This window comes from Watersipora subatra, chromosome 4 (genome assembly GCF_963576615.1).
Source record: "Watersipora subatra chromosome 4, tzWatSuba1.1, whole genome shotgun sequence".
Lineage (NCBI taxonomy): Eukaryota > Metazoa > Bryozoa > Gymnolaemata > Cheilostomatida > Watersiporidae > Watersipora > Watersipora subatra.
In genome coordinates this window covers 17,674,892-17,914,322 of record NC_088711.1, presented here as the reverse complement: position 1 = coordinate 17,914,322, position 239,431 = coordinate 17,674,892, and the positions used below count along the sequence as shown (strand labels likewise).

Genomic DNA, 239,431 nt, shown 5'->3' with positions numbered 1-239,431 from the left:
TTCAACTTGCTCTTGTTGCTTGACTTTGACCTCACCTGTTTTTTTACTCTGAAGATTCAGATTCTGAACAAACTCATCTGCTGTCTCATAAGTGCTCAAATCAACATCAAAAAATGCCCGAAAGCATCGAAGCGGAGTTGGTAATTGTGGATTTTCGAAATTACGAAAAACTGTCATCATATGATGGCAAAATTGTAATTAATTACAGTTTTTTGTGTTCCACTTTGGCCAGTAGAATGCAGTCTGACTAAAAATGCAAGCTTAGTCGCCCTTGAGTAGCTTTCAAACAGTTTCTGTACTGCGCATAACGGAGAAAACAAACTTTTATGTTTAATTTTTCCAATAAAAATGTCTTTCAAAATGTGAAAAAAGCTCAGTGAGCTGCAAAACAAAACAAAAACTTTGTACAAAACTGCTGGGCAGATGTTTGTAACCGCAAATTTCATAGTGCTTTCCATCCTATTTCCGGCTTGTGTGTCTGGCCTTAAGGGATTGCCTTCTCCTGCCTTCATAAATGAGTCTGTGGTTGTCATACTATTTTTAAAGCAGTTTTTGTTCAGACTGGGTGAATAATCAAATATAAAAAGAATAATCTTATCTTTTTTCTTAATAATTATTCTTATTTTCAATAATAATAAGAATAATTAAGAACAACACATTAAAATGAGATGTCTTCAGGTTGAGAGAGAGGCAGGAGAGGAGTCTTTGATAAAATTGAGGAATCCTTGGTCTCACAAAGAGTGGACAGGTGCATGGGGTGACCAGTGAGTATAGCTTATGTTTCTAATGTTGTGCCAACTACTACAATGAACATGTTTTTATGAAATTTTTTTCACCGCGTACAGAAAATGAATCAGTATAATTCAAATAAGGAAACAATGTTATATTTGAATTTTATGTAATCATCTTGAGAGCTGCACATCAGAAGTGCATTTCAGCAGTAGATAAGGAGGATATAAATAAGTGGAATATGAATATAAATAAAGTATAAAGTGGAATATGAATGAGTGATTGCTTCCCATTTTTAAACCTTTATCTTCTATTTTTTTAAATTTAATATGGTCTATTAACACAACTTTAGGAAACTATGATATATTATAATGTATTATAATATATCATATATTATGATATATATAATGTGTCTACTATTTATATCTTGCTTAGGTAATAGATGAACCAGTGCATTTTTATATTGAGTTTTGCATTTAATATTTTGCTATGGAAATTTGTAAAGCTGCGAGTTGCAATAAATCCTTGATTCAAAGGCTTTGTTGTTCCTGTAGCTCTTCGGAGTGGTACACTGTGAGCAAGGATCAGCGTGTACAACTTAGAGAGATCGAGGATAACGGTGAATTCTGGATGTCTTGGACAGACTTCTGGAAAATCTTTACAGATTTGACAGTCTGTTCTATAACACCAGATTATGACTCGGATGGACTCTGTGACGGACTCGGTGTGTCTTAATTCTGTCTACATGTATATGCCTATGCCTTTTGTGACACTTAAAACCTTCATTCATACTCAGGGCCTGAAATAAGTTTATCTCTTGCTATACACAATTGAAATTGATCAATAAATCCTCAGGGATCAGTATCTGTCATCCGGACTATATCTAGAATATATAAACTATAGATATAACTGAGGAATGTTTTAGTTGAGACAATCAGTTAGCCGTCATTTGGCCACAAAGTCAAATGCTTAATTCAGTAGCAGACTAGCTGTTTCAGAGAAAGTTGCTGCTGGCTATACGTATAATATTCTCACTTGGAATCTGATCATTCAGCCTGAGTTTATTTAGTCTCTAGCAATAAACCTGGTATTCTGTGGGATTTCTTCCATTTTCAATCAGACAGCCCGCCGCACTTGTTTAGATTTTCAACTCAAATTGCTGCATCAATTTTGCGACAAACCATGAACGCGTTCATTAAGGACGATTGTCCTCAACGCAGGCGTAGAGCACATTTGTGAGTTTCTAATCAGATGGGTGTTTAAGAGTCTCCGCCCCCAGGAACCAGACACAGTTTGGAAACCTAATATGTTTGGTGACCTGGCCGAAGGCATAGAGTGTATGCATGTGAAGTCTGGATGAAATCAGGAGCCAAATATGTGGAAACGCACAGCATTCACACAGAATAAGAATAATAGACACGCGCAATGAGAAAGTGGTGTCTATTAATGGAGATAGTTTTGAGATATTGTTTTAGATTGCATCTTTTTAGAGTCGTATTGACAATCTATGTTGTTGATATGTCCTACACACATGTTTTATGACTTATGATGTTTTTATGACTTACATACATTGGTGTAATCTTTACTATAATTAAATTAATAGAAATGTTTTGTGCAAAGACTTTCCTTACCCGGGCAACACCAGGTATTCAGCCAGTCTTCACTACAATAAGAGCTGTGTTCATCTGTTAAAGCTACACTAAAAGTGTTAGGAAAAAAGATTTCACTGCACAGGAATTGAACCTAGATATTCAGATTTCTAGCAAAGCACACTACCAGCTGCGACATTTGACTACATCTTTTGTTCTTTCTGCACATTATTGCTCTTGGTGCAATCAATCATTTTTTTTCCATTAATGGATTGAAAATTTAGTAGGGGCAGAAATTAGCCAAGAAATTTGAGTTAAGTTTTGCTCCCGTGTGTCGGAAAACATTGTCTTATGTAATAAGTAGGTGCGCAATTACTCGTAGATGGCATTTAAGAATAATTGTGCACATACTTATTACACAGGACAATCTATTACGGCATACAGGACTGTCAGCGTACTAGTGTTGATAACATGAATGACTAACATCTATTAAAAATCTGCAGACAGACTCGGGAGTTATTTAGTAGACAATTTATTTACTTTGTAGACAATGTGTTTTGCATATATGGAGAATGGAAGGAGTCACAAAGTGGTGGTTGGAAAAACACTGCTAATAATCCTACTTATCAGTTCACAGTTCCATCTCACAGTAAGTGTGATTGCTGAAGGTCTTGTGTTGGGGCAGCGAAGGTTTTTGCTGCACATAGCCAGATATAATCTTGAGCTAAATTTGCCAAATGTTTTTTCATCTTTTTTAACCGAAAATTATTTTAGAACTCAATATCATTACTTATATATAATAGTTAGATATATTTTATACAAAGGAGCAGTTTGAATTTACATTTCTCTGACACTAAGAAGGATGAAAACTGTTGTACAGATTTTTCTCTTTGTGGTGGTCATAGCTAACATAGGAGGCCTTGAAGACACTTCCTTGTAAAACTTCCTTACTAGGCTGTGCATAAAAAGCATATTTGTTGTTATCTTGTTATACGAAACACCTCATTTGGCCTCTTCAGGTTGGTGACTGAAACGTTCTCTTTACAATCTGTAATTGAAGTAGTTTTAAACTGGCAAACTTTGGGCTACATGTACCTAAGCGTATATTCTCATAAATCTGACACTTACTGAGTCAGATCGTGTTCAAACCATTATGCAAGGAATTAGAAGTTCACACTATTAAGCATAGTGTACACTTTCATTGTTAGGTCAACCGCCCGTGTATATTCTGGTGGAGTCTATACAGAAACTGCCTCCTAAAGTACATAAAACAACACCTGGTAACATTCTCCTGAAAGATCTCAAAGTAAGTATACAGACAGCATTCTTAACGAAGTTTGAATGATCTACTGTGTGAGTAATTTTATGGAAAGAGAACCCAGGCCGTTCTGTATTCAAGTAAATATCCATAACAGAGCCACTTCAAGTAGCATGCTTTTTGGTTCACAACTAGCCACTGGAAATCATCAATATTGATCACAAAAGTCAGCTAACGAAATTAATTTCATTGGTGGAGCTCTGTGTAGGTCATCAGTATTACTTCTTTAACGCCAAGATATCTCTTTTTCTCAGCCTTTCATACCATTTTTCTGTAATACCCAGAGCACCTGCTGTATACTGCTTCATACATGTAGATCTATTGCTCAACTTTCATGTTTGTATAAATAAAAGATAACTTTTGTTGAATGTTTAAATTTATGTTTTGGTGCAAACCCTTCTAACACGCCTGTGATGACATATTTATCAACATAGCACTACTGTATAGGGCCAAATTTTATACTAGACTGATAATTTAGGGTTTATCTTCTCATCTTTACAAGAGGAGACAACCTTTTAACTAATTTTATCTAAAACATTTCAACTAGCATGTGTAATAATTCAAAAATAGCTTAAATTATACGGTTTTGTTTAACCATTTCTTTGCTGACCTGCAGACATCGAGTACGAACTCCAAGTATTTGGGTGCTGATCATAAGACTTATACGACTGCCAACCCTCTGACGAGAAGGTTTGAAGTTACACCCGGAAAGAAGTATCATATAATTCCCACGAAACACAAGGCGGGGGAGACAGGGTCCTTCTTGCTCAGAGTATTTAGCAAAGAGCCTCTCAAGATCAAGTATGGACATATATTGTTTCTTTTATGGATCATGATCAAGTACACTCGTATATGGCATTGCATAGTTGAAAGTCTAGCCATTAAGTTTAAATAGCAAATCGTTGTTTCTTTTCATCACAAACTGTTTTTGAGGAGATTATTTGTTTAATGCTCCTGCTAAGGTATCAAAAACTGAACCATTACTAAAAGTGCCTTTACCAAAGGGTAATATTAGCAGAGGGCAATATTTACGAGTTTGTAGGTTGGTTTGTTTGTTCCCTATTGAAATCAAAATACTTGAACTTAGAAAACTGGAAATTAACGTGTTAGATCTTTGGACAAAAAATTGGCATTTTAACAGCATTAATTGGTTTTAGCGCTTTATCAAGTGGGTCAAAGGAACTGTTTACGTCTTAGCTAACATATGCTAGTATATACAAAAAAAATGGCAGATGAGGTTTTTCTTTGCGATCACCTCTTTTAGATACACAAAATCACATAAACAAAGAATATTTTGCAGAGTGGCTGTAAAAAAGATTGATTTTATAATCGTTATTACTTCAGTTGAACTTTTAGCCCTTTATCAATAACACAAAAATTAGCATTTGCTTGCATCAAGTGCAAACAACTCCTTCCATCATTATACATCCTAGGTGATAATCTTCGGCGGCTCTCGTCGTATCAAAGTCACTCAGTTAAAGTGATGAAGTAATCCATAGTATTCATAACAGGTAGTTTATTTCACCGAAAAAGAAATCTTTTTTTCGTTTGATAAAGTTTGAAATAATCGTCGGAGTTTAGGGTAAATAATTTATATATAAATTTGTGGAGTTTGTGTGTTGGTTTGTTTTTTCCCCATTTGAAATCAAAACACTTGAACTTAGAGAACTGGAAGTTAAAATGTTAGATCTTTAGAGCAAAAGTAACTTAAAAGAGGATACACCAAAGTCAATGGTAGCCTCTGGGCTGGCCGCTGGGGTTAAAGGGATAATTTTTACTTTGAAATTATGGAAATCAATGGGCTTTCATCTTAAGTTTGGACTTAAATGAATTTTATCCTTATTTCTTGCAAGCATCTTGTAAAACTATCAAGAATTGAACCCATACTAGAAAGGCCTGTACCAGAGGGTAATATTAGCAGAGGGCAATATTAGCAGAGGACAATATTAGCGGAGGGCAATATTAGCTGAGGGCAATATTAGCTGAGGGCAATATTAGCAGAGGGTAATATTAGCAGAGGGCAATATTAGCAGAGGGTAATATTAGTTGAGCGCAATATTAGCAGAGGGTAATATTAGCAGAGGGCACTATTAGCAGAGGGCAATATTAGCAGAGGGCAATATTAGCTGAGGACAATATTAGCTGAGGGTAATATTAGCAGAGGGCAATATTAGCTGAGGGTAATATTAGCTGAGGGTAATATTAGCAGAGGGCAATATTAGCAGAGGGCAATATTAGCAGAGGGCAATATTAGCTGAGGGCAATATTAGCAGAGGGTAATATTAGCAGAGGGTAATATTAGCAGAGGGCAATATTAGCAGAGGGCAATATTAGCTGAGGGCAATATTAGCAGAGGGTAATATTAGCAGAGGGTAATATTAGCAGAGGGCAATATTAGCAGAGGGCAATATTAGCCGAGGGCAATATTAGCAGAGGGTAATATTAGCAGAGGGTAATATTAGCAGAGGGCAATATTAGCAGAGGGCAACATTAGCCGAGGGCAATATTAGCAAAGGACAATATTAGCGGAGGACAATATTAGCGGAGGGCAATATTAGCTGAGGGCAATATTAGCTGAGGGCAATATTAGCAGAGGGTAATATTAGCAGAGGGCAATATTAGCTGAGGGTAATATTAATTGAGCGCAATATTAGCAGAGGGTAATATTAGCAGAGGCCAATATTACCATATTAGTTCCAGAGAATGTCACAGCTACTTTGATTAATTGTGAACTTTTGAAAAAGGTTCCAGGAGTTAGCCATACATACAAGTCTATTGATACAGTCGTAGATGAACCTGAAACGGTTGAATATCCTCTAGAATTTTTAAATTTGCTATATCCACCATGAATGCCACAATAAATAATTAGATCACAAAATTGGTGTTCTAATAATGCTCTTACAGTATTTGGATCCACCAATACTCCGTAATGGTACAAGGTTGGTCGCAAAAAACTTACCTCGCCTGATTGAAGCCACAATTCTAATAATACATGAGCGTTGACAAAATGTATTCGTTACAAAAATCCAACCTATTCCTACAGATGTGTCTTTCAAATTCAAGTAATTTCAGTTTCCACTCGGGCATCAATTTTGACGAGTCAATTAACAGTCACAAGGACTAACTCTACAGGTGGCCCTGTGCTTCTGCTACTATTTAATACAATTTGTTTATCTCTGAAGCGGTTTTTTCAAGTGATAGAAGACTTGTTTTATTGGTTGAATACTAAATATCTAGTTAAGTGGACTGAGTAAGCTGTTTATAAGTTGTCTCCATCACCAGTAATCATCGCATAATTTTTAAATTTTACAACAACAGTAAATTAACTTGATGCTGTATTTGTAGGCCAGTTCGACAAAGGAGCAGGAGCCGGAGTCGGCAGACATAGACAGAGGATTTGTTAATTTTTTTACTAACATTTTCTAAATACATATATTATTTTGAACTCTGACTATAAAAATTATACTGATTGCATATTAGATAACAGCTGCATAATCATGGAGTATTAAATATTTAGCTAGTCTTTGGACTGTTCTTAAAGAACAAACTCTTGAAGCCTGTGGCATTGGTCTTATGACTTATTTCATTATTTGTGCACCTAACATATTCCTGTCATTTTATATTTTGCTCTAACTCATTTAATAGATGATTTTTTTTAAATATTAGTAGATGTTTATTTTCTATGTACTCTATGTATTGTAGATTTTACAAGATTTGCTGTTATAATTAAATAGTTTTTTCGGATTGTTTAACAGATATTTTTGCAATCTTCGATCCAAAAAGTATGCAAAATTATGCTGTATTTTTTAAGGTGTTGCTCAGTAGTACATCGCTATTTTAATGTTTTAATAAATAAATGATAATTTGTATTATTAGCTACATCCTACATGCATCTGAGTACTACTTTTGAGTAAAAAAACTTACACATTGTTCGCAAAACCTGAACAAATACAAAAAATTATATGAGGATAAAGTGACACACAAAACTTGATGTATTACATAACAATAACTATTTGCTCGTTTTGCTCTACTATTCTTCTTTCTATCGTAGTGACCTGCTGCTGAGTACGTTTCCATCTCTCTATGTATAAGATTGTGAGAGCTAATTATTATTGGCATTAATTAGACTAATTTCGTTGTTACCGTATTAGTTGTGTGAAACAGAAACAATGAAATACTGCTGAGACCTTCATAAGGAACAAATATAACAAATTTCTTTGCTTCATAATATAAGTAAAATACTCAAGTTTGACCCAAAGTTAATCCCAATGTACGTATGTATTTTAAAAAGACTGAGTAAATCATCTTGTCGCTATAGAGTTGTCATTCCTTTTTATTGGTTTTTGTAGCCCGCGAACCGAACTATAAGGATTTCATCGTACATGCGTATGAAAGCCGACACAAAGCCTTTCGTCCACGCATACCGCATAACCAATTTAGTTTTCAGTAGACAAACGATTTAATTACTCATAACGGCGAATTTGAGCTTTAGGGCTCGTATTTGCAGAACGTAAATTCACCGCGGCTCTCGGAGACAGACAGCATCATAGTCAAAAGATTATTAATTGCGTTTATGTCCTCAAGGCGGTACTAATCAAAAGCATTCGTTTTGTAACTGCATAAATAATGCTTTAAATTTAAGTTTTGTTTGTCATTGCTTGAGTTCAGAAAATTAGCGTATGATATAAACGGTAAAAAAATATTTAATGGTATGCATTCGTAAGACTATACCTGTAACATCGTAATTATAATTCTGTCGGTAGAGTTTTTTTAGTTAAGCCTAGTGGTAACGAATTTATAAATCTTAAAAATGAGGAACTTATACAACTGGTTAGAGTTATTAACCAGTCACTTTGATCGACTTTGGAAAAGACAAGCCATCTTAGACATTAAATCTTTATTTACATGTATATCAGTATATGTAATTTACAAAAAACTATGTTTAGCACAAAAATTAGTGTGTTAATATTGTAGGGGACATGCGATGGTGTGAGATAAGTTTTTTTTCAGTTGAACGTTTTATTTTTGTCCTGAGCTTAACTAGCATAAGTGGCCCTATAGACACCTTCATACTACTGCAGAGCCTGCCTATAACATAGCCTACATTTCAGTTTTCTAGAGAGCCTGAGTACATAGAAAAGCTTTGTTGATTATAACTTATCTATTTTAGATAGTAACAAGGCAAGGTTTCAAGTTTTTAAGCTGTCGCCAGAGTTCAAGGTCCTACAAATAGCTGTTTGTAACTACATTCTGTTACTGACAGTGTCTAATACTGTAGAGTATTTAAAGTGACCATGTATAAACATAACTATGATCAACAGCATGCACACTTGCCAGTAAATGAAAATGATTTGCTTGTCATGCTTTGGCTGACCATGGTTGGAAAATGTCGGAAAATGCGTCCAACTATGGTGCTGTCCAACTTTGTAAAGACCACAAATATCACTGCATCCACCCGTGTTTGGCTAGTGGATTACGGGGCTATGATCTATTAGAACAGCACTGCGGCATCACAATGCAGTAGGCAGTAATTTTGCTGTGCTCTACGACTCTAATGTGCATCAGACATTTCGTGCTACTGTATCTGTGCTCCGGCTGCAAATTTCCCATTGTGATCTTCTGAGCATTTGCTTTCAATATGCATTACCTGAAACTTATTAATTACTGCATACTGCATATGCACATTTTTCAAAATTTTAAACTGCATGTGTACCGCAACCTCGCATTAGTAAGAAGTCGATGCTGCAGAGCAACTGAAACTGCTGGCTTTGCAAGCATTTGCCCCGCATTGCACAAATTGGCAGATGCTATGTTCAGCAAGCTCATGAATTTGACTTCTAACTTCCATATTATTTCAGAATAAAGGGGTAGGCATTAACACCAATCTGATCGATGAAATTGGGGCCTTTGTATTGTATTCTTATTAAGATGATAGATTAAAACTATTATAGATTATAGATTTTCATTTTAACCATATACAACATGTTACTTGTTATCAATTGGTTTTCCCATTTATACTCCAATTTGAGCAGCATCCCTAATTAGGTTTGAGTACCATTCAACTCTTTCAATTATGTTGTGGTTGCATCAAAGTCAACTCAATACTTGTTCGTTGACGAATTTTCATGAAAATGTGCTTTGAGTGTATGTACAGTGTAATGTAAAAGTTCCTAATGCATCTAGCACTACGAAATGTACACTAGCAACGTTCTCACTGCATCTAGCGCTACACATTGTGCAGTTGGCAGAAAATATTTTTCTGCATGTAGATTGCATACTGTGCAGTAGCAAAAGTACGCCATGCAATTACACTATATACTGCATGACTGTTACATGCTTGCTACTGCACTGCTAGTGCAACTACATAGATATCCAAGCGATGGGTTACTGCAACTAGTGAATTTTACATCTGGGCATCAGTACCTATCAATGCGCAGTTACATTTTTTTCATAGAGTCACAACCCTGTTAGATAAATGTGCAATTATGTGCAAATTCTGACGCAGATCTTTCACAACTGAATGTTCATCTGAACCTACAATTCGTTGTATTGACAATATATAACAATGCGAACAGCAACAAACCCACTTCTTTGCTTTTTAATGGCTTACTAGTATAACCAAATGTATTTCACCAAATGTATGTTAGCGCATATATATTTTGTTCGGTTCATATTTTCTAGATTTTTAATACACTACCAGATAATACCATACAAAATTTATATTTTTTTTTGCTGAACACTATAAACATTGAAAGGACAGTTTATGTTGTCATCATAAAGATGAGTTTCCTTGTACCTCAAGCTCTTACTTTAGTGCTTATCTGAGGTCATAATAATTTTTTTTCTAGGTGGAAGGGTATTTTTGTTTCAAACTACTAGTACATCCCATTACTCTTACAATAACAACAAACCATGCTTAAAAAGAACCTAGGAAACATTTTATCACATTTTTAAATTCAAAAGTTGGTCCCAAATGAGAATATTCATAAAAGGATGACTTAGCCTGGCACCAACTCTTTCACCTTTATTCTGGACATTTTGTAGCTGCTTGTTCTTGATCAGTAGGCAATCTTGCTATTGTGATTGTGACGAAAAAGTGTTTTATGCAAAGAATTGATAGTAATGCTGCATTTAAATAATAATTACTAGTAAATATTTCCAATGCATAACATGTAGGTTTTCGGGCAACTCAGGTTTTCAATACATCAGAGTCTTGGCTTTCGAATGAGCCTATATTCAATACACAAAGAATAATAGAACTATGAAAAACGTGGTGTCAAAAGTACGTCCTGCAAAAAAAGACTTGGTTCAGGTACTCAAAATGTGGCGTCATAATTCTCATTTAGCCTTAGGTCGTAGATCCCTTTCGCTGCCATTGAGGCTGCGTTTTTCTGTGACAATTGGTGCTGTTAAACCTGGAGTGCGCTAATAATAAACTAAGATTCTAGATAATCAACAATGCCCGCAATCGTGCTAACGCCTGACCAATACAAACACATGTTCTGGGTTAATTAATTATGCGTCAATAAATGTACTGTCATTGATAAAGGTAATGAAATCACATCGATTAAATTATGACCTGCGGTTGCGTGGTCCTAGGACTAAATGTCAATCACACTTTCACGAAATCACGCAATGCTTGAAATTAATTAGTCTGAGTCGTCACTCTTAACATCGAATTAAAAATAAAGAGCTAGTGCATAATATCATCGGGAAAAAATAGTATGGTTTTTGGAGTCTGAGGTACTTATCATAGAAATAATATGTACATGGAGAACTAATGACACTGATTCCTTTGTCATCTTCATTCGTTCTCTGGAGTTGTCCTACCTTCGCCTGCCACTAGCGTCATTATCGTCCCTTTCATAGTTGATAAATAAGCGGTAAGAGCACACAACAACGAATATGAGAATTGTGACGTCACAATTTTCGAGACTATGCCAGTAAACTTTTTCGCGGTAGAGCTCTGGGAAAATCCTATAAACACCAACCAATGTCTGTCTCACCATGGCAAACAATAGCTCATTCGAAAGCCAAGACTCTGATGTATTGAAATATACAATACAAAAATTATGTAATTTATGTGCTTTGAGAGATAAAGTTAAAAAATGTTTCATTTTTTGTTCAAAGTGCAATAATTATTTAGAACAAAAAGAAAAGTTATAAGCTCTATATTTACCAATTGTCACTACATCAACATCCAGACACACGACAATCACCGATCAGGGAGTTCGTCAAAAGTGAACGTGGTAAAATGAAGCTCATTTATGAAGGTTACATGTTTGTGAAATTAAAAAAAGGCCTTCTTCCCCTCTCTCTTAAATAATAAAGTTCAAAAACGCCGATGCTTTGGTAAAAATAATTGATTAAAAACAATCGTTCAATGCAATAAAAATGTTAACTAGCTGAAACCCTAACAACTGGTTGTTCTCAAAGTTATAACATTGATTAAAAAGTATATTATGAGCTAAAACTGTAAATTGTATGCTATATATCTCAAAAAGTCTAACACATGTCGGTTTTCAAAGTATTTTGCAATGCTTGCGATTCTGAAACTCGGATCTTGATATCTTTTAAACTTGCAGCGTGCAACTTAAAGCGTGCAGTTGTTGTTTGGGTGCAGTTGTCTAACTGGGGTAGTTGTTCTGGGACTTATTTTACTGGGTAAGTTGTCTGGATACCACAGCTACACTATCAATAAGGGTCCAGCATGGACTATAGTTTAACTGAATCATATCGGGCAATAAATTTGTATCTTATTCTCATGCATGAATCTTTGAGGCCCACACGCATGGCATAGCATTACTCGGTTGCTATTGTTTTGTTACCAAGTGTGCCTATACTGGCAACAGCAGCGGTCGAAATCTATTGTATTGATGCACTCTCCTGTCTTTCATTTGTTTATAACAGATCAGACAATGTACATCATTGACTACATGTTTTCTTCTACATGTAGGTATGATATAGATCCTGATACTTAGTTGCAAACGAGATGGGGGAGGCCCATGATCAGCGCAGAACTTCTTTAGCTACATTCACCACCACAGATCAATGGAATAACAGGTGAGTGTAAGCAAAACCTTGGGTTTTTTATCAGTGTTGTGATTTGTAGTTCTATAGACTAGTTCTATTTTTGGAGTTTTTATTAGTCAAACTTTCTTTTCTATCCTTCAAGCTGTTGGTAGCTTTTTCGTTACAATGTCTTGATATTACTCCGGTAAAACCTGTACAGCTATCTAATGGTATAATTTGAAACCTTTTTTTGCAGTCCAAGTCGCCAATCTTTATCAGTTTGCTCTATTATACTGGTTGTATGAAGTTTGAGTTTTTAGTACAGCAACATGGCTAGCACCATTGTGATTGATAGATTAATTCTTGTTACATCCGCAAGCTTTTGCTGCATTCCTAGTTTGGTGCTGTTATACTACAGAATAGACTTATTAATAAATCTCTTTCTATTAGTCTATACTATTGTTGGTACTTCTCAATTTAATCAATTTTATGCCATCTGCTACCCTTTTCAAATTTGATGTAAATCAGATGTCATGTTCATATGCAACATTTCACTTCATAAAGGTGTGACACCAGCGAAGTCCATGCATTTCATGAAACTCATTACAGAACAGATCATATTATTTTTATGTATAATATTACATGTATATTGATGGAAGTTTGTACTTATACATGTATACGAGTAGTAGCGCAGGCCAATGACAAACATGAATTGTTATCTTTATAGTTGGGTAGCCAACTATCTACATAGCTAGCTTAAAAGAGCCTAGTGCTATGGACAATGCATTATTACGGCATTGTTTTCTCTCTTCTCCACAAAAATGGCTCTTATTACAAAATTACTCCTATTGCTGCTATAGCGCCTAATATGTTGAGGGTATATTTTTAAGGAATTGTTGTATATTACACGCTGATATCTATCAATGTATTGCAGTAGTCTGAAATTCAGCCAAGTTTAACATGAACCAAATTATTGTTTTTGTTACACATGTTTAAACACTATTAAAACAGAACATGCAAAATCTCTTAACTGTAGCTTTTTAAGAACTATGAAAACAGCTTGCTGACTTTTTTATTTATGTTTCGCTATATGTGGCTAGCCTTATTAAGTGTTGCGTTGGCAGCAGTAACTGTGTGATCAGCAGCTTCTGAGCGAATCTTTGAAAAAATAGCAAAACGAGGAAAGCAAATCTGAAACTGGTTTTGGCATAAATTATGCTATCAAAAAGTTACTACTGTGTAGCGTTAGTAATATTCTCATTTAACACCTTCTTTAAACGGTATATGACTCAAATAATTGAAAAAACAATGATTTTGATGAGGTTGTAGATTTCGTATTGCTACTGCAATTGCTGGAACATTTTTACGATAATTTGTTTTCAACTAGATGGTCAAGTTTTTAACCCAACTTCTTATAGCACTTTGAACTATGAACATTGACATCTGATCTTTGATTATCATCAAAATTCTATATCAAAAATCATTTTTAATGTTGCTATTTTAGCTGGCGCATGCCATATACTTGAATCTATAGACAGAAAACTTGCATAATGAAGCATAACTTTTAGCAGACAGAATTTGCTTCATGAGGGCAAACATTTCGCAGATATTTGTCATACCCATTATTTTATCTAGTCAGACTACGCCAACATGAAATTGGTTAGACAAAATAGTTACTTGCAATGTAACAGCTGCAGATTGCTTTCAATGCTGTCTAATTTGAATCAGCTAATCTTCAGCATGTAAACCAATTGGTTTCACCTTCTTTTAAAGGTGGGAGAAAATTAAAACTTGGAGAACTGTGCAGGGCTCCATACTGAGCAAGCTTAGCGCTGCAGAGACACAAAGTGGTGATGACATCACCATTAGCCATGGCCTCAAGGTTGGTCTTTTCCTGCTTTGTTTCAACTAGAAATTCTTTTCCTAACAAACAATATTGTGACTTTGTTAAGCTCGCTAACAGTTAATTGAGTAAATAAATTGTTATAATGATCAGGCATTTATGGAAGTGGGTCTTAAGTCTGTCAAGGTTGGGCTAAAGTGCGCTTCTTGTTGGCGTACTGTCTATTGTGTGGGAACTGCATTGAAAAATACTTGTAACCTGTAGGTTTAACAATGTCGAGAATGTTTTGCTTCCAGTGTTGTTTTGCTTAATAACAAACATCAAGCGGAGACAGGCTGTATTGTCTGGCAGCATGGATTGACGCAAATCAATATATGCGAACAGGCTATATACAAACAATACACTCATCTGCACATTTGACCCTCATGGATGTCCTATGATATAGCAATTAAGCTTTGAATAGTCAATAGGATGATTAACCTGATCAATCGCTAACTGACCATCCATAATGACTCAAATCTGATTGTTAATCTCTGCTTTCATTGCATAATATGCCTCTAATTCGTAAACGAAGATACAGCTAGAGGCGACTGACAGGTGTTGCCACTTGTACATGTATGTTCTAAATGTAACACTTGCCCTTCAAAACATTTGGTCGGTGAATGCTGAATTCAAACAACTAACAAATAATTGTTCTTAGTAAGAGTATTTAGAAAGTTGGTTAAGTCTTGTCTTTAAGATTATGTTCCTTAATGCTTTCCTGTCTTCATCATTTTAACCATAGTAGCTAGATGCGTTAAAGCTAAGAAAATGACTAAAAGTACTTTACTAGGGCCCGAAGCCACTTAGAACATTATTTGTATAGCGAAAAAAAGCTTTTGTTCTCCCTTATGTTGAAATTTTTAGTGATTTGATGAAATCTCTCAGTTGTGTTTGTACTTATTTTCCTCTGGCACAAAGAGAAGCAACTAATGAATCTAAGGACCAATCACATATGGTTTATGCATTGGAAGAATTGTAATCTGATCTCTAGCAATGTTGGCTGCGGCATACACAGTAAAGTACAATACATACAAATACAGCTTCTACAACGTAAATAATCCGTTCCAGAAATGTTTACGTTGTAGGGATTTTACTTATAAGAACAGCAAAATGCAAGTAAATTGCCTAATCCATTCAAAAATCTTTTCAAGCTCACTCATTTGGACATACAAAAAGGAATAACTTGACTTAACTTTTTTAATGTGTGGGCTGTACCATAACCGCTGCATTATTAGCTTGCATCGACAACTTTTCTCCTTTTCACTATCAATCTCACTAGTTTTGTAGACCATGATTGTGGTATTTTTACAACAAGTTGATGCGTAGCGCACATCTCCGAACATTCATTTACAACAAATTGGTTATTTTTCTAAACAGCAAACTGCAAAGTAAAACTAAAAACATATTTTATACATCTACAACAAAGCAAAACAACCAAATATTTTACAAAACGCGGTACTACCTGTTCGTCGTCTAACTGTATCCAGGGGTCAAGGTGCAGATAAAATGAAGTTTTTGACAATACTCCAATTTGTGACATACAGACTTGTATACTTACATTGTAACAGCTGCATCAAACGATCGCTTTTGTGTTTATGAACAATTGCGCAGCCACCCTATTTTCTGTTTTGTCGACGCATTTGACGATCTATCACGACAAACTAGATTGTTGCAAAAGTTGTATTTAGAGGATAATAAGTATAACGCTATAAGCACGTTGTTTTTTTTCGCAAGTTTGGCAAGATAGATTAACGTTCAAATCGAATTTGAGAACTTGCCTGATTTGGCACTTTGCGTTATATGGAATGTTTTATGTAATAAGAAATAAAAACTTCACATAAATTCTTTATGTTATCTGGAGTTTATGTTACAGAAGGTGTACATTATAGGAGAGTCTACTGTACTTGCATAAACTAATTGCGATCTATTTGCCTTGTATTTGTAAGAGTTTGTATAATTATATATATTGCATATTTAAGCATCGATGATGATATTGTATAGTCTAGTTTAGTATGGCTTTACATTGCAGTACTGCATTGTCATTATTGGAGTATTATATTGCTTGATAGACTTCATATTTACTGTCTATCTCGGCTAGTTGTTTTTGATAAGTATTGTCCGACTTTAAAATAGATGGATTGGCTGATATGGTTTATGAACATGATGTCAATAACAATGTAAAAAGAAAATTTTAATAAATTTATGCATTGAACTTATATATGCTATTTTAAAAAACGATTGATTCAATATTGAAGCGAGGTTATACAGTAGAATATTTGTTACATTTGGTTGCAGATAAATTGAGCATTAGACTGAAGTTGTAAGTTTCAGTAGTTCTGCTGTAATATGCCATTTACTCTGCATCTGATATTTAATATGATCATTTTAATATGATATAGTCATTAATGATTCATCACACATACTTTTTGGATTAGTTTTTAAGCATTTATAAAGGAAAACCTATCAAGTTATCTATGGTCAGTTTTTAAGCATTTATAAAGGAAAACCTATCAAGTTATCTATGGTCAGTTTTTAAGCATTTATAAAGGAAAACCTATCAAGTTATCTATGGTCAGTTTTTAAGCCTCAATTATTTGTAACGGAAAAGGTTAATGCATGTTCAACTTTTATATTATAAACTATGGAAACAACTTGGCATACGCAGGCTGATTTGTTAGTGTGCAGAGTGATGCCATGCCTTGGCATCACATTCATATTCATATGTATTAGATTGCCGTAAACCCAAGCCATAAATCTAACCTTGCATTTCAATTAGGTTCAAGTAAATATCAATATAAGTTGTTAATAACATATCCAGCATCAGCTTTTAATCCTAGGGTTTTTTATTAATAAACCTTTGCAGAACGTGAATTTAAGGATATTTGCACATGTAAAGTGGTGTAACAATTATCAATAACATAACTAAGAATTTACAAATCTGGATGTTATATGAACTGCTTACTTCCCAGAAAAGCAAGACAGCTGTGACGACATGAATTCTATTTTAGTATAAGAGCACTATGGGCCATTCTTCTAGTAAAAATGTTGCTGAATTTTCTGTTTTCCGACTAGAGAGAAATTTGTGTGGGAAAACTTTTATTTGCCACAGCTAAATGTAAATGTTAAAAACATTTTTATTAATTTGGGCAAAGAGTCATACAAAAGAACTGCTTTCAAAAATAATTTGGGGAAATTCCAACAAATATTGTCAAACGAGGCCATCTTAGTGAGATAACATGGACAAAGTTACTATTTATTGTACCTTCAATCCTTACTGATAGTTAGTTTTAATAGACCAAAAGGTATTAGTACTAGTGACTTTTCATCACCAGTCACTAGTAGTGTTCATATTGGGAATACTGCTAGTAGTTAACCAACCTGTGACACTTAATAATATTTGGTACGTAGATGGTGGGCCAGCTGTCACACAAGGATGTGCTGAGGAGTCTGACAAGCATGAAAACGATGAATGGAATGGTGTTTGTAACCAACTCTGGTACAGACATGAGAAGTCACATCAATGTTTGGAATGTTCAGGGGTTTGGCACGCATCAAGTACACAAAAAAACGTAAGTAAAAGCACATTGGAGTTCTACAATGTATTTAATTTTGAAGGGGATTTTGGCACATTTATTGTATAATAACAACACAACCAGTATTATCCTTTTGTTTAAAGGTTGACTTGCAACAAAATTCCCATTACAGTTATTTGGTATCAAAGATTCACCATGTCTTACTCTGCTGTGTTGTAGGCGCAAATTATGTAGAAATGTGATTACAAGCTTTTAAAAGCTCAAAAACAAACAGTTAATCGCAGCCATCACGAAAACGTCATAGGCTGGAATCCCCTTTCCAACACGGCTTCAATGAGGCGTAGTTGAACACGTTGTGCTTCTGTTTAAGACAAAGAAATAACAAAATTAGTTGTGATTTTGGAGGCCATATCACAATCCTATTACATATTTTTGGTCAAAACAGATTTACACCTTGTGTTATATCAACACTTATTGAAAAACTCATTCGTACCTCACATTCATCGCTACTGAAAATCCTGTGAGAAAATATGTTATTATTAGTTGAGCATGCAGGCTGTTTTTTTAGGTTTAACACAGCCACCAAATGTACAATACTCAAGTATATAGGAAAAGTCAGGAGGTTCATAGCTTATAGTCCTGACCAGAAGCTCAAACTGTTTGATGATGTTACGAGGAACTTTGAGGTTATTAGTGACATCGCAACACCAAACTCAATATTCTGGTATGTATGTCAAGGCTATATGTCACGCTGCCTGCTAGTTCATCCAGAGATCTATTTATTCACATTTACAACTTTATCCAACAGAGTGCTCAGCTATGAACTTAGTTCTGTGGCAGAAGTTTCTCTTTCCATATGTTGGTCTTATATTGTTTTCGGTATATTAGTCAAATATAACTGTACACATTTCTCATAGTGTAATCTATATATATTAATCTCAGTGTATGTCGTTTCTTGTTCGTCTGTACAGTTACAGCTAAAAACATTTAAAAATGAAAAATCATCTTTGTAATGGGTTTCACTCGCAATTCTACAAACAAGTAACCACTACGCTAAGCCGTTCTTATCATTCTCAATCCTTTATTTATCTTTATCGCGATTGCACACGCTTTCCATGCACTTTTTATTTTTACTTAATTTTACCTGTTTTGTTTGTTTTTCTTTAAAGGTTGACTTGCAACAAAATTCACATTACAGTTATTTGGTATAAAAAAATTCATTATGTTTTACTCTGCTGTGTTGTAAGTGCAAAATATGTGGAAATGTGATTACAAGCTCTTAAAAGTTAAAAAGTGAACAGTTAATCCCAGCCATCAGACCATCGTAGATTAGATTTACCTTTTTTATTGTTAATAACTATTAACTACAGAAAGGTGTTATGTAACAGAAAAGTCCACTGTGTTCTGCCTATGATAGTATGAGCATCTATGTAAACCAAGACACTCATTTACTACTGCTTTGAAATGTGTGATTCTGTTAAAATAATTTTAATTATTGTGTATTTACCCTCAGTTTAGGGCTAACAGAGTATACCAAATGGTCAATTCCAATGATTTTTTTGGTTTGCAGTTTGGAGTGGAACCCAGACACTGAAGAGATACTATGTGGAGGATCTCGAGGAGTGCATATCTACAAGATATTTGAAGTAGGTTGCCTTCTTAGTATATATTGATGAGCATGCAGTTTAGCCTTCTTGATGAAACCTCATACATGTAGTTTAGTGTTGCACTACGAGATGGGATGAAATTTATGCTGTAGTCACATATAAAGGCACAACATTTGCTAGATATTGCCAGTCAGTTTATTGACTACCAAAGCAATGCTTCTTGCAATGTGAAGAGATTTTGTAGGATGTTTATTTTAAGGTGTATTGTTGTATTTTTGAAAAAACTGTATATTGTTGCCAGGGTAACCACTTGGTTGAAGGTCTTCCTTTAAACATTCCACAAGCTTACTCTGTGAACTGGTGTGTGAGCATCCAAGTCGACACAAATAACTCTCAGTTGATGATCGTTTGCCATGACAAGATATTTGTCTACAATTATGAGGTATAACCAGTCTGTAGATTTAACTTGTGAATCAATATAAACTTTTTATAGAATCAGGTGCTACTACCTCATAATCACACGAAAAATATAATTTTAACCTTAATTAGTAGGCGACCAAGTTGTGTGCTGTAGTGAAAGTGGGAGTTGTCTCACTCTGACTAAAACAGTCTTACCCAGCACTTAGCTGTGCATATTTTACAGATTTTATGCCATCATATTATATTATTATGCCACTGGAGATTTTATTGCATATTAAACATACCAATAACTAAAACAAAGTTCATGCAAGTAAGGCAATGTGACTGCTAGATAGACGGTGTCTGGTACTCAAGGAGATTGTCTTGTTTTTCTCTCGCTTGTGGAGACCATAATGCCAAACTCACTAGAGTGTTCTACTTGACTAGCTCATTGTGTTAGGTTAGCATAGCAATCTATAACATGTGAGAGCAAGTGCTATCTTTGCCTTAACTCGTTCTTGTTGTATTGACCAAAAACAAGGCTTTGAGAGATCATTAGGCATATTCTTGGCATAACATTAAATTTCACTATTATCATATTATTTATTCCTAGCAACAGCTGAACAATAAACTGTGTATCCTTGAGATAAGTTTATTTCGCTAGTATTTAGTTTCGTGAGTAGCACACAGAGTAAAATTTCGCTGCAACTTAATTTCGCGGCTCTGATGAGTGCGAAAATATAGTGGTGTGAAAATAAATGCAGTGGAAAAAACATTACATTCCTCAGGTTCAGTTCACTAATAAAAAAAAAATTCAATTTGGGAATAGTTCGTATTTGTAAACCACAGGTTGAAATGTGTGGGTGAGATCGACAATTCAATTTGATCGCTTGCTGCCATTTGTTTCTTAGACTATCAATGATGTCTAGGTCCCTCCCGCCGTGACTTTCACACTCGAATCCCAAGAAGAAGAAAATAGATAGGTAACAACCAACTTCACAACCAAAACTGTATAACCCTTACGCCGTCATAAACGCATTTATGCGTTTTCTACGGGCCACTGACATAAACGCAGTTTCTGACTTTCTCAGCAATTGTCTGGTAACCTGATTTTATTATTTGTTGACCACATAACCCACGGTCTTTAAGTGTTTTATGAAATTGACTGTGTTGTCCGAAGATTTCTCTATAAAATCAGCCTAAAACAACGAAGCAGTTTTAAACTTTTGTTTGAGAATTTCTAATCTATAAACGAACATTTTTTTGTGAGTTCATTAACTACCCCGCGCGAGTCATAAAACAGGTAATTAGTTGTTGATGACATAACAGACAATTTAGATTTTCGTGATTGTACAGATAATTAAAGTAGAACTTGAAAAATACAGTATACATATCATGAAGCAATATCGGCAATTTCGGTAAAATGGCTGGCACTAGGCCGGTAACGAATTTGTACATGATTGGCAGTGAAAGAGATAATGTGGTTGGACCTGATGAGGGTTAATATTGTTTTTGGATAGTAATAAAATTCATCACTGCAATAATTATTCTTCAATTTTACGACTTCACCTACCAGACTTTCATCCTCATCAGTTACAAATTCGGTGACTAAACTGATATTGCTTTGCCATGCTGCTCAGTCGGTGTATTAGCTATAATGAGTTTACTAGAAATTTCCCATTTATCCTAACCACAGACGAAAGTTGCCTGCATTTCTAATATTACGATTTTATTGTGGATATCAACGAACAAAGCTATTTAACTTCGCGTTTTCGCTCGTTCGTTATGATAGTTTAGTTTCGCTCATTAAATTTTCGCGAGAGGATTACACCGCGAAAACGCGAAAGTTAGATGCCGCGAATACATAAGTGTCCTAGGGTATATACATACTCATGCTACAGACAGTACAGTTTCGGCTATTGAAACCTCATCAGTGCAGCTCAGAGCTTAGGCAAGGGACACAAATCCCATTACCAATGAGAGTTGACTTCCTGCCGTGAAACAACTAGGTTGCCTCACAGACTTTAAAAAAGTCAATGTGCTGGCACCAGAGTGCTCGAATCACAAAAGTGATGAGCTTTGGTGATTCGGTTATATATATATATATATATATATAACCGAATATATATATATATATCTATAACCGAATATATATATATATATATATATATATATATATATATATAATCGAATATATATATATATATAAATATATATATATATATATGATAAGACTTAGCATTTACCATTGACCTGCATTTCTTACCCTGTAAGGGTGCTGAACAATAGTAAATTGTTTTACAGGGATTACAGTAGTTGTATAACCTTTCCCCATTGTTACAAAATGCATAGGCTTTGCCGCTGTCTCCCCTTTAAGTAGCCTTTTCACGTGTACTTGGTTTTACTCAATTAAACTCAATTTGTATGGTAGGTAGTGGCTAACAAAGTTCACTTTTTTGTTCACATTCAATGCAAAAATCTTCAGATTCTGGTAAATGAGCTGCCTAGGTATTCAATCAATTAGGCTAGTCTCATCATAGCAGTTGTATTTGCCTCTTTGTCCATTCTCACAGAGTTTGTTTCTTAGCACATTGAGTAATATTCGGAGCACCAAATGGAAAAGTTTGGTTTAGCATTGTACATTCATTATATATAGTTGTGGGAACTCTACTACGTTCCTCGAATATTAGAGAACTCATGTTTTGGGGTTTCTTGAACGATTTTGTTTTGTAGAAACGTCTCTGCACGCATGTCCTTGCAAACAAACACAAGCTATCACTGGCATGGTGAGTGATAGTGTTTCGTCCCTTGCCTCTCGCTATTTCTATGTTTACTATATTCCTTGGCTAGTGTTAGATTTTGAAGTATCTGAATTTTTTCAGCGAAGCACGTTTTCTCACTTTAGATAGCTATTAATACCGAATAAAAACGCTTCTTCATAAAAATGTAGATAGTAATTGAGGAATTGTCACCCCTTTCACTACATGCTTAAAATTAAGAGCAGTTTTGGACAGACATACACCTATGTTCAGAGAACTAAAATGAGATACACCTCTGCTCAATAAAGAGCTGTCTGTCTGTCTTGTAATTGTTAGAATGAAAAAGATAATTTTATACTTCGTAGCTTTATTGCATAATTGTTTATGCTATATTCGTGACCAAGTTACTACTAGGATTCATCAAACCTGTGATTGTACATGTACGTGGATATTTTACCAGTTTATCGTTTTTATTTTCTGCCGCTTGCATTTTTGTATAGCTACTTGGTGCAATACCAAAGATTATAGAATAAAATATTACATTGCTAATTTTATTACAAAATGGCAGTGCAGTTCTAAAATGGAGGTCTAAATCAGTTGCGAAAAATGGGTGAAATAGAGTTCAATCTGATACACTTGAAGGACAATTTTACTCCGAGTTAATTTTAAGTTGGCCCACATTCACAAACGCTTTATAAATTTTTCAATAAGTCATTGTTTTAATTTTAAATAGTCAAGGAGAGCTGCTTCATTTCAAACATGTTATTTAATAATATGGCAAAGAAGTATTAAATTCATGCCCAGAGTTTAACAAGGAATCTTGGTGAAACTGGTAGCCATTGATAAGAGTTGGTGATAGAAAAAACATTAAAATAAATTCTGACAAGTGACAAGGGTTGAAAGTTATGAGCAGATAATTTGTTCTCATTTGTTATATGTCTTTAAATACAAATTTTTTGTCAATCTGTTGTTCATACATGAATCGCTGCCATTGTTTACCGACTTCTACCGCAAGGAAATAAAACTCTGATGCCTAAACGCGTTTACAAACAATAGAGTACAGACTTGCTAACATGTTCAAGTTGATTGACCGTTTAGGCACATATTCACTAAAAGCATTCAACTTGCAACCTTTGCAGAATGTCTCAGAAAATATCCATGTCAACTAGCATGTGATTAATTTAATTCCCCTTGCCATTTGTCAGGTGCTACTTGTAGATGTTATAGAACAATCAATAGCAGCAACAAAGTAATGCTTAGTACATCAATTTCATTTAAAACATTAATTAACAACAAGCTAAAATACATAAAAAAGAAAATTATAAAGCTGCAGAACTAGTAAATGACAAATACGCAACTGCTGAAGACCAGCATTGATCTGCTATTGATCACTTGAACGAATCATTATTCACTGATTATTACAAGTTCAGCATGAGAATCAGCAGTATATGGTTTCTAATTGTAAGATTGCTAAAAATTAGCCTAGTATAAACATGTATTTAATATATTCCTTTCTGAGAACAAAGTGTGAATAATATGCTGGTTGTTCCAGCTAGATGGCATCATTGCTTTTACATGAGAAATAGAAATAAAAATATAGTGACAAGTGAGTGTGTGGAAGATTTGATTATTTGAAGAAGTTATGCGGTATTAGTTTCCCTCAAATGTCATAATAGCATAAATGGTGTTGGTCTAGATGTTAATACTTATTGCAGCTGTATCTTCTTCTCTGCAAGAGACATGCTCATAACGGCAGCAAAGGACGGAATGATAAAGATCTGGAATGGCATGGCCTTTACTGAGGTGCATGAGATATCTGCTCATACCGCGCCTATTACTGGTAAGGCCTTGTCAACTTTTACTCTGTTTATTCCTCTCTTATTAGTACTTTGTGAAACAATCTTGGCATCACGATGCCTTTATCATCTACTATATATAACTGAAGTGAAGCTAGCATGTTTATCAAAAGCTTCGGTATTTTCACATTAATGATTTTTATGATGAGTTTGGTCACAGCTTACATCTACCTGATCAATATAGTTCATAATACGCTACATCGTAGTTCATCTTGTTCTCTTCTACAAACCATAAGCATGTTTTACACTTGTAGCAATCCAGCTACACCGAGCAGACTCCTTGCTTTTCAGTTGCTCTTTGGATTACACAGTCAAGGTTTGGAGACTTGACACTTATGAGATGGTAGGTTGAAACAGTGTGGGTTACCTATATTCTACTTGTTATTTGTTGATGGCTATTCATCTTCCATGAGATAGGAATACAAGTGTTTTCTTGATGATCAGCAATTGTTGCAACATAAAATACTTAGGCACCCTCCTTTTAGCAATTCGAGCTGAAGGCTAGAGGAAGGCTGAGGTGCTGAACACTGGCTTAACACACCAGTTAGAAAAATCTTACACAGTGCAAACTACTTTGAAATTTTAATGTTTTGACAGCAGTTTAAAATTTAATGAGGGAATTATTTTGATTTTACATGTAAGCCATTGGAGGAAATACTTTTTAGCAGGTGTTCTATTTTGGTGAAGCTGCTTTTTATTCATCCTGATGACCAAAATCCTGTTCTTTTAATCCATATTACAAATAAAAAAGGGAGCCAAAGCTGCTGTGAAACCTAAAAGGCAAAAATGCAGACTGCTTTTCTGTCTTGATAAAAACAGTTCTGGTAAGAGTAAGATGTCTGACGCATGGCATTCTCAAAGCATATGAACCAGTGTTTTGTTTTACTACGACATATGCGTTTTAGTAGTAAGATAGGAGAGTAAACATTCTTGTAGCAGCATATTAAATGTTGTCCATCATTTCATGTATCGCTAGAGTATTTATAAGTATTACATGCCTTGTTAACAATATGGCATGATGGCACTGGTTTTCCATTTTGTTTCAGTTTTTACCTATAGACGGGAGCTTTGTGTCAATGAAATATGATGTTGTAGATTTGTCTTTACATGTTTTCAGCTCTTAACTCAGCTAAAAGTTGATGTAGAGGTATCATATACACAAGACGCTTATTGCCACTTAGTAAATTTGTTAGAACCAAACTTAGCGTAATTGTGCACTGCTTGTACTGTATTTTTGTATAAAGGGTAAAATTAAATTTCAAATGTTTTGTTGTGATTATGGTAAGATTTTGCTGAAGCACCGATGATATAGAATATTTGTTATGCATTGTATGATATTGTATTTCTGTAGCTGATGCGCATTGACGTTGGAGACAAAGTGAGAGGCATGCGGCTGGTGAGCATGGATGAGATGTACCTCTGGACTGATACTCAGATAAAACTCTATAAAGTTAGCATGGTAAGACGACTACAAGTTAGCAAGGATGAGTTTAACACACAGTTTGTTTTCTATGACTCTAAATTCAAACTTTTATGTAATAATATTTTAAATATGATTCCCCTCTCTTCGCAGTAAAACTATTTTGTTTTGATGTTGCAGAGTTGTGCGCACTTTAGGTTACCATGCGATAAGCAGTTCAATGGACATACGCGTGTTACGAATTAAAGTGGGCACTTTGTTAAACATATAAGTAAGTCAAAGACATAGGCTCTCTTGCCTCACTTAGTAGCGAGGTTTTGAAATAGATACAACTGAAGTGTGGAAAATGTTTAAAATGGAATAGCTTATGCAGCAGTTTCTTGCGCATCATTCGCGAGGGCCATTTCCATTTCGCAAGCATGAAATGTTTAATAAAAAGTTGATAGTAACAAAACGCCCTTGATTTGTTGATTTCTGCCGTTTCCATCTGGCGGATGATGCAAACCCGCACCATGGAGACGCAGTGTCAGTTATGTGATGCGTTGTTTTATTTACATGATTAAGTAACCATCTATAGCTTCCAGTGAACTGACAGTTTATAAAAGAGCAGCAGCCACTACTCTACAAATTGGATTACATGAACAAAAAATGTATTTGATTATTGATACTTTTTCATGTTTTACTTAGCAAAATTGTAAATTGTGTATTTATTAACATAATGATAAATTACTGTGTTTCACCTCTTCAGCTGAGTTCCCAAAGATAATGATTATAGTTTTGCATGGTTGATCTATTGTGTCGATTGCGTGAAGGCTGCCAACTGTATGCTGTTGTGTGTTTGAACAAGAAACTTATTGATGACTGTTATGACAAAGCACTAACAGCTCTCACCACAACTGAGACGATACTAATCTGCAATGCAACGCGTAAATAATTTGTACAAAAAACCTGTGAAAGCTCTCCGAGTTCAAGCCTTTTTCTATACATCCCTTGAAGGTTTTCATGACTGACAAGCGCCTCACAAGATGTTGATACTAACCATACATAACCATTCTTGTTGATAAATAGTGTGATAAATTTTACCAATAAAATAAAATAAATAAAATAAATTTTTAGTAGAGAATTTTTAATGTTTTTCCAATTCTAATTGCTTACTACACGACATACGATTTGCTGCGTTTGAAATTGTTTTAACTTTAGGAGTCTCAACATGTTGCGTGATGCAAAGAGCTCTGTGCTTAATACCTTTGATGTTGTTGAGAGTTCTGATTGGCAGGCTGGTCATACGATAGACTTGGCTTGAAGCTGCCTACGCTGGAAGCTGGAGAAATACTGACACGGCAAAATTTCTTTTTTCAGGTATACGCCTTCTATGCACCCATATATTCTACTGTATATTCTCTGAGCAGAGTAACAAGCTGGAATCGCTCATCTAATATCGTCTGTTCTAGCAATGATGGCGTTGTAAGAATCTATACTGCCATTGCAGCTGATACATGCACAACCATATTTCCACAAAAGGACTTTCAAGTAAGAGATACATCTAACTATTTTTTTTGTACCATTACCATGTATTCCCATAAATTGGTGGGCTTGGGATTGGTTAAGGAAAGGATTTATTGATATTATTATCGGAGCAATACAACGTCAGCGAGGTCACTGATAGGCATTGCTTCAAACTCCTAGTTGTTGTACAATTTGATTGTTTTTTTTCTGAAAACTTTGTTCTCTGCAAAAGCTCAAACTCCAGAACGCTCCCACAATATCTTGAAATTTGACCTTCTCCTTAGGACAACCTCTATATCACATGCCTGCCTCGAGGTCAGCTTTGCCGTTCGTTCTTGTGTTGTCCGCTTAATGAAATTATAACTAACTCCAATTCGCCCTTCCCAATTCAAGGAAGTACTTTGTGCTGAATTATTTTTTGCTTTTTGACGTTTTGACTTTTGTTGTATAGGATTAATGTAATGATAGGTTTGGAACCAATGGCAAGTTAAGCAGATGTACTAACCACTATGACCACTAATAACCACTATAACACTTTCTGTATGTTGTTGTTGTTGACTGAGCAGCACAAGCAAATGTTGGCAAATTTATCCCCCTGAAGGTTAACTTGTCTATCATAACGATATCCGATTTCTGAAATGCAAAACATTATACAAAAGTTGTATATTATAAATATGTTATATTATACAAAAGCGTTGTAAATTCAAGATGAGTGAAAATATGGTACTTACTAGTGTTGGCCCGGTATTGGGTTATCCGCTCTTACCGATACCGAGGGATTCTCGGTATCCGAGGAAACCAATCATTTTCGGTGACAGCTAGTTATCCGCAGCCGGTTTGATATGTTCGGTATTTATCCATAAAAGCCTATCGGTAAATGGTTATATGGATATCCGGATAGGTTTTTAAAACGCTTTGTTGACGAATGTGCTAATCTCAGCACGCATTGGCGAACAAATTCAACGAAAATTTCCACGCTTACTGTATCTACTATTATATTACGTTACATTGATAATGCCACCAGCCTGGAAGGTTTGAGAGTTCTCCAAAGATGGGAGGCTGTATAAAGACTCTAAAGGGACTGGACTCTAATTGGACTGCGTATAATTATGTGATTACATTACCTGATTACAATAATTATGTGATAGTAAGATTCCTGTAAGCTGTTTCAGTATATTTAACAAAAAAGCCCCCTGTCATTATCTATCTGTTCTCTATTATACATAACGTTTGTATCAATAACTATATTTTTTAATATAATAAACAATAAAAACATCTATCATGAAACTTTTATTTCCATTTTTCTTTTTTTTGGCTTGCTAAAACAAGGAGTCTACTTGCCGTAACAATATACTGCTGACTAAAGAATGTTTTTTGCACAGGCTACTTTTTGCACAACGATAAAAGTTGTTTGAGACTGTTATGGTTTAAAGTTTAAACCATTAAACTTTAAACCATTAAAAGACACACACTGATAACAACATACCGAACAATAGTACCAACAATACCGAACTTTCTTAGTTGGCAAAGGATACCAAAGATGGTAAATACTAAGGATACCGATGCCGGGAAAACCGATAAAAAAGTGAAAGGATATCCGATCCGGCACTAAATTAGATACCGGCCCAACTCTGGTACTTACGAGGAAGTAAAAAAATTCACGAACACCAAAGCGCATTTGTACTTTTCAGTTACAATTCGCCAATCCTAATCAACAGAAAACCATGTGAAATGTGAATTGAGATCATATATATTAGTGTTGGGCCGGTATCTAATTTAGTGCCGGATCAGATATCCTTTCACATTTTTATCGGTTTTTCCCGTATCGGTATCCTCGATATTTACTAGTGCTGGGCCGGTATCTAATTTAGGGCCGGATCGGATATCCCTTCACATTTTTATCGGTTTTTCCAGTATCGGTATCCTTGGTATTTACCATCTTCGGTATCCTTTGCTAACTAAGAAAGTTCGGTATTGTCGGTGCTATTGTTCGGTGTATGGTTATCAGTGTGTCTTTAAATGGTTTAAACTCTAAATAATAACTGTCACGAACAATTTTTATTGTTGTGCAAAAAGTAGCCTGTGCAAAAAAAAATTTAGTCAGCAGAATATTGTTACGGCAAAGAGACTCCTTGATTTAGAAAGCCAAAAAAGGATAGAAAGATGGAAATATAATTTTCATGATAGATGTTTTTATTGTTTATTCTATTAAAAAATATAGTTATTGATACAAACGTTATGTATAATAAAGGACAAATAGATAATGGCAATGGGCTCTCTTTGTTAAATATATTGAAACAGTTTGAAAAAATCTTACTATCACATATTGTAATCAGGTAATGTAATCACATAATTATACACAGTCCAATTAGAGTCCAGTCCCGTTAGAGTCTTTATACAGCCTCCCATCTTTGGAGAACTCCCAAACCTTCGAGGCTGGTGGCATTATTAATGTAACGCAATATAATAATAGATAGAGTAAGCGTCGAAATTTTCGTTTAATTTGTTCGCCAATGGCCGCCAATGCGTGCTGAGATTGGCATGTTCGTCATGAAGCGTTTTAAAAATCTCTCCGGATATCTGTATAACCATATACCGGTAGGCTTTTACGGATAAATGCCGATCATATCAAACCGGCCGCGGATACCTAGCTGACACCGATAATGATTGGTTTCCTCGGATACCGAGAATCCCTCGGTATCGGTAAGAGCGGATAACCCAATACCGGCCCAACACTAAAATATATGGTACATTTTTGGCATACTATACTAGCAAAAGTGATCAGTTATGCCGAGAAAAGTGTTAGATCATGATGGGTTTTGAACCCATGACCCTTCTGCGTTTAAAGCAGATGTGATAACCACTAGACCACATGACCACAGCAACACATTGTTAATTTATTATAGAAAAAGCGTTGTATATCAAGATGAGTGAACATGTCGTACTTATAAAGAATTCAAAAAAGTTCACAGACACCAAACCACATTTGCACTTTTCACTGAGGGTGTGCCATTTCTATTCAGCGGAAAACCATGTAATTTGCGATTTCTGATCAGATATATGTTACATTCTCGGCATATTATATTAATAAAAGTTATTAGGCATGCCAAAAAAGTGTTAGGTCATGATGGTTTTCGAACCCATGGCCTTCTGCGTGTTAAGCAGATGTGATAACCACTACACCACACGACCACACCAACACATTGTTAAATTGCTATAAAAAAGCGTTGTATATCAAGATGAGTGAACATATCGTACTTATAAAGAATTCAAAAACGTTCACAGACACCAAACCACATTTGCACTTCTCATTTAGGGTTTGCCATTTCTATTCAGCGGAAAACCATATAAAGGCAATTTCTTATTATTTATGATACATTCTCAGCATACAATTTTAACAAAAGTTATCAGTTATGTCAAGAAAAGTGTTAGGTCATGATGGGGTTCAAACCCATGGCCTTCTGCGTGTTAAGCAGATGTGATAACCACTACACCACACGACCACGGCAACACATTGTTAAATTGTTATATAAAAAGCGTTGTATATAAAGAATAGTGAACATATCGTACTTATAAGAGATTCAAAAAAGTTCACAGACACCAAACCACATTTGCACTCTGCCATTCCTAGTCCACGGAACACCATGTAAATTGCGATTTCTTATCAGATATATGGTACATTCTCGGCATATTATATTAATAAAAGTTATTAGGCATGCCAAAAAAGTGTTAGGTCATGATGGTTTTCGAACCCATGGCCTTCTGCGTGTTAAGCAGATGTGATAACCACTACACCACACGACCACACCAACACATTGTTAAATTGCTATAAAAAAGCGTTGTATATCAAGATGAGTGAACATATCGTACTTATAAAGAATTCAAAAACGTTCACAGACACCAAACCACATTTGCACTTCTCATTTAGGGTTTGCCATTTCTATTCAGCGGAAAACCATATAAAGGCAATTTCTTATTATTTATGATACATTCTCAGCATACAATTTTAACAAAAGTTATCAGTTATGTCAAGAAAAGTGTTAGGTCATGATGGTTTTCGAACCCATGGCCTTCTGCGTGTTAAGCAGATGTGATAACCACTACACCACACGACCACACCAACACATTGTTAAATTGCTATAAAAAAGCGTTGTATATCAAGATGAGTGAACATATCGTACTTATAAAGAATTCAAAAACGTTCACAGACACCAAACCACATTTGCACTTCTCATTTAGGGTTTGCCATTTCTATTCAGCGGAAAACCATATAAAGGCAATTTCTTATTATTTATGATACATTCTCAGCATACAATTTTAACAAAAGTTATCAGTTATATCAAGAAAAGTGTTAGGTCATGATGGGTTTGAACCCATGGCCTTCTGCTTGTTAAGCAGATGTGATAACCACTACACCACACAACCACAGCAACACATGGTTAACTCGTTATATAAAAAGCGTTGTATATAAAGAATAGTGAACATATCGTGCTTATAAAAAATTCAAAAACATTCACAGACACCAAACCACATTTGCACTCTTCATTTACGGTTTGCCATTCCTAATCCACGGAACACCTTGTAAATTGCGATTTCTGATCAGATATATGTTACATTCTCGGCATACTATATTAATAAAAGTTATTAGGCATGCCGAAAAAGTTTTAGGTCATGATGGTTTTCGAACCCATGGCCTTCTGCGTGTTAAGCAGATGTGATAACCACTACACCACATGACCACCCTAGTCGACCATGCGAGAGCATTGGTGAAATCTGGTACTGGACATCCGCTGTAATTAATTATTATTGGCTGAGCGACGTATTAAAAATGATAAATGTTGACCCTCGAGTTCCCCTGTCTACCGTCATGATACCTCATTTCTGAAATCGAAAACAAGATGCAAGTATTCTCCATCACCAGATTCAATGAACCAATTGTTACACATTTTTATCCCAGCATCTGGTTTTTCCGGTTTAAAATAAAAGTCGTGATAGGATTCGAGCCCTTGGCCTTTTAGATGTTAACAGATGTAGTAACCAACACACCACGCATCCACACCAACACATTGTTAAATTGCCATAAAAAAGCGTTGTATATCGAGATGAGTGAACATATCGTACTTATAAAGAATTCAAAAAAGTTCACAGACACCAAACAACATCTGCACTTCTCATTTAGGGTTTGCCATTTCTATTCAGCGGAAAACCATATAGAGGCAATTTCTTATTATTTATGATACATTCTCGGCATACGTTTTTAACAAAAGTTATCAGTTATGTTAAGAAAAGTGTTGGGTCATGATGGGTTTCAAACCCATGGCCTTCTGCGTGTTAAGCTGATGTGATAACCACTTCACCACACGACCACACCAACACATTGTTAAATCGTTATATAAAAAGCGTTGTATATAAAGAATAGTGAACATATCGTACTTATAAAAAATTCAAAAAAGTTCACAGACACCAAACCACATTTGCACTTCTCACTTAGGGTTTGCCATTCCTAATCCACGGAACACCTTGTAAATTGCGATTTCTAATCAGATATATGTTACATTCTCGGCATATTATATTAATAAAAGTTATTAGGCATGCCAAAAAGGTTTTAGGTCATGATGGTTTTCGAACCCATGGCCTTCTGCGTGTTAAGCAGATGTGATAACCACTTCACCGCACGACCACACCAACACATTGTTAAATTGCTATAAAAAAGCGTTGTATATCAAGATGAGTGAACATATCGTACTTATAAAGAATTCAAAAACGTTCACAGACACCAAACCACATTTGCACTTCTCATTTAGGGTTTGCCATTTCTATTCAGCGGAAAACCATATAAAGGCAATTTCTTATTATTTATGATACATTCTCAGCATACAATTTTAACAAAAGTTATCAGTTATGTCAAGAAAAGTGTTAGGTCATGATGGGTTTCGAACCCATGGTCTTCTGCGTGTTAAGCAGATGAGATAACCACTACACCACATGACCACGGCAACACATTGTTAAATTGCTATAAAAAAGCGTTGTATATCAAGATGAATATACATATCGTACTTATAAAAAATTCAAAAAAGTTCACAGACACCAAACCACATTTGCACTCTTCATTTACGGTTTGCCATTCCTAATCCATGGAACACCATGTAAATTGCGATTTCTTATCAGATATATGGTACATTCTCGGCATAACATATTAACAAAAGTTATTAATTATGCCAAAAAGTTTTAGGTCATGATGGTTTTCGAACCCATGGCCTTCTGCGTGTTAAGCAGATGTGATAACCACTTCACCGCACGACCACACCAACACATTGTTAAATTGCTATAAAAAAGCGTTGTATATCAAGATGAGTGAACATATCGTACTTATAAAGAATTCAAAAACGTTCACAGACACCAAACCACATTTGCACTTCTCATTTAGGGTTTGCCATTTCTATTCAGCGGAAAACCATATAAAGGCAATTTCTTATTATTTATGATACATTCTCAGCATACAATTTTAACAAAAGTTATCAGTTATGTCAAGAAACGTGTTAGGTCATGATGGGTTTCGAACCCATGGCCTTCTGCGTGTTAAGCAGATGTGATAACCACTACACCACATGACCACAGCAACACATTGTTAAATTGCTATAAAAAAGCGTTGTATATCAAGATGAATATACATATCGTACTTATAAAAAATTCAAAAAAGTTCACAGACACCAAACCACATTTGCACTCTTCATTTACGGTTTGCCATTCCTAATCCATGGAACACCATGTAAATTGCGATTTCTTATCAGATATATGGTACATTCTCGGCATAACATATTAACAAAAGTTATTAATTATGCCAAAAAGTGTTAGGTCATGATGGATTTCGAACCCATGGCCTTCTGCGTGTTAAGCAGATGTGATAACCACTACACCACACGACCTCTACATTTTGGGTAAGGTTCATGTTTTAAAACTTGGTATTGTTTCTTATTAAATATCCGTTTGGGTTTTTTAAAACAATTGTCATGTAGATGCGACCTGCCAAAACTATCTTTTCGTTTACTTATGTTGCCAGGATTACTCGTTATGCTTTTATTAAACATTACGCTCTCATTGGTGATTCGTGTCAAACATTTGCTCAGCGTGATGTTAGGATTTCGCATCAAAACTGAGGTCATGATGGGTATCGAACCCATGACCTTCTGCGTGTGAAGCAGATGTGATAACCACTACACCACATGACCACCCTAGTCGACCATGCGAAAGCATTGGTGAAATCTGGTACTGGACATCCGCTGTAATTAATTATTATTGGCTGAGCGACGTATTAAAAATGATAAATGTTGACCCTCGAGTTCCCCTGTCTACCGTCATGATACCTCATTTCTGAAATCGAAAACAAAATGCAAGTATTCTCCATCACCAGATTCAATGAACCAATTGTTACACATTTTTATCCCAGCATCTGGTTTTTCCGGTTTAAAATAAAAGTCGTGATAGGATTCGAGCCCTTGACCTTTTAGATGTTAACAGATGTAGTAACCAACACACCACACATCCACACCAACACATTGTTAAATTGTTATAAAAAAGCGTTGTATATCGAGATGAGTGAACATATCATACTTATAAAGAATTCAAAAAAGTTCACAGAAACCAAACCACATTTGCACTTCTCACTTAGGGTTTGCCATTTCTATTCAGCGGAAAACCATGTAATTTGCGATTTATGATCAGATATATGTTACATTCTCGGCATATTATATTAATAAAAGTTATTAGGCATGCCAAAAAAGTGTTAGGTCATGATGGTTTTCGAACCCATGGTCTTCTGCGTGTTAAGCAGATGTGATAACCACTACACCGCACGACCACACCAACACATTGTTAAATTGCTATAAAAATGCGTTGTATATCAAGATGAGTGAACATATCGTACTTATAAAGAATTCAAAAACGTTCACAGACACCAAACCACATTTGCACTTCTCATTTAGGGTTTGCCATTTCTATTCAGCGGAAAACCATATAAAGGCAATTTCTTATTATTTATGATACATTCTCAGCATACAATTTTAACAAAAGTTATCAGTTATGTCAAGAAAAGTGTTAGGTCATGATGGGTTTCGAACCCATGGCCTTCTGCGTGTTAAGCAGATGTGATAACCACTACACCACACGACCACGGCAACACATTGTTACATTGTTATATAAAAAGCGTTGTATATAAAGAATAGTGAACATATCGTACTTATAAAAAATTCAAAAAAGTTCACAGACACCAAACCACATTTGCACTCTTCATTTACGGTTTGCCATTCCTAATCCACGGAACACCATGTAAATTGCGATTTCTGATCAGATATATGTTACATTCTCGGCATACTATATTAATAAAAGTTATTAGGCATGCCAAAAAAGTGTTAGGTCATGATGGTTTACGAACCCATGGCCTTCTGCGTGTTAAGCAGATGTGATAACCACTACACCACACGACCACGGCAACACATTGTTAAATTGTTATATAAAAAGCGTTGTATATAAAGAATAGTGAACATATCGTACTTATAAGAGATTCAAAAACGTTCACAGACACCAAACCACATTTGCACTTCTCATTTAGGGTTTGCCATTTCTATTCAGCGGAAAACCATATGAAGGCAATTCCTTATTATTTATGATACATTCTCAGCATACAATTTTAACAAAAGTTATCAGTTATATCAAGAAAAGTGTTAGGTCATGATGGGTTTCGAACCCATGGCCTTCTGCGTGTTAAGCAGATGTGATAACCACTACACCACATGACCACGGCAACACATTGTTAAATTGCTATAAAAAAGCGTTGTATATCAAGATGAATATACATATCGTACTTATAAAAAATTCAAAAAAGTTCACAGACACCAAACCACATTTGCACTCTTCATTTACGGTTTGCCATTCCTAATCCATGGAACACCATGTAAATTGCGATTTCTTATCAGATATATGGTACATTCTCGGCATAACATATTAACAAAAGTTATTAATTATGCCAAAAAGTGTTAGGTCATGATGGATTTCGAACCCATGGCCTTCTGCGTGTTAAGCAGATGTGATAACCACTACACCACACGACCACAGCAACACATTGTTAAATTGTTATATAAAAATCGTTGTATATAAAGAATAGTGAACATATCGTACTTATAAAAATTTCAAAAAAGTTCACAGACACCAAACCACATTTGCACTCTTCATTTACGGTTTGCCTTCATTTATGGCCATTCCTAATCCACGGAACACCATGTAAATTGCGATTTCTGATCAGATATATGGTACATTCTCGGCATAACATATTAACAAATTTATTAATTATGCCAAAAAGTGTTAGGTCATGATGGGTTTCCAACCCATGGCCTTCTGCGTGTAAAGCAGATGTGATAACCACTACACCACACGACCTCTACATTTTGGGTGAGGGTCAAGGTTTTAAAACATGGTATTGTTTCATATTAAATGTCCTTTTTGGGTTTCTTAAAACAATTCTCATGTAGATGCGACCTGCCAAAACTATCTTTTCGTTTACTTATGTTGCCAGGATTACTCGTTATGCTTTTATTAAACGTTACGCTCTCATTGGTGATTCGTGTCAAACATTTGCTCGGCATGATGTTGGGATTTCGCATCAAAAGTGAGGTCATGATGGGTTTCGAACCCATGACCTTCTGCGTGTAAAGCAGATGTGATAACCACTACACCACATGACCTCTACATTTTGGGTAAGGTTCATGTTTTAAAACTTGGTATTGTTTCTTATTAAATATCCGTTTGGGTTTTTTAAAACAATTGTCATGTAGATGCGACCTGCCAAAACTATCTTTTCGTTTACTTATGTTGCCAGGATTACTCGTTATGCTTTTATTAAACGTTACGCTCTCATTGGTGATTCGTGTCAAACATTTGCTCAGCGTGATGTTAGGATTTCGCATCAAAAGTGAGGTCATGATGGGTATCGAACCCATGACCTTCTGCGTGTGAAGCAGGTGTGATAACCACTACACCACATGACCACCCTAGTCGACCATGCGAAAGCATTGGTGAAATCTGGTACTGGACATCCGCTGTAATTAATTATTATTGGCTGAGCGACGTATTAAAAATGATAAATGTTGACCCTCGAGTTCCCCTGTCTACCGTCATGATACCTCATTTCTGAAATCGAAAACAAAATGCAAGTATTCTCCATCACCAGATTCAATGAACCAATTGTTACACATTTTTATCCCAGCATCTGGTTTTTCCGGTTTAAAATAAAAGTCGTGATAGGATTCGAGCCCTTGACCTTTTAGATGTTAACAGATGTAGTAACCAACACACCACACATCCACACCAACACATTGTTAAATTGTTATAAAAAAGCGTTGTATATCGAGATGAGTGAACATATCATACTTATAAAGAATTCAAAAAAGTTCACAGAAACCAAACCACATTTGCACTTCTCACTTAGGGTTTGCCATTTCTATTCAGCGGAAAACCATGTAATTTGCGATTTATGATCAGATATATGTTACATTCTCGGCATATTATATTAATAAAAGTTATTAGGCATGCCAAAAAAGTGTTAGGTCATGATGGTTTTCGAACCCATGGTCTTCTGCGTGTTAAGCAGATGTGATAACCACTACACCGCACGACCACACCAACACATTGTTAAATTGCTATAAAAATGCGTTGTATATCAAGATGAGTGAACATATCGTACTTATAAAGAATTCAAAAACGTTCACAGACACCAAACCACATTTGCACTTCTCATTTAGGGTTTGCCATTTCTATTCAGCGGAAAACCATATAAAGGCAATTTCTTATTATTTATGATACATTCTCAGCATACAATTTTAACAAAAGTTATCAGTTATGTTAAGAAAAGTGTTAGGTCATGATGGGTTGCGAACCCATGGCCTTCTGCGTGTTAAGCAGATGTGATAACCACTACACCACACGACCACGGCAACACATTGTTACATTGTTATATAAAAAGCGTTGTATATAAAGAATAGTGAACATATCGTACTTATAAAAAATTCAAAAAAGTTCACAGACACCAAACCACATTTGCACTCTTCATTTACGGTTTGCCATTCCTAATCCACGGAACACCATGTAAATTGCGATTTCTGATCAGATATATGTTACATTCTCGGCATACTATATTAATAAAAGTTATTAGGCATGCCAAAAAAGTGTTAGGTCATGATGGTTTACGAACCCATGGCCTTCTGCGTGTTAAGCAGATGTGATAACCACTACACCACACGACCACGGCAACACATTGTTAAATTGTTATATAAAAAGCGTTGTATATAAAGAATAGTGAACATATCGTACTTATAAGAGATTCAAAAACGTTCACAGACACCAAACCACATTTGCACTTCTCATTTAGGGTTTGCCATTTCTATTCAGCGGAAAACCATATGAAGGCAATTCCTTATTATTTATGATACATTCTCAGCATACAATTTTAACAAAAGTTATCAGTTATATCAAGAAAAGTGTTAGGTCATGATGGGTTTCGAACCCATGGCCTTCTGCGTGTTAAGCAGATGTGATAACCACTACACCACATGACCACGGCAACACATTGTTAAATTGCTATAAAAAAGCGTTGTATATCAAGATGAATATACATATCGTACTTATAAAAAATTCAAAAAAGTTCACAGACACCAAACCACATTTGCACTCTTCATTTACGGTTTGCCATTCCTAATCCATGGAACACCATGTAAATTGCGATTTCTTATCAGATATATGGTACATTCTCGGCATAACATATTAACAAAAGTTATTAATTATGCCAAAAAGTGTTAGGTCATGATGGATTTCGAACCCATGGCCTTCTGCGTGTTAAGCAGATGTGATAACCACTACACCACACGACCACGGCAACACATTGTTAAATTGTTATATAAAAAGCGTTGTATATAAAGAATAGTGAACATATCGTACTTATAAAAAATTCAAAAACATTCACAGATACCAAACCACATTTGCACTTCTCACTTAGGGTTTGCCATTTCTATTCAGCGGAAAACCATATAAAGGCAATTTCTTATTATTTATGATACATTCTCGGCATACAATTTTAACAAAAGTTATCAGTTATGTTAAGAAAAGTGTTAGGTCATGATGGGTTTCGAACCCATGGCCTTCTGCGTGTTAAGCAGATGTGATAACCACTACACCACACGACCACGGCAACACATTGTTAAATTGCTATAAAAAAGCGTTGTATATCAAGATGAATGAACATATCGTACTTATAAAAAATTCAAAAAAGTTCACAGACACCAAACCACATTTGCACTCTTCATTTACGGTTTGCCATTCCTAATCCATGGAACACCATGTAAATTGCGATTTCTTATCAGATATATGGTACATTCTCGGCATAACATATTAACAAAAGTTATTAATTATGCCAAAAAGTGTTAGGTCATGATGGATTTCGAACCCATGGCCTTCTGCGTGTTAAGCAGATGTGATAACCACTACACCACACGACCACGGCAACACATTGTTAAATTGTTATATAAAAAGCGTTGTATATAAAGAATAGTGAACATATCGTACTTATAAAAAATTCAAAAACATTCACAGATACCAAACCACATTTGCACTTCTCACTTAGGGTTTGCCATTTCTATTCAGCGGAAAACCATATAAAGGCAATTTCTTATTATTTATGATACATTCTCGGCATACAATTTTAACAAAAGTTATCAGTTATGTTAAGAAAAGTGTTAGGTCATGATGGGTTTCGAACCCATGGCCTTCTGCGTGTTAAGCAGGTGTGATAACCACTACACCACACGACCACGGCAACACATTGTTAAATTGCTATAAAAAAGCGTTGTATATCAAGATGAATGAACATATCGTACTTATAAAAAATTCAAAAAAGTTCACAGACACCAAACCACATTTGCACTCTTCATTTACGGTTTGCCATTTCTATGCAGCGGAAAACCATGTAATTTGCGATTTTTGATCAGATATATGTTACATTCTCGGCATATTATATTAACAAAAGTTGTCAGGCATGCCAAAAAAGTGTTAGGTCATGATGGTTTTCGAACCCATGGCCTTCTGCGTGTTAAGCAGATGTGATAACCACTACACCGCACGACCACACCAACACATTGTTAAATTGCTATAAAAAAGCGTTGTATATCAAGATGAATGAACATATCGTACTTATAAAAAATTCAAAAAAGTTCACAGACACCAAACCACATTTGCACTCTTCATTTACGGTTTGCCATTCCTAATCCACGGAACACCATGTAAATTGCGATTTCTTATCAGATATATGGTACATTCTCGGCATACAATTTTAACAAAAGTTATTAATTATGCCAAAAAGTGTTAGGTCATGATGGATTTCGAACCCATGGCCTTCTGCATGTTAAGCAGATGTGATAACCACTACACCACACGACCACGGCAACACATTGTTAAATTGTTGTATAAAAATCGTTGTATATAAAGAATAGTGAACATATCGTACTTATAAAAATTTCAAAAAAGTTCACAGACACCAAACCACATTTGCACTCTTCATTTACGGTTTGCCTTCATTTATGGCCATTCCTAATCCACGGAACACCATGTAAATTGCGATTTCTGATCAGATATATGGTACATTCTCGGCATAACATATTAACAAATTTATTAATTATGCCAAAAAGTGTTAGGTCATGATGGGTTTCCAACCCATGGCCTTCTGCGTGTAAAGCAGATGTGATAACCACTACACCACACGACCTCTACATTTTGGGTGAGGGTCAAGGTTTTAAAACATGGTATTGTTTCATATTAAATGTCCTTTTTGGGTTTCTTAAAACAATTCTCATGTAGATGCGACCTGCCAAAACTATCTTTTCGTTTACTTATGTTGCCAGGATTACTCGTTATGCTTTTATTAAACGTTACGCTCTCATTGGTGATTCGTGTCAAACATTTGCTCGGCATGATGTTGGGATTTCGCATCAAAAGTGAGGTCATGATGGGTTTCGAACCCATGACCTTCTGCGTGTAAAGCAGATGTGATAACCACTACACCACATGACCTCTACATTTTGGGTAAGGTTCATGTTTTAAAACTTGGTATTGTTTCTTATTAAATATCCGTTTGGGTTTTTTAAAACAATTGTCATGTAGATGCGACCTGCCAAAACTATCTTTTCGTTTACTTATGTTGCCAGGATTACTCGTTATGCTTTTATTAAACGTTACGCTCTCATTGGTGATTCGTGTCAAACATTTGCTCAGCGTGATGTTAGGATTTCGCATCAAAAGTGAGGTCATGATGGGTATCGAACCCATGACCTTCTGCGTGTGAAGCAGGTGTGATAACCACTACACCACATGACCACCCTAGTCGACCATGCGAAAGCATTGGTGAAATCTGGTACTGGACATCCGCTGTAATTAATTATTATTGGCTGAGCGACGTATTAAAAATGATAAATGTTGACCCTCGAGTTCCCCTGTCTACCGTCATGATACCTCATTTCTGAAATCGAAAACAAAATGCAAGTATTCTCCATCACCAGATTCAATGAACCAATTGTTACACATTTTTATCCCAGCATCTGGTTTTTCCGGTTTAAAATAAAAGTCGTGATAGGATTCGAGCCCTTGACCTTTTAGATGTTAACAGATGTAGTAACCAACACACCACACATCCACACCAACACATTGTTAAATTGTTATAAAAAAGCGTTGTATATCGAGATGAGTGAACATATCATACTTATAAAGAATTCAAAAAAGTTCACAGAAACCAAACCACATTTGCACTTCTCACTTAGGGTTTGCCATTTCTATTCAGCGGAAAACCATGTAATTTGCGATTTCTGATCAGATATATGTTACATTCTCGGCATATTATATTAATAAAAGTTATTAGGCATGCCAAAAAAGTGTTAGGTCATGATGGTTTTCGAACCCATGGTCTTCTGCGTGTTAAGCAGATGTGATAACCACTACACCGCACGACCACACCAACACATTGTTAAATTGCTATAAAAATGCGTTGTATATCAAGATGAGTGAACATATCGTACTTATAAAGAATTCAAAAACGTTCACAGACACCAAACCACATTTGCACTTCTCATTTAGGGTTTGCCATTTCTATTCAGCGGAAAACCATATAAAGGCAATTTCTTATTATTTATGATACATTCTCAGCATACAATTTTAACAAAAGTTATCAGTTATGTCAAGAAAAGTGTTAGGTCATGATGGGTTTCGAACCCATGGCTTTCTGCGTGTTAAGCAGATGTGATAACCACTACACCACACGACCACGGCAACACATTGTTAAATTGTTATATAAAAAGCGTTGTATATAAAGAATAGTGAACATATCGTACTTATAAAAAATTCAAAAACATTCACAGACACCAAACCACATTTGCACTTCTCACTTAGGGTTTGCCATTTCTATTCAGCGGAAAACCATATAAAGGCAATTTCTTATTATTTATGATACATTCTCAGCATACAATTTTAACAAAAGTTATCAGTTATGTTAAGAAAAGTGTTAGGTCATGATGGGTTGCGAACCCATGGCCTTCTGCGTGTTAAGCAGATGTGATAACCACTACACCACATGACCACGGCAACACATTGTTAAATTGCTATAAAAAAGCGTTGTATATCAAGATGAATATACATATCGTACTTATAAAAAATTCAAAAAAGTTCACAGACACCAAACCACATTTGCACTCTTCATTTACGGTTTGCCATTCCTAATCCATGGAACACCATGTAAATTGCGATTTCTTATCAGATATATGGTACATTCTCGGCATAACATATTAACAAAAGTTATTAATTATGCCAAAAAGTGTTAGGTCATGATGGATTTCGAACCCATGGCCTTCTGCGTGTTAAGCAGATGTGATAACCACTACACCACACGACCACGGCAACACATTGTTAAATTGTTATATAAAAAGCGTTGTATATAAAGAATAGTGAACATATCGTACTTATAAAAAATTCAAAAACATTCACAGATACCAAACCACATTTGCACTTCTCACTTAGGGTTTGCCATTTCTATTCAGCGGAAAACCATATAAAGGCAATTTCTTATTATTTATGATACATTCTCGGCATACAATTTTAACAAAAGTTATCAGTTATGTTAAGAAAAGTGTTAGGTCATGATGGGTTTCGAACCCATGGCCTTCTGCGTGTTAAGCAGATGTGATAACCACTACACCACACGACCACGGCAACACATTGTTAAATTGCTATAAAAAAGCGTTGTATATCAAGATGAATGAACATATCGTACTTATAAAAAATTCAAAAAAGTTCACAGACACCAAACCACATTTGCACTCTTCATTTACGGTTTGCCATTTCTATGCAGCGGAAAACCATGTAATTTGCGATTTTTGATCAGATATATGTTACATTCTCGGCATATTATATTAACAAAAGTTGTCAGGCATGCCAAAAAAGTGTTAGGTCATGATGGTTTTCGAACCCATGGCCTTCTGCGTGTTAAGCAGATGTGATAACCACTACACCGCACGACCACACCAACACATTGTTAAATTGCTATAAAAAAGCGTTGTATATCAAGATGAATGAACATATCGTACTTATAAAAAATTCAAAAAAGTTCACAGACACCAAACCACATTTGCACTCTTCATTTACGGTTTGCCATTCCTAATCCACGGAACACCATGTAAATTGCGATTTCTTATCAGATATATGGTACATTCTCGGCATACAATTTTAACAAAAGTTATTAATTATGCCAAAAAGTGTTAGGTCATGATGGATTTCGAACCCATGGCCTTCTGCATGTTAAGCAGATGTGATAACCACTACACCACACGACCACGGCAACACATTGTTAAATTGTTGTATAAAAATCGTTGTATATAAAGAATAGTGAACATATCGTACTTATAAAAATTTCAAAAAAGTTCACAGACACCAAACCACATTTGCACTCTTCATTTACGGTTTGCCTTCATTTATGGCCATTCCTAATCCACGGAACACCATGTAAATTGTGATTTCTGATCAGATATATGGTACATTCTCGGCATAACATATTAACAAATTTATTAATTATGCCAAAAAGTGTTAGGTCATGATGGGTTTCCAACCCATGGCCTTCTGCGTGTAAAGCAGATGTGATAACCACTACACCACACGACCTCTACATTTTGGGTGAGGGTCAAGGTTTTAAAACATGGTATTGTTTCATATTAAATGTCCTTTTTGGGTTTCTTAAAACAATTCTCATGTAGATGCGACCTGCCAAAACTATCTTTTCGTTTACTTATGTTGCCAGGATTACTCGTTATGCTTTTATTAAACGTTACGCTCTCATTGGTGATTCGTGTCAAACATTTGCTCGGCATGATGTTGGGATTTCGCATCAAAAGTGAGGTCATGATGGGTTTCGAACCCATGACCTTCTGCGTGTAAAGCAGATGTGATAACCACTACACCACATGACCACCCTAGTCGACCATGCGAAAGCATTGGTGAAATCTGGTACTGGACATCCGCTGTAATTAATTATTATTGGCTGAGCGACGTATTAAAAATGATAAATGTTGACCCTCGAGTTCCCCTGTCTACCGTCATGATACCTCATTTCTGAAATCGAAAACAAGATGCAAGTATTCTCCATCACCAGATTCAATGAACCAATTGTTACACATTTTTATCCCAGCATCTGGTTTTTCCGGTTTAAAATAAAAGTCGTGATAGGATTCGAGCCCCTGACCTTTTAGATGTTAACAGATGTAGTAACCAACACACCACACATCCACACCAACACATTGTTAAATTGTTATAAAAAAGCGTTGTATATCGAGATGAGTGAACATATCATACTTATAAAGAATTCAAAAAAGTTCACAGAAACCAAACCACATTTGCACTTCTCACTTAGGGTTTGCCATTTCTATTCAGCGGAAAACCATGTAATTTGCGATTTTTGATCAGATATATGTTACATTCTCGGCATATTATATTAATAAAAGTTATTAGGCATGCCAAAAAAGTGTTAGGTCATGATGGTTTTCGAACCCATGGTCTTCTGCGTGTTAAGCAGATGTGATAACCACTACACCGCACGACCACACCAACACATTGTTAAATTGCTATAAAAATGCGTTGTATATCAAGATGAGTGAACATATCGTACTTATAAAGAATTCAAAAACGTTCACAGACACCAAACCACATTTGCACTTCTCATTTAGGGTTTGCCATTTCTATTCAGCGGAAAACCATATAAAGGCAATTTTTTATTATTTATGATACATTCTCAGCATACAATTTTAACAAAAGTTATCAGTTATGTCAAGAAAAGTGTTAGGTCATGATGGGTTTCGAACCCATGGCTTTCTGCGTGTTAAGCAGATGTGATAACCACTACACCACACGACCACGGCAACACATTGTTACATTGTTATATAAAAAACGTTGTATATAAAGAATAGTGAACATATCGTACTTATAAAAAATTCAAAAACATTCACAGACACCAAACCACATTTGCACTTCTCACTTAGGGTTTGCCATTTCTATTCAGCAGAAAACCATATAAAGGCAATTTCTTATTATTTATGATACATTCTCAGCATACAATTTTAACAAAAGTTATCAGTTATGTCAAGAAAAGTGTTAGGTCATGATGGGTTTCGAACCCATGGCCTTCTGCGTGTTAAGCAGATGTGATAACCACTACACCACACGACCACGGCAACACATTGTTAAATTGTTATATAAAAAGCGTTGTATATAAAGAATAGTGAACATATCGTACTTATAAAAAATTCAAAAAAGTTCACAGACACCAAACCACATTTGCACTCTTCATTTTCGGTTTGCCTTCATTTACGGCCATTCCTAATCCACGGAACACCATGTAAATTGCGATTTCTGATCAGATATATGGTACATTCTCGGCATAACATATTAACAAATTTATTAATTATGCCAAAAAGTGTTAGGTCATGATGGGTTTCGAACCCATGGCCTTCTGCGTGTAAAGCAGATGTGATAACCACTACACCACACGACCTCTACATTTTGGGTGAGGGTCAAGGCTTAAAACATGGTATTGTTATATATTAAATGTCCGTTTAGGTTTCTTAAAACAATTCTCATGTAGATGCGACCTGCCAAAACTATCGTTTCGTTTACTTATGTTGCCAGGATTACTCGTTATGCTTTATTAAATGTTACGCTCTCATTGGTGATTCGTGTCAAACATTTGCTCGGCATGATGTTGGGATTTCGCATCAAAAGTGAGGTCATGATGGGTTTCGAACCCATGACCTTCTGCGTGTAAAGCAGATGTGATAACCACTACACCACATGACCTCTACATTTTGGGTAAGGTTCATGTTTTAAAACTTGGTATTGTTTCTTATTAAATATCCGTTTGGGTTTTTTAAAACAATTGTCATGTAGATGCGACCTGCCAAAACTATCTTTTCGTTTACTTATGTTGCCAGGATTACTCGTTATGCTTTTATTAAACGTTACGCTCTCATTGGTGATTCGTGTCAAACATTTGCTCAGCGTGATGTTAGGATTTCGCATCAAAAGTGAGGTCATGATGGGTATCGAACCCATGACCTTCTGCGTGTGAAGCAGGTGTGATAACCACTACACCACATGACCACCCTAGTCGACCATGCGAAAGCATTGGTGAAATCTGGTACTGGACATCCGCTGTAATTAATTATTATTGGCTGAGCGACGTATTAAAAATGATAAATGTTGACCCTCGAGTTCCCCTGTCTACCGTCATGATACCTCATTTCTGAAATCGAAAACAAAATGCAAGTATTCTCCATCACCAGATTCAATGAACCAATTGTTACACATTTTTATCCCAGCATCTGGTTTTTCCGGTTTAAAATAAAAGTCGTGATAGGATTCGAGCCCTTGACCTTTTAGATGTTAACAGATGTAGTAACCAACACACCACACATCCACACCAACACATTGTTAAATTGTTATAAAAAAGCGTTGTATATCGAGATGAGTGAACATATCATACTTATAAAGAATTCAAAAAAGTTCACAGAAACCAAACCACATTTGCACTTCTCACTTAGGGTTTGCCATTTCTATTCAGCGGAAAACCATGTAATTTGCGATTTATGATCAGATATATGTTACATTCTCGGCATATTATATTAATAAAAGTTATTAGGCATGCCAAAAAAGTGTTAGGTCATGATGGTTTTCGAACCCATGGTCTTCTGCGTGTTAAGCAGATGTGATAACCACTACACCGCACGACCACACCAACACATTGTTAAATTGCTATAAAAATGCGTTGTATATCAAGATGAGTGAACATATCGTACTTATAAAGAATTCAAAAACGTTCACAGACACCAAACCACATTTGCACTTCTCATTTAGGGTTTGCCATTTCTATTCAGCGGAAAACCATATAAAGGCAATTTCTTATTATTTATGATACATTCTCAGCATACAATTTTAACAAAAGTTATCAGTTATGTTAAGAAAAGTGTTAGGTCATGATGGGTTGCGAACCCATGGCCTTCTGCGTGTTAAGCAGATGTGATAACCACTACACCACACGACCACGGCAACACATTGTTACATTGTTATATAAAAAGCGTTGTATATAAAGAATAGTGAACATATCGTACTTATAAAAAATTCAAAAAAGTTCACAGACACCAAACCACATTTGCACTCTTCATTTACGGTTTGCCATTCCTAATCCACGGAACACCATGTAAATTGCGATTTCTGATCAGATATATGTTACATTCTCGGCATACTATATTAATAAAAGTTATTAGGCATGCCAAAAAAGTGTTAGGTCATGATGGTTTACGAACCCATGGCCTTCTGCGTGTTAAGCAGATGTGATAACCACTACACCACACGACCACGGCAACACATTGTTAAATTGTTATATAAAAAGCGTTGTATATAAAGAATAGTGAACATATCGTACTTATAAGAGATTCAAAAACGTTCACAGACACCAAACCACATTTGCACTTCTCATTTAGGGTTTGCCATTTCTATTCAGCGGAAAACCATATGAAGGCAATTCCTTATTATTTATGATACATTCTCAGCATACAATTTTAACAAAAGTTATCAGTTATATCAAGAAAAGTGTTAGGTCATGATGGGTTTCGAACCCATGGCCTTCTGCGTGTTAAGCAGATGTGATAACCACTACACCACATGACCACGGCAACACATTGTTAAATTGCTATAAAAAAGCGTTGTATATCAAGATGAATATACATATCGTACTTATAAAAAATTCAAAAAAGTTCACAGACACCAAACCACATTTGCACTCTTCATTTACGGTTTGCCATTCCTAATCCATGGAACACCATGTAAATTGCGATTTCTTATCAGATATATGGTACATTCTCGGCATAACATATTAACAAAAGTTATTAATTATGCCAAAAAGTGTTAGGTCATGATGGATTTCGAACCCATGGCCTTCTGCGTGTTAAGCAGATGTGATAACCACTACACCACACGACCACGGCAACACATTGTTAAATTGTTATATAAAAAGCGTTGTATATAAAGAATAGTGAACATATCGTACTTATAAAAAATTCAAAAACATTCACAGATACCAAACCACATTTGCACTTCTCACTTAGGGTTTGCCATTTCTATTCAGCGGAAAACCATATAAAGGCAATTTCTTATTATTTATGATACATTCTCGGCATACAATTTTAACAAAAGTTATCAGTTATGTTAAGAAAAGTGTTAGGTCATGATGGGTTTCGAACCCATGGCCTTCTGCGTGTTAAGCAGATGTGATAACCACTACACCACACGACCACGGCAACACATTGTTAAATTGCTATAAAAAAGCGTTGTATATCAAGATGAATGAACATATCGTACTTATAAAAAATTCAAAAAAGTTCACAGACACCAAACCACATTTGCACTCTTCATTTACGGTTTGCCATTCCTAATCCATGGAACACCATGTAAATTGCGATTTCTTATCAGATATATGGTACATTCTCGGCATAACATATTAACAAAAGTTATTAATTATGCCAAAAAGTGTTAGGTCATGATGGATTTCGAACCCATGGCCTTCTGCGTGTTAAGCAGATGTGATAACCACTACACCACACGACCACGGCAACACATTGTTAAATTGTTATATAAAAAGCGTTGTATATAAAGAATAGTGAACATATCGTACTTATAAAAAATTCAAAAACATTCACAGATACCAAACCACATTTGCACTTCTCACTTAGGGTTTGCCATTTCTATTCAGCGGAAAACCATATAAAGGCAATTTCTTATTATTTATGATACATTCTCGGCATACAATTTTAACAAAAGTTATCAGTTATGTTAAGAAAAGTGTTAGGTCATGATGGGTTTCGAACCCATGGCCTTCTGCGTGTTAAGCAGATGTGATAACCACTACACCACACGACCACGGCAACACATTGTTAAATTGCTATAAAAAAGCGTTGTATATCAAGATGAATGAACATATCGTACTTATAAAAAATTCAAAAAAGTTCACAGACACCAAACCACATTTGCACTCTTCATTTACGGTTTGCCATTTCTATGCAGCGGAAAACCATGTAATTTGCGATTTTTGATCAGATATATGTTACATTCTCGGCATATTATATTAACAAAAGTTGTCAGGCATGCCAAAAAAGTGTTAGGTCATGATGGTTTTCGAACCCATGGCCTTCTGCGTGTTAAGCAGATGTGATAACCACTACACCGCACGACCACACCAACACATTGTTAAATTGCTATAAAAAAGCGTTGTATATCAAGATGAATGAACATATCGTACTTATAAAAAATTCAAAAAAGTTCACAGACACCAAACCACATTTGCACTCTTCATTTACGGTTTGCCATTCCTAATCCACGGAACACCATGTAAATTGCGATTTCTTATCAGATATATGGTACATTCTCGGCATACAATTTTAACAAAAGTTATTAATTATGCCAAAAAGTGTTAGGTCATGATGGATTTCGAACCCATGGCCTTCTGCATGTTAAGCAGATGTGATAACCACTACACCACACGACCACGGCAACACATTGTTAAATTGTTGTATAAAAATCGTTGTATATAAAGAATAGTGAACATATCGTACTTATAAAAATTTCAAAAAAGTTCACAGACACCAAACCACATTTGCACTCTTCATTTACGGTTTGCCTTCATTTATGGCCATTCCTAATCCACGGAACACCATGTAAATTGCGATTTCTGATCAGATATATGGTACATTCTCGGCATAACATATTAACAAATTTATTAATTATGCCAAAAAGTGTTAGGTCATGATGGGTTTCCAACCCATGGCCTTCTGCGTGTAAAGCAGATGTGATAACCACTACACCACACGACCTCTACATTTTGGGTGAGGGTCAAGGTTTTAAAACATGGTATTGTTTCATATTAAATGTCCTTTTTGGGTTTCTTAAAACAATTCTCATGTAGATGCGACCTGCCAAAACTATCTTTTCGTTTACTTATGTTGCCAGGATTACTCGTTATGCTTTTATTAAACGTTACGCTCTCATTGGTGATTCGTGTCAAACATTTGCTCGGCATGATGTTGGGATTTCGCATCAAAAGTGAGGTCATGATGGGTTTCGAACCCATGACCTTCTGCGTGTAAAGCAGATGTGATAACCACTACACCACATGACCTCTACATTTTGGGTAAGGTTCATGTTTTAAAACTTGGTATTGTTTCTTATTAAATATCCGTTTGGGTTTTTTAAAACAATTGTCATGTAGATGCGACCTGCCAAAACTATCTTTTCGTTTACTTATGTTGCCAGGATTACTCGTTATGCTTTTATTAAACGTTACGCTCTCATTGGTGATTCGTGTCAAACATTTGCTCAGCGTGATGTTAGGATTTCGCATCAAAAGTGAGGTCATGATGGGTATCGAACCCATGACCTTCTGCGTGTGAAGCAGGTGTGATAACCACTACACCACATGACCACCCTAGTCGACCATGCGAAAGCATTGGTGAAATCTGGTACTGGACATCCGCTGTAATTAATTATTATTGGCTGAGCGACGTATTAAAAATGATAAATGTTGACCCTCGAGTTCCCCTGTCTACCGTCATGATACCTCATTTCTGAAATCGAAAACAAAATGCAAGTATTCTCCATCACCAGATTCAATGAACCAATTGTTACACATTTTTATCCCAGCATCTGGTTTTTCCGGTTTAAAATAAAAGTCGTGATAGGATTCGAGCCCTTGACCTTTTAGATGTTAACAGATGTAGTAACCAACACACCACACATCCACACCAACACATTGTTAAATTGTTATAAAAAAGCGTTGTATATCGAGATGAGTGAACATATCATACTTATAAAGAATTCAAAAAAGTTCACAGAAACCAAACCACATTTGCACTTCTCACTTAGGGTTTGCCATTTCTATTCAGCGGAAAACCATGTAATTTGCGATTTCTGATCAGATATATGTTACATTCTCGGCATATTATATTAATAAAAGTTATTAGGCATGCCAAAAAAGTGTTAGGTCATGATGGTTTTCGAACCCATGGTCTTCTGCGTGTTAAGCAGATGTGATAACCACTACACCGCACGACCACACCAACACATTGTTAAATTGCTATAAAAATGCGTTGTATATCAAGATGAGTGAACATATCGTACTTATAAAGAATTCAAAAACGTTCACAGACACCAAACCACATTTGCACTTCTCATTTAGGGTTTGCCATTTCTATTCAGCGGAAAACCATATAAAGGCAATTTCTTATTATTTATGATACATTCTCAGCATACAATTTTAACAAAAGTTATCAGTTATGTCAAGAAAAGTGTTAGGTCATGATGGGTTTCGAACCCATGGCTTTCTGCGTGTTAAGCAGATGTGATAACCACTACACCACACGACCACGGCAACACATTGTTAAATTGTTATATAAAAAGCGTTGTATATAAAGAATAGTGAACATATCGTACTTATAAAAAATTCAAAAACATTCACAGACACCAAACCACATTTGCACTTCTCACTTAGGGTTTGCCATTTCTATTCAGCGGAAAACCATATAAAGGCAATTTCTTATTATTTATGATACATTCTCAGCATACAATTTTAACAAAAGTTATCAGTTATGTTAAGAAAAGTGTTAGGTCATGATGGGTTGCGAACCCATGGCCTTCTGCGTGTTAAGCAGATGTGATAACCACTACACCACACGACCACGGCAACACATTGTTACATTGTTATATAAAAAGCGTTGTATATAAAGAATAGTGAACATATCGTACTTATAAAAAATTCAAAAAAGTTCACAGACACCAAACCACATTTGCACTCTTCATTTACGGTTTGCCATTCCTAATCCACGGAACACCATGTAAATTGCGATTTCTGATCAGATATATGTTACATTCTCGGCATACTATATTAATAAAAGTTATTAGGCATGCCAAAAAAGTGTTAGGTCATGATGGTTTACGAACCCATGGCCTTCTGCGTGTTAAGCAGATGTGATAACCACTACACCACACGACCACGGCAACACATTGTTAAATTGTTATATAAAAAGCGTTGTATATAAAGAATAGTGAACATATCGTACTTATAAGAGATTCAAAAACGTTCACAGACACCAAACCACATTTGCACTTCTCATTTAGGGTTTGCCATTTCTATTCAGCGGAAAACCATATGAAGGCAATTCCTTATTATTTATGATACATTCTCAGCATACAATTTTAACAAAAGTTATCAGTTATATCAAGAAAAGTGTTAGGTCATGATGGGTTTCGAACCCATGGCCTTCTGCGTGTTAAGCAGATGTGATAACCACTACACCACATGACCACGGCAACACATTGTTAAATTGCTATAAAAAAGCGTTGTATATCAAGATGAATATACATATCGTACTTATAAAAAATTCAAAAAAGTTCACAGACACCAAACCACATTTGCACTCTTCATTTACGGTTTGCCATTCCTAATCCATGGAACACCATGTAAATTGCGATTTCTTATCAGATATATGGTACATTCTCGGCATAACATATTAACAAAAGTTATTAATTATGCCAAAAAGTGTTAGGTCATGATGGATTTCGAACCCATGGCCTTCTGCGTGTTAAGCAGATGTGATAACCACTACACCACACGACCACGGCAACACATTGTTAAATTGTTATATAAAAAGCGTTGTATATAAAGAATAGTGAACATATCGTACTTATAAAAAATTCAAAAACATTCACAGATACCAAACCACATTTGCACTTCTCACTTAGGGTTTGCCATTTCTATTCAGCGGAAAACCATATAAAGGCAATTTCTTATTATTTATGATACATTCTCGGCATACAATTTTAACAAAAGTTATCAGTTATGTTAAGAAAAGTGTTAGGTCATGATGGGTTTCGAACCCATGGCCTTCTGCGTGTTAAGCAGATGTGATAACCACTACACCACACGACCACGGCAACACATTGTTAAATTGCTATAAAAAAGCGTTGTATATCAAGATGAATGAACATATCGTACTTATAAAAAATTCAAAAAAGTTCACAGACACCAAACCACATTTGCACTCTTCATTTACGGTTTGCCATTTCTATGCAGCGGAAAACCATGTAATTTGCGATTTTTGATCAGATATATGTTACATTCTCGGCATATTATATTAACAAAAGTTGTCAGGCATGCCAAAAAAGTGTTAGGTCATGATGGTTTTCGAACCCATGGCCTTCTGCGTGTTAAGCAGATGTGATAACCACTACACCGCACGACCACACCAACACATTGTTAAATTGCTATAAAAAAGCGTTGTATATCAAGATGAATGAACATATCGTACTTATAAAAAATTCAAAAAAGTTCACAGACACCAAACCACATTTGCACTCTTCATTTACGGTTTGCCATTCCTAATCCACGGAACACCATGTAAATTGCGATTTCTTATCAGATATATGGTACATTCTCGGCATACAATTTTAACAAAAGTTATTAATTATGCCAAAAAGTGTTAGGTCATGATGGATTTCGAACCCATGGCCTTCTGCATGTTAAGCAGATGTGATAACCACTACACCACACGACCACGGCAACACATTGTTAAATTGTTGTATAAAAATCGTTGTATATAAAGAATAGTGAACATATCGTACTTATAAAAATTTCAAAAAAGTTCACAGACACCAAACCACATTTGCACTCTTCATTTACGGTTTGCCTTCATTTATGGCCATTCCTAATCCACGGAACACCATGTAAATTGCGATTTCTGATCAGATATATGGTACATTCTCGGCATAACATATTAACAAATTTATTAATTATGCCAAAAAGTGTTAGGTCATGATGGGTTTCCAACCCATGGCCTTCTGCGTGTAAAGCAGATGTGATAACCACTACACCACACGACCTCTACATTTTGGGTGAGGGTCAAGGTTTTAAAACATGGTATTGTTTCATATTAAATGTCCTTTTTGGGTTTCTTAAAACAATTCTCATGTAGATGCGACCTGCCAAAACTATCTTTTCGTTTACTTATGTTGCCAGGATTACTCGTTATGCTTTTATTAAACGTTACGCTCTCATTGGTGATTCGTGTCAAACATTTGCTCGGCATGATGTTGGGATTTCGCATCAAAAGTGAGGTCATGATGGGTTTCGAACCCATGACCTTCTGCGTGTAAAGCAGATGTGATAACCACTACACCACATGACCACCCTAGTCGACCATGCGAAAGCATTGGTGAAATCTGGTACTGGACATCCGCTGTAATTAATTATTATTGGCTGAGCGACGTATTAAAAATGATAAATGTTGACCCTCGAGTTCCCCTGTCTACCGTCATGATACCTCATTTCTGAAATCGAAAACAAGATGCAAGTATTCTCCATCACCAGATTCAATGAACCAATTGTTACACATTTTTATCCCAGCATCTGGTTTTTCCGGTTTAAAATAAAAGTCGTGATAGGATTCGAGCCCTTGACCTTTTAGATGTTAACAGATGTAGTAACCAACACACCACACATCCACACCAACACATTGTTAAATTGTTATAAAAAAGCGTTGTATATCGAGATGAGTGAACATATCATACTTATAAAGAATTCAAAAAAGTTCACAGAAACCAAACCACATTTGCACTTCTCACTTAGGGTTTGCCATTTCTATTCAGCGGAAAACCATGTAATTTGCGATTTTTGATCAGATATATGTTACATTCTCGGCATATTATATTAATAAAAGTTATTAGGCATGCCAAAAAAGTGTTAGGTCATGATGGTTTTCGAACCCATGGTCTTCTGCGTGTTAAGCAGATGTGATAACCACTACACCGCACGACCACACCAACACATTGTTAAATTGCTATAAAAATGCGTTGTATATCAAGATGAGTGAACATATCGTACTTATAAAGAATTCAAAAACGTTCACAGACACCAAACCACATTTGCACTTCTCATTTAGGGTTTGCCATTTCTATTCAGCGGAAAACCATATAAAGGCAATTTTTTATTATTTATGATACATTCTCAGCATACAATTTTAACAAAAGTTATCAGTTATGTCAAGAAAAGTGTTAGGTCATGATGGGTTTCGAACCCATGGCTTTCTGCGTGTTAAGCAGATGTGATAACCACTACACCACACGACCACGGCAACACATTGTTACATTGTTATATAAAAAGCGTTGTATATAAAGAATAGTGAACATATCGTACTTATAAAAAATTCAAAAACATTCACAGACACCAAACCACATTTGCACTTCTCACTTAGGGTTTGCCATTTCTATTCAGCAGAAAACCATATAAAGGCAATTTCTTATTATTTATGATACATTCTCAGCATACAATTTTAACAAAAGTTATCAGTTATGTCAAGAAAAGTGTTAGGTCATGATGGGTTTCGAACCCATGGCCTTCTGCGTGTTAAGCAGATGTGATAACCACTACACCACACGACCACGGCAACACATTGTTAAATTGTTATATAAAAAGCGTTGTATATAAAGAATAGTGAACATATCGTACTTATAAAAAATTCAAAAAAGTTCACAGACACCAAACCACATTTGCACTCTTCATTTTCGGTTTGCCTTCATTTACGGCCATTCCTAATCCACGGAACACCATGTAAATTGCGATTTCTGATCAGATATATGGTACATTCTCGGCATAACATATTAACAAATTTATTAATTATGCCAAAAAGTGTTAGGTCATGATGGGTTTCGAACCCATGGCCTTCTGCGTGTAAAGCAGATGTGATAACCACTACACCACACGACCTCTACATTTTGGGTGAGGGTCAAGGCTTAAAACATGGTATTGTTATATATTAAATGTCCGTTTAGGTTTCTTAAAACAATTCTCATGTAGATGCGACCTGCCAAAACTATCGTTTCGTTTACTTATGTTGCCAGGATTACTCGTTATGCTTTATTAAATGTTACGCTCTCATTGGTGATTCGTGTCAAACATTTGCTCGGCGTGATGTTGGGATTTCGCATCAAAAGTGAGGTCATGATGGGTATCGAACCCATGACCTTCTGCGTGTGAAGCAGATGTGATAACCACTACACCACATGACCACCCTAGTCGACCATGCGAAAGCATTGGTGAAATCTGGTACTGGACATCCGCTGTAATTAATTATTATTGGCTGAGCGACGTATTAAAAATGATAAATGTTGACCCTCGAGTTCCCCTGTCTACCGTCATGATACCTCATTTCTGAAATCGAAAACAAGATGCAAGTATTCTCCATCACCAGATTCAATGAACCAATTGTTACACATTTTTATCCCAGCATCTGGTTTTTCCGGTTTAAAATTAAAGTCGTGATAGGATTCGAGCCCTTGGCCTTTTAGACGTTAACAGATGTAGTAACCAACACACCACACATCCACACCAACACATTGTTAAATTGTTATAAAAAAGCGTTGTATATCGAGATGAGTGAACATATCATACTTATAAAGAATTCAAAAAAGTTCACAGAAACCAAACCACATTTGCACTTCTCACTTAGGGTTTGCCATTTCTATTCAGCGGAAAACCATGTAATTTGCGATTTCTGATCAGATATATGTTACATTCTCGGCATATTATATTAATAAAAGTTATTAGGCATGCCAAGAAAGTGTTAGGTCATGATGGTTTTCGAACCCATGGCCTTCTGCGTGTTAAGCAGATGTGATAACCACTACACCACACGACCACACCAACACATTGTTAAATTGCTATAAAAAAGCGTTGTATATCAAGATGAATGAACATATCGTACTTATAAAGAATTTAAAAAAGTTCACAGACACCAAACCACATTTGCACTTCTCATTTAGGGTTTGCCATTTCCATTCAGCGGAAAACCATATAAAGGCAATTTCTTATTATTTATGATACATTCTCAGCATACAATTTTAACAAAAGTTATCAGTTATGTCAAGAAAAGTGTTAGGTCATGATGGGTTTCGAACCCATGGCCTTCTGCGTGTTAAGCAGATGTGATAACCACTACAACACACGACCACGGCAACACATTGTTAAATTGTTATATAAAAAGCGTTGCATATAAAGAATAGTGAACATATCGTACTTATAAAAATTCAAAAAAGTTCACAGACACCAAACCACATTTGCACTCTTCATTTACGGTTTGTCATTCCTAATCCACGGAACACCATGTAAATTGCGATTTCTGATCAAATATATGGTACATTCTCGGCATAACTTATTCACAAAAGTTATTAATTATGCCAAAAAGTGTTAGGTCATGATGGGTTTCGAACCCATGGCCTTCTGCGTGTAAAGCAGATGTGATAACCACTACACCACACGACCACGGCAACACATTGTTAAATTGTTATATAAAAAGCGTTGTATATCGAGATGAGTGAACATATCATACTTATAAAGAATTCAAAAAAGTTCACAGAAACCAAACCACATTTGCACTTCTCACTTAGGGTTTGCCATTTCTATTCAGCGGAAAACCATGTAATTTGCGATTTCTGATCAGATATATGTTACATTCTCGGCATATTATATTAATAAAAGTTATTAGGCATGCCAAGAAAGTGTTAGGTCATGATGGTTTTCGAACCCATGGCCTTCTGCGTGTTAAGCAGATGTGATAACCACTACACCACACGACCACACCAACACATTGTTAAATTGCTATAAAAAAACGTTGTATATCAAGATGAATGAACATATCGTACTTATAAAGAATTTAAAAAAGTTCACAGACACCAAACCATATTTGCACTTCTCATTTAGGGTTTGCCATTTCCATTCAGCGGAAAACCATATAAAGGCAATTTCTTATTATTTATGATACATTCTCAGCATACAATTTTAACAAAAGTTATCAGTTATGTCAAGAAAAGTGTTAGGTCATGATGGGTTTCGAACCCATGGCCTTCTGCGTGTTAAGCAGATGTGATAACCACTACAACACACGACCACGGCAACACATTGTTAAATTGTTATATAAAAAGCGTTGCATATAAAGAATAGTGAACATATCGTACTTATAAAAATTCAAAAAAGTTCACAGACACCAAACCACATTTGCACTCTTCATTTACGGTTTGTCATTCCTAATCCACGGAACACCATGTAAATTGCGATTTCTGATCAAATATATGGTACATTCTCGGCATAACTTATTCACAAAAGTTATTAATTATGCCAAAAAGTGTTAGGTCATGATGGGTTTCGAACCCATGGCCTTCTGCGTGTAAAGCAGATGTGATAACCACTACACCACACGACCACGGCAACACATTGTTAAATTGTTATATAAAAAGCGTTGTATATAAAGAATAGCGAACATATCGTACTTATAAAAAATTCAAAAAGGTTCACAGACACCAAACCACATTTGCACTCTTCATTTACGGTTTGCCATTCCTAATTCACGGAACACCATGTAAATTGCGATTTCTTATCAGATATATGGTACATTCTCGGCATACTATATTAATAAAAGTTATTAGGCATGCCAAAAAAGTTTTAGGTCATGATGGTTTTCGAACCCATGGCCTTCTGCGTGTTAAGCAGATGTGATAACCACTACACCACACGACCACGGCAACACATTGTTAAATTGTTATATAAAAAGCGTCGTATATAAAGAATAGTGAACATATCGTACTTATAAAAAATTCAAAAAAGTTCACAGACACCAAACCACATTTGCACTTAGGGTTTGTCATTTCTATTCAGCAGAAAACTATGTAATTTGCGATTTCTGATCAGATATATGTTACATTCTCGGCATATTATATTAATAAAAGTTATTAGGCATGCCAAGAAAGTGTTAGGTCATGATGGTTTTCGAACCCATGGCCTTCTGCGTGTTAAGCAGATGTGATAACCACTACACCACACGACCACAGCAACACATTGTTAAATTGTTATATAAAAAGCGTCGTATATAAAGAATAGTGAACATATCGTACTTATAAAAAATTCAAAAAAGTTCACAGACACCAAACCACATTTGCACTTCTCATTTAGGGTTTGCCATTTCTATTCAGCGGAAAACCATATAAAGGCAATTTCTTATTATTTATGATACATTCTCAGCATACAATTTTAACAAAAGTTATCAGTTATGTCAAGAAAAGTGTCAGGTCATGATGGGTTTCGAACCCATGGTCTTCTGCGTGTTAAGCAGATGTGATAACCACTACACCACACGACCACGGCAACACATTGTTAAATTGTTATATAAAAAGCGTTGTATATAAAGAATAGTGAACATATCGTACTTATAAAAGATTCAAAAAAGTTCACAGACACCAAACCACATTTGCACTCTTCATTTACGGTTTGCCATTCCTAATCCACGGAACACCATGTAAATTGTGATTTCTGATCAAATATATGGTACATTCTCGGCATAACATATTAACAAATTTATTAATTATGCCAAAAAGAGTTAGGTCATGATGGGTTTCGAACCCATGGCCTTCTGCGTGTAAAGCAGATGTGATAACCACTACACCACACGACCTCTACATTTTGGGTGAGGGTCAAGGTTTAAAACATGGTATTGTTTCATATTAAATGTCCTTTGGGTTTCTTAAAACAATTCTCATGTAGATGCGACCTGCCAAAACTATCGTTTCGTTTACTTATGTTGCCAGGATTACTCGTTATGCTTTTATTAAACGTTACGCTCTCATTGGTGATTCGTGTCAAACATTTGCTCGGCGTGATGTTGGGATTTCGCATCAAAAGTGAGGTCATGATGGGTATCGAACCCATGACCTTCTGCGTGTGAAGCAGATGTGATAACCACTACACCACATGACCACCCTAGTCGACCATGCGAAAGCATTGGTGAAATCTGGTACTGGACATCCGCTGTAATTAATTATTATTGGCTGAGCGACGTATTAAAAATGATAAATGTTGACCCTCGAGTTCCCCTGTCTACCGTCATGATACCTCATTTCTGAAATCGAAAACAAGATGCAAGTATTCTCCATCACCAGATTCAATGAACCAATTGTTACACATTTTTATCCCAGCATCTGGTTTTTCCGGTTTAAAATTAAAGTCGTGATAGGATTCGAGCCCTTGGCCTTTTAGACGTTAACAGATGTAGTAACCAACACACCACACATCCACACCAACACATTGTTAAATTGTTATAAAAAAGCGTTGTATATCGAGATGAGTGAACATATCATACTTATAAAGAATTCAAAAAAGTTCACAGAAACCAAACCACATTTGCACTTCTCACTTAGGGTTTGCCATTTCTATTCAGCGGAAAACCATGTAATTTGCGATTTCTGATCAGATATATGTTACATTCTCGGCATATTATATTAATAAAAGTTATTAGGCATGCCAAGAAAGTGTTAGGTCATGATGGTTTTCGAACCCATGGCCTTCTGCGTGTTAAGCAGATGTGATAACCACTACACCACACGACCACACCAACACATTGTTAAATTGCTATAAAAAAGCGTTGTATATCAAGATGAATGAACATATCGTACTTATAAAGAATTTAAAAAAGTTCACAGACACCAAACCACATTTGCACTTCTCATTTAGGGTTTGCCATTTCCATTCAGCGGAAAACCATATAAAGGCAATTTCTTATTATTTATGATACATTCTCAGCATACAATTTTAACAAAAGTTATCAGTTATGTCAAGAAAAGTGTTAGGTCATGATGGGTTTCGAACCCATGGCCTTCTGCGTGTTAAGCAGATGTGATAACCACTACAACACACGACCACGGCAACACATTGTTAAATTGTTATATAAAAAGCGTTGCATATAAAGAATAGTGAACATATCGTACTTATAAAAATTCAAAAAAGTTCACAGACACCAAACCACATTTGCACTCTTCATTTACGGTTTGTCATTCCTAATCCACGGAACACCATGTAAATTGCGATTTCTGATCAAATATATGGTACATTCTCGGCATAACTTATTCACAAAAGTTATTAATTATGCCAAAAAGTGTTAGGTCATGATGGGTTTCGAACCCATGGCCTTCTGCGTGTAAAGCAGATGTGATAACCACTACACCACACGACCACGGCAACACATTGTTAAATTGTTATATAAAAAGCGTTGTATATAAAGAATAGCGAACATATCGTACTTATAAAAAATTCAAAAAGGTTCACAGACACCAAACCACATTTGCACTCTTCATTTACGGTTTGCCATTCCTAATTCACGGAACACCATGTAAATTGCGATTTCTTATCAGATATATGGTACATTCTCGGCATACTATATTAATAAAAGTTATTAGGCATGCCAAAAAAGTTTTAGGTCATGATGGTTTTCGAACCCATGGCCTTCTGCGTGTTAAGCAGATGTGATAACCACTACACCACACGACCACGGCAACACATTGTTAAATTGTTATATAAAAAGCGTCGTATATAAAGAATAGTGAACATATCGTACTTATAAAAAATTCAAAAAAGTTCACAGACACCAAACCACATTTGCACTTAGGGTTTGTCATTTCTATTCAGCAGAAAACTATGTAATTTGCGATTTTTGATCAGATATATGTTACATTCTCGGCATATTATATTAATAAAAGTTATTAGGCATGCCAAGAAAGTGTTAGGTCATGATGGTTTTCGAACCCATGGCCTTCTGCGTGTTAAGCAGATGTGATAACCACTACACCACACGACCACAGCAACACATTGTTAAATTGTTATATGAAAAGCGTCGTATATAAAGAATAGTGAACATATCGTACTTATAAAAAATTCAAAAAAGTTCACAGACACCAAACCACATTTGCACTTCTCATTTAGGGTTTGCCATTTCTATTCAGCGGAAAACCATATAAAGGCAATTTCTTATTGTTTATGATACATTCTCAGCATACAATTTTAACAAAAGTTATCAGTTATGTCAAGAAAAGTGTCAGATCATGATGGGTTTCGAACCCATGGTCTTCTGCGTGTTAAGCAGATGTGATAACCACTACACCACACGACCACGGCAACACATTGTTAAATTGTTATATAAAAAGCGTTGTATATAAAGAATAGTGAACATATCGTACTTATAAAAGATTCAAAAAAGTTCACAGACACCAAACCACATTTGCACTCTTCATTTACGGTTTGCCATTCCTAATCCACGGAACACCATGTAAATTGTGATTTCTGATCAAATATATGGTACATTCTCGGCATAACATATTAACAAATTTATTAATTATGCCAAAAAGAGTTAGGTCATGATGGGTTTCGAACCCATGGCCTTCTGCGTGTTAAGCAGATGTGATAACCACTACACCACACGACCTCTACATTTTGGGTGAGGGTCAAGGTTTAAAACATGGTATTGTTTCATATTAAATGTCCTTTGGGTTTCTTAAAACAATTCTCATGTAGATGCGACCTGCCAAAACTATCGTTTCATTTACTTATGTTGCCAGGATTACTCGTTATGCTTTTATTAAACGTTACGCTCTCATTGGTGATTCGTGTCAAACATTTGCTCGGCGTGATGTTGGGATTTCGCATCAAAAGTGAGGTCATGATGGGTATCGAACCCATGACCTTCTGCGTGTGAAGCAGATGTGATAACCACTACACCACATGACCACCCTAGTCGACCATGCGAAAGCATTGGTGAAATCTGGTACTGGACATCCGCTGTAATTAATTATTATTGGCTGAGCGACGTATTAAAAATGATAAATGTTGACCCTCGAGTTCCCCTGTCTACCGTCATGATACCTCATTTCTGAAATCGAAAACAAGATGCAAGTATTCTCCATCACCAGATTCAATGAACCAATTGTTACACATTTTTATCCCAGTATCTGGTTTTTCCGGTTTAAAATAAAAGTCGTGATAGGATTCGAGCCCTTGGCCTTTTAGACGTTAACAGATGTAGTAACCAACACACCACACATCCACACCAACACATTGTTAAATTGTTATAAAAAAGCGTTGTATATCGAGATGAGTGAACATATCATACTTATAAAAAATTCAAAAAAGTTCACAGAAACCAAACCACATTTGCACTTCTCACTTAGGGTTTGCCATTTCTATTCAGCGGAAAACCATGTAATTTGCGATTTCTGATCAGATATATGTTACATTCTCGGCATATTATATTAATAAAAGTTATTAGGCATGCCAAAAAAGTGTTAGGTCATGATGGTTTTCGAACCCATGGCCTTCTGCGTGTTAAGCAGATGTGATAACCACTACACCACACGACCACACCAACACATTGTTAAATTGCTATAAAAAAGCGTTGTATATCAAGATGAATGAACATATCGTACTTATAAAGATTTTAAAAACGTTCACAGACACCAAACCACATTTGCACTTCTCATTTAGGGTTTGCCATTTCTATTCAGCGGAAAACCATATAAAGGCAATTTCTTATTATTTATGATACATTCTCAGCATACAATTTTAACAAAAGTTATCAGTTATGTCAAGAAAAGTGTTAGCTCATGATGGGTTTCGAACCCATGGCCTGCTGCGTGTTAAGCAGATGTGATAACCACTACACCACACGACCACGGCAACACATTGTTAAATTGTTATATAAAAAGCGTTGTATATAAAGAATAGTGAACATATCGTGCTTATAAAAAATTCAAAAAAGTTCACAGACACCAAACCACATTTGCACTCTTCATTTACGGTTTGCCATTCCTAATCCACGGAACACCATGTAAATTGCGATTTCTGATCAGATATATGGTGCATTCTCGGCATAACTTATTCACAAAAGTTATTAATTATGCCAAAAAATATTAGATCATGATGGGTTTCGAACCCACGGCTATCTGCGTGTAAAGCAGATGTGATAACCACTACACCACACGACCACGGCAACACATTGTTAAATTGTTATATAAAAAGCTTTGCATATAAAGAATAGTGAACATATTGTACTTATAAAAAATTCAAAAAAGTTCACAGACACCAAACCACATTTGCACTTCTCATTTACGGTTTGCCATTCCTAATCCACGGAACACCATGTAAATTGCGATTTCTGATCAGATATATGGTACATTCTCGGCATAACATATTAACAAATTTATTAATTATGCCAAAAAGTGTTAGGTCATGATGGGTTTCGAACCCATGCCCTTCTGCGTGTAAAGCAGATGTGATAACCACTACACCACACGACCACACCAACACATTGTTAAATTGCTATAAAAAAGCGTTGTATATCAAGATGAATGAACATATCGTACTTATAAAGATTTTAAAAACGTTCACAGACACCAAACCACATTTGCACTTCTCATTTTGGGTTTGCCATTTCTATTCAGCGGAAAACCATATAAAGGCAATTTCTTATTATTTATGATACATTCTCAGCATACAATTTTAACAAAAGTTATCAGTTATGTCAAGAAAAGTGTTAGGTCATGATGGGTTTCGAACCCATGGCCTTCTGCGTGTTAAGCAGATGTGATAACCACTACACCACACGACCACGGCAACACATTGTTAAATTGTTATATAAAAAGCGTTGTATATAAAGAATAGTGAACATATCGTACTTATAAAAAATTCAAAAAAGTTCACAGACACCAAACCACATTTGCACTCTTCATTTACGGTTTGCCATTCCTAATCCACGGAACACCATGTAAATTGCGATTTCTGATCAAATATATGGTACATTCTCGGCATAACTTATTCACAAAAGTTATTAATTATGCCAAAAAGTGTTAGGTCATGATGGGTTTCGAACCCATGGCCTACTGCGTGTAAAGCAGATGTGATAACCACTACACCACACGACCTGTACATTTTGGGTAAGGTTCATGTTTTAAAACTTGGTATTGTTTCTTATTAAATATCCGTTTGGGTTTTTTAAAACAATTGTCATGTAGATGCGACCTGCCAAAACTATCTTTTCGTTTACTTATGTTGCCAGGATTACTCGTTATGCTTTTATTAAACGTTACGCTCTCATTGGTGATTCGTGTCAAACATTTGCTCGGCGTGATGTTGGGATTTCGCATCAAAAGTGAGGTCATGATGGGTATCGAACCCATGACCTTCTGCGTGTGAAGCAGATGTGATAACCACTACACCACATGACCACCCTAGTCGACCATGCGAAAGCATTGGTGAAATCTGGTACTGGACATCCGCTGTAATTAATTATTATTGGCTGAGCGACGTATTAAAAATGATAAATGTTGACCCTCGAGTTCCCCTGTCTACCGTCATGATACCTCATTTCTGAAATCGAAAACAAGATGCAAGTATTCTCCATCACCAGATTCAATGAACCAATTGTTACACATTTTTATCCCAGTATCTGGTTTTTCCGGTTTAGAATAAAAGTCGTGATAGGATTCGAGCCCTTGGCCTTTTAGACGTTAACAGATGTAGTAACCAACACACCACACATCCACACCAACACATTGTTAACTTGTTATAAAAAAGCGTTGTATATCGAGATGAGTGAACATATCATACTTATAAAGAATTCAAAAAAGTTCACAGAAACCAAACCACATTTGCACTTCTCACTTAGGGTTTGTCATTTCTATTCAGCAGAAAACTATGTAATTTGCGATTTCTGATCAGATATATGTTACATTCTCGGCATATTATATTAATAAAAGTTATTAGGCATGCCAAGAAAGTGTTAGGTCATGATGGTTTTCGAACCCATGGCCTTCTGCGTGTTAAGCAGATGTGATAACCACTACACCACACGACCACGGCAACACATTGTTAAATTGTTATATAAAAAGCGTCGTATATAAAGAATAGTGAACATATCGTACTTATAAAAAATTCAAAAAAGTTCACAGACACCAAACCACATTTGCACTTCTCATTTAGGGTTTGCCATTTCTATTCAGCGGAAAACCATATAAAGGCAATTTCTTATTATTTATGATACATTCTCAGCATACAATTTTAACAAAAGTTATCAGTTACCCTAGGACACTTATATTTCGCTAGTATTTAGTTTCGTGAGTAGCACACAGAGTAAAATTTCGCTGCAACTTAATTTCGCAGCTCTGATGAGTGCGAAAATATAGTGATGTGAAAATAAATACAGTGGAACAAACAAATTAGATTCCTCAGGTCCGGTCCTCTAGTAAAAAAAGTTGTTATATTTGCGACTAGTTTGTATTTGTAACCCGCAGGTATAAATGTATGGCAGAAATCGATAATTCAACGTGATCGCTTGCTGCCATTTGTTTCTTGGACTATCAATGACGTCTCGGTCCTTTCCGTCGTGACCGATATGGTACCAATATTAGATCTCAAGTATTTATAGCAAGCGATGGCCACGGCACGTTTTGAGTTCACAATATTTCAAATTTAAAAAAAATCAAATACAGTACATGTCTCATAAAAAAGAAAATAGATAACAACCAACATCACAACCAGAACTGTATAACATGGTTGGACCTGGTGAGGGTTGTTATCGTTTTTGGTTGGCAGTAAAATTCATCACTACAATAAGTATTATTTAATTGTATGACTTCACCTACCAGACTTTCATCCTCATCAGTTACAAATTCGGTGACTAAACTGATATCATCATCTTCTTCGTTTGTCTTGGCTTTTCCAAAAAAACTTGTTATCTTAATTTGCTTTGCCATGCTGCTCATTCGGTGTATTAACGAATTTACTAGAAATTTCCCAATGAGCTCCATCACACACAAAATTATCTGCATTTCTAATATCACGATTTTGTTGTGGATATCAATGAACTACAGGGCCGTATTCCCTTGGACAGCTGGCCGGCTAAGACGCCCCAACTTTTTAGGAATTTCTTAGTCCAACGGCTATAGAAAGGTTTTTATCGCTGTAGAATATCACTTTATTCGAAGCCATAGAAACAAACGTCAACTTTTAGTAGTTCTTAGGCGTCATTATTATCTTCATCAGCGGCAAAATATTCTTGTTAACGACTTTTATAAAGGTTTGCAAAATATCAAGTTTTAGCAAACATCTGCTTGCCCATATCCTACTTAATGAACTTGAAATAAAATCGGCAAAAATGATCTTTGTTAAAACGCTTAAAAAAAAGATGTCTTCTTTCTGAGCTTTTTAACTGCATACAAGTTTTGCCTGTTTTAATTTTAAAACGTTTTGTCAGTCACATCAGCTAAAACAAAGCAAATCTCAAAAAATAGAAAAATGTTGATACTTGCCAATAAAATTTTTTAAAACTTCACGTGAGAGGCCCGGCTGAGGCCCTGCATAAGAGAAACCTGTTGGGAGCTTACAGCACCCCCCCCCCCTTCTCCACATCCCAGATGTTCATAACTAGTCGTCTAACATTAGCCCCCCAACTTGCAACCAGTGAATACAGGCCTGCGTAGAACATAGCTATTTAATTTCGAATTTTCGCCAGTTCGTTATGATAGTTTAGTTTCGCGCATGAATTTTTCGCGTGATGATGACTCCGCGAAAACGCGAAAGTTAGATGCCGCGAATACTTAAGTGTCCTAGGGTATGTCAAGAAAAGTGTTAGGTCATGATGGGTTTTGAACCCATGGCCTTCTGCGTGTTAAGCAGATGTGATAACCACTACACCACACGACCACGGCAACACATTGTTAAATTGTTATATAAAAAGCGTCGTATATAAAGAATAGTGAACATATCGTACTTATAAAAAATTCAAAAAAGTTCACAGACACCAAACCACATTTGCACTTCTCATTTAGGGTTTGCCATTTCTATTCAGCGGAAAACCATATAAAGGCAATTTCTTATTATTTATGATACATTCTCAGCATACAATTTTAACAAAAGTTATCAGTTATGTCAAGAAAAGTGTCAGGTCATGATGGGTTTCGAACCCATGGTCTTCTGCGTGTTAAGCAGATGTGATAACCACTACACCACACGACCACGGCAACACATTGTTAAATTGTTATATAAAAAGCGTTGTATATAAAGAATAGTGAACATATCGTACTTATAAAAGATTCAAAAAAGTTCACAGACACCAAACCACATTTGCACTCTTCATTTACGGTTTGCCATTCCTAATCCACGGAACACCATGTAAATTGTGATTTCTGATCAAATATATGGTACATTCTCGGCATAACATATTAACAAATTTATTAATTATGCCAAAAAGAGTTAGGTCATGATGGGTTTCGAACCCATGGCCTTCTGCGTGTAAAGCAGATGTGATAACCACTACACCACACGACCTCTACATTTTGGGTGAGGGTCAAGGTTTAAAACATGGTATTGTTTCATATTAAATGTCCTTTGGGTTTCTTAAAACAATTCTCATGTAGATGCGACCTGCCAAAACTATCGTTTCGTTTACTTATGTTGCCAGGATTACTCGTTATGCTTTTATTAAACGTTACGCTCTCATTGGTGATTCGTGTCAAACATTTGCTCGGCGTGATGTTGGGATTTCGCATCAAAAGTGAGGTCATGATGGGTATCGAACCCATGACCTTCTGCGTGTGAAGCAGATGTGATAACCACTACACCACATGACCACCCTAGTCGACCATGCGAAAGCATTGGTGAAATCTGGTACTGGACATCCGCTGTAATTAATTATTATTGGCTGAGCGACGTATTAAAAATGATAAATGTTGACCCTCGAGTTCCCCTGTCTACCGTCATGATACCTCATTTCTGAAATCGAAAACAAGATGCAAGTATTCTCCATCACCAGATTCAATGAACCAATTGTTACACATTTTTATCCCAGCATCTGGTTTTTCCGGTTTAAAATTAAAGTCGTGATAGGATTCGAGCCCTTGGCCTTTTAGACGTTAACAGATGTAGTAACCAACACACCACACATCCACACCAACACATTGTTAAATTGTTATAAAAAAGCGTTGTATATCGAGATGAGTGAACATATCATACTTATAAAGAATTCAAAAAAGTTCACAGAAACCAAACCACATTTGCACTTCTCACTTAGGGTTTGCCATTTCTATTCAGCGGAAAACCATGTAATTTGCGATTTCTGATCAGATATATGTTACATTCTCGGCATATTATATTAATAAAAGTTATTAGGCATGCCAAGAAAGTGTTAGGTCATGATGGTTTTCGAACCCATGGCCTTCTGCGTGTTAAGCAGATGTGATAACCACTACACCACACGACCACACCAACACATTGTTAAATTGCTATAAAAAAGCGTTGTATATCAAGATGAATGAACATATCGTACTTATAAAGAATTTAAAAAAGTTCACAGACACCAAACCACATTTGCACTTCTCATTTAGGGTTTGCCATTTCCATTCAGCGGAAAACCATATAAAGGCAATTTCTTATTATTTATGATACATTCTCAGCATACAATTTTAACAAAAGTTATCAGTTATGTCAAGAAAAGTGTTAGGTCATGATGGGTTTCGAACCCATGGCCTTCTGCGTGTTAAGCAGATGTGATAACCACTACAACACACGACCACGGCAACACATTGTTAAATTGTTATATAAAAAGCGTTGCATATAAAGAATAGTGAACATATCGTACTTATAAAAATTCAAAAAAGTTCACAGACACCAAACCACATTTGCACTCTTCATTTACGGTTTGTCATTCCTAATCCACGGAACACCATGTAAATTGCGATTTCTGATCAAATATATGGTACATTCTCGGCATAACTTATTCACAAAAGTTATTAATTATGCCAAAAAGTGTTAGGTCATGATGGGTTTCGAACCCATGGCCTTCTGCGTGTAAAGCAGATGTGATAACCACTACACCACACGACCACGGCAACACATTGTTAAATTGTTATATAAAAAGCGTTGTATATAAAGAATAGCGAACATATCGTACTTATAAAAAATTCAAAAAGGTTCACAGACACCAAACCACATTTGCACTCTTCATTTACGGTTTGCCATTCCTAATTCACGGAACACCATGTAAATTGCGATTTCTTATCAGATATATGGTACATTCTCGGCATACTATATTAATAAAAGTTATTAGGCATGCCAAAAAAGTTTTAGGTCATGATGGTTTTCGAACCCATGGCCTTCTGCGTGTTAAGCAGATGTGATAACCACTACACCACACGACCACGGCAACACATTGTTAAATTGTTATATAAAAAGCGTCGTATATAAAGAATAGTGAACATATCGTACTTATAAAAAATTCAAAAAAGTTCACAGACACCAAACCACATTTGCACTTAGGGTTTGTCATTTCTATTCAGCAGAAAACTATGTAATTTGCGATTTCTGATCAGATATATGTTACATTCTCGGCATATTATATTAATAAAAGTTATTAGGCATGCCAAGAAAGTGTTAGGTCATGATGGTTTTCGAACCCATGGCCTTCTGCGTGTTAAGCAGATGTGATAACCACTACACCACACGACCACAGCAACACATTGTTAAATTGTTATATGAAAAGCGTCGTATATAAAGAATAGTGAACATATCGTACTTATAAAAAATTCAAAAAAGTTCACAGACACCAAACCACATTTGCACTTCTCATTTAGGGTTTGCCATTTCTATTCAGCGGAAAACCATATAAAGGCAATTTCTTATTGTTTATGATACATTCTCAGCATACAATTTTAACAAAAGTTATCAGTTATGTCAAGAAAAGTGTCAGATCATGATGGGTTTCGAACCCATGGTCTTCTGCGTGTTAAGCAGATGTGATAACCACTACACCACACGACCACGGCAACACATTGTTAAATTGTTATATAAAAAGCGTTGTATATAAAGAATAGTGAACATATCGTACTTATAAAAGATTCAAAAAAGTTCACAGACACCAAACCACATTTGCACTCTTCATTTACGGTTTGCCATTCCTAATCCACGGAACACCATGTAAATTGTGATTTCTGATCAAATATATGGTACATTCTCGGCATAACATATTAACAAATTTATTAATTATGCCAAAAAGAGTTAGGTCATGATGGGTTTCGAACCCATGGCCTTCTGCGTGTTAAGCAGATGTGATAACCACTACACCACACGACCTCTACATTTTGGGTGAGGGTCAAGGTTTAAAACATGGTATTGTTTCATATTAAATGTCCTTTGGGTTTCTTAAAACAATTCTCATGTAGATGCGACCTGCCAAAACTATCGTTTCATTTACTTATGTTGCCAGGATTACTCGTTATGCTTTTATTAAACGTTACGCTCTCATTGGTGATTCGTGTCAAACATTTGCTCGGCGTGATGTTGGGATTTCGCATCAAAAGTGAGGTCATGATGGGTATCGAACCCATGACCTTCTGCGTGTGAAGCAGATGTGATAACCACTACACCACATGACCACCCTAGTCGACCATGCGAAAGCATTGGTGAAATCTGGTACTGGACATCCGCTGTAATTAATTATTATTGGCTGAGCGACGTATTAAAAATGATAAATGTTGACCCTCGAGTTCCCCTGTCTACCGTCATGATACCTCATTTCTGAAATCGAAAACAAGATGCAAGTATTCTCCATCACCAGATTCAATGAACCAATTGTTACACATTTTTATCCCAGTATCTGGTTTTTCCGGTTTAAAATAAAAGTCGTGATAGGATTCGAGCCCTTGGCCTTTTAGACGTTAACAGATGTAGTAACCAACACACCACACATCCACACCAACACATTGTTAAATTGTTATAAAAAAGCGTTGTATATCGAGATGAGTGAACATATCATACTTATAAAAAATTCAAAAAAGTTCACAGAAACCAAACCACATTTGCACTTCTCACTTAGGGTTTGCCATTTCTATTCAGCGGAAAACCATGTAATTTGCGATTTCTGATCAGATATATGTTACATTCTCGGCATATTATATTAATAAAAGTTATTAGGCATGCCAAAAAAGTGTTAGGTCATGATGGTTTTCGAACCCATGGCCTTCTGCGTGTTAAGCAGATGTGATAACCACTACACCACACGACCACACCAACACATTGTTAAATTGCTATAAAAAAGCGTTGTATATCAAGATGAATGAACATATCGTACTTATAAAGATTTTAAAAACGTTCACAGACACCAAACCACATTTGCACTTCTCATTTAGGGTTTGCCATTTCTATTCAGCGGAAAACCATATAAAGGCAATTTCTTATTATTTATGATACATTCTCAGCATACAATTTTAACAAAAGTTATCAGTTATGTCAAGAAAAGTGTTAGCTCATGATGGGTTTCGAACCCATGGCCTGCTGCGTGTTAAGCAGATGTGATAACCACTACACCACACGACCACGGCAACACATTGTTAAATTGTTATATAAAAAGCGTTGTATATAAAGAATAGTGAACATATCGTGCTTATAAAAAATTCAAAAAAGTTCACAGACACCAAACCACATTTGCACTCTTCATTTACGGTTTGCCATTCCTAATCCACGGAACACCATGTAAATTGCGATTTCTGATCAGATATATGGTGCATTCTCGGCATAACTTATTCACAAAAGTTATTAATTATGCCAAAAAATATTAGATCATGATGGGTTTCGAACCCACGGCTATCTGCGTGTAAAGCAGATGTGATAACCACTACACCACACGACCACGGCAACACATTGTTAAATTGTTATATAAAAAGCTTTGCATATAAAGAATAGTGAACATATTGTACTTATAAAAAATTCAAAAAAGTTCACAGACACCAAACCACATTTGCACTTCTCATTTACGGTTTGCCATTCCTAATCCACGGAACACCATGTAAATTGCGATTTATGATCAGATATATGGTACATTCTCGGCATAACATATTAACAAATTTATTAATTATGCCAAAAAGTGTTAGGTCATGATGGGTTTCGAACCCATGGCCTTCTGCGTGTAAAGCAGATGTGATAACCACTACACCACACGACCACACCAACACATTGTTAAATTGCTATAAAAAAGCGTTGTATATCAAGATGAATGAACATATCGTACTTATAAAGATTTTAAAAACGTTCACAGACACCAAACCACATTTGCACTTCTCATTTTGGGTTTGCCATTTCTATTCAGCGGAAAACCATATAAAGGCAATTTCTTATTATTTATGATACATTCTCAGCATACAATTTTAACAAAAGTTATCAGTTATGTCAAGAAAAGTGTTAGGTCATGATGGGTTTCGAACCCATGGCCTTCTGCGTGTTAAGCAGATGTGATAACCACTACACCACACGACCACGGCAACACATTGTTAAATTGTTATATAAAAAGCGTTGTATATAAAGAATAGTGAACATATCGTACTTATAAAAAATTCAAAAAAGTTCACAGACACCAAACCACATTTGCACTCTTCATTTACGGTTTGCCATTCCTAATCCACGGAACACCATGTAAATTGCGATTTCTGATCAAATATATGGTACATTCTCGGCATAACTTATTCACAAAAGTTATTAATTATGCCAAAAAGTGTTAGGTCATGATGGGTTTCGAACCCATGGCCTACTGCGTGTAAAGCAGATGTGATAACCACTACACCACACGACCTGTACATTTTGGGTAAGGTTCATGTTTTAAAACTTGGTATTGTTTCTTATTAAATATCCGTTTGGGTTTTTTAAAACAATTGTCATGTAGATGCGACCTGCCAAAACTATCTTTTCGTTTACTTATGTTGCCAGGATTACTCGTTATGCTTTTATTAAACGTTACGCTCTCATTGGTGATTCGTGTCAAACATTTGCTCGGCGTGATGTTGGGATTTCGCATCAAAAGTGAGGTCATGATGGGTATCGAACCCATGACCTTCTGCGTGTGAAGCAGATGTGATAACCACTACACCACATGACCACCCTAGTCGACCATGCGAAAGCATTGGTGAAATCTGGTACTGGACATCCGCTGTAATTAATTATTATTGGCTGAGCGACGTATTAAAAATGATAAATGTTGACCCTCGAGTTCCCCTGTCTACCGTCATGATACCTCATTTCTGAAATCGAAAACAAGATGCAAGTATTCTCCATCACCAGATTCAATGAACCAATTGTTACACATTTTTATCCCAGTATCTGGTTTTTCCGGTTTAGAATAAAAGTCGTGATAGGATTCGAGCCCTTGGCCTTTTAGACGTTAACAGATGTAGTAACCAACACACCACACATCCACACCAACACATTGTTAACTTGTTATAAAAAAGCGTTGTATATCGAGATGAGTGAACATATCATACTTATAAAGAATTCAAAAAAGTTCACAGAAACCAAACCACATTTGCACTTCTCACTTAGGGTTTGTCATTTCTATTCAGCAGAAAACTATGTAATTTGCGATTTCTGATCAGATATATGTTACATTCTCGGCATATTATATTAATAAAAGTTATTAGGCATGCCAAGAAAGTGTTAGGTCATGATGGTTTTCGAACCCATGGCCTTCTGCGTGTTAAGCAGATGTGATAACCACTACACCACACGACCACGGCAACACATTGTTAAATTGTTATATAAAAAGCGTCGTATATAAAGAATAGTGAACATATCGTACTTATAAAAAATTCAAAAAAGTTCACAGACACCAAACCACATTTGCACTTCTCATTTAGGGTTTGCCATTTCTATTCAGCGGAAAACCATATAAAGGCAATTTCTTATTATTTATGATACATTCTCAGCATACAATTTTAACAAAAGTTATCAGTTACCCTAGGACACTTATATTTCGCTAGTATTTAGTTTCGTGAGTAGCACACAGAGTAAAATTTCGCTGCAACTTAATTTCGCAGCTCTGATGAGTGCGAAAATATAGTGATGTGAAAATAAATACAGTGGAACAAACAAATTAGATTCCTCAGGTCCGGTCCTCTAGTAAAAAAAGTTGTTATATTTGCGACTAGTTTGTATTTGTAACCCGCAGGTATAAATGTATGGCAGAAATCGATAATTCAACGTGATCGCTTGCTGCCATTTGTTTCTTGGACTATCAATGACGTCTCGGTCCTTTCCGTCGTGACCGATATGGTACCAATATTAGATCTCAAGTATTTATAGCAAGCGATGGCCACGGCACGTTTTGAGTTCACAATATTTCAAATTTAAAAAAAATCAAATACAGTACATGTCTCATAAAAAAGAAAATAGATAACAACCAACATCACAACCAGAACTGTATAACATGGTTGGACCTGGTGAGGGTTGTTATCGTTTTTGGTTGGCAGTAAAATTCATCACTACAATAAGTATTATTTAATTGTATGACTTCACCTACCAGACTTTCATCCTCATCAGTTACAAATTCGGTGACTAAACTGATATCATCATCTTCTTCGTTTGTCTTGGCTTTTCCAAAAAAACTTGTTATCTTAATTTGCTTTGCCATGCTGCTCATTCGGTGTATTAACGAATTTACTAGAAATTTCCCAATGAGCTCCATCACACACAAAATTATCTGCATTTCTAATATCACGATTTTGTTGTGGATATCAATGAACTACAGGGCCGTATTCCCTTGGACAGCTGGCCGGCTAAGACGCCCCAACTTTTTAGGAATTTCTTAGTCCAACGGCTATAGAAAGGTTTTTATCGCTGTAGAATATCACTTTATTCGAAGCCATAGAAACAAACGTCAACTTTTAGTAGTTCTTAGGCGTCATTATTATCTTCATCAGCGGCAAAATATTCTTGTTAACGACTTTTATAAAGGTTTGCAAAATATCAAGTTTTAGCAAACATCTGCTTGCCCATATCCTACTTAATGAACTTGAAATAAAATCGGCAAAAATGATCTTTGTTAAAACGCTTAAAAAAAAGATGTCTTCTTTCTGAGCTTTTTAACTGCATACAAGTTTTGCCTGTTTTAATTTTAAAACGTTTTGTCAGTCACATCAGCTAAAACAAAGCAAATCTCAAAAAATAGAAAAATGTTGATACTTGCCAATAAAATTTTTTAAAACTTCACGTGAGAGGCCCGGCTGAGGCCCTGCATAAGAGAAACCTGTTGGGAGCTTACAGCACCCCCCCCCCCTTCTCCACATCCCAGATGTTCATAACTAGTCGTCTAACATTAGCCCCCCAACTTGCAACCAGTGAATACAGGCCTGCGTAGAACATAGCTATTTAATTTCGAATTTTCGCCAGTTCGTTATGATAGTTTAGTTTCGCGCATGAATTTTTCGCGTGATGATGACTCCGCGAAAACGCGAAAGTTAGATGCCGCGAATACTTAAGTGTCCTAGGGTATGTCAAGAAAAGTGTTAGGTCATGATGGGTTTTGAACCCATGGCCTTCTGCGTGTTAAGCAGATGTGATAACCACTACACCACACGACCACGGCAACACATTGTTAAACTGTTATATAAAAAGCGTTGTATATAAAGAATAGTGAACATATCGTACTTATAAAAAATTCAAAAAAGTTCACAGACACCAAACCACATTTGCACTCTTCATTTACGGTTTGCCATTCCTAATCCACGGAACACCATGTAAATTGCGATTTCTGATCAAATATATGGTACATTCTCGGCATAACTTATTCACAAAAGTTATTAATTATGCTAAAAAGTGTTAGGTCATGATGGGTTTCGAACCCATGGCCTTCTGCGTGTTAAGCAGATGTGATAACCACTACACCACACGACCACGGCAACACATTTTTAAATTGTTATATAAAAAGCGTTGTATATAAAGAATAGTGAACATATCGTACTTATAAAAAGTTCAAAAAGGTTCACAGACACCAAACCACATTTGCACTCTTCATTTACGGTTGGCCATTCCTAATCCACGGAACACCATGTAAATTGCGATTTCTGATCAGATATATGGTACATTCTCGGCATAACATATTAACAAATTTATTAATTATGCCAAAAAGAGTTAGGTCACGATGGGTTTCGAACCCACGGCCTTCTGCGCATAAAGCAGATGTGATAACCACTACACCACACGACCTCTACATTTTGGGTGAGGGTCAAGGTTTAAAACATGGTATTGTTTCATATTAAATGTCCTTTTGGGTTTCTTAAAACAATTCTCATGTAGATGCGACCTGCCAAAACTATCGTTTCGTTTACTTATGTTGCCAGGATTACTCGTTATGCTTTTATTAAACGTTACGCTCTCATTGGTGATTCGTGTCAAACATTTGCTCGGCGTGATGTTGGGATTTCGCATCAAAAGTGAGGTCATGATGGGTATCGAACCCATGACCTTCTGCGTGTGAAGCAGATGTGATAACCACTACACCACATGACCACCCTAGTCGACCATGCGAAAGCATTGGTGAAATCTGGTACTGGACATCCGCTGTAATTAATTATTATTGGCTGAGCGACGTATTAAAAATGATAAATGTTGACCCTCGAGTTCCCCTGTCTACCGTCATGATACCTCATTTCTGAAATCGAAAACAAGATGCAAGTATTCTCCATCACCAGATTCAATGAACCAATTGTTACACATTTTTATCCCAGTATCTGGTTTTTCCGGTTTAAAATAAAAGTCGTGATAGGATTCGAGCCCTTGGCCTTTTAGACGTTAACAGATGTAGTAACCAACACACCACACATCCACACCAACACATTGTTAAATTGTTATAAAAAAGCGTTGTATATCGAGATGAGTGAACATATCATACTTATAAAAAATTCAAAAAAGTTCACAGAAACCAAACCACATTTGCACTTCTCACTTAGGGTTTGCCATTTCTATTCAGCGGAAAACCATGTAATTTGCGATTTCTGATCAGATATATGTTACATTCTCGGCATATTATATTAATAAAAGTTATTAGGCATGCCAAAAAAGTGTTAGGTCATGATGGTTTTCGAACCCATGGCCTTCTGCGTGTTAAGCAGATGTGATAACCACTACACCACACGACCACACCAACACATTGTTAAATTGCTATAAAAAAGCGTTGTATATCATGATGAATGAACATATCGTACTTATAAAGATTTTAAAAACGTTCACAGACACCAAACCACATTTGCACTTCTCATTTAGGGTTTGCCATTTCTATTCAGCGGAAAACCATATAAAGGCAATTTCTTATTATTTATGATACATTCTCAGCATACAATTTTAACAAAAGTTATCAGTTATGTCAAGAAAAGTGTTAGCTCATGATGGGTTTCGAACCCATGGCCTGCTGCGTGTTAAGCAGATGTGATAACCACTACACCACACGACCACGGCAACACATTGTTAAATTGTTATATAAAAAGCGTTGTATATAAAGAATAGTGAACATATCGTACTTATAAAAAATTCAAAAAAGTTCACAGACACCAAACCACATTTGCACTCTTCATTTACGGTTTGCCATTCCTAATCCACGGAACACCATGTAAATTGCGATTTCTGATCAGATATATGGTGCATTCTCGGCATAACTTATTCACAAAAGTTATTAATTATGCCAAAAAATATTAGATCATGATGGGTTTCGAACCCACGGCCTTCTGCGTGTAAAGCAGATGTGATAACCACTACACCACACGACCACGGCAACACATTGTTAAATTGTTATATAAAAAGCTTTGCATATAAAGAATAGTGAACATATTGTACTTATAAAAAATTCAAAAAAGTTCACAGACACCAAACCACATTTGCACTTCTCATTTACGGTTTGCCATTCCTAATCCACGGAACACCATGTAATTTGCGATTTCTGATCAGATATATGTTACATTCTCGGCATATTATATTAATAAAAGTTATTAGGCATGCCAAGAAAGTGTTAGGTCATGATGGTTTTCGAACCCATGGCCTTCTGCATGTTAAACAGATGTGATAACCACTACACCACACGACCACACCAACACATTGTTAAATTGCTATAAAAAAGCGTTGTATATCAAGATGAATGAACATATCGTACTTATAAAGATTTTAAAAACGTTCACAGACACCAAACCACATTTGCACTTCTCATTTAGGGTTTGCCATTTCTATTCAGCGGAAAACCATATAAAGGCAATTTCTTATTATTTATGATACATTCTCAGCATACAATTTTAACAAAAGTTATCAGTTATGTCAAGAAAAGTGTTAGGTCATGATGGGTTTCGAACCCATGGCCTTCTGCGTGTTAAGCAGATGTGATAACCACTACACCACACGACCACACCAACACATTGTTAAATTGCTATAAAAAAGCGTTGTATATCAAGATGAGTGAACATATCGTACTTATAAAGAATTCAAAAAAGTTCACAGAAACCAAACCACATTTTCACTTCTCACTTAGGGTTTGCCATTTCTATTCAGCAAAAAAACCATGTAATTTGCGATTTTCGATCAGATATATGTTACATTCTCGGCATACTATATTAATAAAAGTTATTAGGCATGCCAAAAAAGTTTTAGGTCATGATGGTTTTCGAACCCATGGCCTTCTGCGTGTTAAGCAGATGTGATAACCACTACACCACACGACCACGGCAACACATTGTGAAATTGTTATATAAAAAGCGTCGTATATAAAGAATAGTGAACATATCGTACTTATAAAAAATTCACAAGAGTTCACAGACACCAAACCACATTTGCACTTCTCATTTAGGGTTTGCCATTTCTATTCAGCGGAAAACCATATAAAGGCAATTTCTTATTATTTATGATACATTCTCAGCATACAATTTTAACAAAAGTTATCAGTTATGTCAAGAAAAGTGTTAGGTCATGATGGGTTTCGAACCCATGGCCTTCTGCGTGTTAAGCAGATGTGATAACCACTACACCACACGACCACGGCAACACATTGTTACATTGTTATATAAAAAGCGTTGTATATAAAGAATAGTGAACATATCGTACTTATAAAAAATTCAAAAAAGTTCACAGACACCAAACCACATTTGCACTCTTCATTTACGGTTTGCCATTCCTAATCCACGGAACACCATGTAAATTGCGATTTCTGATCAGATTTATGGTACATTCTCGGCATAACTTATTCACAAAAGTTATTAATTATGCCAAAAAGTGTTAGGTCATGATGGGTTTCGAACCCATGGCCTTCTGCGTGTAAAGCAGATGTGATAACCACTACACCACACGACCTCTACATTTTGGGTGAGGGTCAAGGTTTAAAACATGGTATTGTTTCATATTAAATGTCCTTTTGGGTTTCTTAAAACAATTCTCATGTAGATGCGACCTGCCAAAACTATCGTTTCGTTTACTTATGTTGCCAGGATTACTCGTTATGCTTTTATTAAACGTTACGCTCTCATTGGTGATTCGTGTCAAACATTTGCTCGGCGTGATGTTGGGATTTCGCATCAAAAGTGAGGTCATGGTGGGTATCGAACCCATGACCTTCTGCGTGTGAAGCAGATGTGATAACCACTACACCACATGACCACCCTAGTCGACCATGCGAAAGCATTGGTGAAATCTGGTACTGGACATCCGCTGTAATTAATTATTATTGGCTGAGCGACGTATTAAAAATGATAAATGTTGACCCTCGAGTTCCCCTGTCTACCGTCATGATACCTCATTTCTGAAATCAAAAACAAGATGCAAGTATTCTCCATCACCAGATTCAATGAACCATTTGTTACACATTTTTATCCCAGTATCTGGTTTTTCCGGTTTAAAATAAAAGTCGTGATAGGATTCGAGCCCTTGGCCTGTTAGACATTAACAGATGTAGTAACCAACACACCACACATCCACACCAACACATTGTTAAATTGTTATAAAAAAGCGTTGTATATCGAGATGAGTGAACATATCATACTTATAAAGAATTCAAAAAAGTTCACAGAAACCAAACCACATTTGCACTTCTCACTTAGGGTTTGCCATTTTTATTCAGCGGAAAACCATGTAATTTGCGATTTCTGATCAGATATATGTTACATTCTCGGCATATTATATTAATAAAAGTTATTAGGCATGCCAAGAAAGTGTTAGGTCATGATGGTTTTCGAACCCATGGCCTTCTGCGTGTTAAACAGATGTGATAACCACTACACCACACGACCACACCAACATATTGTTAAGTTGCTATAAAAAAGCGTTGTATATCAAGATGAATGAACATATCGTACTTATAAAGATTTTAAAAACGTTCACAGACACCAAACCACATTTGCACTTCTCATTTAGGGTTTGCCATTTCTATTCAGCGGAAAACCATATAAAGGCAATTTCTTATTATTTATGATACATTCTCAGCATACAATTTTAACAAAAGATATCAGTTATGTCAAGAAAAGTGTTAGGTCATGATGGGTTTCGAACCCATGGCCTTCTGCGTGTTAAGCAGATGTGATAACCACTACACCACACGACCACGGCAACACATTGTTAAATTGTTATATAAAAAGCGTTGTATATAAAGAATAGTGAACATATCGTACTTATAAAAAATTCAAAAAAGTTCACAGACACCAAACCACATTTGCACTCTTCATTTATGGTTTGCCATTCCTAATCCACGGAAAACCATGTAAATTGCGATTTCTGATCAAATATATGGTACATTCTCGGCATAACTTATTCACAAAAGTTATTAATTATGCCAAAAAGTGTTAGGTCATGATGGGTTTCGAACCCATGGCCTTCTGCGTGTAAAGCAGATGGGATAACCACTACACCACACGACCTCTACATTTTGGGTGAGGGTCAAGGTTTAAAACATGGTATTGTTTCATATTAAATGTCCTTTTGGGTTTCCTAAAACAATTCTCATGTAGATGCGACCTGCCAAAACTATCGTTTCGTTTACTTATGTTGCCAGGATTACTCGTTATGCTTTTATTAAACGTTACGCTTATAAAAAATTCACAAGAGTTCACAGACACCAAACCACATTTGCACTTCTCATTTAGGGTTTGCCATTTCTATTCAGCGGAAAACCATATAAAGGCAATTTCTTATTATTTATGATACATTCTCAGCATACAATTTTAACAAAAGTTATCAGTTATGTCAAGAAAAGTGTTAGGTCATGATGGGTTTCGAACCCATGGCCTTCTGCGTGTTAAGCAGATGTGATAACCACTACACCACACGACCACGGCAACACATTGTTACATTGTTATATAAAAAGCGTTGTATATAAAGAATAGTGAACATATCGTACTTATAAAAAATTCAAAAAAGTTCACAGACACCAAACCACATTTGCACTCTTCATTTACGGTTTGCCATTCCTAATCCACGGAACACCATGTAAATTGCGATTTCTGATCAGATTTATGGTACATTCTCGGCATAACTTATTCACAAAAGTTATTAATTATGCCAAAAAGTGTTAGGTCATGATGGGTTTCGAACCCATGGCCTTCTGCGTGTAAAGCAGATGTGATAACCACTACACCACACGACCTCTACATTTTGGGTGAGGGTCAAGGTTTAAAACATGGTATTGTTTCATATTAAATGTCCTTTTGGGTTTCTTAAAACAATTCTCATGTAGATGCGACCTGCCAAAACTATCGTTTCGTTTACTTATGTTGCCAGGATTACTCGTTATGCTTTTATTAAACGTTACGCTCTCATTGGTGATTCGTGTCAAACATTTGCTCGGCGTGATGTTGGGATTTCGCATCAAAAGTGAGGTCATGATGGGTATCGAACCCATGACCTTCTGCGTGTGAAGCAGATGTGATAACCACTACACCACATGACCACCCTAGTCGACCATGCGAAAGCATTGGTGAAATCTGGTACTGGACATCCGCTGTAATTAATTATTATTGGCTGAGCGACGTATTAAAAATGATAAATGTTGACCCTCGAGTTTCCCTGTCTACCGTCATGATACCTCATTTCTGAAATCAAAAACAAGATGCAAGTATTCTCCATCACCAGATTCAATGAACCATTTGTTACACATTTTTATCCCAGTATCTGGTTTTTCCGGTTTAAAATAAAAGTCGTGATAGGATTCGAGCCCTTGGCCTGTTAGACATTAACAGATGTAGTAACCAACACACCACACATCCACACCAACACATTGTTAAATTGTTATAAAAAAGCGTTGTATATCGAGATGAGTGAACATATCATACTTATAAAGAATTCAAAAAAGTTCACAGAAACCAAACCACATTTGCACTTCTCACTTAGGGTTTGCCATTTTTATTCAGCGGAAAACCATGTAATTTGCGATTTCTGATCAGATATATGTTACATTCTCGGCATATTATATTAATAAAAGTTATTAGGCATGCCAAGAAAGTGTTAGGTCATGATGGTTTTCGAACCCATGCCCTTCTGCGTGTTAAACAGATGTGATAACCACTACACCACACGACCACACCAACATATTGTTAAGTTGCTATAAAAAAGCGTTGTATATCAAGATGAATGAACATATCGTACTTATAAAGATTTTAAAAACGTTCACAGACACCAAACCACATTTGCACTTCTCATTTAGGGTTTGCCATTTCTATTCAGCGGAAAACCATATAAAGGCAATTTCTTATTATTTATGATACATTCTCAGCATACAATTTTAACAAAAGATATCAGTTATGTCAAGAAAAGTGTTAGGTCATGATGGGTTTCGAACCCATGGCCTTCTGCGTGTTAAGCAGATGTGATAACCACTACACCACACGACCACGGCAACACATTGTTAAATTGTTATATAAAAAGCGTTGTATATAAAGAATAGTGAACATATCGTACTTATAAAAAATTCAAAAAAGTTCACAGACACCAAACCACATTTGCACTCTTCATTTATGGTTTGCCATTCCTAATCCACGGAAAACCATGTAAATTGCGATTTCTGATCAAATATATGGTACATTCTCGGCATAACTTATTCACAAAAGTTATTAATTATGCCAAAAAGTGTTAGGTCATGATGGGTTTCGAACCCATGGCCTTCTGCGTGTAAAGCAGATGTGATAACCACTACACCACACGACCTCTACATTTTGGGTGAGGGTCAAGGTTTAAAACATGGTATTGTTTCATATTAAATGTCCTTTTGGGTTTCCTAAAACAATTCTCATGTAGATGCGACCTGCCAAAACTATCGTTTCGTTTACTTATGTTGCCAGGATTACTCGTTATGCTTTTATTAAACGTTACGCTCTCATTGGTGATTCGTGTCAAACATTTGCTCGGCGTGATGTTGGGATTTCGCATCAAAAGTGAGGTCATGATGGGTATCGAACCCATGACCTTCTGCGTGTGAAGCAGATGTGATAACCACTACACCAAACCACATTTGCACTCTTCATTTACGGTTTGCCATTCCTAATCCACGGAACACCATGTAAATTGCGATGTCTGATCAGATATATGGTACATTCTCGGCATAACATATTAACAAAAGTTATTAGTTATGCCAAAAAGTGTTAGGTCATGATGGGTTTCGAACCCATGGCCTTCTGCGTGTAAAGCAGATGTGATAACCACTACACCACACGACCTCTACATTTTGGGTAAGGTTCATGTTTTCAAACTTGGTATTGTTTCTTATTAAATGTCCGTTTGGGTTTTTTAAAACAATTGTCATGTAGATGCGACCTGCCAAAACTATCTTTTCGTTTACTTATGTTGCCAGGATTACTCGTTATGCTTTTATTAAACGTTACGCTCTCATTGGTGATTCGTGTCAAACATTTGCTCAGCGTGATGTTAGGATTTCGCATCAAAAGTGAGGTCATGATGGGTATCGAACCCACGACCTTCTGCGTGTGAAGCAGATGTGATAACCACTACACCACATGACCACCCTAGTCGACCATGCAAAAGCATTGGTGAAATCTGGTACTGGACATCCGCTGTAATTAATTATTATTGGCTGAGCGACGTATTTAAAATGATAAATGTTGACCCTCGAGTTCCCCTGTCTACCGTCATGATACCTCATTTCTGAAATCGAAAACAAGATGCAAGTATTCTCCATCACCAGATTCAATGAACCAATTGTTACACATTTTATCCCAGCATCTGGTTTTTCCGGTTTAAAATAAAAGTCGTGATAGGATTCGAGCCCTTGGCCTTTTAGATGTTAACAGATGTAGTAACCAACACACCACACATCCACACCAACACATTGTTAAATTGTTATAAAAAAGCGTTGTATATCGAGATGAGTGAACATATCATACTTATAAAGAATTCAAAAAAGTTCACAGAAACCAAACCACATTTGCACTTCTCACTTAGGGTTTGCCATTTCTATTCAGCGGAAAACCATGTAATTTGCGATTTCTGATCAGATATATGTTACATTCTCGGCATATTATATTAATAAAAGTTATCAGTTATGTCAAGAAAAGTGTTAGGTCATGATGGGTTTCGAACCCATGGCCTTCTGCGTGTTAAGCAGATGTGATAACCACTACACCACACGACCATGGCAACACGTTAAATTGTTATAGAAAAAGCGTCGTATATAAAGAATAGTGAACATATCGTACTTATAAAAAATTCAAAAAAGTTCACAGACACCAAACCACATTTGCACTTCTCATTTAGGGTTTGCCATTTCTATTCAGCGGAAAACCATATAAAGGCAATTTCTTATTATTTATGATACATTCTCAGCATACAATTTTAACAAAAGTTATCAGTTATGTCAAGAAAAGTGTTAGGTCATGATGGGTTTCGAACCCATGGCCTTCTGCGTATTAAGCAGATGTGATAACCACTACACCACACGACCACGGCAACACATTGTTAAATTGTTATATAAAAAGCGTTGTATATAAAGAATAGTGAACATATCGTACTTCTAAAAAATTCAAAAAAGTTCACAGACACCAAACCACATTTGCACTCTTCATTTACGGTTTGCCATTCCTAATCCACGGAACACCATGTAAATTGCGATTTCTTATCAGATATATGGTACATTCTCGGCATAACATATTAACAAAAGTTATTAATTATGCCAAAAAGTGTTAGGTCATGATGGGTTTCGAACCCATGGCCTTCTGCGTGTTAAGCAGATGTGATAACCACTACACCACACGACCACGGCAACACATTGTTAAATTGTTATATAAAAAGCGTTGTATATATAGAATAATGAACATATCGTACTTATAAAGATTTCAAAAAAGTTCACAGAAACCAAACCACATTTGCACGTCTCACTTAGGGTTTGCCATTTATATTCAGGGAAAAACCATATAAAGGCGATTTCTGCTCAGATATATGTTACATTCTCGGCATATTATATTAATAAAAGTTATCAGTTACGTCAAGAAAAGTGTTAGGTCATGATGGGTTTCGAACCCATGACCTTCTGCGTATTAAGCAGATGTGATAACCACTACACCACACGACCACGGCAACACATTGTTAAATTGTTATATAAAAAGCGTTGTATATAAAGAATAGTGAACATATCGTACTTATAAAAAATTCAAAAAAGTTCACAGACACCAAACCACATTTGCACTCTTCATTTACGGTTTGCCATTCCTAATCCACGGAACACCATGTAAATTGCGATTTCTGATCAGATTTATGGTACATTCTCGGCATAACTTATTCACAAAAGTTATTAATTATGCCAAAAAGTGTTAGGTCATGATGGGTTTCGAACCCATGGCCTTCTGCGTGTAAAGCAGATGTGATAACCACTACACCACACGACCTCTACATTTTGGGTGAGGGTCAAGGTTTAAAACATGGTATTGTTTCATATTAAATATCCTTTTGGGTTCCTTAAAACAATTCTCATGTAGATGCGACCTGCCAAAACTATCGTTTCGTTTACTTATGTTGCCAGGATTACTCGTTATGCTTTTATTAAACGTTACGCTCTCATTGGTGATTCGTGTCTATTATAATGTGGAGTTTCCTCAAGGTGGTTTTATTGTATGAATGTTGACAAGGATAATTCAAGACGATTGCTTAGCTAGGCTGCTTGATCGGTACTGATGAGTCATAAAGATAACATCAGCTAGACCACCCATAACATTGCTTCAAGGTCACACATACTTAGTACACATATAACACGCTCCTTTTTGGGAGGACAGTAAAACAAAACTTAAAATGTCAGTGAATACAAAAGCATAAAAATAGAAAATGTTTATAATAGAGTTTGGAGCTGAGTTAACTAAAATGTATGTCGGTGGATGTAGCTTACTAAGCGAGGTTAATGTTACATGCTCAATTTTTAAAATTAGTTTTCTGGCTGGGGGTACCTCACTGGTGGTTTGGATATGCGCCCTGACCTAGTTGTGTGCGTTTGCGCAGATGGAAGTGACTGATAATTACTACTAGGCTGGTGGGTGGTGTGTGAAGACTGTGAGGTATCTGATGAGGTTAAAGGCTGTGTGGCCTCTGACCTTGTGTCATTGTGGTCTACACCTTGTGCCGGTCTATGTTCCACTGCCATAAAATTACGCATGGTTATATTCTCTAATTGCAAAGATTGCAGGGTTGTTGGGGCTTCCTTGTATGGCCTCAAGAATTTTATGTTCCTTCTAAAAACTCTACCCTTGCCGATATTCACATAAAAACTCCTGGGTGTCTCTGCTCTCCGGATGATCACACCATCTACCCAACGCCGATGGCCTAGTTGGCACCAAACTCTCATGCCCACACACATCTCAATAGGTCGCCTAGCTGGGCTTGTGTTGAACATATCTTGCGACTGGCGCTCTCTGAAAGCTTTCTCAATCAGGTTAATGTCTACTTTTTGAAGTTTGAGCTGTTGAGGCATGAACTGAAGATTGTTTCTTAGATTTCTTGACTGTAATAGAACTGAAGGTGATGGTAATTTACCCCCCAGTGGTGTAGATCGAAGGGAGGCTAAGACATCAAACAATGTTTGATTTGACTCATGGGCCTTTTTCAGGCTGCTTTTGATAGTTTGATTCATCCTTTCAGCAAGGCCGTTAGAACGAGAATAGTACGGGCTAGATGTGATGTGCTGTATCTCAAGTTCTTTTAGAAACTGTTCAAATTCAAATGATGTAAAATACGAAGCATTATCAGAAACTAGGATCTCAGGTCTACCAAAGTCAAGGAACTGCCTACGCAGTATCTCGACAATGCTACTTGAGTTTGCATTCTTCAGCTCACAGCAGGTAGGCCATTTGGAATATCTGTCTACCGTGACTAGATACTCCTTGCCAGCTAAGTGAAAAACATCTATGCTTACTGATTGCATTGGATACTGCGGTATGTCATATGGTTCGTAAGCACATTGTGCATTTGCCCTCACATTCTCCTGGCATGTTGCACAACTCAACACCACATCCTGTATCTGCCCCTGATAACCTGGCCAGTACACGGAATTTTTGGCTTTCTCTATGCACTTACTAACCCCTAAATGTCCTATGTGAATGATATCTATTACCTGCTTGCGCATAGACACTGGGATAACTATTTGACTGTTTTTAAGTATCAGACCATCGTGTGTCGTCAAATCATATCTCGCTGCCCAAAATGGTTTCAGTGGTTCAATGCACATTCTCCTCTTAGCTGGCCAGCCATTTCGTATGTAGCTGCTAAGGATTTGTAGAGTGCTGTCTGATTGCACTGTGCTAAGGAGCCGGTCTTTGAAGGTTGGGTTTCTAAGGACACCGCTAGTGACTGAATGGATTTGTTCTGTATCTAGTGAGCTTAGAGCTTCTGCATCTTCACATAAATCTGCCAAAAAGGCACGCGATAGTGTGTCTGCAAGAACTAGAGCTTTACCTGGTTTATGCACAAGTGTGTAATCATATAATTGATTGCGTAGTCTCATTCTCAATAGCCTGGGACTGATATCATTAAGACCCTTATTCATGATTCCTATGAGTGGAAGATGATCCGTTTCTACCACTACATGTTGACCATATATATATTGATGGAATCTTCGTAAGCCAAACTGAACTGCTAGATATTCTTTTTCGATTTGAGCATACTTTTTTTGAGTGTCTGTCAGTGTGCAGCTAGCAAACTCAATTGGCTGCCCGTTATGCATTATCACTGCACCCATGCCAAACTGACTGGAGTCCACAGATAATACAATAGGCAGGTCTGGATCAAACATTCGCAATGCTGGAGTGGATGTCACCACAGCCTTCAGTTGTGCCAAGGACTCATCATGTGTGCCTGACCACGACCAAGTCGCATTTTTTTTTGTTAGTTCTCTCAGCGGGGTGGTTATGTCTGACAAATTAGGGCAAAACTTTGAGAGATAAGTTGCCATTCCAAGCAATCTACGAACATCTTCCACATTTTGTGGTTGAGGCATGTCAATGACTGCTTTGATCTTAGCTGGATCAGGCTTGATGACCCCGTCCCCAATTATGTGACCTAGATATCTGATGTGCTTTTGTCTGAATGTACACTTTGACTCATTTAACCGGAGGTTCTTTTCTCGGCACCTCTCTAGCACTGATTTGAGGATTGCGTCATGTTCAGCCATTGTGGGTGCATGAATCAAGAGGTCATCGACATAGCACTCAACGCCTTTTATATCCTCAAATAGTTCAGAAACTGTGAGACAAAATATCTCTGGGCTTGAAGAAATACCATATGGCAACCTTAAAAACCTGTATCTACCGAAGGGAGTGGCAAATGTGGTGAGTAGGCTACTATCTTCGTCTAGCTCCAACTGTAAGAAGCCAGATGTAGCGTCTAACGTTGTGAATACCCGCGATTTAGATAGTTTAGCAAATATTTCTGATGCCGTGGGTAGTGCAAAATGTTCACGCCGTAAACATTTATTCAACTGAGTAGGATCTAGACAAATTCTAAGTGAGCCATTTGGTTTTAATACATTTACAATAGGATGAACCCAATCTGTGGCCTGTTTCACTTTGGCTATAGTGCCCTGAGATTCCATTTTTTGAAGAGTGTCCTTCAACTTATTGCGCAATCTAAAGGGAACCCTTCTGGCACTTTGAATTACTGGTTTAGCATTTTCTTTCAGTTGCAGAGCATGTTTGCATGGGAGGCACCCCAAACCACTGAACACATCTGGGTAAGCTTTAGCAAGGTCATCGCTGACTGTATTTGAGACATTGACCAAACCCAATTCCATTGCACTTGGTAATCCTAACAAGGTCTTCTGACCTGCACTTGATGACACTATTACAAAATCTAGTGGTACAAAACGAGCGCTAACATCCACCAACAATGTTACTTTACCTAGTACATCTAGTTCATGGTTGCTAAATGAAACTAATGACTTGCCATACTTTTGTAGAGGTGTATGCACCGATAAAGAGTCAAATATCCCTTTAGGCATGACATTGCATGAAGCTCCAGTGTCAACTTTGAGATGTAGCGGCTTTTCATTGCACCTTGTGGTGATGCACCATTCTCTTCGGCTCTTGTCGTTGTTCACAGTAAAAGTTATGTCATTCTGTTGTCCACTGGTCTCTACTAGCTCATATGCAGCTTTGGCAGCAGACTTACGCTGTGGTGCCATACAAGCTATGCTGAAATGATTCATCTTGTGGCAATTTCGGCACTCTTTGCCGTATGCAGGGCATGCTCCTTTAGGGTGACTCGACTTACAGTATTTACAGTTATTTACTCTGGCGCCGTTCTTATTCTTGTGAGCTAGATGGTTCGGTTGTTGTACTGTATTAATATTAGCATTCTCTTTGTCGATTTTCATATCTGTAAGATAATGTTTGGTGGCTTCCGCCCGACGACACAGCTGTATAATTTTGTTCAAATCCGGATTGCCATCTAAATTGAATATGTCCTCTCTGACTTCTGGTGAGTTAATGCCACATACAATTCTGTCTATCAGAGCACTATTTTGTTCATCAGCATGTATATTGCAAGTAGACAAGAGTCCGCGTAGTGCAGTTAAAAAATTGTCGAATGATTCACCTGGAAGCTGTGTTCTGTTATGAAACTTGTACCGTTCATAGATAATTTTCACTTGTGGTGTAAAGTGCCGGGTGAATGCCTCCTTAACCTTTTCAATATCCTTGCGGTCTTCTTCAGGAAGATTGAAAGTTCGGAATATCTCCTGACCCTGTGGTCCAAGTAGGGTTAACAGTATGGCTACTTGGATTTCTCCCCCTTTTGTTGACTTCTCTGTTGCTAGCATATAAAAGTTAAATTGTTCAAGCCATTCGTGCCAGCTTCTGCTAGTCTCACTGGGGTTGCCAGCATTAGATATAAAGCAACCTGGAGCTCGCAAACCACCCTCTGCCATTACTATCCAGAAGCGATAATCCACACTATATACTATAGACGTCCTGACACCATATTATAATGTGGAGTTTCCTCAAGGTGGTTTTATTGTATGAATGTTGACAAGGATAATTCAAGACGACTGCTTAGCTAGGCTGCTTGATCGGTACTGATGAGTCATAAAGATAACATCAGCTAGACCACCCATAACATTGCTTCAAGGTCACACATACTTAGTACACATATAACAGTGTCAAACATTTGCTCGGCATGATGTTGGGATTTCGCATCAAAAGTGAGGTCATGATGGGTATCGAACCCATGACCTTCTGCGTGTGAAGCAGATGTGATAACCACTACACCACATGACCACCCTAGTCGACCATGCGAAAGCATTGGTGAAATCTGGTACTGGACATCCGCTGTAATTAATTATTATTGGCTGAGCGACGTATTAAAAATGATAAATGATAAACCCTCGAGTTCCCCTGTCTACCGTCATGATACCTCATTTCTGAAATCGAAAACAAGATGCAAGTATTCTCCATCACCAGATTCAATGAACCAATTGTTACACATTTTTATCCCAGTATCTGGTTTTTCCGGTTTAAAATAAAAGTCGTGATAGGATTCGAGCCCTTGGCCTTTTAGACGTTAACAGATGTAGTAACCAACACACCACACATCCACACCAACACATTGTTAAATTGTTATAAAAAAGCGTTGTATATCGAGATGAGTGAACATATCATACTTATAAAGAATTCAAAAAAGTTCACAGAAACCAAACCACATTTGCACTTCTCACTTAGGGTTTGCCATTTCTATTCAGCGGAAAACTATGTAATTTGCGATTTCTGATCAGATATATGTTACATTCTCGGCATATTATATTAATAAAAGTTATTAGGCATGCCAAGAAAGTGTTAGGTCATGATGGTTTTCGAACCCATGGCCTTCTGCGTGTTAAACAGATGTGATAACCACTACACCACACGACCACACCAACACATTGTTAAATTGCTATAAAAAAGCGTTGTATATCAAGATGAATGAACATATCGTACTTATAAAGATTTTAAAAACGTTCACAGACACCAAACCACATTTGCACTTCTCATTTAGGGTTTGCCATTTCTATTCAGCGGAAAACCATATAAAGGCAATTTCTTATTATTTATGATACATTCTCAGCATACAATTTTAACAAAAGTTATCAGTTATGTCAAGAAAAGTGTTAGGTCATGATGGGTTTCGAACCCATGGCCTTCTGCGTGTTAAGCAGATGTGATAACCACTACACCACACGACCACACCAACACATTGTTAAATTGCTATAAAAAAGCGTTGTATATCAAGATGAGTGAACATATCGTACTTATAAAGAATTCAAAAAAGTTCACAGAAACCAAACCACATTTTCACTTCTCACTTAGGGTTTGCCATTTCTATTCAGCAAAAAAACCATGTAATTTGCGATTTTCGATCAGATATATGTTACATTCTCGGCATACTATATTAATAAAAGTTATTAGGCATGCCAAAAAAGTTTTAGGTCATGATGGTTTTCGAACCCATGGCCTTCTGCGTGTTAAGCAGATGTGATAACCACTACACCACACGACCACGGCAACACATTGTGAAATTGTTATATAAAAAGCGTCGTATATAAAGAATAGTGAACATATCGTACTTATAAAAAATTCACAAGAGTTCACAGACACCAAACCACATTTGCACTTCTCATTTAGGGTTTGCCATTTCTATTCAGCGGAAAACCATATAAAGGCAATTTCTTATTATTTATGATACATTCTCAGCATACAATTTTAACAAAAGTTATCAGTTATGTCAAGAAAAGTGTTAGGTCATGATGGGTTTCGAACCCATGGCCTTCTGCGTGTTAAGCAGATGTGATAACCACTACACCACACGACCACGGCAACACATTGTTACATTGTTATATAAAAAGCGTTGTATATAAAGAATAGTGAACATATCGTACTTATAAAAAATTCAAAAAAGTTCACAGACACCAAACCACATTTGCACTCTTCATTTACGGTTTGCCATTCCTAATCCACGGAACACCATGTAAATTGCGATTTCTGATCAGATTTATGGTACATTCTCGGCATAACTTATTCACAAAAGTTATTAATTATGCCAAAAAGTGTTAGGTCATGATGGGTTTCGAACCCATGGCCTTCTGCGTGTAAAGCAGATGTGATAACCACTACACCACACGACCTCTACATTTTGGGTGAGGGTCAAGGTTTAAAACATGGTATTGTTTCATATTAAATGTCCTTTTGGGTTTCTTAAAACAATTCTCATGTAGATGCGACCTGCCAAAACTATCGTTTCGTTTACTTATGTTGCCAGGATTACTCGTTATGCTTTTATTAAACGTTACGCTCTCATTGGTGATTCGTGTCAAACATTTGCTCGGCGTGATGTTGGGATTTCGCATCAAAAGTGAGGTCATGATGGGTATCGAACCCATGACCTTCTGCGTGTGAAGCAGATGTGATAACCACTACACCACATGACCACCCTAGTCGACCATGCGAAAGCATTGGTGAAATCTGGTACTGGACATCCGCTGTAATTAATTATTATTGGCTGAGCGACGTATTAAAAATGATAAATGTTGACCCTCGAGTTCCCCTGTCTACCGTCATGATACCTCATTTCTGAAATCAAAAACAAGATGCAAGTATTCTCCATCACCAGATTCAATGAACCATTTGTTACACATTTTTATCCCAGTATCTGGTTTTTCCGGTTTAAAATAAAAGTCGTGATAGGATTCGAGCCCTTGGCCTGTTAGACATTAACAGATGTAGTAACCAACACACCACACATCCACACCAACACATTGTTAAATTGTTATAAAAAAGCGTTGTATATCGAGATGAGTGAACATATCATACTTATAAAGAATTCAAAAAAGTTCACAGAAACCAAACCACATTTGCACTTCTCACTTAGGGTTTGCCATTTTTATTCAGCGGAAAACCATGTAATTTGCGATTTCTGATCAGATATATGTTACATTCTCGGCATATTATATTAATAAAAGTTATTAGGCATGCCCAGAAAGTGTTAGGTCATGATGGTTTTCGAACCCATGCCTTCTGCGTGTTAAACAGATGTGATAACCACTACACCACACGACCACACCAACATATTGTTAAGTTGCTATAAAAAAGCGTTGTATATCAAGATGAATGAACATATCGTACTTATAAAGATTTTAAAAACGTTCACAGACACCAAACCACATTTGCACTTCTCATTTAGGGTTTGCCATTTCTATTCAGCGGAAAACCATATAAAGGCAATTTCTTATTATTTATGATACATTCTCAGCATACAATTTTAACAAAAGATATCAGTTATGTCAAGAAAAGTGTTAGGTCATGATGGGTTTCGAACCCATGGCCTTCTGCGTGTTAAGCAGATGTGATAACCACTACACCACGCGACCACGGCAACACATTGTTAAATTGTTATATAAAAAGCGTTGTATATATAGAATAATGAACATATCGTACTTATAAAGATTTCAAAAAAGTTCACAGAAACCAAACCACATTTGCACGTCTCACTTAGGGTTTGCCATTTATATTCAGGGAAAAACCATATAAAGGCGATTTCTGCTCAGATATATGTTACATTCTCGGCATATTATATTAATAAAAGTTATCAGTTACGTCAAGAAAAGTGTTAGGTCATGATGGGTTTCGAACCCATGACCTTCTGCGTATTAAGCAGATGTGATAACCACTACACCACACGACCACGGCAACACATTGTTAAATTGTTATATAAAAAGCGTTGTATATAAAGAATAGTGAACATATCGTACTTATAAAAAATTCAAAAAAGTTCACAGACACCAAACCACATTTGCACTCTTCATTTACGGTTTGCCATTCCTAATCCACGGAACACCATGTAAATTGCGATTTCTGATCAGATTTATGGTACATTCTCGGCATATTATATTAATAAAAGTTATTAGGCATGCCAAGAAAGTGTTAGGTCATGATGGTTTTCGAACCCATGCCTTCTGCGTGTTAAACAGATGTGATAACCACTACACCACACGACCACACCAACATATTGTTAAGTTGCTATAAAAAAGCGTTGTATATCAAGATGAATGAACATATCGTACTTATAAAGATTTTAAAAACGTTCACAGACACCAAACCACATTTGCACTTCTCATTTAGGGTTTGCCATTTCTATTCAGCGGAAAACCATATAAAGGCAATTTCTTATTATTTATGATACATTCTCAGCATACAATTTTAACAAAAGATATCAGTTATGTCAAGAAAAGTGTTAGGTCATGATGGGTTTCGAACCCATGGCCTTCTGCGTGTTAAGCAGATGTGATAACCACTACACCACACGACCACGGCAACACATTGTTAAATTGTTATATAAAAAGCGTTGTATATATAGAATAATGAACATATCGTACTTATAAAGATTTCAAAAAAGTTCACAGAAACCAAACCACATTTGCACGTCTCACTTAGGGTTTGCCATTTATATTCAGGGAAAAACCATATAAAGGCGATTTCTGCTCAGATATATGTTACATTCTCGGCATATTATATTAATAAAAGTTATCAGTTACGTCAAGAAAAGTGTTAGGTCATGATGGGTTTCGAACCCATGACCTTCTGCGTATTAAGCAGATGTGATAACCACTACACCACACGACCACGGCAACACATTGTTAAATTGTTATATAAAAAGCGTTGTATATAAAGAATAGTGAACATATCGTACTTATAAAAAATTCAAAAAAGTTCACAGACACCAAACCACATTTGCACTCTTCATTTACGGTTTGCCATTCCTAATCCACGGAACACCATGTAAATTGCGATTTCTGATCAGATTTATGGTACATTCTCGGCATAACTTATTCACAAAAGTTATTAATTATGCCAAAAAGTGTTAGGTCATGATGGGTTTCGAACCCATGGCCTTCTGCGTGTAAAGCAGATGTGATAACCACTACACCACACGACCTCTACATTTTGGGTGAGGGTCAAGGTTTAAAACATGGTATTGTTTCATATTAAATATCCTTTTGGGTTCCTTAAAACAATTCTCATGTAGATGCGACCTGCCAAAACTATCGTTTCGTTTACTTATGTTGCCAGGATTACTCGTTATGCTTTTATTAAACGTTACGCTCTCATTGGTGATTCGTGTCTATTATAATGTGGAGTTTCCTCAAGGTGGTTTTATTGTATGAATGTTGACAAGGATAATTCAAGACGATTGCTTAGCTAGGCTGCTTGATCGGTACTGATGAGTCATAAAGATAACATCAGCTAGACCACCCATAACATTGCTTCAAGGTCACACATACTTAGTACACATATAACACGCTCCTTTTTGGGAGGACAGTAAAACAAAACTTAAAATGTCAGTGAATACAAAAGCATAAAAATAGAAAATGTTTATAATAGAGTTTGGAGCTGAGTTAACTAAAATGTATGTCGGTGGATGTAGCTTACTAAGCGAGGTTAATGTTACATGCTCAATTTTTAAAATTAGTTTTCTGGCTGGGGGTACCTCACTGGTGGTTTGGATATGCGCCCTGACCTAGTTGTGTGCGTTTGCGCAGATGGAAGTGACTGATAATTACTACTAGGCTGGTGGGTGGTGTGTGAAGACTGTGAGGTATCTGATGAGGTTAAAGGCTGTGTGGCCTCTGACCTTGTGTCATTGTGGTCTACACCTTGTGCCGGTCTATGTTCCACTGCCATAAAATTACGCATGGTTATATTCTCTAATTGCAAAGATTGCAGGGTTGTTGGGGCTTCCTTGTATGGCCTCAAGAATTTTATGTTCCTTCTAAAAACTCTACCCTTGCCGATATTCACATAAAAACTCCTGGGTGTCTCTGCTCTCCGGATGATCACACCATCTACCCAACGCCGATGGCCTAGTTGGCACCAAACTCTCATGCCCACACACATCTCAATAGGTCGCCTAGCTGGGCTTGTGTTGAACATATCTTGCGACTGGCGCTCTCTGAAAGCTTTCTCAATCAGGTTAATGTCTACTTTTTGAAGTTTGAGCTGTTGAGGCATGAACTGAAGATTGTTTCTTAGATTTCTTGACTGTAATAGAACTGAAGGTGATGGTAATTTACCCCCCAGTGGTGTAGATCGAAGGGAGGCTAAGACATCAAACAATGTTTGATTTGACTCATGGGCCTTTTTCAGGCTGCTTTTGATAGTTTGATTCATCCTTTCAGCAAGGCCGTTAGAACGAGAATAGTACGGGCTAGATGTGATGTGCTGTATCTCAAGTTCTTTTAGAAACTGTTCAAATTCAAATGATGTAAAATACGAAGCATTATCAGAAACTAGGATCTCAGGTCTACCAAAGTCAAGGAACTGCCTACGCAGTATCTCGACAATGCTACTTGAGTTTGCATTCTTCAGCTCACAGCAGGTAGGCCATTTGGAATATCTGTCTACCGTGACTAGATACTCCTTGCCAGCTAAGTGAAAAACATCTATGCTTACTGATTGCATTGGATACTGCGGTATGTCATATGGTTCGTAAGCACATTGTGCATTTGCCCTCACATTCTCCTGGCATGTTGCACAACTCAACACCACATCCTGTATCTGCCCCTGATAACCTGGCCAGTACACGGAATTTTTGGCTTTCTCTATGCACTTACTAACCCCTAAATGTCCTATGTGAATGATATCTATTACCTGCTTGCGCATAGACACTGGGATAACTATTTGACTGTTTTTAAGTATCAGACCATCGTGTGTCGTCAAATCATATCTCGCTGCCCAAAATGGTTTCAGTGGTTCAATGCACATTCTCCTCTTAGCTGGCCAGCCATTTCGTATGTAGCTGCTAAGGATTTGTAGAGTGCTGTCTGATTGCACTGTGCTAAGGAGCCGGTCTTTGAAGGTTGGGTTTCTAAGGACACCGCTAGTGACTGAATGGATTTGTTCTGTATCTAGTGAGCTTAGAGCTTCTGCATCTTCACATAAATCTGCCAAAAAGGCACGCGATAGTGTGTCTGCAAGAACTAGAGCTTTACCTGGTTTATGCACAAGTGTGTAATCATATAATTGATTGCGTAGTCTCATTCTCAATAGCCTGGGACTGATATCATTAAGACCCTTATTCATGATTCCTATGAGTGGAAGATGATCCGTTTCTACCACTACATGTTGACCATATATATATTGATGGAATCTTCGTAAGCCAAACTGAACTGCTAGATATTCTTTTTCGATTTGAGCATACTTTTTTTGAGTGTCTGTCAGTGTGCAGCTAGCAAACTCAATTGGCTGCCCGTTATGCATTATCACTGCACCCATGCCAAACTGACTGGAGTCCACAGATAATACAATAGGCAGGTCTGGATCAAACATTCGCAATGCTGGAGTGGATGTCACCACAGCCTTCAGTTGTGCCAAGGACTCATCATGTGTGCCTGACCACGACCAAGTCGCATTTTTTTTTGTTAGTTCTCTCAGCGGGGTGGTTATGTCTGACAAATTAGGGCAAAACTTTGAGAGATAAGTTGCCATTCCAAGCAATCTACGAACATCTTCCACATTTTGTGGTTGAGGCATGTCAATGACTGCTTTGATCTTAGCTGGATCAGGCTTGATGACCCCGTCCCCAATTATGTGACCTAGATATCTGATGTGCTTTTGTCTGAATGTACACTTTGACTCATTTAACCGGAGGTTCTTTTCTCGGCACCTCTCTAGCACTGATTTGAGGATTGCGTCATGTTCAGCCATTGTGGGTGCATGAATCAAGAGGTCATCGACATAGCACTCAACGCCTTTTATATCCTCAAATAGTTCAGAAACTGTGAGACAAAATATCTCTGGGCTTGAAGAAATACCATATGGCAACCTTAAAAACCTGTATCTACCGAAGGGAGTGGCAAATGTGGTGAGTAGGCTACTATCTTCGTCTAGCTCCAACTGTAAGAAGCCAGATGTAGCGTCTAACGTTGTGAATACCCGCGATTTAGATAGTTTAGCAAATATTTCTGATGCCGTGGGTAGTGCAAAATGTTCACGCCGTAAACATTTATTCAACTGAGTAGGATCTAGACAAATTCTAAGTGAGCCATTTGGTTTTAATACATTTACAATAGGATGAACCCAATCTGTGGCCTGTTTCACTTTGGCTATAGTGCCCTGAGATTCCATTTTTTGAAGAGTGTCCTTCAACTTATTGCGCAATCTAAAGGGAACCCTTCTGGCACTTTGAATTACTGGTTTAGCATTTTCTTTCAGTTGCAGAGCATGTTTGCATGGGAGGCACCCCAAACCACTGAACACATCTGGGTAAGCTTTAGCAAGGTCATCGCTGACTGTATTTGAGACATTGACCAAACCCAATTCCATTGCACTTGGTAATCCTAACAAGGTCTTCTGACCTGCACTTGATGACACTATTACAAAATCTAGTGGTACAAAACGAGCGCTAACATCCACCAACAATGTTACTTTACCTAGTACATCTAGTTCATGGTTGCTAAATGAAACTAATGACTTGCCATACTTTTGTAGAGGTGTATGCACCGATAAAGAGTCAAATATCCCTTTAGGCATGACATTGCATGAAGCTCCAGTGTCAACTTTGAGATGTAGCGGCTTTTCATTGCACCTTGTGGTGATGCACCATTCTCTTCGGCTCTTGTCGTTGTTCACAGTAAAAGTTATGTCATTCTGTTGTCCACTGGTCTCTACTAGCTCATATGCAGCTTTGGCAGCAGACTTACGCTGTGGTGCCATACAAGCTATGCTGAAATGATTCATCTTGTGGCAATTTCGGCACTCTTTGCCGTATGCAGGGCATGCTCCTTTAGGGTGACTCGACTTACAGTATTTACAGTTATTTACTCTGGCGCCGTTCTTATTCTTGTGAGCTAGATGGTTCGGTTGTTGTACTGTATTAATATTAGCATTCTCTTTGTCGATTTTCATATCTGTAAGATAATGTTTGGTGGCTTCCGCCCGACGACACAGCTGTATAATTTTGTTCAAATCCGGATTGCCATCTAAATTGAATATGTCCTCTCTGACTTCTGGTGAGTTAATGCCACATACAATTCTGTCTATCAGAGCACTATTTTGTTCATCAGCATGTATATTGCAAGTAGACAAGAGTCCGCGTAGTGCAGTTAAAAAATTGTCGAATGATTCACCTGGAAGCTGTGTTCTGTTATGAAACTTGTACCGTTCATAGATAATTTTCACTTGTGGTGTAAAGTGCCGGGTGAATGCCTCCTTAACCTTTTCAATATCCTTGCGGTCTTCTTCAGGAAGATTGAAAGTTCGGAATATCTCCTGACCCTGTGGTCCAAGTAGGGTTAACAGTATGGCTACTTGGATTTCTCCCCCTTTTGTTGACTTCTCTGTTGCTAGCATATAAAAGTTAAATTGTTCAAGCCATTCGTGCCAGCTTCTGCTAGTCTCACTGGGGTTGCCAGCATTAGATATAAAGCAACCTGGAGCTCGCAAACCACCCTCTGCCATTACTATCCAGAAGCGATAATCCACACTATATACTATAGACGTCCTGACACCATATTATAATGTGGAGTTTCCTCAAGGTGGTTTTATTGTATGAATGTTGACAAGGATAATTCAAGACGACTGCTTAGCTAGGCTGCTTGATCGGTACTGATGAGTCATAAAGATAACATCAGCTAGACCACCCATAACATTGCTTCAAGGTCACACATACTTAGTACACATATAACAGTGTCAAACATTTGCTCGGCATGATGTTGGGATTTCGCATCAAAAGTGAGGTCATGATGGGTATCGAACCCATGACCTTCTGCGTGTGAAGCAGATGTGATAACCACTACACCACATGACCACCCTAGTCGACCATGCGAAAGCATTGGTGAAATCTGGTACTGGACATCCGCTGTAATTAATTATTATTGGCTGAGCGACGTATTAAAAATGATAAATGATAAACCCTCGAGTTCCCCTGTCTACCGTCATGATACCTCATTTCTGAAATCGAAAACAAGATGCAAGTATTCTCCATCACCAGATTCAATGAACCAATTGTTACACATTTTTATCCCAGTATCTGGTTTTTCCGGTTTAAAATAAAAGTCGTGATAGGATTCGAGCCCTTGGCCTTTTAGACGTTAACAGATGTAGTAACCAACACACCACACATCCACACCAACACATTGTTAAATTGTTATAAAAAAGCGTTGTATATCGAGATGAGTGAACATATCATACTTATAAAGAATTCAAAAAAGTTCACAGAAACCAAACCACATTTGCACTTCTCACTTAGGGTTTGCCATTTCTATTCAGCGGAAAACTATGTAATTTGCGATTTCTGATCAGATATATGTTACATTCTCGGCATATTATATTAATAAAAGTTATTAGGCATGCCAAGAAAGTGTTAGGTCATGATGGTTTTCGAACCCATGGCCTTCTGCGTGTTAAACAGATGTGATAACCACTACACCACACGACCACACCAACACATTGTTAAATTGCTATAAAAAAGCGTTGTATATCAAGATGAATGAACATATCGTACTTATAAAGATTTTAAAAACGTTCACAGACACCAAACCACATTTGCACTTCTCATTTAGGGTTTGCCATTTCTATTCAGCGGAAAACCATATAAAGGCAATTTCTTATTATTTATGATACATTCTCAGCATACAATTTTAACAAAAGTTATCAGTTATGTCAAGAAAAGTGTTAGGTCATGATGGGTTTCGAACCCATGGCCTTCTGCGTGTTAAGCAGATGTGATAACCACTACACCACACGACCACACCAACACATTGTTAAATTGCTATAAAAAAGCGTTGTATATCAAGATGAGTGAACATATCGTACTTATAAAGAATTCAAAAAAGTTCACAGAAACCAAACCACATTTTCACTTCTCACTTAGGGTTTGCCATTTCTATTCAGCAAAAAAACCATGTAATTTGCGATTTTCGATCAGATATATGTTACATTCTCGGCATACTATATTAATAAAAGTTATTAGGCATGCCAAAAAAGTTTTAGGTCATGATGGTTTTCGAACCCATGGCCTTCTGCGTGTTAAGCAGATGTGATAACCACTACACCACACGACCACGGCAACACATTGTGAAATTGTTATATAAAAAGCGTCGTATATAAAGAATAGTGAACATATCGTACTTATAAAAAATTCACAAGAGTTCACAGACACCAAACCACATTTGCACTTCTCATTTAGGGTTTGCCATTTCTATTCAGCGGAAAACCATATAAAGGCAATTTCTTATTATTTATGATACATTCTCAGCATACAATTTTAACAAAAGTTATCAGTTATGTCAAGAAAAGTGTTAGGTCATGATGGGTTTCGAACCCATGGCCTTCTGCGTGTTAAGCAGATGTGATAACCACTACACCACACGACCACGGCAACACATTGTTACATTGTTATATAAAAAGCGTTGTATATAAAGAATAGTGAACATATCGTACTTATAAAAAATTCAAAAAAGTTCACAGACACCAAACCACATTTGCACTCTTCATTTACGGTTTGCCATTCCTAATCCACGGAACACCATGTAAATTGCGATTTCTGATCAGATTTATGGTACATTCTCGGCATAACTTATTCACAAAAGTTATTAATTATGCCAAAAAGTGTTAGGTCATGATGGGTTTCGAACCCATGGCCTTCTGCGTGTAAAGCAGATGTGATAACCACTACACCACACGACCTCTACATTTTGGGTGAGGGTCAAGGTTTAAAACATGGTATTGTTTCATATTAAATGTCCTTTTGGGTTTCTTAAAACAATTCTCATGTAGATGCGACCTGCCAAAACTATCGTTTCGTTTACTTATGTTGCCAGGATTACTCGTTATGCTTTTATTAAACGTTACGCTCTCATTGGTGATTCGTGTCAAACATTTGCTCGGCGTGATGTTGGGATTTCGCATCAAAAGTGAGGTCATGATGGGTATCGAACCCATGACCTTCTGCGTGTGAAGCAGATGTGATAACCACTACACCACATGACCACCCTAGTCGACCATGCGAAAGCATTGGTGAAATCTGGTACTGGACATCCGCTGTAATTAATTATTATTGGCTGAGCGACGTATTAAAAATGATAAATGTTGACCCTCGAGTTCCCCTGTCTACCGTCATGATACCTCATTTCTGAAATCAAAAACAAGATGCAAGTATTCTCCATCACCAGATTCAATGAACCATTTGTTACACATTTTTATCCCAGTATCTGGTTTTTCCGGTTTAAAATAAAAGTCGTGATAGGATTCGAGCCCTTGGCCTGTTAGACATTAACAGATGTAGTAACCAACACACCACACATCCACACCAACACATTGTTAAATTGTTATAAAAAAGCGTTGTATATCGAGATGAGTGAACATATCATACTTATAAAGAATTCAAAAAAGTTCACAGAAACCAAACCACATTTGCACTTCTCACTTAGGGTTTGCCATTTTTATTCAGCGGAAAACCATGTAATTTGCGATTTCTGATCAGATATATGTTACATTCTCGGCATATTATATTAATAAAAGTTATTAGGCATGCCCAGAAAGTGTTAGGTCATGATGGTTTTCGAACCCATGCCTTCTGCGTGTTAAACAGATGTGATAACCACTACACCACACGACCACACCAACATATTGTTAAGTTGCTATAAAAAAGCGTTGTATATCAAGATGAATGAACATATCGTACTTATAAAGATTTTAAAAACGTTCACAGACACCAAACCACATTTGCACTTCTCATTTAGGGTTTGCCATTTCTATTCAGCGGAAAACCATATAAAGGCAATTTCTTATTATTTATGATACATTCTCAGCATACAATTTTAACAAAAGATATCAGTTATGTCAAGAAAAGTGTTAGGTCATGATGGGTTTCGAACCCATGGCCTTCTGCGTGTTAAGCAGATGTGATAACCACTACACCACGCGACCACGGCAACACATTGTTAAATTGTTATATAAAAAGCGTTGTATATATAGAATAATGAACATATCGTACTTATAAAGATTTCAAAAAAGTTCACAGAAACCAAACCACATTTGCACGTCTCACTTAGGGTTTGCCATTTATATTCAGGGAAAAACCATATAAAGGCGATTTCTGCTCAGATATATGTTACATTCTCGGCATATTATATTAATAAAAGTTATCAGTTACGTCAAGAAAAGTGTTAGGTCATGATGGGTTTCGAACCCATGACCTTCTGCGTATTAAGCAGATGTGATAACCACTACACCACACGACCACGGCAACACATTGTTAAATTGTTATATAAAAAGCGTTGTATATAAAGAATAGTGAACATATCGTACTTATAAAAAATTCAAAAAAGTTCACAGACACCAAACCACATTTGCACTCTTCATTTACGGTTTGCCATTCCTAATCCACGGAACACCATGTAAATTGCGATTTCTGATCAGATTTATGGTACATTCTCGGCATATTATATTAATAAAAGTTATTAGGCATGCCAAGAAAGTGTTAGGTCATGATGGTTTTCGAACCCATGCCTTCTGCGTGTTAAACAGATGTGATAACCACTACACCACACGACCACACCAACATATTGTTAAGTTGCTATAAAAAAGCGTTGTATATCAAGATGAATGAACATATCGTACTTATAAAGATTTTAAAAACGTTCACAGACACCAAACCACATTTGCACTTCTCATTTAGGGTTTGCCATTTCTATTCAGCGGAAAACCATATAAAGGCAATTTCTTATTATTTATGATACATTCTCAGCATACAATTTTAACAAAAGATATCAGTTATGTCAAGAAAAGTGTTAGGTCATGATGGGTTTCGAACCCATGGCCTTCTGCGTGTTAAGCAGATGTGATAACCACTACACCACACGACCACGGCAACACATTGTTAAATTGTTATATAAAAAGCGTTGTATATATAGAATAATGAACATATCGTACTTATAAAGATTTCAAAAAAGTTCACAGAAACCAAACCACATTTGCACGTCTCACTTAGGGTTTGCCATTTATATTCAGGGAAAAACCATATAAAGGCGATTTCTGCTCAGATATATGTTACATTCTCGGCATATTATATTAATAAAAGTTATCAGTTACGTCAAGAAAAGTGTTAGGTCATGATGGGTTTCGAACCCATGACCTTCTGCGTATTAAGCAGATGTGATAACCACTACACCACACGACCACGGCAACACATTGTTAAATTGTTATATAAAAAGCGTTGTATATAAAGAATAGTGAACATATCGTACTTATAAAAAATTCAAAAAAGTTCACAGACACCAAACCACATTTGCACTCTTCATTTACGGTTTGCCATTCCTAATCCACGGAACACCATGTAAATTGCGATTTCTGATCAGATTTATGGTACATTCTCGGCATAACTTATTCACAAAAGTTATTAATTATGCCAAAAAGTGTTAGGTCATGATGGGTTTCGAACCCATGGCCTTCTGCGTGTAAAGCAGATGTGATAACCACTACACCACACGACCTCTACATTTTGGGTGAGGGTCAAGGTTTAAAACATGGTATTGTTTCATATTAAATATCCTTTTGGGTTCCTTAAAACAATTCTCATGTAGATGCGACCTGCCAAAACTATCGTTTCGTTTACTTATGTTGCCAGGATTACTCGTTATGCTTTTATTAAACGTTACGCTCTCATTGGTGATTCGTGTCTATTATAATGTGGAGTTTCCTCAAGGTGGTTTTATTGTATGAATGTTGACAAGGATAATTCAAGACGATTGCTTAGCTAGGCTGCTTGATCGGTACTGATGAGTCATAAAGATAACATCAGCTAGACCACCCATAACATTGCTTCAAGGTCACACATACTTAGTACACATATAACACGCTCCTTTTTGGGAGGACAGTAAAACAAAACTTAAAATGTCAGTGAATACAAAAGCATAAAAATAGAAAATGTTTATAATAGAGTTTGGAGCTGAGTTAACTAAAATGTATGTCGGTGGATGTAGCTTACTAAGCGAGGTTAATGTTACATGCTCAATTTTTAAAATTAGTTTTCTGGCTGGGGGTACCTCACTGGTGGTTTGGATATGCGCCCTGACCTAGTTGTGTGCGTTTGCGCAGATGGAAGTGACTGATAATTACTACTAGGCTGGTGGGTGGTGTGTGAAGACTGTGAGGTATCTGATGAGGTTAAAGGCTGTGTGGCCTCTGACCTTGTGTCATTGTGGTCTACACCTTGTGCCGGTCTATGTTCCACTGCCATAAAATTACGCATGGTTATATTCTCTAATTGCAAAGATTGCAGGGTTGTTGGGGCTTCCTTGTATGGCCTCAAGAATTTTATGTTCCTTCTAAAAACTCTACCCTTGCCGATATTCACATAAAAACTCCTGGGTGTCTCTGCTCTCCGGATGATCACACCATCTACCCAACGCCGATGGCCTAGTTGGCACCAAACTCTCATGCCCACACACATCTCAATAGGTCGCCTAGCTGGGCTTGTGTTGAACATATCTTGCGACTGGCGCTCTCTGAAAGCTTTCTCAATCAGGTTAATGTCTACTTTTTGAAGTTTGAGCTGTTGAGGCATGAACTGAAGATTGTTTCTTAGATTTCTTGACTGTAATAGAACTGAAGGTGATGGTAATTTACCCCCCAGTGGTGTAGATCGAAGGGAGGCTAAGACATCAAACAATGTTTGATTTGACTCATGGGCCTTTTTCAGGCTGCTTTTGATAGTTTGATTCATCCTTTCAGCAAGGCCGTTAGAACGAGAATAGTACGGGCTAGATGTGATGTGCTGTATCTCAAGTTCTTTTAGAAACTGTTCAAATTCAAATGATGTAAAATACGAAGCATTATCAGAAACTAGGATCTCAGGTCTACCAAAGTCAAGGAACTGCCTACGCAGTATCTCGACAATGCTACTTGAGTTTGCATTCTTCAGCTCACAGCAGGTAGGCCATTTGGAATATCTGTCTACCGTGACTAGATACTCCTTGCCAGCTAAGTGAAAAACATCTATGCTTACTGATTGCATTGGATACTGCGGTATGTCATATGGTTCGTAAGCACATTGTGCATTTGCCCTCACATTCTCCTGGCATGTTGCACAACTCAACACCACATCCTGTATCTGCCCCTGATAACCTGGCCAGTACACGGAATTTTTGGCTTTCTCTATGCACTTACTAACCCCTAAATGTCCTATGTGAATGATATCTATTACCTGCTTGCGCATAGACACTGGGATAACTATTTGACTGTTTTTAAGTATCAGACCATCGTGTGTCGTCAAATCATATCTCGCTGCCCAAAATGGTTTCAGTGGTTCAATGCACATTCTCCTCTTAGCTGGCCAGCCATTTCGTATGTAGCTGCTAAGGATTTGTAGAGTGCTGTCTGATTGCACTGTGCTAAGGAGCCGGTCTTTGAAGGTTGGGTTTCTAAGGACACCGCTAGTGACTGAATGGATTTGTTCTGTATCTAGTGAGCTTAGAGCTTCTGCATCTTCACATAAATCTGCCAAAAAGGCACGCGATAGTGTGTCTGCAAGAACTAGAGCTTTACCTGGTTTATGCACAAGTGTGTAATCATATAATTGATTGCGTAGTCTCATTCTCAATAGCCTGGGACTGATATCATTAAGACCCTTATTCATGATTCCTATGAGTGGAAGATGATCCGTTTCTACCACTACATGTTGACCATATATATATTGATGGAATCTTCGTAAGCCAAACTGAACTGCTAGATATTCTTTTTCGATTTGAGCATACTTTTTTTGAGTGTCTGTCAGTGTGCAGCTAGCAAACTCAATTGGCTGCCCGTTATGCATTATCACTGCACCCATGCCAAACTGACTGGAGTCCACAGATAATACAATAGGCAGGTCTGGATCAAACATTCGCAATGCTGGAGTGGATGTCACCACAGCCTTCAGTTGTGCCAAGGACTCATCATGTGTGCCTGACCACGACCAAGTCGCATTTTTTTTGTTAGTTCTCTCAGCGGGGTGGTTATGTCTGACAAATTAGGGCAAAACTTTGAGAGATAAGTTGCCATTCCAAGCAATCTACGAACATCTTCCACATTTTGTGGTTGAGGCATGTCAATGACTGCTTTGATCTTAGCTGGATCAGGCTTGATGACCCCGTCCCCAATTATGTGACCTAGATATTTGATGTGCTTTTGTCTGAATGTACACTTTGACTCATTTAACCGGAGGTTCTTTTCTCGGCACCTCTCTAGCACTGATTTGAGGATTGCGTCATGTTCAGCCATTGTGGGTGCATGAATCAAGAGGTCATCGACATAGCACTCAACGCCTTTTATATCCTCAAATAGTTCAGAAACTGTGAGACAAAATATCTCTGGGCTTGAAGAAATACCATATGGCAACCTTAAAAACCTGTATCTACCGAAGGGAGTGGCAAATGTGGTGAGTAGGCTACTATCTTCGTCTAGCTCCAACTGTAAGAAGCCAGATGTAGCGTCTAACGTTGTGAATACCCGCGATTTAGATAGTTTAGCAAATATTTCTGATGCCGTGGGTAGTGCAAAATGTTCACGCCGTAAACATTTATTCAACTGAGTAGGATCTAGACAAATTCTAAGTGAGCCATTTGGTTTTAATACATTTACAATAGGATGAACCCAATCTGTGGCCTGTTTCACTTTGGCTATAGTGCCCTGAGATTCCATTTTTTGAAGAGTGTCCTTCAACTTATTGCGCAATCTAAAGGGAACCCTTCTGGCACTTTGAATTACTGGTTTAGCATTTTCTTTCAGTTGCAGAGCATGTTTGCATGGGAGGCACCCCAAACCACTGAACACATCTGGGTAAGCTTTAGCAAGGTCATCGCTGACTGTATTTGAGACATTGACCAAACCCAATTCCATTGCACTTGGTAATCCTAACAAGGTCTTCTGACCTGCACTTGATGACACTATTACAAAATCTAGTGGTACAAAACGAGCGCTAACATCCACCAACAATGTTACTTTACCTAGTACATCTAGTTCATGGTTGCTAAATGAAACTAATGACTTGCCATACTTTTGTAGAGGTGTATGCACCGATAAAGAGTCAAATATCCCTTTAGGCATGACATTGCATGAAGCTCCAGTGTCAACTTTGAGATGTAGCGGCTTTTCATTGCACCTTGTGGTGATGCACCATTCTCTTCGGCTCTTGTCGTTGTTCACAGTAAAAGTTATGTCATTCTGTTGTCCACTGGTCTCTACTAGCTCATATGCAGCTTTGGCAGCAGACTTACGCTGTGGTGCCATACAAGCTATGCTGAAATGATTCATCTTGTGGCAATTTCGGCACTCTTTGCCGTATGCAGGGCATGCTCCTTTAGGGTGACTCGACTTACAGTATTTACAGTTATTTACTCTGGCGCCGTTCTTATTCTTGTGAGCTAGATGGTTCGGTTGTTGTACTGTATTAATATTAGCATTCTCTTTGTCGATTTTCATATCTGTAAGATAATGTTTGGTGGCTTCCGCCCGACGACACAGCTGTATAATTTTGTTCAAATCCGGATTGCCATCTAAATTGAATATGTCCTCTCTGACTTCTGGTGAGTTAATGCCACATACAATTCTGTCTATCAGAGCACTATTTTGTTCATCAGCATGTATATTGCAAGTAGACAAGAGTCCGCGTAGTGCAGTTAAAAAATTGTCGAATGATTCACCTGGAAGCTGTGTTCTGTTATGAAACTTGTACCGTTCATAGATAATTTTCACTTGTGGTGTAAAGTGCCGGGTGAATGCCTCCTTAACCTTTTCAATATCCTTGCGGTCTTCTTCAGGAAGATTGAAAGTTCGGAATATCTCCTGACCCTGTGGTCCAAGTAGGGTTAACAGTATGGCTACTTGGATTTCTCCCCCTTTTGTTGACTTCTCTGTTGCTAGCATATAAAAGTTAAATTGTTCAAGCCATTCGTGCCAGCTTCTGCTAGTCTCACTGGGGTTGCCAGCATTAGATATAAAGCAACCTGGAGCTCGCAAACCACCCTCTGCCATTACTATCCAGAAGCGATAATCCACACTATATACTATAGACGTCCTGACACCATATTATAATGTGGAGTTTCCTCAAGGTGGTTTTATTGTATGAATGTTGACAAGGATAATTCAAGACGACTGCTTAGCTAGGCTGCTTGATCGGTACTGATGAGTCATAAAGATAACATCAGCTAGACCACCCATAACATTGCTTCAAGGTCACACATACTTAGTACACATATAACAGTGTCAAACATTTGCTCGGCATGATGTTGGGATTTCGCATCAAAAGTGAGGTCATGATGGGTATCGAACCCATGACCTTCTGCGTGTGAAGCAGATGTGATAACCACTACACCACATGACCACCCTAGTCGACCATGCGAAAGCATTGGTGAAATCTGGTACTGGACATCCGCTGTAATTAATTATTATTGGCTGAGCGACGTATTAAAAATGATAAATGATAAACCCTCGAGTTCCCCTGTCTACCGTCATGATACCTCATTTCTGAAATCGAAAACAAGATGCAAGTATTCTCCATCACCAGATTCAATGAACCAATTGTTACACATTTTTATCCCAGTATCTGGTTTTTCCGGTTTAAAATAAAAGTCGTGATAGGATTCGAGCCCTTGGCCTTTTAGACGTTAACAGATGTAGTAACCAACACACCACACATCCACACCAACACATTGTTAAATTGTTATAAAAAAGCGTTGTATATCGAGATGAGTGAACATATCATACTTATAAAGAATTCAAAAAAGTTCACAGAAACCAAACCACATTTGCACTTCTCACTTAGGGTTTGCCATTTCTATTCAGCGGAAAACTATGTAATTTGCGATTTCTGATCAGATATATGTTACATTCTCGGCATATTATATTAATAAAAGTTATTAGGCATGCCAAGAAAGTGTTAGGTCATGATGGTTTTCGAACCCATGGCCTTCTGCGTGTTAAACAGATGTGATAACCACTACACCACACGACCACACCAACACATTGTTAAATTGCTATAAAAAAGCGTTGTATATCAAGATGAATGAACATATCGTACTTATAAAGATTTTAAAAACGTTCACAGACACCAAACCACATTTGCACTTCTCATTTAGGGTTTGCCATTTCTATTCAGCGGAAAACCATATAAAGGCAATTTCTTATTATTTATGATACATTCTCAGCATACAATTTTAACAAAAGTTATCAGTTATGTCAAGAAAAGTGTTAGGTCATGATGGGTTTCGAACCCATGGCCTTCTGCGTGTTAAGCAGATGTGATAACCACTACACCACACGACCACACCAACACATTGTTAAATTGCTATAAAAAAGCGTTGTATATCAAGATGAGTGAACATATCGTACTTATAAAGAATTCAAAAAAGTTCACAGAAACCAAACCACATTTTCACTTCTCACTTAGGGTTTGCCATTTCTATTCAGCAAAAAAACCATGTAATTTGCGATTTTCGATCAGATATATGTTACATTCTCGGCATACTATATTAATAAAAGTTATTAGGCATGCCAAAAAAGTTTTAGGTCATGATGGTTTTCGAACCCATGGCCTTCTGCGTGTTAAGCAGATGTGATAACCACTACACCACACGACCACGGCAACACATTGTGAAATTGTTATATAAAAAGCGTCGTATATAAAGAATAGTGAACATATCGTACTTATAAAAAATTCACAAGAGTTCACAGACACCAAACCACATTTGCACTTCTCATTTAGGGTTTGCCATTTCTATTCAGCGGAAAACCATATAAAGGCAATTTCTTATTATTTATGATACATTCTCAGCATACAATTTTAACAAAAGTTATCAGTTATGTCAAGAAAAGTGTTAGGTCATGATGGGTTTCGAACCCATGGCCTTCTGCGTGTTAAGCAGATGTGATAACCACTACACCACACGACCACGGCAACACATTGTTACATTGTTATATAAAAAGCGTTGTATATAAAGAATAGTGAACATATCGTACTTATAAAAAATTCAAAAAAGTTCACAGACACCAAACCACATTTGCACTCTTCATTTACGGTTTGCCATTCCTAATCCACGGAACACCATGTAAATTGCGATTTCTGATCAGATTTATGGTACATTCTCGGCATAACTTATTCACAAAAGTTATTAATTATGCCAAAAAGTGTTAGGTCATGATGGGTTTCGAACCCATGGCCTTCTGCGTGTAAAGCAGATGTGATAACCACTACACCACACGACCTCTACATTTTGGGTGAGGGTCAAGGTTTAAAACATGGTATTGTTTCATATTAAATGTCCTTTTGGGTTTCTTAAAACAATTCTCATGTAGATGCGACCTGCCAAAACTATCGTTTCGTTTACTTATGTTGCCAGGATTACTCGTTATGCTTTTATTAAACGTTACGCTCTCATTGGTGATTCGTGTCAAACATTTGCTCGGCGTGATGTTGGGATTTCGCATCAAAAGTGAGGTCATGATGGGTATCGAACCCATGACCTTCTGCGTGTGAAGCAGATGTGATAACCACTACACCACATGACCACCCTAGTCGACCATGCGAAAGCATTGGTGAAATCTGGTACTGGACATCCGCTGTAATTAATTATTATTGGCTGAGCGACGTATTAAAAATGATAAATGTTGACCCTCGAGTTCCCCTGTCTACCGTCATGATACCTCATTTCTGAAATCAAAAACAAGATGCAAGTATTCTCCATCACCAGATTCAATGAACCATTTGTTACACATTTTTATCCCAGTATCTGGTTTTTCCGGTTTAAAATAAAAGTCGTGATAGGATTCGAGCCCTTGGCCTGTTAGACATTAACAGATGTAGTAACCAACACACCACACATCCACACCAACACATTGTTAAATTGTTATAAAAAAGCGTTGTATATCGAGATGAGTGAACATATCATACTTATAAAGAATTCAAAAAAGTTCACAGAAACCAAACCACATTTGCACTTCTCACTTAGGGTTTGCCATTTTTATTCAGCGGAAAACCATGTAATTTGCGATTTCTGATCAGATATATGTTACATTCTCGGCATATTATATTAATAAAAGTTATTAGGCATGCCAAGAAAGTGTTAGGTCATGATGGTTTTCGAACCCATGCCTTCTGCGTGTTAAACAGATGTGATAACCACTACACCACACGACCACACCAACATATTGTTAAGTTGCTATAAAAAAGCGTTGTATATCAAGATGAATGAACATATCGTACTTATAAAGATTTTAAAAACGTTCACAGACACCAAACCACATTTGCACTTCTCATTTAGGGTTTGCCATTTCTATTCAGCGGAAAACCATATAAAGGCAATTTCTTATTATTTATGATACATTCTCAGCATACAATTTTAACAAAAGATATCAGTTATGTCAAGAAAAGTGTTAGGTCATGATGGGTTTCGAACCCATGGCCTTCTGCGTGTTAAGCAGATGTGATAACCACTACACCACACGACCACGGCAACACATTGTTAAATTGTTATATGAAAAGCGTTGTATATATAGAATAATGAACATATCGTACTTATAAAGATTTCAAAAAAGTTCACAGAAACCAAACCACATTTGCACGTCTCACTTAGGGTTTGCCATTTATATTCAGGGAAAAACCATATAAAGGCGATTTCTGCTCAGATATATGTTACATTCTCGGCATATTATATTAATAAAAGTTATCAGTTACGTCAAGAAAAGTGTTAGGTCATGATGGGTTTCGAACCCATGACCTTCTGCGTATTAAGCAGATGTGATAACCACTACACCACACGACCACGGCAACACATTGTTAAATTGTTATATAAAAAGCGTTGTATATAAAGAATAGTGAACATATCGTACTTATAAAAAATTCAAAAAAGTTCACAGACACCAAACCACATTTGCACTCTTCATTTACGGTTTGCCATTCCTAATCCACGGAACACCATGTAAATTGCGATTTCTGATCAGATTTATGGTACATTCTCGGCATAACTTATTCACAAAAGTTATTAATTATGCCAAAAAGTGTTAGGTCATGATGGGTTTCGAACCCATGGCCTTCTGCGTGTAAAGCAGATGTGATAACCACTACACCACACGACCTCTACATTTTGGGTGAGGGTCAAGGTTTAAAACATGGTATTGTTTCATATTAAATATCCTTTTGGGTTCCTTAAAACAATTCTCATGTAGATGCGACCTGCCAAAACTATCGTTTCGTTTACTTATGTTGCCAGGATTACTCGTTATGCTTTTATTAAACGTTACGCTCTCATTGGTGATTCGTGTCTATTATAATGTGGAGTTTCCTCAAGGTGGTTTTATTGTATGAATGTTGACAAGGATAATTCAAGACGATTGCTTAGCTAGGCTGCTTGATCGGTACTGATGAGTCATAAAGATAACATCAGCTAGACCACCCATAACATTGCTTCAAGGTCACACATACTTAGTACACATATAACACGCTCCTTTTTGGGAGGACAGTAAAACAAAACTTAAAATGTCAGTGAATACAAAAGCATAAAAATAGAAAATGTTTATAATAGAGTTTGGAGCTGAGTTAACTAAAATGTATGTCGGTGGATGTAGCTTACTAAGCGAGGTTAATGTTACATGCTCAATTTTTAAAATTAGTTTTCTGGCTGGGGGTACCTCACTGGTGGTTTGGATATGCGCCCTGACCTAGTTGTGTGCGTTTGCGCAGATGGAAGTGACTGATAATTACTACTAGGCTGGTGGGTGGTGTGTGAAGACTGTGAGGTATCTGATGAGGTTAAAGGCTGTGTGGCCTCTGACCTTGTGTCATTGTGGTCTACACCTTGTGCCGGTCTATGTTCCACTGCCATAAAATTACGCATGGTTATATTCTCTAATTGCAAAGATTGCAGGGTTGTTGGGGCTTCCTTGTATGGCCTCAAGAATTTTATGTTCCTTCTAAAAACTCTACCCTTGCCGATATTCACATAAAAACTCCTGGGTGTCTCTGCTCTCCGGATGATCACACCATCTACCCAACGCCGATGGCCTAGTTGGCACCAAACTCTCATGCCCACACACATCTCAATAGGTCGCCTAGCTGGGCTTGTGTTGAACATATCTTGCGACTGGCGCTCTCTGAAAGCTTTCTCAATCAGGTTAATGTCTACTTTTTGAAGTTTGAGCTGTTGAGGCATGAACTGAAGATTGTTTCTTAGATTTCTTGACTGTAATAGAACTGAAGGTGATGGTAATTTACCCCCCAGTGGTGTAGATCGAAGGGAGGCTAAGACATCAAACAATGTTTGATTTGACTCATGGGCCTTTTTCAGGCTGCTTTTGATAGTTTGATTCATCCTTTCAGCAAGGCCGTTAGAACGAGAATAGTACGGGCTAGATGTGATGTGCTGTATCTCAAGTTCTTTTAGAAACTGTTCAAATTCAAATGATGTAAAATACGAAGCATTATCAGAAACTAGGATCTCAGGTCTACCAAAGTCAAGGAACTGCCTACGCAGTATCTCGACAATGCTACTTGAGTTTGCATTCTTCAGCTCACAGCAGGTAGGCCATTTGGAATATCTGTCTACCGTGACTAGATACTCCTTGCCAGCTAAGTGAAAAACATCTATGCTTACTGATTGCATTGGATACTGCGGTATGTCATATGGTTCGTAAGCACATTGTGCATTTGCCCTCACATTCTCCTGGCATGTTGCACAACTCAACACCACATCCTGTATCTGCCCCTGATAACCTGGCCAGTACACGGAATTTTTGGCTTTCTCTATGCACTTACTAACCCCTAAATGTCCTATGTGAATGATATCTATTACCTGCTTGCGCATAGACACTGGGATAACTATTTGACTGTTTTTAAGTATCAGACCATCGTGTGTCGTCAAATCATATCTCGCTGCCCAAAATGGTTTCAGTGGTTCAATGCACATTCTCCTCTTAGCTGGCCAGCCATTTCGTATGTAGCTGCTAAGGATTTGTAGAGTGCTGTCTGATTGCACTGTGCTAAGGAGCCGGTCTTTGAAGGTTGGGTTTCTAAGGACACCGCTAGTGACTGAATGGATTTGTTCTGTATCTAGTGAGCTTAGAGCTTCTGCATCTTCACATAAATCTGCCAAAAAGGCACGCGATAGTGTGTCTGCAAGAACTAGAGCTTTACCTGGTTTATGCACAAGTGTGTAATCATATAATTGATTGCGTAGTCTCATTCTCAATAGCCTGGGACTGATATCATTAAGACCCTTATTCATGATTCCTATGAGTGGAAGATGATCCGTTTCTACCACTACATGTTGACCATATATATATTGATGGAATCTTCGTAAGCCAAACTGAACTGCTAGATATTCTTTTTCGATTTGAGCATACTTTTTTTGAGTGTCTGTCAGTGTGCAGCTAGCAAACTCAATTGGCTGCCCGTTATGCATTATCACTGCACCCATGCCAAACTGACTGGAGTCCACAGATAATACAATAGGCAGGTCTGGATCAAACATTCGCAATGCTGGAGTGGATGTCACCACAGCCTTCAGTTGTGCCAAGGACTCATCATGTGTGCCTGACCACGACCAAGTCGCATTTTTTTTGTTAGTTCTCTCAGCGGGGTGGTTATGTCTGACAAATTAGGGCAAAACTTTGAGAGATAAGTTGCCATTCCAAGCAATCTACGAACATCTTCCACATTTTGTGGTTGAGGCATGTCAATGACTGCTTTGATCTTAGCTGGATCAGGCTTGATGACCCCGTCCCCAATTATGTGACCTAGATATTTGATGTGCTTTTGTCTGAATGTACACTTTGACTCATTTAACCGGAGGTTCTTTTCTCGGCACCTCTCTAGCACTGATTTGAGGATTGCGTCATGTTCAGCCATTGTGGGTGCATGAATCAAGAGGTCATCGACATAGCACTCAACGCCTTTTATATCCTCAAATAGTTCAGAAACTGTGAGACAAAATATCTCTGGGCTTGAAGAAATACCATATGGCAACCTTAAAAACCTGTATCTACCGAAGGGAGTGGCAAATGTGGTGAGTAGGCTACTATCTTCGTCTAGCTCCAACTGTAAGAAGCCAGATGTAGCGTCTAACGTTGTGAATACCCGCGATTTAGATAGTTTAGCAAATATTTCTGATGCCGTGGGTAGTGCAAAATGTTCACGCCGTAAACATTTATTCAACTGAGTAGGATCTAGACAAATTCTAAGTGAGCCATTTGGTTTTAATACATTTACAATAGGATGAACCCAATCTGTGGCCTGTTTCACTTTGGCTATAGTGCCCTGAGATTCCATTTTTTGAAGAGTGTCCTTCAACTTATTGCGCAATCTAAAGGGAACCCTTCTGGCACTTTGAATTACTGGTTTAGCATTTTCTTTCAGTTGCAGAGCATGTTTGCATGGGAGGCACCCCAAACCACTGAACACATCTGGGTAAGCTTTAGCAAGGTCATCGCTGACTGTATTTGAGACATTGACCAAACCCAATTCCATTGCACTTGGTAATCCTAACAAGGTCTTCTGACCTGCACTTGATGACACTATTACAAAATCTAGTGGTACAAAACGAGCGCTAACATCCACCAACAATGTTACTTTACCTAGTACATCTAGTTCATGGTTGCTAAATGAAACTAATGACTTGCCATACTTTTGTAGAGGTGTATGCACCGATAAAGAGTCAAATATCCCTTTAGGCATGACATTGCATGAAGCTCCAGTGTCAACTTTGAGATGTAGCGGCTTTTCATTGCACCTTGTGGTGATGCACCATTCTCTTCGGCTCTTGTCGTTGTTCACAGTAAAAGTTATGTCATTCTGTTGTCCACTGGTCTCTACTAGCTCATATGCAGCTTTGGCAGCAGACTTACGCTGTGGTGCCATACAAGCTATGCTGAAATGATTCATCTTGTGGCAATTTCGGCACTCTTTGCCGTATGCAGGGCATGCTCCTTTAGGGTGACTCGACTTACAGTATTTACAGTTATTTACTCTGGCGCCGTTCTTATTCTTGTGAGCTAGATGGTTCGGTTGTTGTACTGTATTAATATTAGCATTCTCTTTGTCGATTTTCATATCTGTAAGATAATGTTTGGTGGCTTCCGCCCGACGACACAGCTGTATAATTTTGTTCAAATCCGGATTGCCATCTAAATTGAATATGTCCTCTCTGACTTCTGGTGAGTTAATGCCACATACAATTCTGTCTATCAGAGCACTATTTTGTTCATCAGCATGTATATTGCAAGTAGACAAGAGTCCGCGTAGTGCAGTTAAAAAATTGTCGAATGATTCACCTGGAAGCTGTGTTCTGTTATGAAACTTGTACCGTTCATAGATAATTTTCACTTGTGGTGTAAAGTGCCGGGTGAATGCCTCCTTAACCTTTTCAATATCCTTGCGGTCTTCTTCAGGAAGATTGAAAGTTCGGAATATCTCCTGACCCTGTGGTCCAAGTAGGGTTAACAGTATGGCTACTTGGATTTCTCCCCCTTTTGTTGACTTCTCTGTTGCTAGCATATAAAAGTTAAATTGTTCAAGCCATTCGTGCCAGCTTCTGCTAGTCTCACTGGGGTTGCCAGCATTAGATATAAAGCAACCTGGAGCTCGCAAACCACCCTCTGCCATTACTATCCAGAAGCGATAATCCACACTATATACTATAGACGTCCTGACACCATATTATAATGTGGAGTTTCCTCAAGGTGGTTTTATTGTATGAATGTTGACAAGGATAATTCAAGACGACTGCTTAGCTAGGCTGCTTGATCGGTACTGATGAGTCATAAAGATAACATCAGCTAGACCACCCATAACATTGCTTCAAGGTCACACATACTTAGTACACATATAACAGTGTCAAACATTTGCTCGGCATGATGTTGGGATTTCGCATCAAAAGTGAGGTCATGATGGGTATCGAACCCATGACCTTCTGCGTGTGAAGCAGATGTGATAACCACTACACCACATGACCACCCTAGTCGACCATGCGAAAGCATTGGTGAAATCTGGTACTGGACATCCGCTGTAATTAATTATTATTGGCTGAGCGACGTATTAAAAATGATAAATGATAAACCCTCGAGTTCCCCTGTCTACCGTCATGATACCTCATTTCTGAAATCGAAAACAAGATGCAAGTATTCTCCATCACCAGATTCAATGAACCAATTGTTACACATTTTTATCCCAGTATCTGGTTTTTCCGGTTTAAAATAAAAGTCGTGATAGGATTCGAGCCCTTGGCCTTTTAGACGTTAACAGATGTAGTAACCAACACACCACACATCCACACCAACACATTGTTAAATTGTTATAAAAAAGCGTTGTATATCGAGATGAGTGAACATATCATACTTATAAAGAATTCAAAAAAGTTCACAGAAACCAAACCACATTTGCACTTCTCACTTAGGGTTTGCCATTTCTATTCAGCGGAAAACTATGTAATTTGCGATTTCTGATCAGATATATGTTACATTCTCGGCATATTATATTAATAAAAGTTATTAGGCATGCCAAGAAAGTGTTAGGTCATGATGGTTTTCGAACCCATGGCCTTCTGCGTGTTAAACAGATGTGATAACCACTACACCACACGACCACACCAACACATTGTTAAATTGCTATAAAAAAGCGTTGTATATCAAGATGAATGAACATATCGTACTTATAAAGATTTTAAAAACGTTCACAGACACCAAACCACATTTGCACTTCTCATTTAGGGTTTGCCATTTCTATTCAGCGGAAAACCATATAAAGGCAATTTCTTATTATTTATGATACATTCTCAGCATACAATTTTAACAAAAGTTATCAGTTATGTCAAGAAAAGTGTTAGGTCATGATGGGTTTCGAACCCATGGCCTTCTGCGTGTTAAGCAGATGTGATAACCACTACACCACACGACCACACCAACACATTGTTAAATTGCTATAAAAAAGCGTTGTATATCAAGATGAGTGAACATATCGTACTTATAAAGAATTCAAAAAAGTTCACAGAAACCAAACCACATTTTCACTTCTCACTTAGGGTTTGCCATTTCTATTCAGCAAAAAAACCATGTAATTTGCGATTTTCGATCAGATATATGTTACATTCTCGGCATACTATATTAATAAAAGTTATTAGGCATGCCAAAAAAGTTTTAGGTCATGATGGTTTTCGAACCCATGGCCTTCTGCGTGTTAAGCAGATGTGATAACCACTACACCACACGACCACGGCAACACATTGTGAAATTGTTATATAAAAAGCGTCGTATATAAAGAATAGTGAACATATCGTACTTATAAAAAATTCACAAGAGTTCACAGACACCAAACCACATTTGCACTTCTCATTTAGGGTTTGCCATTTCTATTCAGCGGAAAACCATATAAAGGCAATTTCTTATTATTTATGATACATTCTCAGCATACAATTTTAACAAAAGTTATCAGTTATGTCAAGAAAAGTGTTAGGTCATGATGGGTTTCGAACCCATGGCCTTCTGCGTGTTAAGCAGATGTGATAACCACTACACCACACGACCACGGCAACACATTGTTACATTGTTATATAAAAAGCGTTGTATATAAAGAATAGTGAACATATCGTACTTATAAAAAATTCAAAAAAGTTCACAGACACCAAACCACATTTGCACTCTTCATTTACGGTTTGCCATTCCTAATCCACGGAACACCATGTAAATTGCGATTTCTGATCAGATTTATGGTACATTCTCGGCATAACTTATTCACAAAAGTTATTAATTATGCCAAAAAGTGTTAGGTCATGATGGGTTTCGAACCCATGGCCTTCTGCGTGTAAAGCAGATGTGATAACCACTACACCACACGACCTCTACATTTTGGGTGAGGGTCAAGGTTTAAAACATGGTATTGTTTCATATTAAATGTCCTTTTGGGTTTCTTAAAACAATTCTCATGTAGATGCGACCTGCCAAAACTATCGTTTCGTTTACTTATGTTGCCAGGATTACTCGTTATGCTTTTATTAAACGTTACGCTCTCATTGGTGATTCGTGTCAAACATTTGCTCGGCGTGATGTTGGGATTTCGCATCAAAAGTGAGGTCATGATGGGTATCGAACCCATGACCTTCTGCGTGTGAAGCAGATGTGATAACCACTACACCACATGACCACCCTAGTCGACCATGCGAAAGCATTGGTGAAATCTGGTACTGGACATCCGCTGTAATTAATTATTATTGGCTGAGCGACGTATTAAAAATGATAAATGTTGACCCTCGAGTTCCCCTGTCTACCGTCATGATACCTCATTTCTGAAATCAAAAACAAGATGCAAGTATTCTCCATCACCAGATTCAATGAACCATTTGTTACACATTTTTATCCCAGTATCTGGTTTTTCCGGTTTAAAATAAAAGTCGTGATAGGATTCGAGCCCTTGGCCTGTTAGACATTAACAGATGTAGTAACCAACACACCACACATCCACACCAACACATTGTTAAATTGTTATAAAAAAGCGTTGTATATCGAGATGAGTGAACATATCATACTTATAAAGAATTCAAAAAAGTTCACAGAAACCAAACCACATTTGCACTTCTCACTTAGGGTTTGCCATTTTTATTCAGCGGAAAACCATGTAATTTGCGATTTCTGATCAGATATATGTTACATTCTCGGCATATTATATTAATAAAAGTTATTAGGCATGCCAAGAAAGTGTTAGGTCATGATGGTTTTCGAACCCATGCCTTCTGCGTGTTAAACAGATGTGATAACCACTACACCACACGACCACACCAACATATTGTTAAGTTGCTATAAAAAAGCGTTGTATATCAAGATGAATGAACATATCGTACTTATAAAGATTTTAAAAACGTTCACAGACACCAAACCACATTTGCACTTCTCATTTAGGGTTTGCCATTTCTATTCAGCGGAAAACCATATAAAGGCAATTTCTTATTATTTATGATACATTCTCAGCATACAATTTTAACAAAAGATATCAGTTATGTCAAGAAAAGTGTTAGGTCATGATGGGTTTCGAACCCATGGCCTTCTGCGTGTTAAGCAGATGTGATAACCACTACACCACACGACCACGGCAACACATTGTTAAATTGTTATATAAAAAGCGTTGTATATAAAGAATAGTGAACATATCGTACTTATAAAAAATTCAAAAAAGTTCACAGACACCAAACCACATTTGCACTCTTCATTTATGGTTTGCCATTCCTAATCCACGGAAAACCATGTAAATTGCGATTTCTGATCAAATATATGGTACATTCTCGGCATAACTTATTCACAAAAGTTATTAATTATGCCAAAAAGTGTTAGGTCATGATGGGTTTCGAACCCATGACCTTCTGCGTATTAAGCAGATGTGATAACCACTACACCACACGACCACGGCAACACATTGTTAAATTGTTATATAAAAAGCGTTGTATATAAAGAATAGTGAACATATCGTACTTATAAAAAATTCAAAAAAGTTCACAGACACCAAACCACATTTGCACTCTTCATTTACGGTTTGCCATTCCTAATCCACGGAACACCATGTAAATTGCGATTTCTGATCAGATTTATGGTACATTCTCGGCATAACTTATTCACAAAAGTTATTAATTATGCCAAAAAGTGTTAGGTCATGATGGGTTTCGAACCCATGGCCTTCTGCGTGTAAAGCAGATGTGATAACCACTACACCACACGACCTCTACATTTTGGGTGAGGGTCAAGGTTTAAAACATGGTATTGTTTCATATTAAATATCCTTTTGGGTTCCTTAAAACAATTCTCATGTAGATGCGACCTGCCAAAACTATCGTTTCGTTTACTTATGTTGCCAGGATTACTCGTTATGCTTTTATTAAACGTTACGCTCTCATTGGTGATTCGTGTCAAACATTTGCTCGGCGTGATGTTGGGATTTCGCATCAAAAGTGAGGTCATGATGGGTATCGAACCCATGACCTTCTGCGTGTGAAGCAGATGTGATAACCACTACACCACATGACCACCCTAGTCGACCATGCGAAAGCATTGGTGAAATCTGGTACTGGACATCCGCTGTAATTAATTATTATTGGCTGAGCGACGTATTAAAAATGATAAATGTTGACCCTCGAGTTCCCCTGTCTACCGTCATGATACCTCATTTCTGAAATCGAAAACAAGATGCAAGTATTCTCCATCACCAGATTCAATGAACCAATTGTTACACATTTTTATCCCAGTATCTGGTTTTTCCGGTTTAAAATAAAAGTCGTGATAGGATTCGAGCCCTTGGCCTTTTAGACGTTAACAGATGTAGTAACCAACACACCACACATCCACACCAACACATTGTTAAATTGTTATAAAAAAGCGTTGTATATCGAGATGAGTGAACATATCATACTTATAAAGAATTCAAAAAAGTTCACAGAAACCAAACCACATTTGCACTTCTCACTTAGGGTTTGCCATTTCTATTCAGCGGAAAACTATGTAATTTGCGATTTCTGATCAGATATATGTTACATTCTCGGCATATTATATTAATAAAAGTTATTAGGCATGCCAAGAAAGTGTTAGGTCATGATGGTTTTCGAACCCATGGCCTTCTGCGTGTTAAACAGATGTGATAACCACTACACCACACGACCACACCAACACATTGTTAAATTGCTATAAAAAAGCGTTGTATATCAAGATGAATGAACATATCGTACTTATAAAGATTTTAAAAACGTTCACAGACACCAAACCACATTTGCACTTCTCATTTAGGGTTTGCCATTTCTATTCAGCGGAAAACCATATAAAGGCAATTTCTTATTATTTATGGTACATTCTCGGCATAACATATTAACAAAAGTTATTAATTATGCCAAAAAGTGTTAGGTCAAGATGGGTTTCGAACCCATGGCCTTCTGCGTGTGAAGCAGATGTGATAACCAGGTTTTAAACTTGGTATTGTTTCATATTAAATGTCCTTTTGGGTTTCTTTAAACAATTCTCATGTAGATGCGACCTGCCAAAACTATCTTTTCGTTTACTTATGTTGTCAGGATTACTCGTTATGCTTTTAATAAATGTTACGCTCTCATTGGTGATTCGTGTCAAACATTTGCTCAGCGTGATGTTAGCATTTCGCATCAAAAGTGAGGTCATGATGGGTATCGAAACCATGACCTTCTGCGTGTGAAGCAGATGTGATAACCACTACACCACATGAGCACCTTAGTCGACCATGCGAAAGCGTTGGTGAATTTTGGAACTGGGCTTCCGCTGTAATTAATTATTATTGGCTGAGCGACTTATTTGAAGTGATAAATGTTGACCCTCGAGTTCCCTTGTCTACCGTCATGATACCTCATTTCTGAATTCGAAAACAAGATGCAAGTATTCTCCATCACCAGATTCAATGAACCAATTGTTACACATTTTTATCCCAACATCTTGTTTTTCCGGTTTAAAATAAAAGTCGTGATAGGATTCGAGCCCTTGGCCTTTTACATGTTAACAGATGTAGTAACCAACACACCACACATCCACACCAACACATTGTTAAATTGTTATAAAAAAAGCGTTGTATATCAAGATGAGTGAACATATCGTACTTATAAAGAGTTCAAAAAAGTTCACAGACACCAAACCACATTTCCACTTCTCACTTAAGGTTTGCCATTTCTATTCAGCGGAAAGCCATATAATGGCAATTTCCTATTATTTATGATCCATTTTCGGCTTACAATTTTAACAAAAGTTGTCAGTCATGTCAAGAAAAGTGTTAGATCATGATGGGTTTCAAACCCATGGCCTTTTGCGTGTTAAGCAGATGTGATAAATACTACACCACACGACCCCTGCAACACATTGTTAAATTGCTATATAAAAAGCGTTGTATATCAAGATGAGTGAACATATCATACTTATAAAGAATTCAAAAACGTTCACAGACACCAAACCACATTTGCACTCTTCATTTACGGTTTGCCATTCCTTTTCCATGGAACACCATGTAAATTGCGATTTCTGATCAGATATATGGTACATTCTCGGCATAACATATTAACAAAAGTTATTAATTATGCCAAAAAGTGTCAGATCATGATGGGTTTCAAACCCATGGCCTTCTGCGTGTAAAGCAGATGTGATAACCACTACACTACACGACCTCTACATTTTGGGTAAGGGTCAAGGTTTAAAACTTGGTATTGTTTCATATTAATTGTCCTTTTGGGTTCCTTAAAACAATTCTCATGCAGATGCGACCTGCCAAAACTATCGTTTCGTTTACTTATGTTGCCAGGATTACTCGTTATGCTTTTATTAAACGTTACGCTCTCATTGGTGATTCGTGTCAAACATTTACTCAGCGTGATGTTAGGATTTCGCATCAAAAGTGAGGTCATGATGGGTATCGAACCCATGGTTGTCTGCCTGTGAAGCAAATGTGATAACCACTACTCCACACCACCGCACCAACACCCACTTCCTGCTGTCATCAACACATTACTTTAAAATTAGTTGATAATTTTAGAAGTTGTCTGTAAATTCTAAAGTTATGTGTTCATTGCTTCCAATGTTATCAACACATAACTTTAGAAGTTAGCAACACATGTTTGTATCAACAGCTATGTCTTGATTTGTAGCACATTCATAACGTATTGTGTCTTAAGCAGAAGTTATGACTACTGCACCACATGACCTCACATCCTATATCATGCAAAAGCATTAGTGAAGTTAGGAACTGGAACTTCTGCTGAAATTTTTATGGAATAGCAACATACTAGTAGTGACCCACTTTTCATTTTCATGGGTAATTTATTTATCATCGTCATGTCCGATTTCTAAAGTTGTACATTTCATACATGCTCCTCATAACTACCTCTGTCCAATCATTTCTTATAGACTATTTTTTTCATAGTCATTTCAAGTTTTTCGGGATCAGGTTTAGGTCGTGACTAACCTTAAACTATTGGCTTTCTGTATGGTAAGTAGATGTGACAACCATTTTAATAAAAACAACCACAAAACATTAAAATAACATATAAAGCTTTAAAAATCTCATATAAAGTTCAAGCACTTAAAATTTAACTCTTTTCAATGTCAAAATCAGTGATGTTTGCAAAATCTCCGTTTGCATGTATAGTTGTTGAGTTATCTTTACTTGTGCCAGTGGATTTCTCGCACAACTGTAACTAGTCCTAATTAATAATCACCACACCGCAATGGCAAGTATTTTAAGTGAAATTGCAAACAATTTTTGTTTCCAAGTTACTGTGAATTTTGATTTTTAAGTTCTGGTTTGGGTTATAAATTGGTTTACTAAGCGAATGATCCGCAAATACAATATTCACTTTTATTGGTTTAAAGATATACATAATTATGTTCGAGTGTGTAGCCCTTATAATGCATAGGCTTTGTTTTCTAGTCAGTTATAATATTGTTTTCAAACTGCTCTGACTCATGTTCCTGCTGGTCGAAAGTAATTTAATTTCGCTATATCTTCTCATTGGTACTATTTATCTCTCTTTCGTACCAACCTTATTAAAATTCCCTTCCAAAATGATACTGTTTTAGGAATTTTCAGACAGCTTACCTTTTTTTGCGCTGCATTTTTGACAAAATGTTTCATGCTATTTTTAAGGTTTGTTCTACTTTTGTATACTTATATCCTGTTTATTATCAAAGATTCTCCTGTTTTAAGTTCTCACTTTCAAACTGTAATTTTTCCTTTCAGATTGCCACTCAACTCGCTCTGATCAAACCTTCTTCTGAGTTGATCCTCGCATTGAAAACAGGCGATGGCAAGTTCTCCCTGCATCTTCTCATCATTTAGCCAATATAGTCCATTTATGTTCACCGCTAATTATCATTTCATTGTTTCAATTATTAATCTCCTTTGTTACAAGTTTATCTCTGTTCTCCCAGGTTATTCTTGTCCGCTTTTTTTGCCATTTCCATCTTCAGTGGTTATCATCGTTGTTTAAGTCACTCGGCATCTGCTAGTTCTGGAAGATGATTCATTTTTTGTCTTGCAGAAGATTTCGATGTGAACAATTTTCTTAACTTGTTCCGTTTTCCCAATTTACTGCTACTCGCGTCTTTACATTAGTATATTCTATACTGCTTTTATGATAGTATTTTATGTTTGGAAAGTCTGAACAATCAGCTGACCACAGGCATGTGATTTGCTACTGTCAGCAGCACCATCACAGTTCATTTTACCATTCTAATTAACAAGTTCATTTTATCTTTTGTCACCATTTTGTCATAGTTTTTTTTTGATAAGTTTGCATGCCAAATACATTTTAGTTGAATGTTGTTACATTTCAGGTTCATTATGAGGTTTTTTTGTTGTATTTTTGTAGTTGTTGTATATGATGTCAGCTGCAACCCTAGCAGGGCTCTTAGGGTCTTGGAGGCCAATGTGAAGTATGATGAACAAGTGTTGAGTCTCTCCCTCATCAAACTGGTATGTTTTACCTCTATATAGCGTTCACTCATTTCTATCTTAGGCTACTAAAGCCTTATCTTTGTCCAGAAATAAATTCACGTCGTTTGAGCAAATTTGCAAAATCAATAGGTTACTATTTTCCCACGACCAAACAAGAGTGAAACGATTGATTGGGAGAATTATGATAAATGCACATGTGCACACAACTCCCGAAAAATTATCTGTTAACGGCCGTCACCAAACCCTTGCAACGAAATCCTATCAACAAATTTAACTATTTTTCAGTAAAGTCGTTCAAGTATAATTATGATACAAAACGCATATAAACCTATTTAAATATGTTACCAAGCCTTTGAAAGGTTGACGCAAATACCTAAAACTAACCCATCTGATCGAATTATACATAAATAGACAGATTTATTAGGACGAAAATCGTCACAAAACGCCTGAAAAGTTTCGTTTAATAAAAGTTAAGACCGGAAATTCAAACGCCGAGCGACAGAGAATAGAACGATAAAGTCTTGCCACAATTCGCCACAAAACGCTTGAACAGCTTGGTTTATTAATAGTTTCGACCGACCTACGAAACGCCAATCAAGCCGTGCGACAGATAGTAGAACTGTTTACTGTGTACTGTTTGTCTACTGTTTGAGGCGTAGACCGATTTACAGGTACGAAAATGTGGTACACAGTTTATCAGCCTATGTTTTTGTCCAATTACCGAAGGTTTTTCAAATTTTCTAGAACATCAGCCGGGTTTCTTTACATCTTATCTACAAGGTAGGGCGTTACTACAACGCCCTTTTATGACAAGAATATTTCTTTATTTCACTCCAGTTTGCATAAAACTTTCAGACGCGTAAATGCCAACGCTTGCTCTCTGTTACATATCGCTGTCAAAACCATTCTACGTTCATCACAACACAACCAACTTTCAAATTGTGTATTACACATCAGTTTGCCGTTTAACGTTTAATATTGCATTTCAGAGATATAATAAACATATTTCTTTATTGTTGGCATTGTTGTTGTTAGTTAAATTACGTACAGTAGGTTAGGTCTACAGCTTGAATTAATATTTATTTTATTATTGTAAAACATAAGCTTGAGATAGTTAAATATTTATTTTATTAATATTTATTTCTGTTACATATCGCTGTCAAAACCGTTCTGCATTCAACACAACCAACTTTCAAACTGTATATTACAATATATTTTACTTGTAATATTGCATTTCAAAGCTATAATAAACATATTTCATTATTGCTGTTGTTAATTAAATTACGTACAGTAGTTTAGGTCTACAGGTTGAATTAATATTTATTTTAACCAACAACCAACTTTCAAATTGTGTATTACACGGCAGCTTGCCATTTTACTTTTAATATTGCATTTCAATATAATAAGAGATTTAATAAACATATTTCATTATTGTTGTTAGTTAAATTACGTACAGTAGGTTAGGTCTACGGCTTGAATTAATGTTTATTTTATTATTGTAAAACATAAGTTTGAGATAGTTAAATATTTATTTTATTAATATTTATTTCTGTTACATATCGCTGTCAAAACCGTTCTACATTCAACACAACCAACTTTCAAACTGTATATTACAATATATTTTACTTTTAACATTGCATTTCAGATATATAATAAACATATTTCATTATTGCTGTTGTTAGTTAAATTACTTACAGTAATTTGGGTCTACAGCTTGAATTAATATTTATTTTAACCAACAAACAACTTTCAAATTGTATATTACACGGCAGCTTGCCGTTTACTTTTAATATTGCATTTCAATATAATAAGAGATATAATAAACATACATGTATATCATTATTGCTGTTGTTATTTAAATTACGTACAGTAGTTTAGGTCTACAGCTTGAATTAATATTTATTTTATTATTGTAAAACATAAGTTTGAGATAGTTAATTATTTATTTTATTAATATTTGTTTCTGTTACATTTCTGTTATTTCTGTTACGTCTTTTTAGAGTCGTGCTCCCTCAAATTTATTTTATATCATCTCAAACAAGTCTCATTTACATTATACTCTGTCAATTCCTGCTGAGAACTACTTTTTCAACAACCAACAGTACCCTTTCTTTTTTCCATTATTACTTTGGTCGTGGGCTGTATGACAGTGGAATTTCTAGTTTTATAATCTCCAATCTTGGAAAATGCTATAATTTTCTTGATCTTAACTAAGAGTCTCAGCTAAATGAATAGTTTTCAATGGATGTTCTACAAATTTAATAATACAACCCTAATGGTAGCAGCGTAATTATTGTTAAATATATCCTTGCTATATATATCCTGTAATATATCTTTGAAGATAAGCCTGGCTACCCCGGGGTACCATAATACCAGCTATGTCTTGTATAATGGTACCAAGTATTCCAAACGGTATAATAGTATTCAAGATTAAAAGTTCCTCAAATGTTCCCCAAGTGTTTATTTATGTAGCTAGAAATCTTTCAGGGTTGGCAAAAACATTGAAATCATAAAATCTATGTAATATGAAACCGCAAGATGCTGCCAATGAGTGGTTTTTGAGTCAGTTTTTCAAAGCTTGCTCTTCTCAAGCTTGAAGTATTAAACGATTGGCACCATCGATCCATCTATCACAGGAGACCCTGTTTTGTTAAAGACATCCATCATTGTTGATGAAGCTCTACTGTTATGATGGTGCTACTAAAACAGTATCGTTATGATGATGCATTAGTCACCCGTATAGCTACAATAATTCTTATTTGATCTGGTCTCCCGCCTACTACTATTGCTCTTTGGTATGTTTGATAAAATATCAACACAATAAGCAACAAAGAAATTTTTAATCTAGCAATACTACTAGCCTATAATGGTTAAAAGAGAATTAATGATACCAAATTAATAGCTTGTGTGATGAGTAGATACTAATATCCTACACTTAAGCTAGGGTACTTTTATATTCCCTTCTGGTATCCCTCTCTAAGGTATGAAGGAGAAGCATCTATCATCTATTAGGAGTCTATGATGAACATTCATTAACTCAGGGCTAACCTTTACACACTGACTTTAATGATAAGCATTTAACAGGGTAATTACTTTTGTTTCCACAGAGGAGGTTCTGATTGGTGATTTTATTTAATACATTGTCTGAATTTACTAAACTCATGCGTTATTATAGCTTCAGACAGTCAATGATGAAAACATTTGTCAATGATCATATTATAGATACGAATATGTCTATAATGTAGGCATCTTATGTATTAATTGTGACGTGATGATTGAGTAACATCGTACACATCAGTCATGACAAGAGACCGTCATATTTGTTTATGAAGGATGCTCAAATAGAATCTAATGCTGTGTGCGCACCACATTCGCGTGACCTCCTATGTGAACCCTGAATAAGATGGAAGTCATTTATGGAAACAGCCATGCCCATTTTAATCAACGCAATCATAAAAAACTGGTTGAAACTTCCTCTCATCATTGACTATTATTCAAAATTATTGCTAATTGTTCCATTTTTTTGCTAATTGTTGCTATATTTCTGATAAAAAATTTAATCGCATCTAGCAGAGCACAAGGCTATCATTCATAGATATATCCTCTCCCAGCTACTGGCTGTAATATTTGGAATTAAGGACAGTTCATTTATATGAACTACCTTTGCTTCTTCATCACACATGTTTGTGCTGACTTTTTAGGACCGAGCATTGGGCAAAGAAGAGACATCGGACTGTGAATACCTAGTATTCGCTGGACACAAGAACGGCGAGGTAGGTTACAGTAGTAAGAACTCATTACAAATAATTTTTAACTTCAATGCACACATATATCTGACTAAAACAATGATATAAATCATAATAATATCTTACTTATCGTAGCCTACTAAAACTATAATAATAGTATCTTACTATAATAATAATAATTACAGATTCTATGAAAGGCTTCTGTAGAAAGAATAACCCTTTGGCTTTAAGCTAAGGCGTGGGCTCTCTTGCTACCAACCACTTGAGTGTGAAAAAAGTTTTATAATGATAATTATAATAGTATTCTACTATTATATGTTAATACAGCTAATAATACTATCCTATGATAACTTACTAAAACCCTAAAAACTCCCCGTGTTAGTTACGGTTGCACTGGCAGATGTGCTTCAATAATTCACCCAAAATATCTTTTGGTAAAGTTTCACGCTACTTCTTCAGCTGGAAGGTGCATTCGGGGAATTTCAGCTGGAAGGTGCATTTGGTGAATTTCAGCTGGAAGGTGCATTTGATGACTTTTAGCTGGAAGGTGCATTTGGCGAATTTTAGCTGGAAGGTGCATTTGGTGAATTTCAGCTGGAAGGTGCATTTGGTGAATTTCAGCTGGAAGGTGCATTTGATGACTTTTAGCTGGAAGGTGCATTTGGCGAATTTCAGCTGGAAGGTGCTTTTGTTGAGTTTCTCAAAAGTTAGCATCAACATTCTATCGAGAAAGTTATCTTCTATTTGCATAGCATAAACATCTTTACACTTCTGCTCATGTGTAGATATTAAGTGGTTGAAGGAGAAGGTATCGTTGACCTTTATGAATAGAGGCTTGATTGCGTCTGATATGTGCTCTACTTCCATTGCTCTTCAAACGCTCTTATATTCCCAGTTATCATTAGGCCTTCCCTTAGAGTTCTTGCTTGTTTTCTCCCGAAAACCATCCGATTCTTCTGAGTAAAAACATCAATTTTAATTTTGTTATTTAGGAGGCGCTTATTATCTTTACCATATAATGAGTTTCAGTGTCTTTAAATTGATAAGTTGATGCTACACTCATATAGTTTGGAGGTTTTTGTTTTGTTAATTTTGTCCTCATTTAATTTTATGTTATAAATAATCAGTTTATTTTACTTCTTGTGATTGATGTTTTTCATGATTATTGTTTTACTTAAGATAACGTTGCTGTACTCAAAAAAGATCAAGCTCATCGATGTCTGTAGAGCTCATCTTGCACCGGTAGAAATGCTAGAGACATCAGAGGCCAAAATAGGAAGCAGGGATCCTACGCAAGGCCTTATAGGTTTGTGTTTCATATGTTGTGTTATACATGTATGTAGTCTGCAGGTGAGTGAACTACTACACTTGATGTCATATGTTGAGTCTTTCCTGGGAAAACCACAACATAAATACTATGCTTTCGATAGTTGACATTAGTATTTTATTAAGTTGTTATAAAACTACCGGTTGATTCAGATATTTGTTTTTCAGAATGGAATGGACAAACGATACATTGTACACACCAATCATTCAACTTTTTTCATTTTTTTTCTTAGGCTATGGTTCCAAAAACAATCATCGAGTCATAACCTCTGGCTATATGTGGCATACATAATTTGTCTTGTCATAGTTTTTTTCCATATTATTCTTACTTCATTAGTTTTTTTGTTCATGCTTGAAAATATTTTAATATTCTAAAAAGTCAATAGTTTATTCTTCCATCTGTTAATCAACCTAGTATAGTAAAGCATAGCACCGCACCCAGCCATGGTGCAATATGTTGGGCTATTAAATGTAAACCTGTTTTACGTTTTATAAAAAGCCAAATTAGATACTTCTTTGCAAATACATATCAAAATTTTCATTGTAAGTTTAGAGCGCATTAGTTATATTTGTAACTGGTTACATTTTAACATCGCTAACTTAGTCACTATGAGTCACATTGAAATGGTATTGTCATAGGCACTTCTGATAGGCTGATCTCAAGCGGTAAGGACTCCAAACTGAAAATATGGGGCCTGCTATTTGAGGAGCTAGATCCATCTATGTGCAGTCTGGTCTGCTTAAAATCAGTAAGTTGTTAGTGTCTCTTTTTCAGTCACACCTCTTATCATTAGCTGACCATCTTCTGCTATCCTTTCACAGTGCATGCGTTCTTTTCCTCTCCCAATGTTCAAGCAATAGATCATCATATACCGTAAAACCTCTAACTGAACGCCACCTCTATTTGAAGGTCACCTCTATTTGACCACCACTACGAGAAAAGGGTTGAAAAATAGAGCGCCAACCTCTTTTTGAACACCACCTCCATTTGACTGCCACTTTGACTAGCTTTGATTTTATGAACCCATAATATCAACTGATCAGTAGAAAAGTGTCCACAAAATCGTATTACTAATGCATCGTTTACATTAATGACAATCAACTCTCTCATTATCCAAAACCAAAGCTTTTTTCACTTTTCTTCGTTAAAGCTTTGAAAGCTACACGATCGAAATATTTAATAACGGTCTCAGGCTAACAGTAGTTTATTGTTTAACGCGGTCTTAATACTTCGAAGAACATGCATATACAAACGGTTTGCAAGTTTTAGGCCAGAGGTTACGTTTAGCAAGCGAACTTTTACGCGTTGCATTTGCGCTAAATGCAAACCGTAAAAGTTTTGCTCTGCCAAAAAATTATTTTGATGCTAATATTGGCTAGTTCAGCAGTACAGAAGAAGAGTTGAGGCTAAAAGATATTGTGGAAGGTATTGAACAACTAGAAAATGGCCGTTCCATCGAAAGCAACAATCAGAACGCAGCTATCCGAGTAAATGATGGAAATATTTTTGTTTTAGAAACGTTAATTTTTTTCTGCATGTAATGTAAGTATGGTTCGTTTATGTCACTTAATCATGACTATATATTTGTATCATTTGATAGATTATCATTGTATAACTTATATTCAGGTATGCAGATTTATAGCATGTTATTTAATAGCATCTTTGCGGCTATCTTAACACTGTTTACGATGGATCGACGCTTATAACTCCACTTCTATTGCACATAAAAGCCAGTTTGGCTGTAAACTCTAGCAAACATATCAATGAATGCAATGAGCTTTTATAAAACATTGATAAATATAAATGTAAAACAAAAATATGTCTTCGAATTCAGATTAAAATAAAAATTAAAAGCTCCAACAAATTGCAAAGCAGGACACAGTCTATAATATAATATCATCACAGGTTGAATGCAAGCAATAGATATGCACTGGTAGAGTTATTTCTCGGTTTCTCAATGCATATTTATTAAGAGATCTTTGACAAGTTGGAAGTAAGTTAGCATATTTATTGCATCCAAAAGGTTTAATATCGCTCCACCATTAAAAGAGGGCAAAATATAGGCAATATTCGCTTCGCCCGTAAAAGGGCTAAACTTTTCTTTCCAAAATTCTGACGAGTTATTTGAAAAAAAAAATGACAACCTCTATTTGAACGCCACCTCTATTTGATCACAACGATAGAGGACGGGTTGAAAAATAGAGCGCCGTGGTGTTCAATTAGACTTATTAGAGGTTTTACAGTACATGCGAAATGATGTCACTAACCGTTATTGGTGCGATAGTTGATGTCGGCTATTGCATTCAAGATGAAGCAATACGCATTGAAGCCTTATTATGTTAGGGTACAAAAGTTTAGTATATCGAACGCGTTGCTCCAAGTCTCTCTTACATTTATTGCAGATCATAACAACTAAATAGACATTTGTTACATAGTTAGTGTAGGTGCTGAATTATAACAATTAAAAACACTTTTTTCACCGTAATTTCCTCTTTAGGTGGTTTTTTATAATATGGTAACAGATTAATTTTTACTTAGTTATTTCGTATAGGAAATAGTGCCTTGAGATGCGAGTAACTTGATGCTTAATGCTTCAACTTGATTCTTTGTATTCTAACAATTCTATGTCATAATTTCACTTTCGCTTGATCTGGGAGTTTAAATCGCAATCAAACTTTGTCGTTTTTACTCTTGTAACATCCTGGCAATTAGACCACTTTAAACATTAAAAACAATCGCAAATGATAGAAAAATACTGATACTTTCAGATAAAATCTACAAAAACTTGGTCTAAGTTCACCTTTAAGTGTAGGTGTCTGTTCACTTAATAGTTGCATATCCAGAACCTGCAGGTATTCTACCATGTCTCAATAGGTGCTTCACCCGTTGTTATTATTGTATTATAGATAGAGCTGAGTGTACCAGGTTTACCTCTCAAGCTATGCATGGTAGGATGCACGGTAGCTGTTGCCTTGCAGAGTAACAAGACTGGGTGAGTGCAATCATTGACAGGGCTGACATCGAGTTTGTATTGACTGATTGTACTGATGTCAAGTGCCTCTTTCATACTGGTCAGTGTAGCTGTAGCTCTAGGTGGTAGGAAGTACATAAACCAGGCATAGCTCATTCCTATGCTGTTATAGCTGTGTACATTTCAAAATTATCCATGAAATGTCACAAGAATACCCATATAATTCATTTGAAATCTTTACTGTTTATATAAGTATTTGGAATTTATTTAAAACAGTAGTCTGTTGTCTGCTATCGTTAGTAAAGATGTTTACTAAAACTTAAATTATCAAGTTGTTGTTATCATCAGCATAAATTGGAAAAAAAAACAGATTTTGGCAATGCACTGTACTGTTAAAAAAAAAGTTCTTGTGACACACATGACAGTTTTCAAAAAGTTCTAGTTTGTACAAAGTTTCATGTTACAGACAAAATAGTTACTGTATCTTCTAGATGTATGTTAGAAATTTTATCTCAAGTGCAGTTAGGCAGTGGGACGAGGCAATTTTTCTTTTATGTCCATTGGCACCTTTCTTCAGTGACAGTTTCTTGCAGTTACTAGATAGATTCGATGGTGTAGAATTCATATCCAATGTGTTGCCAAGCCTACTATTCCCACTAGTAAGAGAATTGAGACAAAACGCTTATAAAAATGTTAAAAGTTAAAATGCTGGCAGTACTATTGATTAAGCTAAGTAAAAGCAAGCAACAGACAACTAGACTAGCAAACTCTCCCACACCACTACAACTACGGGTTCAGCAGCCTATCCTTAATCGCTAAAGATGCTGTTGTGTGTAACTGATTTCTTACATTCATAAAATGCCTTACCTTATTGGACAGAAGGTCTTATGATTTCATTTTCTACGCATTTAGACTGTTTGTGAAATATGCGCTGTTGTGCTTACAGCTGCTCCAGGCTTGTTATGTACTCGTTAGAGCTGGCAGAGGCTCAAAGCAAAGCAAATAAGAAGCAAAGTTCAATCATTGATGCTGTGGACAAAGGTTTGCTGGAAACAATACTTATAACTTTCTATTTTTCTAGACTAGATAGCTGTGAGATGCTTTTGTGGATTCAGCTTTTACTGTAACTAACTGTGGAGCACACAACTCCTTTTTTAAGGATACTTTTTGAAGGCTGTAACAAGTACAATAAGGTAAAAATCTAACTGCAATGGACAAAAAGAGCCTTATATATTTTGGTGACAGCAACTACATTGATCAAACTAGCTGCGTAATGTGAGACAATGACATGGCAATGACATTTAGTGGCATCTACTCACTCAACACACATTCTTCTATTTTATGATCATACTACATGTAGCTGAACCACCCGGCGTTGACTGAGTAATAAAGTCTTTGGACAAAAAATTTATTTGCTTTTAACATATAACAACATTTGCCATTCTAACTTTCAAACTACATATCATGAAAGAAGTGTTTTGTGTAGTTGAAATAATTTAAGAGAGAAAATAAAAACAACTTAAGGTTTTCAAACTTTATCAAACAACTGTAACTTTCAAACTCCATATCATGAGGAAAATGTTTTGTACAGGTACAAATAAATTACAAAAAATAAAACAACTATAAAAGGGTTCAGATATAAATGTGAAATAATTAGCAAGTAATAGCTAAATTAGGTCGGTTTTGCTACGATTACAATAAAAGATTATTTGGTAATGATACAATTATTTCAAACTGAGAAAACAAAGTAAAATCCTGAATATGTTGAATTAATAATAACAATTCTTGCATATGTAAAGGTTTTGTGTGACCTTCACTTTCCTTCACTAGTACAAGACTCGTGCATGAGTACAATACATATATTTCTGCTCAGTTCATCAAGGTGTACAAGAAATGAATCAAGTGACAAGCAATGAACAGGCCCAGAACAGCTCTGCTCTACTAGACAAATGTTCGGGCTTATATAGCTGCTAAACTCCGTCCCTGTTCTGCTTGGTTAGACCCAGCACGGCTCGGCCTGGCTCGGTCCAGCTCGGCTCGGTCTTCAGTCGGTACGGCTCTGACTTGGCTAAGCTTGACTCGGCTGTACATCGGCTTGGCTCTGACTGGCTTAACTCACAACTCGTCATTCTGCTTGTCTAGGCACAGTCCGGGTCAGCTTAGCTCAGCCCTAGGCTCAGCTCTCAGTGGATCACATTCCACAACACATAGAAGTGTGTGTTTAACCCTTTCACTACCATACATGTCCAAATTTAACTATCGACCTACTGCCAGCCAGTTTAACGAAAGTTGCCGATTGTGCTTCATGATACGCAGACAATTTTTCCAACTTCATACTTATCTAGAACACTTAAATTGTTATATATTTTCTTTTGCTAATATGTTAGCAAATAGTGCTATGCCAAAAATTTAATGTATCTATACATTGTGCATTGCTAAAGCTATGTGAAGCTACGATCGCTACGAAACTAGAATGATCCTCTACAATGTTCTTTACTCTTGCAAAACTATTACTTTCATCACCATCAGAGTCAGTGCTGCTACTTTAATTATCTGTGTACCATACTTTTCGGACTATAAACCGCACCCCTATATAAGCCGCATCTGCTTTATCTTCTAAGAAATGATGATAAAACAATACATAGGCCGCAGAACTCGGGACGGTGCTTTTTAACACTGCAGCAACTTTCCGGTTTAAAACAGAACAATGCCTAACGGCACTGTTTCGTATTAACCGACGCTTTTTAACCTAGTGCCTAATGGAACAGTACTTTTAGGCATTGTTTTGCATTTTCTTTCACCGCTAGAGGTACACTAACTGGAGAATCTGGTTAATGCGCCCTAGCGATGAAAGAAAAAGCCACAGAATAGCCGCACCCTTATATAAGCCGCATGGCTCAAATCATCAGAAAAAAAGTAGCGGCTAATAGTCCGAAAAGTACGGTAATCACAAAAATCTGAATCTGAATTGGCTATAATATATCTGTTTTCTAACATGGGAGGTACTTCCAAAACTTCCGCAAAAACATTTTCAAGTTGGAAATTCCCAAAGAAAATTCTAAACTGCTTCGTTATTTTAGCCTAATTTTATAGAGAAATCTTCGGACAACGCTGTCAATACTGTAAAAGTCTCAAAATGTCGTTGGTTATGTTTTCAATGAATAATAAAATGAAGTTACTACGCAACTGCTGGGAAAGTCGCAAAAATGCGTCTACGGCTGTCAACCATAGAAAACGCATAAATGCGTCTACGGCAGTGAAGGGGTTATAAAAGGTTACTGTTTCACCAGAAGATATCCATCAAAACTGTATTCATGAAATACGACGATACTATTATCTCTCGATACTGGTACTAATGTAAAAATGAGATATCATCCTTTGTCTGACCAAAAGGTGAAAGAATACTTGTCCGGGCGAGAAGAATTGGCCTTGACCCCAGGTGTAGTAATTGAACCTTACGAAAAATATTTTTTTAACAGGGATGTTGTAATGCGTGGCCACATCTGTAAAATAATCAGCATGCGCTATCGCAAATCTATAGTCGGAATGCAGACACACTACACTCGACATACGACATACTTTGAGAAATATACATGTATATAGATATTAGTATTATTGTATCGTATATAATATCATAAATCATACACTAGCGGAATGCCTAGCATTGCACAGGTATTAAAAAGCAGCTTTTAAACAGTGGCAGGTAATGTACATGTAGTTCGAGGCAATTTAATGAGGTAATGTGTGCAAGGCTAATGGCCTGCCATTTGCCATTGGCCTTGCCCACTCCCAATGGAAAATTTGAGCAAGCTAGTATTCATATTGCTAAACTTTCTAATAAGGGCCCTGAGAGCAAGCTTTAATGACGTTGCCCTGTACCATAATGCAGGATCGCTACACGTATTTTAATCTAGATAACCACTCATATCGCCCAATGCATATTGCTTAATAGTTGCTTAGTAGCTTAATTAGTTAGCTTATTGCCTGGTGAAAAGTGAGGTTCTGAGATCAAATCTTCTGCGATATGAATTTCCCATTACAATATTTTAATAGCTATAGTTGAATCGACCGAAATCACGGACAGACACTGAAATTTATATAGATTGACATATGCAAATATTGTTCTATAATCCTTCAAATTAGGTACTAAAAGCTGAACTGACACCTCCAGCTATTAGCTATTATAGGTGGTATCAGGTCGTGGGAAAAAACAATTCACATTCACGCCCTGAATGATGGTCTACCAATTCTGAGTAATTTCATGGTCGTTGTAGTTACAGTTCTTCAATAAATTCTCCGGCTTTCTCCATTTAAAAGGTTCCATGGCTGCCAGATTGCACCAGGCTTATTACTGCAATGTCATACATGATGTTGTTGATGATTCATGTATCTACACATTTTGTTGATGTTTGCGTCTATGCGCAGTTTAACCATTTATAAACTTGATATAGGAATCGTCTCCCTCACACACAGCCGAAACTTTGACCACAAAACAGAAATCAATGGGCTCGCCGGACACTCCTACCACAATATATTTATTTCTACCAGTTGGGACGGCTATCTCAAGGTGAGTCAACCTTCTTATCTTATTCTCAATTGTCTCTCGCTTGCAGACTAAAATATATGTGTTAAAACGTGTTAAAACTTTTGCTTAAAACTTAAACATTAATTTTTGTTGATAAATGTAAAGTGTTGTTAAAAGTAAAAAAATAAGTTGGTATATAGGTGAATGTAACGAGAAAAAGCAACAGAGGGAGATAATTCCATGTCCATGAATACATTTACATTTGCATACAGAGGTATGACCATTCAAGCAAGGTTTCAAGCGTCTGCTATTCTATTTGCATGTTATATAGTTGTATTATATGTGAGATAAAAGTGAACGAACCTGAGTTGTTAGTATTACTCATCTGGTACAACACACTGATAATGTATGACTTGTGTATGTCTTCTGTATGTCTTCTGTATCTCACAAGTAAACATGTTATTTTTGCTTACCTTTTAGAGTGTTTACAGTATACCATTATTGCCGTATTTCGACTTTAATGCCACAATACTTCAGTGATCGTCGATGATAATAATGTTGATGCTATCACAAACCCATCCGCATTTGCATCAGCAAATACTCCGTGATGTAGTGTACGCATTTGTCTTTTTAATTTTTCACAAAGAAACCTCTTTGTTCTTTCAGATCAAGTATAGTAGTCCCGCAGCAACTATCATAAACAGAAATAAATAAATTACGCTATCCGCATCTACAAATTACTATCGCAGAAACGGTTTACATTGTATAGGCTGTTTTCGATGCTCGGCGAAATATCTTTGTCGATTGTTGCTTTGTCAATGCTATCAGTCCCCGGTGCACATAAATGACAATGACTGCTGAAAGTACAATGCCAACATACACGATATAGTGTGAACCAGCCTTTAGATAGTGTTCCCGATTTTTATTTCACATAAAACAGCATGACTTCGAAATGATTTTTGTTCATTTAGCTATCAATGGTGGTTTTGTCAACTAGTTGCTGTGAGTTTAGAAGAGCCGAATTGTGAAGGTGGCTGGCCAGTATTTATAATCGTACACATACAACAGACTCTAAAATATGTAATGACATGATTTACAGGTATGGGACAAGAAGAACACTTTAATCAGAGAACTAAGATTTGAAGATACGCTGTCAGGATGTTGTTTTGCTGATGCTAAAGGTACAATACTGATTGGCTATAAGACTCACATTAGCTCTATTTCCATGGAGTCTTACCTGCCCAGCAGCATGTTGGAGAAACTTGTCCTCGAGGAGTTTCAGGTAATGCCTAGGTGGCTCTCTATTCTTACTTCACCGCTGACTCATAGTTACATACGCTAAAAATCTTTTTGAAGATAACAATTCAGAAAGCTTAACTTGATAAGCAAAGTTTTGAAAATACATTTGATAAGTTATAGTAGATTTACAAAGTAAGTTACATTTGCATTATTATAAACAGTTTATATTCTCAAATCACTTACAATGACAATTCCATAAGTAAATAGTTTTTCATAAGTTGTGCTGCCGGATTTTCGATAATTGTCCCAAACTGATTCAAGCTGGACAAACTCATCACTCCTATGTCATGGATCAATTCTAGATGGGTATTGTTTGTAATATTTAAAAGACTTCAATAATTCAATAAAAACAATCACTTAAAGAGATGGATCAACCAAGCATTACCTTTTTAATGCCATTAGTCGCTCCATATTGAAATATGTTGGCTAATACCAGAGGTGCATGTAAATAAGTTGACCATATAAACAGATGCACCGCGTGTGATTGATAATTGTGGTCTAATTGTATTAATTGGTCTCTAATCTGCTGTTATGTGGCCTGATAGTTCATATTCTAATGATATTGATAGATAACCAATAAAAGGAGTTTGTTGCAGTGGATGTCTGATAGTAACAAGGTGTACACATTTTGCTAAAGTGACTATTTGACAGACAACTTCATATTAATCTTAACTAGTTCACTTGTAAAACAATTTACAGTGGTTTCACATGTTTACATATGGCCATAGTGCAGTCTAATGGTACACGTAGATTATTATTGTTTGAACTATGAACATATCTATTAACTCTGCCGATTTTAATATTTTATGCTGTTACCATTGCATTATTACTTCGCAATCTTGTTTTATTCCAGATTGCCGTAGAGTCTTGTTTGAAATGGTCTGTTATTAGTCATGGCATTTTTGTTATCGCTATGATTGTGGACGCATGTTTTGTTACTAAATCTAGTTTCTTTAATAACTTGCAGTTTCTCTAGGTCGCATAACGAAAGGGTTTAAGACTGTCATACGCTGTTGTTTATCATTACAATTGTTATATTTACTAACCAGTCAAGTTTCTTACTCAATTTTTATTTTTGGTGGATTATATTTGCTTGAATGTTGTGAAAACAAAATTTCAAAATCTTCCATTCTGGGTTGTGCCAGAAATTTCAACCAAAGTTCCACAATCCATTTTATATATTGTGCATGAAGTGTTTTGTGAGCAGTAGATGACAGCACTTGAATGAACTAGCAGGAAAAGGCAGTGCAATTTAAGGTCATCTAAATTTAGTTTTGACCTAAGGAATATATAAGAAAGTTTATAATTCTGATAGTTTTAAGTTTTCTTATCATAATCATTTAAAAGTTGTGGCAATCTGTGCACTTTAATTTGCTGAGTCGGCTCTATTTTTTGTAAGACTTCTATTGCTGTTAATACAATTAAATCTGTTGACATAAAACTGCTCACTGTATTTTTCCAGCATGAATTTCTGGCGAGTCTGATATGAATTCTCTATACTTGCCGTTTTCTTGTTTTCATGCTTTTTTTGCATACAAATCAAAATTTTTAACATTCAGAATTATAGTTACTCTCATTATGTCGCTGTCATATAGTTGGAAACAATGTTAGATAAAGGCGTTTTGCTCAATCCACATAGTCGACCTCCATGTCTCCACTTCCAGTCCTTACTTTTAGTCATATTTCAGGATGAAGAAATGGAAGAGCCACCAGCCTATGACAGCAGCACTGTTGTCACCGACATTGGCTTACTTCCAAGAGAGCCCGCCGTTGCTAATGTTCTTCGTAACGTTCGTATGAATAGGGATTCTAAGTCAGGTAGAGATAAATCTCATATATTCGTATCGTTGGTTTTGCGAATGCTCCATATTACTTTAGCAAAGTTACAGTACTTTTAATGCAGTTCATACTTTAACTGGCAGCTTCATTCACACCACGCTGACATAGAATTAGTCTGCATCACATTCAATAGTAATTTATAGCATCGATATCTGAATGTCTATGAATTCTGCTACTTTGAAGACATTTCTGGAAGGGAGTCTGCTAATCATCCATCAGAGAATGAGCCATCTTCTGAACAACTAGGTAGTTGGATTGGCGTGGCTTTTTGCCCTTGTTTCAGCAATTCAGTTTACATACACATTTCACATGATCTATTTGTTCCGATGCACATTTTTCTGCATTTGAATAATTAACATAGGATTAATTATTTTAATTAATAATTAACATAATTCTTATAGATAGCAACATTTAGTTGCTATCTATAAGAAACAAATTTCACTGTTTATGCTTTAAATCTGAAGATTTACTTTCTCCATGATACCACTGCTAACTACAGTGTCTGATTGAAGGCTGAATAACTCCCATGTCCAAGTGTACTCTGTACTTTCTGTTATCACTTTCTATCAGTGTACACTTCACCATAATCCTTTCTCCCACAGGCTGGTTGGCTACAAATATGACTATGCAATACAGAGTTTCTGCCACCTCCTACACAATCGGTAGTCATATTCTGATTTGCTTTTCTCTTTTTTATGTCTTCAGTTATACGCTGGCCTTTTGAAATTCTAATATTTCCTGCTTTGTTCCGCTCACTTCTAGTGTTTTAATTTTAGGCTGGTTTTTCTATTTCCTGTGCATCGAGGGTATCCACAGTGGGTAATTGTGTGGCATTTGTATTCTAATCACATACCCTGTCATATTCAAATAACATATGAATATATGTTATATGAATATGAATATATGTTATATGATTCATATAACATATGAATATATGTTATATGAATATATGTTATATGAAACTACCATATAATTCATATGTTAGTTTTTAGAAGGGTTGGAGTACATACTACTGCGACATAACAGAGTCGGTGAGCCTCATTGATAATAGCCAAAAGTAGGCCTCATCAAAAGCCGCACCTGAAAGGCTGGTTCTCACGGTCTTGCGCATGTCGTAGTTGTCCACTCGGCGCTTATTCATTTACTATGTGCACTGTAAACTGATGGCATCATCCCTAGTGTCGGTTTGGGGACTGTAAACTATGACGCCTTACAGTGCCTCACGTTGCGTGTTCACAACTCGAGTTGTGAACACGCAACGCGACTTTGTAAAAGTAAGGTGCAATATATCGGTATTACGGTAGCATAACCGTAGATCTGGTTATATTAACAATGGTACATAAATAGGCACCCGTTAGCTAATAGAAATTAAACTATGTATGTATGTACTATAAAACTAGAGCTAATTGGCGAATTATAATGTGCCGAGTTTGCAACTCAAGTTGTACAACTCGAGTTGCAAACTCGAGCTGTACAACTCGAGTTCATCAAAACCCAAGCCGAGTTCTTTCAACAGCAACTCGAGTTCAACAACTCGGCTTGAGAACATCTCATCGTTTCATTTTCTTTAGCTATATGGAATTTTATTTTTGGTGCATCATTAAACTCACTTCGTTGAAATTATTTCTATGTTCATTTTCGGTGTTCATTCAGTTTCTTGTCAGGTTCTAGAGAGATGACTCTTGTTTCATTTGAAAAGGAAGTTGCCCAGCTCTCACGTAGATTGTTTTTTCGTTTGCTTTTTACATTCTACGATTGTTTTTGTCTTTTTATATTTATAGAAATAAATATGCGCAGATCTCGCCAATATATATAATTTAAATATGTATATATATTTCAGTTATTATTATTAAATTTCTGTAAATTTTCTGTAAATGAGACACCCCAATTACTTATTTTGCTTTTTTTACAAACCCATGTTAGTTTTGCGTAACACAACTCGAGTTCATCAAAAACCCAGGCCGAGTTGTACAACAAGAGTTGAGAACACGCAACACGAGGCACTGTAAGGGGCCATAGTAAACGGATGGCATCGTCCCTGATGTCGGTTTAGATTGCAGCTGTCAAAATTTTGCGATAATTTGCCAAGCATCGTCGACAGACTATGCGATGTGCATCACTTCAGCAATGGTGACTGGCCGTCGCGGCTCGTTCGATCTACAGGTATATCTATTTCATGACAGTTGGTGCCGGACTAGTACTTCATCGGTTCCATAACTGCATTGTATAATGTGAATGCTATGCCACATTATTTGCTGATGTGAAGGCAGATGGGTTAGTGATAGTGGGAACATTGTTACTACAGACGATCACCAGAGTATTGTGTGATTCACACGGATATTCAATGATATAGTCTAAACCAGCCTTAAAGGTTGACTTGCAACAAAATTCACATTACACTTGTTGGTATCAAAAGATTCACCATGTCTTACTCTGTTGTGCTGTAAGTGCCAAATATGTGGAAATGTGATTACAAGCCCTTAAAAGCTCAAAAACGGAAAGCCAGCCGTAGATTGGAATGTCTTTATTTCGATGACGTAACCACGAAATTTGGTTATCGTCTTGTCACATATGTTCTCATGTGAATTGAAAGGCCAATACAAAGCTCAATATAAAACTTATCGTAGTACTAGTTTATGACAAACACTTCGGGTTTCACCGAAGACCCCATATCAAATATAGATGCTCGCTACTTTACAGTTTGTTTCGGCATTATTTAATCGTCAAGTCGTAATCTGATCATGTGACCCAATACTTCGCAAATAATTTTTGCAGCACTTTTCGATTATCACAGGTGACCAACAGGCTCGTCATGATTATCAGACAATGGTATGTACTCCTTCGGGCTAAGGTTAAAAAGTTTAACGATTTTTTACGGTAAGTTAAAAGATATCAGTGCTAAAAGTGACAGCATTACAATGACGATAAAACAGATGCGTAAGAACAATAGACATAGTTTTATTGAATGCGTGAAGTATATTTGTGAAAATATTTCGACGAATAAAGTTGCAAGAAAGTGTAAACAGAAACCATCTCTCACAGCTACATCACATTTGAGTCGTTTTGGAAAGGGAATCCAAACTAGGGCAGTCTCGTGTGGCTGCGATTTTTTGTTCGTTTTTGAGCTTTTAAGAGCTTGTAATCACCTTTCCACATATTTTGCACCTACAACACAACAGGGTAAGACATGGTGAACCTTTTCATATCAAATAACGGTAATGTGAATTTTGTTGCAAGTCAACCTTTAAAGTACTCAAGTTTATGCATAGCTGTTGGTCTAAACGGTTGTTATTGCATAACCTAATTCAGCATTAGCTATTTTTTCATGAGTAGAAAATCGCAGTTAGTGTGCTCGAAATTTAAAAGATGTGGAAATACTATTGTGCTTCAAAACAAATGCTGTAGTAGGAAGTCAGAGTTTCGCTATATTCTCTTTGCTCATCTCTGACAGCGAAAGCTGGCACAGGAAAACTGGTTGGGAATGAGTATCGGCAGGAGAGAGATCAAAACAGCAGCAGAAAGTTATGGAGGAAGTTGGGAGTGAGTCAGCGCATAGTCAACATGTTGTCTTCCGCAACTTTTCGCAAGAACCAGGATGGCAAGGATATTTCAACTGTTAAGGGTATGCACCTAGCCTTTGTCATAAATGAAGTACTGCCTAATGATAACAAGTTTCCGACAAGTACTTTAGATAGCTACATGTTATTTGGTGTGTTTTAGGATTTAGAAAATACATTATTATCGAATAAAAATAGAAGAAACAACCAATTGAATTTTAATGTGTAACAAGCATGCCAGGTACAAATTAAACATGTGGTTAGTAGTGACAATCGTTATCAGAGGCTTCACGGCTATATTTTTCATTTAGCTGGAACAGAAGAGTTTATATCAGTCAGTATCCATAATCATACTAGACACGACTGCTGCCAATGGATAAACTAGGGACATCTTAAAGCGTGTTACTTTGACTCATGTTCTGGCTTCTGCTAGTACTATCATCCTCAGTTCACTCAGTCAATTTGTAGATGATTCCCTTTAAAAACATAAGAGGTCTGCAAAGAATGCAGACCTCTTATGAATATGCTGCGCTGTGGATTCAATTAACTTTACACTTTTCTAAAGATCTAAACAAGTTGACTGAGAGGAACCGTGTCGGAAATGTTTAAAGGTTTTTTCTGATTGCACTTAGAATCTCCATATAATATTTTCAAGCAATGTCAAACGCAACTTGTTTCATATCTAATCTACTTATAACTTGTCCCTGTTTATCTGTTTGTTTGTCTTCTATAAAAGGTAACTTCTAAATAAACATCGGAAAAATTCCGTTTGGTTTTCTTTCCTACTATTTCAGGTTTTCGGCACAAGAAGGTGTCAGGCCCAATAATGATGTTTTTTTAATGAAAGTGATGCTAAATGCAATTTCACAACAACATGATAAAAACATTTTGGCTAATATCGGTTTTGAACCCACATTGTTTATTAGACAGATGCCACCTCTCAAATCCTTAGATTAATACACTGTCTCTCTTAGGTAAACTGGCTATTTCAGATTCTTCGAAATACTTGAAAGTTTCTAGAAGGGTGTATAATGAAAAACCTTTCATTGTCAGCTTCATTTATAGTTTATTAATGGACAGGACAACATTGCTGCAAGTATATCCAGTGATTATTGTTTATATTAATCGAAGATGATAATGATTTTGAAAGAGGCGTATAAAATTCAACCTAAACTTACGAAAAAACCATCAGCAGCTATTATCAAACAAAGAACATTGTCCATAAGGAACTATTATATTCCCATTTTGAAATATTATTTTAAGTTATGTCATTGTAGATTATAATTTTATAGTCAGATTAAATTGTTGATTGTATTAGAAATACAAATATACAAATAGAAATACAAATATTAGAAATGTATTGTAAATAATGATAGGATTTATGAATGAAGTTGAAAAGTAAATGCCATGTGAACTTCATTTTATAAAAGTGACCCGAGCAATGCTGGGTTTTTCTAGAATCTGAAGACTGCATCCTCCAGAAAACATCATAATTTCTGTAATAAATAATAGATTCAAATATCTAATTATTTTTTAATAAGAGGTTATGCCTTGTAATTTAAAGACAAGTATACATGTAACTCACAAGTATATTTCACTTTTGGAGATTGTTGAAAATCAGCTAACAGCCTGCCATTCGCACAAACTGCATCTGAATTGATAATACTTTTCCTTTTAGAGAGTTTGCTAACACAAAGGTGCTGTTGAGAGAAATTAACTACTGGATAGTTCTGTTTCCTATTCTATAGCTTTATTATAGAAAACCAGAACGATGGGACCGGAGGAAAGTCTCGCCGCCTTCACCACTCAGAGCTCTACCCACTCCCCTTGCCTGACTACCATCTCGGCCCAACAAAGAAGTACACCAAGAGCCAATTTGACAGCGAGGTTAAGACACTTGCAAAAAACAAACAAGACCAAGTGCAGGAAGAAAAACGCAGGAAGTAATGACTATCATAGTATCGTAAATTTTTCCTTGTAGAATGTTGATTGTCTTTTTAATATTTTTTACAGTGCAAGTTGCAGTAGTATTTCTCATCTCATGTTCAGTTGTGTCACTCATCAAGTGCTTCTAAGAAAAGTTCGCTTTTTATTAGTCAAGCTGACTGCAAAAATTGTACCTCCAAATCATTTTATTAGAAGACCTCGCCTTTTCCTCGCTGAGAGTGTATTGCATGGATACTGTGACTTCATACGCTGAGAGTGTATTGCATGGATACTGTGACTTCATACACTGAGAGTGTATTGCATGGATACTGTGACTTCATACACTGTGAGTGTATTGTATGGATACTGTGACTTCATACACTGTGAGTGTATTGTATGGATACTGTGACTTCATACACTGTGAGTGTATTGTATGGATACTGTGACTTCATACCCTGGGAGTGTATTGCATGGATACTGTGACTTCATACCCTGAGAGTGTATTGTATGGATACTGTAACTTCATACGCTGAGAGTGTATTGCATGGATACTGTGACTTCATACGCTGAGAGTGTATTGCATGGATACTGTGACTTCATACGTTGAGAGTGTATTGCATGGATACTGTGACTTCATACGCTGAGAGTGTATTGCTTGGATACTGTGACTTCATACGCTGAGAGTGTATTGCATGGATACTGTGACTTCATACGCTGAGAGTGTATTGTATGGATACTGTGGCTTTATACGCTGAGAGTGTATTGCATGGATACTGTGACTTCATACGCTGAGAATGTATTGCATGGATACTGTAACTTCATACACTGAGATTGTATTGCATGGATACTGTGACTTTATACGCTGAGAGTGTATTGCATGGATACTGTGACTTCATTAGCTGAAAGTGTATTGCATGGATACTGTGACTTCATATGCTAAGAGTGTATTGTACGGATACTGTGACTTCATACGCTGAGAGTGTATTGCATGGCTACTGTGACTTCATACGCTGAAAGTGTATTGTATGGATACTGTAACTTCATACGCTGAGAGTGTATTGCATGGATACTGTGACTTCATAATTATTCTAATCCATTGTTTTTTTACCTCATCAAGCCGTTTGCACATGCGCTCTTTCACAAAAAAGCCGCCATATTTGTAGAAAACAATCGTTTTTCTTTTATTTAATATTACTTTTTGGTGTTGTTTTGATACTATAATTAAAAAATTGTAAACAAAAGCATCATTTTCAAAAATTCATTGCAAAAGCTTCATGTTTTTAACGATAAACTTGTCTGTAAAGATGGCCGACAACGATAAAATGACGTCATGAAAAAACGAAGGATAGCGAGACTATAAAGTACATGTAGAGCTGCAAATTCTTGAGTTGGCATCACATTGCTCGCTTTAATTGGCTGAGGTGCAAGCTTGGAGGTTAAGTCCTATAAATCGCTAATATGGCCATTTAAACATTGATTAAGTACAGTGTGTTGAATTCTTCCTTCCCTGTGCTCCCTTGTAAAAGTTTCTATTTTAATTTTAGAAACAACTCGTAAATAAACAGTTCATGCAAATTGGACACTGTTTTACATACAAATGAATAAAAAAAACGTCATTAACACCAAATACTTTCAAGAGATTTTACCTAAGTAAGTTGCCCTAATTTTTAGAAATAATTTTAAAACTAGCTTTGATTCTAAAAAGTAATCACAACCTTATTAATGTATTGCAATAGAAAGACAAAACAGTGGCAAGCTTTAGACCAGCTGTCATCTAACAGTTGTTCGTCAGTTCATGGAAAATATAGCTTATAATTAAAATATTAGTTTCATTTTGTCACTTTACTTGAAAAAGGACTGCCCTCCATCACTTGCTTACATTCGTCTTATCAACAGTAGAGGAAGTGTTGCCTTAAGAATGTATTATTATAATTATTATTGTATTTATGTGTTTAATGGTATCGTATTTTATTATTACGATTTGCCTTTTTTTTATATCAAACGATCAATAAATTAGTCAATTTATTAGTTGCTCATTCAGATTTGTCAGTCCCTGGCTCGACATTATAAATGAAACTGTTTCCTGTTCATGACCTCATCTTATTCCTATTTCATGTTGTCATAAGTATCTGAATAGATCGTTGCGATGCGGTCATTAATTTTGCCTACAAAGTAGTCAATGTTCAATCAATCTTTGCAACATTTTGGAGTTATCAAGCCTTAGGAAAGATGTTTGCATACTAAATAATGAAAGCTGGTGTGACTACAATATGTTATTATCACTCTATTTACTAATAATACAGATCAAAGGTATTAGTTGTTAGTCTGGCGCTCCATTAGTTTCACTGCCATCACAATTAAACCCATTACCACGGCCTGGGTGTAAACTGTCATTTGTAGATGTAAACCATTTGAAATTTGTGAACTAGGTGTATGTTTTTATCTATGATTTCCCGCATGCCTAATTAAAGTTTAGCGCATGTTTCTGTGTCCTACAGAATGGAAGTAGCAAGACAGCTGGAGGCTGAGAGAAAGAACAGGAGTAAATGGTATCCGATTGCTCCAGATGCAGACATTCCTAACTCCGTTATAAGAGACTTGTTGAATGAACTCTCTGGTAAGAAATTTGCGCAGAAAGAGCCTACTCTTCAATTCACAGACATCGCGATGCTCATCGCTAAGGTATGCTGTTATTTTTCTCTCCGGTCTGCTCTTGACTAGAATTATTCTTAGATCTGTATTCTCTATCAATTACAGCCAACTTTTTAATATTTGGCATTGTAAGGCTAGTGTTAGGTTGGCTTGTTCAAGCGCAACCTGTTTGGGACTGTCAAATTATAGTAAAGAATTTAAAACCCCATAGGATCTATTTTTAGGCTATTAAAAGATTGGCCAAAATTTAAAACCTTCAAATTGTTTTTATAGGATGGTTTGACAACTCCAAATATTGCTTTTCTTTTTGTGATAGTTTTAGCTTTTAATGGTGTTAGCTTAAGTTTTGCTTATTGATTTTTAGCTTCCTTTATAATTTCTACTGTAAGTTTTTGCAATATAAAAAATATTTTTCTTGATATACATTTATTGCTAAAGTATTACAAAACTCACGAGTTTCACATTGTGGTATTTATTTTGAGCAGGAGCACTACAACATTGTCTGAGTGATTGTACATGCTTCTCTTTGTCTTAAATAAGTACTGGCACGGAATTCCCAATACTCCAATAACTTGCTTTTCTTTTAGAAGTGGTTTTCTTGTAAGTGAATGCGTATGCCTCATTTTAAGTTTGTTGAAGTTTGAGGCGATACCATTTTTACATTATTGTTTTGTACATTGATTTTTGCAGAAAAATTGTTATTCTCGTGAACAAAACTAACACAAATACTCAATTGAACCAGGAATCTATTGCTAAAATACAAAAATATTTTACCGTTTCAATTAAGTAAAAGAAAAAATGACTATTTTTAGACCCAACAGGATATATCCAGTAAATATATAATCTCATCATAACAGATGATTTATTCCCTGAGTTCATATTGAATTATAAAGAAAGTGAATCTACATGTATCTACTGCTGCTTGGTTTCCATCTTGTATCTTGCTGCTGCGTAATATTGCTGTCTTATGACTGGACTGATACTAAAGACATTTTTCCGTTTGTTATTCAAAGTTCCAAAAACTTGTTCAAATTACAGTTTTAGCTTGTTTGTTTTTTGGTGAAAGGCAAGCCTACAAAATGTGCAGGCTTTCTCCTCGCTGTCAGATAAAATCCACCAAACATGGAGATTGTTGCTTCTTCAGGAATGTAACACTTCCGAAGCAATAGTTAAAAACCCTGTTTCTTTTTCATGAACGAGAGCGTAAACAGATCAATATAACTAGATACACTGTTTCCATGATGCACATGATGTGCAAATTTGAGCAAATCCGCAAGTTAATCACATCATGGAAACTGCATAAATTCGCAAGCTAATCTAGTTTTGCAACTTGTAAAATATTTTTGAACCATCATGCTTGCGAATAACGGAAACAGCGCCTGGCAATGATGCGCATTAAAATACCGCGCCAGAAAGTTTTACGTGTTTGTGTCGCTAACGCATGCGTCGCTAATTATAAACTTATAGCGTACAATTCCTTACCTTTTTTCAACAAGGCGCCGGAGTCAATCCACATCATGTAAATGTCCATAGAAACACTTAATTTGCATGATAACACGACTTCAGCATAATTCCAAATCCGCATGATGTGCTTCATGGAAGCATAGTGGTAGTCTCTGTAGGTCCATGTAATTCAGTGAATGTTTGATTTAAAAATATAGTTCGAAATGTTGCCTCTTTACTTCATATTTAATGCATTTTGTCTGTAGCATACAATCTATTTGGCATTCTATCACAGGAGCCAGGGCTATGGCGTCACTTTCTAGCTGAGACTCCTTTAGAGACACTCCTTCAATATTTTTCTCAAAAAATCGCTAGGCCAGTTTTTTCCTCTCTCTTGTACGACCTTCTCTCAAGTTCCTGGATGATTGATGTAGTGGCCCAGTTCTGTAATCACCACGAGATGCAAGCGGATGCGAGCAGTACACAGGCTTTTTTAGCCTTGTTTAAATCATATGTAAGCACACAGCTAGCACTGAAATAACATTCATGTAGGTGGTTGAAAAAGGCTATGTCTCCTATTGTATTTACAAGCAAACACATTAACTAAACAAATTAAACATTTGGCAAACAAGCAAGTTAAGATTTCAAATATGAAATGTCAAATCACAGTATGTTATAGAAAGTATGGAAGGCTATGCTGCAGTTTAGTCCTAGATATATTATTCTTGTCTCATATTCAACCCTTTTAAGCAGATATGTTAATCTTGGGTTCAGTAAACCTCTGACACTGTCTAATAATGGTAGGTATCGGAACATTAGATTATTGGTATAATAATCAGCAAATACATTGTAGCTTTATCTTAGCATTATTTGTGTGTAGAGTTATTGAGTCACCAGTTATAGCTTCCTCCTTATAAGTGAGCTTAATATGTATGATTAAGGTAACTACGCTGTTTAGGAAGAGGTCAAGAATAGGTCACCCATTAAGAAATATTTATTAATGAGTAGAAATATGCAAAATCGTTTATCAATTATCAATATTAATTAACTTACATTTTCATTCAGCTTTATTGTTTTAAAAGCATTGTGATATTATACAACACACAAAGTACTCATTATATTAGAGCCTGCAATAAGATAAACCAGTGACACATGGTGTTTAGCATGTCACAGACTAGTAGCATTCTAGACTAATAGCTCTGGGGTCGCACATCTGTGTAAACTAGAAAGTCATAAACTTGTAATTTTATAGTTTGTAATATCTTTTACCAACTAGTAGCTTTATAGAATAGGTGCTTTATAGCCTGTGAAACTATAGGCTGGTCAGAATCATAAGTTAGGTGCCGTTGTGAGTGATTCACCTATATTTAAAATTAATACGTCTATTAATTATGGTATCTGTATTGCTTTTATCAAATATATTTTAGTATATTTGTAGGTTATTTAATTTAAATGAGTTGATGGTATGTGTTTGGCAGCAATAGCAGATGTATATAGGTTATGTGCCAGTAGCTGTATGTTTAACTTATGAAATAGCTATTCTCCCAAGCATTAGTATACTTTATCAGCTTTATTGTAGCCAGATATGTACTCTAGCACTCAGAAAATATGTAGTAAAATGTAAAATTATTATTGAAGGGTTACATTCCTGCAAACGTGAACCAAAGACTAGATAGACCATCAAAATATCAAGCAAAATCTCGAGCTGTCTATGGTCCTTCGTTGAAAGTAATAAACTGGGATGTACGTCTCTCGCTGCCTCTGTGCTCCCCGCTCATTATTGCTGACTCTTATGTGATGCTGAACTTATTTTGCTTGCTCGTGACTCCGGCTTGCTTCATCATTCTTAGACAACTAGAGGCTATAACAAATGTCTGCTGCTCTAGCCAGTGTCATTCGTTAAAAACTTGCTCTGTTTATCTATCATTATAGGTTTTTAGAAGCCATCTCTTCTAAATGAGGGTTGCTGATTGAAATCAGGGTAATTCTGAAACTAATTTTTCAGGATTGCTGTTACCAGACATTTTGAGTAACTTCTCATAAGGATTCCCATCCATTTGATTTTTGTTTCATCCTGTTTTATTGAGAATAAAAACAGAATGACGCAGGTATTAAATGTTGTGGCTGTTGCTATTCCCTGTATGTTCATTTATCCAGCTGCTGCTAACTGCACTTTTACTGACTTTTAAATACTTGTTTTAGCTGCCAGGTCTGGGTGGAGCTGAGAAGTCTGTCAATGACTTTTTGGTGAGTTATCCTTAACATTGGTCAATTTTACTTTGGAATATGTTCATCTATCGAACCAATGAAACAGATTATACTAAAATGATACGTATATATATATATGTATGTGTATATATATAGTCACTGTTACTAACATGCTGATTAAAGAGAACTCTGCATCAAAAATAGACATTTTCGTAAAGTAATAATAACATAGGTAAGAAAAATAATATTTAGCTAGAAGTCACTACACACATTATATTAAGTTCCTACAAAATTGTTTCACACTATTGTGCTCTTCAGGTGACGATCAATGAATGATTCAATATTTTTGTTGGTATAATGTACCAAAAAAAAATTATAAAATGAAAAATGTATTTGAAATAAAATGGTAGAAATTTGATTGAATACATCATATAGTATGAAGCTTGTAAGAATGGTGAAGCTGTCATCGAATGAAGGTTATATTTGCTACAAATTACCTTGTTTCTCATTGTAAGAACTTGGCTAAATTGATTTTTACAAAATTACATGTACTGTGAAACCAGAAAGCCTCATTTATGTGTGTTCAGGCTATGCCGACATTATAACATATATCATGCTTTATTGCTCTTGTGTTCCAAATGTAATTCAGGTGAAGAAAATTAGGGAAAAGAAGATGTCTAAAACTAAAAGTGCCGATAAGTCGCAAAAAGCAGCTGACAAGGTCGCGATTAGTTTGATCCCAGATGATTCCAAGGTTTGTTCTGGCTGCTGCGGTTTGTCCTTTTCGTGTGTGCTTATTTTAGTTTCACGTGCTTCTTATTTGTCACAGAGATGAGGTTAGAGTTAGATAACAGTTCTATATTAGTCCTTCAAGTGAGTACACAACAATGGAGAAATGCTATATTGGCTCACAATGTTGAAGATTGTCGTTGACATCAACTCTATATGAACAAGCAATGTTTGGGACTCCACTTAGCTCTAGCAGCTGTTACTATAAATCAGCCTCCTTTTTTCTCGTTTTTTTTCAGCCAAATAAATGCCTCGTTTTGGGTTTACGGGTTAAAATCCATATAGTCAGCGGTGCAAAGCTGTTGATCAGGCTAATTGTGTGATGATCACTAACAGTAGATAGAGTTTCCTGAAATCAATAGTAGTAATAGATGTCAATAGTATAAATTACCATTAGTGGTGATTTATAATTATTGATGATTCATCCAGTTGTCATATTCGTAACTCTCACCTCGGTGGTTGGAATCATAGACTTCAAGGGTCTTTTCTTGGCAATCTGTATAAAATGTATCTTGCTGTAGTTTGCTATTTCCTTTGCTTGTTTGATTTTGTGAATATTGCCGATTGAATTTTCTGCTTTTAGCTTTTATCTTTGTTTGTGAAACATGTTGGGTAACAACATTCTATAGTTTTTGTTCTTCACAGTTATACCGCTGGCATCACCATTGTTCTAGTTGTTTGAGTTGTCCCCGTTGTTTGGATATTATTATCTCTCGCTACTCCAGATGTTTATGGAGCGCATACTTTGGTCGAATGATTTTCTCGACTCTATACCAGAAGTACAGCATTTTATAATGAGAGGCGATGAACTCATTGATCTGTCACCAAAGCCTGAGCCTCGCGTGGAGACTCCCGAACCTAAGAAGAAACCAATCAACCCGCTCAGCCGCTTCAAGGGTACTTCATCTTTTGACAGAATTCTCTTACTCTTGCACAGTTGTTGTCTGACAAACTCTGATTTACACTCTATTATTTGAGTTGCTTGGAGTTGAACCTTTCTCACCTTCACCCTATGTTTGTTTTGCTGATTTTCTAAGTTTCGTTATTGCACTGATCATGCAGTTTATCTCATTTTGGTGTTTGTCTGCAAGTCAAAGGGAAGTATTATACCATCCAGCTTGTTAATGCATAGTATTGGAACTTCAGGTCTAAATCTACCAAAGTGAAATTAAAATAATCAATTTTGTGCCAAATACTTCCCGGGCTAAATATTTTTTCGTAACATTCGTATAGCGTATATTCTATGTTTTAATCGCCGCAGTCATTTTTAACAGTTTATGTGTAAATGAATCAAGGATTAAACTTCCTGTTAGACGGATACTTTTTTAATCTAAAAATCAAATCTTTTCTAAACTACAAAAGGGTGATTTCTCAAGTAAAGATTGACTAAGCTGGTTTTAGTTTCTAATTCAGATGTCTTTTAGCTAGTATAAAGTATCAAAATTTGTTGTTTATTTTATGGAGTGCTCTATGGCTTGTCTTTAATGTTAGCTTATTGGTAGAATTTTGACCTACGTTTTTTTAGCTTCGGGAAAAAAAGACGCATTAGTTTTAATATCAAATTCAGCATTGTGGTTTTTATTACTTTTGTAAGTTCATACAGTGAAATACTACAACAATGAAACTACAACAAAACTATCATTAGCAATAACACTCTTAGTTGAGGAACTACCAGATGACAGTCAGCCGGTGTCCCCCTTATAAACACTCCATACCCACGAGATCCGCCAGCGCTTTTGCCGAGTTCTTGGAGGTGCTCAAACGGGACTGGAGAATGGAGAGGCTTGTGCAGCTCTACTCGTCTCTGCACACGCTGCCAAATACAACTAGAGTCAATGCTTCCCAAGCTCTTTCCTTCCAACTCATGCATCCTGAAGTGTTATGGACACCTTTTTACCCCTCTCGAGTTTGTCTCTTGTTTCTCTCTCTCTCTCTCTCTGTTCTTTTCATTGTCTTGCACTCTGTTCACTAACATTGGTTTCTGTTTGTTGTATTACTCACACTGTTACTGAACTACATGTATTTCAACATAGCATCTCTTGTACGCATTCAAAGTTACTCATCTGCATCAAGCAACATTCATTGGTCTTTAAGAATTTTAGAATCACTGCTGAGATGGCTGATATAGTTCCTTAGTGAAGTCACACTACTATGTGGTAGTTTGACTGGTGGTTTTGTTAGTTTAAATAACTAAATAACTGACTAAATATGCTAATAACTGCTTGTACTAGCTAGCAAAGTAAGTATTCCTTCATTTTTCGTTTTTCCAGTTGTCTACTAAACAAACAAAAATACGATGCAGATTGTTTTGTTGGCTTTCAGCTGTATCTCTGATCTTTCTCAGAGATAGTTTTTGTCAGTTTAGACTCCAAGTTTTGTAGGAATATCATGTAGTCTAGTATTATATTGCACTCATGCTGCCTCATCTCTTTTCTCCTCAAACTACTTGGTGCCTAATTCCAGGATTCATTTTCCAATTACTTGACTGGTAACAATGTATCTGGCGCTCTCACGCCTCGTAGCGGAGTCAGCGCTCTCTCGGTCTCTACTGATATTACCAAACAACTTCAAGCCAAACTCCACATCATTTCTAATGAAAGTAAACATTCATATTGATAAAAATTTTATTTACAAACCTTATACTGCTGCTATTCTCTCCTCGAGTTCATGCAAAAAATTGTTTCAAATCTTTGTTTTATTTATTTGTTACATACTTATAGTCTATAATTATGAGTTAAATTCTATTCCTTTATTTTCTGTCTTATTTCCTGCTGTTTGTTTTTGAAGTAAGAACCGATTAGTTATGAAGTATGCTTTCATCCAATTCTTTAAAAGCTTATGTAAGATACTATATTGCAAAATACAGAATGTTTTACCACTGCTTTTGCATACTATGAAACCATTTTTTTTACTTTCAAAAGCTTTTTTACTGAATAGATGAAGTCCTGTTTGTAAACAGTTTGTTTCATAGACATTTTACTCTTTGGAAATTAGGGGCAGTGGAAGTCAAAAAGCAGGGACTTGATTTGCTAAAAAAGATTTCACAAGAGCCTTGGTGGAACAAGTCAGCAAGTCCTACAGTTGCAGGAGCTCTAGAGCAAATCATACAGCTGCTGCCGAAGGCTGCAGGCAAGATGCACAACACCCTTACATCATATGTCAGTCGAATTCACAAGTAAGTGGTTTTATACCACTGTGTCACCATTTGGTTTGGTTTTTTGTCGCACATACCTCATTTGTTTCCTATAGTAAATGTCAGCATATTGATGGTGTATCGAAAATTCCATATACAGTCATCCCTCGCTCTATCGCGCTTCATCTTTTGCGGCTTCGCGGATTTTTTTACAGGGCATTGTGCTCTGAATCCTAATTGGCTCAGAGGCTTTCCGTTGTCTAGAAGTAAAGTATTGATGCCGTACTGTATTGTTTTTCACTCGTCAACAGTTTTCGTTCCTGTACATTCTGCCAAATTTACGTTTGCAAACTTTCTCTATGACAAAACACAATGTCGAAGAAACATTCTGCATCGACAAAGGGCCTCCGGATGCGCCATATCGAGGCCAAGGATGACGCTAAGTATTGCAGAAAAAGTTACACTTCTGGACATGCTAAAGGAAGATAAAAGCTATGCGGCTGTAGGGCGCCATTACGGAATAAATGAATGTTCGGTCCATTCCATAGAGGAGGAAAATCATATAAGGACAACAGCAGCAATATTAATTACTAATACTAAAATTATTGTTTTTTAAACAAATTCTGAGCTTTAAAACAGGTTTTGATTTTTTGTTTCATTTTATAGTACAATATTGCATTGTAAACTAATAAGAAAAATAAAGCTGACTACTTCATGGATTTCGCTTATCACGCGTTATTTATGGAACTCAACGCCCGCGATTAACAATGGATGACCGAACGACTGAATTGCCAGAGCAGGTAGAGATTTAAATTGGTTTCAGTGATTGCATAAAGGAAGCTAAAAGGCAAACCACTGAAAAGAAGTTGATGTTCAGAATGTCATGCTGCAATCCTGTTATTTTCCTAGTCTTTCTATTTCTTGTGCATGTTTAGAGTGTTCGGTGTGCCAGAAGCCTCCCACTTTGGTCTCGCTGATGCAGTCATCAGAAATATGCATACCCAGCAAGACAACGAGCCGACGATCATTCGCGATCTTCAACTCACTGATGAAGTTGACCTTCGGCACGCCAAGATGATTGGTGAACTGGCCAGAATGGTGCAAACTGAGAAAAGGGTGAGTACGTTAATTAAATATCTTGCTCTTGAAATAATCCGCAAACATAAACATTGGACTAGTTGTCTCGACTGACATCGACATATTACTAGCTAATAACTAACATCTTCAGTCATCTTCATGTACACTATCACAAAATATTGCTGTCTCACCCTGCAGAGACTTGATTTTGAGGCTCTGGCTTCTACCTTTTGCTTTCATCATTCTAATCATAGACATGTGGGTAAATATGTCATTCTTCCCTTAATCACTTGTATTGATAGTGCTAGGTTTGGGCTACTTCGTTAGTTTGATCCTATTTTCTTCCGTTGCATGTGTTTTGCATTATATTTGTTCTCCTCGTAGGGTTTGAGTCGCGCATGGCAACTTTACTATTCATATGCTTTATTGTATTCTCTGTTTTTTATTGCAGGTCACTATTGTGAACCTGGCTTTAGCCCTGCTCAAACGCTTTACCTCAGATCAGCCAATAGACAAGGATAAAATCGAGGAGCTCTCACAAATAGAAGTAAGGGTGATTATTCGTTTTAAAACCTATCCACTGGTTACAGCGTGTCTGGTTGAGTTTGGAACATGTCCTTTATAACAGTCTTTTGAATATCAAATATTTGACAAATGGCATTTTGTCACAAAGCCAAAAATATCCAAAGAACATTTTATTAATTATTGTATCTGAAAGTGTAATATTAGTGATTGTACCGCAAAACCTTTATTTGAATGCCACCTCTATTAGAAGGCCACCTCTAATAGAACACCACTATTGGAGAAGAGTTGAAAAATACAGCACCACTCTTTAATAATACGCCACCTCTATTTGACCGCCACTGACATTATTTTGATCCTTACGAACCCATAATAGAAAGTGATCAGCAGAAATTGTCCACAAAATGGTATTAATAATGACTCGGCTACATCAATCACACACAATTAATTATTTCGTTATTGCCATAGTGGTTGCCATGATTGTAGTGATGGTGTACATGAGAAGATCGATTGTTACAATCATCAGAACTACACACCGATTCGAAATAATGACGGTATAAATCCGATCCACTGTTTTCAGATTCGTCCATAATGCAATTTACCATCGTACTTGAAGACTTTAAACTGTTTCAATGATTGATGAAAATGCTCATCAGGAACATCATATGATGTAATATCAGCCATTGTTATGGCGTACCAAAGTTGATTTTTTAACGCCAAAGCTTTACGGTTTTTTTAAAGCTTTAAAAGCAACACCATCAAAATAATTAGTAATCGTATCCAGCTAATATTCTTTTACTCAAAGTATTTCCTTGTTTATCTCGGTCTAATACTTTAATGTATATGAAAAACAGTTTAGCGAGAATGCTGGGGCCGATGGCATTAATTTTGTTTTACCCAAAGAGTGCGATATATAAGTGACATTAGCATCACTTCACACGTACAAGTGTGAAATATATCTTCACAAATTCTGAAGAGCTAGTCGAAAAATAGAGCGCCACCCTCTATTTGAACGTCTATAAAACGCCACTATAGAGGTTGAAAAAAAGCACCATGGGGTTCAAATAGAGTTTTTACGGTATATATAGCCAGATTATGTGTCGCGTTGAACTAGTGCCTTTGTACACTATGGAGAGGTCTGACTTGCATGAGAATTCATGTCATTTCACCAGCTCCCTTGTTTGCTGCCAGTCTTCTTGTTAGCACAAAGAATCTGTGCTAACAAGAATGCTCAGTAACTTAAAGCATCTATTTATAACTAGGACTGTATAGTTTTGTTACTTTGTATAGTTCTAGCCCTTCCAAACCTCAGTTACTCAATATTCTGGTCTAGAGATAAATTGAACGCCTTATGCAGTACTATGCTTATGTAACCCGTATGTAACTCAATGCTTTGCTTGCTACATTTTGCAGATTGCACTAAAAAAATTTTGAGTGCTAAAAAGATATGATAGCATTTTGTAATAAAGCCAAAAATATTTACAAAAACATTTTATTAATTATTGTCGGAAAGTGTACCAGTAGTAATTGACTGGTTATGAAAGAACTTTATCTACGCAAAAAATTACTCATACTCATTGTAGCCTCAGAACCACGTTGGTCAATAGCTAGTGCAGTATCAGTAAAGGTAGGGCCACACATATCGTGTAATTTCAACTAATCTGGGAAATTCCATTCGTACGAAATTTCTGACCTGCCACACAGAGTTTCCCCACCACGGATTCGTACGAAACTAACTTTCACCTAGCCAATCAGAACGCGGTGATAAATTGAAGCCGATTCCGTTATTTTTTTCTGGATATGCGCCAAAGAAAACGACCTTCAACATTCAACTAATCTTTTCAACCGACCAATCAAACAACGATTCGTAGGAATTTCTGACGTTTCGTCCAATTCAGGATTCGTTCATCGTGCGCAACCAACGATGGACGAATTCGTCCAAATGTCAATTCGTCCAAATCATTTCGTCCAAATTTCACCGATTTCATGAGAATTTTGTCTCGTGTGGCTCTACCTTTAGGCATATCTTCAGCACACATTAAACTTTCAACCAGAAACATAATTTATGTTCCTTGTGTCCCGCTTTCCTAGTAATATGAAAAAATTTATCTTGTTGCCTTGGGCGTTATGTATACCAAATGACATCATCACCTTTCAACTGTGTCTAGGGCAGTCTCAATATCAGCCACAGCGAGAAGCCTAACTACCCGAGTTTGAAAAGCCAGGTGATTTAGGTGTTTAGCCTGTGTTCCACACTTTAGTATTTAGCTTATGCACTGCTTCAAAAAACAATGTCCATCGTGTCTAATATCACTTGTTAAATAGTCTCTGTAGTAACTTTTTATTATCTGTTTTTCAAAAAGAAAAACCTTGTTAAGTGATTGCATTTTTTTAAAAAGAACATTGTATTTACTTAAATGATTTTACAAGTGTTTATGTTACCATTCTGTGGTTTCAGTAGCATCTAGTGACAGCTATTTGCTTTTCCATATCCATTAAGACTTCGATTTGAATAATTTATCTACAAAATTGTATCTCAATTTTTTGAAAATCCATGACAAAAACTTGTCCCTTAGTAAATATGAAGAATTTAAAAATTTGCCAAAATGGAATAGCTACAAAATCTGAATAATTATTTGTATAATTTAAGTTCCTGTGATAAAGACAAGCACTTTATTATTTTATTGAGTTGGTTCCATTTAGTTGCTTTACACACTCAAAATGTCGTTTAAAAGGCCTGTGTCACTCTATTTTGCATAACGTGAATTTCCCATCAAAAGTGGATATTTAGAATATTCTAGAATGATAAAAAATCTTTACATGTGAACATATGAGACTAATGTTAGTTTGCGTGGGCAACATAAAATACACAATTATATACAATATCTTTGTCAAAAGAACATTATCACACAAGCTTTTCTAATAAATTATATGAATACATAGCCTGGGGTAATAGCAAACGGTTATGAGCTTGCAATCAGTTAATAGCGTGCGCTATTATTATTGTTATTAGTATCACAATAATTCGTTTTTGAGTGATTATTATTTGTTATTTATTGCTAGAAGAATAGGACTGTGAGGGGTAGCGGTAGGCTGATCTCCTCGGCTTATAAACTTTCACCCCAACAGAGTTACAGTAACTTGTCACGAGAGAGGTAGTAGTTGTGTTCATATTCCTGCTCGCAGTTCATCTTTGTCCCAATTCCTCTCTTCTCATTGAACTTTGTTTCGTTAGTTGTTCGTGTTTGCACCACACAGCACCACACAGCACCACACAGTATTGCATCAAAATAAGCTGTGTGGAAACAAAACTTCTTTTAGAGACGATTTTGTAGTGTGTTGATTGTGTAGTAATCAATATGGAGATTAGAATATATATAGTTATTACTTCAATGTACCAGAGATATAACTAGTTAACAAAAAGGTCAAGCACCTAAACTCAAATATTTTATAAGAGTTTACCAAAAATCAGGTTCTTTTTATTTGTACAAAAGGCCGGTTTGGTCTGTGAGACTAATCTAATTCAAACTGTTTGTGATATCCACATAGGCATAAGTAGGGTTGTTCCAATTTTGGTTCAATTGCGGTTTGAACTTGAGAACCAGCTCTGGTATTTCAGGCATTTCATAACAGCACTCAGATCAAAATTTCTTTATTTGATTTTGACAGCGTGCAGAAGGATAAAATAACGTTACAATACTCAAGGAGTCAAAACTTTATTTATGTGTTTGCCAAGCCTTGTTTATAACTTTGCAGCTACAACAAGCTTTCTCGGGAGACAATAACTCCAACATTGCAGGCAACTTGTTGAGACTTAACATATTCTTGTTCAACTAACCTCGTTAATATTTTGACCTAATCAATCCGCTTTAATTATGCATTTAATATTACATTGTAAATATAATATTTAGTATACTATATTTATAATATAAAATTTACTATTGATTAATTTATGGTTTCATCATATTTTACCAGCCGGGTGAGATGAGTGCAGTACGCAGTCGAAGTGGTGTCTTCGACTCAGCGGGTGATACTAAGGTTTTTTCATACGATTCACGTTCCATGACTCCTGATGCTGTTACTGAAGACTCAAGTACAGGTACACAATTAATATCAAAGCTCTATTGTATTTAAAAAGTCTAAAATTGCATTTCATTTTGAGCAAGATTAAGTTAAAAATGAAGAAGAGATAAAAATAATATATTTTATTTTGTTTTACTGACTGCTAAGCGGGTACTAAAATATATAAGCTAATGTTTAGGTAACACCCTGTGCTTGTGCGAGCATATTTGTGTTCTACTAAGGTGTTCAATAATTCTTCCAATTAAATTTATTTGAAAACTCAAATCAACAAAGAATATATATGTTGTATATATTACCAGATAAAATTAGAGGTCATATTGTTAAATTGAATATGTCAGAAACATGTTTGTTAAACACAATTATTTTGACTAGCTCTTGCAGGTAAACTGCATAGCAATTGTATTTAGTTTCTTTGTACTTTTGTATACCATAGATTTATTTAATTCATATGTGTATATGTACAGTATGTAATAATGTGCATACATGTACACTAATAGTGTGAGTGGTTTATGGTGGGAGTTCATTGTGGACTGTGGTATGTTGGGGTTTGACTAGGCTGTGCGGATTGTAAAGGAAATCACTGCATCTGTGTAAGCAGGTGGTTTGCTTTATCAAATACGTTGCTGATTGCTTTGTAAAGGAAATCACTGCATCTGTGTAAGCAGGTGGTTTGCTCTATCAAATACGTTGCTGATTGCTTTGTAAAGGAAATCACAGCATCTGTGTAAGCAGGTGGTTTGCTCTATCAAATATGTTGCTGATTGCTTTGCTTTATTATTTTTATTTTATGAATAATTATTTTCAAAGTCTCTCCAGCTTCATATTCCTCTCACTTGATCAGCAACTATCAGGGTATTTTGAAGATGAAGTATTTTTGCTTTGTAAAAAAAACGATTTTTGAGTTTGTATCAAAAGTTTCGAGTTGGAAAGTGCTGTGATAATCTTGCCTGTAAACAGCACTTAGTGTTTTTACAGATGTATTCACAAATGCGATTAGCTTGTTTTAAAATTCAAACTTGTAAAATTGTATTGGAAATAGATCACTCAAATTTTATTCAATCAATTCATATATTTATGCCGATGTTTTAAGTAACAGTTTTTATACGCATTCACTAGATGCTTCCAACTCAACAACCGACTTTTGTATACACCTTAGCTACAGGCGTTGTCATATTAGCTAAGGTGGTTGATTATGTGCGCTCACAAGCTGTCATAGTCACCACTTATTTATGCTGGGGATTAGATTTTTTTTAAAAGCTAACAAATTATTTTTTATGAGTTGCTATGCTCTTTGCTAATACAGTTATGTAGCTTGCTGATCTTCTGTTTATTAAGTTATATGATTTTCATCATTGGCAGCCTTGACCTTGCTTTCTTTTGCAAGCAGCTTATTTTAGATATTCTAATCGCGAGCAGAAAGAACAGACATAAATCAAAAGTGCATGCTAGGGCTGAGGGCTTTCAGAGAATGAAGGGCATGTCTATTCCAGCCCTTATAGTTACAGCGGCTCTTGAGGATACTTCGCTAAAGCCACGTTTGTCACTAGATTCTAGGTAGGTGTTAGTCAAAAAATTATTTCTCTCAAATGAATCGCTTTGTCCCATTTGTCTGTTCTCCTAAGTTCAGGCCAGATTTAGGCCAATTTCATGCATTTGCAGCATCTCACAAAACGGTACAGAGTTAGCGAGAGCTCAGGCTAAGTTAGCCAAAGCTCCTCCTTCTAAGGCAACCATTTCACCAACTATCCACAGCGAGCCAGCCTTTCCCAGATCCCTTGTCTCTGACGGTCAATTTAAACCAAACAAACAGGCTTGTGCTGTTCTATCTTATGGAGTGGTTCTTTTTAATAACTTCTCCAGTTTTCTTTGTTCGATTGCCCAGTTCCGTGTTTCGTCCAAGTTCATTAGCTATTATACGGGAACCTTTTGCTAAACATTGTGATCTCTCTAAATTGCCCACAAAAATGCGTAATCAAAGTCAGGGTAGAATCAAAGATCTTGCATGCATATTATTAGCTGAGCAAAAATTTTTATCTTTTCAAGAATTCATCAAATAATTAATTTTGTGACAATTTCATTTGACTCACTCACCACTTATTATTTCTTTCCCGAGATGCATAGCATCTTGTGTTTTAATGACTATATTTTATCGTGTTGTTAGAACCAACTATAGAAATACCTACCATTGATACATGCAGTTCAGCATCTTTCTTTGTTAAATTCTGAATTATATCTCTCGGTACGTGATTTTGTTCTGTTGATGTCTGTTGCTCCGTCTGCGCAGTGTTTGCATATCCTTAGTCCCTTTGGTTTATTTGTTACACTGTTCGATCTATCCTGAAGTCAAGGAAGGGATGAGGCATCGTTGAGCAATGGCTTCACAAAATAAAGCAAGGGCTTACGCTTGGATCCACTATCGCGCATGCAAAGAATCACAAACTATCATTGTGCACAAATTTGTATTTTTTAGTCGATTCATGGAAAAAAAACAAAAAAGGTCAGAAGCAAGCAGCCAGCCTCTTTGTCTGACACTGTGCGTGTAGATTCACTGACTAGTGATCTCCCTGTACCAGAACCCCAACACAGTGATATCACTTCACCAACTCCTCAACAATCTGTGTCTCTACCTAAATTTAATACTACTGCTGCTCCGGCGACCTCTGCTCCAGCGACCTTTGCTCCGGCGACCTCTGCTCCAGCGACCTCTGCTCCGGCGATCGCTCCTCCGGCGATCGCTTCTCTAGCGATCTCTCCTCCAACCATCTCTGCTCCAGCCATCTCTGCTCCAGCCATCTCTGCTCCAGCCATCTCTGCTCCAGCGATCTCTGCTCCAGCAATTTCTGCTCCAGCCACCTCCGCTCCAGCTATTTCTGCTCCAGCTATTTCTGCTCCAGCAATATCTGCTCCAGCGATCTCCGCTCCAGCCATTTTCGCTCGAGCAATCTCACCTCCAGCAGTCTCTGCTCCAGCAATTTCGGCTCCAACAATCTCTGCACAAAATAATGAAATGAACGAAAAGCTAGGTTTGTAACAGATACAGTGCATCAAATGAATTGTCACTCTCCCCTTACCTTTTTAAGGTAAGGTACGAATTTTAGATTAAAAAATTCCCTTTACCTTTCTAAGGTAAGGGGAGTTGTCGAATCTATCTTCTCATACATAAAATAAAATTTTCCTTTAGAAAAAAAATAAAGGAGATTTTCGTTTATTGTAATTTAATTTTCATGCTTGTATTAGCCAATTTTCATTTGCAAGAGTTGTATTATTTGGCTGCTGCTCATATCAGTTGCATTGCTGCCAGGATACAATCATAGCAGTCGTATTTACTAGTTGTAGCCACTGTGGGAGACTGGTGTGTTAGCTTTAGTCGTTCTTCATACCCCGGTGTTTTTATCATTGACGTGCGTTTGTTGAATTATTGCTGTTGATGCGTGATTGCTGAGCAGGTACTGTCACTATTCATGTTATTACTGAGCAGGTACTGTCACTATTCATGTTATTACTGAGCAGGTACTGTCACTATTCATGTTATTACTGAGCAGGTACTGTCACTATTCATGTTATTACTGAGCAGGTACTGTCACTATTCATGTTATTACTGAGTAGGTACTGTCATTATTCATATTATTACTGAGCAAGTACTGTCATTATTCATGTTATTACTGAGTAGGTACTGTCACTATTCATGTTATTACTGAGCAGGTACTGTCACTATTCATGTTGTTACTGAGTATGTGCTGTCATTATTCATGTTATTACTGAGTAGGTACTGTCATTATTCATGTTATTACTGAGCAGGTACTGTCACTATTCATGTTATTGCTGGGTAGGTACTGTCATTATTCATGTTATTACTGAGTAGGTACTGTCACTATTCATGTTATTACTGAGCAGGTACTGTCACTATTCATGTTATTACTGAGTAGGTACTGTCACTATTCATGTTATTACTGAGTAGGTACTGTCACTATTCATGTTATTACTGGGTAGGTACTGTCATTATTCATGTTATTACTGAGTAGGTACTGTCATTATTCATGTTATTACTGAGCAGGTACTGTCATTATTCATGTTATTACTGAGCAGGTACTGTCATTATTCATGTTATTACTGAGTAGGTACTGTCATTATTCATGTTATTGCTGAGTAGGTACTGTCACTATTCATGTTATTACTGAGCAAGTGTGTTGTTGTAAAAATATTATGTCAAGTTTTTTGTTCTATAATCGATTATTCAATTGGAAGAACAGTTATCCAGGTTTTACCAGTCGTAATTATAATTTTATTGACGATAATGAATGTATGCGATTTATTAGAACAGAGTTGATACATTGTTATGTAATACATGCGTGTCTTTGATTGGTTCCATTACTTCATCCAATCCATTTAAAGTGTCCATGTACTATTCATTTTAAGTCAATCCTTGTAGACATGACTATGAGCAAGCTTTCTTTGCATATTCCAACTCTGGAATCCAAAGTTCGACCAGCGACTACGAGTAAAGTATCAATTTATAGCAATAAGGTAAATACCCAAATATTTGCAAAGAAATAACAATATGTCTTCTTTCTGAAGTCAAGAAGCGCATCATCTCTTTCATCTGATGGCTATTTGTAAAGGAATTGTACACTCCTGCTATTGTACACTCCTGCTATTGTACACTCCTGCTATTGTACACTCCTGCTATTGTACACCTTTGCTATTGTACACTCCTGCCATCATACAATACTGCTATCACACGCTCTTGCTATCGTACACTCTTGCTATCGTACACTCTTGCTATTGTACACTCCTGCTATAGCAGGCGTTGTGATTTGTAACTTGTACTGTTTGTCTGAGCTCTCGTTGCTTGTCAACGCGTCTGGACACCTTTTATAGGATTATACATTTGCTTCTTATATGCAATCCATATCTTGTTCTAGGAAAATACGTCTCTAAGGATGCACAGCAGCGGCCAAAATAAAGGAGCTAGCAGAAAGTTAGGTATGGTATGGTGTCAGAGCGTTTCATTGCTAAAAGCAACAGAAACTTGTCATATCCATTTATGAGTAAAGATATATTTATTACTTTATTGGCAATAGTTTCATTTCAAACAGATTTTTTTTACATGATTACTCCACACAAGAATCATAAAACAAAAAAGGGGAACGATCAATCAAATCAAATAAGTGGTTTGGCATATAGCATTTAAAATACATTTCTCTTTTAAGAGAACGGTTATTAGGTAGAACAGTGTTTAACTCTTTTGCTCTGTAAAAATCATACATCATAACTTCTGCACCACATGGTCTATCGAAAAGATTTGGATATGAAATTATTCATTATAAAATTTTGCATCAGCTGATGTCATAAAAAATATCATAAAAGTATTGTAGAATGAGCTCCGACATTTTTCCGCAATTTTTGAAAAAACCATCGGCATTTCCAAGTCGGACGATTTACTAATTCTATTACAGTTTATGGCATTATTAGTACTGATAAAGGTAATCACTCTCAGTAGTACTATTGTTGAAAAAAATTCACTCATACTCTGTGGATCTAAAATTAGTGAAAATTTGTAGCTGGAATGTGTCTGACACGATTGGTCATGGATAAGAAGAAACTGTTAAAAATAAAAGTTTTTGTAAAATGAAACTATGCTCAGGATAAGTTACCATATTTTCTATTGGCTCAATGCATGCAGATAATTGTTTCCTTTCATTTAAGTACAGATATGATTGGCTATTAACTACTCACTAATCAGAAACGATTTGTACGAAGCATACTAAAGCCGCATGATGCGACTCTTGGCCATACGCATACGCTTTGCCTAGCTAGTTCTACATGGCTCATAGCAGCGAAAGAGTGAAACAGCTAGCCATAATAATTTTAAAATATTTCATACAGTTATGTGCGGATTGTTCATATTACATAAACTGAAGCGATTTGAAAATTTGCCATTGTTTTGTAAGAAATTAGGACACTAACTGTGAGAGATATGAAACCTCTAATTAACGTCAAGTAAACTTTTAGCATAGGCAGTGTTTATTTTATATCAATTATTAACAATTATAAGATATACTTCTCATTGGTGCCCATGCATCAGCCACAGCTATCTTAGTGCTACTATTAATAAGATAAAATCAATTTGAAGAGTTCTTAGTAATTGATTTAGTCACTCCTGTTTCACTCAGTTCATATGACTAATGTAGTTTGAGTTGTCAAAGTTCTGTAGTTACCTCTGAATCATTTCTCAAACATTTCTCGGATATATCTAACGTAGTCGCTGACTAAAAACAGTTCAAACTTTAAATTGTTGTGTTTATAAATCAATAGCGATTGTGTTACAACATTGACCTCTGTCTAGTCTTGAATGCCATTGTCAATATGGGAATAGCTTGAAACATACAGCTGTGCAAATTGTTGGTAGCTTTATTGACATTGTGCAAAAGCTGACTTGGACCCTTGCCAATCTACCCTTGCCAATATAATCTTTTCCAATTTCTAGAAGAAGAAGTCTTTTATGAGTATACAAGGTTCTCCTTGCAGTGATTTGTATTAGAATTCGAGCTGCAATTTCATACCTTGTACTAGTACTCAAGCCTAAACAGAGATATTTATGTTTGCCCCTGTACTGTAATTAAAATTGTTAAAATTTTATTTAAAATTGAAGTTTTTTTTTAATTAATCCAAAGTGGGGGGTCAGCACGTCTGGTTTATATACATTATTGAGAAACATAATGCATCTCTATATTTTTTCCATATTCATTTTTGTGCGCTGCAGTAATGCTTGCTATATGCTCAACTGATGATTGCACATGTAGCCATCATAACAACATCAGAAATGAAAATATGTATGTACCACAAAAAATAATACAAGAAATTTTACTTCATTAACAATGATGATTATAACTGAACTTTCTCAAGGTTTTAATTACGGACTGTAAGCCAAAGCATACATCTACGGTAAAATAACTTTCAAATTTTTCATGTTTTTTTTAGGAAGCAATTTTTCATTTTGTTCAGTTTTAACTTGGCAGCATTGAATTTTTTTGTGAAGGCTTTTTTGTAAACTGTTGCACGCATTGTGATGCATATGCTCGCAAAGGAAAAAAATAGTATAGATATCAAATGTGTCAGGTGTTTTTTTCTTGTTTTATTTAGCTGCTGATTTGTCCAAAAAAACAATAGTGTCTGTCATTTGGTTGGCCCTAAGCCGCTTAAATAATTGGTAGAATGTTGTTACTAATAATGGACATAGATACTAGTTCAGTTTTGTTAACATCTATTAAATTAAGGCACATTTTCAGATGAACTGATCTATTATCTGCTTTCCCTTACCACTCTAGCAAAAAGGTTGTTGTTCAATCTTGTCTGAAACATTGAAATTATTGGCATATGTCTTGTTTGATTGTTTAAAGGATCTTTATTTTGCAGGCACTTCACAGCTTCTCTATTAGTATTATTTTGAGTTTGTGTCTGTCTATTGTTTGCTTTAACTGGTGTCTGTCGTCCCTTGGCCATTATTTTTATCCGCTAACGCATCGCTGCTGTCGTCTCGTCCTGATAAGCTTGCTGCGCTGATTTGTCATAACGAGTGAATGTTTGCTTTGAGCGTTTAGATTTCGGTCATTCATTATAAAGTAGTGAACTTTAATGTTTTTATCTACTTTATCAAAAAGAATGGTTTAAATTTTTTATTTCTGTGCTAAGTTACTATGTGTTTAGACTTTCGTCAGAGCTGAATGATGCTAAAATACATATTTATCGCTTTCTGAACTATGTATGAGCATTGAACGTGCGCCGTGAAACACAATTTTTGTCAGCTGTATAAACGCTCGTAAATCTAACACAAACTTTAAAAATTTGCTCTCAATGCTCCAGACTGCTTCACCAGAAGAATGTTCCGGAAAGAAATTTGGAACAAACCACCAAGTTAATAATTGCAGCTAGCGATGAGCTTAACATATATGATGGCGTAAGTACCATAGTCTGTTTTTATCTCTTGCTCATTAGCTGTCAGTCTTACAGTTTTACAATCCATTTAGTACACAATTTGGCATCTTATAAAATGTGTTTACTTGTAGTTACTTAAGCAAATACTTGTAGTTACTTGAGAAAGAAATTTTTTATAGGCTCTGAAGCCAACAACGCCGACTGAGAAGTGGCAATTGGCTGCCAGAGTTGTTTTAAGTGAAAAAAAAGCTGCAAAAGATAAAAGTCTGGTAAATATCTTCTTTTATGACAATTTTCCTGAATTAGCTCAAAATGGAGGAACAACCGTCAGTTAACGATGTTCATATCTATATCCCTAGTTTTCATGGAAGCCAGAATCTATGCGAGAGTTAAAAGAATTGCGCGAAGAACAAAGTTCCTGTAAGTCCACATCCTAATTGTTGCTTACAATTCTTTATTGTCCTCAAAGGGCCTAACCTAGGCTTGAGTTGAAATTTAGATAGAATATGTATTGCTTCACCATCAAGGTCAGACAAATCTTAAACAGTGTCAAATAAAGGTAGACCATTCTTTGGTGCTACCACGTAAAACAGCGACTAATTGTATCACTATGATATTTTGGGCGTCTGCAATTGTCGCTATAATTATGTGCCAGTAATTGAAAGGTAAAATTGGACAATTCAAGGGATAGATGTACATGTAGATATGTGTTGATTGATTTGTCTAAGATGTCAGGTTGATTTGTTTAAGATGCTTAGTAGTGTACAATATGTTTATGGGTCAAGAGCTGGCTCAGGAGAATACTTCAGTCTCCCTGGATAGCAGCAGTATTATTAGTCCCATTGCTAACAGCACTTCATTATTGTGAAGACTTAGTTAACTATGATGTCACCACATCAGCTTACAACAACAATTTCATCCATACGATGATAAAATTTGACAGTCATTGAAGTTTAGTTTATGGTTAAATTAATTTCTGTTTGTCACTTTTGAAATCATGTATTAGTAAATTGTCGGGCAGAGTGCACAGGTTTTTTCACTGGAAAATTATCTGTCTTGGAACCAAGACTATATTTAATTTGTTTTTGTACCTTTTAGTTGCATCTCTTCTGTTTACTATCTATAGCGATGAGTCATTCTGCATCAGCCACTCTTCTCCCAGACGTGCGCATTATCGATGAGAATCAAAGCGTTAGCCGAGTTTTAAGTTATGATTCTTTTGACACCTCCAGCAAAATTTTCAAGGTTTGCCAGTCTTTTATTATTTTAGTCATATAGTTTGTTTCTGCGCTGGATGACTATTTGTGGCACTTCCACTTTGCTATTCATTATCACCCATTATTAACCTGACATGGTTCACTTTAGGATATGAAGAAACTAAAGATGAAGCAACACAAAACGATAGACTCTATTTCAGCTCTGAGGGAAAAGCGCCGCGCACATCGAGCTGCAGCAGAGAATTCTGAAGACACTGAGATAAACTCATTAGATATCCAGAAACTTTACGGTACGTAAGAATTAGTTGAACTATCTTATTGTCACTCATTATAGATATTCCTATCATGGACGAATTTGCTGTTTTGACAAGGCCAGGTCAACTGCCAGATTTTTGGTCATTCAATTAATTAGGAAGATTGTATATTAATGTTAATAATATATATTAATATTATTAATATAAAATTAATACATGATATATATTATATAATAATATTATATAATATAAATATTATACAATTATGCAATATATAATTATATAATTACAATATATAATAATATAATTATAATAATATTATATATAATATTAATATATAGTGTGGGCTCTATATTAATATTAATAATAATATATATTCAGCTAATAATGTGTTTTGAGTGAATGGGAATGACATTAGGATAATGTTTTAAATTGTGGCCTGATACACCCACAATGCACCTGACTGAAAATGGACTTGCACAAAATTGTAAGTAAATTTAAACTTAAAGTTCAACTTATTTCTCTATCATTTACAATTGCTGTCGATGTTTGAGGTGATCTGACTGCCAGGATGTTACAAGATTAAAATTGATAAAACGGGATTGCGATTAAAGCTCCCAAATCAAGCGGAAGTGTGATATGAGGTCTATTATAGTAGCAAAGAGATCAACTGAATAGAGACGTGTAACGCTTCACCTTAAAAGCAGTAGCTGATATCAACTATCGCAACAATAACAGCTAGTGACGTCATGTCACACGGTTGTTACTTCTTAGCGTTTTAATCGCGATCAAGTTGATCGATGTTAATCTTGAAACATCCTGACAAACTGATCACTTTAAACATCCAAAACAATTGCAAACGATAGAAAAATATTGTTAATTCCTGATGAAATCTGCTAAATTTTTGTGTAGGTTTATTTTTTGTGGCGCCTTCATGTTTTTTCCGCTGCTAAAAATCTCATCATTGATATGCGGTGGCAAAAAAACTGGCAAAATTGACAAATTTCCTTTATAAACTAAAAGCCCTTTCTTTTTTTAGCCTACTACTGGTACGCCGGCACGAAGGTCAGTCAGAAAAGGTGTTTTTGACACATTGAGCCAGCTATATAAAAGCGTTTTTGGAGTAACATGTAGAACATACGGTGGCTTGCTTTAAGACAGTTGGTAACAATTATGGTCGGAGCAGAAGGGTTTTTAACACCAGAAACTATTTCAATGTTCATTCCTTTTTTGTCGAATCCCATGCAGCATTTCTTTTAAGCCTTCTTAGTCAGCTATTGGCGGTAAAGATATAAGCCCTTTGGCCCTTCTCATGAATATTGTTGTGCATATGAATTCAGAAAAACTTATTTGATTATATTTTATATACCATCGTAAAATTTATTAAAACACTGAAAACTCTTCCGCGTAATGTTAGTTTTTATCAATGTTTTTTATCTCAAAAATTCCGCATGTTTTGCCCATCTCTAAAGAAGCTGTGGGGTTGTTTTCCACTAAGTTTATTTGGTCTGTTTTTAAACCAATAACTGTACCAATTGTACTTTAATGTGAAGCAGATGTGTGCCTAAGAAATCGAGGAAACATTATTATTACAAATATAGCAGCACATGTCTTATCATGAAATTGAAAGAACCAAGATTGCATAGTTACAACTACAGTGCACCCTCGGGTTATGAATACTCCGGTATACAATTGTTTCACCTTACAAAGTGGAACGTGATGATTGTTTCCATTCGAATCTTATTTCACCATACAAATTCAACAGAATTTTCGCCCGAGTTCAAATTTGGAAGTCAGTCTGCTTATAACGTACGTCAAAATGACAAGGACACCAAAAAGCTGTCCACCGAAAATATTTTCACAACACCTGAAAGAGATACGATGACCAATTTTTCTCAGTTCAGCAATTATCGTGTGTAAAACGGCAATATTTTTATTTAAAATCAGTAGCATAGTTTGAATTGTGAGCCCTACAAACAGATGGTCAGTGGTCAGACAACTTCCCTTAACCTGCTAACAAAAATCTACTTCATTACAAAAACGGCATCGTTCGGCCTTTTTTTGCCAAATTAGGTTGAAAAAGATTTTAAACAGGTTTGCTAAATGTTATACTAGAAGCATAAACAAAAACTGATAAGCAATAGAATATTAGTGATAAAAAATTGAAATTCAGTACAATTATTAGTTAAAAGTACATACTAAAGCTTAGCTTTAAGTGTGTGCGCGTGCGTGTGTGTTTAGTAAGCTAAACTTATTTGAGGTGAGCTCAGAGACTATGTTATACGTGTATGTCTGTCTCGAAGGTAAGGACTCCCTATGGTACGTACTGGACATGGTACATTATGTTACATTTTATTGCAGATCATAACCACTAAATACATTAAATACAATAAAGTTATTGTAGGTAACTACAGTTATTAAGATTAACATACTATTTTGTTACTAATTTTTAATATTGACAGCGCTTATATAAAATTCTGACGATTTTTACCAGGGCCTGTTTGCATTATATAATTACTATGGTTTCTATACCTTTGCATACGATTTTTTCGCCATACGATGCCAACTTTGGAACGGATCAAAATTGTATCCTGAGGGTGCACTGTATATGCATATTCTTTCAGAGGATATTGTTGCACCAGAAGTCTACAGCAGGGAGGCATCGCTTACTGGTAAAAACTTTATATCAGACGAACTATCTTCTGACAGTCTTCTCCTAACTGAGTCCAGTACAGTATTACAGGTATATCTCATATGGCAATGCAGACCTGATTCATAAAATGTGTTACAAGGGGCACTATGCTGTTAGGCGCATGTCATGGTCAATTGCAGTGAGCATCTATTCAAGGGTAACAATAAGCTTGTTAAAGATTATCCAGAAAATAAGGCAAATTCACGGTTATATAAACCATGAAGCATTTGACTTGAAAATGCTTATATTGCCAGGTCCAGTATCCGCAGTATGTCAAGGAAACAGTGTTTCAGCATATGACAATACTAGAATCATCTTTAATTTGAAACCCCTTTGCTTACATGACCAATTGCAAACCGATTTATCATGGTTAAGTTAAGTTTTAGTACTGCTATACTGTCTAATTCCAATCACCTTTACGCATGAATTGTTTGACATACAGCATAAAAGTGTAAGCGAGTGTTTGTGTCCATATGTAAATTGATTTCCAACATAGCAATTCACTATTTGATTTATACCGTTTTCCAAGTTCTACTTTTACTTACACTGTTGTAAGTAAAAGTAAATGTATAGATAAGCTGGTAAGTTCAAGTATTAGTTATAATTGGTTATACTGTACAAGTGATGAAAAGGCATGAATCAACTCAAAACAGACCTAGTGTATTAAGCACTAATTTATGCCATATATTTCTATCACTCGCTCTTTCACTAAACCTACACTTCTATCCGAGTGTCTCCAGGTAAAGTAACAATGTATAGCTCCTATTTACTCCTACTTACTTCCATCTAAGTGTCTCCCGGTAAAGTAACAATGTATAGCTCCTACTTACTCCTACTTACTTCCATCTAAGTGTCTCCAGGTAAAGTAACAATGTATAGCTCCTACATACTCCACCTTGGAACTTGCGCATTGCTAAGTTTAAATCTCTCTTCACATGGCTCTAAAGTAACTCAACCATAAAAAACCTTTTTTTTACTGGTTATGATTTAATCAACTCGGTTTGTTTATACAAATTAGGTTTTGACATAGTTTTATTTAATGCATTTAGACTACTAAGTACAGCAAATGTTTGAAGTATTCACAAATAGGCTATCATGGTGTTTTGAGCTATATAGATACAGAGTACATGTTAGGCTTATAAAAATATTTGTTCCAACATACAACGATTTCGGCAGACGAAATAAATATGAAGTGGATTGGCTTATGGCGAGGGTCAGTTGTATATTAAGGCAATTCTGAGTTCTGGCGCTAGCTGATTAATGTAGAACATTCCTATCATTGCAAATGAGCACCTTCAAACAAATTTGAGCCATCAAGTTCCTAGCTACTGCATTGTTTTCAAGTTGCACCTCTCAAGCCTTGTAAAACTCAACTCAGTGCACGTGTGATTAGAATTTTGAAACAGTTTTATGGTGTTTGCCAGACAAGTTTCTATGTAGTCTACCTATTTGGTTACTTTAAGGTTCAAAATGAAACACCAGAAGTAAAACATACACCCAAAAAGAAAACTCAACTTTCTCCATACAAATTGAGTAAACAACTCCTTAACTCAAAAAGATCTTTCCGACACCAAGAGAGATTGACTCCAGTAGCCGTTTCTGGTCGACAAAGGATTACTGAAGTTGAGGAATTAGAGGATGCATCTTTAAGACGGAATCTCTTGAGAAAGGAACTCAAACCAATAGTGAAAAAAGTGATTAATTCTCAAACATTCTTGGTATGTTTAACTCTCTTCATTGTATGTCTTTCTTGTTATTTTATTGTTTATGTCTTATTTGCCTAATTAAAATGGTTCAATTTAAATTGACATGGCATTGAAATGATTAGGTCACACCATTTCTTTTTACAAAATCTCTTTAGAATTTCTGAGGCGTCTAAACAGACAGCTGACAAATCAAAGCAGGTACTCAGGATCATTACAATTATATTCTCCGATTTTCATGTGTTGATATTTTTACTGCCTATCAAACAATTAGTGTTTGTCACTAGTTTGAATTTCTAATAATAGGAACAACATTTTTTAAGCAAGAAAAGTTTTACTCTAACGTTATCCTCATAATAGTTTCTGAAAACGCTGATGCAATATGACATCACTTTGTTTATAACTCTATAATGAAATCCAACCTCGACTTGCAAAGTTAATTGGTTTTGATATTTACATGTGCATGTATGTAGCGACCGTCATATGTTGGAGGGCTAATATCTTTATATGAATGCGTGTTAGCCCAAAAATACCTGGCAACAGATATTTCAGGTAATTACAAGTAGCCTACCGCTAAAATAAATTCAGTGTATAAATTTATGGAAAATCTAGAAGCTGAGTAAATAACGTTTTTTACCTCATTTTATTTGCAAATAAATTGAGCATTGGTATAGCCTTAGTAATACAGGAGACAGATACTATGTAGGTAGAGGCAGCGATACAGATATAGAACTATAGTCTAATCTAGAATACTTATTAATTTTTATTCTATATTTTGGTTTTGCTGTTAATTATCATTGCTACTTTCTGTGCTTTCATTCAATGGAAGTTTTCATTTTTTTTCGCATCACTTCCACATTCTTTTTCACTGTAGCTATTGTAGACAGGTTCAGATTTTTAAAAAAATTTAATTTAATATTTTTTATTATTCATTTTTTCAGACTAAGAAAAATATTGCACTGATATTTTTGGAATCCATAATTTTAAAACTGAAATAGGAAGGTAAGAAGCACTGTTTAGCATTATTTGAGCGATTGAGAAATAAACTATATGTCAAAGAACTGTGTCCAGAAGTACTTATTTACAAAACTGTAATTTTTCGAGATATACCAAATGGCATGCGTTTGAAATCACTCGGAATCTGTATGTCGAGTCTAATGTTTGGTAAACTCCTGTACGTGTGCCAAAAAACTTTTATGTAGAGGTGAGATGGTTAATTAAAGTTTGGCTGTATTATCAACCATTTACTTGCCTTGTAGTTACGTATATTACTATGGCTGGTCATTTCTGCTTTTAGTCGTCTGCTAGGCTGCCAAAACCCATTCATCCTTTATCAGTGGTGAAAGGAATGAAAGCTGCAAGAGCATTAGCTCGGTCACCACGCAACCTTCGTAAAGCGTCTTCAACAAAACTTGGCTCCGCTGCAGGGAATCGACACAGAGACTCCCAAACTAAACCCGCGTCTATCAAGCCCCTATCGAGCGGTTTCCCTTCAGATCATGTTCAATCAAAGTCAAACGAGCTTACAAGAAAGAGACTGAAAACTCTTATTAGTTTGGCCATGAAAAGAGGTGAACCTGTATCCCACTCGACTGCTGCCAAGCTTTCTGACAGCGCTGTTAGTGCATCAGGCGGTGTGATGCAGACGAAGAGCGTGCGTTTTGAATTGTCAGATACTGATAAGCCTTCACCTAACAAAAGGTAAGTTAAAAGTGAGGCACTTGGCCAGCCAATGATATATCTCCTTTATTGGCTGTTTAATAATTTACACATGAGTTCATTCCATAGATATAGTAAACCCTAGATATGCGAATAATCAAAACAAGTGAGGCCTATAATTAGCATGACGCAACGTCATGGTGATGTGCAAAGCGAATTAGCTGATCTATTAACTCCTATTGACTTAGCACTAAAAACTGCTCAATTTTTCCATAGTTTGTGCATCTGAGACTGCATATTTTATTGAAAATATGGAAAACTTATATACAGTAATACTTCAACTTACGAGTGCCCTAACGTACGAGAAACTTGAGGTACGAGCCAGCTTTTAAGCAAGTTTTAGCACTAACATACGAGCCATGTTTGCGATACGAGCACATGAGTCAGTTGCCAAGTATGTTAGAGGTGTTTTATGAAAACAGCATCACTTTGTATTTTTCAACTGCTCAGATTATACTTTTGTACCATGTTTTTAGTGCGCGATTTTCAGTGCAGAATTATGTGAATTAAAAGTACCGTGTGTAGACCGAAAGTTTGCCAGTAAAAGGATAGATAATGCAAAGAAAAAGCGAATGATAACAATTGATATTAAATGGAAAATTATTGAAAAATATGCAAAATATGTATGCGTGATTGAGCTAGCTCAGCAATATGACAGAAATACATCCACAATTATCAAACACAAGGATTATATTCAAGGCATTTAGTTTGCAAAAGGACTAACCATAGTTTCTAAACGACGCAGCAATCTTCACGACCACTGATGGAGAGACTGCTCAAGCTTTGGATAAAAGACAAACAATTGGCCGGTGACTGTGTAACTGAAACAATGCTACGTAAAAAGGCTGTTGCTATCTATCAAGACTATAAAAATAATAGACATTCGGACAAGTTGGCTAGTGGTCGTGCATTAACCCTTGGTGATGACACCTGTATTCGTTCTGATCGCAACATGTTGAAAGGACGACAAAGGCAAACGTCCTTAGATAGGTTTCTCTTAAAACGACCGGCTGGTCGTGCGAGCGAAACAAAAGAAAAATTAGCTAACCAGCGAGAAACTTAAAACTATGAACGCCGAAGAAATTTTAATTACGTTAAGTTAAAGATTAAAGTTTGCTTTTATGTTTGCTTTTAAGTTTGTCTTTTAAGACTTGGATAAAATCCAAATTTATCAAAGTCAACTGTCGTAATGAAGGATAACTTATCTCTCCCTCCCTGGCAAATGCTAGCGCGTTAGCTGCTATTGTATGTATTTAATCTTACATTTTAATTAATCACATTTCCTTGCATTATTTTTTATTTGTTGCTTTTTGAAAGCATGTGGTATGTTAGGACAATAACCAACATTTTTTTTCTGTTACAATATATTTTTTTGAGTGTTTTATCGCATTTTTAGAGTATGGAAACCATTAAATATATATTTAATTGTTTTATATATAAATAAATTGCACCAACTTGCGAGTAAATTGACACATGGTAATGAATAATACCAATGAGTTAGAACCTTCTATATCATTGATAATACAAAGAGTGACCAAATAAAAATTAAACTAATAACAAACTAATGAATCCAATGAGATTTAGAAGCAGTTACGCTGGACCTCTGTATTAAACACCCATTAGATATGACTGAAAATAACTAGACGAGATAGTTTTTGTCTAAGGTTGGTTGAACTAGATTCCTGCTTTGAAGCGGCATAGTGTATTCTGATTTTAGTATAGCGATTTACTATAGTTTTGAGTAGACTGTTGGCATGCACTGTACATGTAAAACCTTGATTGAGGTTATGTAATAAGACATATATGTTATTGTCTGTGATGTTACTTGTTTAAAAGCTCTCTGTGTGATACCATAGCTCTCCATGTGTGAACGTAGGCACTTCTCTGCAGCAATACATATTCGGCCTATCAATCTGGTCACCAATCCTCCTCTGTTTTAACTGAGATTAGGGTTATGTCATCACTATTTCTACTTCCCACTACTTCTACATCGGTCAAGAACTTGATACAGTCATCACATTTGAGTTAGAAAAAAATCCTCATCACCGAACTCCTCACCTTCACCTTCCTCAGCTTTTGTCTCTTCTTTCTTTTTCTCTCTAGCCAGAGAATGTAGCAGGAGTTGGCCAGTTTTTTCAGCCCTGCTCACATCCAGATTAATACAGTTAGCATTGGGACTTGGTGTGGTATCTGCTTTTATGAACAATGCTCGAGGTGCAGATCTAAAGCACTGCACATCTGGGTTATTGTTATAGCCACCCTTAGATCGTATTGTGGGAAACAGAATCTCAATGTGATCCTGGTTGATCTTAAAGGTTAGGAAGTAGTTGATGTAAGGGTAGTTGCTGAAAAGATATTGAGCAATGGCATGTACAGATTTGGCTGCTGACAAAAAACCAATGACGAAATGATGATGATTTTCCTATTATTTTCCACTAGCAGCTTTCAGCTTGATGTCTTTAATCGGCATAGATAGCTTATGATATTGTTGAGAACTTCTTGTTTTGAGTTGAAGTTCTGTCTTGTAATGGGCAATTGAGGAAATAACTGGGGTGTTGTGGTCTCTTCTGATGACATTTCACTAAGAATTTGGTCTTATTGTTACGTTTATGACTTAAAAACTAGCATGCCAAACGCGCTTCCACTACTAAACTCATTGCTCAATTGAAGGATCTGATGATGTGATGCACATCACTACGACGTAACGTCGTGAAAACAGCAGCCAATTATAGGCCTCACTTTTGCTCTATCGTAATGATAGCTATTCGCCAATCTAGGGTTTACTATATCTATGGTTCATTCAGAAATATCAGCAGAGAATAATAGTATGCTCTTTATCCAGAGTTTGTCTTTTAATCTCGGCTAGTCAGGTGTATTCATCCCAGTTTTTCCATTTCTGTTTGCAATCAGTAGATAAAAGCTTGTTACCATCTTTGTTATAAAATTTACTTTTCTGATGTGTATGTTTTGGTGTACTTACAACGTGTTCTCAGTGTGAGATCTAGTGCTTTAGATAAGCCTTTAAGTAACATCTGATGATTGATATTCTTAACTGCAGCACCTCATCAACATTCAGTAAACATCATGTTGTGGAGCCTATAACTAACAGCGCAGAAGTCGGACACCCCTTGAAAGGTATTATTATGCAGTTATCATATCGTTAGACTATCGTATTGTATTTCCGTAGTTTCATGTACAAGTATATGTTTCTAGTGTATATGCTTCACGCTTTGCTTCTAGTGTTGTAAAGTCGAACCTGGGGAAGCGCTTGTGGGGGGTCGGTGACGGTGGTGCTGCTGGTGCTCGCTCATGACTCTTTTTGTTTTTTCTGCTAACTGCCAGCGAGGCTGCCCTGCTGCTAGTCCTAAATTATCGAACATTAATCTTTGCTTTATGTTGGTTTTTTTGGTAATTTTTATTTTTACTTATAAATTACATGGAATAAAGCATCACTCACACACATTAGATATTTACTGCTATACTATGTCGTTCCTCACAATTTACGTAGTGCTCATGTTATGTGTGAATATTTTTTGTTTGTACATATCGTACACATAGAGTTATGTACATTAACACTGTTTCTAAACTATTATAACAGGTGCCAACTCTAAAACTTCACTAATAGACAACCCTCAAGGTCTTGTGCCTACCACCTTCAAACTGCCTTTTTCTTCACGAAGCTCGGTGTATTTGCAACAGACTGCTAGTGAAGGCAAATCAACATTAAGGTACATCTTTATGTAACTTTGCTAAATGAGATATTGCTGCTGCAACACCTCATTTTGCAAAAACATGTAATGAGCAGACAACTTCATTTTACCCTCGAACAGTTTCATAGTTCAGCACATGAACAGTAATGGCACGGGTCAATGAAAAGTGTAAATTACATGTAATATCGACTGTAAGCTCAGCTAAAAAAATTTACGTTGTTAACAATGTATTATTACCAGATTTTTATACTCGTATTTTGCCAGATTTTTATACTCATATTTTGTTAAGTCTGGTTTATATAGTCTGTTAGTCAAGGAAACAATCCTATTTGTAAAAATAGTCGTTACTGCTTTCTTATTGACCCGAGGTATAGGCATAGGTATAGGTATATTCCTTAAGAACTCATTGGTATGAGATCCATCATTTCCTGCTTACCAGCGATACAAGCCATATTGTGTCACTATATAGCAGTATTTCAACTGGTACGCTGTAATCATGTCTGTAATAAATTTACACAAGTCTGTTAAAAATATTACAATCAGAATTGTTGATATTGTGTTGTAATAAATGAGTACGTTCACTTTTAATGATCACCGTATTATTACTTGTGAAGAGAAGGAAAAAAGTAGTGCCTGCTGGGTAGAAAAAAATACACATACAAGAGTAGACAACTCGCATAAAAGCCAAATCTACAATAGATTACACAGACAATTATTTCAACCGGAATATCTTAATTTTAACTGTTAAAAGTATGAAAACTATCAAATTTTTTACTATTTTGCTTTACAAGTTTATACCAAGTATTGCATAGGATACAGTAGCAATGTATAGCCAGCCAGCAGTATTGTGCAGTAGGCTGAGCAACGCAAGTAAAAATGAGTTTTTATCTTTGAGTGTGAAAACTATTGCTGCTGACATTTTAGAATTTTTCAATTATTCTTTGATATCATGTCTTCCGAGCAAGTTTACCTTATTACTGCTCTATACTTTGCACATTGAGCTCTCAGGCAACTGGCACTTATGCGTATTAAGCGTCGGTCGAATAATCCTTAGACACTTTCAGCTTTATTTTGCAGAAGCGCGTTTAGCTCAAGAGTTGTATTGCCGAGTTTGCCTCACAGTTCCTTGGTTGGCGTTAGTTCTATTAACCTCCATTTGCTGAATGAGATACCACAGGGTAAGTTGACTGACGTTCAACCATAGGCACTTATGTTTGCCTGCTAAACATTGTCTATTTTAAAATTACGTATATTAGCCAAACATTGGCAGGTTTACATATATTTGAGAATTCATAGATAGTTAGTAGCTGAGTTTGATATTTGCAATAAGCAGAAAAATCACAAATGCTTTCAGTACTCCGGCGGTTAGTCGACTTACTGAACTAATCTGTTCAATTCCCTGCCAACATGTACTTCTAACAAATATTAATTCCCCTCTACAGCTTTCCTGTGGTTTTGGTTTGAATTTAGACCACAGCTAATTATAACTAAAGGTTAACTGACAGCACAAATTTATATTGCATTAACAGTAGCAGATAATATTATAGATTAGTGTTTGAACAATATTTTGTGTAGTTTCGACCAAATACCAGATTTTATCAACAATTTCAATTCATGAAAACGTCCAAAAATATTCGCGATGTTTACAAATATTGACGGAAAACAGCTGCAAGGGTCTATAATCATATTAATATTGCTAATTTTGAACTAGATTATCTAAATATGGTTTGTTCAAACTCCCTATTCATGAAAGCAGAGCAGGCATTGATAGGTTTAAACAGATGAATTCTGAGAATAGCTAATTTTTTTGAACACTACAATTTGCAGAATCATTTCTCGATAGCAGACTCTCTATGATGAATGCACAAGCTGATCAGTGTAATTCCATAACCACCGCTTAAAAGTAGTAGGAGACGAATGAATAAGCCGCACACCTTTTTGGTATTTGTCAAATCTGCTTTGACCTTGCGTTATAATTTTGTGATGCTGGGTAGCCAAAACATGTAGCGTGATGACTGAGTGGAGAAAATGTATTATTAGAATGACGGTCAACAGAAGTGCTTTTGTCTCGTGCTTTTCACACATGGGCTAATCATTGACATTAACATTGTCAGTCACACATTTCTGTTTTGCTGAAATGATGATTTTCCCATATCACAATTTGGGACTTGGATCGCCCCTTATAAATGTCTAGGCTTCACCTCTTTCTCCGGGGCCAGCTCGTCAGCGTTCTTATCGTTAGCTCGGTCTCTTCTCGGTTCAGCCCGATAGGGTCAGCCTATATCCTTCTCATCCCAGCTAGGCCAAGTCGTTGTCTGGTCAGCTGGTGCGGTGGTCGGTTAGTTGGCCATATTGGCATTGTCTAGCTGGGGGCGCGATCACCTTTCGTCACACTATGTCTGGATTCATTAGCCGCAGGGACTAAAATATAGTTTTGTCTAACTGAATAAATGAAAATCATAAGGCCAATGATAAATTTATGTCTTACACCCAAGTATGAATGTTTGTAGAGGAGTATTATATAAAGATAGCCCCTGGGAAACTGCTGCTGAGTAGAGCAGACGACTTATACCTTGCTACACCATCTTTCATAACTTCTGTTGATGAGACTCAACTGGTATGTTTTAAACTCCTCTATTAACCTTTCATTGGTGCTCCAATTCCATAATAATGCTCAGAGATAATCACCAACATCTAGATCTGTCATATATGTGATGGATACCCTACCATCTCTGTAGGAGATGTTGGCTTTACCTGCTGACTTGAGCACTCTCCTTTGAAATGTTGCAACTTGAACAAGCTATGGCTTTTGGACAGCAAAGTTTGTTAAAGGTTGACTTGCAACAAAATTCACATTACAGTTATTTGGTATCAAAAGATTCACCATGTCTTACTCTGTTGTGTTGTAAGTGCCAAATATGTGGAAATGTGATTACAAGCTCTTGAAAGCTCAAAAACGAAAAGCCGCCGTAGATTGGAATCTCTTTATTTCGATGACGTAACCACGAAATTTGGTTATCGTCTTGTCGCGTATGTTCTCCCGTGAATTGAAAGGCCAATAAAAAGCTCAATATAAAACTTATCGTAGTACTAGTTTATGACAAACACGTCGGGTTTTACCGAAGACCCCATATCAAATATAGATGCTCGCTACTTTACAGTTTTGTTTTGGCGTTATTCAATCGTCAAGTCGTAATCTGATCATGTGACCCAATACTTCGCAAATAATTTCTGCAGCACTTTTCGATTATCACCGGTGACCAACAGGCTCGTCATGATTATCAGACGATGATATGTACTCCTTCGAACTAAGGTTAAAAAGTTTAATGATTTTTTACGGTAAGTTATAAGATATCAGTGCTAAAAGTGACAGCATTACAATGACGATAAAACAGACGCGTAAGAACAATAGACATAGTTTTATTGAATGCGTGAAGTATATTTGTGAAAATATTTTGACGAATAAGGTTGTAAGAAAGTGTAAACAGAAACCATCTCTCACAACTACATCACATTTGAGCCGTTTTGGAAAGGGAATCCAAACTAGGGCGGTCTCGTGTGGCTGCGATTTTCTGTTCGTTTTTGAGCTTTTAAGAGCTTGTAATCACCTTTCCACATATTTTGCACCTACAACACAACAGAGTAAGACATGGTGAATCTTTTGATACCAAATAACTGTAATGTGAATTTTGTTGCAAGTCAACCTTTAAGCTTTAATTTTTTCAAACTATTTTAGCACGATTGACTGATACTTAAGTTTTATCAGTTTTCTGGCAGCTAGTTGAAGAGTGAGCCTCTTCATTGTCTTATTGTCGCACTTGTGCTGAGCAGAAGGCTGCCAAAGTTGAGAGTGCCCATTTTGTGAAAAAGGCAATTTTTTTGCTATATGTTGTAATGCATCTACATAATTTTTGATAGGCATTTTTCCTCATAGAGCTATTTAAGTACATAAAATTGTAATCGTCTATCTAAGTAGATGCTTACTACAGTCATATCGCTTAATGCGTTCCAAATCTATATTAATGTCCAAATTTGTGTGTCTGTTCTTCTGTTTTTTTCTGTGATTCTATGCCTCGGTGTGTCCAGCTATAGCTATTAAAATCTTGGAATTTAAAGCTCGCATCCTGCTGGTTTTTATATCATGAAGATTGCAACTGCAAATTCTAAAGCGTGCATTTAGCTACCAAGCTACGCTGGTCTTACCATTCTATTGCTTTTATCATATACCGGATACCCTTTTCTCGATAGCACACATTAAATGATGTATTAAATAAAACTTTATAGCTCTATGAAACACGATGTGTTTTCATCCTCGCCATACTAGGACGAGTTTGATTTCCGCAAGACGATGTCAACAAACATATCTCTCGAAATTAAAATTTTGTGGTTGTATCTCAATTCAGCATCACCCATTGTGGTTAAAACGGGTTCACAAAGAGATAAATGATAAAATGCTAGTTAAATTTTGCTAAAATGCATAGTCAAACTTCCTACAAGTATGTGTTTAGTAAGCTAAATTTATTTAAGTTAGATTCAGCGTTTATGTTACACATCTGTCTTGAAGGTAAGAACTCTGCACATTGTACATTGTAATGTTACATTTTTTTGCAGATCATAACCACAAAATGCACTAAAGTCATTGTAGTTAGTACCTACAGTTACTAAGGTTAACATATTGTTTTGTTACTAATTTTTAGTGATTACGATTTGATGATTTTTACCAGGAAGTGATTGCATTAGATAATTACTGTGGGTTTCTAGACCACTCTATACATCTATACGATAGTTTCACCTTATGATGCCAACACAGAAACTAAAATCATATAATCATATAGCAAATAATTTTTGATTGTAATCGTAGCAAAATAGACTTCATTTAGCCATTACTTGCTAATGATTTCACATTTACATTCAAACACCTTTACAGTTTTATTTTTCTTTCTAATTTATTTTAACAAAACACTTTTCATGATATGAAATTTACAAGTTAGAATGGTAAATGTTGCATATGTTGAATAAAAATAAATTTTCTGTGCGAAAATTTTTTATTACGAGGGCAATGCCAGGCGTTCACCTAGTCAATTAATATGTCTCTTAATATTGCCACTACTATGTCAATTCTATCATAACTCAAAGCACTTTTGCTACCATAAATTCCAGCATATTAGTCGAAAATCTGACATCAAATTTCAAGCTTAAAAATCTATCATGGACCAATATGGCAGTCTCATATTTAATGATACAAATTCCAGTAAAATTCAACTTCAAAAAACTATCGCAAATCAAAATTCCATGGAATGACCTTAAGCAAAATTCTATGACATGACATTAAGCAAAATTCCATGGAATGACCTTAAGCAAAATTCTATGATATGACATTAAGCAAAATTCCATGATATGACATAGAGGGGTTTATTTATATAATAGTAAAATACTAGTAATCCTACTCAACCTGAGATGGATCAAACACCAAGTCCCATTTCTCACCATTCAAATTGTCATCATTAGGATTCTCTTCTTGAATAACGTGGTTTTTTCGAATTTAATGAATTTTTCATAGAATCTGCTTACAAACCTATAGTTTCTGTATGTAGCGCTGACGACACAAAAACCACATGGGTGTTTTTGCTGTTGAGGTTTTTTGAATGTCAGTTTTTTGAGCTACGCATCGCCCGCCTCTTATGCCAACTGAACCATCAGTGAACAAATGTCAAAACTAGTATTTTTAAACTAAACTTCAGACCCCAGGGTTACACCGAGTTGATTTGTACTCCAGAATTTACGGTAAATAAAGTAACTAAATACAAATTAATACATTCCACACTTTCTGAGGAACTACCTAAAAACAGGATATTACGATGGAAAAAACTCTTTTTAATTGTACTGATTTACACTTACAAAGTAACAAATATACTCATGTAGTAGCTATGATTTTGAATAAAATGTAACATTATTGTATACGGTATTGCATGTTCTTACATTCTAGACAGACAGTAGCGGGTGATGCGGTGTGAGAGTGACTTGACGACGCGCTACACTTTTGTGACGCTAAAATAAAAACTTCAAGTTCAACTTAAACAATTTTGCTTTATTATGTACACACTTAGAAATGATTTCTAATCTTTCACTAAACTTAATTCTAATTTTGTCTTTGTTTAAATTTTCTATCATCTTTTTCCTGTTTGTCTCTTTTTGTCTCGCTTCCATCGTCACTTTTAGTCTTCGTTAAGCTTTTTTACCTGATGCGACGAGAAAGACGATACTGAAAATACTGGTCTCGTAAGCGGCCTCCTGCATACTTGGCCACCGAGCTGCCGCATTGTGAACTGTCTCAAATGCTCGTATCTCAAATTTGTCTAGTATCTCAAGGTAAAAATTTGCTTGAAATTTTCCTCATATCCAAGATTTCTCATATGTTTGGGCAATCATATGTTGAGGTATCACTGTTTTGCTCGTTTTAGTGAATTTATGGCAATTTATTTAGAACACAATTCTCAATTTTTTTTTCAGACATTTAAATAGTTGTAAACTCTTTCAGCAGTAATGGGATAATGGAAAAAATGTAAGCCAATAAATTATACATCAAGTAAGAAAAGCATATGAAGGGGTAAGCAAAGCACAAATATCAGTAATCATCTTATGCATCCGGCGATTGGTATAACCCAAAAGTTTCCTCGCTCTTTAGACAAAATAAAAAAATTAATAAGGTTTTGCTGGAAAGGCTAATACTAAGCAATGTTTAAAAGCTTCGAGCATGGCTGCTTCAAAACTTGTATGACAAGTTACAGTCGGCTTAGAAATCAAATATTTTTATTTGACTGACCTGTAAGTTCTGGAGCTATACGAAGTTGGTGTTGTTCTGTAAAGGAAGTAAGTTGTTGAATCAGAGAATTTTTTTTGATAATTGGGGAAATTTGGGCATGTCTGCCTGTATGAAACTATATGTTTGCATATGCAGTGTATTTCAGATGAGTCCTAAGGTGCCAGAGATGCAGGCTTTTACATATCCACCTATTTGGGTAACCTCGCCACTGAAAAAAAGTCCACGATTCTACAAGCGCGATGTTGAAGATTCTGGAGAAGTCTACCTGACGGTTGATGCATCAGCGCAGCTATACTCAGCAGTGAAAGTCACACGAAAAGCAGTAGGGGTCATGTTTAAGGAAGCGGAGTCTGATGATCAAGATAAGGGTGGGTCTGAGCATGCTAAAGACAACATGGCGCCAAGAGGTTAATAACTCACATATTGCCATGAGATTAATTACTCTTCTATTGATATGAGATTATTGACTCACCTATTGCCATGAGATCAATAACTCACCTATTGCCATGAGATCAATGACTCACCTATTGCCATGAGATCAATGACTCACCTATTACCATGAGATTAATGACTCACCTATTGCCATGAGATTAATAACTCACCTATTGCCATGAGATTAATGACTCACCCATTGCCATGAGATCAATGACTCACCTATTGCCATGGGATTATTGACTTACCTATTGTCATGAGATTAATAACTCATCTACTGCCATGATATTAATGACTCACCTATTGCCATGAGATTATTGACTCACCTATTGCTATGAGAATAGAGACTCACCTATTCCATAAGTTATCTATGGGCCTATGATCTATTTATGGTTTTTATTGGTACACACTTTCTGGAGAAATTTCTATGGTGCTCATAAAAGCTATTAACTGCTAGCTGTATTGTTGCAGTACTTGCTATGCAAGAATCTATTTCTCTGTTGCTGGAGAAGAATGGAAGAAGAAGGTCTCTATCAGCGCTTAAGCAGGTCACAATGCCCTCAGGTATGGTGTACGCTCCACTATATCTTGTTTTTATTACATCTCCTCAGCAATAAGTGTCTACTAGTTCCAATAACAGCTGTAACAACAGCATTTGTATTGATACTTTTGGTACTACTGTTATATCTGTTTAGTTGTTCTTATATCCATAACTTAAATTTGACATTGAAGGATCATTCACTAGCTAACTACTTCTGGTTTGTTAGTCGAGGTTACTCTGATTAAAAGAAAGGCAAAACCTTTCTTTTGAGTAGCCAGCAACAGTGATAATAAATGAAGGTTGCATTCTGCATGTCTGATGTCATTACTCTTTGATATTGCTTCTGCTTGTTTATCTGTGACATAAATTTCTATAACTCTTCTCTTAAAAATTTATCTTTTTTGCACTTGAAAGCCATTCTGTCCCTTAAAAAGTGTGTTGGAATTTATATACTGTAGGTCATTGTCTTGGAGATGTTAGAGTTCTAGTTATTCCAAAACACCTGTCAATAAAGCACCTGTCAATAAAGCACCTGTCAATAAAACACCTGTCAATAAAGCACCTATCAATAAAGCACCTGTCAATAAAGCACCTGTCAATAAAGCACCTGTCAATAAAGCACCTGTCAATAAAACACCTGCCAATAAAGCACCTGTCGATAAAGCACCTGTCAATAAAGCACCTGTCATTTGTTCCGATAAAGTCAATAGATTCATAATGACATTGAAATATTGTGCAAGTGTCATGTACTTCCCGCAGAGACGACGATTGGAGCAAAGCAGGAAGTTTCTGGTGAATTCATTGACCAATCTGAGAGTCATGTATTGGCAGTAGACTTGGTAATTGCGAAAACCAGAAGAGAGTTTCAAGATCTGCTTCAGCAATTTCTACGGTTATATTATGGTTAGCATTAGATTGATTATTCCACGTGGTTTTTGTATATGTGACTTGATGGAGTCATTCACAGTGTTTTGTGTAGGTGCTACAAGAGATTAGATACATGTATTTGTTATCTGATAATTCAGCGTACAACTTAGCAGGTAAACATCTTGGTGTCACATTCAGACACAAGCCATTAGGTGTTACATGAATTCATTGTGACCCCTTATTGTGACCCCCTTATTGTGACTCCTTATTGTGACTCCTTATTGTGACCCCTTATTGTGACCCCCTTATTGTGACCCCTTATTGTGACCCCCTTATTGTGACCCCCTTATTGTGACCCCCTTATTGTGACCCCTTTTTGTGACCCCTTATTGCGGCCCCTTATTGCGACTACTTATTGTGACCCCTTATTGTGACCCCTTATTGTGACCCCTTATTGTGACTCCTTATTGTGACCCCTTATTGTGACCCCTTATTGTGATCCCTTATTATGACCCCTTATTGTGACTACTTATTGTGACCCCTTATTGTGACCCCTTATTGTGACTACTTATTGTGACTCCTTATTGTGACCCTTTATTGTGACCCCTTATTATGACCCCTTATTGTGACCCCTTATTGTGATCCCTTATTATGACCCCTTATTGTGACTACTTATTGTGACTCCTTATTGTGACCCTTTATTGTGACCCCTTATTATGACCCCTTATTGTGACCCCTTATTGTGACCCCTTATTGTGACTACTTATTGTGACTCCTTATTGTGACCCCTTATTGTGACCCCTTATTGTGATCCCTTATTATGACCCCTTATTGTGACTACTTATTGTGACCCCTTATTGTGACTCCTTATTGTGACCCCTTATTGTGACCCCTTATTGTGATCCCTTATTACGGCCCCTTATTGTGACTCCTTATTGTGACCCCTTATTGTGACCCCTTATTGTGACTCCTTATTGTGACCCCTTATTGTGACCCCTTATTGTGACCCCTTATTGTGACTACTTATTGTGACTCCTTATTGTGACCCCTTATTGTGACCCCTTATTGTGACCCCTTATTGTGACTCCTTATTGTGACCCCTTATTGTGACCCCTTATTGTGACCACTTATTGTGACTCCTTATTGTGACCCCTTATTGTGACTACTTATTGTGACTACTTATTGTGACCCCTTATTGTGACCCCTTATTGTGACTACTTATTGTGACTACTTATTGTGACCCCTTATTGTGACTACTTATTGTGACTACTTATTGTGACCCCTTATTGTGACCCCTTATTGTGACTACTTATTGTGACTACTTATTGTGACCCCTTATTGTGACTACTTATTGTGACCCCTTATTGTGACTCCTTATTGTGACCCCTTATTGTGACCCCCTTCTGTAGTGATTTTATCTGTCAGCTTTGGGGACTAAGCAGATCGTAGCCTGAATAGGCAGATCGTAGTCTTTTAACAGTGCGTTTTGGGAGCTCATGAAGATAGTATTTTGCTCATTCTTTTTGAGTCAATTAAATATTCTAACTATTCCTTGTCATCTATTACACTCAGCGAGCGTCCTCTTCATTCTTTTGTAGATGCTATTGTTTTACTTGTAAACACAAAGATTTCTGAGCTGAGGATGGCAAAACCATTACTTTATGACCGCATTGTAAGAGCCTGTCTTAGACAATGTCTCTGGCATTCAGTCAAGACAAGGATAAGTGTTCCCCTACAGCCATCTCATCAGCTCTCCTGCTCTCTAAAGAAGGTTTCTCTCTACCTGCGGTGAGCAATCATTTTATATCAGTACCAGCTCGATTAGGTGAATCGGTTAAGTTTTGTCTTTTCATTTTTTTCACCTTCCTTTGTGTTTATTTATAAGTTCATACAGTACATTCTTGGCTTATAGGTTTCATTTGTATCTTAGGGGATTCGGGAACAAAGCCTTGTAAATGAGGGATAATGCAAATCTGTGATTAGTGAGAGAAACGCCAAATATCTTTGTAACATACGCAAGTATATATAATGGGTTCCATTTGAATAAAAACTTAGAGAATAAAAATGTTAATCAATAGTAATGGTAAATATTTAATAAAAGTTTTTAGCAGTAAATTTATATAAAAAAGGTGCATCTCAACTTTTAAATAGTGTTACAGCTAAACCAGTCAGAAGAAAATCAATATATGTTCCACTGATAGTTTTCTAATCTTCTACAGCCTCAGATGACAATTAACAATTTTTATCTTACGAAGCAGCTCGGTTTCTGTTGGGCATGAAAATGCAAATATCACGCTACCTGGACAACTCGGAGCGACCCCAGATAGGAGCGGTACACTGAGTGTGCCTTTGTGTAGTGAAAGTCTTTTTTGTAATGCAGGAGTGTGAGTTATTTTTGAGCAAAATGTGTGTAGTCGTCAGTAACAAAATTTGAAATCTACCGGTATTTTACTTTGAGCACTCCCTATGAGCTTACTACCTGTTCCTAGGTAATAACATTATTGGACTCCAACTCACTACATGTTCCTAGGTAATAATGCTATTGGACTCCAACTCACTACCTGTTCCAAGGTAATAACATTATTGAACTCCAACTCACTACATGACATTTACTTCCTTGACAAAATCCTCTTCAAATCTGGTTTGTTTTGGGAGATTTTTCTAAATTTGTGTTATTACAATTTATTTTAGGCTTCTTGACAAGTTTTCTCTAAGGACATCAGCAGATTCTACCAAGACCTTGCCCTCTGTGATAGAGTCAGTTCTTAAGATGATTGGTAAATGCTCATGTCGAAGCTCTAAGAGGATAGACACTATGATAGATGACGTCTGTAGTCAAGATATGGCCACAATGGTTATTATTCCAATCTAACTCATAATGTCTTATTTTCCAACTTTTTTCCTAGTTGGATGTTGGAGTTGTCTTTCAGTGGATTGTAATGCTGTTTATGGTTTTTTGCGACTGAATTTATTTATTGAAAACTTTTTTAGGAGTATACTAGATTTCACTGTTTTACCTTTGACACCTCTGCTTAGCTTATCAAACTTATCTCAAGTAGCAGGCTTTCAAGTCAAATCAGATAGTTTGATGATCTCCAAATTCATTTAAACCTTCTGGTTTGTACTATTTACAAGCTTGTTCAATTCACTTCGAATCAGAAGAAACAAGAATATTTCAATAATGATGCTAATTTTTCATTCTATTATGTCAAAAATGTTCACGTATGTATAACACATTTATTGCTTTTCATATTTTACTGTGTCAAGGTACATGATTTACATATTTATTCTATTTCCCATTCCTACTTTAAAAAGTTAGTTCCATGAATGAGAAAAACCTGAATTATATTGGTGCTAAAGTCTTTAATGATTGAAACTTTTTCATGAAAGCCTGAGCGCATTTGAAACTAAATATTTGTAAGCTAATTTGTAATAATTAAATTTTCCAAGTAATCTAAAAAAGGTTGTAAATGGTTTGAGTTTCGAAAGATTTATGTCATGTCAGTTTACTCTCGCATCCAGCTGATGGGAATTAAGTTCATTCATTGTTTATTTATTGTGAAGTTTATTGAAAGAAATTCATGATATAAAAGCTCTGCCTTCCTGTCACCTCAATTATGTGAATGCATTGAAGGCTGCGGAAGCGGAGGTTATCCTAGACCAAAGAATGGAGGACTACATTAGATCTGTAACAGAGAAAGAATGTGATTGGATAGGCTATGTGCTGGAGTTACTTAATGCATTCGTTCCAGCTAGGCCGCCTGTCGCTGACAACGCTGACTTACCACTTGTACAATCTAACCTCATGCTGTCAAAACCTGGGAGTTTTCTTGCTATCTCAAGCGCTGAATCAGCGCCCAATATCACTCCAGTAGCATCAGATTTAGGCAATCAGATGCCACTCAGGCGTGACAGTAGCAGTAAGAAAGCTAAAAATGTCGCTCTGACCCGAGTCTCTGCGCTGCAATTGGACAAATTTGTTTAGTTGTTGCTATTATAATTTTTTATCTTTTAATATTTTTTGTAAATCACTTTAGTTATTAGCTTTTTGCTACGCTACGGCCATGATGCTTTACACCTTCTTCACATTGTTAATAAACCAGCTATAAATCCGCTAAATGGTGCTTATCATTTATCAGTTGCTCACATTCTATGGTTTCAGCGTCCATTTTTTTATTTATATTATAATTAACCTGCCCCTTCCTCTCTCATCTTTCTCACTGTAAGGTACACGAGAACCTATTGAAAGTATTATTCTGTTACAGAGTTTGCGACTAGCAAGTCAGGTCAGAAGCTGGAATCATCTTCCAAAACAGCTGAAAAGATGTCTCAAGATGCAATCGGTATATATTAACACGCTACTTTTATTATATGTGCTGAATTGGTTTTATGCTTTTCTCTGTATTATTCACATTTAGAGGGGCACGCCATCCAACTTGGTTGAGATGAACAGACACGAAATTGTTGGATTTTAGCTTCGCATCTTCTTAACTGGCCTAATAATGAGATTCTTCGTGCAAGAATCTCATTCTATTTTAACAAATGGAGACGACTTGCTGCGAAGGTGAAGACTGTTAGGTTTGCCAACCCAGTTTCATGTTCTTTCGTTTGAGACCCTTTACAGATGTTTATAGTTGGCTGTTCTATTGTTGTCTGTTGGAATGAAAAGTTGCATAACCAGCCCTTTCTCTAATGATTTCTTGATTCAATCTTTCCATTTCTCCAAGTTGGCAAATGGTCGCTTGTCAAGTAAGCATGGAAGACGTGCAATCCGCAGACATAATATGAAAAAGATTTTTCATCATGGTGCAACACTGAAGATGGTGGAGAAGGCTTTCAAAAACAAAGCATCACGACCAATGACCAAGCGAGTTCAGCAGCGAACATCTTCAGTGGACCCGTCAAAGGCAACAAACAGTGCTTTAAAAATATCGGAATCAGTTCTAAAATCATCATCCTCGCTAGCTCGTTCTGACCAGAGATCGTCGTTGGTTAAGTGGAAAAAAGTCATGGCAGCTCATAACTCTTTTCAGAAGTTTCAACACCATCAAACTTTGTCCCACCAACATGCATCAGGTCATTCACTTGAAAAGCTCTCTGATCACACAGTTCAATCGTTTTCTAAAACCTTTTCTTACCAAAATATGTCACCCCATTCAACGGTGCAGTTATCAAATCCATTTTCTCCCGCTAACATTTCGACACAAAACATTGGACTGGACAGCAGCACGGGCAAGTTTCTTTCTAAAGATACGTCATTGGTGGAGTCTCGGCGCAGCAAGAAAGGAGTGAGGTTTGCTATCTCCCACCCATCGGTCCTCTATCTGGATCGTAATAAAAAAGAACCTAAGTCTTCGCGGCCATATCCACGACTGAATGTGCCGCGCTTCCTTGCCATGCGCAGCTTCCACCGTTCTATGGAAGCACCTAAAGGTTTGAAGTTGATGTACAAATTTTAAACTTGATTATGTATTTTGTTTGACTGTTGGTTCGCTGTTGTTTTTAATTATACCATGATTTTCCTGTTTGGTAAGGCCGGGATTCTCATAATTCAGGGTGTGGTTACTTTTGGCAATTTCTGACAATTTTTGACGCAAGGTGTTACAAGTTTTCGGAGGAGCTATTTAAAATAAACAGGTAAAATGTGTTATTTTGGTCAATACGGTAGTTAGTTGAGTAGGCTTTTCATTGCTCTGTGACTATCACTCATGTCATTCATGAATTACATGAATGCGGTGTATAGACAACTTCCATCCGGCCCAATTGACCTTCATCTTAAAATATTAAATATTTATGTTTACTCCCCATTCTCCACAGAACCATTGAGTGAATTTTGTACCTCAATGGTAAATGCTAATTTCATATAATCAAGCTTTCATCCTTGTACAGTTATCACAGTCATAATTAGCACTTAAATTCTATTGTATATAGAATATTAACTATCAACAGGAAAGTCCCAAGGTCATGAAAAACAACGAGATTCAGTACCTTCGGAAGAGACAAACAGCCAAGCGCAAGACAAGCAGCACGCCCAGACTCGAAGGCGCTCTAAGGCTAGTATCCTCGAAATGCCTAAAAAGGAAGAAGAGGAGGAGCTTTCTGATGGTGACAGCATGGTGTTTTCAACAATCGGCTCCAAGGTACAGACCATTCACTATTTGGAATAAGCTGTTAAATCAAGGTTCACATTATACTAATATGTGATCATTAAGTCATACGATTTGTCTATAGCCAGCTAATAGTGAAAGAAGTATAGAGAGTCCTCTGTTACTGTAGATACATGAAGTTCTACACCGAGTTGCATCTGTGCATCATACTAATGCATTCACTGTGCATCATACTATTTAGGTTAAATAGTTGGAGTTGTCACACCTTTTTCAATTTGATGTTATTGTTGCTCATAAATTAACTGGTAAAAGGTGGTGGTCTGTGATGATTGAATTGTTTCAACATCGAATTAAGCTAGATATAAGGAGTTAAACTTGAAAAAACACTCTCATATGTTGCTGCTGATAACAGATTTATATGGCTAAATACCTTAACAACTTAAAGCCTAATGTCTTGGATCTTTTTAACTAAAAGCACAAAGTCCTGTTTGTTCATCACCTTATAATCATTATACAGCAAGCTTCATAGCAAACTCCAAACCAAAGATTGTTAATAATGATTAGGTAACTTATTCGGTTTGAAGGCTATCTAGTCGGAAAGTATTATTGGCTACTGCGTATGCTGTGCAGTCGATAAGCTGCTATTATATGATCTCTGAACAACCAGTCATACATTTGCCTTTCTTTCTTCACTCACCTTCTCAACTATAGGATGTCTTAAAATACTGTGTTCAATAGTCAATAGGTATGTTTAACCCTTTGGTGGGCAATTCTTTTTAGAGTTTTCCCCTCATGGGTGATACCATTTTGAGAAACTTGTTGTCAATATACGTTATTGTTATTGTCAATACGTTCACTATTTACGTCATAACTCAAAAACGGTTTTTTCAATCCTTATGAACTCGCGATAAAATCATCAGTAAAAAGTTTACTACAAATTGGTATTAATAATGACTAAGTTACATTAGTTGCAATATTCGTGAGTTCAAATTCAGTATGAAGCAACTTATTCAATTCTAAATTTTCATCGCTATAGCTGAACAGATGACTGATAAACTTTTAGATTTATATATATACATCTCTACTTACAATATGTACTAACATATATCCATAATAACAAGCAGTTTTGGGTTACAAGACGGCCTGACTCTCATCAAGTCTTCCTTCCAAAATGTTTTTGCTTTATTTTTTATTGATGCTTAAATCAACTTTTTGTTATATATAGAATAATAACATGAGTATGATATGTAGAGTGAACACTTGAGCATTGCAAGTTGTCTGCTCTTATTTGCAACAGAAAACTGGTCAGAGCTCTTTACCAACTCATTCTGCGGTGGCTAGCTCCAAGACACTAGGTAGAGACTCGGGAATAGCCAGCAGTCGGAAGACTCCAGCACCACCCGGTGAGCGAGGTAAGATTTTCATTATATCCGTATTAAACTTCTTTCGCATTGATTAAGGGCATTCTTTTTGCAAATCTTATCTTTGTATACTCTCAGTCTATCATTTTAGCAGGCTTGTAGATGCCTTATTAGTATCTGAACATGCTACAAAAAAACCATTTGCAGTCTTCAAATTCATTTCTATACTAAACATAAAAGCAGTTAATGCTCATTATTGTATGTTTAATACTGTAATTTGGTTGAGGAAACTTACCTGGAAAATGACTAACTTTCCTACTTTGGCCATCTACTTGACAAAAGCTCACTTACATTGGCGAATTATTTAATAAGCACTCATATTTCTCTGTATACAAATACAGAGAAATAAGGTAAGGGTTTGTAACCTGGAACAATAAATTGACTGAACTTTCATTTCTTACCTAATACAGTAGCAATGAGATTAGCATCATGTCATTGTTTGTGTTCATACGCTGTTAAGTGCCTGACCTGAGTAGCATGAGTTCCACAGAAGTTTCACGCGGTGTTCTGCTGAACTGCATATTACGGTAAATGCGCCTGTATAGCTGATACTTACAATGAGTTCATATGAGATTCATAGCCTTGGTGCAGGAAACTGTCAGTAACTTTGAGCTAGTACTAACTTGCCAGAAGATGAAGGTACTTATTCAAGTTTCTTTTACACAAATTCGAGACTTCTATTTCAAGCTGTTGTGGTTTTGTTGTTTCTATGAACCATCGGTGGGCATCATCGATAGCTCAAAAGCTAGCTAGCTTTTCAATTTGTTTTGAGAGCATCAAGAGCAAACAAGAGCATCTCAGCATCTCAGCATCTGCCAGATTTTATCAAGTTAACTGAAGTCTAACACTCTAAGAGCTCCTTAAATCTAGTAGCCCTTTCTTAAAATATTTCTATACTGATTTGAAAAATTAACCAACAAAGTATGTCTCTAACCTTGGCTGAAGGTGGTTTTGTGTTGTCTGCGTGTTCGTAGCTGACCACATAGATGAGATTAGTTTATAACAATTTCTGTCATTTTAAAACAAATTTGTTTAATGTTTGCCATGTTTTATTGCTTTGCAGTTGATGCTGTCTCTTTATTCAACTGACTCCTTGAGACTTGCTAATATTTGCTTGACCATTCCTAAGGCTCTCCAAGCAGCTTGTAAAATAACCATACTCCCTCTGTGATAGTGCTTCAATATTTTGCATTTAACTTGATGGATGAGCCTTTTAATGACCGCTTTTAAACTCATGTTAGGGTACAGATAGCTGATCAACTTATTCCTAAGTTGGTAATTGCCTCAATCCAAAGTCGGCAATGTATTATTTGATAGGAAATCTCCCCAGTGCAATCTCGCTGCTTCTTCTTCAATTGTAACAATGGCTTTCCAAGTTACACTGAATTTACACATACTCTTCTAATTTGGCAACCTGATATATCTGCCACTGCAAATTCTGGTAGTAGATTCACTTGAAATTGATTTTTGTTAGGCATAAAATGGAGAGATGTGGATGGCACTTCTTCTATTGTTAACAGTAAAACTATATTCGCCTCTCAGCTCTCTTTCACTTTGCATGTTCATTGCTTAGCTTTCTGCCTGTCTGTTTGGGCAAAATTGTTATTAGCAAGAATGGAGAATGGGCTTTTCTGCATAAACAAGCTGATTGATATTACTGCACCAATCTCAGTACAAGCTTGAAGCACACTAGAGGAAACATAATCGGCATTTGGAAATGCTAGTAATAGCATCAGCCTTGCGGAGAATATGTAATCTTTCATCATTTACATTTATACAAATTGATTATAATCACAAAGCTTGTAGGTATGATTGGTGTATTTTTTAGAATGAATCTTCTTTAATTATCTTTCAAAAATTATGTAATTAAAGTTTGAATAATTAAATATAATTGTATGATAACTGTAAATAATAAAATTAATAATAATTGTTAATAATAGTATAATATTTGATAATAAAAATAGTTAATAAATACGATTATATAATAGAGTATAATTACACAATCAAAATTTAAAAATTATATATTCAAAATTTTAATTGCATACTTAAATTACATTTTAATCCATTTTTTCCAACAGGTTTTTATTTTGAATGACAGTTTTTGTTGTAAATCGAACTACATTTTAAGTGATTTCTCTCGCGGTTTCTCAGTGTGTTTCAGCCTGTCCTTTAAGGGTAAGCTATTCTCCGTTTCTAACATGTATCTTCAGTTGGTTCACACTCCTTTACATCGTATCTTCAGCTATCCATACTCCACTACCTTTGTACCTACCCTTGCAAGTATTCATCTTTCTTTTCTCACCTTCTCAGAGGAAGCATTCTCACCACACCATTCCACTAGGTTGCCATCTCTCTCTGGAGTGGATTCAGTCTCCCCTGGCCATGATACCGCAGGTACTACCTCAGTTTACTACCTACCTGCCTACTATTCATCTGTTTAATTTGTTCAGATGACAGCCCTACGTACTTGGACCTTGCCGCCGGTGTCAACGGCTACAATATTCTCTCACCCGATGCTGCCGACTACCTTGACTCCTCCACGTTTTGCGAGGCTGATTTGAATCGGACTGACATACTCGACAGCCAAGATGGTGATAAGTGTTCTTGTGTGCCCGGATATTTTGTTATTTTTTGTCCACTGTATTTTGTCATCTTTGTAGATGTTATACATGTATGCATTAACAAACAGACATTCTTGTATGTATTAAAAAATTCCACTAGTGGTCTAGTGAAAATTGTCTCATATTAATAAGTTTTTAGTTGGCTTTAAAATGTTGTTCATGCATTTGAAAATCTCAAAATGCAGTGGGACCTTCATCACCCGCATATTTTGAGCTATTCATGGCTAGGTGACAAACTTTGTGGTTTGTCATCACAGTTTTTTATCTAAAAACAACCGGACATTATTCGATGTAAGGCGCTGTTTTGGTGGTACACAATGGTGCAAGCTAACCTTTATCTCTACAGATGATGGATTGAAACCGGATGGAGAAAAAGGAAAGGTTTTCCGCTCGCAGTTGAAGGCGCTGAAGCAGATGTCAGACAGTAAGAGTGAGATGTGGCTTAGGGACAATATACTGCCCCCTATACAATCACAGGAACCTGCAGCTGGTCAAATGACAAGTGAGAGCAGCCACCCGCTCAGGGCTCAGAAGGTGAGCGTTCATAAAAAAATAAGAGCACTTCAATGATATAGTTAAAGTTCTGCATCTACATGATGGTAATCAATGTTTAAGATTAATAAATTACGCTGAGTTTGGTAAAGTTGTTGCTAAGATATAATTGACGACTATTTTATAGCTATTGATGTGTAAAGTGTCATTTAGTAAAATTAATTGGTTTTTAAGAAAGTAACCGTTGCAGGTATCAGTTTCAGTTTTGTGTTTAAAAACTAGTAGCAATAACATTCTTTGTTCAAATATTTTAAAAAAGGCTTCATGATTCATTTTAGAGGTATACTAGCTGTGCTACCCGGCGTTGCCGGGGTAGTAAAAAGTCTTTGGACAGTAAATCTATTTGTATTTAACATATAACAACATTTGCCATTCTAACTTTCAAACTACATATCATGAGAGAAGTGTTTTGTGTAGTTGAAATAAGTTAAGAGAGGAAATAAAACAACTGTAAAGGTTTTCAAACAACTATAACTTTCAAACTTCATATCACGAAGAAAAGGTTTTGTGCAGGACAACTGATTTAAAAATAAATAAACCAACCTTAAAGGTTTTCAAACCAATGTAAATTTAAAATTTCCTAACTTTCAGTGCCCTATATCTTTTAATAACGTACAGTGAAACCTCAGTTCTCGAACATAATCCATTCCAGAAGGCTGCTCGAAAACTGAGTTGTTCGAGATCCGAAACAATTTTTCCCATTAAAATAAAATTATGTAAATTTTAATCGGCTCCAAGGTGAGAAAACAACTTCAGTGAAGTATTTTTTCAACATTTTACAACTTACACCATAAGGTGTACTTGCTAAGCTTGTACTTGTAGTTGCTATTTTACACCATAAGCTGTACTTGTACCCGGGTGTTGCCCGGGTAATATAAAAAGTCTATGCACAGAAACTTTATTTGTATTTAAAATATATAACAAGATTTGCCATTCTAACTTTCAAACTACATATCATGAGAAAAGTGTTTTGTGTAGTTGAAATAACTTGAGAGGAAATAAAAACAACTGTAAAGTTTTTCAAACTTTGTCAAACAACCTTTAAACTTCAAATCATGAGAAAAATGTTTCATGCAGGTAAAATAAATTAAAAAAAATAAAACGACTATTAAAGGGTTTAGATGTAAAATTGAAATAATTAGCAAGTAATAGCTACATTGAGTCTGTTTTGCTATGATTACAATATGAGATGATTCGGTAATGATACAATTAATACAAACTGAGAAAACAAAATTAAAATTCTGAATATGTTGAATTAATAATAACAATTTTCGCTTAGAAATGTGTGTATAAAAAAGTTACTGTTCTACGAACAGCTATCCATCAAAACTCTGAATACTCTGATACTGGTACGACGATATGTAAAAATGAGATATTTTAGTGTCTTTGTATGATCAAAGGTGGGAGAATCTAGATTCTAGGCTATTCTTACTCGAGATAATACAATTGTCCGCGGGAAAAGTATTAACCCTTATGTCGATTTAGCAATTGAACCTTAAGAAAAGCCAGAAATAGAGGTTCACAAAAACGCAAAAAAGGCATCGTGTTTCATAGAGTTAATAGAGTTTAGTCATCAAATTCTAATATCGAGAGAGTCTATTGTCGATATCGTTTTGCCGAAAACAAATTAGCCCTAATACGGCAAGGTCAAAAAAGCTTCGCGTGTCATAGAGCTAAAAAGGTTCATAGATTTGTAATTATTGTCACTTTGTGTGAAAACGGAAAACGATGAATAGGTTTTGTATAGAGGTGCATTAACTGGAGATTCCGGTTAATGCTCCCTAGCGGTGAAAGAAAAAAACACAGAATAGCTGCACCCTTATATAAGCTGCATGGCTCAAACCATCAGAAAAAAGTAGCGGCTAATAGTCCGAAAAGTATGGTGCTCATATTAATTCAGCTGGCTTCGTACGACCGAATCAAAAAAGGAAAAACTACTCTATAAGGTGGACAAACAGGCACACACACAAATATACAGACAAATATTTGGCCATTTATATAGTAGATTTTTATAGTGTACCTCTACAGTATTGAACCTTCAAGACATTTTCGAGGTCAGGTTAGGAAGACATTGTCTATCCTAGAATGGGAAGAACCTCACTTTGCAAGCCTCACATTTTTCATCTTCACATGATCTGATTTCTCAGACTTCCTTGGTGAAGGGAAGAGGCCGCGAGTCTTTATCAAGGCAAATCAGAAAAAAAACTGAGATGAAGAGTGTCCCCCTCGATCAGGTCTTCGCATCTCTTTTTTTGCCTATTATGTTGTATGTTCAGGTTCCTTTTTGCTTTCACAAAACCATCTCACTCTCAGTCGCCTTGGTCTTCCATTTTCATTCAGTCATTTATTTCCACAGCCACTTGCTTCCAAAGCTCCTAAAATCTCACATCTTTCCAAATTACCCGCGATTGAGCCAAGTACAAATACGTCAACGAGAAAGAGGTCACCTCGTCACATTTTACCACTAAGTAAACAACAAGTAGGTAGTCCTGCTACAATTAGTCCACCGTCTGCAACAGCCACTAAGATGGACCTAAGCAAAAAGGATTATCGACTGTCTCCACCGAAACCATCTACTATATTGACAAGCTTTTCACCCGAGAGGCAATCAGCAAAGACAAGTCACACGGGTCTGGTATGTGACACTGTATGTACTTTCATGGGAGTCACGAAAAAATTGTTTTCTACCCTAACTAGGATGACCCTACCAAAAGCAACTATTAATAATCTGAAGGCGGCTTATGTCAAGTACATACATATAGTAAAACATCTCATATTTTACTAGTAAATACTTTAAAAGAAAAAAAAATGAAAGTTATTTGGTAGTTCCCACCAGGGAAGAGAAAATAACTCTTAAATATCAAGTTACAGTGTCATATGTTAATAATTTCAGAAAAAGTTTTATCAGCTTCAGAAGCATCGAACAAGCTCGTACTTCTATAGGATTTCTCTAGTGGCGGGTTTGTAAAAAATATTCATTACAATGGATTTGAAACGTCCATGGATAAAAATGTCTTGTGTTTGAGTTATAAAGAATTGTTACAATAATCTGTTGTATGACAGATTTTTTTTCTAGAATAGTCATGTAATGATAAGTGATGGTTAAACATTTTATGAAACTTTTACGCATCAAAAGATTGTAGCATTAATCTTAAAGAAAAATATATTCAAGGCATAATTACATTAAAATCAGAGTAATTTAAATAAATTTCAACAAAACAATTTAACAAGGCAGTTTTAGCTCAACTAAAGGTTGATTTTGGATATCCACTAAAAGGGTGAGAAGTTTTCAAGTGACTCTTTTTGAAGAGTATACTAGATATAGTTGACATTCTAAGAGAAATCTTGTGTGCATTCGAAAAATAGTTTATTGCTTTCAATTTAATATAAACCAAAAGGTCATTCTAGTCTAGTTCTAACTGGGAGGTCTTTACAATTCTCTTCTTTAATCTGTTTCGGAAGACTATAAATTGTAACACAATACAACATGGCATCATTGTCAATGCAATATGGTGATACACTCTATACTTCAATCACTCTATGAATCACTCTATGGCATCGTATATGCATCACTTTAATTATAGAACTATTTTCAGCCTGCGAACTCACAGATGTCTGTATTAACAAGTCTTCATGAGAAATTCGGACATAGAGAAGAAAGAATGACAGAGAAGGAGCGGGCACAAATGCTTGATGTCATTAGCAAGCTCAAACCTAGATCTATTCACAGGTTGCAAATATTGGTAGTTCTACATAGTGTCATTAGTTTGGTTTATGTTATATAGCTTTTAATCAAGTGGTTAGTTTCATGCTACAATCTTTGTTTTTCTAAGCCACGAGAGAGCTTGTACATTGAACCCGTGAGTTGACAATGGGACTCATGTTTTATTGCAATGTTCTTATGAGTTACGCTGAGTTTGAGGCGTGGTACATTAGACCATTGCAGATTTGAGGTCCTCTGCTATTGTGTTCTATCTATATTTTTTAAATATTGACAATTTTGTATTGATTCTGAGACAACCCAATAACTGTTACATTTTGTAATAAATGTGATTAACTTTCTCATTACTGTAAATCAAATTTCTACAATTTGTTTTGGAACTGTGCAGTGAAAGGCTGTTGGCTTTGCGAAATTCTCGACGAAGCGTTGCTCTTGACCAGCTTATAAAGAAACCAAAGCCAGTCTGGTACGTAGGAAACGACCCAACATTGGTAGATCGGCCATTTAAGGATCAACTTCAAGAACGTCGGTCATCAAAGCCATCACCTTTTGATCACAGGCTATCTTCAGATCCATTTCCTTTGTACAAATTGTCAAAGCATTTTCCATCACTGTCGAGCAAGGCCACAATAGACACTTCACAGGCCTCTCAAAAGCCTATTGAGAAAGTATCTACAAGCATGTTTGTTGATCCCAAGTCTGGAATGCATCTACCAAGCGTTGCGATTGAAGATGTTGAACCTAGAAAGGGTAATCTAGACAAATATAAACCAACACAAATATCTCACAAGTCACAAAAACTACCAACGCTTGAAGGAAATAGTTGGAGACAGGCATGCCTCTCGCTTCCTGATGAAGGTTACATTTAACTCACTGCCACTCTCCCTAATAGCCTTCATTTCTAAGTTGGTAGCATACTTTCTAGCCATTGTCTACTACCAATATTCATTCAGAAAAACAATTTTTATGATTAGCAAAAGCTGTGAACAATTTTGTTTTTTTAACTAGAGTTGTTTTTCAGTTGATCATAGGTTACATCTGAGCTGTTTGGATTACTTTAAAAAATCTCAAGTTATCTTTTCTAAAAATTAACATGAGCTGAGAATTGCCAGCAAGATTAAGATAGCAGTGACATTGTGACATCACTACAATTGTTTGCTAGTTTCCAAACGGTGTCAACATGTGAAACCTAATCTTAAATTCTGCTAGTAGCCATTTCACAACTTAATGCAATTTTGCTCATTTATTACATTTTAATTCTTCGAATGCTCTTGTAGGCAAATCTATAAAAGCGTTAAATCTCATGGCTCGTACTTCATCTCCTGATACCAGTTTCTCAAAAAAGCCGCGGCTGTTTCACTCGAAATCCACAACAAACTTGGATGCCTTTCAACCTGCCGATCTTCATTCTTCTATAGCCCACTCCCCTCTCTCTCTCCACTCTACTCATTCAGTTCTCACTTTAGCTTCTCAAGACACGAAGGTAACTTGTTACCAAAGAATCATTTTTTGTATATGCATTCTCTCTCTCTCTCTCTCTCTGTTTGCTGTTCAGTATGCAGGTGTTCAGTTCTAACAGGTACAGGTCATCACATGTAATTCACCCTTGCCCAGCCTTTCCAACATTTCACAAAAACCATAATATCCTGTAAGATGTACCCAAAGTGTGTGATGCTGTTTAGAATGTATTGAGCATTCTGATCAGGTATCCCTTACAATTTTAGTCTGAATACGATAGTTTATGCTTATATTGGTATTATACCGTGGTGCACAATAACCAAGATATGTACGGTCTGTTGATAGTGAAGAAGCGCATGAATGGCAATAGATCAGCAAAAGCCGTTGCCCCCTATCTTTAAAGAGGCTAAAGATGTTAGGGTTCAATAACTAATGCGTGTGATATACACTAAAAATGTTTTATTGTGTTCGCTGGTGAGTTTTGGATAGAGTAAGCACCATGGCAGTCACAAATCACTGAAAAGGGCATGTAGAAGATGACTCAAATGTAATGAGCATGTGTAGAACTAAAGGAATGTTGATTGGGTACATCATTCCATGATAGATTTTTGACATTTTATCACACATACTCTGGGGTACTAATCAGAGAAACCCAAAGGCCCTTTTAGTCAAGTTATATGAGGGATCATCTTCTCCTATTCAGAAACTGAACACTATTAATCCTGCTAAGGAAAGTAGACCAGCCTGTGTAGCAAAGACATCCATCTCGGAGAACCTGCTTGTCCATCGACGCCACTTTTGCAAACTTTTTCTGAGGCATTTTGATATTCCCTGCCACCAATAAACATCTTTGTCACCAATTTGAAAATTTCCGGTTTCAACAATTTTTTTCAGCTTATAGTGGCAGTACTTTATTTTCAAAAAGTACAAAGACAGAAATATATAGCTCCTAAAACTAATAAAATGTTTCAACTAGTTTTTGTGTTTTCCGTTATAGCTAACAGGAGGACAAGAAGAACTAATGTATAGGCACCTGCACTCACTTGAGAATGCTAGTCACAGCCACAGGGACATCCATGGGTATGTATGTTATTAACTTACCAGTGTTAGTTTTCTTTTATTTAAATTCAACCTAAAAGTGAAAAGTCATTGCGAACACTAAAAAGCATTTGCATTGACTTTTGTGGTTTATAGAGCAAATGCTGTGGTGGAACTATTTTGGAAACAAATAATGTGCAACAATCATTTATTAAATGACCATGTATATATGTAATACTACAATAACAACTTAGGCCTACTATTCACTTAACCGACAGGTTTTGTAGTCATTACTATTCACTAACCATACAAGTTATGTAGTCATTGCTATTCACTAATCCTACAGGTTGTGTATTCATTACTATTCACTAATCCTACGGGTTGTGTAGTCATTACTATTCACTAATCGTCCAGGTTGTGTAGTCATTACTATTCACTAATCCTACAGGTTGTGTAGTCATTACTGTTCACTAATCCTCCAGGTTGTGTAGTCATTACTATTCACTAATCCTTCAGGTTATATAGTCATTACTATTCATTAATCCTACAGGTTATGTAGTCATTGCTATTAACTAATCCTACAGGTTGTGTAGTCAATGCTATTCACTAATCCTCCAGGTTGTGTAGTCATTACTATTCACTAATTCTACAGGTTGTGTAGTCATTACTGTTCACTAATCCTCCAGGTTGTGTAGTCATTACTATTCACTAATCCTTCAGGTTATGTAGTCATTACTATTCATTAATCCTACAGGTTATGTAGTCATTGCTATTCACTAATCCTACAGGTTGTGTAGTCATTACTGTTCACTAATCCTCCAGGTTGTGTAGTCATTACTATTCACTAATCTTTCAGGTTATGTAGTCATTACTAATCACTAATCCTCCAGGTTATGTAGTCATTACTATTCACTAATCTTTCAGGTTGTGTATTCATTACTATTCATTAATCCTACAGGTTATGTAGTCATTGCTATTCACTAATCCTCCAGGTTGTGTAGTCATTACTATTCACTAATCCTCCAGGTTGTGTATTCATTACTATTCACTAATCCTACAGGTTGTGTAGTCATTACTGTTCACTAATCCTCCAGGTTGTGTAGTCATTACTATTCACTAATCCTTCAGGTTATGTAGTCATTACTATTCACTAATCTTTCAGGTTGTGTATTCATTACTATTCATTAATCCTACAGGTTATGTAGTCATTGCTATTCACTAATCCTCCAGGTTGTGTAGTCATTACTATTCACTAATCCTCCAGGTTGTGTATTCATTACTATTCACTAATCCTACAGGTTGTGTAGTCATTACTGTTCACTAATCCTCCAGGTTGTGTAGTCATTACTATTCACTAATCCTTCAGGTTATGTAGTCATTACTATTCATTAATCCTACAGGTTATGTAGTCATTGCTATTCACTAATCCTCCAGGTTGTGTAGTCATTGCTATTCACTAATCCTACAGGTTGTGTAGTCATTACTGTTCACTAATCCTCCAGGTTGTGTAGTCATTGCTATTCACTAATCCTACAGGTTGTGTAGTCATTGCTATTCACTAATCCTCCAGGTTGTGTAATCATTACTATTCACTAATCCTTCAGGTTATGTAGTCATTACTATTCATTAATCCTACAGGTTATGTAGTCATTGCTATTCACTAATCCTACAGGTTGTGTAGTCATTGCTATTCACTAATCCTCCAGGTTGTGTAGTCATTACTATTCACTAAGCAGGTTATTTCTCTACACTGTAGGATGTCTGAGGTTGCAGTAACAGATCTGATTAAAGGACTGTGGAATGAAGTAGAGGACTACGAGTGGTCGGGAAGAAACACGTCGGCTGTCCATAAAAACCATTTAGCTGGCAAAACTAAGTGAGTTATTATACAGTCTTCGTATGTCAAGCTTGTAGGATAGTCTATAAATCATCTGCGTGTGGAGGTTTGCATTTATGTGAGTTTGTGTGTGTGTGGTTTAATTGTTTGCACCAGTCTCACCATCAAGTAGCTTACTATCAAGTACTCAAGCTAGCTGAGTACATTGGCATGCAAAGTGTCCTTCCAGAAGTTGGGCTGGTTCAAGAGCGGTTCAAGGTTCTGAGTGATGTCTTGAGGGCAAATGCCCGCTCTCCCCGCTACTATGCAAGTTGATTACATTACCCACTCTCTCACCGATATTTTTACTTTATTATCTTTTGATCAATTGTGTCATCACTGGCCGATTGTCGAAGGCTTAATAAATTTGAATATCCGGTAAAGCATGACCATGACATGACATCATGCCAGTAAAGCTCGATAGAAATTGGCTGGATGCAATTGTTGTGGCAGCTTTAAAGATCAATTCCCTTACGAAACGATTGTTTTTAAACACAATCGGCTTTGATAAATCTATCCAAAAGTTATTAAACAGTAGTCAGAGTGGCGCCAATGATATACAGCCCCCCAAGGATAGCCGACGGCTGTTATATGGGCGGGGTTTAATGATGGAGCTCTGTTAGGATTATGCTAGCCTGGGTTTCGAAGCTAACACAACTCTCGCGGGGCGATCGCATTGCCTTGTTAGGTTTTGAAAAACACGACTCGCTGTTATCGTTTCATTAGCTCATTCAGTCGGTAGACCCGCGGTTCACAATAGCAAACCTTGAATTTCTACAATATAGGGGTGATACCTAACCAAAGTAATACATCCATACAAAATAAGACATTTCAAATTACGTACTTTTAGTAATTTTAAAATTTGTAAAGGTTGTAGTATATGCTTAAAGTTGAATATAATTAACCCGAACAACGGCTTTTTTTCCTAGTTTTTGATTAATATTTTGCCACCCCTAATATAAAATGACAGTCTTTCATCGTTTTTCACATTGTTTTACCTGGCCAATAAGATGGGACAGCAGGCAAAGCTGTGCAGTGTAGTTTTCATACTCAAAATCTAAATACAAAACCGAATTTGAGCTATTTTACGATAGCGACTATTAATATCCTGAATGCTTGCGAATGGCAACTGACTGATCATAATGGTGACAATATTGGGATACTATATTTATTTGACAACAAAGTGAATTCACCAGATAAGTAAAATAACCACTATAGTTCATAAATTTGTAAATTTACAGGGGGCTTTATTCAGCATATTTGTTTGTTCGGGTGCCGTGTTCGGGTTCATCCCAATAGAGCTCCATCATTAAACCCCGCCCATATGAGAGCCGTCGGCTATCCTTGGGGGCTGTATATCATTGGTGGCGCGAAGCAAAAATTGTGATAATTAAACGTTCACTTTTATGAATGACAAACTTTCAAAGAACGAACAACAAAATAAAACTGCACGCTCTCAAAATTAGCAAATCTGTCCTCTTGACCTAACTATGGTTCTGACAATGTTCAACGTTAGGCAAGGAAGTTATCAAAGACGTTAATCTCATGGAGTGCCAACTGTCAAATGTCACAATTTTTTGTCGTATCAAAACATAGCTTTCCAAAGATAAGTCTATTTGGGTCATGGATGGTGGTTTTTTACTAAATACCTTTTACTTGTCAACCAGTTTACAGAGTTGCCTATCATTCAGGTATAAAAGAGTTGCTATCAAGTCTTACTATGGCCTAAAATCATTAAATATACACGTAGATAGAATGTTGAGCTTTTTATGCGGAGATAGGCTGCTATGTAGGCGTAGATACTTATTTGCACGTATCTATATTCCATGATTAGCAATTTTTATGTTATAGAGAGCCTTTGGCTCAGTTACCACAGTTGTCTAAAGTCAGCTGCGGGACAGAATTTCAGTGGGACACTCCCTTACCACCAGCACCTGGTAGTAAGTTATCACTGACAGATTGGAAGGACACGCATAGCAAATACTGCGAGTATTGGAGACTGGTTAGGAAGAGAATGCATGACTATACTCAGGTTTGTCTCTTTGTTCCTTTTATCTTAAAGCCTATAAAATGAGTTGATTGGACAAGATATTAATAATTGACCAAAATTTGTCTTCTCTTTGCCAGATTTCATGTCTCCGTGTTTAAACATCTACATGCAAGGTCAATCTGTTCCAATATTTGTCACGTGTGCCAAGACCATCATACTTTGGAACAAAAATTCTTATGGTATTCTTATCATTTTATTTTGTTTAATTCGTTTTACAGATCAGATAGCAACAATAAATATTTCAGCAAACATATAGCATCAGCACAAATGAAATTGAAAAAGTTACATACAAAAACAAATTAAATTTAAAATCTAAATTGAAGTGATAAATGAAAGAGGTTTCGAATTGCATAGTTTACTTTATAAAACTACAGCGTGTTATTAAAAACATTTTTGGGTGTCATATGTTGAAAATTGCTTCATATGCTGACACAAATATTTGCCCAAAATTTACGCCGTGTGTTGAGGATTGACTGTGTTTTCTAAGAGCTATTGTGTACCGGGTTGTTTTCATCTCGTCAAAATAATTACCGGCAAATTTCAATAAAGAATGGCAAAGGTCTCAGGTAGTTTTTTGAAAGCTTTTCAGCAATTAAAATTGAAACAATAAACTGCAGACTAGTTTTAATATGCCAGTCTAAAACATATTAGCAAAACTTGTTTCTTATTTTCTGTTCTTTTTTAAAGATTTCTCATCACATAGACAGAGTTAGAACGGCGCATTATCTGTGCAACAGTAAGAGAGGTATACAGAGTATGTTTTTTGTGTGTCATATCATTTGCCTTTTTTCTCACTATCTCTTTTATCTATTCTTGGTTTCAACAACTTGCTCAAATTATTTGATAGACTAACTTTAGTTCCCAAATATGCCTACAAGTATGCCTTAGATTCCAGCACTGCATTTAAATATGATTGATGATGGTGTGACTTTGGCAAGTATAATTGTATGTGTAAAAGGTTATCCAACAGCCAGCAAGCTAATTAGGAGAAATTCACAAGTATCATCAATTTTTCGTTTTTGGTTTCATAGATCTTTGTTTATGGGTGAAGTGAATTGGTGTCGATCCCATGCCTCTCCATCAAACTTTTCTTGTAGCATTTTGTTGAAGGATTCTGGTTTATCGTGCACATTGTTAAGGCTTTGAAACTGATAAATCCCTCGTAGCACATCTAAATTCAGCATGTTACTAATTCTTATGTTTTCAAAGGTTCTATTGGGTATGTTCAGTAGGATCATTAACCCACTCAGGACTGTTCCCGAATACCTCGGGAAGAGTTGTGCTCTCCAGGGCCCAATCCCGAAGTACTCGGTTTAAACTTTGATTTGCTCTATTGCTTAGCTGTTTAGGTACATCGGTTTTATTCGTTCACCAAACGAAGTTTAAGAGTCTGGGCATCATTTTGATACCAAATATGTGATTGGACAAGAAAGTTTTAACTAACAAATTATGTGATAGATATCAACTGTTTTGGAAATTTGATGATCGCCATATTGGAAAAGGTTTATCCGAACGATGGCAAAATTTTTAAGTGAATTAGATGCGGTAATCAGCTCAGGGGAAGAAAATAGCAACAAAAGTAATGTTCAAGAAGAAAATGAGAATTTTCTGATGGAAGAAGGTAAGTTTTATGTGGCTATTTATAGAATTTTACCGAAAAAAAACGATAAAAAGCCGAAATTTTTCTTGTGAATTTCTAACAAACTTTATTCTAACAGTGTAAGATATGGATTTTTTTCATGATACACATGATTATAACATTTTCAATCCAATAAAATTTAGATCTTTTTGCAGCATGAACTCATCACTCTATTACCCCATAATAAACAATAGTTTTATGATTTCCTTGTAGAACTACAATATAATAAAAATTTCTTATTTCATTTATATCCAATTGTTCGACCCACAAATAGTCAAGCATATAGTTCTCAACCTCAACATCTACTATAAACTAGCCTCAACCACTAAACTCTAATATTGGTCGATAGGGGACACTTACCACAGTAATCATCTTCATGACTTTTTGTGTTTATATTTACAGTATCAAAAAATATTTGCAATTTGTATTACCATTTGTTAGCTGCAGTAGACTACTTATTTTCAATTTTTTATTAGGTATTTACCCTGAAAAGCTACTAAAGCACAATTTTTTCTAGGCTGTACAAGAAGTTTGAAAGCAAATAGGTTGCTTACTACCAATCATATTTGCTACATGTAGGTGAAGACAGTCAAGGGCTTGTGAGTGATGATGCCATTGTTGATGAGCCTAGGGCTTCAACACCAATATCTGATGAATACTGCATCAACTAACTTATAATGGCAGCAAATATGCATGTGTAGTTGGCATCAAATAACTCTCACCGTGTCATAATTTTTTAATGAACACACCCTTATTATACATGTATATATTGTTTCGTTTTCGTGCATATTCATTTTTACTGTATTTTTTACAATATATTTTACTGTATTTTTACACCTATTTTTTTGCTAGTAATTGATTGTCTGTTAGCTGGTAACTTGAGTATTTTTTATGCATAATATATTCATAATAACCTCTGCAATGCATTTCAATATAAATTAACAAATTGTTTGATTATATAATTGATAAAACTGTTAGTGACGTAGTGTTGGTTAAAAGCTAGTAACACCTGTTCTATTGCTCGGAATTGAGAAATCTTTTTTTTTATTTGCTGCTGATAAAGTTTGCTATCAATCTAACATAGGTCCAACAATGTCAGTATCAAAAAACTGCTTGTGAGCTGCTACGAAACATGAAAAACAATTTTGATAAAAAAAAGTTCACAGAATTATTAGAAATTGTGTACAGTAGAATTTGTAAAGGTGCACAAAAATTTATATCACATTGTAGCCTGGAATGTCTTTGTTATGCTGCAAAAAACAAATCAAGATTATTTTAAAAAGAACTCTAGTTATACCCAATTTTGTGTAGCTTTATTTTAATTGTAAGGCTAGTGAAAAATTAATTGGGCTGGGGGAGCAGTCAACCAATAACTAATTAGTCCTGAATGGGTTAAAATTATGTTGTTAAGGAGAATATTTTATGTAGAATCTCCAATTTCAGGTCATATAAAGTATCAGTTTCTTTGTGACTATCTAAAATGTACATGGCCATTGCTCAAAAACCACTTCAGTTTTAACGAATCGACCACTATTGTATATACTTGTAAATGAATTGGGCGTTATTGTCTCAAGCGGTTGACCAATGAATTGAGAGTTGTCAAACCTTGTATCTAAACTGATCTTGCAACAACTGATAAGTGAATTTCTCAGTTATTCAATCGAATTAAGTCAAGTAATTGCTGAGGCAGATAGATTATCACCTTAACTTGCATCTCCTTTGCTTGTTCCATGAATATTGCTCCTTCAAAGAAGAATGTTCTAGCAATGTGTTGGCAGAGTTGGTCATTCAAGGTTAACTCTTGCATTAGTTCTACTAAACATATCTATTAAAATGTTATACATATACTGATAGCAAAAGATCTTGCCTCCTGAAGTGGATCATGGTTGGTTGATGCATCAAGAAACTTGGATTTGCGTTTTATAAAACATGGGCAATTATTTACTATGTCATCAAATGAATGCTTGAATTGGCAGTTATCTTTTGAGCCGTGAACAAATGTGTGCATACAATTTATTTTAGCCAATTACAAAAAAGATGCTTTAAATGGCCTGAAAGTTAAGGATTATACAATAAAATGGTCTACTTAACATGGCGTCAAAATATTGTTTCACCTGAACATGGTGCAGCAAGACCCTTAGCGATGCATCAGAAGTACGCCAATTTGCTCCTTTGTATCTATGAATATCCAAGGTGTACGAGTTTTCATTTGTCACCATAGGTGTTTTCCCGGCAGCTATCATATAAAACTAGCAGTAGGCTTGGTAATGCTGGGGATTTCTTTTATTTTAAATCAGATAGTCAGCAAGTTAGTGTAAACAAGGCTGGTTATCATACACCAAATGGAGTTTTGGAGCCGAATACTTTTGGTGACCTGGTGGAAGGCACCGAGCATATTTGTGTGAAGTCTGGATAAAATTAGCCAAAAACATGTGGCTATGCATAAAGTTTATCTGGTTTAACAAACACACCTAATGACAAACTATGGTTTATTAATATAGATAGATGTATATACAGGATGCAAAGGAGAAGGAATTTCTTTTTAGCAAATTTATAAATTAGTTTCTGTAGGTTATGCAGTCAGGTCTTCCACCTCATTATTTAAAGCACGTCGTGAAAACTATTGCGCATGAATTAGGCCAGCAGTGTTTCAAGTCAGATAGATCTGTTTTTTGATTGTAGACTTCAAAAGACGCTCATTTCCGAGGTCTGCCCTCCGCTGATCGCGTGATAACAGCAAAAAAAGAACTCAGATTACAACTATTTCCATCTGACACGAATCTTTTGCTCGAGCAAGTAAAATCAAATAAAATAAACCATGCACATTGGCGCGGTATATATAACTACTCATCCTTATTTGACATTGACAGCACCTTACCCAGTGAAGGTGCAGATAGCATGGAAACTCGTCTGGACTGACCATTGTCATTGATAATTTCCATATTTTCATATTTAGCTCCTGATTGTTCTTGCTGTATCATTCACATTAATAAAATATACTATTTAATGTACTTCCGCCCACCTTGTTTGAAACTGCTCTGAAGATCTGCAATCTCATTTAGAGAAAAACCTAAAATTGTTGAAGATCACTGCTTTTACAGCAACAATAATGGTCGTTTACGATAGCAGAATTCATTGGATCAACTGTTTTATCTGTATTTACACTAGACGATTGCAGTGTGCAGCATTTGCAGTCAAATCTCAAGGAAATGTTCTATTTCGAGGAATCTGATTCACCGGCATCTTAACAACAATCCGATGTTTTCATTATGGAATACCAACAACAATAATAATGTTTATGAACTTATAAGGTAGAACTGAAGTTATAACACTAGTAAATAAACAAGAAATGTCGTCAGTCAGATGGTCTAGTATTTATTACTATAATAGGTGCAACACATGATTAAAAGAGCATTTGCTCTTGTTATGTGTAATTAGAGCTACAAAATCATCCATATACATGTACTTGCATAGGTTAAACCTATTACAACAGATCTAACTACTTGACACACCATGATATATATAATGAGAATAATATGTGTAACTGTTTGAAGAACTATACATGTATATAAACAATAATTTTTTGCAACAGGACAAAAACAGCTTTTTTTCAAAAGTGTGGAATAAATTATATGAAAATATTATTATAAATTATATGAGATCATGAAATGATTGCTTCATAAATAATATTAGAGACTTCTGATTGTGGTCAACTCAAGCATTGACTTTATAAGATTATTTAAAAAATGAAATATTTTTATACTATATGAAAAATAATTTATTTCTGCCGACTCGATATCTGAAAATGTTATTAAAAGATTCCAAGAAAATTGTACTGTCTTACCAACTAGCTGCTAAGGTTCCAGCTTTTCGATATTAAACTGTGTGCTCCCGTCAGCTCGAAATTGGTCCAAGCATGAGTGGTGTCCAGGTTTAGTGCAGGCTGCAAACTCACCAGGTTTGTAGAAAGCCCAGCTTGAGCTTGCGCCTGCCTTCCTCCAGTGGTTGACATGCTGATATATTTCATGGCCATAACTACAGCGTAACACAAGCGTTCATTTTTAAAATCATCGCTGTCATCTTCACTAATTACAAGCATTGAGAAGAGCAATTTGTTACCTATCTATGCTTGAGATTGAAAAAGGTACAGAACACACTGTATGACAGCACATGGCTGTATTCATACTTTAGAAAGATCAGTAAACAAAATATTCAAACAAAAGTTAGATCTCGAAAAAAACTAAAAACATCCAATTATTTTATCTGTGTTGGCGCCTATAGAACGTCCATGTATTACAATTCTAAAAAGGAGAGTTGCAGCCTGTGATTAACAGATCAGATGTCAAAAGTTAGGCGCTCTCAAATTCATCTATTATAGAAACATAGAGCCATCATAAAATTCAAGAGTCAATTTTACATCGTAGATGAGACTTAAAGCCAATCATATGTGAACTGGTAACTAGCTGTTAAGATGACATACAACACCTACCGGTTCCTTCCGAGAAGTCCCGGGCTCTCACAGGTGGTGATGTAGGTTCCATCTAATGAGACGCGTGTAACTGGTACACCACTGGCCTTAAGTCGAGACGAGCCAAGGGAGGAAATATGAAATAGCTCTAACATCCATCGCGATGCCAATTGGTACATTGTGTGATATCCTTTACTCGCAGCCTAATAAAATGACCGGATTACATAATGACACAACTCCTAACATATCGCTACTGTATTGAAGCGTTCTTGCTACTGTGTTGTAACACATATCGCTGCAACACACAGCCATGTGTAGGGTAATACCTGCATACGGATATATTGACCAATGAAAGTTGACTTCAGTCGTGTGAAGGTCATAACATATGTCCTCACGGGACTTTCCATAATTGTTATTGAAGTATCATTAACATATTGATTATCTATCATGAACCATCGAAGATGTGTGATGGCAATTGCTTTTGGGCAGCCATTTGCATTGCTATATTTTTATGCCAGGAGACTTTACAGATTAATGATAAAAGTCAGCCAACCACGAGAAATTTATTCAAGTTCAAATCTGAATTAAACAAGAAAAAATTTCTGGTTTCAATATACTTAGTAATTTGAAAAATGATTAAAAAATTTTAAGAGCAGTTTTCGGTGCCACCAGGTAACTTTCACATATTTGGTTCAGATGAAAACATTTTTGTACAAATCAAAATACTTGTTTTTGTAAAATTCTATCGTTGTGTTTCGAAGCGAATCTCAATCAAAACTGTTTGGCACAAATAAGATTAATTATATGTTAAGATGTATTACATATATGTACAGTATATGTTAAGATGTATTACATACATGTACAGTATATGTTAAGATGTATTAAATATATGTACAGAAAAGAAACCACTGTTTTCATTACAGAGTCAGCAGGGTAAATGTAAAGGTAAAATAGCAGGACAAAGACAAGCCCTAAAGTTCGATTTGGCATCATGACAGTCAGTTGCCCAATTTTGACAGTATTTTTTATGCTGAACCGCATTTAGAAGCTGTAAGAAGTTGGAAGCTAAGAGAATTCAACAATGGAATTTTCAAGTTCATAAAAGCCGTTTTGTTTGTAAAAACTCGTTACACATGTTTGTAAGGCATGACACGAATGCAGCCATCTGTGACACTTGCAACTCCACCTCTTGTTCAACTAATAGTGATAAACCCTTACTCAGGCTGTTTTGTCATCATACGCTGTATAGACACAAGGGTCATGACATCATATAGACACAAGGGTAATGACACCATATAGACACAAGGGTCATGACATCAAATAGACACAAGGGGATGGCATCATATAGACACAAGGGTGATGACATCAGATATAAACAAGGGTCATGCCATCATATAGACACAAGGGTCATGACATCATACAGACACAAGGGTCATGACATCATACAGACACAAGGGTCATGACATCATACAGACACAAGGGTGATGACATCATATATACACGAGGGTCATGACATCATATAGACACGATGGACCTACCACTGAATAACCAAGGCTTTTTAGTTTGCTCGCCACTCTGCTATTGAATGTGGAGACATTGTTCGCTTCAATTTCAATATCCGCGTCAATCTCCCATGGAAGAGAAGTTTCAAATTTCAGTGTTCCAAGAATTGTTCCATCAGTAACTTCACATTGAAGGCCAGCTTCCTAAAAAATGCGTCATTCAGTTTGTGACAGAAAATGTAACTGTAAATGATTATGAGGCTATAATAGGATTTTAGCGGTGATTCTATTTGTTTCTATAGAACAATAGATAGAAATTTCACCAGTTTATTTAGTCCATCCTCTATTTTTTTAGTACCCAGTCAGTTCAGAGTGCAGTGAGAGATCGGCAGGTTTATCGATAAATCACAACTATTTGAAAATGCTAGATGGCAGTTGATTGACATGGGTACTACTACAAAGTGTCGATTTACTACACCGAAAGCCAAAATTGCGAATCCCATAGCAAGCAATCTTTTATGTCAACCTCCAGGCGTAGCAGCGGACGCAGCTCTTATCATAGTAAAAACTAGCTGAATACCCAGCATTACACAAGTAATAAAATAATTACCCAATAAATTTGAGTAACTTATCTGGTAAGCTAGTAATTTAAGCTAGTAAAATATTTACTACAGTAAGAGCCACATCAGAAGCTAGCTTAAAGGTTGACTTGCAACAAAATTCACATTACAGTTATTTGATATGAAAAGATTCACCGTGTCTTACTCTGTTGTGTTGTAGGTGCAAAATATGTGGAAAGGTGATTACAAGCTCTTAAAAGCTTAAAAACAAACAGAAAATCGCAGCCACACGAGACCGCCGTAGTTTGGATTCTCTTTCCCAAACGGCTCAAATGTGATGTAGTTGTGAGAGATGGTTTCTGTTTACACTTTTTTGCAACCTTATTCGTCAAAATATTTTCACAAATATACTTCACGCATTCAATAAAACCATGTCTATTGTTCTTACGCGTCTGTTTTATCGTCATCGTAATGCTGTCACTTTTAGCACTGATATCCTATAACTTACCGTAAAAATTTGTTTAATTTTTTAGCCTTAGCTTGAAGGAGTACATATCATTGTCTGATAATCATGACGAGCCTGTTGGTCACTTGTGATAATCAAAAAGTGTTGCAGAAATTATTTGCGAAGTATTGGGTCACATGATCAGATTACGACTTGCCGATTAGACCGAACTGAAACAAAAATGTAAAGTAGTGAGCATCTATATTTGATACGGGGTCTTCAGTAAAACCCGAAGTGTTTGTCATAAACTAGTGCTACGATAAGTTTTATATTGAGCTTTTTATTGCCCTTTCAATTCACAGGAGAACATCGCGTGACGACAATAACCCAATTTCATGGCTACGTCATCGAAATAAAGAGATTCCAATCTACGGCGGCTTTTCGTTTTTGAGCTTTTAAGAGCTTGTAATCACTTTTCCACAAATTTGGCACTTACAACACAACAGAGTAAGACATGGTGGATCTTTTGATACCAAATAACTGTAATGTGAATTTTGTTGCTAGTCAACCTTTAATAAACGTAAGCATAATGATCAAGCGAGCTAGGTAATAACCCCAAGCGCTTCAAAGGCGAGTGTTTTTACCGATGTAATAAATATCATCACAATCATTCATCACTACAGTCAATGGGACCACATAGTTTTGTGGTTTATTTTGCTGGTTTGCAGACCCAAAGCTCCAAGCTTGAATCCTCTTCGAAACGGATTCTGTTTATAAAACTTTATCGCTATAATTGAACAAACAAATGACAAACATAGATTTATATGTAAATTCACTCAAAGAATAGACAAGCTTAAAACCAAAGTGTTTCAAAAAGACTGGAGTTTAACATTGATTACTAGTACCTTATAATGTTCACTAGTACGGCATCTAGTACATTATAATGTTCACTAGTACGGCATCTAGTACCTTATAATGTTCACTAGTACGGCATCTAGTACATTATAATGTTCACTAGTACGGCATCTAGTACCTTATAATGTTCACTAGTACGGCATCTAGTACCTTATAATGTTCACTAGTCCAGTATCTAGTAATTTATAATGTTCAATAGTACAGTATCTAGTACCTTATAATGTTCACTAGTACAGTATCTAGTACATTATAATGTTACGATTACAGTATCTAGTACCTTATAATGTTTACTAGTACAATATCTAGTATCTTATAATGTTTACTAGTACAATATCTAGTACATTATGATGTTCACTAGTACGGCATCTAGTACCTTATAATGTTCACTAGTCCAGTATCTAGTACATTATAATGTTTACTAGTACAGTATCTAGTACATTATGATGTTCACTAGTACGGTATCTAGTACATTATAATGTTCACTAGTACGGCATCTAGTACATTATAATGTTCACTAGTACAGTATCTAGTACCTTATAATGTTTAATAGTACAGTATCTAGTACATTATAATGTTCACTAGTACAGTATCTAGTACCTTATAATGTTCACTAGTACGGCATCTAGTACATTATAATGTTCACTAGTACGGCATCTAGTACCTTATAATGTTCACTAGTACGGCATCTAGTACCTTATAATGTTCACTAGTCCAGTATCTAGTAATTTATAATGTTCAATAGTACAGTATCTAGTACCTTATAATGTTCACTAGTACAGTATCTAGTACATTATAATGTTACGATTACAGTATCTAGTACCTTATAATGTTTACTAGTACAATATCTAGTATCTTATAATGTTTACTAGTACAATATCTAGTACATTATGATGTTCACTAGTACGGCATCTAGTACCTTATAATGTTCACTAGTCCAGTATCTAGTACATTATAATGTTCACTAGTCCAGCATCTAGTACCTTATAATGTTCACTAGTACGGCATCTAGTACATTATGATGTTCACTAGTACGGCATCTAGTACATTATAATGTTCACTAGTACAGTATCTAGTACCTTATAATGTTTAATAGTACAGTATCTAGTACCTTATAATGTTCAATAGTACAGCATCTAGTACATTATAATGTTTACTAGTCCAGTATCTAGTACATTATAATGTTTACTAGTACGGCATCTAGTACCTCATCATGTTCACTAGTACGGCATCTAGTACCTTATAATGTTCACTAGTCCAGTATCTAGTACATTATAATGTTTACTAGTACGGCATCTAGTACCTTATCATGTTCACTAGTACGGCATCTAGTACATTATAATGTTCACTAGTACAGTATCTAGTACCTTATAATGTTCAATAGTACAGCATCTAGTACATTATAATGTTTACTAGTCCAGTATCTAGTACATTATAATGTTTACTAGTACGGCATCTAGTACCTCATCATGTTCACTAGTACGGCATCTAGTACCTTATAATGTTCACTAGTCCAGTATCTAGTACATTATAATGTTTACTAGTACGGCATCTAGTACCTTATCATGTTCACTAGTACGGCATCTAGTACCTTATAATGTTCACTAGTATGGCATCTAGTACCTTATAATGTTCACTAGTACAATATCTAGTACCTTATAATGTTCAATAGTACAGCATCTAGTACCTTATAATGTTTACTAGTCCAGTATCTAGTACATTATAATGTTTACTAGTACGGCATCTAGTACCTCATCATGTTCACTAGTACGGCATCTAGTACCTTATAATGTTCACTAGTCCAGTATCTAGTACATTATAATGTTTACTAGTACGGCATCTAGTACCTTATCATGTTCACTAGTACGGCATCTAGTACCTTATAATGTTCACTAGTCCAGTATCTAGTACATTATAATGTTCACTAGTACGGCATCTAGTACCTTATAATGTTCACTAGTATGGCATCTAGTACCTTATAATGTTCACTAGTACAATATCTAGTACCTTATAATGTTCACTAGTATGGCATCTAGTACCTTATAATGTTCACTAGTACAATATCTAGTACCTTATAATGTTCACTAGTACAGCATCTAGTACCTTATAATGTTCACTAGTACAGCATCTAGTACATTATAGTGTTTACTAGTACGGCATCTAGTACCTCATCATGTTCACTAGTACGGCATCTAGTACCTTATAATGTTCACTAGTCCAGTATCTAGTACATTATAATGTTCACTAGTACGGCATCTAGTGCCTTATTATGTTCACTAGTATGGCATCTAGTACCTTATAATGTTCACTAGTACAGTATCTAGTACCTTATAATGTTCACTAGTACAGCATCTAGTACATTATAATGTTTACTAGTCCAGTATCTAGTACATTATAATGTTTACTAGTACGGCATCTAGTACCTCATCATGTTCACTAGTACGGCATCTAGTACCTTATAATGTTCACTAGTCCAGTATCTAGTACATTATAATGTTTACTAGTACGGCATCTAGTACCTTATCATGTTCACTAGTACGGCATCTAGTACCTTATAATGTTCACTAGTACGGCATCTAGTACCTTATAATGTTCACTAGTCCAGTATCTAGTACATTATAATGTTCACTAGTACGGCATCTAGTACCTTATAATGTTCACTAGTACGGCATCTAGTACCTTATAATGTTCACTAGTACAATATCTAGTACCTTATAATGTTCACTAGTACAGCATCTAGTACATTATAATGTTTACTAGTCCAGTATCTAGTACATTATAATGTTACGATTACAGTATCTAGTACCTTATAATGTTTACTAGTACAATATCTAGTATCTTATAATGTTTACTAGTACAATATCTAGTACATTATGATGTTCACTAGTACGGCATCTAGTACCTTATAATGTTCACTAGTCCAGTATCTAGTACATTATAATGTTCACTAGTACGGCATCTAGTACCTTATAATGTTCACTAGTACGGTATCTAGTACATTATAATGTTCACTAGTACAGTATCTAGTACCTTATAATGTTAACTAGTACAGTATCTAGTACCTTATAATGTTCACTAGTACAGTATCTAGTACCTTATAATGTTAACTAGTACAGTATCTAGTACCTTATAATGTTCACTAGTACAGTATCTAGTACCTTATGTTTACTAGTACAGTATCTAGTATCATATAATGTTCACTAGTACAGTATCTAGTACCTTATAATGTTTATTAGTACAGTATCTAGTACCTTATAATCTTCACTAGTACAGTGTCTAGTATCTTATAATGTTTAATAGTACAGTATCTGTTTTCAGTGCTACGTTTATTTATAGTATTATGTTAGAATTGCACTATTACTATTGCGCATCGCTAGTGCATTGGCCAGAAATAGGGCAGCAAACTCAATCATTTTTACATGCCCAAACACTTCAGGCATACTAAACATCATTTGAGTCGTCGCCACCTCATATCGATGCCATATAGGCCTACGGAGAGTGGTCAACGACTCGTGCAGTTACATTCCTCGCACTCATTACTTCTAGTGCATGAATATTTCTAGGATCAATTACCTCACACTCTCTCATGATTGTCTGTACACCATCAGCCAGCTGGCGTAAACAGCACTGTGACCGAGCGATCCCAGGAGGGTGATCTGACAAGCATTTTGTCTGAGCCTCATCACAGTTGTAGGACAAATGAGTTCCTCCAGGTAGATAGATACTCTCCACCTATAAAATGCAAGGTTGTTACATTCAACCTCAAGTTTCACACACATAACATATCTGAACTGCTGTTAGTATCTTTATATGCAAGGTAGGTGCATGGGAGAGTTTAATGTTTGTATTCATCACCAATCAAAGGGCTAGTGGTATGACTGAGCTATTGACATTTACCATATGGAACAAACAGGTGAACACTAGTATAAGAGAACCATACAACAGAAGTGGTACACTCTGATGGCTTGGAGTTTATATAGCATATTGCTGTCAAATTACCACTAAAAATCTCTTATTCATGTTATGCTATGTTATTCAACTGTTAACATATGTTATTCAACTGTTAACAAGAATGTTTGAAGTTATTTGCATTGCCATACAACATCCATTAATAACTCTTTTTGATATATTTTACCGACATAAAATAGAAAAAATAACTTTTACATTTAAAATTGGAAAAAAGTTAACTTATTGCAAATCAATTAACAAATTGAACAAATTGTATTTCGTATCTGAATACTGAAGCAATGCTAAAAATAAATTTTTAATGCTAATAAAATAATAAAAAAATTTTTTATTAATTCGAGAGCTAGAAATAAAAGTGGGTCTGTGACACAAAATCTAATACCAAAGAAAACTTCTGTTATTCATTCTATCTGTCTTATGTAAGATTTTACTAATTTTATGTGGCTGGCCCAAGATATGGTGCTTGGTCCATATTATAGTAATATTTTTAGTAATGAGAAGCACCATAGATTAATAACGAATAATAATAATAATAATGAAAGGGCTAGAGGCTTGATGGATATCCTGTTAGTAAAAAATTTTTGTAATAACACCAATATGAATGCTGGAAGAAGTTATACTCCCTTTTTAAATATGTATAACACTTGATGAATGCTCGTAGTTGCTTGGGTAATAAAACAATTACCTAATGAATTTGAGTAATTTACCTGAAAAGCTGAATTTTCACTAAAATCTTTACTAAAACATTACCCGTATTTTAGACTAGCTTAACAATCATTACTAATAATGGTCAACAGTGCTGGTTATTAACTCCAAGCAAGCGATTTAAGCATGAGCATTTTTTTGTGATGGCTATTTTCTCAATGATTTCAATGTACTCCATGTAGCATAACGATTAAATTCCTTGTCTCTAGATCCAGAGGTTCCAAGATCAAGTCCAGTTCTGTGTGGATTTTTCAATTGCTAAGATTTAAGTTGCTATAAGTGGACAAGGAGTTTGACAAAAACACAAACACTGATATATATATATTTTGTCATATATATGACAAAAACACAAACACTGATATATATATGTGCTCCCAACAAGGCTGGGAGTGGTGGTGCACTCTTGTAATCCAACTACTTGGAAGCTAGGTTTGGTGGTGGTGGTGGTGGTGATGGTGCACTCTTGTAATCCAACTACTTGGAAGCTAGGTTTGGTGGCACCACCAGTGAAAATCTATCACACTAGAGACGATCCTAGATGCAGACTGTGCAAAGATGCACCTGAGACCATCCAACACATCATCAGTGGATGCAAGCAGTTAGCAGGGAACGCATACACTGAGCGACATAATCATGTCGCAGGTGTTGTGTATAGAAGTCTATGTGATGAGTATGGCCTTAATAAACCACAACACTGGTAGGAAGCTCCTGGTAAGGTCAATGAAAATGACAGCGCTAAGATCCTCTGGGACTTCTACATCCAAACTGACTAGCAAGTCCTAGCAAATCAACCAGATATAGTGGTGGTAGACAAGGAGAACAAGAAGGCTACTATAATAGATATAGCAGTACCCAATGACTACAATATAGCCAGCAAAGAAAAAGAGAAGGTAAAGAAATATCTCCCTCTTGGAGAAGAAATTGAAAAATGCTGGAATGTAAGTACAACTGTAATCCCAGTAGTCATTGAAGCACTGGGTGCAATAACACCGGCGCATAAAATGTGGCTTGCCCAAATACCAACAACAATCAACTCAGGTGAGTTGCAGAAAAGTGCGCTATTGGGAACAGCTAAGATCTTGAGACGAGTGCTCAAACTCCCAGGTCTCTGGTAGGAGACCCGAGTTAGAGCAGAATTTACCACCCATACGGGGTATCCGGGGTGAGGAATAAATTTTTTTATATATATACATTATATACTAACAAAACACCTGGTGTTGTACAGGTATGAGAAAATAGTATGCTTATAAATAGTGAGAGGTAATGTAGTTGCCTGCCACTTGCTATTAGCCTGGCACATTGCCAATGGATAATTTGAGTAAGATTAACTACTTAACTAACCGTTCGCCATGTCATTTTGGCGCAATGTAATGGAGAGCGGTAGCGTATTTGCATCCATATAACGACATATATTGCCTAATGAATCCATTAAACTGGTGTGGCTCAATTGTTAAGGGATCGGACTGGCATATGGGTGGGTCCAAGATCCATTCCTCTGCGATACAAATTTTTTATTCCAATTTTTTAATGGCTATAGCTGGACAAACACAGACACACCAACTTACACACAGAAATAGATAGATTTTATGTTGATGCTTTACTTTTGTACTTCTTCAGTATGTTTATGGTTCACACACAATATTAAAATGCTTGAATGATGACCACAATCTAAAACCTACACTATTTATGACAATAAAGAGAAGTAGGTGTATATCAGATCATTGCATAAAAAAAGTTGGCATGAGAGACCATAAAAACTTACCTGATGGTATTTGACCAGGTCCAACCAATCATCGTGTTGAACACACAACTCCGCTTCTTTACTAGTATAAACCATAGAGCTTGGACATGAGAAGACAACCTTTTCAGACTTAAACAACTCCAAAAACCAAATGGAAAAACCACTAGTTGCCGTCATTCCATCTTTGAGCGGATGCTACAAACAGTTTTACTAGGTTAATAAGACACAAACTGATTGCTATGAGTTCAGTGACAAAGACTGTTTGGCACAAGTTGGAAGTTATTATAAGACCTAAAACTTGAGTGGTATTTGTAAACAGTAGACAAGCGTTTTGGCGTAATAATTTTTCAGTTTGCAAAACTCGAATTTTTGCTGCGTCAAAGATAATATACAGCTAGCTACCTCTGGCAGTACGTGTTTGGTTGACTGTGTCATCATTTATGATTTTTAAGCCCTAAATAACGCTTCAGATCAGTAACAACTGCTTCTAGTTTTACAAAATATCTATTTAGTTTTTAGATCAAGAACGTTTCTAGCTACAAAGTGTTGATTGAAAGTGTATAAATTTACAGAACATTTTTTACATAAGTTAACCATGATTATCATCTTCTTAGCTGTTTCATCAGTTCGTTAACAGTTCTATGAGCTCAGTAACTTTTTTCTATCCGCCCATTATCCGTTAGTCGCTATCTGTAAGTTTAGTTTTAAACGTCAAACTGTTGTACGCAATATATTATTTATATTACTTTATTTTACTTTTATTTTTAATTTTATTTCAAATAAATACACTGGCATTCTATAAATTATCTTAGCTAAGTGTTTAATGGCAGAAATAGCTATACACAATACACAGGTAGTTTCACATTACATCTAAGCTATAATTTAAACTGATCATAATCTCAGGCATTTAGTTAAAAAAGATATTAACTAAACTTTGGACAACTTTTAATGGTTATTTATGTTGAATTATAGAAGTAATCAAATTAGCACTGACCTCTTGAGTAATGAGTTTAGTGTAGGTTAAAAAAGGAGTAGAGAGGTGGTGACAAACGAGACAGGACTTGAGAGATACATGGTAACCTTTACTATACTTTATCTCATAGTTTTGGAAGAGAGTCTGGTAACAGCCATCACTCCACTGAAACAGGCAGTGATATCTTCATAAGTGTGCTTGGATAGCTACACCTAGTAATACTCTAAAGGTCAAATCAGGCGCTATGTAAACTGAGATCATATATTGTACTAGCTGCATTACTCGTGCTTGAGAACAGATTCACTTACAGCAATAGGTTTATTGAGAGTTGTCTTTCAACCTGTAAAACAACTCAAAATATGCAGTCTACTGAAATTGTTGTGCTGATCAGACAATACATACACATAATTATGCAGTCATACATGTCAATAATGTTGGGGAGAACAATGGAAATCTGCAATGTGTTTTACAGCTAGTCTACAGTGCATCAGTCTCAAACCACTCAAATTGGAGTTGTCCTATTTTTGTACAAAGAACTGATAATAAAATTGACATTGCTGGGCAAACTGAAGTTCTTCAAACTGGCAGTATTGGAAAATTTTTACATCTTTTACAAAATTCTACAAAATATTTCGCTATTGCACTGCTGAGCTATCGCCAGCATTTATTGAATAGAGACTTCTACATGCTTAAAACACTAATCATGGCTTACCAGTTCTTCGCCTATAGCTTGCATTTTGACATGGTATATACAAACAGTTTTGCAGTAATGTGGTTGTGTCGATAAAATTTATTATCAGTAAAATTTACTATATAAACTACCTATATGGCCTCTTGTCTTTCAAACGTAAGGCATTACATCTGGAGCATTTTTTAGTCTTTTGCCCCATAAAAAATTTGGCTCCATACTGTGTACCAGGATTGTAATCAAGTGCAATTTTTTTTGCCCATGCACGGCGCTCAGTAGGTTGTGGCGGCCGAGCAGCTGCTGTAATTAGTGCATCTTGCCGTTGGCACCGCTACGTCTGCTCTGGAAATTCAGCTCGCCGAGCAGCTGCTGTAGCTAGTGCATCATGTTCTTGTTGCCGCTGCATCTGGTCAGTGGTTTCTGAACATCTGGCAGCTGTAGCAGCTGCTCTGAGCCTTTTGAGTTGCTGCTGGGTCAGCTCAGCGGTCTCTACATTTTTAGCAGCTGCTGCATCTATTCTGGCCTGCTCTCGACGTAGCTGCGTTTTTTCAGCAGTTTTTGCTCTTCTAGCAGCTGCATTAGCTATTCTGTTTTGTTGTAGGCGTAGCTGTGTTTGCTCTGCTGTTTCTCCACTTCTAGCAGACACAGTAGCAGTTCTGGTCTGTTTTGGCCATAGACGTATTTGCTCAGCAATTTCTGCACTTCTAGCAGCTGCAGTGCTGGCCTGTTCTAGCCACAGCCGAGTTTGCTCAGCAGTTTCTGCTTGTCTAGCTCCTGCTTTGCAAATTCGGTCTCTTTCTCTACGGGAATCAATCTGTTCTTGCGTTTTGGCAGTAAGTTTTTTGGAAGGCATTATACTGCTTCAATACCGTTAGAAGAGGTGAGTGTTTTAATTGGTAAAACAGTCCAAATTATTTAATGTAACCTAACTTTATCTGTAGATCCCTTCACTGGAGGCAATGAGGTAGCAGGGTACAGCGTTGTAGACTAAACATGAGTGATAATAGATGCATACTTTCTTGTATGGCTCCCATATGCTTCAGGACCTTTGAAAACAGTGTTGTCATTGGATTATGTATGCTGTTGTCCGCATCTGAATAAAATAATAGAAATCATGGTAGAGACATTTAGTTTTAAGATAAACATGTGCTGCCCACAGAAACATGCCAAGAAATCTCATGCTGTAATATATCTACAAGTAGATGCGGGAGAGCCATGCTATTAGCTTTTCAAATTAGAAGTATAACCGAATCGCTGCTCTCAGAGTTGAAACTTGAAAAGAGTTAATGCTTTTTTCATGAAAAAAACTTGGAATAAGAAATTCAAATTTGATTATTATTTAGGAGTCATTAGGGCTTAATTAATAGATGCAACTTGACTTCGTCGGTTTCTAGTGCCAGTACAGCCAAAATATTTGGTGCAGCTAATGTTGGCCTGAAGAGTAAGTTTAATAACACATTGGTAAAGAGCGCCTCTTCAAGGTAAAACTAATGAATGCCACAACAGAATTAGTTTCTGTAACTATATTTTAATGTAAGAATAATTTTGCTATTGTTTGATCACCTCTAAACCATCAAAACGCAAAACAAACTGGAGCCCTACTCGGGCTAGAATCATGCAAGAGAAAATAGATATAATATCGTTCACCCCAGAAAATGGAGAAAATGCTACCTCTACAGTCTGTCAAAAGAAACTTGATGCTGTCGATAACCAAGTTAGCATTTTTAACGCCCGACTCCGGCTTCAGAGCAGTGAAGGTAATCTACAATGAGTCAACAACAATTTATTTGAAGGAATGTGTCGTAGTAGTAAGTTAGAGTACTCGCAGCTAAAAAAAAATTAGTAACTCAGCTGCGGAAGGAAATGAACATGTTTTTTATCACCAACAATGGCAAATTCAACGTTTTTAAGTTGTGAAGGTGTGGCAATTCGTAGACAATACAACATTGAATGAGAAGTACTTACCTTTTTGAAGTAGAAATTTAGTAGGTGAGAGCAACGTTTTTTCCAGTTGCCACAAGAAACAAACGCTCACGTGATCTTCCCCTGTACGCATTGGCAGTAAATATTAATTACATGAAATTTACTACTCATGAATTTATTTAAATTAAATTTTGTAGTAAATTTTATTTAATTCTATTAATTTATTTACTACTCATATTTACTACTCATATTATTCAGTTCGCTTCGTATGACCGAACCGAAAAAAAGACAGACAGCTCTATAAGGCGGACAAACACACACACGCACACAAATATACGGACAGATTTTTTGCCGTTTATATAATAGATTTTCATGGTATGTACTGATGTATACATGTAAAATATATAGCCTTAGTCCAGGCCATCTGTCTGCTTGATCTACTGCACCTAGTTCAGGACATGGAATAAAGATGACAAGCAATTTCTGAAGCGCTAGAATCTCGGCATCTCGTATCAGAATAGCTTCATACACCGAAAGGCTAAAAAACATAAATCGAATTCCACAAAAGATGGTGAAGGAAGAGAACTGAAGCTATTCTACACCACAGTAGTAATAAGTAAGTATGCTTTGGCACTCATACTGCTATTAGAAAGTTTTACCACCCAGTTTGCGTTAGTTGTTTTGTCTCATTCTTCAAAAAACTCCCTTATTATTAGGAGAGTTATAATGAAAGCAAAGGTTAAAATTTAGTCTCTCTTGCAAAAATCTTCTTCATGCAACTACTGGTCATCATGGTTTATTAGCCAACCTACCAATGCTTTGTTGTGTTTCATATCATCATATGTTTAACAATATTACTGTGTATTTTAATTCATTCATGTATTTGTGAAAACGATTATAAAAATTGGAGAGTACTGAAATGTGATATTGTTTTAACAAATGAATTATACAGGTTGCTATTTTTACCTTTGAAATGTAAAGATGTTTAAAATATCATACTAAAAATTTATAGTTTTCTTTTGTGTTTAGATTACCATTGTAGAGATGAATAATAAAATTCTCAAGATAATAAATATCTAAAACATGAATATACTTGTATCCAAGTAGTTTATGCCATGCGATTTCACGTTTTATGAAATTATAGCAGTTTATCTCTAAAACCCAAACAGGAGTCAATAGACATACCATTCTATGTACGGTGATACACGAGATCAGCTGGGCCACTTTATTGAAAAACTAGTTTTGCCATTGACAACATTCTCACACATTGCGAATTTAGTCAATGGCCACAAATTATATTTTAAGTTAATCCTGTTTTTGTCCCGATTTCAAATATGCAAACTAAGCAGTCGCAAAATTACGCTTTTGAATGATTATGTAGGCTAAATTATGAACATTTAATTTTCAATGGTTGAAGATAACAGTCTGTATAGCTGTGATAACACCATATAAATTTTTTTTCACTTATTTTTAGTCATATGCATATATATGACTTAAAATAAGCATTAAAATTGAATTGTTTAATTTATAATGTAGAAGATAACTTATGCATTGTATTGTCAAATACAATGGAAAATGTCCACACTAAAAAATTACATTAGCAAATTAAATTTTCCTTGAAATAAATTATGCATTAAATTGCCTAAATTTTGAATTAACTTGCTTAAAAATCTTGCACTAAATTAAACTGCTAATTCACAATTTAACGCAATTATTAATGCCTAAATATTAATTGATTACAACCCTAGACTGTACTGACAACTGAGTCAGGTAGGACTCGATGACAGTCAGCAAGTGCATGCGTGGCAGTACATCAGCAGAAGCTGTAGCTTGAGATCCTTAAAAATACTTTCATGTTTTTAGGCTGCAATACTTAAATGTTTGTTTTAAAAGAGTTTGACATTCACTGAAAAGGTTACGGTACATGGGATTTGTTGGTCACATCAATAAGTAACTAGTGCGAGTCATATATCATTGATAGGATAACTCCAAGTTTATAAATGCATTAAGGATCAAAGGAATGCTTACCACATGCAGCACTCCATGATCAATACTATTTCTGATATTTGGTCTTATGTGCCGATTCAAGGTGTGTGTAGGTAAGTCAAACACAGTCTCAAGAAGTTATTCATGTTCACATGTAGATATGAAACAAGACTATTCAGTTGTAAAGCCAATATGCGTGAGTATGACTAACAAGTTAGAAGTTGTGCTCTATCACATCATTCCCTCTTAACATCAGCAACCAAAGCCGTCTTAAAATAAAGATTAATAAACGGTTGTACTGGTTATTATATCTAAAACTGTAACAGTTTCCAGATGTGCTTTAAATCAGATCAAGTTAAATTTATTACCACCAGCACCTTAGCAGTTTAGTGCGCTGTGAGAGATAGTCATGTGTGCCACGAAAGTACAAAGATTAACTATCTCCACAATTACTTGAAAAAGCTAAATGACCATCGATTGGCACAGGTGTTAGAGTGTTGGTTACCTTTGCAAAAAGTCAGGAGTTCAAACCCTGTACCACGCAATCTTTTTTTTCCAACTTCCGATGCAGGCTTCGGACTGACAGGTGAGCGAACAGACAGACATGGCTTTCATTATGGTGAAGATTTTTGTTTATAAAATTCTGTCAAATGTTTTCAAAATGTATACAAAGGACCTTTTGAACAGCAACTTACAGTAAACTAAAAATGCATGTTTGAAAGTGCATATCGGTTTGAAGCGCTTGCTTTGCTTCACAGAAAGTAAGTTAAGAGAATGAATGATAACAAGTCCAGCTGTTTCCATTAAATATGTAATCTGCAAGACTTCATCTGATAAACATTTACTTTAGAGCAGTTTCATGTAGTAAATAGGCAGCCATCACTCTAGTTAGTATCAACAAGTACTAAGAAGTCTGTACCTGGCCAGTAGGAAGTTCCTTGGTAGCACTTGATACTGCCATCGCAACTGTGCTAGTGAGAGAATCAGCCAGAGACTCTAGTTTTGTATGTTTACTAAACTCTAGTACATCCCTAGCCACATAAACATAGTCGGTTGTGACACTAGAGAGCAGGTGCCTCCATACATCAGTCTCCTTTGTCCTACAGTCAAAGCATAGCAAGTGGCAAAAAACACAATTAAGAACTGTTTCAGGGATATGGGAAAAAGTCCTGTTTTACATAGGGAAAGGGGATAGGAGAAGAGTCCTAAACTGCCTAGGTTCTAAACCTACCGCTTTAACAGTAAGCACCTAAACAGAAAAATGGGAAGAGATACGGGCCTAAAGAGACCTAAAGATATATGGAAAGAGTGTTGACTGATAAAGCAGTAAGCAGGGATATGGGAGTAAACTTTCACCATATACCATATGGGTAATAGGTAATATGGTAAAAGGTCCGTAGGATGTTTAATAACAGACCTTTAAGGCTAAGAATTACGGACAGCGAGTACATACGCAAGCGCACAGATAGCTCGTAGAATTGACCGCTCACTTGGTGTACCTTTGATGTGCACTAACAATAATTAAGCATTTGTTAGAATTGGATTGTGGTCACACGCTGACAAAATCCAAACATCCACTTTATCATAGCAGCAGATGTTTATGATACAGCAGTACCATAAACATCTGCTGCTTCCACAAAAACCGTGGCTACTAATAAACGCTCACATGACATACAAATTGATCAATGAGAATTGCCTTCAGTCAGGCAAAACTGCGACACTTTTACAGGATTTCCATTTTGTTATTTAATCACCAGCGCTTGTTAACTGTTTATTTTGGATCGCTACCAACTTGTGATGATCATAGCGTTTCTGCTACAATTTGTGATAGTATGTATTCTCTCAAAGGAGGATACGCTACATGCTAGCAATAAAAACGTACAAAAATGACAACGCAGGCTCATGACATTAATCGAACAGAGAAACAAACTTTAGTTCTAAATAAATATGATTCTCCAAAAAATTAAACTGAAATATTTAGCAAGCAGCTCCAACTGACACCAGCTCTTTTCACCAATAAGAATATCTTTATATTAGTAGTTGTATTTATAAGATTATCCTCGTTGTTCAGAAGAAAACTGTAATTCACCGCTGCTTATTGTTTCAGTATACAAAACCTTGTACAATGCAGTGATTTTGCTCAATCTTGAATAGCAGTTTTGGATCGACAGACATGCGAACAAACGGACAGACACGGCTTTTATTATAGTGAAGATTTTTGTTTATAAAATCCGGTCAAGTATTTATAAAATCTTTACAAAGGCCATTTTGAATTAAGACTTGCAGTAAACTAAAAATGTAAGTTTGAAAGTGCATATCGGGTTGAACTATTTGTTTGTTTGAGGTGCATATTTGTTTTGCTTCACACAGCCAGTAGGAAAAGAGAATAAATGATAACAAGCCAAGCTGTAAGCCTGTTATCTCAGCATTTCCCTTAGATATGTAATCTGCAAGGCTTCATTTGATGAAAATTTACTTTAGCGCTGTTTGCAACTAGGCTGGCCATCACTCGTAGTTCTCCATTACTTTTAGAAAACCAGTAAAAATACATTGTTATGTAAAACAATTATAAAAGTACATGTAGATGCTGCAACTCCCCTTTTAATTGCAGACCTGGTGTGAGCCGAGTGTCTGCTGTGTTCCAAAAGTGTTTGTTCCTTTCTCACGACATCGTCTACAGAGTTCAAAAATATAAAATGGCTACAGCCAAAAAGTACTTCTTGTATTATCTAAGCACAAATTTGCTCATTTTATAGCTTAAGTTAAAGGTTGGTAAATATCAGTGTAAGGTGTTGATGGCATTAAAGCAGTCTTCTTTACACAGCTTTGGTAATCATGGTTATCAAGGAAGTCTGTAATATACAGTTGTTACAAGGTGCCAGCAGATCTCATTCTGACTAGCCGTCCAAGACGCAAAGGATTATTTTTGCTATTTTGCTGACTGTTTTGGGTTGTCATTTATTTCATTCTAGGAATTCAATCTGTCAATTATGAGCCCAAAATAACGCAATCACCATTGAGAGATAACACTGACAGAACAATGGGCTGCATCACTCTTGGAGCAGCTCATTAGAAGAACAGCCGCATTGCAATTGGCTCTAGGTGTGTTTCAGAAAAAAAGTCCTTCATGAAGCATGCTCAGTCCTTTGCACCAACACGACCTGCTCAGGGTGGCGCCGTGACAATGGTAACAAGGTC

The 239,431-nt window shown here is 36.2% G+C and overlaps 1 protein-coding gene, 1 long non-coding RNA gene and 200 other non-coding genes across 202 annotated transcripts; 1 reads left to right on the top strand and 201 right to left on the bottom strand.

Annotated features, from left to right (window-relative positions):
• The first annotated feature begins 24,983 nt into the window (after window positions 1–24,983).
• Window positions 24,984–27,534, top strand: LOC137393114 (uncharacterized). The gene is made up of 3 exons (XR_010978274.1): window positions 24,984–25,030; window positions 26,039–26,146; window positions 27,467–27,534. It is a non-coding gene; the product is annotated as an uncharacterized lncRNA (long non-coding RNA).
• A 2,883-nt stretch (window positions 27,535–30,417) lies between these two features.
• Trnal-uaa (transfer RNA leucine (anticodon UAA)) lies at window positions 30,418–30,491 on the bottom strand. The gene has a single exon. It is a non-coding gene; the product is annotated as a tRNA-Leu (tRNA).
• Window positions 30,492–30,732: 241 nt separating this feature from the next.
• Trnav-aac (transfer RNA valine (anticodon AAC)) lies at window positions 30,733–30,805 on the bottom strand. Its single transcript has one exon. It is a non-coding gene; the product is annotated as a tRNA-Val (tRNA).
• Window positions 30,806–31,043: 238 nt separating this feature from the next.
• Window positions 31,044–31,116, bottom strand: Trnav-aac (transfer RNA valine (anticodon AAC)). The gene has a single exon. It is a non-coding gene; the product is annotated as a tRNA-Val (tRNA).
• A 228-nt stretch (window positions 31,117–31,344) lies between these two features.
• On the bottom strand, window positions 31,345–31,417 carry Trnav-aac (transfer RNA valine (anticodon AAC)). The gene has a single exon. It is a non-coding gene; the product is annotated as a tRNA-Val (tRNA).
• A 238-nt stretch (window positions 31,418–31,655) lies between these two features.
• Trnav-aac (transfer RNA valine (anticodon AAC)) lies at window positions 31,656–31,728 on the bottom strand. The gene has a single exon. It is a non-coding gene; the product is annotated as a tRNA-Val (tRNA).
• Window positions 31,729–31,966: 238 nt separating this feature from the next.
• Trnav-aac (transfer RNA valine (anticodon AAC)) lies at window positions 31,967–32,038 on the bottom strand. Its single transcript has one exon. It is a non-coding gene; the product is annotated as a tRNA-Val (tRNA).
• A 241-nt stretch (window positions 32,039–32,279) lies between these two features.
• On the bottom strand, window positions 32,280–32,352 carry Trnav-aac (transfer RNA valine (anticodon AAC)). The gene has a single exon. It is a non-coding gene; the product is annotated as a tRNA-Val (tRNA).
• Window positions 32,353–33,531: 1,179 nt separating this feature from the next.
• On the bottom strand, window positions 33,532–33,604 carry Trnav-aac (transfer RNA valine (anticodon AAC)). The gene has a single exon. It is a non-coding gene; the product is annotated as a tRNA-Val (tRNA).
• A 550-nt stretch (window positions 33,605–34,154) lies between these two features.
• Trnav-aac (transfer RNA valine (anticodon AAC)) lies at window positions 34,155–34,227 on the bottom strand. Its single transcript has one exon. It is a non-coding gene; the product is annotated as a tRNA-Val (tRNA).
• A 239-nt stretch (window positions 34,228–34,466) lies between these two features.
• On the bottom strand, window positions 34,467–34,539 carry Trnav-aac (transfer RNA valine (anticodon AAC)). Its single transcript has one exon. It is a non-coding gene; the product is annotated as a tRNA-Val (tRNA).
• A 230-nt stretch (window positions 34,540–34,769) lies between these two features.
• On the bottom strand, window positions 34,770–34,842 carry Trnav-cac (transfer RNA valine (anticodon CAC)). The gene has a single exon. It is a non-coding gene; the product is annotated as a tRNA-Val (tRNA).
• Window positions 34,843–35,709: 867 nt separating this feature from the next.
• On the bottom strand, window positions 35,710–35,782 carry Trnav-aac (transfer RNA valine (anticodon AAC)). Its single transcript has one exon. It is a non-coding gene; the product is annotated as a tRNA-Val (tRNA).
• A 241-nt stretch (window positions 35,783–36,023) lies between these two features.
• On the bottom strand, window positions 36,024–36,096 carry Trnav-aac (transfer RNA valine (anticodon AAC)). The gene has a single exon. It is a non-coding gene; the product is annotated as a tRNA-Val (tRNA).
• A 239-nt stretch (window positions 36,097–36,335) lies between these two features.
• Trnav-aac (transfer RNA valine (anticodon AAC)) lies at window positions 36,336–36,408 on the bottom strand. The gene has a single exon. It is a non-coding gene; the product is annotated as a tRNA-Val (tRNA).
• A 239-nt stretch (window positions 36,409–36,647) lies between these two features.
• On the bottom strand, window positions 36,648–36,720 carry Trnav-aac (transfer RNA valine (anticodon AAC)). The gene has a single exon. It is a non-coding gene; the product is annotated as a tRNA-Val (tRNA).
• Window positions 36,721–36,972: 252 nt separating this feature from the next.
• Window positions 36,973–37,045, bottom strand: Trnav-uac (transfer RNA valine (anticodon UAC)). The gene has a single exon. It is a non-coding gene; the product is annotated as a tRNA-Val (tRNA).
• Window positions 37,046–37,277: 232 nt separating this feature from the next.
• Trnav-uac (transfer RNA valine (anticodon UAC)) lies at window positions 37,278–37,350 on the bottom strand. The gene has a single exon. It is a non-coding gene; the product is annotated as a tRNA-Val (tRNA).
• Window positions 37,351–37,580: 230 nt separating this feature from the next.
• Trnav-cac (transfer RNA valine (anticodon CAC)) lies at window positions 37,581–37,653 on the bottom strand. The gene has a single exon. It is a non-coding gene; the product is annotated as a tRNA-Val (tRNA).
• Window positions 37,654–38,520: 867 nt separating this feature from the next.
• On the bottom strand, window positions 38,521–38,593 carry Trnav-aac (transfer RNA valine (anticodon AAC)). Its single transcript has one exon. It is a non-coding gene; the product is annotated as a tRNA-Val (tRNA).
• Window positions 38,594–38,834: 241 nt separating this feature from the next.
• Trnav-aac (transfer RNA valine (anticodon AAC)) lies at window positions 38,835–38,907 on the bottom strand. The gene has a single exon. It is a non-coding gene; the product is annotated as a tRNA-Val (tRNA).
• A 239-nt stretch (window positions 38,908–39,146) lies between these two features.
• On the bottom strand, window positions 39,147–39,219 carry Trnav-aac (transfer RNA valine (anticodon AAC)). Its single transcript has one exon. It is a non-coding gene; the product is annotated as a tRNA-Val (tRNA).
• Window positions 39,220–39,458: 239 nt separating this feature from the next.
• Trnav-aac (transfer RNA valine (anticodon AAC)) lies at window positions 39,459–39,531 on the bottom strand. The gene has a single exon. It is a non-coding gene; the product is annotated as a tRNA-Val (tRNA).
• Window positions 39,532–39,770: 239 nt separating this feature from the next.
• On the bottom strand, window positions 39,771–39,843 carry Trnav-aac (transfer RNA valine (anticodon AAC)). The gene has a single exon. It is a non-coding gene; the product is annotated as a tRNA-Val (tRNA).
• A 239-nt stretch (window positions 39,844–40,082) lies between these two features.
• Window positions 40,083–40,155, bottom strand: Trnav-aac (transfer RNA valine (anticodon AAC)). Its single transcript has one exon. It is a non-coding gene; the product is annotated as a tRNA-Val (tRNA).
• Window positions 40,156–40,394: 239 nt separating this feature from the next.
• Trnav-aac (transfer RNA valine (anticodon AAC)) lies at window positions 40,395–40,467 on the bottom strand. Its single transcript has one exon. It is a non-coding gene; the product is annotated as a tRNA-Val (tRNA).
• A 240-nt stretch (window positions 40,468–40,707) lies between these two features.
• Window positions 40,708–40,780, bottom strand: Trnav-aac (transfer RNA valine (anticodon AAC)). Its single transcript has one exon. It is a non-coding gene; the product is annotated as a tRNA-Val (tRNA).
• A 239-nt stretch (window positions 40,781–41,019) lies between these two features.
• On the bottom strand, window positions 41,020–41,092 carry Trnav-aac (transfer RNA valine (anticodon AAC)). The gene has a single exon. It is a non-coding gene; the product is annotated as a tRNA-Val (tRNA).
• Window positions 41,093–41,344: 252 nt separating this feature from the next.
• On the bottom strand, window positions 41,345–41,417 carry Trnav-uac (transfer RNA valine (anticodon UAC)). The gene has a single exon. It is a non-coding gene; the product is annotated as a tRNA-Val (tRNA).
• Window positions 41,418–41,649: 232 nt separating this feature from the next.
• Window positions 41,650–41,722, bottom strand: Trnav-uac (transfer RNA valine (anticodon UAC)). Its single transcript has one exon. It is a non-coding gene; the product is annotated as a tRNA-Val (tRNA).
• Window positions 41,723–41,952: 230 nt separating this feature from the next.
• Trnav-cac (transfer RNA valine (anticodon CAC)) lies at window positions 41,953–42,025 on the bottom strand. The gene has a single exon. It is a non-coding gene; the product is annotated as a tRNA-Val (tRNA).
• An 867-nt stretch (window positions 42,026–42,892) lies between these two features.
• On the bottom strand, window positions 42,893–42,965 carry Trnav-aac (transfer RNA valine (anticodon AAC)). Its single transcript has one exon. It is a non-coding gene; the product is annotated as a tRNA-Val (tRNA).
• Window positions 42,966–43,204: 239 nt separating this feature from the next.
• Trnav-aac (transfer RNA valine (anticodon AAC)) lies at window positions 43,205–43,277 on the bottom strand. The gene has a single exon. It is a non-coding gene; the product is annotated as a tRNA-Val (tRNA).
• Window positions 43,278–43,516: 239 nt separating this feature from the next.
• On the bottom strand, window positions 43,517–43,589 carry Trnav-aac (transfer RNA valine (anticodon AAC)). Its single transcript has one exon. It is a non-coding gene; the product is annotated as a tRNA-Val (tRNA).
• A 239-nt stretch (window positions 43,590–43,828) lies between these two features.
• Trnav-aac (transfer RNA valine (anticodon AAC)) lies at window positions 43,829–43,901 on the bottom strand. Its single transcript has one exon. It is a non-coding gene; the product is annotated as a tRNA-Val (tRNA).
• Window positions 43,902–44,141: 240 nt separating this feature from the next.
• Trnav-aac (transfer RNA valine (anticodon AAC)) lies at window positions 44,142–44,214 on the bottom strand. Its single transcript has one exon. It is a non-coding gene; the product is annotated as a tRNA-Val (tRNA).
• A 239-nt stretch (window positions 44,215–44,453) lies between these two features.
• On the bottom strand, window positions 44,454–44,526 carry Trnav-aac (transfer RNA valine (anticodon AAC)). Its single transcript has one exon. It is a non-coding gene; the product is annotated as a tRNA-Val (tRNA).
• Window positions 44,527–44,778: 252 nt separating this feature from the next.
• On the bottom strand, window positions 44,779–44,851 carry Trnav-uac (transfer RNA valine (anticodon UAC)). The gene has a single exon. It is a non-coding gene; the product is annotated as a tRNA-Val (tRNA).
• Window positions 44,852–45,083: 232 nt separating this feature from the next.
• On the bottom strand, window positions 45,084–45,156 carry Trnav-uac (transfer RNA valine (anticodon UAC)). Its single transcript has one exon. It is a non-coding gene; the product is annotated as a tRNA-Val (tRNA).
• Window positions 45,157–46,023: 867 nt separating this feature from the next.
• On the bottom strand, window positions 46,024–46,096 carry Trnav-aac (transfer RNA valine (anticodon AAC)). The gene has a single exon. It is a non-coding gene; the product is annotated as a tRNA-Val (tRNA).
• A 239-nt stretch (window positions 46,097–46,335) lies between these two features.
• Trnav-aac (transfer RNA valine (anticodon AAC)) lies at window positions 46,336–46,408 on the bottom strand. The gene has a single exon. It is a non-coding gene; the product is annotated as a tRNA-Val (tRNA).
• Window positions 46,409–46,660: 252 nt separating this feature from the next.
• On the bottom strand, window positions 46,661–46,733 carry Trnav-uac (transfer RNA valine (anticodon UAC)). The gene has a single exon. It is a non-coding gene; the product is annotated as a tRNA-Val (tRNA).
• A 229-nt stretch (window positions 46,734–46,962) lies between these two features.
• Trnav-uac (transfer RNA valine (anticodon UAC)) lies at window positions 46,963–47,035 on the bottom strand. The gene has a single exon. It is a non-coding gene; the product is annotated as a tRNA-Val (tRNA).
• A 230-nt stretch (window positions 47,036–47,265) lies between these two features.
• Window positions 47,266–47,338, bottom strand: Trnav-cac (transfer RNA valine (anticodon CAC)). Its single transcript has one exon. It is a non-coding gene; the product is annotated as a tRNA-Val (tRNA).
• An 867-nt stretch (window positions 47,339–48,205) lies between these two features.
• Window positions 48,206–48,278, bottom strand: Trnav-aac (transfer RNA valine (anticodon AAC)). Its single transcript has one exon. It is a non-coding gene; the product is annotated as a tRNA-Val (tRNA).
• A 241-nt stretch (window positions 48,279–48,519) lies between these two features.
• On the bottom strand, window positions 48,520–48,592 carry Trnav-aac (transfer RNA valine (anticodon AAC)). The gene has a single exon. It is a non-coding gene; the product is annotated as a tRNA-Val (tRNA).
• Window positions 48,593–48,831: 239 nt separating this feature from the next.
• On the bottom strand, window positions 48,832–48,904 carry Trnav-aac (transfer RNA valine (anticodon AAC)). The gene has a single exon. It is a non-coding gene; the product is annotated as a tRNA-Val (tRNA).
• Window positions 48,905–49,143: 239 nt separating this feature from the next.
• Trnav-aac (transfer RNA valine (anticodon AAC)) lies at window positions 49,144–49,216 on the bottom strand. The gene has a single exon. It is a non-coding gene; the product is annotated as a tRNA-Val (tRNA).
• A 239-nt stretch (window positions 49,217–49,455) lies between these two features.
• Window positions 49,456–49,528, bottom strand: Trnav-aac (transfer RNA valine (anticodon AAC)). Its single transcript has one exon. It is a non-coding gene; the product is annotated as a tRNA-Val (tRNA).
• Window positions 49,529–49,767: 239 nt separating this feature from the next.
• Window positions 49,768–49,840, bottom strand: Trnav-aac (transfer RNA valine (anticodon AAC)). The gene has a single exon. It is a non-coding gene; the product is annotated as a tRNA-Val (tRNA).
• Window positions 49,841–50,079: 239 nt separating this feature from the next.
• Trnav-aac (transfer RNA valine (anticodon AAC)) lies at window positions 50,080–50,152 on the bottom strand. The gene has a single exon. It is a non-coding gene; the product is annotated as a tRNA-Val (tRNA).
• A 240-nt stretch (window positions 50,153–50,392) lies between these two features.
• On the bottom strand, window positions 50,393–50,465 carry Trnav-aac (transfer RNA valine (anticodon AAC)). The gene has a single exon. It is a non-coding gene; the product is annotated as a tRNA-Val (tRNA).
• Window positions 50,466–50,704: 239 nt separating this feature from the next.
• On the bottom strand, window positions 50,705–50,777 carry Trnav-aac (transfer RNA valine (anticodon AAC)). The gene has a single exon. It is a non-coding gene; the product is annotated as a tRNA-Val (tRNA).
• A 252-nt stretch (window positions 50,778–51,029) lies between these two features.
• On the bottom strand, window positions 51,030–51,102 carry Trnav-uac (transfer RNA valine (anticodon UAC)). The gene has a single exon. It is a non-coding gene; the product is annotated as a tRNA-Val (tRNA).
• A 232-nt stretch (window positions 51,103–51,334) lies between these two features.
• On the bottom strand, window positions 51,335–51,407 carry Trnav-uac (transfer RNA valine (anticodon UAC)). Its single transcript has one exon. It is a non-coding gene; the product is annotated as a tRNA-Val (tRNA).
• A 230-nt stretch (window positions 51,408–51,637) lies between these two features.
• On the bottom strand, window positions 51,638–51,710 carry Trnav-cac (transfer RNA valine (anticodon CAC)). The gene has a single exon. It is a non-coding gene; the product is annotated as a tRNA-Val (tRNA).
• An 867-nt stretch (window positions 51,711–52,577) lies between these two features.
• Window positions 52,578–52,650, bottom strand: Trnav-aac (transfer RNA valine (anticodon AAC)). Its single transcript has one exon. It is a non-coding gene; the product is annotated as a tRNA-Val (tRNA).
• A 239-nt stretch (window positions 52,651–52,889) lies between these two features.
• On the bottom strand, window positions 52,890–52,962 carry Trnav-aac (transfer RNA valine (anticodon AAC)). Its single transcript has one exon. It is a non-coding gene; the product is annotated as a tRNA-Val (tRNA).
• Window positions 52,963–53,203: 241 nt separating this feature from the next.
• Trnav-aac (transfer RNA valine (anticodon AAC)) lies at window positions 53,204–53,276 on the bottom strand. Its single transcript has one exon. It is a non-coding gene; the product is annotated as a tRNA-Val (tRNA).
• Window positions 53,277–53,515: 239 nt separating this feature from the next.
• On the bottom strand, window positions 53,516–53,588 carry Trnav-aac (transfer RNA valine (anticodon AAC)). The gene has a single exon. It is a non-coding gene; the product is annotated as a tRNA-Val (tRNA).
• Window positions 53,589–53,827: 239 nt separating this feature from the next.
• Window positions 53,828–53,900, bottom strand: Trnav-aac (transfer RNA valine (anticodon AAC)). The gene has a single exon. It is a non-coding gene; the product is annotated as a tRNA-Val (tRNA).
• Window positions 53,901–54,139: 239 nt separating this feature from the next.
• Window positions 54,140–54,212, bottom strand: Trnav-aac (transfer RNA valine (anticodon AAC)). Its single transcript has one exon. It is a non-coding gene; the product is annotated as a tRNA-Val (tRNA).
• A 240-nt stretch (window positions 54,213–54,452) lies between these two features.
• On the bottom strand, window positions 54,453–54,525 carry Trnav-aac (transfer RNA valine (anticodon AAC)). The gene has a single exon. It is a non-coding gene; the product is annotated as a tRNA-Val (tRNA).
• A 239-nt stretch (window positions 54,526–54,764) lies between these two features.
• Trnav-aac (transfer RNA valine (anticodon AAC)) lies at window positions 54,765–54,837 on the bottom strand. Its single transcript has one exon. It is a non-coding gene; the product is annotated as a tRNA-Val (tRNA).
• Window positions 54,838–55,089: 252 nt separating this feature from the next.
• Trnav-uac (transfer RNA valine (anticodon UAC)) lies at window positions 55,090–55,162 on the bottom strand. Its single transcript has one exon. It is a non-coding gene; the product is annotated as a tRNA-Val (tRNA).
• Window positions 55,163–55,394: 232 nt separating this feature from the next.
• On the bottom strand, window positions 55,395–55,467 carry Trnav-uac (transfer RNA valine (anticodon UAC)). The gene has a single exon. It is a non-coding gene; the product is annotated as a tRNA-Val (tRNA).
• An 867-nt stretch (window positions 55,468–56,334) lies between these two features.
• Window positions 56,335–56,407, bottom strand: Trnav-aac (transfer RNA valine (anticodon AAC)). Its single transcript has one exon. It is a non-coding gene; the product is annotated as a tRNA-Val (tRNA).
• Window positions 56,408–56,646: 239 nt separating this feature from the next.
• Trnav-aac (transfer RNA valine (anticodon AAC)) lies at window positions 56,647–56,719 on the bottom strand. Its single transcript has one exon. It is a non-coding gene; the product is annotated as a tRNA-Val (tRNA).
• Window positions 56,720–56,971: 252 nt separating this feature from the next.
• Trnav-uac (transfer RNA valine (anticodon UAC)) lies at window positions 56,972–57,044 on the bottom strand. Its single transcript has one exon. It is a non-coding gene; the product is annotated as a tRNA-Val (tRNA).
• A 229-nt stretch (window positions 57,045–57,273) lies between these two features.
• Window positions 57,274–57,346, bottom strand: Trnav-cac (transfer RNA valine (anticodon CAC)). The gene has a single exon. It is a non-coding gene; the product is annotated as a tRNA-Val (tRNA).
• Window positions 57,347–57,902: 556 nt separating this feature from the next.
• Trnav-aac (transfer RNA valine (anticodon AAC)) lies at window positions 57,903–57,975 on the bottom strand. The gene has a single exon. It is a non-coding gene; the product is annotated as a tRNA-Val (tRNA).
• Window positions 57,976–58,213: 238 nt separating this feature from the next.
• Trnav-aac (transfer RNA valine (anticodon AAC)) lies at window positions 58,214–58,286 on the bottom strand. Its single transcript has one exon. It is a non-coding gene; the product is annotated as a tRNA-Val (tRNA).
• A 239-nt stretch (window positions 58,287–58,525) lies between these two features.
• Trnav-uac (transfer RNA valine (anticodon UAC)) lies at window positions 58,526–58,598 on the bottom strand. The gene has a single exon. It is a non-coding gene; the product is annotated as a tRNA-Val (tRNA).
• A 241-nt stretch (window positions 58,599–58,839) lies between these two features.
• Trnav-aac (transfer RNA valine (anticodon AAC)) lies at window positions 58,840–58,912 on the bottom strand. The gene has a single exon. It is a non-coding gene; the product is annotated as a tRNA-Val (tRNA).
• A 238-nt stretch (window positions 58,913–59,150) lies between these two features.
• Window positions 59,151–59,223, bottom strand: Trnav-aac (transfer RNA valine (anticodon AAC)). Its single transcript has one exon. It is a non-coding gene; the product is annotated as a tRNA-Val (tRNA).
• Window positions 59,224–59,462: 239 nt separating this feature from the next.
• Trnav-uac (transfer RNA valine (anticodon UAC)) lies at window positions 59,463–59,535 on the bottom strand. Its single transcript has one exon. It is a non-coding gene; the product is annotated as a tRNA-Val (tRNA).
• Window positions 59,536–59,776: 241 nt separating this feature from the next.
• Trnav-aac (transfer RNA valine (anticodon AAC)) lies at window positions 59,777–59,849 on the bottom strand. The gene has a single exon. It is a non-coding gene; the product is annotated as a tRNA-Val (tRNA).
• Window positions 59,850–60,083: 234 nt separating this feature from the next.
• On the bottom strand, window positions 60,084–60,156 carry Trnav-aac (transfer RNA valine (anticodon AAC)). Its single transcript has one exon. It is a non-coding gene; the product is annotated as a tRNA-Val (tRNA).
• A 239-nt stretch (window positions 60,157–60,395) lies between these two features.
• Trnav-aac (transfer RNA valine (anticodon AAC)) lies at window positions 60,396–60,468 on the bottom strand. The gene has a single exon. It is a non-coding gene; the product is annotated as a tRNA-Val (tRNA).
• Window positions 60,469–60,707: 239 nt separating this feature from the next.
• On the bottom strand, window positions 60,708–60,780 carry Trnav-uac (transfer RNA valine (anticodon UAC)). Its single transcript has one exon. It is a non-coding gene; the product is annotated as a tRNA-Val (tRNA).
• A 229-nt stretch (window positions 60,781–61,009) lies between these two features.
• Window positions 61,010–61,082, bottom strand: Trnav-cac (transfer RNA valine (anticodon CAC)). Its single transcript has one exon. It is a non-coding gene; the product is annotated as a tRNA-Val (tRNA).
• Window positions 61,083–61,638: 556 nt separating this feature from the next.
• Trnav-aac (transfer RNA valine (anticodon AAC)) lies at window positions 61,639–61,711 on the bottom strand. The gene has a single exon. It is a non-coding gene; the product is annotated as a tRNA-Val (tRNA).
• Window positions 61,712–61,949: 238 nt separating this feature from the next.
• Window positions 61,950–62,022, bottom strand: Trnav-aac (transfer RNA valine (anticodon AAC)). Its single transcript has one exon. It is a non-coding gene; the product is annotated as a tRNA-Val (tRNA).
• Window positions 62,023–62,261: 239 nt separating this feature from the next.
• Trnav-uac (transfer RNA valine (anticodon UAC)) lies at window positions 62,262–62,334 on the bottom strand. Its single transcript has one exon. It is a non-coding gene; the product is annotated as a tRNA-Val (tRNA).
• Window positions 62,335–62,575: 241 nt separating this feature from the next.
• On the bottom strand, window positions 62,576–62,648 carry Trnav-aac (transfer RNA valine (anticodon AAC)). Its single transcript has one exon. It is a non-coding gene; the product is annotated as a tRNA-Val (tRNA).
• Window positions 62,649–62,882: 234 nt separating this feature from the next.
• Window positions 62,883–62,955, bottom strand: Trnav-aac (transfer RNA valine (anticodon AAC)). The gene has a single exon. It is a non-coding gene; the product is annotated as a tRNA-Val (tRNA).
• A 239-nt stretch (window positions 62,956–63,194) lies between these two features.
• Trnav-aac (transfer RNA valine (anticodon AAC)) lies at window positions 63,195–63,267 on the bottom strand. Its single transcript has one exon. It is a non-coding gene; the product is annotated as a tRNA-Val (tRNA).
• A 239-nt stretch (window positions 63,268–63,506) lies between these two features.
• Window positions 63,507–63,579, bottom strand: Trnav-aac (transfer RNA valine (anticodon AAC)). Its single transcript has one exon. It is a non-coding gene; the product is annotated as a tRNA-Val (tRNA).
• Window positions 63,580–63,808: 229 nt separating this feature from the next.
• Trnav-cac (transfer RNA valine (anticodon CAC)) lies at window positions 63,809–63,881 on the bottom strand. Its single transcript has one exon. It is a non-coding gene; the product is annotated as a tRNA-Val (tRNA).
• A 556-nt stretch (window positions 63,882–64,437) lies between these two features.
• Window positions 64,438–64,510, bottom strand: Trnav-aac (transfer RNA valine (anticodon AAC)). Its single transcript has one exon. It is a non-coding gene; the product is annotated as a tRNA-Val (tRNA).
• A 238-nt stretch (window positions 64,511–64,748) lies between these two features.
• On the bottom strand, window positions 64,749–64,821 carry Trnav-aac (transfer RNA valine (anticodon AAC)). Its single transcript has one exon. It is a non-coding gene; the product is annotated as a tRNA-Val (tRNA).
• Window positions 64,822–65,061: 240 nt separating this feature from the next.
• Window positions 65,062–65,134, bottom strand: Trnav-uac (transfer RNA valine (anticodon UAC)). Its single transcript has one exon. It is a non-coding gene; the product is annotated as a tRNA-Val (tRNA).
• Window positions 65,135–65,373: 239 nt separating this feature from the next.
• Trnav-uac (transfer RNA valine (anticodon UAC)) lies at window positions 65,374–65,446 on the bottom strand. Its single transcript has one exon. It is a non-coding gene; the product is annotated as a tRNA-Val (tRNA).
• Window positions 65,447–65,684: 238 nt separating this feature from the next.
• Window positions 65,685–65,757, bottom strand: Trnav-aac (transfer RNA valine (anticodon AAC)). The gene has a single exon. It is a non-coding gene; the product is annotated as a tRNA-Val (tRNA).
• Window positions 65,758–65,997: 240 nt separating this feature from the next.
• Window positions 65,998–66,070, bottom strand: Trnav-uac (transfer RNA valine (anticodon UAC)). Its single transcript has one exon. It is a non-coding gene; the product is annotated as a tRNA-Val (tRNA).
• Window positions 66,071–66,300: 230 nt separating this feature from the next.
• Window positions 66,301–66,373, bottom strand: Trnav-cac (transfer RNA valine (anticodon CAC)). Its single transcript has one exon. It is a non-coding gene; the product is annotated as a tRNA-Val (tRNA).
• A 556-nt stretch (window positions 66,374–66,929) lies between these two features.
• On the bottom strand, window positions 66,930–67,002 carry Trnav-aac (transfer RNA valine (anticodon AAC)). The gene has a single exon. It is a non-coding gene; the product is annotated as a tRNA-Val (tRNA).
• Window positions 67,003–68,776: 1,774 nt separating this feature from the next.
• Trnav-aac (transfer RNA valine (anticodon AAC)) lies at window positions 68,777–68,849 on the bottom strand. Its single transcript has one exon. It is a non-coding gene; the product is annotated as a tRNA-Val (tRNA).
• Window positions 68,850–69,088: 239 nt separating this feature from the next.
• On the bottom strand, window positions 69,089–69,161 carry Trnav-aac (transfer RNA valine (anticodon AAC)). The gene has a single exon. It is a non-coding gene; the product is annotated as a tRNA-Val (tRNA).
• Window positions 69,162–69,400: 239 nt separating this feature from the next.
• Trnav-uac (transfer RNA valine (anticodon UAC)) lies at window positions 69,401–69,473 on the bottom strand. Its single transcript has one exon. It is a non-coding gene; the product is annotated as a tRNA-Val (tRNA).
• A 229-nt stretch (window positions 69,474–69,702) lies between these two features.
• Trnav-cac (transfer RNA valine (anticodon CAC)) lies at window positions 69,703–69,775 on the bottom strand. The gene has a single exon. It is a non-coding gene; the product is annotated as a tRNA-Val (tRNA).
• Window positions 69,776–70,331: 556 nt separating this feature from the next.
• On the bottom strand, window positions 70,332–70,404 carry Trnav-aac (transfer RNA valine (anticodon AAC)). The gene has a single exon. It is a non-coding gene; the product is annotated as a tRNA-Val (tRNA).
• A 238-nt stretch (window positions 70,405–70,642) lies between these two features.
• Window positions 70,643–70,715, bottom strand: Trnav-aac (transfer RNA valine (anticodon AAC)). The gene has a single exon. It is a non-coding gene; the product is annotated as a tRNA-Val (tRNA).
• Window positions 70,716–70,954: 239 nt separating this feature from the next.
• Window positions 70,955–71,027, bottom strand: Trnav-uac (transfer RNA valine (anticodon UAC)). Its single transcript has one exon. It is a non-coding gene; the product is annotated as a tRNA-Val (tRNA).
• A 241-nt stretch (window positions 71,028–71,268) lies between these two features.
• Trnav-aac (transfer RNA valine (anticodon AAC)) lies at window positions 71,269–71,341 on the bottom strand. Its single transcript has one exon. It is a non-coding gene; the product is annotated as a tRNA-Val (tRNA).
• A 234-nt stretch (window positions 71,342–71,575) lies between these two features.
• On the bottom strand, window positions 71,576–71,648 carry Trnav-aac (transfer RNA valine (anticodon AAC)). Its single transcript has one exon. It is a non-coding gene; the product is annotated as a tRNA-Val (tRNA).
• A 239-nt stretch (window positions 71,649–71,887) lies between these two features.
• On the bottom strand, window positions 71,888–71,960 carry Trnav-aac (transfer RNA valine (anticodon AAC)). Its single transcript has one exon. It is a non-coding gene; the product is annotated as a tRNA-Val (tRNA).
• A 239-nt stretch (window positions 71,961–72,199) lies between these two features.
• Window positions 72,200–72,272, bottom strand: Trnav-aac (transfer RNA valine (anticodon AAC)). The gene has a single exon. It is a non-coding gene; the product is annotated as a tRNA-Val (tRNA).
• A 229-nt stretch (window positions 72,273–72,501) lies between these two features.
• On the bottom strand, window positions 72,502–72,574 carry Trnav-cac (transfer RNA valine (anticodon CAC)). Its single transcript has one exon. It is a non-coding gene; the product is annotated as a tRNA-Val (tRNA).
• Window positions 72,575–73,130: 556 nt separating this feature from the next.
• On the bottom strand, window positions 73,131–73,203 carry Trnav-aac (transfer RNA valine (anticodon AAC)). Its single transcript has one exon. It is a non-coding gene; the product is annotated as a tRNA-Val (tRNA).
• A 238-nt stretch (window positions 73,204–73,441) lies between these two features.
• On the bottom strand, window positions 73,442–73,514 carry Trnav-aac (transfer RNA valine (anticodon AAC)). The gene has a single exon. It is a non-coding gene; the product is annotated as a tRNA-Val (tRNA).
• Window positions 73,515–73,754: 240 nt separating this feature from the next.
• Window positions 73,755–73,827, bottom strand: Trnav-uac (transfer RNA valine (anticodon UAC)). The gene has a single exon. It is a non-coding gene; the product is annotated as a tRNA-Val (tRNA).
• A 239-nt stretch (window positions 73,828–74,066) lies between these two features.
• On the bottom strand, window positions 74,067–74,139 carry Trnav-uac (transfer RNA valine (anticodon UAC)). The gene has a single exon. It is a non-coding gene; the product is annotated as a tRNA-Val (tRNA).
• Window positions 74,140–74,377: 238 nt separating this feature from the next.
• Window positions 74,378–74,450, bottom strand: Trnav-aac (transfer RNA valine (anticodon AAC)). The gene has a single exon. It is a non-coding gene; the product is annotated as a tRNA-Val (tRNA).
• A 240-nt stretch (window positions 74,451–74,690) lies between these two features.
• Window positions 74,691–74,763, bottom strand: Trnav-uac (transfer RNA valine (anticodon UAC)). The gene has a single exon. It is a non-coding gene; the product is annotated as a tRNA-Val (tRNA).
• A 230-nt stretch (window positions 74,764–74,993) lies between these two features.
• On the bottom strand, window positions 74,994–75,066 carry Trnav-cac (transfer RNA valine (anticodon CAC)). The gene has a single exon. It is a non-coding gene; the product is annotated as a tRNA-Val (tRNA).
• A 556-nt stretch (window positions 75,067–75,622) lies between these two features.
• Trnav-aac (transfer RNA valine (anticodon AAC)) lies at window positions 75,623–75,695 on the bottom strand. Its single transcript has one exon. It is a non-coding gene; the product is annotated as a tRNA-Val (tRNA).
• Window positions 75,696–77,469: 1,774 nt separating this feature from the next.
• Window positions 77,470–77,542, bottom strand: Trnav-aac (transfer RNA valine (anticodon AAC)). The gene has a single exon. It is a non-coding gene; the product is annotated as a tRNA-Val (tRNA).
• A 240-nt stretch (window positions 77,543–77,782) lies between these two features.
• Window positions 77,783–77,855, bottom strand: Trnav-aac (transfer RNA valine (anticodon AAC)). Its single transcript has one exon. It is a non-coding gene; the product is annotated as a tRNA-Val (tRNA).
• Window positions 77,856–78,094: 239 nt separating this feature from the next.
• Window positions 78,095–78,167, bottom strand: Trnai-uau (transfer RNA isoleucine (anticodon UAU)). The gene has a single exon. It is a non-coding gene; the product is annotated as a tRNA-Ile (tRNA).
• Window positions 78,168–78,397: 230 nt separating this feature from the next.
• Trnav-cac (transfer RNA valine (anticodon CAC)) lies at window positions 78,398–78,470 on the bottom strand. The gene has a single exon. It is a non-coding gene; the product is annotated as a tRNA-Val (tRNA).
• Window positions 78,471–79,026: 556 nt separating this feature from the next.
• Window positions 79,027–79,099, bottom strand: Trnav-aac (transfer RNA valine (anticodon AAC)). Its single transcript has one exon. It is a non-coding gene; the product is annotated as a tRNA-Val (tRNA).
• A 238-nt stretch (window positions 79,100–79,337) lies between these two features.
• On the bottom strand, window positions 79,338–79,410 carry Trnav-aac (transfer RNA valine (anticodon AAC)). Its single transcript has one exon. It is a non-coding gene; the product is annotated as a tRNA-Val (tRNA).
• A 240-nt stretch (window positions 79,411–79,650) lies between these two features.
• On the bottom strand, window positions 79,651–79,723 carry Trnav-uac (transfer RNA valine (anticodon UAC)). Its single transcript has one exon. It is a non-coding gene; the product is annotated as a tRNA-Val (tRNA).
• Window positions 79,724–79,964: 241 nt separating this feature from the next.
• On the bottom strand, window positions 79,965–80,037 carry Trnav-aac (transfer RNA valine (anticodon AAC)). The gene has a single exon. It is a non-coding gene; the product is annotated as a tRNA-Val (tRNA).
• A 238-nt stretch (window positions 80,038–80,275) lies between these two features.
• On the bottom strand, window positions 80,276–80,348 carry Trnav-aac (transfer RNA valine (anticodon AAC)). The gene has a single exon. It is a non-coding gene; the product is annotated as a tRNA-Val (tRNA).
• A 241-nt stretch (window positions 80,349–80,589) lies between these two features.
• Trnav-aac (transfer RNA valine (anticodon AAC)) lies at window positions 80,590–80,662 on the bottom strand. The gene has a single exon. It is a non-coding gene; the product is annotated as a tRNA-Val (tRNA).
• Window positions 80,663–80,901: 239 nt separating this feature from the next.
• Window positions 80,902–80,974, bottom strand: Trnav-aac (transfer RNA valine (anticodon AAC)). Its single transcript has one exon. It is a non-coding gene; the product is annotated as a tRNA-Val (tRNA).
• Window positions 80,975–81,214: 240 nt separating this feature from the next.
• Window positions 81,215–81,287, bottom strand: Trnav-uac (transfer RNA valine (anticodon UAC)). Its single transcript has one exon. It is a non-coding gene; the product is annotated as a tRNA-Val (tRNA).
• Window positions 81,288–81,517: 230 nt separating this feature from the next.
• Window positions 81,518–81,590, bottom strand: Trnav-cac (transfer RNA valine (anticodon CAC)). The gene has a single exon. It is a non-coding gene; the product is annotated as a tRNA-Val (tRNA).
• A 556-nt stretch (window positions 81,591–82,146) lies between these two features.
• On the bottom strand, window positions 82,147–82,219 carry Trnav-aac (transfer RNA valine (anticodon AAC)). The gene has a single exon. It is a non-coding gene; the product is annotated as a tRNA-Val (tRNA).
• A 238-nt stretch (window positions 82,220–82,457) lies between these two features.
• Trnav-aac (transfer RNA valine (anticodon AAC)) lies at window positions 82,458–82,530 on the bottom strand. Its single transcript has one exon. It is a non-coding gene; the product is annotated as a tRNA-Val (tRNA).
• A 240-nt stretch (window positions 82,531–82,770) lies between these two features.
• Window positions 82,771–82,843, bottom strand: Trnav-uac (transfer RNA valine (anticodon UAC)). The gene has a single exon. It is a non-coding gene; the product is annotated as a tRNA-Val (tRNA).
• Window positions 82,844–83,182: 339 nt separating this feature from the next.
• Window positions 83,183–83,255, bottom strand: Trnav-aac (transfer RNA valine (anticodon AAC)). The gene has a single exon. It is a non-coding gene; the product is annotated as a tRNA-Val (tRNA).
• Window positions 83,256–83,495: 240 nt separating this feature from the next.
• Window positions 83,496–83,568, bottom strand: Trnav-uac (transfer RNA valine (anticodon UAC)). Its single transcript has one exon. It is a non-coding gene; the product is annotated as a tRNA-Val (tRNA).
• Window positions 83,569–83,798: 230 nt separating this feature from the next.
• Window positions 83,799–83,871, bottom strand: Trnav-cac (transfer RNA valine (anticodon CAC)). The gene has a single exon. It is a non-coding gene; the product is annotated as a tRNA-Val (tRNA).
• A 556-nt stretch (window positions 83,872–84,427) lies between these two features.
• Window positions 84,428–84,500, bottom strand: Trnav-aac (transfer RNA valine (anticodon AAC)). Its single transcript has one exon. It is a non-coding gene; the product is annotated as a tRNA-Val (tRNA).
• Window positions 84,501–84,738: 238 nt separating this feature from the next.
• On the bottom strand, window positions 84,739–84,811 carry Trnav-aac (transfer RNA valine (anticodon AAC)). The gene has a single exon. It is a non-coding gene; the product is annotated as a tRNA-Val (tRNA).
• Window positions 84,812–85,051: 240 nt separating this feature from the next.
• On the bottom strand, window positions 85,052–85,124 carry Trnav-uac (transfer RNA valine (anticodon UAC)). The gene has a single exon. It is a non-coding gene; the product is annotated as a tRNA-Val (tRNA).
• A 230-nt stretch (window positions 85,125–85,354) lies between these two features.
• Window positions 85,355–85,424, bottom strand: Trnav-cac (transfer RNA valine (anticodon CAC)). The gene has a single exon. It is a non-coding gene; the product is annotated as a tRNA-Val (tRNA).
• Window positions 85,425–85,560: 136 nt separating this feature from the next.
• Trnav-uac (transfer RNA valine (anticodon UAC)) lies at window positions 85,561–85,633 on the bottom strand. The gene has a single exon. It is a non-coding gene; the product is annotated as a tRNA-Val (tRNA).
• A 230-nt stretch (window positions 85,634–85,863) lies between these two features.
• Window positions 85,864–85,936, bottom strand: Trnav-cac (transfer RNA valine (anticodon CAC)). Its single transcript has one exon. It is a non-coding gene; the product is annotated as a tRNA-Val (tRNA).
• A 556-nt stretch (window positions 85,937–86,492) lies between these two features.
• On the bottom strand, window positions 86,493–86,565 carry Trnav-aac (transfer RNA valine (anticodon AAC)). The gene has a single exon. It is a non-coding gene; the product is annotated as a tRNA-Val (tRNA).
• A 236-nt stretch (window positions 86,566–86,801) lies between these two features.
• Trnai-aau (transfer RNA isoleucine (anticodon AAU)) lies at window positions 86,802–86,874 on the bottom strand. Its single transcript has one exon. It is a non-coding gene; the product is annotated as a tRNA-Ile (tRNA).
• A 240-nt stretch (window positions 86,875–87,114) lies between these two features.
• Window positions 87,115–87,187, bottom strand: Trnav-aac (transfer RNA valine (anticodon AAC)). Its single transcript has one exon. It is a non-coding gene; the product is annotated as a tRNA-Val (tRNA).
• Window positions 87,188–87,428: 241 nt separating this feature from the next.
• Trnai-aau (transfer RNA isoleucine (anticodon AAU)) lies at window positions 87,429–87,501 on the bottom strand. The gene has a single exon. It is a non-coding gene; the product is annotated as a tRNA-Ile (tRNA).
• A 240-nt stretch (window positions 87,502–87,741) lies between these two features.
• Trnav-uac (transfer RNA valine (anticodon UAC)) lies at window positions 87,742–87,814 on the bottom strand. The gene has a single exon. It is a non-coding gene; the product is annotated as a tRNA-Val (tRNA).
• Window positions 87,815–92,610: 4,796 nt separating this feature from the next.
• Window positions 92,611–92,683, bottom strand: Trnav-cac (transfer RNA valine (anticodon CAC)). The gene has a single exon. It is a non-coding gene; the product is annotated as a tRNA-Val (tRNA).
• A 557-nt stretch (window positions 92,684–93,240) lies between these two features.
• Window positions 93,241–93,313, bottom strand: Trnav-aac (transfer RNA valine (anticodon AAC)). Its single transcript has one exon. It is a non-coding gene; the product is annotated as a tRNA-Val (tRNA).
• A 238-nt stretch (window positions 93,314–93,551) lies between these two features.
• On the bottom strand, window positions 93,552–93,624 carry Trnav-aac (transfer RNA valine (anticodon AAC)). Its single transcript has one exon. It is a non-coding gene; the product is annotated as a tRNA-Val (tRNA).
• A 241-nt stretch (window positions 93,625–93,865) lies between these two features.
• On the bottom strand, window positions 93,866–93,938 carry Trnav-aac (transfer RNA valine (anticodon AAC)). The gene has a single exon. It is a non-coding gene; the product is annotated as a tRNA-Val (tRNA).
• A 239-nt stretch (window positions 93,939–94,177) lies between these two features.
• Window positions 94,178–94,250, bottom strand: Trnav-aac (transfer RNA valine (anticodon AAC)). Its single transcript has one exon. It is a non-coding gene; the product is annotated as a tRNA-Val (tRNA).
• Window positions 94,251–94,490: 240 nt separating this feature from the next.
• On the bottom strand, window positions 94,491–94,563 carry Trnav-uac (transfer RNA valine (anticodon UAC)). Its single transcript has one exon. It is a non-coding gene; the product is annotated as a tRNA-Val (tRNA).
• A 230-nt stretch (window positions 94,564–94,793) lies between these two features.
• Window positions 94,794–94,866, bottom strand: Trnav-cac (transfer RNA valine (anticodon CAC)). Its single transcript has one exon. It is a non-coding gene; the product is annotated as a tRNA-Val (tRNA).
• Window positions 94,867–95,422: 556 nt separating this feature from the next.
• Trnav-aac (transfer RNA valine (anticodon AAC)) lies at window positions 95,423–95,494 on the bottom strand. Its single transcript has one exon. It is a non-coding gene; the product is annotated as a tRNA-Val (tRNA).
• A 238-nt stretch (window positions 95,495–95,732) lies between these two features.
• Trnav-aac (transfer RNA valine (anticodon AAC)) lies at window positions 95,733–95,805 on the bottom strand. Its single transcript has one exon. It is a non-coding gene; the product is annotated as a tRNA-Val (tRNA).
• Window positions 95,806–96,046: 241 nt separating this feature from the next.
• On the bottom strand, window positions 96,047–96,119 carry Trnai-aau (transfer RNA isoleucine (anticodon AAU)). Its single transcript has one exon. It is a non-coding gene; the product is annotated as a tRNA-Ile (tRNA).
• Window positions 96,120–96,360: 241 nt separating this feature from the next.
• Window positions 96,361–96,432, bottom strand: Trnav-aac (transfer RNA valine (anticodon AAC)). Its single transcript has one exon. It is a non-coding gene; the product is annotated as a tRNA-Val (tRNA).
• A 238-nt stretch (window positions 96,433–96,670) lies between these two features.
• On the bottom strand, window positions 96,671–96,743 carry Trnav-aac (transfer RNA valine (anticodon AAC)). The gene has a single exon. It is a non-coding gene; the product is annotated as a tRNA-Val (tRNA).
• Window positions 96,744–96,984: 241 nt separating this feature from the next.
• Trnai-aau (transfer RNA isoleucine (anticodon AAU)) lies at window positions 96,985–97,057 on the bottom strand. Its single transcript has one exon. It is a non-coding gene; the product is annotated as a tRNA-Ile (tRNA).
• A 240-nt stretch (window positions 97,058–97,297) lies between these two features.
• On the bottom strand, window positions 97,298–97,370 carry Trnav-uac (transfer RNA valine (anticodon UAC)). Its single transcript has one exon. It is a non-coding gene; the product is annotated as a tRNA-Val (tRNA).
• Window positions 97,371–102,166: 4,796 nt separating this feature from the next.
• Trnav-cac (transfer RNA valine (anticodon CAC)) lies at window positions 102,167–102,239 on the bottom strand. Its single transcript has one exon. It is a non-coding gene; the product is annotated as a tRNA-Val (tRNA).
• Window positions 102,240–102,796: 557 nt separating this feature from the next.
• Trnav-aac (transfer RNA valine (anticodon AAC)) lies at window positions 102,797–102,869 on the bottom strand. The gene has a single exon. It is a non-coding gene; the product is annotated as a tRNA-Val (tRNA).
• A 238-nt stretch (window positions 102,870–103,107) lies between these two features.
• On the bottom strand, window positions 103,108–103,180 carry Trnav-aac (transfer RNA valine (anticodon AAC)). Its single transcript has one exon. It is a non-coding gene; the product is annotated as a tRNA-Val (tRNA).
• A 241-nt stretch (window positions 103,181–103,421) lies between these two features.
• On the bottom strand, window positions 103,422–103,494 carry Trnav-aac (transfer RNA valine (anticodon AAC)). The gene has a single exon. It is a non-coding gene; the product is annotated as a tRNA-Val (tRNA).
• A 239-nt stretch (window positions 103,495–103,733) lies between these two features.
• Trnav-aac (transfer RNA valine (anticodon AAC)) lies at window positions 103,734–103,806 on the bottom strand. Its single transcript has one exon. It is a non-coding gene; the product is annotated as a tRNA-Val (tRNA).
• A 240-nt stretch (window positions 103,807–104,046) lies between these two features.
• On the bottom strand, window positions 104,047–104,119 carry Trnav-uac (transfer RNA valine (anticodon UAC)). Its single transcript has one exon. It is a non-coding gene; the product is annotated as a tRNA-Val (tRNA).
• Window positions 104,120–104,349: 230 nt separating this feature from the next.
• Window positions 104,350–104,422, bottom strand: Trnav-cac (transfer RNA valine (anticodon CAC)). The gene has a single exon. It is a non-coding gene; the product is annotated as a tRNA-Val (tRNA).
• Window positions 104,423–104,978: 556 nt separating this feature from the next.
• Window positions 104,979–105,050, bottom strand: Trnav-aac (transfer RNA valine (anticodon AAC)). Its single transcript has one exon. It is a non-coding gene; the product is annotated as a tRNA-Val (tRNA).
• A 238-nt stretch (window positions 105,051–105,288) lies between these two features.
• Window positions 105,289–105,361, bottom strand: Trnav-aac (transfer RNA valine (anticodon AAC)). Its single transcript has one exon. It is a non-coding gene; the product is annotated as a tRNA-Val (tRNA).
• Window positions 105,362–105,602: 241 nt separating this feature from the next.
• Window positions 105,603–105,675, bottom strand: Trnai-aau (transfer RNA isoleucine (anticodon AAU)). Its single transcript has one exon. It is a non-coding gene; the product is annotated as a tRNA-Ile (tRNA).
• Window positions 105,676–105,916: 241 nt separating this feature from the next.
• Trnav-aac (transfer RNA valine (anticodon AAC)) lies at window positions 105,917–105,988 on the bottom strand. The gene has a single exon. It is a non-coding gene; the product is annotated as a tRNA-Val (tRNA).
• A 238-nt stretch (window positions 105,989–106,226) lies between these two features.
• Window positions 106,227–106,299, bottom strand: Trnav-aac (transfer RNA valine (anticodon AAC)). Its single transcript has one exon. It is a non-coding gene; the product is annotated as a tRNA-Val (tRNA).
• Window positions 106,300–106,540: 241 nt separating this feature from the next.
• Window positions 106,541–106,613, bottom strand: Trnai-aau (transfer RNA isoleucine (anticodon AAU)). Its single transcript has one exon. It is a non-coding gene; the product is annotated as a tRNA-Ile (tRNA).
• A 240-nt stretch (window positions 106,614–106,853) lies between these two features.
• Trnav-uac (transfer RNA valine (anticodon UAC)) lies at window positions 106,854–106,926 on the bottom strand. The gene has a single exon. It is a non-coding gene; the product is annotated as a tRNA-Val (tRNA).
• A 4,795-nt stretch (window positions 106,927–111,721) lies between these two features.
• On the bottom strand, window positions 111,722–111,794 carry Trnav-cac (transfer RNA valine (anticodon CAC)). Its single transcript has one exon. It is a non-coding gene; the product is annotated as a tRNA-Val (tRNA).
• Window positions 111,795–112,351: 557 nt separating this feature from the next.
• Trnav-aac (transfer RNA valine (anticodon AAC)) lies at window positions 112,352–112,424 on the bottom strand. The gene has a single exon. It is a non-coding gene; the product is annotated as a tRNA-Val (tRNA).
• A 238-nt stretch (window positions 112,425–112,662) lies between these two features.
• Trnav-aac (transfer RNA valine (anticodon AAC)) lies at window positions 112,663–112,735 on the bottom strand. Its single transcript has one exon. It is a non-coding gene; the product is annotated as a tRNA-Val (tRNA).
• Window positions 112,736–112,976: 241 nt separating this feature from the next.
• Window positions 112,977–113,049, bottom strand: Trnav-aac (transfer RNA valine (anticodon AAC)). Its single transcript has one exon. It is a non-coding gene; the product is annotated as a tRNA-Val (tRNA).
• Window positions 113,050–113,288: 239 nt separating this feature from the next.
• Window positions 113,289–113,361, bottom strand: Trnav-aac (transfer RNA valine (anticodon AAC)). The gene has a single exon. It is a non-coding gene; the product is annotated as a tRNA-Val (tRNA).
• A 240-nt stretch (window positions 113,362–113,601) lies between these two features.
• On the bottom strand, window positions 113,602–113,674 carry Trnav-uac (transfer RNA valine (anticodon UAC)). The gene has a single exon. It is a non-coding gene; the product is annotated as a tRNA-Val (tRNA).
• A 230-nt stretch (window positions 113,675–113,904) lies between these two features.
• Window positions 113,905–113,977, bottom strand: Trnav-cac (transfer RNA valine (anticodon CAC)). Its single transcript has one exon. It is a non-coding gene; the product is annotated as a tRNA-Val (tRNA).
• Window positions 113,978–114,533: 556 nt separating this feature from the next.
• Window positions 114,534–114,605, bottom strand: Trnav-aac (transfer RNA valine (anticodon AAC)). Its single transcript has one exon. It is a non-coding gene; the product is annotated as a tRNA-Val (tRNA).
• A 238-nt stretch (window positions 114,606–114,843) lies between these two features.
• On the bottom strand, window positions 114,844–114,916 carry Trnav-aac (transfer RNA valine (anticodon AAC)). The gene has a single exon. It is a non-coding gene; the product is annotated as a tRNA-Val (tRNA).
• Window positions 114,917–115,157: 241 nt separating this feature from the next.
• Window positions 115,158–115,230, bottom strand: Trnai-aau (transfer RNA isoleucine (anticodon AAU)). Its single transcript has one exon. It is a non-coding gene; the product is annotated as a tRNA-Ile (tRNA).
• A 240-nt stretch (window positions 115,231–115,470) lies between these two features.
• On the bottom strand, window positions 115,471–115,543 carry Trnav-uac (transfer RNA valine (anticodon UAC)). The gene has a single exon. It is a non-coding gene; the product is annotated as a tRNA-Val (tRNA).
• Window positions 115,544–120,338: 4,795 nt separating this feature from the next.
• On the bottom strand, window positions 120,339–120,411 carry Trnav-cac (transfer RNA valine (anticodon CAC)). The gene has a single exon. It is a non-coding gene; the product is annotated as a tRNA-Val (tRNA).
• Window positions 120,412–120,968: 557 nt separating this feature from the next.
• Trnav-aac (transfer RNA valine (anticodon AAC)) lies at window positions 120,969–121,041 on the bottom strand. Its single transcript has one exon. It is a non-coding gene; the product is annotated as a tRNA-Val (tRNA).
• Window positions 121,042–121,279: 238 nt separating this feature from the next.
• Window positions 121,280–121,352, bottom strand: Trnav-aac (transfer RNA valine (anticodon AAC)). The gene has a single exon. It is a non-coding gene; the product is annotated as a tRNA-Val (tRNA).
• A 241-nt stretch (window positions 121,353–121,593) lies between these two features.
• On the bottom strand, window positions 121,594–121,666 carry Trnav-aac (transfer RNA valine (anticodon AAC)). The gene has a single exon. It is a non-coding gene; the product is annotated as a tRNA-Val (tRNA).
• A 239-nt stretch (window positions 121,667–121,905) lies between these two features.
• On the bottom strand, window positions 121,906–121,978 carry Trnav-aac (transfer RNA valine (anticodon AAC)). The gene has a single exon. It is a non-coding gene; the product is annotated as a tRNA-Val (tRNA).
• Window positions 121,979–122,218: 240 nt separating this feature from the next.
• Window positions 122,219–122,291, bottom strand: Trnav-uac (transfer RNA valine (anticodon UAC)). Its single transcript has one exon. It is a non-coding gene; the product is annotated as a tRNA-Val (tRNA).
• Window positions 122,292–122,521: 230 nt separating this feature from the next.
• Window positions 122,522–122,594, bottom strand: Trnav-cac (transfer RNA valine (anticodon CAC)). The gene has a single exon. It is a non-coding gene; the product is annotated as a tRNA-Val (tRNA).
• A 556-nt stretch (window positions 122,595–123,150) lies between these two features.
• Window positions 123,151–123,222, bottom strand: Trnav-aac (transfer RNA valine (anticodon AAC)). The gene has a single exon. It is a non-coding gene; the product is annotated as a tRNA-Val (tRNA).
• Window positions 123,223–123,460: 238 nt separating this feature from the next.
• On the bottom strand, window positions 123,461–123,533 carry Trnav-aac (transfer RNA valine (anticodon AAC)). Its single transcript has one exon. It is a non-coding gene; the product is annotated as a tRNA-Val (tRNA).
• A 240-nt stretch (window positions 123,534–123,773) lies between these two features.
• On the bottom strand, window positions 123,774–123,846 carry Trnai-aau (transfer RNA isoleucine (anticodon AAU)). Its single transcript has one exon. It is a non-coding gene; the product is annotated as a tRNA-Ile (tRNA).
• A 240-nt stretch (window positions 123,847–124,086) lies between these two features.
• Trnav-uac (transfer RNA valine (anticodon UAC)) lies at window positions 124,087–124,159 on the bottom strand. The gene has a single exon. It is a non-coding gene; the product is annotated as a tRNA-Val (tRNA).
• A 230-nt stretch (window positions 124,160–124,389) lies between these two features.
• Trnav-cac (transfer RNA valine (anticodon CAC)) lies at window positions 124,390–124,462 on the bottom strand. Its single transcript has one exon. It is a non-coding gene; the product is annotated as a tRNA-Val (tRNA).
• Window positions 124,463–125,018: 556 nt separating this feature from the next.
• Window positions 125,019–125,091, bottom strand: Trnav-aac (transfer RNA valine (anticodon AAC)). The gene has a single exon. It is a non-coding gene; the product is annotated as a tRNA-Val (tRNA).
• Window positions 125,092–125,592: 501 nt separating this feature from the next.
• Window positions 125,593–125,665, bottom strand: Trnav-cac (transfer RNA valine (anticodon CAC)). The gene has a single exon. It is a non-coding gene; the product is annotated as a tRNA-Val (tRNA).
• An 868-nt stretch (window positions 125,666–126,533) lies between these two features.
• On the bottom strand, window positions 126,534–126,606 carry Trnav-uac (transfer RNA valine (anticodon UAC)). The gene has a single exon. It is a non-coding gene; the product is annotated as a tRNA-Val (tRNA).
• Window positions 126,607–219,766: 93,160 nt separating this feature from the next.
• On the bottom strand, window positions 219,767–230,830 carry LOC137394960 (uncharacterized). The gene is made up of 5 exons (XM_068081739.1): window positions 230,685–230,830; window positions 227,825–227,983; window positions 222,371–222,538; window positions 220,854–221,035; window positions 219,767–220,399 (listed from the first exon to the last, which is right to left on the bottom strand). The coding sequence occupies exons 1-5, from the start codon at window positions 230,757–230,759 to the stop codon at window positions 220,219–220,221; spliced, it is 765 nt and encodes a 254-aa protein (XP_067937840.1). The 5' UTR covers window positions 230,760–230,830; the 3' UTR covers window positions 219,767–220,218.
• Between the last annotated feature and the right edge of the window lie 8,601 nt (window positions 230,831–239,431).

Coding starts and splice junctions, on each gene's coding strand:
- LOC137394960 (XM_068081739.1), bottom strand. CDS start 230,759: ATGGTTTATACTAGTAAAGAAGCGGAGTTGTGTGTTCAACACGATGAT. Junction 222,539..227,824: donor CAATCATGAGAGAGTGTGAG/GTAATTGATCCT, acceptor CGCATTTTTTAG/GAAGCTGGCCTTCAATGTGA. Junction 220,400..220,853: donor GGACTTCTCGGAAGGAACCG/GTAGGTGTTGTA, acceptor GTTACGCTGTAG/TTATGGCCATGAAATATATC.